The sequence below is a fragment of the Carettochelys insculpta genome, chromosome 7 (genome assembly GCF_033958435.1).
Source record: "Carettochelys insculpta isolate YL-2023 chromosome 7, ASM3395843v1, whole genome shotgun sequence".
NCBI classification, from domain to species: domain Eukaryota; kingdom Metazoa; phylum Chordata; order Testudines; family Carettochelyidae; genus Carettochelys; species Carettochelys insculpta.
In genome coordinates, this window is record NC_134143.1 from 72,357,642 (window position 1) to 72,645,303 (window position 287,662).

Here is a 287,662-nt window from a genome sequence, read left to right on the forward strand (position 1 = left end):
GAATCCCGGAGCACCTCACTTTCTTCCAACGGCAAACCGCAGCCACAGGGAGCTGAGCATGGAGGTGCCTGTGGATCTTCAGGTAAACTAAGCCTCTGGCAGCCCAACTGCTGCTAACCCTGACGAACCACAGGCAGGCCATGGGCCAGGGTTCCCCAGGACCTGTGTTCCCTGGAAGCTGGGTGCTTGGGTGGCCACCCAGGACAGTCAGGTGCTGCCAGCTGTCCAGCAGAGTGCCCACAGGCAGTAGCCGCCTACAGTGGGCAGCATGTGTGTCTGTGGGTGGTGTACATCTGCCCAGGTGTCAGTGCGCATAACAAAGTGTATTCCACCCCGGGTGGAAGAATTTGATGGGACACTGTTCCCCGCCCTGCCTGAGGTATCATAGAATCACAGAATCCCAGAGTGGGAAGGGACCTCAGGAGGTCATCTAGTCCAGCCCCCTGCTTCAAGCAGGATCAGCCCCAACTAAGTCATCCCAGCCAGGACCTTGTCCAGCCGGGACTTAAAAACCTCGAGGGATGGAGCATCCGCCACCTCTCTAGGCAACGCATTCCAGTGCTTCACCACCCGCCTGCGAAAGAAGTTTTTCGTAACATCCAACCTACACCTCCTGCTCTGTAACTTCAGACTATTGCTCCTTGTTCCGCCACCTGTCACCACTGAGAACAGTTTCTCTCCATCCTCTTTAGAGCTCCTCTTCAGGAAGTTGAAGGCTGCTATTAAATCACCCCTCAGTCTTCTCTTCTGTAAACCTAACAAGCCCAAATCCCTCCACCTAGCCTCATAGGTCTTGTGCTCCAGCCCCTTAATAATTTTTGTTGTCCTGTGCTGAACCTGCTCCAGCACATCCACATCCTTTTTATACACGGGGGCCCAAAACTGGACACAATATTCCAGATGTGGCCTCACCAGTGCCGAATAGAGGGGAACAACCACTTCTCTAGATCTGCTGAGAATGCTCCTCCTAATGCACCCTAGTATGCTGTAAGCCTTCTTGGCTACAAGGGCACACTGTTTACTCATATCCAGCCTTTCATCCATCATAACCCCTAGGTCCCTTTCCACTACTGCTGCTCAGCCAGTTGGTCCCCAGCCTACAACAGCACTTGGGATTCTTCCATCACAAATGCAGGAATCTACATTTCTCTTGTTGACCACATCAGATTTCTTTCAGCCCAATCCTTCAATTTACCCAGGTCCCTCTGGATCCTATCTCTGCCCTCCAACTTATCCACCTCTCCCCCTAGCTTAGTGTCATCTGCAAACTTGCTGAGGGCGCAGTCCAGTCCCTTATCTAGGTCATTAATAAGGACGTTGAACAACACGGGCCCCAGAACCGAGCCTTGGGGCACTCTGCTTGAAACTGACCACTATCCAGATATTGAGCCATTGACCACTACCCGTTGGGCCAGACTGTCAAGCCAGCTTTCTATCCATCTTACAGTCCATGGATCCAATCCAGACTTCCTCAACTTATGGGCAAGACTGTCGTGGGAGACCATATCAAATAAAGCACTCGCTTTATTATGAAAGTGAGCCAGGCTGAGCATACTCGGGCAGCAGACCAAGGAGGAAAGGAGCAGCCAAGTTTTTAAACTGGGGCCCAATGAACTCGGCTTGGCCTCTCCTCAGCAGGGCTCAGAAGCACATCAGAAATGGACCGTGGCGGTTTGCCTCTCTGCAGCGAGGGAGAACTTATCCATTGCTCGCAGCAGCTGCTTCCAACACCTCCAGGGGTGATTCCCCTGCGGCTCCAAGACAGTGGATGCCTCAGTCCTGCTTCTAAGTGGGGCCCTGGTGTGCTACCGCCACCCCGTCAGCTCAGGCAGTGCCAACCTGTCCATAGGATGGTTTGGGGTGGCTGCCCCAGGCCGCCTTGGAAAGGCAGACTCAGACCTGGGACCTCCGGAGCTTAGCGCAGGCGCCTCTACAGCTGGCACTCAGCTAAGGCTGTAGAGGCGGCTTGTTCTGTGTAAGTGGTCCAGGTACTGCTGCATGGGCCTGTGACCCGCATGCCTAGGTGTGTGGGTTACATCCACACTTGGGGGTCCCATGGTGGCCGCCTCACCCATCCTATGGATGGGATCCGCGGGGTGCAGGGCAGCCTGCAGAATGACCTGTGGGAGGGGGCAGCAGTCGGCGTTGGGTCCACCCCCACCCATACTCGTCACAGCAAGGGATCCAGAGCATCTCGGCAGCTGGCTCGGCTCTGCTGCCCATCTCCCAGCACCGTGCTGCACCTCGCCCCGGCAGCGGCAAAGGGAGCAACCCAGCCCCTGCCCCAGCCCTGCAGTGCTCCACTTCCTGCCACCGCAGCAAGCCGAACACAGTGGGCCCAGCTGGGAGATGGCGGTGGGCTGGGACGGAGCAGGCAGCTGGGTCACTCCAGCTCCCATCACCATGGTGAGTGCAGAGGCCCGGCCTGCGGCTGGAGGTTGCCCTGGAACCGGAACCTGGGGATGTGGGAGCGGGGATTGCTCCAGGCCCTGTATGCTCCTAGGGACGGTCTGCTCTGAAGAGCAGATCCACATATTTGCAGTCAGCCAGGTTAGAGAGGGCACAGCGGTCCTGGGAGCAGCTGCTAACAATCTATGAGGCAGTATATGGCACCTTGCCTCCGGGAGAGTTGTTTTGTGCCACTGGCGTCAGGACCTGAATGCAGCCACCTCTAGGGTGGAGCACGGCAGCTAACTGATGAAAAACTTGGAGACTGTACTTAGCTTGAAGTCCTACGCCCAAGTTCTGACTAGTGTTCCCGGTAAGCTGAGCACTAGGGCAGCCACCCAGGGGAGATTCAGGTGCTGCTCGGCTGATTACCAGAGTGCCCACAGCCACCAGCCTGTGTTTCTATAGGTGGTGCACATCCGTACATGCCCCAATGCATATAACAAAATTTATTCTGCCCATGTACAGAAAAATTAGAGAGAACACGTTTCCTGACCCCTGCAAAAGGGGATGGTGAGTCCTGTCTGTAGCCTGGCTGATGAGAACCTGTGAACATAAGACCAGCCATTACTGGGTCAGACCAAAGGTCCATCTAGCCCAGCATCCTGTCTGCCGACAGTGGCCAATGCCAGGTGCCCCAGTGGAGGTGGACCAGAGACAATGATCAAGCGATTTGTCTCCTGCCATCCCTCCCCAGCCTCTGACAAACAGAGGCCAGGGACTCCATTCCTACCCCCTGGCTAATAGCGTTTTATGGGCCTAACCTCCATGGATTTATCTAGCTCTTCTTTGAACTCTCTTATAGTCCGACCCTTCACAGCCTCCTCTGGCAAGGAGTTCCACAGGCTGACTGTGTGCAGTGTGAAAAAGAACTTTCTTTTATTAGTTTTAAACCTGCTACCCATTAATTTCATTTGGTGACCTCTAGTTCTTGTATTATGGGCACAAGTAAATAACTTTTCTTTACTAACCTCTCCACACCGCTCAGGAGTGTATAGACCTCTATCACATCCCCCCTCAGTCTCCTCTTTTCTAAACTGCAAAGTCCCAGTCACTTTAACCTCTCCTCCTATGGGACCCGTTTCACACCCCTCATCATTTTAGTTGCCCTTTTCTGAACCTTTTGTCATGCCAAAGTATCCTTTTTGAGGTGAGCAGACCACATCTGTACTCAGTAGTCAAGATGTGGGCATAGCATAGTTTTAGGGGCAGTCATATATTCTTTGTCTTATTTTCTATCCCTTTTTAAATAATTCCTAACATCCTATTTGCTTTTATGACTGCTGCTGCACATTGCGTGGATGTTTTCAGAGAACTATCCACCGTACCCCCAAGATCTCGTTCCTGATTAGCTGTAGCCCCCATCATACTATAAGTGTAGCTGGGGTTATTTTTTCCAATGTGCATTACTTTACACTTATCCACGTTAAATTTAAAGTGGAGTGGGAACTGGGCTAACATAGCAGCTGCCTGCACCATCCCATGTGCAATGACTCCCACAGGCCTGCAGCATGCTGTGATACCAGTGTGGGACTGGCAACCTCCTCCGGGTCCACACCAAGGACCCGCCCGTCCCCGATCCAGCCCTTCCAGCAGCTGCTTCGAATTGGGGCCTTACAAACTGCTGTGGAAAGAGCCAAGCCCTCCTGGCCCAATCCAGCTGACTCTTTGCCCTCTGGCCAGGACTGAGCCCATCATTTTGCATCCAGACAACATCACAGAATCACAGAATCCCAGGGCTGGAAGAGACCTCAGGAGGTCATCTAGTCCAGCCCCCTGCTTCAAGCAGGATCAACCCCCACTAAGTCATCCCAGCCAGGACCTTGTCCAGCCGGGACTTAAAAACCTCAAGCGATGGAGAATCCACCACCTCTCCAGGCAACGCATTCCAATGCTTCACCACCTGCGTGGTGAAGCAGTTTTTCCTAATATCTAACCTACACCTCTCCCTCTTCAACTTCTGACCATTGCTCCTTGTTCTGCCATCTGACACCACTGAGAACAGTTTCTCACCCTCCTCTTTAGAGCTCCCCTTCAGGAAGTTGAAGGCTGCTATTAAATCACCCCTCAGTCTTCTCTTCTGTAAACTAAACAAGCCCAAATCCCTCAGCTTCTCCTCGTAGGTCTTGTGCTCCAGCCCCTTAATCATTTTTGTTGCCCATCGCTGAACCTGCTCCAGCAAATCCACATCCTTTTTATACCGGGGGCCCAAAACTGGACGCAATATTCCAGATGTGGCCTCACCAGTGCTGAATAAAGAGGAATAACTACTTCTCTAGATCTGCTCGAAATGCTCCTCCTAATGCACCCTAGTGTCAGGGATTTTTCATCCCTTGGGCATAATCGTCCCTGTGGGCCAGGGGAAACAAGCCTTTGGCCATTAAACATCATTACAGGGGCAGGTAGACTCTAAAAGGTACATAGGCTGCCAGTTAGCAGCCCCCTGTAACGGTCACTCTGTGTCAGTTGGTTTCCCCGGTAACCTGAACTCACAAACACCTCAGAATCATGGATTTGAAATCCAGGCTCCTCATTGGATGCAGGTGAAGCAGCTTCTAGAAGCTTCCCTGGCTTGGAGGACCTGTTTGAAAGCATGCGCTTAGAACTCTCATATGTAAATAGCTTCATGAATCATGCATAAGATCACAGGATATAAGGTGGCACCGGACAGCGCTCACCGGCCCTTGGCACGGATATGATTCCATTACCTGTACAGGGAGGTGCTGGCCCCTGAGGCGTCCACCAGCCCCTAGGCCAGCTGCCTCACAAGCAGCGAAGAGCTCCAGCTGAGAAGACTTTGCGAAGATCTTCCAAGTCAACACCATCGTCGCCCAGCAGGGCCTGCCTGCTGTGGTGACAACTTTACCTCAGCACTAAAAGAGCAAAAGCAGCTCTGAGGTGAATTGGGCGAGCGGCGAACTGGCCTCACCCCTAGGGTGAGGTACTGCGCGCTCGCCTGTTGGAGCCCAGAGCCTGCCATCACTGCGGCACCTTCGACCCCGCCGCCCGCCAATTATACAACAAGCAGCTCTGAGGTGAATCTGGCGAGCGGCGAACTGGCCTCACCCCTAGGGGGAGGTACTGCGTGCTCGCCAGTTGAAGCCCAGAGCCTGCCACCGCTGCGGCACCTATGCTCCCACCGCCCGCCATCTTGTCATCGCTTCACCGGACTGGACCTTAACTGGACTGGACCTTGCATAACCGGACTGGACACGTAAACTTACTTTAATTCTTAATCTATATCTACCCCCACTTGGGTAATCGGGACCCTCTTTGAGGGAATGGGGGGTTGCTCCTTCGTTGTTCCCTTCCCTGACGAGGGGAGGGAAGTGCCCGGGGGCCCAACCCCCTGAGGCTGGGCCTGGACATCCCAGGCAGGGTCCACCACAGTAGCCAAACTTCGGCACGTATAATTAATAATTATTGTTCATAAGTAAGTTTAAGCTGTTATAGATGCTATACTTGTCTTACCCTCGACGTTCTAACGATAAGGTAAAAACTCTAACTAACCTTTTCCCCTTCTGTCCTTTCCCCCTTATCCTTGCTCACCTCCTCTCAATAAACTGCAGGAGAAGGCGTTGCCACCCTCTCTCCCTAACTGTCAATCCTACCCCAGTGACCTGAGGAAGAGTATAAGCCTCCCAGGATCACTTAGTTGGACCCATTAAGAGGGTACCAGGGACCCCCACAACATAAAGGGACAGTACCACTGGCCTTTGGGTACCAACCTCTTGGGTCGGGCTAGCAACCCGACCCCGCACGGAGGTGGGGTTTAGCACCCCCACCCCGGCTCTGGAAGGAGACAGCAGGGGATTTCTAAAAACCCTGACAACCCTCATCCCTAAATCTCTCTATCCTTCCTCCCTTATTCCAGTAACCAAATCCTTTATATTGTGGTACAATAAAATCAATTCAAGATCTAAGAACAAGTTACCAAATGGATACAGTTGCAAAAGTAAATGTACGTATCAATAGAGCATAAAAAAAGTTTGCATTTAAGAAACTGTTACTTGTTATAGTTTTAATCTTGTTGTGTTCCTTAATAAAAATCTTAGTTACTTTGTTTTTTGTCCTTTCACCCTTGTCCTTGTCTCATTGTTCCTGCTAGCTACTCCTTTCCAGGAGGCTCAGGGCGGAGTCCAGAAACTTACCTGGGCGGGCATTATCCTGGCTGGGTTTCGTAGCAGGGATTTGGTCTGGGTCCCAGCATCAAACACACAGGGAGATTGCTCCCTTATTCAGGGACTCATTTAAATATTCTAATTACTTGTCCATCCACAGAGTCCCGTCACCTAGTATACCATTAGCTTTCTTGGCTACAAGGGCACACTGTTTACTCATATCCAGCCTTTCATCCACCATAACCCCTAGGTCCCTTTCCATTGTACTGCTGCTGAGCCAGTCGGTCCCCAGCCTGTAACAATGTTTGGGATTCTTCTGCCCCAGGTGCAGGACTCTGCACTTCTCCTTATTGAACCGCATCAGATTTCTTTTGGCCCAGTCCTTCAATTTATCCAGGTCCCTCTGGGTTCTCTCTCTACCCTCCAACATATCTACCTCTCCCCCTAGTTTTGTGTCATCTGCAAACTGAGCCACGCTTTCTTCTCTCCAGTTTCAAACAATGTATGTTTCGCCCACAAGGCCTTCCCAGCTGTGTTTTGGTGTGTTCTGCTCCTGGCAAGTAGGCAACTCTCCTCTTCCCTTGGAAGAGAATGTCAGGGTGTGTCTGTTATCACATCTCCCCTGCCAATCTCCTTAGCAGCAGCTGCTTTCGCAGGAGCAGGGGGTTGTATACCCCACTCCTGCTGAATGTGCTGGGGTCTTGGAAGAAAATATGTCTCCAGTGGCAATCCATGTCCCGTCAGAGACTTGAAAAGGCAGAACTCATGACTGGCTTGAAAGTTGAAGAGACTAAAGATGACTTGGCGCTTTGAGCTGAATCAAGATACTAGCATAATGTTAACCAGAGGTAGCAGTGTCTGGTGCTTAAAGCCCAAGACTGAGTGTCGGGACTCCTGGGTTCTGTTCCTGACTCAAGTGATCATGGATAAGTCATATATATATATATATATATATATATAAAATAATATCTATGGGTGGAATAAATGTTGTTATGCACACCGAGGCATGCGTGATGTGCACCACCAGTAGAAACACATGCTGCCCACTGTGTGTGGCTGTGGGTACTCTGCTAATTAGCGGGGCAACACCTGAATGTCTCCTGGGCGGCCACCTACACACTCAGCTTAGAGGGAACCTGCACGAGAGAGCTCCTTGCCTCTCTTTGCCTGTCTGTAAAATGGGGATAACGGTGGGACTCACTTCTTAGTCGGTTGGGAGATTTGTCATTCTGCTTTCTACATGTGCTTTGAGCTCTGTGGCTAAAGGAAACTAGAGCCTGGTCAAGCACGGGACTCTCATTATTATTACAGGGCTCTGCTAGCTTCTTTAGCATTACCAACTGAGCAGATGGCCCAGCACAATCTGGCCCATCCTGCCTCATCTACTCTTATGGACACGCAGTTCAAGGCTGAATCCAATCCGGGGAGTACAGGGGACTGAGTGCAGGATGTGAAATCTGCTGCCTTCACTAACTTGGCTGCCTTTGGAGGTACCTGGACGTCATGGCAACCCAGGGGTTGCTCAGTGCCCCACTGGTGGGGCAGAAGCCAATCCCTAGCAGCGCAAAGCCACCGATGCCCCTGGCCCTACTGATGGCGGTTTCAGCAGAAGACAAGCACTGGAAGCTGACCCCTCTAGAAGCAGTCATGTGCCAGGCCAGGCAGCGCCGGCATTACTACCCTCCCTGGTCCGTGGCACTGTCCAACTGGCACAAAACCGCTGACTCGATTAACTGACAGGTTACCCTTGCCCGAGACCAACAAGGTTGCTCTACTCATGCTTCCCCACACAGGTCAACAGAGGTGCTGCACTTCAACAGCTTCCCACTGGCTTTGGTAGCCGCCCACAGCAAGCCCAATACATAGTGTATGGCTCACCTGGGAGGCTCAAAGCACTTGGTACATATCAGGGAGTTCAGGCCCAGAAGACTCCAGGGAGCAGGTCATTCTGCCTGTTTTATGGCTGCTGTAGCAAGGGAAAGCCACGGACCGAGGCCAGCACTTCCAGGAGCGGTCCTTAGTGCTGCACACCCCGCTGGAGACACCTGATTTCCAGAATGCCACTCCTGGAGATCAACCCCCCCACTGCAAAATCCACCCTGAGACATCCTCCTGGAACGCCGTGATCCTCCGGGGAACTTGCCTCTCCTTTCCCAAGGTCAGGTAGGATCAGAACTGACCTGCCTGCTCCTGTCACGTGCCCCAAAACCACTATCAACTTTCCTCTCTCAGCACAGTCCGGTGGGCAGCAAAAGAGACTCAGGCTTCAGGAGCCAGGAGTTCAAACTGTCCTTTGCATTCAGTCACTGATGAATGCAGTCCGCTTGCTGGGTTCTTTCCACACCTCCCCTTTTCGTAACGGTATGTAAAAGGTTGGTACAGGTGTGTGAGAGCAAGCGAGCAGGCTGGGGCAAAAACCCAGCCGAGACGCACATCTGTGGGCCTGAGCAAACAGGCTGTTGGCTTCCTGGCACAGTGTGACACCACAGAAGATTTGTCTGCAGGGGCAGGAGCTGAGCAGGAGCTGTAGGAGTGCCCCGATGAGCAAGAAGGGTCTGAGAATCCAGCTTGAGGGCCAGACCGGAGCTAAGTCCCACATTTATCTAGCAAAGAATGAGTTGGAGGAACCCTGTGGAGCTCCAAGGCTCATTTCTCTCCCCTTCCACCCTAAAACTGGTCCTCACCCACCTTGTCTCGCTAGTACCCTGGGACCCACTGCTGAATCCGTAGTTACCTCGTGGTCATTCGTGCTACAGATCTACCCTAATACAAATTCTCTCCCCTACGTCTTCCCCCCCAGGCTCATCTGAAAGGGGACTGAGGGCAGCTGAGATGGTTTTTCCTCCAGTAAATCAGGAGGGGGTTGAGTGGAAAGGCAAGGTGAGAAACCCAGCGCAGACAGCCCCGAAGGGACTCCATCCAGACAGCTGTTCATGCTTGCCCTGGTGGGCACCTGAAGTTAAGGGATCGCGGCCTAGGGCGAGGCTGTGCTTAGGAAGGCACTGAAGAATAGCTGGGACTTTCCTATGGTGTATGCCCCTCCCTGACTCTTTACATGCCTCCCCAAAGGCCTCATGGCTGTCAGAGCTGCCCCTTTTGTGGTGTCCAGCCACCAGGGCAGCCTCGGAGTGTGAGGGCTGAGTCCCGGCAGAAGAGCCCCCACTGGTAACTGCCTGCGGGTGGACTCAAACTTGGGACCTCAGTGCACGAACCAAAGGCCAGCTGGATAAAGGGCCCCACAGCTGCACCACAGCACTTTTCATGGCCTTTGCAGGCCCCAGAGCCATAACCTGCAGGATATTAGTGGAGCAGCCGCTCCCCACCTTTTTTCTCCATCTGGCCCTGGGCTGGACCTCTGCCCAGTACCGGCCCTGAGCTCCCCACCACTCAGGGCAGTTTTCTGGGGGGCAGATCAGGTGAGCCCTTTGCTCTGTAAATACCCATCCCCCCAGGTGGTGCTCGCAGAGGGGCTGGTGGCTGCGGCTAGGACAGGAGGCTGAGCAGGAGCGGCAGCCGTCCCGCCGACAAGCGGTAAGGAAGCGGACCCCGCTAGCTCACTGACTGTGCAGCAATATGTGCTCCAACAGGCTTGGATTTGCCCTGCCCAGGCTATTGAAAGTGGCAGGCCCACTGAACACACAGGAGACGTGTGATCCAGAAGGCCCTGCTGGGATCGTGGCCTAGCAGGAGCTCACAAACGAGTAAATCTGGTTGCAGCAGGAAACCAGCTAAAGGGGGCTGCCGTTGACTGGGCATCGTTCTAACAAGCCCGCTGCTCAGTGAACATCTAAGGTGCTGCAGCGCCCAGCGATGCTAGTTTCGGGGCAGACGCCCCTAGCCCAGGCATGAGGTGTGCCCCCCATCAGCACTAACAGTCTCTTACCTGGCTTTCAGTGAAGGGCCTGCCCACACGTGTTTGAACCAGGTTTTGCCTCCTCCCATGACAAGGAGTCGCTCGGATCAGAACATGATCTTCAAATGCCAGGACAGATCCTTGGCTCTCTGCCATCTGGATGCTATGGAAACAGACCGCAAAGCAGACTTGAGCGTGGTTCTAGGAACGAGTTCTCCTGACGAACCCCAGAGAACTATGCTGGGATTCCATGGGCAGGCTCTCAGCCAGGACCTGACTAGGCCCCGAACTTGCTGGAAGTTCCCTGTGTCCCATATTTGGCCTAGGGGAATATGGTCACCTTACCTATATCGTGCCAGTGGGAGCTGGTGCTCCCCACCATCTGTAGACATGTGCTGTCGCCTACTTGAATTATAAACACCTTCCTGTGGGGACTGTCCTTTTGGTCTGTGTTTGTACAGCTCCTAGCACAACGGGCTCCTGTCTCCTGGCCTGTGCCCAGCATAATCACAAGTAGGACTGGAGGTGTTATTTTCTCTTTGGAGCTGGCCCTGGTGAGGCAACTGCTGGAATAAGATGCCCCGAGCTAGTGGTCATAATTCACAAAGGATGTTGATAATGTTTGGTGCAGAATTTTTAACTTTTTTTTGGCACCGACTTTCCCCAGGCATAGAAGTTGATGCTAGACACAGTCAGACTGGGATTAAATAAGATGGCGAGGGTGACCGGTACGTGTAAATAACCACTGGACCCAGGATTCTCCATCACCACCCATTTTTACACCAAGCCTGGATGTGTTTTGAGAGGCTCTGCCCTAGGAGTTATTTGGGGCAGGTCTCTGGGGCAGTTACACGGAAGGTCATACCTGATGATCACAGAGGTCCCTTCTGGCCTTGGAATCCCTGGTGCTACAACCTGGGGTCCTCTTTGCCACGGTAATGCAATAATGTTTGGATGCTCACCCAAACCTGGAACATGGGCAGAGCCAGCTACTGCCTGCTACCCCCTTTGCAGCCAAAGAACCACACCTGTAAGCTGATACTGGATTTTTGGAGGAGGCTATGTTAGCGATTCCTCTGCCCTGCGTGCTGAAGTTTTTTGTTCTTGTACATCAAAACCCAACTAAACATACACACCCTGTTCCAAGTGAGGCACAGCAGATTCCCTGAGTACTTGTGGCTAGGAGGGGCCTGATTTTTTTTTTTTTACTCCAGCTTCCATTTCTGAGGGGTGCAACATTACACCCAGCGCAAACTGAGCCTTCATTGTTGCGAACACCATGAGAATTCTCTCTAATTTTTTCCATGTGTGGGCAGAATAAATTTTTTTATGCGCACCAGAGCACATGGGAATGTTCACCACCAACAAACACACGCTGCTGGCTGTGAGTACTGAGGTTGCTCTGCTAATCAGTTGGACAATGCCTCGCTCTCTCCTGGGTGGCCGTCCACGTGCTCAGCTTACAGGGAACACTGGCCACAACCACTGTAATAATAATATTTGCTAGTAAATTTGCTAGGGTAGACAGACTGTTGTTTTTGTTTCTTGTCCTGTGGCGCCTGATACAATGGGACCAGGATCCTTGACTGGGGCTGCTGGACATTACCTTAGTGGAAACAATAAATCACTAACACTACTTAGCTCTTTCAGCCATGATTGAGCTCAAAGCACTTTGCAAAGGTAAGCATTTGCTGGGGGAAACTGAGGCACACAGCATGGCAGTGTTTCACCCACAGTCACCCAGCAGATCAATGGCAAAGCCAGGGCTGGGCTCCAGCTTGCCTGATCCCAGCGTGCCATCCATTCACCAGGCTGGATCTTGGGCTTGTCACAGCTGTGATCTCTCCCTGACTCAAACACGCTCAAGTCTCCAATAAGATGTCATTTTTTTCTCACCCAAGCTGTCAGCCTTGGAGTAGAGCATGAGGCTGGCTTCCCTCAGCCTGTGAATCAACCCCAGTGATGCGTTAAGGTGATGGGCAGATATTCTGGAGCATAAGCATAAGCTTTTGTGAGCAAAGACCCACGTGGTCTGCCGAAAGCTGATGCTCCAAAATTTCTCTTTGTCTCTAAGGTGCCACAGGACTTCTTGTGCAAAGACCTGCTTCATCAGACGCACGAGTGGAAGGGTGGTTTCACTGTACACTGGGCCATTTCCACCTTCCTGAATAGACCTTGCCAGCTCTGGCCCTCCCTCTTACTGGGACCCCACTCTTTAAATACCCCTCTGAAACCACCTCCCCACTCATGCATCTGTCGATGCACGAAAGCTTATGCTCCAAAATATCTGTTAGTCTATAAGGTGCCACAGGACTTCTTGTTGTTCTCGAAGCTACAGACTAACACAGCCACCTCTCTGATACAGGACTTCTTGTTGACTTTCAGGCCTAGCCTTGCCCTGCCCTCAGCTATTCCACCCTTGACTTCCTCCTGTAACACAGCATTCATTTAGCTCCCTCCTTGGTGCTGTCCTGAGGCTCAGGGCAGGTCTACGCTAGACCTGAAAGTCGATCGTACATACACAATTCCAACTACAACAATTGTGTAGCTGGAATCGACATATCTTCAGTCGACTTACCTGGCTGTCCTCGCTAAGGGAAGTTGAGGGGACAAACTCTTTTGTCGACCTCCCTTACTCCTCAGGATATTGAGGAGTACGGGGGTTGACTGTCGAGCCTTGATCATTCTATTTCGCGCCTCCTCGCTAGGTGCAGAAAATCAAACCCCAGAAGATCCACCCTGGCTGGGTCAATCTCCTGGCAAGGGTAGACACACCTTTAGGCAGCTGGTGTCTCTAAAGTTCTCCAGAAAGGACAGCCATCGAAAAGCATTTGCGGCTGGATGAGGAATGCTCGGGCTACCTAATTTGTCAGGAAGCTCCCATGACGTGGGTCAGGAGAAAAGTCCCCACTCCATTTTCCCACCCGTGTGCGGAGTGAGTTTTGTTATATGCACCAAGGCATGTGCAGAGGTGCACCACCAATAGATGCACACGCGGCCCACCGGGGTGGCTCTCGGTCCTCTGCTAAACAGGGGGGTGGCCCCTGAACCTTCCTTGGGAACACTGGTCAGGAACAGTGTTCCCCGTAAGCTGCGTGCTTGGGCAGCCAACCAGGAACGATTCAGGTACTGCCCAACAGATTAGCAGAGTGCCCACAGTCACCCACCTTTCTACTGGTGGTGCACATCAGCGCATGCCTTGGTGTGCATAACAAAATTTATTGCACACAGGGGTGGACAAAATATTAGCTTGGTTAGGAGAGGTTTAAACAAGAGGGTTTGCAGCTTCTTAGGAAATAGGGTGCCGAGGAAGCAGAAGGTGGAAGCATCATTGGATCAGATGCTTTGATTGCTCCGTCCCCTGCTCCATGCATCCAGTCAGGGTGTTTACAAGGCCACTGCTATAGCTCCTCAGAGGGCTACATGACAGCCTTGCTCAAACCATAAAGCATGCACAATCTCCACACCCTGGAGGCAATCCCCTGAGAATCCTGGGTCAGTACCTCTAGTACTTCAGAGAAATAGTCACAAAGATTACCACAAGGATGCCAGGGTTATTTCCAGAGCTTGGGGTAGCTGGGGCCTGAGTAACAATTAGAAATGAACAAGAGGAAGCAAGATCACCTTGTTAATGCATTGAAAATGCTGACACTTTACCTCTATTGCAGGGGGATTTCTTGGTCCTGCTTGTACAGATGTGTGCAATTTGGACCCAGCTGCAGTCATTCGGCAGAGAACCAACCTAGTATGAGGCGGGTGAGTTGTGTCGCTCCACTCTTAGGGAGCAGCCTGCTTTCTCTCTCTCTGTTTTTTGGTTCTTGTATATTATTGGTCTGAATTCTGCACTATAAAGTTGTGTTACATTACATCCATCGAGCAAGAATACTTGCTTTTTTTCTCTAACTTCTGTGTGTACAGAACTGTGAGCCTAACAATTTCCTGGCAGAAAACTGCTGAGATCCCTTAAGAGGTCACGCTCCAACAGCACAAAGTTGCTGTTCCGTACAGCATTTGCCTTTGCCATCAGAATGCGGTAAAACAGTGTGCAACTGCAACCGGGCTCCTTAGTATTGAAAACTTTTCAGCGCACAAAGGTGTGAAGCGTTTGGCTGGTTCTGCAGGTGAGACACCAGTGGAAACCCCATGGCAGTGCTGAAAGGGTGCCAGCAATGCAGCAGGCTGCACTGAGCCCCTTGAATGCAACATGGTTTTAAGAGGAGCTGAGATTCCAGCCTTTAGACACCACTTGAAGCCAAAGTCCTGACACTTCGGTTTCATTACAGTCTGGGGGGGACAGGGGAGATATTTTGCTATTTGTTGTTTTTTCTTTCTTTCTTTCTTTCTTTGCTCTTTCAAAAATAAGGGTCACGCACAAGCATGCTGGCCAAATTTTAGCTTCAGTCTTGCCAAGCTGGGCACCTTAAAACCAGCCCTGCTGTTTGGCTTGGGCATAGTATTTTTCACTACTTGTCCTGAACTGTGGCAGAATATTGCTGTGTGCTATTAAGCAGCTGCTGTTTATCACCCCAGAGGGGGCTGCATTTTGGTGGTGGGTGAAGTGATCCTGCTGTAATATCTTTATTTACCTCTTAGGGGCTACGTCTACACGTGAAGCCAACATCGAAATAGGCTATTTTGATGAATAACGTCTACACATCCTCCAGGGCTGGCAACGTCGATGTTCAACTTCGACGTTGCGCGGCACCACATCGAAATAGGCGCTGCGAGGGTACGTCTACACGCCAAAGTAGCACACATCGAAATAAGGGTGCCAGGCACAGCTGCAGACAGGGTCACAGGGCGGACTCAACAGCAAGCCGTTCCCTTAAAGGGCCCCTCCCAGACACAGTTGCACTAAACAACACAAGATACACAGAGCCGACAACTGGTTGCAGACCCTGTGCATGCAGCATGGATCCCCAGCTGCTGCACCAGCAGCCAGAAACCCTGGGCTAAGGGCTGCTGCCCACAGTGACCATAGAGCCCCGCAGGGGCTGGAGAGAGAGCATCTCTCAACCCCCCAGCTGATGGCCACCATGGAGGACCCGGCAATTTCGACGTTGCGGGACGCGGATCGTCTACACGGTCCCTACTTCGACGTTGAACGTCGAAGTAGGGTGCTATTCCGATCCCCTCATGAGGTTAGCGACTTCGACGTCTCGCCGCCTAACGTCGAAGTTAACTTCGAAATAGCGCCCGACGCGTGTAGCCACGACGGGCGCTATGTCGAAGTTAGTGCCGCTACTTCGAAGTAGCGTGCACGTGTAGACACAGCTAGGGTGAGGTAAGACTTAATTAAGACCTGGATGATTTTTGCAGTGAAAGGGAGCAGGCTGCTTGCAGGGCTCCGGCCATTTCAACTGGAAAGTTATTTCTTGTACAGCTCTGGAAGCTGTGCATCTCCTCCTGGATTTTGCAAGCTTTCTTAAGCCTCTGAGCTGTGGGAGCCCGGCAGGGCGGAGGGTGCTGTGTCAGAGGCTCTGTCAGCTGGACCAATGATTATGAAGGAAAACCTCCCTTTGGAAAAGCTCAGCTCAAAACTATTCATGACTCTTGCTTCTATATACACTCATGCACTCTGTGGTGATCGTGAGTGACAGCCAACCGGCTCCACCCTGGAAACCGCACAAGTCACTCCCGGCCGATCCCCACGGTGTCTGTGGAGCATGAGGCTGGGTCAGTGGGTTGCAGAAAAGAATGCTCCATATTGCTTCTAGCTTTGCAAGGGCAGGACGTGCATTCTGTGGGAGGAGAACTGACGTGGAGGACTCGTAAAAGTGACAAGTGAATAGCACAGACTTAAGCGCTGACCAAGCCTCCTCCCCCCACCCATAGCTCTGCCAACACCGATCAGTGGTCTCTGGAAGCTGAGCTCTTGGGCCGCCACCCAGAAGAGATACAGCTGCTGCCCAGCTAATTTGCCAAGGCCAGTGGGAAGCATGCATGGCTGTGGTGGTGCCCTTCTTCACATGCTTTGGTGCGCTTAACAAAATTTATTCTGCTCATGGGTGGAAAAAATGAGAGGGAGCCCAGACGCTGACCTGCTTACCCCATCCTGGGCACAGCTTTGTGTGTGCCGTCCAGCTTTGTCTTGCAGCGCCTCCCACTTGTCCTCAGGAAGGGCTGCCAAATACTTCAGCCTTGACACACAGCCCCACCGTTGTTCCAGTCCTGGGCCTCTTGCTCTCTAACACAGATCAGTTCTGAAGCATAGCAGCCGCTGCTGGCTTGTCCTGGGTCACGCCTCTCTCCAGCTCTCCCCATGCACCACTCTCCCGACACACAGCACCCGGCTGTCAAACAGAGGTTGTACCTCTCATCCAGCACCCTCAGGACTTGACTGGTCCCAGACGGGGGTGGTCCCCTGCCTCCCGCTCCCCCCAGATTGTCATGCCTCCCTGCCACCAGCTCTGCACCCCGCTAGATCCCCATGCCTCCAGTCCCCCAACCCTGGCAGCCCCAACCGCTGGCCCCAGTGGCAACAGCTTCGGCCCTAGCCGTGCAGCGGTGGGAATCAGTTCTGATCCGGCCCAAAGATGGGGAGACCGTATGCTGAAAATGGGACACCTGGTAAAATTACTCAGATTCAAGCAAATTCAATGGCAGCCAACGAGAATGACGCAGTACAAATATTCAAAATTACTGAGCTCCTGTTGAAAAGAAATACTGTGCAGTTGAATTCTTTTTCTTAGCCTTGTTACCTTTAAGGCTTTAGAGGCCACATAGGAAGAGGTCTCTCTCTCTCTCTCTCTCTCACACACACACACACACACACACACAGAGCTCTTTCATATGAGGCAGGTGACCAACAACCCTGAGACTTCCTGCAAAGTACGGTCTGCCCCCCATGCCTGGCTGGGCCTCTGGGATAGATCCATTTCTCCTGATAACTGGCACCACATCTGAAACAACACATGTGAGGGTGACGTGCAGGATCACATGTTCCACCCCCCCCCCCAGATTTCTGCCAGGGCTCACACTGGGCTGCAGAAACGACGAGAAGCCCTGGGGCACCTTATAGACCAACAGATTTATTGGAGCCTAAGTTTTTGTGGGCAAAGACCCACTTTGTCACATTCATGCAGCAAGCAGCACCGCGTGGGAGGGAAGGAACGGGGGCTGCTTCCAGCCACAGGGGAGGTTGCATAGGGGATGGGGATGTGGAGCCTGCAGGGCGGAGCACAAAACCACTCCTTGCCACTCCCGAGTTTAGCGGAGGGGTGGAAATGCTACAAAGAGTGACCTGCGGCGTGGTGCAAACAGAAGCCAGAAATAACCCCACCCTCAATGGTTGAGGCAACAACCCAGCATGAGGCTCTCCTAGGTTGAGCTCTGCTTCACACAGGCTAGAGATTCAAAATTCCCATGCTTCTTCTAGGTTGCAAAAAGAAACATCAGCCTCCTAAGATTAACAGAGAGGAAAAAAGAAAATATGCTCATATTGTGTGAGTGCAAGGTTGAAAAATTTGCCAGAATGCTATGTGGTACCATGATACCAGATTACTTACTGGTTGCCTGGTGTGGCAAAATGTGCTATCGTGGAAACTGCAATAAGACAGACCTCCCTAAAAACGTGCAAAAAATTAAAGAGTACGTGGCTGAGACTTTTATGGAGATCACCAAAAAGGATAAGTGCTCCACCCCCAGAAATAATAACAGGCTGTTCTAAGGGGGGTAGATCCACCGCATCTGAGCTGCAACCCGCTTGTAACAATTTAAAAAATTTCCTGTATGGAAGTAAACCTATATCTAAACTCAGATGCAACCTGCTTGTAGCATTCTAAAAAAATACTTATCAGAAGAGCCCTGCTGGGCCCCAGATCTTCAGGTGTCAATGAGGAGGGGATTGGCTCAAGGTGAAGTTTTGATGAAGAGCTCGCGGCTGGCAGGACCAGCTTCATCAGGTGCCTGCTGATGACTGTCGGTATCCTCCTCTTCATTGGCCTCTGCCTCCTGCTCCCACATCCAGCTCCCACTGCAGTCTTGAGTACAGCCTCCTGAAGAATCCCAGTTAAGATCGGGCACTGTGGTTGGGTCCCTCCTAAGAATGGTGTTCAGCTGCTCACAGCATCAGCTCATCTTAGGAGGTGACCCAGATTGCCTATTGGCTTCTCTCATTTGATGATAGTTCTGCCAGAGCTCCTTTACTTTTAGGCAGCCTTGCTGAGCATCCTGGGAGTAACCTTTTGTGATCATGCCCCGTGAAATCTTTTAATAAACGTCCACATGCTGCTAGCTGCCTCGCAGTCTGCTCAGCACAGATTCCTCTCCCCAAACAGAAAAAAAGATCCAGGATCTCATTCTGGCTCCACGCTGGAGGTCTCTTGGCAATCCTGAGAACTCAGATCAGATGAATCCTGAGTTGTCATTACGGCAAGACAGTCGATGTGATGCGATGGATGGCTCCTGAGATGGGCTATCCACACTGGTCAGAAAGAAAATGAATTCAAGTTCCTGTTACTTAATTCAAATTCCCAGGCTTCCTATTATGTAGTTTCTGCTTACCTGGAGAGCGGTGGAAGGGAAAGTGGCCAGAACAGACACTTCTGGGATACCTGTGGGACACTTGTAGAGGCCAATAAAATCCATTTAAAGTAGGGCTGTTTCCACACTCGCATTAATCTGACCTTTGAAATTCTAACCTGCTGTTACACCGCACTGGATGGTCGATGTGAGAATGTCGACCTTAGCTCCTGTTAAAATCAGCCTCATGGTGTTTGCAGTGAAGACAGTCACACTGTAAAATCAAGCCGTTAAATTGACTTTGTGGTTATGCTGTAGAATAGACATGGCCGAAGTCAGGATCTCATCAGACTGTCCGGATGGGTGATTACCCTCACTAGTACCATAAGGACATGTTAGAGGGCTTTCCAAATGGACAGCTGGTGCCGCATGGCCACTGAACAAGAAACCTTTCGTATGTTTTACTGCTGGTAACGCTTGTTCCTGGGGTCCATGGCTGGGGCTGTCTTAGGGAAAAAGGCACCCCAGATAAATGCGTTCTGGCATCGCTCCATTGCCCCTAGCCCCTGAACGCCCAGACTCCCCACCTCTTTGCCCCAATCCCTGCACCCCTTCCTATGCCCCCAGCCTCTGCACTCCCCTCCTGCACCCACATGGGGCACCTGACCTGGGTGCACAGTGTAGCTGGCACTGCTGCTCACTCCTCTCCCTGGCACTGCTCCCCCGAGTTCCCCTAGGGAGCTGGGAAGGGGAGTCAGAAGCCATGGCAAGACTCCCTGCACCCTGGTCACCCTGCTCCTTGCCCCCGCCCCGCTCTGGGCTACATATGCCAAGACTGCAGAGCGGGCGGGCTGCAGCTCCCTTCACTTGCCTCCCAGCGCAGCCTAGGTGGGGGAAGCGGCCTGGCTGCATGGGGAGATCCCTGTTTCTTCTCTCACTCAGACCTAAGGCAGTGTTCCCTGCAAGCTGAGCACTTGGGTGGCCACTCAGGAGACAGTCAGCCCAGCTGATTAGCAGATCATCCACAGCTGCCCGCGGCCACCAGCCTGTGTTTCTATTGGCAGTGCACATCCACACATGCCTTAGTGCACATAACAAAATTTATTCTGCTCATGCATAGAAAAAAAACCATAGGGGACACTGCCTCTAGGGGGCATGGGTGCATCCTTGCTCATCCCACTCCCCCATGCTGGGAGGAAGCAGGGCAAAATATGGGCATCCCCTTCCTCAGTGCTCCCCAGCCAGCCAAGAGCCGTTTCTGACGCCACGGTGGCAGCTCACCTCTGTGGTGCCGCACAGCATCTCCTGGACCATGGGGGCCAATCCTGGGTCCCAAATCCCCAGGGCTGGCCCTGCTATGTGTGGCAATGGCCAGAGCGCGAGTTGCAGATGACCAAGCTGAGGGTACAGAACTCGGAGCCTTCTGAGGATCTCAAGCATTGTCACAGGCTGGGGACCGACTGGCTAAGTAGCAGTACAGCAGAAAAGCACTGGGGATTACAGTGGATGAGAGGCTGGATATGAGCCAACAGTGTTCCCTTGTAGCCAAGAAGGTGAAAGGCATATTGGGTGCATTAGGAGAAGCATTTCCAGCAGATCTAGAGAAGTTGTTATTCCTCTCTACTCAGCACTGGTGAGGCTGCATTTGGAGTATTGCATCCAGTTCTGGGCCCCCCAGTATAGAAAGGATGTGGGTTCAGTGGAGGGCAACAAAAATGTTCAAGGGGCTGGAGCACATGAGCTATGAGGAGAGGCTGAGGGACTTGGGCTTATTTCCCCAGGAGGGAGGTGAAGCACTGGAATGCGTTACCAAGAGAGGTGGTGGAATCTCCACCCCTAGAGGTTTTTAAGCTCTGGCTGGGATGACTTAGTGGGGTTGATCCTGCTTTGGGCAGGGGGCTGGACTTGACGACCTCCTGAGGTCCCTTCCCGCCCTGGGAGTCTATGATTCTAAGGAAACAAGGAAGTGCACTCAGGCTCTCCTTGAGCCAAACTACCAGCAGCCTGTGTTCCCTGCAAGCTGAGTGCTTGGGCAGCCAGCCAGGAGAGATTCAGGTGCCACCCAGCTGATTAGCAGAGCATCCACAGCCACCAGTATAGTAACAGAGAGTAAGCCGTGCTAGTCTATACACTATCAAAACAAAAAGCAGTCAAGTAGCACTTTAAAGACTAGCAAAATAGTTTATTAGGTGAGCTTTCGTGGGACAGACCCACTTCTTCAGACCATAGCCAGACCAGAACAGACTCAATATTGAGTCTGTTCTGGTCTGGCTATGGTCTGAAGAAGTGGGTCTGTCCCACGAAAGCTCACCTAATAAACTATTTTGCTAGTCTTTAAAGTGCTACTTGACTGCTTTTTGTTTTGATAGCCACCAGTATGTATTTATATTGGTGGTGCACATCAACACATGCCTTGGTGCACATAACAACATTTATTCCCCCCACAGGTGGAAAAAATTTAGAGGGCACCCTGCCCCCAGCCCTCATCTCCAGACTTGATGCAGAGGGGTGGTGCAGAAGAAGCTGTGTTTATACTAAACAACGGTGTGCAGCTTTGCCCTGGGCCTGCAGCTCTGTGAGCACCCGCAGCTACAGCCCCAGCCCATAGGCTGTGCACCACAGAGCAGCTGCTCCTAAAGTCGCTTGCAGTGAGGCATGAGACGACTGGCACCTGGCTCGCTGATAAACTGACCTCTCTCACCTAGCTACTGCTGGCCTGATATTGGGAGCTGCCTGGCTGCCTTCAGTTTGGATGGGGGAGGGACCACCACAGAGATCAGACAGGAATTCTGTCTCTATGGCCCTTTAAATCATCTGCTTCTCTGGCTCTGGCTGCCTTCTCTGTTAACAACTGAGTGAATTCAGCAGTTTTTGGTCCTTATGTCCACAGGCCACCCAAATGCCCCGGGGCTGGTACTAGCTTTCTTCCCCTGAGTGACCGAGGCCTGATTCAAACAGGCATCCTAGCAGCAAGCTGCCCAAGCCAGCTCAGTCCCAGAAACCAGCTCGCAGGGGTTATAAATGGCTCAGGCAGCGTAAGAACAAAGCTCTTCCCAGCCAGGAAACGACGGCTGCCTTGCTACGTGAAATGCAAGGACATGCCGTTTCACGCAGCCTGCAGGGAAGGGCCATGGAGGGGTGGATCCAATCCAGAACTCACTTCTGCTTCCCAAAGCTACTTGCTTACCACGGCAGGTGGAACCGAACCTGGCACCTCTGGAATTTAGTGCAGGAGCCTCTATAGTTTGAGCTAAAAGCCAGCTGCTCTCAGGGTATGTCTCGAGCAGTGTTTGTTAAACTATGTTCCACGGAACACTGGTGCTCCATGAGGAACTCGCGGGTGCGTCACGAGTGCCTGGAAAACTAATTCAAAGTTTTACAATAAGACTGTATTTTCTATTAAAACCAGACACAACATTACTTCTTCATTGCTATGACACCCGATTAAAGTACTTCATATTGTTATTGCTGTATATGTTGCCGTTTGGGTTGATTTGTTTGTTTTTGGTTTTTGGGGTTTGTTTTGGTCTGACGACAATTTTTTTGAAGAAAATTCTCATCGGTGTTCCGAATAAAAATATCGTTTGGTGTTCTGTGGCCTCAGAAAGCTTAGAACACGCTGGTGTAGACGATGCAGAAAATTGACCCGGTCAGAGTCGATTTTCCGGAGTTCGATTTTGCACGCCTGGGAGAAACAGGCAAAATTGAATGATCTGGGAGCAGCAGTTGACCCCGTACTCCTCGATTTCGTGAGGCATAAGGGAGGTCGATGATAGAATTTTTCCCATCGACCACCCTCTGTGAAGAAGACCAGATAGGTAGATTGCAGATAAGTCGATTCCAGCTACACAATTGCCGTAGCTGGAATTGCGTATCTACGTTCGTCGTGTAGACCAAGCCTCTTTCGATCTCTCTGTAAATGGTGCCAGTGCCTCTCCATGGCACAGTGAACCACGCCCAGGAAGTGTGTGGGTTACACTTCAACAATATTTCACCAGCCCACAGATGTATAGAAATGATATTTGCTATTTAGGGCCACAGACCTTTCTAATCTGACTGGAGACCAGAGCAGCTGGCACAGATTTACCCAGGGCCATCTTGCTAACATGATGGGTCCCTTCAGGCTGCCCAGGACCATGAGCAGAAGGTTGACTTCAGTTTGCCAGAAATCGAGTACTGTAAAAATCTGTGACCTTTTAAAAAAGCTTTATAAGTAAACTAAACAGCCATGGGCAAGGCAGAAAGTCCTGACTCAGACCTGACTCAGGCGGCTAAACCCCTGTCAAAGCCAAACTTCCCCCCCCACCCCCACAGTGAGTAATACGGTAAAAGTCTTCAACTGAAGTTTTAAACTGGAGTAAAAGTTTCTGGATTAAGCAAATGCACAGGGTGGAATGATCCAGGATTCAAATGGCGGCAGCCATAAATCCAGCTGCTTAATGGCAGCCCCGGAATATGCTAGTAGTGAGTGGCATATAATAGAAACAACTGAATGATTGGAGTGTTGTGTCCACTTTTGGGCACTGCATTTCAAGAAAGATGTGGGGAAATTGGAGATGGCCCAGAGAAGAGCAACAAGAATAATGAACATGAGCTATGAGGGGAGCCTGAAAGAACTGGGCTTGTTTAGTTTAGAAAAGAGAAGATTTAGAGGGGACATGATAGCGGTTTTCAAGTTCCTGAAAGAAGGTTACAAGGAGGGAGAAAAATTGTTCTCCTTGGCTTCTGAAGATAGGACAGGGAACAATGGGCTTAAACTGCAGCAAGGGAGGTTTAGATTGGACATCAGGAAAAACTTCCTAACTGTCAGGGTGGTTAAAGACTGGAGTAAGCGACTCAAAATATCACTGGAGAGAGATATTTACGAGCTGGTTAGCCAGACACGTATCAGGGATGCTCTAGATGGCGCTTGGTCCTGCCAAGGGCAGGGAACTGGACTTGACCACCTCTCAAGGTCCGTTCCAGTCCGAGTGTTCCATGATTCCGTGACTCCGTTGCCCCTAGCTGAGAGGGCACACAAATTGCTTGCTCTCCTTTACAAGCACGTGCCCACTCAACGCAAGAATCGCACAGATGCACACCAGACACTCAGGTCTACAGCAAGGTACCCGCTAAGCTTTTCTACCCGTGTGCGGAATAAAATGTTTCTGCGCACCGAGCCATGGGCAAATGTGCACCACCCCACCAGGCACACTAATCCTAGCTGTGGGAGCTCTGCAGGCCTGCTGACGGGGAAGGGGCAAAGAGGGCAGTTGCCCTGGGGCCTGGCGTTTCGAAGGGACCCAGAGGTCCATCCATCACTGCTGCTATTTCGGCCGCGACGGCTGGAGTTCTGGGCCCTTTAGAAATTGCACAGAGCAGCACTGCTCTGCATGGCTCGGTGGGCGGGGGCCAGCTCTGTGGAGCGATCGCTGTCCAAGGCCCCTCCCCTTCTGCTCTTGGCCCCACCCCTTCTGGTCCTGGCCCCACCCCTTCCCGGGGCAGAGAGCCAGGCCTTGGGGCCGGCTGCTGATGGTCTGCGAATCATCTGGGAGGCATTTGAATTTCCCCGGAGTAGCTACACAAGCGCCCGGCTTACACAGAGCACATCCCAGAGCTCCACGGTTATGCAGTCAGACACAGGCCACCCCGCCACACACCGCCCCCTCCCCTCGCACACTCACCCACGGTGCACACCACCCAGACACTCACACACACTGGCACCACCAAGCGACAGCCGGCAGACAGGCACGTGCGGCAGGGACAAACAAGCGTGCACACACCCTTTGCCCACAATCACACACGCGTGCGCACACCCGCCTGCACCAATCTCTTGGGTTCTTATGCCCAACAATTGCCCAGTGGCACAGACGCACACGCACGCGGCCACTGCTCCCCCACCCCCATGCACAATCGCACGAGGGCACACACAGCTGCAGGCCTCCCGGCTGGTGCAGCACACACAGGGTAACCTTTCCAGTGGGTTACTCGCTCGCTCACGGCCTCTTGGTGCCCGAGGCTTTGGCGGCTTTGCCCTTTTAAGAGCTGGCTGTTGTCCTTCCGGGGGACAGGCTCCTGTCCTAAATTATTAATAAACGGGGACTTGCCAGCCAACAGCCATCCTCTCGCTATGGGCAGCCAAACACACAAAGCGGGACCCTCGCCCCTCCTGTCCTCCACCCGCCCAGCCCTAGCCCTGGCCCCACCACTGGCCAGGTCCAGTCCAAGAGCAAAAGGAATCCCCGTGCAGCTGGGAACCAGCACAGACAATGCCTCTGATGCTGACCCAGGGTCGCCTGCACCATCCCTTCAGCAGAGCTTTGTCCTTGTGCAACGAGCAGGCCCGCCAGGCTCAGCAGGGCCGCCAGCGGCCCCTCCCCAGCCCATCCTTAGGTACCAGGGGATAGAGCCTTTCCCGGCCTGGCAAATGGCTTGGTTTGACCAGAGGCTGATGCGATGAGGTGGTAGAACACACACACCCAGCTTGGAGAAATGATCAAGGATGGACGGCAGGATCCACCTAGATCACCCTCCCCTTGCACCTCTGACTGGGCCAAGCTGCAAGGGCCGGTGTCCATTTCCCCTTGGCGGGTGCTGTCTTTCTATGCAAATGCCTGAGAGCAGAGCAGCTGCCCCAGCGAGTGACTCATTTCCTGCTCTTGTATCACGTTCTGGCTGGGCCAGTTTGGCAAAGGCTCTGCTCTCTCCTCCTCCTCATCCCCCTTCGGGGGTGTGCACGCACTCAGGGCCTGAACGAAGCAGGATTTTCAGGAAACTACGTCAAAGCCACACATGGGTGCGGGGGGGAAGAAGTACAGTGGAAAGTGTGTTCTTGTTGTTGGGACAGACATACTAACTCCCAGGCCTCCTCCTCTCCTGCAGACTCTTTGGGAGCCTCTCTGTCCCAAGGACAGGAGCCAGGCCAGTGGTGCAATAGGGGGAGGACAAAAACAGGAACCATTCAGCCCCTGGCTCCACCAGAACATTAGAAAATCCAAAATCTGGGCAGTGTTCCAGCTAGTTTTCTCCACCTGGTACGGAATAAATTTTGTTCTGTGTGGCTGTGCACCACCAATAGACACACAGGCGCCCGCGCGCTGCTGGCTGTGGGTGCTCTGCTAATCAGCTGGGTGGCACATGACTCTCTCCTGGGCAGGCACTCTAGTGCTCCTCTTGCAGAGGATGCTGCTGTTGGGTTAATCTGAATTCCCGTCCCCCACAGTCCAGCTATTTAAGTGATAGGGTTGTTGCTTGAAACATGAACCAGGTGGGGGTGGCGGGACGGCCTTGTCTACACTAGGGCTTGGGTGGTATATGCTAACATGCATTAGCTGCTGAGCCAGCTCTCCTTTAACAGGCATTACACTGCTCACGTTAAAGCCTAGACCTCCTCAGCGTTAGTGCCTGTTCAGTGAGTTGAATTGATTCGTTCAAGCCTGGGGTGCTTAACCTGCCACCCAGTCAGCACCCAGCAGTGGCCCATGTGACATCCTCAAGGCCCGCCAGCTGATATCTCTATTGCATGCAGACAGCCCACATCACAGAGAGCCCTTGCAGCCCACCACGGCAAATAGGTGAAGAGCCACTGGGCTAAGGTGGCACATGTTTATCACCCAGTAAAGTCTAGTCAGACCAGGCTGGTGTTCTACACTACTGCCAAGATCTCACAGCCTTGGAGGGCCAGAGGTGGGATTTTTAGACTGTTGGAAAGAGGCTTAAAAATGTGTTTAAACATGAACTGGGGTTATTGGAACAGTTTTTTTTCTGGTCGAGGCGGCCTTGCTGGAAAGCGGCTGGAGCTGCAGGAGGGAGACAAGGGCTGCTCAGTGCTTGTCTGGGTTGATTTGCTGAACTCAGGATATGTCTGGAAGATCGATTCACATGGCTGGCAGGGACACGTGAAGTCCGTCCAGCAGGGTCGGCCTCCGTACTCCTCCTGCCAGGGAGGTTGACAGAAGAAACTCTCCCCTTGACCTGCCTCCGTGAGGACAGCCAGACAGGTTGATTTCAGGTAAGTCGATTCCAGCTACACAATTGCCGTAGCTGGAAGTGCGAATCTACGCTTGACTCTAAGCTCTAGTGCAGACCTGGCCTCGGTCACGCTGATATCACTGAATCCTTATGGAGAGAGTGACCGTATCTCCCTATTCCAAATATGGGATGGGGTGACATGGGGGCGGGGGGGAAGTCTCCCTGGCTGCAGCTGCCAAGGGCTGGATTCCCCAGGACACAGCAGCCCCACCTCCCACCCCCAGCTGCTTCCTTGTGGAAAGGTATTCAGAGTGGGGTGGGGACTGAAGGACATATTCCTCTCCCATGACTAGGTCCCTACAAAATTCATGACCATAAAAAAACACGTCAGGAATGGTGAAATCTGGTCCTCTGTGTGCTTCTACGCTGTGTCGGGGGAGTCAGTTGCTTCTGGTCAAGGTCCAAATTTCTTGCTCAAAGTATAGTCAAGGTCCAGACCAGGGTTCCTTCCAATTCGTTCCCCTCTATGTGCAGAATAAATTTTTTCTGTGCACCAAGGCATATGCAGGGGTGGACCACCAACAGAAACACCTGCTGCTGGCAGGGAACACTGGGCCAGACTCCACAGAAAGTAGTAATAAAAAATAACAAAAATGATAATAAGGAAATAAAAAAGACGTCAGGGTCCGTTCTGAAGCACAGTCAGGACTTGGCCCATTACCTGCCTATTGACTGCCCCACCCTACACTACACAGGTTTCATGGGGGAGACCAGCATGTCTCAGATCACGGTCCTGACTCACTATGGTGTACGGGGAGTGGGGGGTTTACAAGGTAATTGGAGGGGGTTCGTGGTAGTCCTGCCTTCACTTCTGGGGTGCATTCAGAGCTGGCTGGAGGGAGAGTGGCAGCTGTTCTGAAGGCAGTGCCCACCACCTGCAGGGCAGAAATAAGGAAGGCAAATACCACCCCACCTCATCCTTACATCTGTGCTGCTGCTGCCAATGGCTCTGCTTTCAGAGCTGGGATGCTGGCCGGCAGCCGCTGCTCTCCAGCTGCCCAGCTCCGAAGGCAGCGCTGCACCCAGAGCAGTGCAGAAAGAAGGGGAGCAATACCTCAAGCCTTCCCCACGATTACCTTCTCCCCCCCACAACTCTTTTAGGGGTCAGTTACAACCCGCTGATAGTCCAGATTTAAAGAAGCCGAAATCACATTTACTATTTTAAAACCCTCTGCCCATGAAATTGACCAAACTGGACCATGCATTTGGCAGGGCTCTAGCCTTGACCGCAGGGCTGTTGTGGGTACAAGTTAGTGTAGGATATGGCTCCTCCAGCTCCCAAGACTCCAAGCGAGGGGAGGGGTGAGCAGGCGCACATGGTTTATTCCTCACTCCTGTCACTCCACCTCTGGGAGTCCTGAAAAATGGAAGCTGCAGCCGTCGGGGTTGTTTTCTGGTTCCTGAATGGCACAGTCTGCTCTACAGAGCTGCGTGTGGGGGCCAAGGAGTTCGAGCGTGGCAGTGAAGCATGCAGGAAGCACTGGAGAACCTCCAGCCCGGTCACATTAGAGCAGCTGGCATGGGATGGGATGATCCTAGGCAGGGTCCAGAAATCAGCCCTTCTTCACCTAAGGAAGTCAGAGAGGTGAGTGTGTTAGCTGCTGTGGGCTGGGGGAAAAGCCTTGGAAAAAAGGGCCTGGCTGCCACCGAAAAAACCAGAGAAAAGAGGGTTTTTTTTTGTTTTTTTTTGAAAATCGCAGGAGTTTGGAGTCAGTCTTCTGATTCTCGGTGCCCGAGTCATGATTGCTGGGCATGCGTGGGTGGCAGTGTGGTTATTGTGGTGGATGGTGCCTGTGGACCCTCAGAAAATGCCCTTTTAACAATAATGTAGTCTTGTGCAATTAATTATCATTAATTATCTGGAGAAGGAACTATCGTCCTAGGACTGGTGGAGCCTCCCAATTCAAGCTGAACATGTTCTTGGCTAAAACTTTTTCAGAAAAAAAAGGTAGGGTTGGGATCTGAAATGCTTTGCACATTTATGCCAGCTTTTGTTAAACTGTGTCAAAACCCCTCAAAATCCCCCAACGCACAATTAAAAAATGCCCCATAGATGCCTTACCTTCTCCCCCATGTCAAAATCTTTAATCACACTGGTTTGGTTTGAAACAGTTTGTTTCTAAATTTCCTTCCAATGTCTTCTAAAACTTTAAAGGAGTAAGACAAGATGTGGCATTGAGTCAAACATTTCGCTTGAGAGGAATGAAACTCTTCCGTTCAACTGAAACCATTTTTGATTTGCCGGAATTTCAAACAATTCCAGTCTCCATTTGACCCAAAACAAAACATTTCCCAATTTTTCAGAATCACCAGTGAACCAAAATATGTATCATTCTCCCAGTTTTTCTCTGTCCTCTTCTTCCCTATTCTTTTATCACCCCGCCCCCACAAAATTCACCACAACCACAGTTCAACGCACACACACTCTTCCAAAGCTGCACACAAACCACAATCGCCACGCAACAAAGACAAAGCCTCAAGCTCTTGAGTTTGGGCCCCCACCTGTAGACATCTGACAAAGTGGGTCTTTGCCCATGAAAGCTTATGCTCATACATTCCTGTTAGTCTGTAAGGACCCCTCGTTGCATCTGTAGACACAATCCTTCTGGCTGGGCACTGATCGATAGCTCTGCTTCAGCACCACTCTATGTACCACTTCTTATTCAGCCAGAGAGGTCAGTCATGGGGCCAGAGCAGAACCACAGAACAGGAAATGACCTCAAGAGGTCATCAGGTCCAGTCCCCCACCCTCATGGCAGGGCCGAGCGCCATCTGATCATCCTCGAGAGCTGCTTATCTAACCTGCCCTTAAATAGCTCCAATTACAGAGATTTCACAGACTCTCTGACTTGCAATGCCCTGCGCTAGAAACTCATTAAGTGTGCCAGTCCGTAGAGCGAAAAGGTGCATGACAGTGCTGGGTACTCCAGGGTGATCCCTCACTGATGAATGCATGAGAGAAAAAGCACTAATCTCAATCAGCCATGAATGCAAACGCCCTGTTCTAGCCAGACAGCTGAAGCAGGACCTGCGTGTTATAAATCTTGGATGTATGGGGTTCCTGCCTGTTGCCTGATTCTATAACTGCCCCTGAGACCTTCAGAAACTCCGGGTTCTTCTCGAACTCCAACACCTCACAAGACTGAGGGGAAATGGAACGTGCAGCTCACAGTGGCATTTGGGGAACTGGGGTTCTCCTGGGTTACTGGGGCTGGGCTGGCCTCTCGCAAGACAGCCCAGGGGAGGGGCAGCACACAGGTGTTCCAAGAGAAGCAAAACAGGGCTGTGATTCTCAGTCCCAAAGGGGTCTCCAGCCCAGTGGGGAAATAAGCTGCACTGGCCTTTTTGACGGTGCAACTGATTTCCCCCTCGGGGCCAGCTCAGCCATCCCCGCCAGCGCTTACGACAGGTGGAGGCAGCAGGCGTGTAAGGAGTATCCTCACACTCCCTCACTCTCCTGTGTAGGCATAAACCAGCTCACAACAGAGCTTGCAGTGACCCATCAGAAAACAGGGAGATAGTGAGGAGAATATTAGGGTCTCAGGCAGAGACACACCCTCCCCTAAGCCCTCTGCTGAGTTAGGTACCTTACAGTAACTCATGTTTCTAGAGGGCTTAGCCTGTTTCCTCGGGGATCACCTCGTCCGCCAGTGAAATGCAGCCACGTCTGGGTGGAACGCAGCAGCTGTCGAATGGCCTGTGGCAATGCCGTTTAGAACACCGTTTAGAACATGGTTTAGAACACGGTGGCAACAGCTGAAGGGAGCAGCAAGAAGCCTGGAGCTGGACAGACAGGGAAAAGTAGCTCACCTTGTGCTCAAAGCAGGCCTGGCTGTTACAGTGGTAGCTGTGCTGGTGCTCTCATCGTCACCAGAAGATGCACCGGTGCTGGTGCAATGGGGAGAGATCTGCTAGCGCAGACAATACGCTCTCCCGGGTCCAAGTGACAGCTCCCCTCCAAGCCATGAGGATGATGCTAAGGCATGTCTGTTTCATAGGGAAAGGTACACAACAGAGGGAGCCAGCCCTATGCCTGAATGCCTTTGGCTGCCCTAACCCGAGGGACCAGGCACCCATTGTGCAGCTGGGGGAGCTGCAGGTGCCCTTTCGGCATGACTTCAAGCAAAACTCAAGCCCATGACCTTCAGCTTTGTAGTTAGGTGCCTCAGCACTCAGAGTGCATGAACACAGCAGTTAAACCCCTGCAGCTAGCCCAGGGAAGCTGACTTGAGCTCGCAGGTCTCTGGCTGCAGGGCTGTAAAACTGCTATGCAGGCATCCGTTTGGGCTTGGTCTGGACCCCAGACCTTGCATCAGGTGGGTCCCAGAGCCTGGGTTTCAAACATCTGCACTACAGTTAGAGAGCCCCTAGCCTGAGCTTTGTGAGCCTGAACTAGCTCACCCAGACCAGTCACAACAGCAGCAACCTGGGTCTTTTATGGCAGAGTAGCTGTACCTTCAGCCGCAGCTCTGCGGGTCTCTCCAGGCTGGACAGCTGAGTGAAGCTGGTTAAGAATGCATGAGAAGAAGTCACCCCATCCCTATTCCAAGGGCACAGAGAAGCCTGCCTCGTAAAACTGCTGATCCATCACTCTTCACCCACACCCACTTCCCTGAAAGGAAACAAAGAAAAGATGCTGTCAGTTTCTCTGGCCTTGAAAAACCTTCAGTGGTTCAGTCACCTTACCATGAGATTGACTTGTGGGCACTGGGGCAGGCTATGTCCGGGCAAGCCAATCTGTAACCTTTGTCATCTGGATTTGTGCTTTTTAAGGACCTCTCTCTGCTCTTCCTTCCTCTTCTGCAGGCGTCATGCGGTTAAATCCTGCTGAACCAAACAGCCAGCATCACAGGCACGTCAATAACCTCCCCACTGCAGGAAGTTACTGAATGCTCCCACGAAGTATTACTTGCCCTTCAGACTTCCACCTGTCCATCCCGACACACTCTGCAAATTTTCCTGTAGCATCACAGAAAACCCCCCCAGGCAAACTTGAACCTGGGACCTCAGTGCAGGAGCCTCTTACAGTTTGAGCTAAAAGCCCCCTGCTTCTCAGCTGAGGCTGCCAGGGAGACTGTTTTTTACTTTCTGTAAGTGGTGGAAGTGCCATTCCAGTGGGCAGTGAACCACACCCAGCAGGCAGATGGGATACAGCAGCACCTCTAAGTGGGGGGGAAGTGACGCTGCTTCCCCCTGCCCTTTTACGAAGGCAAAACGGAGGCGCAGAAAGACAAAGGAATTTGTCCAGAGGGGTAGAGCTGGGAATAGACTCCCACCTCCTCGGTGCCAATCTAGTGCCTTCTCCACCCAGCCAACTTGCCTCAAAAGTTTTGTTTGCCTAAGAACACTGGGAAAAGCCCTCTAGAAGCACACAGCTGCCTTATCCAGGAGCACACGTCTGGCCTATGTGCCCAGAGCAATTATGGCTTTAGATTTGTGTGTATTGAGGAAGAGCATGAGAAAAACAGCCCCATCCTTTCAAGGTGACTCCATGAGCTCAATACAGGAATATAGACCACTGGCAGAGGGCTTGAGTCCCTTACTGCAAGGGCAAGCAGCTCTTGTCACGTTCTGCAGGCTAGGAGATTAAGGCCCTGATTCAGGCTGGCACTGAAGTGTGCTGCAGGTGAATTAGGCACAGAAGAGGTTTTACTCACTCAACCCCGTTTGCCAGCAGAGCTCATGCTCAGCACTGCCTGGATGGGGCCCACAGCCAGAACCCCAGGCACTTCCTTCTCCTGCAACACAGGGGGCAGCCAGCGGGGGGCACTGCAGAGCAGCAGCAGCAGAGAACTCAGCGGCTTCTGCTCACAGAGTTCTTGGCTCACAGCTAAACTGCTCCTGGGGCGGGATGGAGGGCATGAGAAGCAGCCCCCCCCCATCCAGCAGCCCCCCCGGGGCGACAGGGATAAGCCAAACACTCCAGCTTTAACATGGGGGCAGCTGCCCTCAGGGACCCGTTTTCTCGTCATCATCCTACGCACATTTTCCCCAGGCAGCCAGCCCCTGGGGGGTCACAGTGCCGGCTCAGGAGGTTGGGGGTCACCATTCTGCAAAGTCCACAGTATTAACTTGGCTGGTGCTGTCCTTTCCTATGCCAGATTGGACTGAAATCTACCCTTAGGTCGGGCGGGGTGTGTGTGTGTGAGGTGCCCCTTGACTTGGTGTCTGATACTTTAAGCACAAGCATTGCGGCTACTGAGTAAGTTGGGCCCCCAGGGGCCCCTGCCACTGCCAACCCCTCTGAGCCCCATCCAGCCTCCTGCCCCACTCGCACTGTCCTGCCATCCTGCTCACCACTCACATTTGCTCCCCGTCCCCCTTTTTCCTGGCTGCCATCTCCCCGCACCTACAGTTCTCTCACCATCTGCCCCTCCCCACCAGCTGCCCTTGTCTGAATTCCTCCAGTCGCTCTGCACTGCCAAGATCCCTGGGTGTCTGTCCTACCAGCAGAGTTCTCATGAGGTTCCCCCCCATCTGTGTGTGGAATAAATTTTGTTCTGTGTGTGGGGGGATGTACGCCACCCACAGACACGCACGCTGCCGGCTGGGGATACTCTGCTAATCAGCCATGTGTCACCTGACTCTCTCCTGGGCAGCCGTGCAAGCGCCCAGTTTACAGGGAACATTGCTCACCAGCTCCTCCCAGTCTCTGTCCCGCCTCCCTGGCCAGCTCCTTAACCACCGAACCTGGGCACATCTCACCATCTTTCGTCTGGTTAGTCCCACAACCCCGCATTGAAGGAGGGCAGTGCCCTCATCTGCATGGGACAGACGGTGACACCAGACACAAAGATCTAAGGCCCAAATTCTCCAAGCTACCACAGTTCCTGTCTAAGAAACATTAGGAGCCGGAAGGTGTTCGAGATGCTGAACCTATGTCATTTGCCTCCAAACACACACAGGAAATCTGGGGTGGGCCCAGCAACCAAAGGCTGGCCACCTAAGCCCTAGATTAGTGCCCTGCCCCATCTACTGGCCCAGACTTCACCTTCTGAAAGCAAAAAGAAGAAAAATTCATGTGGCCTTGGTTTTAAAAGCACTCACACTTTAGATGAAGTTTGAATGACAGTTCACAAAGGGTTAAGACAGGACTTCACGAGGTGGTGGATCAAATAAAGTCCAGACAAGACAGTTCTAAGGTGTCCCATTGCCAGGGCATAAACATCATTTATAAAGCACCCTCCAGCCATCTGATTCTATGACACATCCCGCCCATGGCGGTGACATGCCTATCAGGCCTGTGAATTGAGTATTAACGCTTTATAAATCATTGATGAATGGAACCAATGGAAATAGCAAACGCGATAAAAACAAAAGGCTCAAAGTTTAGAGAGAAGCTAGCTCAGCTGGGCTGCTTGGGGTTTTCCGCGTGAAAATCTCTCTTCCCTATTCTGGGAAAAGCAGTCATCTATGCCTGTGTTAATTCCACCTGCTGTTGAGCTATGCTGGGTTCCTCTGAGGGAGGAGTGACTGAACCAACTAGAATACGCCTCTCTAGCGCAATGGAAGCCACACGGCTCCAAGCAGAAATCAGACGCAAATTTGTAACCGCGGGAACAAACTTCCCGGAGAAGTGCCAGGTTAATCATCTCCTGAAGTCATCTGCTCAAGACCAGAGGCCTTTCAGGACCATGTGCTTGAGTGAAACACAATCTACTGGGTGCAGATACGGGGGGACCAGGTGAAATGCTTTGGCCCATGTGCAATGGAGGTCAGATTAGATTATCACAATGGTCCTGGCTGGCCTTCAACCCTGTGAATATACGAACACATCCTCCTCTGCGGTGGTTTTCAGTTCTATCTGGGGCCGCCTGTGATTGTGCAAAATCTTGAGATGAGAGTGTCAAAGCTGGGGGGAAAAAAATCAGAACACAAGTTCCAGTAAAAGCACCCTTGTGAGTCCTTGGAAGGCAGTGATTGGACTCCCGCTCAAGTGCCTCCTCTTCCCATCCCACTGCAAACGAATCATCCCCACAGCCTCCTGCACACCAGAGAAGACCACTCAGCAATTGTTGGCTGGCTCAGAGGCCTAGGGATGGATTTTTGCCACCTGGGATAGAGTTGCTGGGCATCTGTGAATTACTTCCGGTTTTGATTACCGTCCTTTTGTTCTTTAAAGGACACTCAAGGTAATTTTCCCCCAGCTCATTCTATGCGAAATGCCAGACTGGACCAGCTCCATGACCCATACTGTCAATGGCCTGGCTGTGGCTAGAGTCAGTGATGTTTAACTGGAAACTGAAGGGATTCCTGAGGCATATAAATTAGGGAAGAAGCTGCCCACAGGGAAAAGTTCATCCAAATCCCAGCCCGCTAGTGCTTGGGTAGGGCTCTGCTACCAGAGGGTTTAATATTTCTTTCATTCATTTTAATCCAATCTGGATTATCTCATTCTCTCTCTCAGCAGACTATCCTTTTTTGACCCCTAGCAAGCGCTTGACTTCAGTATCCAGCGGCGAGGAGTTCCACAAGTCAGCAGTAAAGTTTCCTCATACCGCTTTGCCAGGGTTGCTCATTAGCGCTGAATTGCACACTCCGGATGGTTATTGTAGAGTTCCTGGCAAGCGCTGGGTGTTACACAACCATTTATTGTTGTGTGGTGACTCACAAATGCTTGGTTGAGCACCGCGTGTGTAAACCAAAGTGAAATTCGCAAATAAATTTAAGGACGAATACAAAGCAACTTGCCATTGAAAGTGGTCTTTGTGAACGCTGGTGCCTCTCCTTGAATTTGTATTCGGAGAATTATTTTGCCCCTGGGCTGATTAGCATTTTCCTCCATTGTAAAGGGCCATGAGGCTGAGTTGCCCTTCCAAGCTGTCGGCCACAAGGGGAGGAGCGAGAAACATGCAGCAGTTGGGATGGCCTTTGGGTTTCAGAGTCTGTGGGTGGCAATGGGGGTGGCGGGGGTGAGGCTTCGTAGGCTGCTGTTTGCTCGAAAAAAATGTCAAGCATTACATGAATGCTGAGGAGTGTAACAAATCCATAAGCTGTGTGCTTGGCACATCATTGCAGGAAGGGGGCTGGAACGCCCATCATGTGGCTCCAAAATCCCAATCTACTGCTACTTGAGCCACAGGAAAACCTCCACTCATGGCTACCAATATGGAGCCTATGAAACACAGCCAAGCAACGCTACTCGTGCCCCGTAGTCAGTTATGCCACATGGGCATATATATATTTATATCTATATGCAGGTGTTATCTTAATTACTGCGAGGACCATTCCTCTTTACAGTACGCAGTGGTTGCAGGCTAAATCTACTGGAGTCGGTTGGGCAGAGGAGAGCACATGTACCAGGAGCCTACAAATGCTTTTATCAGGTGTCCGGGTTGCTGTGTTGAAACATTAAACAAATGTTATTGGAGAGACACATCTCCTAGAATGGGAAGGGATCTTGGGAGGTCATCTAGTCAAGTCCCCTGCCCTCTTGGCAGGACCAAGCACCATCCCTGACACCTATTTGCCCCAATCCCTAAATGGCTTCCTCCAGGATTGAGCTCATCACCCAGGGTTTAGCAATCTCCTGTGCAAACCACTGAGCTATCCCTCCTGGGGGGCAGAATGGTTACAACAATTAGCTGAAGAGATTCGCTGAAGAACTATGGCACTTCCTTGCCCCCTCCAATGCACGGTGGAACAGACAACTAACCACAGGTCCCAGAAATGGTCTGTGATTTGCCTTGCTGCTCTCGCCCAGGCTTTTGCTCAGAGCTGTTTATTTCCATTGCTGTTGTGCTTTGCTGCAGTGATGCATGGACTCACAAACCCAACCAGGCCCCAAGCAGCTCCAGCTTCACCCAATGGCGCACCTCCATCCTGACCCAGAGGGACCAGCTCCAAGGAAGAGGAAAGTGCTAAGTCAGCTTGGTGGATCTGTTGAAAGCGATAAAGTTAGAGCGGGTGGTGGAGACAGCTGCTCTCTGGGATCTGGAATGAGGAACGACCAGCCACCTTCCCACACAATTCTCTCATTTAGTCTATTGAAATAAACATAGATCCTTTCTCCCCTTCCCTCCCCCCACCTCACACCCACGTCTTTGAGTAGGAAGCAACAGAAGATGTTTGCAGCTATAAGTTTCTCTCTGAGTATGCAACACGCTTGGGTCTGAGCAGCGTCTGAAGCTGGGAGGTGTAACGTTTTCAGAGCAGAGAAGTAATCATGCTAACGGGGCTCACGACTGCTCTAACAATAGAAACACTGGTGGCAATTGAAGTGCACTGCAATATGGTTTGTAATGTCTCTGGGTGAGATCAGCTGTACGAGGACCGGTTGAACCTCTCACCTGGCATGGCCAGGCCCTGACTGAATTTGCTGGACTTCAGGGGATTGATACTGTCTAGCACATTACCAACACTGCCACGGCTTACTGGGCTGTGAGAAGACATTTAGGGGTAAATTGCAGCTAAATAACAGCACAGAACACTGAGAGCCAGGACTGCTGGCTGGAAACAAATTTTATGGGACCGTGGGAAACTTGGCCACACCCTGGTAAGTGGTCACCCAGCTCACTAAAACCATGCTGGATTACAGATGCTGCTCTACCAGAAAGTGCTAGACTAGAAAGGCACAACTGGTACAGCACGGCAAATACCCTCTGCTATATTCTGCAGGCACTGGAGTGTGATTTGACCTGCCACTGAGACAGACCAGGTAGATACGACCAGAGAAATGTGAGAGAGGAACAAATGGACCAGTTCACCTTCTGCGCCTTCTCTCAGCTGGGTCAGAACTGGTCCATCCGGGTCAGAGGCAGCATTGTCTCCGCTAGGTGGACTCACTGGAGAGCTCGCTCCTTTGCATTGCAGTGAGAACTTTGACCTTCAACGTCTTTCTTCTGCTGCTCCTTTACCTGTCGTGCTTATTTACCCTGAAAGCTCTTTGGGTCAAGGGCAGCTGCTTATAACACGGCTGTGTACCATGTAGTGCAGTGACGTGCCTCCTGTGCTAGTGAACGGACTGCATAAGTGGCCCTTCTTCACCTCAGCGGGTGGTAGCGCTCCTAACTGCACTTGCTTAGCTAGAATTTGCAGGGTGCGCCGGCCGAACCGTAGCAGCGCTGTGTTTGGCTGTGCAGGGAGTGCCCGGCTCTCAGAGTCAGTGGTAGAGGGGTAGCCATGATAGACCGCACCTGCAAAACCAACAAGAAGTCCTGTGGCACGTTAGAGGTGAATAGATATTTCGGAGCATCAGCTTTCGTGGGCAAAGCCCTGCTTCGTCTGACGAAATGCAAAGCCGGGTACTGTTTTTGCAGTCAGTGTTCTGTGAAATCAGCGCTCACCTGCCTTCATGTGCCCTGACTGCGTGTGTGTCACTTTGGTAAAACCAGTAGGGAAAAAAAAACGATATGGACGGAAGGTGACAACCCCGTGTGTAGGCAGCAATAAACAACATCTTGTGGGCCACACATCGGCTGCATGCAGCCCACAAGCTGCAGGTTGATCCGGTGTGGTGCAACCGGACCACCTCCGAGCAGGCCTCTCCTCCTCCAGGACGCTGATCACAGAATCACAGAATCCCAGGGTGGGAAGAGACCTCAGGGGGTCATCTAGTCCAGCCCCCTGCTTCAAGCAGGATCAACCCTCACTAAGTCCATCCCAGCCAGGACCTTGTCCAGCCGGGACTTAAAAACCTCAAGGGACGGAAAATCTACCACCTCTCTAGGCAACGCATCCCAGTGTTTCACCACCCGCCTGGGGAAGTAGTTTTTCCTAATATCCAACCTACACCTCCTGCTCTGTAACTTCAGACCATTGCTCCTTGTTCTGCCGTCTGTCACCACTGAGAACAGTTTCTCACCCTCCTCTTTAGAGCTCCCCTGCAGGGAGTTGAAGGCTGCTATTAAATCACCCCTCGGTCTTCTCTTCTGTAAACTAAACAAGCCCAAATCCCTCAGCCTCCCCTCATAGGTCTTGTGCTCCAGCCCCTTAATCATTGCTGTTGCCCTCTGCTGAACCTGCTCCAGCAAATCCACATCCTTTCTATACTGGGGGGCCCAAAACTGGACACAATATCCCAGATGTGGCCTCACCAGTGCCGAATACAGGGGAACAACAACGTCTCTAGATCTGTTCGAAATGCTCCTCCTAATGCACCCTAGTATGCCGTTAGCCTTCTTGGCTACAAGGGCTCACTGTTTACTCATATCCAGCCTTTCATCCACCAGAACCCCTAGGTCCCTTTCCGTCGTACTGCTGCTATAACAATGTTTGTGATTCTTCCGTCCCACGTGCAGGACTCTGCACTTCTGCTTGTTGAACCACATCAGATTTCTTTTGGCCCAATCCTCCAATTTACCCAGGTCAGCCTGTGTTTAAATGACGTGCGCCATTTGGCTGAACAGACCATTCCTCTGCTAGGAATCATCCCAAAGACTCGCCCAGAATCTCCCACCACCCGCCTTTGGACCAGTCTGACCAATTCGCAGCCTTGCTATTTACGCTGCCTTGTACACCTGCTCTAACCTGCTCACCCTTTGGCCTGGGTGACTGCCCCGAGGTGGATTATTTGCGGTTAGGGTGTGGCGAGTTTGAGAAACGGAGAGTTACGGGAAAGCCTGTTGCAAATACTTTTCCCACATGGTGAAAAACCAACCCAGCTTTTTGGGAGCCAGTTGCAACACAAGCAGCTGCTGTTTGAAATCTGACGTGGGCAGTGCTGGCCTCGGCCCTGGCTAGAATGGGAGGAGGAGGATGCATTGCCTGCTCCTGAGCCGGCCCTGTAAGAGGTACTGTTGGCAGAAATACCTCATGCTTTGTAGCCGACAAAGGGGGTGGCTGCCCCATGGCCTGGCCTTTCGCAGGAGCTGTGGTGGTGGCCAGAGGTCGGGCCCCTCTGAAAGGCTGCAGCAGTGCTGTGTTACATCTGGGGGAGCCCCCAGGGCTAACTGCCCTTGCCCTAAGCCCCACCCCTTCAGCCTTTGGCGCTGCCCTTTCTGGGGGCGGAAAGCCCAGACCCTCTCCCACTTGTCCCGGGGCCTGTGGTGGCTGTTGGCCCAGCCATTAACATGCACCAGCATTTTCTCACACACACACACACACATCTTCGTGGGCACATGGGCTGGCAGTGCAGGCACTGGGCTGGGACTCCTGAGACTGGTTCAATTTTTGGCGCTGCCATTGACTCATTCAAGGATCCACACCAGGTCCTTTTCCTCCAGTGCCTCTGGCTAGCTCCGAGACAGTTGCTCTTGACACGTACAGTCTTGGCTTCCAAGTGCTACCAGAGAGCACATTGGTAATAGTAAGAAAAAGGCTTTTCCCCTTCTGTTGTAGCTTCTACCTTTGGCATCACCCCAGGCACTAGCCTGCAGCAGAAATAGGCGTCCATGTTCTTCTCCTGGCAACAGGGCCTCTGAGGCCACATGCCCCAGAGGGGTTTGAAGAAAACTGGCTTTGATTTTGTAAAGGCTCCGAGTGTTTGCGAAGCGCTCAACACGTTAGCAAAGGGAAATGGCCCATGAACTCTACAGTGAGGCCCTTGGCGAGGGATGAAGGGCACAAACCCTCTCATCGCCCAGTCGCATGTCCGTGGCCTCGATCTCGGAGTGCTAAGCTCAACTCCAGGGCCCAAAGGTCCCCGACCTTTCAGATTAATCATAAGATCTGCAAGTATGTTCTCTCCTTCGTTTTTGCAGCTAAGAAATCAGATGCACAAGACCGTATTATTGGGACGTTGCAGCTGCCCAATTAAAACCAGACAGTTGGCCCAGAGAGACCAATGTTAATTCATAGGCTGACATTTTCAAGCCAGAGGGGATCACTAGATCGTCTAGTCCGGGGGTGAGCAAACTTTTGAGGTCAGGCCCCACTTGTCCGTCCTGCAGTTAGCAGGGCACCCCTCAACCCGTCGATATCATACAAACCGGTGGAAATTGTGTTACATTCATAGGAAAAAAAAAAACCCTTTCGGCATGTGTTAGAGAATATGTCTGTAGAAACTATTGATCAGGTTATAAAGGTGACTACCCTGACATAAAACAGTAACATAGTTCAATATTTTAATGAGTTGGGTGGGTCCACGTGTGCCCCCTCTTAAGAAATTTCATGTCTCCTCATGGGGGCCTGAACCCCCACTTTGCACACCCCTGGGCTAGTCTGACCTGGAAATTTCACCCAGTCGCACCTGCATTTAGCCCAATAACTCGGGTTTGACTCGAGCCCACCTTCAGGAAAGGCCCTGAGTCTAATGGAAAGACAATCCACCAGTGCATTGGTAACTCAGCTATACAGAGCAAGCACTTGGATTTGTTTTGCTCGTTAACTAGGTAAAACGGATTCACAGACTCAGCAGTTATCAGTGAGTTTGTTAAATCAGCCGCAGTAACTCACACGGGTAAACAACAGACTATGAACGGAGCAAATGCTAGCTGGCATTTCTGTCACAGCAAAGGCTTATGAAATACTTTACAACCTGGACACACCAGCATGGGCTCACCCATCTGTGAAATGCAGCCAGCTCTGGGGAGAGTCATTGCTGGTGTTTCACAGCACATGGCAACCACAGGTTAGAAGGTGGAGCGGAGATCACATTTTTCTGTCCTTAGTGGTGGAGCAATACTTGGCTCTTACACAGGGTCTTCTAGCTGGAAATCTCAACCAGCTTTACAAAGGTGGGTAAACAAGAAAGGGAAACAAAAGGCTACAGGTGCACAAAAGGCTTTGCCTAAAGCCACAAGGCAAGTCTGCAGCGAAACAGCAAGTCTCCTGTTTCCCAGTTCACAGAATCATGGAAGATAAGAGTTGGGAAGGCCCTCAGGAGGTCATCTGGTCCAGCCGCCCGCCGCAGAGCAGGACCACCCGGCGGTGGGAATGAGGGTGGATCCCCCCCGCTGGGTTGCATAAGCTCAGCGGCAGGCTGGAGGCTGGGGTGGGGTGGGAGGAGAAAGTTAGACAGACAGGCGGCGTGCAAAGCTCTGGGTTGTGGTGCTGTGGGAAATGGAATTAACATCATTATCATGTTCGTTACTGTCCGGAGTATTTCTGGCTCCCATGCCTCGGAGTGGAGACTTGCAAGGCGCAAGCGATTGGCCTCGAGCGCTCCAAGGGGTTCGGTGGGGGGGGGTGTCAGGATTCCCCAACTTTTTCCATCCATGGGCAGAATAAATTTTGTTACATGCACCGAGGCATGTGCAGCTGGGCACCACCCACAGAAGCACAAGCTGCCGGCTGTGGGCGCTCTGCTGTCAGGCAGGCAGCACCTGAATCTCTTCTGGGCAGCCCCACAAGTGCTCCGCTTACAGGGAGTCCTGCTCCTGAACCGAGCTCAAGTCACCCACTCCCTTGCCCTCAGCTGATGTGCCCGTCGCAAAGGTCCTGCTGTCCCTGGGAAGGGGCAGGTGAACTGGGGGAGGTGGGGGCAGGAGGTAAGCAACAGGACACAAAGAAATCCTTGGGGCTGACCCCGGCGGCTCAGCCTTCGCCCGTCTCGTGCGCTGTTCGAGTTGGAGTGAATGATGAGCTGTGGCACGACAGAGCCATTTTTTATCCAACACAAACGCAGCCGGACAGCTGGAGCCCTGGCTATGAAAGCTATGTGGAGAATTCGTAGCAGCCCCTCGCGCTGCCGGAGACGCCGCGAAAGGCTTAAGCGCCTCAGCAGCAGAGCGGGGCCGCGCCCCACTGTCAGCCCAGGAGGGCAGCGGCGCCTGGCTGTTCACACAGGCAGCCGGCGGCAGGGCCAGACCTGGTGCGGCTGCCCCTCCGCTGGTCGCGCCCCTCCGGAGGACGCAGCTGCTGGGATTGAGCCACAGCACAGGCCCAGGCTTTTGTTTCTGCCAGGGGACGCGCCTCTCTGACCGCCCCACGTGGGGGTCTTGTGGGGAATCGGCAAATAGATGTGGGGCCTTGGGGCAGGCGGCCAAGTATGGGTGGGGCCCTGGGGCAGTGAATGGGAGGAGCTTTGGGAGAAGGGGCCCAGTGTGGGCGGGACCTCAGGGCAGTGGATGGGTGGAGCTTAGGGAGAAGGTGCCCAGTGTGGGCGGGACCTCAGGGCAGTGGATGGGTGGAGCTTAGGGAGAAGGGGCCCAGTGTGGGCGGGACCTCAGGGCAGTGGATGGGCGGAGCTTTGGGAGAAGGGGCCCAGTGTGGGCGGGACCTCAGGGTAGTGGATGGGCAGAGCTTTAGGAGAAGGGGCCCAGTGTGGGTGGGGCCTCAGGGCAGCAGATGGGCGGAGCTGTGAGAGAAGGGGCCCAGTGGGGGGGGCTCAGGGCAGCAGGTGGGCGGAGCTTTGAGAGAAGGGGCCCAGTGGGGGGGCTCAGGGCAGCAGATGGGTGGGGCTTTGGGAGAAGGGGCCCAGTGTGGGTGGGGCCTCAGGGCAGTGGATGGGTGGAGCTTTGAGAGAAGACACGACGCATTGACGGGGCCTTGGGAGAAAAGAGGCCCCCCCCCCCAGCAGTGTGGAGCATGTGCAGTGCAGGAGGTTGGGCCACAGTCTGGGCACCAGGGCCCACGAAAGCTTATCCAGCCCTGTGGGTGCTGAACTCACCCTCTATTTTTCAGCGGGTGCTTGAGCCCCCGAGCAGTCACCGAGCTGGTGCCTCTGGACACACGAGAGAGTAGGGGGAAGGAACTGAGGGCAGGAAACGCGGCCCCAGCAAGCTTGTGCTGCATTCCTCATCCACCAACTCCGCTCCCCCTTTCTTTGGTGGGGCTAAACCTGCAAGGTGCAGGGCACCCCCATAGGTGACCCGGCCCTCCAGAGTCAAGGGTGTCTAGCGCCTCAACTCCTATGGACTTCATCACCCAGGGGGCCCTCTGTAGGCAGGACTGGATCCCCAGGATGTGGGCTTGTACAGCACCTAACACCCTTCTGAGGCTACCTGGCCATGCGGTGGGCTCACAGCCTGTGGCCTGCAAAGCCCTGGTTGGGGATTCCCCCAGCAGCTGGCACCCCCGCCTCATTCCCAGCTGCTCAAGCGCTACAATGCACCATCTCCTTTCCCAGCCCATCACTCACACGCAAGCCGCTCCTGGGGCCGGCCTGGCGCCGTGACGCAACAGGGTCTCTGTGAAAGAGACCCGAACTCTGCACATGGCCATGCTGCAAGCTGCAGCCTCCGAGCCCACAACAGGCAATGGGGCTGCCTCCGGGACCCTGCCGGGTTTACACCGGGGAAGGAGGACTGTCAAATGGTAGATGAGGTGCAGGGGAATTCGCCTTGGGCCATTAAGTGCCCAGGTCCTGCACAGTAACATCTCCAGCCCCCCTGCCTCAGCCCCCCCTCAGCATTTGGCGTCCCACCGAGCAGAGCAGAAAGGGGAGGCCTGGGGGGAGCTTGGCACTTCCTCAATCCGACGCTGATGGCAGAGTTTGGGTAACGTCCCAACCTGAGAGGCTGTGTCCTACATGGAGAGCGAGGCGCCGTCCCTCTGACACTGGCTGTCTGCTCACCCAGCGCCACGGCGGACTTACAGCCCGGGAGAAAAAAGTGTCTGAAGCCCTCGGCAAAGGCACGGTCCTGGCTTGGCACCTGCGGCAGGGGACTTGCATCCCACAGAGCTGCGCAGGGCTGGCGTGGCGTGACCCAGGCCACGCACTGAGCCCAGATGGCCAGCCAGGATTAGAACTCCCGCCCAGAGCCCCTCAGCACCTTCCCCCCAGGCCCTCGCCCCCCCACCCTGCCTGCCCCTGAAAACCCCTCCCCAGCCCCGCGCCCCTCCCCCAAATCCCTCCCAGTGCCCCCAGCTCCCTCCCAGGGGTGCCGCAGAGGCCCAGCAGTGCCCAGCTGCCCGTCGGCACGTGGCCACGTGGGCTGGGCTCGTGCCTCTCGGGGGACCCCAAAGACAATTCCACCCTGGGGCCGGGAACTGCTGGCAGGGACCCGCAGCAGGCCAAGCCACGCCAGCTGCGCCACATTGCAGACCTGGGGTGGAGGGGCCGGGGTCGGCTCCGGGAGGTGTCCGTCTCCTGCCACCAGCTGGGCCAGTCCTCACCGGGGCTGCCGGCACCGTATGTCACCGCCCTCGGGGTGCAGCCCCCAGGCACCAGAGCCCCACGTCCCCCCTCTGGAGAGGGTCCGAGAGCCTGCCGAGGAAATGGCCCCTGGCTGGGGTAGGCCCACTGCCACCCCTCTGCTCTGTGGGCAGGGAGTGCCTGGAGAGGCTGGAAGGGGCTGCACCGGGGGGCGGGGGGGTCCCCTGCCTGTCAGCTCCTGCCTGGCAGAGGCATTCCAGAGCGCTGAGCCGCCGCCAGGGCAGCCCCATCGCAGGCCCTTCCTGGAACAGCGGCAAAACACAGCACCACGCTGCTCCGCAGAGCAGCTTCAGCCTCGGGGCTGAGGGACCCATCCGATGCCGAGTGCAGCCCGGCCGAGCCTGGGCCCACGGAGCCGGTCTGACTGTCCTCTGCAGCCCCTTCCCAGGCACCCCCCTCCAGGCACCTCCACCAGCCAAGGATTGAGCCTCCCCCGCCGGGGAAGCATCGGCTCCATTTTACTGGGCGAAACTGAGGCACAGAGCCCAGCCCAGGGCACAGTAACCCCAGTCCGTTCACTTGAGACTTTAGTACCTGCTCCCATCCCTGGGGGGGGGCAACAGGCGGTGCAGTCCAGGGCAAGGTGGGAGTGGAGCCCAGCTCTGCACCCCTGGAAAGGGGGTGGAGCCAAAAGAAGGGGGCGGGGCCCATGGTAATCAGCTGTGCAGTCCCCGCCCCTGTCCCCTGCTGCAGTGGTTCAATGGGGTCCTGCCCACCCCTTCAGCCTCAGCCCTACCTGCGTTGTCCCTTAACACTCGCTGGCCACAGAGCCGCCCTTACCCATTTGCTGACTATGCAGGTGCAAAGGGCCCGTGCGGATCTGGGGACTCCTAGGTCCTCCTATCCCCTCACCCGCCTCTCCCTAGCCCCGTTCTGCAACTCTGAGCCCTCCAGTGAGGAGCTCGTTAACTCCCATGTGGAAAAGCCCCTTGGACCTGTCAGCAGAACATGCGCCAGAGCCAGAGCCCCCTAACAGGCACAGGCTGAGAGCTTCCTGTGTTTTAAGCGACAGGAGCCGAGTTTGCAATTCACTTGGAAAATAGTTCACCAGTGGGCGGCTAAAGATTATTTAAAAAAAAAATCACATCCCTAAAAAACTGCTGCCCTCCCAGGGCCCCAGCAGGCTCTGGGTACCAGTCTAACAGTCCAGCACAGGGCCGTGTACAGCCCAAGGTCCTCTGCAACCTGCCTCCCCAGCTAAGAATTCATTCCAGCCCTTCTCACAGGTCTCAGGGGACGGGGACGCACGGGCCATTTGGGGCCCAGGCCTACGGTCCTCGTGCTTGTCACAGCCCAGCCTGCCCGAGCCTTCGGTGTTACCATGCACAAGGCTTGCTGGCCTGCACCACCCTGAGGACATGGACGGCTCTGTAGCCGAGGGAAGAGCTTGGCCGAGCTGGAGGGGAACAGAGCCTGGAGCTAGGAAGTGGCCGGGTTTCCCACTGTGGAAACGGGGGAAGAGTCCGGACAAGGGGCCGAAGCTCTTCCGGGAGATTTTTGTTCCCATGTGGTCAGTTTCTTGAAAGGCTTCAAACCTCCAGGGCTGCTTTCTGCAGTGGCAGGGAGATGGGCCCCACTTCCAGGGGACTCCAGGCCTAGGGTGACCGTATCTCCCCCAGCCAAATATGGGACATGGGGAATGACCCCTGTGCTGGCCAATGAGGGACGGATGGAAACCCTGCCTGGGGTGCCGGGAACCGGGCTGCTGCCCCGCCAGCCAAGCGCCTGGCTTCCCCGAGCTGTGGGTGGCAGCCCCCGCTGCCGCATAGGTCCAGCCCCAAGCTGCTCCAGCTAGAGGAAGCCAGGTGGGTCTGGCTCCGACCCCAGTGTGGCCACAGTTCATCCCCCCCCCGGCCCCCAAAACCGCCCCTGGCTCTGGTTCCAGCGGCCCCATTCCACCCCACACCAGCCCCGGCTCCTGCTCCAACCTCCATAGCCCAAATCAACCCATCCCCCCGCGGCTCCCGCTCCACCCCCTGCCGCCGAGGCCCCCGATCCAACCCCACTGATGCGCCAGTTCACACGCACATCCCCTGCATCTCCAGTCCCAGCCCCCTGCATCCCCACTTAACCCCCCCAGGCTCCCGCCCCAAACCCCCACAGCTCTGCTGGGGGAAGCCAGGTGGCAGCTGAGCCACCACGGGGTCTGGCTGTGGGCTCCCGCAGGTGGGGGAAGCCAGTGAACCCTGTGAAATACGGGGCAATTAGCCCCTTTTGCAAAATAAATGGGGATGCTAGAATGGCGCCAGAAACACAGGGCTGTCCTGCCAAAAATGGGATGGATGGTCACCCTCTCCAGGCCAGTCCTGGACAGCTGGCAAGCCCAAGCTCCCTCTTCGTTAACTCCATGCCATCGGTAGCACCTCCCGCTCCTGGCTATTTACATGCCACAGCCATGAATATTGATTTGGCTGATTTCAAGCCCACATGTGGGGAGGGGGAAGGACCAGCCCAGCCCAGCAGCTGCTCTGAGCGATTGTTAATTAGAAGGGCCTCCTTAGCAACCGACACTCCTAATGAAGCTCAGAGCCCTGGGCCAGGAACAGCTCTCAGCTACTCCTTTGTTAGAAATCTGAATTCAATGTGCTGCCCAGAGGTGGCTGGTTCTGGCCAGAGGAGCCCCTCGGAAGGGGCTTAGAGCGACTCGGAGAACGGGAACGTCCCACCACAGGCCACTCTGGAAGCGGGAGGGGAAGGAAAGCCCTTGAGTTCACCAGCTGCCGGGGTGGAATAGGGATCCCTCCCTAGATCAGCTCCACCCCTCCCACCGCCGCAGTGCTAGTGGCCAAGCGGCAGCGTCAAAGGACAGCACGTAAGCACGACATCGGACCACGTGCTAACCCTGAGCGCTCACCAGGCTGCAGTACAGCCCGCTAATGGATGGCCACGAACAGGAAGTCCCGCCCCTCTTTGTCACTGCCCCCGTCCATTGTTTTTACAATGGATGTCAAGCAACCAGCTCTCCCTGGGGCTGATTTTGAGAAGAGCTCTTATCCAGGATTAGCCGTGCTTTCTGGAGCAGTGCAGGAAATATTCTGGAGCCATCTCCAGCAGGCGCACAGGCACCCATCTGCCGGAGGCCTGTTTCCTAGCACGGACGGCCAAAGATTGTAGCCACTGCAGGTCTAGAATGAAAGTTCAATAAGGGCAAATGCAAAGTACTCCCCTTAGGGAGGCTCAATGGGTTGCGCCCATGCACAACGGGAAGGGAGTCTTGAGGAAAGAGCGCTGCAGAAATGGATCTAGGGGTTGGCACAGACCGGAAGCTGAGTGTGAATCCACGGCGTGACATGGCTGCAAAAGAGCAAACGTGATCCTGGGCTGCATTAGCAGGAGTGTTGTGAGCAAGACACAGGAGGTCATTCTTCCCCTCTGCTCTGCAGTGATCAGGCTTCAGTTGCAGTATTGTGTGCAGGTCTCAGCAGTGCATTGCAGCAAAGATGCAGTCACAGAATCACAGAACACTAGGACTGGAAGGGACCCCAAGAGGCCATCGAGTCCAGCCCCCTGCCCCAATGGCAGGACCAAGTACTGTCTAAACCATCCCCGATAGACACTTATCTAACCCGTTCTTAAATATCTCCAGCGATGGAGATTCCAAAACCTCCCTTGGCAATTTATTCCAGTGTTTGACCACCCTGACAGTTAGGAACTTTTTCCTAATGTCCGACCTAAACCTCCTTTGCTGCATGTTAAGCCCATTGGTCAAATTGGAGAAGGTCCAGAAAGGAGCAACAAGAACGACTGGGGGTCTCAAGAATATGAACTGAGAGAAGATTGAAAGAACTGGGCTTGCTTAGTTTGAAAAGGGAAGACTTAGAGGGGACTTGACAGGGATTTTCAAGTTCCTAAAAGAAGGTTACAAGGAGGCGGGAGAAAAATTGTTCTTGGCCTCTGAGGATAGAACAAGGGGCAATGGGCTTAAACTGAAGCAAGAGAAAGTTAGGTTGGACATTAGGAAAAACTTCTTGTGGGGGTGGTTAAAAATGCTGCCTTAAATTGCCTGGGTGGCTGTGGAATCTCTGTTTCTGGAGACATTTAAGAGCAGGTTGGATAAGTGTCTACCAGGGACAATCTAGATGGTGCTTGGCCTTGCCATGAGGGCAGGGGCTGGGCTTGGTGACCTCTCGAGGTCCCTTCCAGTTCTAAGATTCCACGTTGTAGACGCCTCAGGGCTAGTGCGGGATGGACTCAGCTCAGACAGGCTTCCACTACTGGGGCTAGCCAGAGTTTGGGCACATTAACACCCCAGCACCAAATAAACACTGGGCCTCAAATCTTACAGGGCCATTACCCCATGTTGCAACAGGAATGAGCAGCATAACTCCCCTCCCCCAAGGCAAGACATGAGCCTGATGTAGCCAGAAAGATAAGTGGGGCAGGGCTGGGGGGTTGCAACTCCAGGGGGAGGTGATCCCCAGGCTGAGAACTCTATGGAAAACTAAACATTTAGTTGCAAAGAATCTAACGATCATCACTCATATGATCATTTCTTTCCCTTGACAGGGTAAAGAGAGAAGGAGTGTGTGTAAATAGTTAGGAACTGCAGACGACTCATTTCACCCTACTCTTAATTGCTACGGGTAAGGAAAATCCTTGCTCCAACCACACATCTCCACCAAGGGGTGGATGAGGGAAAAGGGAGGAAGCCATTAATAAAAGATGTTTTCAACGAGCATCAAATGTGTTTGTGCTCATCTGAGATTTTGGAAACAAACTCTGTTGTCGAGGGATGCTGTGGCAAGGTGTAGGGCAAATAATGCGAATAACTAGGAGTTACACAAGACAGATTATTAGATGCTCCAACCCCACAGGTGCTCAATCAAGAAAAAAATCCTTTTCTTGGTTAAAAATATATCCCAGTTAAGATGGGAAGTGAAAGCAGCAATAAACGTTTTAATGCAATGAAAAAAAGAAAGACATTTATAGAAATGGCAAAATTAGCAGTCATAAAATGTAGACTATTGATAAGGGAAACTAAATTTATTAATGCAAACTCGAATGCTAGTAAGTCTGATGTGCCTAGCAAATGTGCCAATATTTCACAAAAAATGAACAGGATGACCTGAGTAACTGTGACCCAGTTGTCTGACATCAATCTGAGATAACATCTGGATCACCGGAGAATTCAGCCTGGCTGAATCCACCCTCCAATCTGCTCTGGTCTGGCTATGGTCTGAAGAAGTGGGTCTGTCCCATGAAAGCTCACCCAATAAACCATTTTGCTAGTCTTTGAAGTGCTACTTGACTGCTCTTTGTTCCAAGCACAAGGTGCAGATTGGATGATGACTGCACAGTATGCCTATATAGACAGCTTTGAAGATGGCGCCAGATATGGCATCACCATCAACAGAGAGAGGAGAAGTAGAGACAGCCCTTTAATACCATGAAGCGTGGGCCGGTCCGATGGACAAAGTAAGCTCGGGGCAGGGGACACAAAAACACGAGCTTCTGTAGCAGAAGGGGCTTCTTGGTTGCTGGACCAGCCATGTGGCGGAAGATGCTGATGGCTGGAGTCAAACACAGGGATGTCCCTTTCCAGAGAAGAAGCTGTTAATTAGCTAATGTTGGGAAAGTTCTCTGAAGACGGTGACCCTGGTTAGAAACACCATTGCAGGGTGTCAGGAGAAGGCAGAGAGAGATAGTGGCTCAAGTAGCAGAGTTTGCAGGGCCATCCTCGCCCTCGGGGGTGGCACAGCCTAGCAGCCAGAGTCCCCAGAACTGCCCTCGGAGAAGTCACGTCTATCCTACAGGGAGTACTTCAGCCAGCGGTAGGTGCAAAGCGCGGTGGGATGGGGGGGAGGCTGGGCCCATCCAACTCCACAACTGAGAGTCTTGTTGAGCCAACAGTACCACGTTTAGGCTCAGTTTCACCTTTCACTCTTCACGTTCCCTGTGCCCCTTCCTACCTTTGATTCCTGGTTGGTCAATTGCCTTGGGGGTCACACCTGCTTCCTGCTCTTCTCCTCCGCTGCTAGAGGCCCCCCTCTGGCTTGGATTCTGCATCTTGGGCCCCAGTGGTCTCTGGTAGAAGGCCGGTGTCCATCCATTCTCTTGCTCAGTCAGTGCAGACCTAGCTGGGGTGTTCCCTTTAGAGCTGTGGTGTTCAGCCAGCAGCACGTGTCCTCAGAGTCTGCAGAGGTCCTCCAGAAGGTACGTCAACTCAACTAGAAATAAGCCTGGTTTTACAAGCAGCGACATAAATGGCCCTAGTGGGAAGGGCTGATTAAAATGTGATGTGATGACGAGTTTATAGGTTCTGTATACGACACACTGCAACCTAAGTAAATATTCATATTGCAAGGGATTTATTTTAGAATTCCACGGTAGAAATGAGAAAGTCGGCAATTTTTCAGATCATGTTGTGGTTTTATGTCTGAGTTTATAAGCAAGTTGATTTGAAGGGAAGTGAATCTTGAGGGCAAGCCAGACTAACCGGGATGCACAAGAGGGCTACAGTCGTCCAAAAAGGTTGAGAACCAGCAGGGCGAAGGGTGTAGCCTCTTCAGCCCTCAGCGTGTGGGCGATCCCAGCTAGGCCAGTGCTCCCCCCATCTCAGACAGCGAAGAGCTCTCATTAGTAAACGTAAAGGAAGCCAGCTCAGAGTGGGGTCTCAAGGTACCAGAATGAGCAACCACAGGGCATCACCACGCACGAAGATTCGTTCCAGGATGAGTCACAAGGAAATTTTCTAGCTCCTCTTTACCAGCAGCTTTACTCTGAACACAGGGGTGGATGGACCCCAGGAGACTCAACTTACCTTCCCGGCTCCACTGCGGGATTTACGCCCACCATGGCCAACAGGTAAATTTCTTGCTGAGCAATGGGAGGGTAATGTTCACCCCTTCCATGGGTAGGGCTTGGTGGTCTATCAGAGGAAGGCAGGATTCCCCTGCTGTGCTGCAGCAGGGAGGGAGGAAGGGGGATCAATCAGGGGCTAAGCAGGGCCTCTTCCCTCTTTTGGACCCGTTACCGCATGAGGAACATGCCACCTCTGTGCCTGACGCAGGGGTTAACAGGAAGCAGCAGATCTTGTTGCTTCTGGCATGTCTTCACCGGAGGCTGCCCAGAAACAGCGGTTGCGATTCCTTGCTCTGTCCTTGCACCACAGAGAGGCTTCTCCCTTCAAAACAGCCAAGCCGCAGCAAGGCCAGGAGGACCCTCTCCCGCCGCCAGGGGAGCACAACCTGCCAGACGCTAACCTCACCGGAAGGAGACCAGGCCAAATCCTTCGGGCTGCTCAGAGCAGTGGCTCTGGCATTAGTCAGCCTATGGCACTTGCTGAGCTTTGTTAACAAGGCAGCGGCGGGGAAAGGGCCATCAGAGCAGCACCTCCTGAGCCTTAAACTGGCCCAGCCGAGGGAAGCCTCAAAGGGCATCTGTTTGTGTAACACGGACCCAATGGGGGCCCAGGCACAGCCCAGCTCCCTCTCTCTGGGGAGCTGCGAGCCCTGCCCCCCCCACGGAGGGACACGGCGGAGCAGCTTGGTTTTCGGTAGGCAGAAGCGACACGTCAACTCCTGCTGGGTTTAAAAGGAGCCTAAGCAGGAAACCGGGGGTGGGGCAGCCAGCGGCGCTGCTCACCGGTTCCAGGAAGGAGGCCTGACTAATCTGGTTCCATCCCCACTCAAACAAAGCTCGTGTAGGCAGGGCTCAGGCAGCAGCTCAGAGGTAGGGAAGGAGTCCCAAGAGCTAGAACACAAGGGCTGGGGGGGGAGGAAGACTGTCCCCTCTTCCCCCCGCCAGAAGCCAAGTCAGAGTCCTGGGGGTTTGGGGTGTGATCTGGGCAGGAACCAAGCAGCACAGGGATGGCCTCCTCTGCCCTGCCACCGCCCTCCAAAGGCAGCTCCTGGTAGGCTTCCTTCCTGATCTGTCTCCTTCCTCCAGCATTACCACCCTCCACCCGGGCCCTACATTCCCACTGGTCTGGGTATGAACGGAGGCCACCAGCCCCACACAATGGCGTCACTATGGCACCAAGAATTCAGCCGTCTTAAGCGTGACCTGCAGGTCAACCCCTCCTCCCTGTCTTCTGGTGTCATACTGCTGCCCATCACCAAAGGACGTGGGCACTTTTTCTCTGCCCTACCTGGTGCTTAGCTCTCAGGACACACCTCAGGCATCTGAACGATATTAACCAGGTGCCAGGGACTAACTGCCCAGCACAGAACCATTGTGCAAAGCAGCAGACCCAGGCCTGGAGAGTTCACAGATGGCCCAGACTCAGGGCATGATCAACCCATCCTTGCGGTTACCTGGTCTGCATGGTATCTGCCCCTTGTCCCATAGTTAAGTGGCAAACTCTGTGGGCAGGTTGTGCCTCATCACACAGCCACAGAGAGCAGTCTTGACTGCTGCTTCAGGCCTCTTCTGCCCCCCACTTTCCCAGGGTTCCCAGTTCATTGGCAGGGCTTGTCAAGAGAAACGAAGCCTGCCAAACCTCAGGGCAGCGTTTCAGTCTGAACTCCAGCCAGCCGGACTGGAGCAGGACAAGCCATACACTTCCAGCACGGCCCGTCCTAGTATGCAGTGCCGTCAGCAACCTGCGCTCTGGCTCCCTGCCAGGAGATTAGCCCAGCACCATGTAAAGCAGAGTGTTTATTAACTCACCACTCCAGCATTTGAAACCCTGATGGGATTTAATCCCAAAATCCCAACCTCGCGCAGGGTGAGCAATGGAAACAGGGTAAGCAGTTTCACTTTCCAGTAGCAGGAGGCTGGGTTTTTGTAGGACAAAGGTTATTTCTGTAGCAATGAATGGTTTCCATACCCAGGCTGCACAAATTAGCGCACAGAACTGTTTCCGCTGACAGCGGAATACTTGTTTTCATGCAAATTAGGGGGAATGATGTGATCCAACGGTTTTCCTCTAAGGAGAAAGACAATTCTTGACTCAAGGTGGATTTCCTCTCATCTTTCCCCCTTCCCCTGTAGGATGTCATTTTGCCTCTCCCAGCTCAGACGTTCCATCCTTTGTCTCTCTGACTTTAAAAGTATTTATTACCGAAGAGCGTAAAAAGATTCCTGCAAAATCATTCTGCCTGACTGGGAAATCATTGCAACATTAGCTCAAGTCATATTTTTTTCGTAAGTGTTCTGTCGTCTTTCCTGTCCACCTCAATTTATTTGTTCCCTGCACAAACACGCACGAAACCCCATAGGAGCCAAAGGGCAGACATGCCTGAAGGCAGAAGTTGGCCCTGAAGTATCTATGTTCTCTACTCCTTTCCAATTTATGGTCTGCCCAAACAGTCTAGAACAGGAGAGTTTGCCTGCATAGATAAGGCCTGTAGGCTGTGTGTATACTTGACATGGAAGTTGACTGCAGACACGATTTCAGCTATGACAACTGGCGTAGCTAAAATCGACAGATCTATGCTTGGCTAACTTATCTCTCTTAATGGGAAGGTTGACAAGAGCATTTCTCCCTTCAACCTTCCTTACTCCTCACCTCTCGCAAGGAGCTTTGGGGTCAACTTTGAGCTTCAAGGGCTCAATGTTACGTGTGTGCGAAATCAAACCCTGAGCGGGTCAATCTTCCCCGGTAGTGTGGTTTGAGCCGCAGTCGAGCTAATTCTAAAACTAAGGAGACGCAGGTTGATAATCAGGGACCTAAAGGCAGCTCTGAACACGACTGTGCGTCCATCCATCCCGTTTTATTTCTTTTGCAACCACACAGAGAAAAGGACACAGCCAATTACGCAAATATGTTTAATGCACTTAGAATACACGGGAGAAAAAATGTTTAGTGATTCACAAAAATATTACAAAAGTCTTGTGCAGGTGGATTACACCAGCACGCCAATAGCAAAGTAAGAATTTACATTAGGAACTAATATAAAATATTTAAAAACCTCTGCTAGTTTAGCTTTTTTTTTTTTTTTTTGTTAAAAAAAATTCCTAATACAAACTACTGACACATTGACTGCAGGAATGCAGGCTCCTTGAAGGCTGATTCTGTAGTGTAAATACACACACGCACACCGACACGCAAAGAAAAAGATGAACTACAAAAATGTTCACCTCAGCTGATGGTGGCAAAAGCAACCACAGCAGTCAGGTTTAAGCATGGTTCTGTCCACTTTACACAACCCACAAACAAATCCTCGTTTTTTCCCAGGTTAGCCAGAGCAACCATCAAAGCTTTATCCCTTTAAAAAACTATATGCAGGTAAGGAAAAGGATGCGGTGCCCAACCTGGACCCTATGAATATAAAGGGAGAAAACAAGTAAATCTGTTCGGTGTGAATATGGCTAATCGTTCCTTTAAACATCTCCTTCTCCGGTTCTGACTCCAAGCCCACTGGGACTGCCCTTGGGGATTGGAGCTGAATTTGAATGCATTAAGGCCAGTTAAGAACCTTGCGTTGGGAACGGCAGGCTGCAGAGCACAGGAAACAGCCTGGTGCCGCTGAGCTGTAAATTGCTGCTGCAAGGAAAGGCAAAGGGACAAAAATAAAAGGCACAATCCTCAGACTGCGATCAGTCACTGCGCAAAGGACACAGTTGTTTAAATGCATTTCCTCTTTCTCCTGTCCCCTGGGGGCTTTGCTTTCCAAAGACAGGTGGGATCTGGAAATTCTCCATGTTGTTAAAAAGGAAACTGACAAAGGCATCTTGGGTGTACTCTGGGTGTAGCAGGATGTTATTTAACTGCGGAATAGCTCCTGGATTTTAACCGCTCCACTGTCAAGAACCAACCAACAGCCACAACAGTTTACGTAGGACCTACTTCAGGGTAATGCTCTGCCCCCCTCCTCCACTGGCTCTGCAGCAGCTAGTGTTTACAGAACCGTGTTTACAACACGGGCCTTGGGGAAGGGAAAAAAAACCACTTTGCTTGAACGGCTTCACTAGCAGAGAATGGAGAAGTCTGGAGAAAAATCAGTGACTACAAAACAGAACGGTCAGCGACAAAGGAAATTTTACTCTTGCTTTTATGAGGGTGTCGCGAAGAATTTCTAACTCATTTAAAATATAAAAGAGCATCGACAGTGTCCTTTGAATGGTTCCCACTCGGCCCCGTCTATAATTTTGTACCACTGTCATCAGGGACCTTGAATTTCCACCGACTCATGAGGCACACAAGATTATTTAACACTTCTACGTCCTCCCATTAGCTCATGAAGGGAAGGAAACGGGCACCTTTATGGCAGACATGAAATGACATTTCTAAGCTAATAGGCCCTTTTCGATGATTTTATGGTTTAGAAGCAATTTTCGAAGAAACAGGATCATCTTAGAAATGAATAAGTGGCAAAGCGTATTGCACGACGGGTTAACTGCCTGAGAGATACAGGGCAGCACTGAGCCCAGTTGAAAACAAACCGCTGGCTGGGGGGTTATTTTCTGTTTGAAACTTTGGACTCGCACTGACTGAAAGCTTACAAAAGGAAACAACGAAGAGGTACAACTACACTATGGAGGTGTTACAAAAAAAATTAGCTGCTACAGACCTTGCTGCAAATTGCAGTAGTATCAGAAACCTAAATGAGGTTTAAAATGTTAGGACATGATGACGTGGAACAAAAATGTTCTATGAGGACCGATTTCTGTCAAAACATTTGCTTCCCATTCATCCCCCACTTCCCTCGCCTTAACCAACCAGGGAGATCTCTGCTGCTCAACCATTAATCTGACCCTGTATCTTAATTAAATCTAGAAATCAGGTGCACTTTACGTTAACAGTGAGGGCGATTCGCCATGGCAAAATCTGCCAAGGGAACTACAGGTTGAACCTCTCTCAGGAGGCACCCTCAGGACCTGACCAGTGTCGGATGAGGGAATTTGCTGGATCACGGGGTGGTCAATAGGGTTTAGTCCCATTGTCAACGCTGCCACTGCTGACTGTGCACTTAGAAGACAGTTAGGCGTACATTAGAGCCAAACAGCAGCACAGAACACAGAGAGCCAGGATGGGTGCCTGGAAACCAACTTTGTGGGACCCCAGGAAACTTGGCCCCACCCATGATAAGTGGTTGTCTGGCTAAATAAAATCACGCCAGATTGCTCATGGTGCTGGACAAAAGAGTGCTGGATTAGAGAGGTTCAGCCTGTGGGGGATTCTCCACCTAATGCCCTCATCTCAAAGATGCTTTAGAACACCCAACTTTTGGGATTTAGCACATGGGTGAAATTTTATGGCCCGGACTGTACATGAAATCAAACTAGAATATCTAATGATCTGCACCGGTATTAAAAGTCCATTAATCTACTTCCCGGCCCTTGAAGTTACAGTGCCCGCCCCATTTGAGACAGCAGTCCTTACTGGCAGCTAGTTACAAGGCCACAAAGCGGGGGTTCAGACGTGGGCTGTGAACATGCGAGGCGGGAATAAACAGCAGGTGCAAGATGAACAGTTAGGCACCAGAGACCCTTTCCCACGCAGATAAAAAGGCCCGAGAAAAGGAAGAGAAGACATCGCTTCTGCCCACCACTGGAGCAAAGTGAGAGCAGCCCCCGTGTTTCTAACTGGAGTGTTTGGAAGAACACTGTCCCTGGGAGGAGCTGCTGACTGGCTGGGTGTGGTAAATGCACTGTACACAGGTTAATAGTTATAAAGCGCATTCAATTAACAAGCCAGAGTCGCACAAGGGGATTGGAAAAAGCAGCAGTAACTTCTGTAAACTGTTAATGATTATAACACAAGATAAGCAGCAGCCACATCATAATTCCACCTCCCACTTGCTAACAAGACAGCCAGTTGTGGACAATGTCAGGGAAAACAAATACGACCATTTGCTCTGTATCACATACCACAAATGACACTCTTTTTTTGTGTGTGTTTTGTCAAGTGATGACTCTGCATTTCTTTGCATTGACGATCAGCATAGACCAAGGGCCAAGAACGAAGAGGGATCCATTAACGCGGATCTGGACACCTGACTAACCTCACTGAGACTCAGCATTAGAATAAAGATTTGCTCACACGGCTCCCTCTGCAGAATCGGGCCCTTAGTCAAATTCACTTTGGTTTCAGTTAACTTCACTTCCAGGCTTGCTTGCAAGGGCACAGGTGTCACACCAGGGACACAGACAGGGCAAGGCAATGGTTTACCTAACAAACCAGGCTGCAGTTAATTACATTTAAATTCTGCCCTCTAAGAATTTCTACTGGTCTCAGGTTTTGTAAACAAATGTTTATTTCCTCAAGGACAATCTTGTGACCCGAGGGTCATTTTAAAAAGCCGCGCGAGAGCTGCGGAACATTTGAAAGGCTTTGAGCACGCAGACTCAAACTGTTCTTGGAAAATCCGGGTACGATAAAACTACCCAACCTCTGGCCTCAAAGGCATTACCCACTGCAGATATTCTGTATCTAACTCCCAGAAAATGTTACTATAGGTCACACCAATTGCAACAGTTTAAGGGCTCCCTGTCTTCTGCTGAGAGCCTGGCTTCTTTAATACCCCAACTATAATATTTTTTAAGCACAGTGATCGAGAGGACGAGGGTTTACACCTCTTGGGATTGCTCTTGTTTGAAGGTTGCTCTTGCCATATAAGACTTGCAAGCAACGTTCCCTCTTTCGTTTTTTGCATCCCTAGGTGGAATAAATTTTTGGGTGCCTATGGCGTGTGTGGATGTGCACCAGCAAGGGAAACGCCCGCTGCCAGCTCTGGGTGCTCTGACAGTCAGCCGGGTGGCACCTGAATCTCTCCTGAGCCGCTGCCCAAGCACTCAGCTGACAGGGAATGCTGCTTTTTAGGCATCGCAGGTCTCCCATAAGGAAGTATTCCTGTCTACCTGCACTGGAAGATGCCTCTCTTTTTGGGGGGCAAGGAGAAGAGAAACCTCTAAACACTTATTTTAAAGGGGATTTACATCCACCTCACTGCTTCCAGACAACACAAACCGAATGGCTTTGGTTTTTGTATAATCCCTGTTCAAATTTCCCACCAGCCTAAAGAAAAAACAGCATGACTGGCACTGCCATTCTCAGCCAAACCGGCCTGGGAAACCTCCTTGCAAGTAACACTTGCTTCTCTCTTCCAGCCATTTCCTTGTTTAAAAAAAGTATAGTCAGAAGTTCTCTCTGTCACCCAAACGTGTCGCCCCCCTGCCCTTCCACCACTGCCCAAGACAAAAACCACCTAGAAAACACCAAAACTCAAGCTCTAGCTTAGCTGCCAAGTGAACGGTCTTCGGCACAACTGCAATCTTCAGCTGAACAGCTCTCTAAATATTAATGTGCAAGTTTCTTGTTCTAGAATAACTGAGAGGTGAGCATGACAGTGTCAAAAGGTTTCCTTTCACCAGCGAATCCCTGTCAGAGATGCTGGCTATAGACTGTAGATTGCTATTTTAGCAGTGATTTTTTTTTAATTTTCAAAATTAGGAAGATCCCCACTTCCTTCCCTTGAAGGGAACTGGAATCTAGCAACCGACTGGGCTTTAAGAGTAGGGTCTGTCGGAAAGTGTCTTAGAAATGAAAGGTACCTAGCTTGCCAACGGGTCATAACTCAGATGCTGATGGCTTCAAATGAATACACGACAGATAAACAAAAATACACAAGTGGCGATACCGTTGGGATTTCCAAAGCACTCGAGTCATCTCTACACTATGAAATTATTTCAACCTAATTTATTTTGGCACACAGCCCCCCCGCTCCCCGCCCCAGTTATTAAAATACTTGTGCGCACTTGGCTCTTTGTGTCAGCAGTGCACACGCTCGCCAGGAGCACCTGGGCAGAGCCTACGTTCAGTGTGGGGCATTGCGGGATGGCTCCTGACAGTCAAGAACAGTCGACATAAGCCACAGCGTGCATGCGGACACTGTCATTCTAACTGCATTGACTCCACCTCACCTGGGGAGGCGTGTTACTCCTTCGGCAGAGGGAGGCATTTTCACCAGCAGGAGTCGAATTTAGGCGAAGACCATTCCGCAGCTAGGTCAATGCAAAGCAACTTTCATTGACCTAACCATTTGGTCGAGGCCAGGCCTGGTCCTCTGTCAGCTCCCTCAGAAGCCAATAAACATCTAACCCATCGCGTCAAACAGGAGGGAAGAACAAAGATAGGCAGATCTGGACAAACCCCCTGAAGAGAGGGCATTTTACCACCCGTATGACACTCGTCTCAAGGGAAGGTCCCCAAGAGTCTCAAGCCGAGATAGGGTAAGGGGAGAACTCAACAATGGCCTCCTGGTCTCTGCCCCTTTGTGACTTCTGTGGGAACAGCAGCAGTTGCTGACATGGATAAATCACCCTAGGAAAGTCCTGTTCTTTCAGCGTCTCTTAATGAGCCTTCGCAGCTGGACCTGAGGAAGAGGAGACTGCAGCATGGCAAGCAGCCAGCTTTCTGGACCCCGCCCCAGCAAGTGTTTGCCATTCTACCACAGTTCATGGGCTGCGGTTTGAAAAATGTGGATTTAGGGCAAAATTTGCAGTGCCCCCTTTCTCTGAGGGGCGTGTAAATGACCACACGTGCTCCATTTCTTCACTGTCAGGCGAGGGGTGGAGGCAGTTTTGTCCAGGAGATTTGTGTGCCAACTTTCAGTCTTTTCTCTTCTCCGCTGGCCCTCAGAGATGCAGCTACAGCTCCCACCAACGTTAAGAGAACAGACTGGCTCTGCGGTCATGTTTAATACTGAATGGGACACAAAGCCAGCCCAGGTTCCCTTGGGTAAATGCATCTGCCACTATACGACGACTCCCGTTGGCACAGAGATTTGAAATTTCTGCTCTTCAGAAGTGTGATTTCAAGGTGATCCTTAAGAGTTCAGGCAAAAATTACAGACTCATTTACATCTAAATTGCTTTCGTAACTTTGTAGAAAGGAAGCTGTTAAGCAATGTAGGACCCAGATTCAGCTTGTCTTAAATAATAATGAAAATAATAACACTTGTATCTCCCTCTGAGAACCCTGTGCACTTCATAGATGCTAGCAGACTAGGCACCCTCTACCTCCCCCAAATATTATTCCCATTTGCAGAGGAGGAAGTGATGTGATTTACCTACAGTCATACAGAAAATCCAGAGGACAGCAAGATGTCTCAGCTCCCCAATACATGCCTCCACCCCAGGACTACGCAGCCGACATCAACCAGCAACAAAAGGTGTTCAAAATCTTGATAAAATTCCCACTTGGCTAGGAAGACATTAAGACAACCACCACCGCCTTTTGTGAGGCTGGGGCCAGTTTTGGCCATTGCTGTTTGAGCAAAGGCAATCAGTTGTTAAAAGCTGTTGCCACAGCCACGTTAAGACCAGTGAGGACTGTTGTCTAGAACCATAAATGAAGAAAGAGCCAATCAGCTTGTAAGTCGAAAAGGGGGAGGAAGAGCAATCTGCACCCATATCATTCCAAGTGATAGATTCACTCTGGAACAGTGTCTTCGAAAGCACTAGTGAATCTCCTTCAGAGAGCAACCCAGCACTGACAGGGGAGGGAGCAACGCACGGGGTAGGTTGTAAGCCCATCTGCTCTTTAGTAGAGAGAGACAAAAGCTCTCCGCATGCATGTGTCAGCTTGGCCTAAGGGAGGCCACGGAGACGGAGAGGGAGTTGCACTTTGGAAGCAGAATGCGAAGCTTACACCACAACTCAACTTGGGGGACCCAGTCACAGTCTGCTTGTTAAAGCATCGTCAAAGCAAGGTTCGAGTCCTTCGCGCACCACGTAGTACAACAGCGGGTTGTCGAACACAGAGTTCGGTGAGAGGGAACTGCGCTCAGGACAACCGGCTCGTAAGCAGGCCCCCAGTGGGGTTGGTTTTGTAGCAAAGGTTTCTGCCAGCGGCTACGCTCTGCTGATGGGGAGGGTGGATACAATCTCCATTTTAGGCAATTCAGAGCTGCCCGTCTGCACACACACACCGCAGTTGGAAGGGAGTCTGCACAATGGCAAGGAAAGGGTACGAGGCAATATCCCTTCCGAGAGAAACATTCTGTAAACAGGAGCTCCTCCTCTGCTCATAGTCTCTTTTCCTCCTGCTTGTGCAAAAGCAGAGGTCACAACCTTCCCCAGGGCTCATGCGTACATTCACACACCAGGGCAGGGTGCGTGCGAGAAGAAAGTTGCCTCTGTTTGCAGCGATACCAGAGCTAATCAGAGCGAGCTCAACACTCAGACCTTTCCAAATTCGAGTGCAGGGAGGGTTTGGATTTTTCTGACTAAACTGGAGAGTTCATCTTTCAGTCAAAGCACCCGAGCTTGCACGAACACCGTTCTGTTTCTGAAAAGACACAACAGCACATGGAAGGACAGTTCTGCAGTCGGTAAAAGTTTGGCTAACACAAAGGATTCCGGAGTGACGTACAGAACATTTAATCCACGGATTATGCGTATGCATCAGATGGAGCGCATGTGTAAATATAGGCGTACAAAAGTATATCCACCCTGGGCTGAGACTGCAGGACATCTGCAACCCGCTAGAATAGGGAACGAATTCTTACTACTACTTTTCAGAGTTAAATGTTTCTCGCGCTCGTACATATGCAGGCTGTTCTCGGAGTTCAGGCCAAGAAAGGATGGGGAAGAAAGGACTCAGCACGGTCCAGGTCTGTCCGGGTTGGTGTTGGGTAACTCCTCTTCTGCTTGCAGTGGCTGCGCAGCAGTTTCCTTTATGTGAAGGCATGGTTCTGACTGCATTAATCACCCTGTGTGTCACTGGGCCATGCGGAGTAACTTGGCTCTCCCAGATGTCGGAAGGGTGTAATTCAGCTCTAATGCAGAGGGTTGTCAAACACAGCATCTGGTAAGATGGAGACTTTCAGTTTCTTTTCAGGCCAGCTGTACTCTTTGGGAAGTTTAAACTAGGAGGCAATAAAGGGAGACAGTTAATGGACTTCCCCGCAGCCTGACCCATATACAGCAGAGCTGTTCCGATAGCAGGCAGCCCTCCTTTAAGAGCTAAGTTGGGTTTTGTTACATTTCAAAGCTAAGGGTCACTAAGAAAACATACCCCCATCCCCGTCTGTGTATTTTGGACAGCAGTGGACATTAGATAATGTGGTTTGCGTCTCCGCTGCCAAAATAAAGTTATGAGATTGCAGCCCTGGCATTCTTCATCTCATTAGGTAGATTCTGCCAGGGTTATTCTTCCCATCACCCACTTCCCCTCTCCTGTCTCTCAAAGTCTGCAGCTTGCAAGAGTCTCTCTCTGTCCTCTTCACTGTATTTCCTCCAACTACCCCCAGGCCTCAGGAGCCCCCTCGGTTTCCTTTAAAGCAAGAATCAGGCAGAGGCTTTAAGATTCTCTGGGCCATGTGACGTGCATGTCGTGGTACGTGTCTGTATGGAGCGGACAAAGTGGCAAAATGATTCCCATGGCCAGCTGCGAGTCATGCTGTCTTGGTGGAGGACCGCCAGCATCTCTGAATACTGACCTTGGGCCACATTCCCCCCCCCCATAAATAAAGCTCTGTAACAAGCCACTTGAGTTTGCAGTGCTTGTACCTGGCCTTGTGTCCCGCCCTCCCCTCGCCACACACACACCTGCCCTATTAAGTGTTGTTTGCACTATCCAACACAGGAACTTTAGCTCAAGTATGGTTTCATCCACCACTGCTTTCGAAGGCTACTTCTGCATGCAGAGGGGAAGTCATGACTAGTACAGCTGCTCTGGTTCATCCAGTCCTAGCTCATTCCCACACCACAAAGCCTCGCACTGGAAAGTCACCCCAACCCCCCGCTCCTGGAATCAGCGTGGGGCACTCTTGGGCAGATCTCTGAGGAGCTCTTACAACGCACTGATCTGGCCATGGCTTTAACGTGCATGTGCCAGAACAACTCTGGCAAAAATAGTTTGGTGGTGACGCACTCACCCACTGCAAGGAGACACAAGACGACTTACCATCTGAGGAAGCCAGAGTTCTTGCAACAGTTAGTTTGGGCAGGGAACGAACAGAATGATGCGTCTGCACTAAAGACAAACCCAGGCAGAGCAGCTGAAAGCCAGTCTGTGGGGCAGAGGGGACTTGGGCTACCATGGAGTTATGGGTTAAGCATCTCAGAAGAGGAAAAAGATCCCAGCTCCATTTCCTTTTTGCTCCTCTGCTGATTTTGCAGAGAAAAAGCAGAAGGAGAAACAGCTGTTAAGAACAGAAAGTGTGGGGGAAAAAACCCTGGATATGTACAATAGCAGCCAGCATATTAAGAGCTGCCTCTTGTATTTTAAGGCCTGTCTCCACTACGCCTTTGCCCCATCCCTAAACATGCAATGAGCTGATCCTGACAGCAGGTTCAGGGAATAGGATGGTCCCGGGCACCGCCAGCCTGTGCAGCCAAAACATGAGTTGCTGTCTTTTTAAAATTCTGCTGCATCCACAGGCTTGTGTCAGCTGATAGAAGGCTGTATCAGGTATTTGACCAGCGGCATCGATCTGGGGTCCTGTCTTGACTAGGGAAGATAATGAGATGTTGAATTCTGAATGGATGCAATGGGTTCCTTTCCTGTGAAAGGCCTTGGGCGAAGTTCAGTGGTGACACACATGTCCGTGTAAACCACGGCAACGTTTAGCCTGCAGACAGGGATGTGAATGGCAGCTCAGGCAAATGGACCCCCATGGTAGGTATGCTCCAGCTAGCTCTCTACAACAAGAAGTGAGAACGCCGTGATAAGAAAACACGAGTAGCGGTGCACAGTGCCACAGCAGGAAGACTTCCCTATGTTTGGTATAAGCGTAGCACTTTAAAGACTAACAACACGAATTATTAGGTGATGTGAGGCAGTGGGTCTGTCCCATGAGAGCTCATCTATAGCATTTCCAGTCCAGGCTCAGTTATACAGCACAGAGGTCCAAAATTATTATTGCAATAATAATTGCAAATCTATTGATCTGAAGTAGTGGGTCTGTCCCGCAAATACTCATCACCTAATAAATCATTTTATTAGTCTTTAAAGGGCTACATTTCTGCTGTTTTGTTGTGTTAGAATACAGACTAACACAGCCACCTCTCTGTTACTATTGGTACAAGTGTTTTGGAGAGTGGGCCTAGGTCATACAGGATGTCTAAATTAGTCTTTCATCATCCCAAGAATTGCATTTTTGGGGTTACATCTGCCCTGCAGCTTCTAAGACGGCATTCAATTTTACTCCTCTAGTAAATAAAAACTGGGGGAAGTTACACTACTTTGCCAACTTGCCCCCTACTTTTTCATCACAGTCAGATTTAGCCTACGGGACCCATCTACCGCTAACATCTCGTGCACATCACAAACCACCATTCTAAAATTAGTGAAGAAACACCATAAAAGGCACAGCATGAGTTTCTGAGATGCTCAGCCAGACTTGCGTGGTGCTGCAGAAGGTGTTCATTTCACCTTCCATTGAGGACTTCTTTTCCCACAAAGGTGGTATCAGCAACACAAGGAATGTATAAAGTCAACACCAAACTCTTAAATGAGGATTCTGTGACTCACAAAGCCCTGCAGGCTTTTGGGTGAGGAAAGATCATAACTATCTAATGTGTCAGCTCCTCCCTCCAGCTTTTCTTTCAAAATGGTCATGCCAGAGAAGAATAAGTCAAGATATTTTTTAAAAGTAATAGCAAAGCAATATGGAAACCAGAGCCTTGTCCCTTCTCTGGCACTACTGAATTACTCCACTTACAGCATTCACTTCCCCAGAATGCTATGGAACACTAGCTAAGGCAGAGGGGGCTCCATTAGGGGCACTCCTATGCTAGCAAGTCACTGGCTCCAAGGATCTTTGCATTAGTTTTAAATATGTACGATCTGGCTCGATTTTCCCCATGCTATCAGCAAGGGGCTCGATCCGCTGCTGTGCTCCTTCACAGCGTCCGTAACCCTGCTGTGTCGTTAGCTCAGCTCAGCCTTGAACAGTTAGAGCACTGAGATTTTTCCGGGAGGTGAAGTGAGGAAGGACAGCGGATGGGAGGGCGGCTCTACAAGCCAAGGAAAGTTTCTTTAGAGCCTGCAGGGAGCTGTAAAAAAGGGGATTAAAATATTACATGTCATTGCTGCCCTGGCTTTTTGAAGCTGGGCGGGTTATTTATAACGCGTGAAGGGGAGAACTGGAGGTAAATGCTCCTGGCGATGGGGGTCACACAATGGGGAAAGTCCTTCAGCATGCTGCAAAGCTTCACAAAGCATCTTCTGCTGCTGCGGCTCAACACTGCCAGGCAGGCCCTGGGGGGCTGGGTGCCACATGTGAGTTGGGGAAGGAACTAGCTTGGGCCCAGCAGCAGATATTAAATAGCCTCTCCTGCCCGTCTCCCGCCCCCAACAGAAGTTCTGAAGAGCAACAGTAAGAGACAGCAAACAGGCTGTCTGTTCCCCACTGCTCTCGCAAAGGGGTCATTCAGCCACATTGCAGAAGGGGCACCAGCTGCTCCCCTGTGTAGCAGCAAGAGCTGCGCTGGAGCTTTGGCTGGGAGCGGGTGGCATTCACAGTGCTGTCAGGAGCCCAGCCGTGCCAGCAGAGACTACTGGAGAAGCACGCTAAATCAGTGCTCTGTGCCGCAGCCTCCTCGCTGGCCAACACCCCCACTTCTGGGGCTGCACTGGAAGAGCTGCCAGTCCCCAGTTGCCTCTGCAGTCCCTCCTCTTCCCGGGGGCCTGGTTTATGGCAGCAGGTTCAAAGGGCAGGGCGGGGCCTGCAGCCGTGGGAAGAGCAGGCTGCCAACTGCCGAAACTAACGAAACATGCAAACGGTGCCACTTTTCTCTTGGCTGGCAGATGCCAGACCAGGGAGCAACGCAGCCTTACTTCCTCTGGAGAAGTCAAATCTTCTAAGTCTTCCAGCATCCTTTCTACGAACTCTTCAGTCAACAGGATCTGCAAGGGGGAGACACTAGTTTACTCTTTTACCCTCCGAGCTTTGTGTAATTGCCCAGCAACAGACGCCTTTTTTCTGCACAGGCGGCAGACTGTGCAGGCTTCTCTTTGGCCACACAAAGGTTTGAGGTCTCTAGCTCCTGGCTTTGCTCTCTCCACAACACCAACTGCCACAAAAATGCTAAGATTACAAGGCGATCTTTTGCTACCGTCAATTATCTTCCTCCATCTAAAATTAGAGGCTCAGCTTCGGAGAGCAAAGGGAGGGAGAGAGGGAGGCAGACGAGGGTGAAAGGGGGTCAAGAGAACAACTGCAAAAGAAGGCAGTGGGAAACAGAGACACTTTCATCCTGCTTGCTGAAGTTAAGTCTCTAGTATAATTGGGCTAAAGCGGGTGGAGGGGGACAGGGAGGGAAAGCCTGGAAAGGGCACAGTCTGACTATTGGGCACCTGGAGGATAAGGATCAGGGGACCTGGCTTGTTAAACAGCGTATCCTTCGGAAGAACTACAGATTCAGCAGGAGCAGCATTCAGAGGTGCCCATGGAAGGAACCAGCGGCCAACGAGAGTATAAAGGGCTCTCCCTTTCCCCCAGCCTGTTAACCATGCTAGTCCCTGGTGAGAGGGGTTTGGGTGGGGTAGAAGGCCCAGGCTTCTTTCAGGGTTGGTCTGGCAGACATGAAGCCCTTCAGACCATCACTTCTGCTTACACTGCTCCCTGACCCCAACATGAAGGCCAGACCCCCAGAAGTTGTAAGTCAAGAGCAGCCCACTGAAGTCAGCTATGCCCATGGACACAGCTGGGGATTCGGCGCTGAGTATCACGGGCAAAGCCCACCTTTGTCCAGGATCCCCCCAAGCCCTTTTCTGAACAGTCAATGTGTGGCCCCAGGAGGCGTGAGCACCGGCCCTTCTCTTCAGGCCGGCTTTGAGAGGCCAGGAAGAAGGCAAGCCCTGCTGATGTGGGGTGGCATACAGAGACGTGTGGGGACATGGAGATCACCGCCATGCAGGGGGCCGTGAAGGGGCACTGGGGATGGGGATCTTTGAGCACACAGCTCTGTCCTTTCCCTGCTTCTCCTTGTGGTCCTTCCCCCTCCCTGCTCTTTGACAGTCGCTCCCAGCATCTCTCGCTCCCGCAGGGACTGGCACTCCTACCTCCCTGCTTGCATTGCATTCGCTCTTCACTCCTCTCCTGGTGCCCCCGCACCGGCCCCCCAGCTCTGGGGTCCCTTTGCCATGCAGGCCACTGTCCCCAGCTGCAGGTGCGGAAAAGGAGCTAGGCCAACACTCACTCCCAGCCCCTGCCCCCTTCCCTCCAGCTCCGAAAGGGAGCTTGTCCCGGTGCTGCTTGCTCACAGCCTCCCAGGGTGGGATGTGCATCACAGCCTTGATGCTGCAGTCTCCCTAGTCAGCCCTGGGCTGTACACTGGGAACCCGTGACCCAAGGTCTTAAGAGCCCCTCGATGGACAGATGGGGCACTGGCCACTCAGGCTACCAGCATACGGGCCACCAAAAAGTAGGACACCATCTCTGCCCCAAGGAGCTCTCAGTCTAAACCAGAGCTCTGAGTCTGCGTCCGGCTAGTCGTGTGGCATGGCGTCCTCTCGACTTGGGCGAAAATTTGAGTTACGTGAGGGCTGCAGGGACGCCAGCCAGTCCTGAAGCCCAGCAGAAGTTGGGGCAGCGGGGCGAGCCTAGAGGTGTTAGTGGCAGCAGATCACCGCCCCACACGCCCCAGGAGGCTTTCCGGCTACCGTCACATGATTGTGTACATTGGGCCCTTGGCTGGTATGCGACACCCAAGCATGTATGTGCATGTAGCAGGACTGGTTTCTGCTAGGGAGCACAGGGTCTATGGCTGAGATGGTAGCCCTGGGTGCACAGTGAGCTGGAAATACCGGTTTGTCAGTGGAAGAGTTCCAGTCTCAGAAACAGCCACCTGCATGGTTAGCTGAGACATTGGTGTGACTGGTCAGTGTCTTCTATGGAGGTCACTAGGGTTCTGTGTGTAGCCGATCAGCTTCTATTCAGATGTAGCCTGGCAGCGAGTGCCAGAGCTGTGTGTGGACAGTGAAGGAGAAAGAAGATATGGCTGATATAGCAAACCACACAGCAGCAAACAAGGGAAAAGCCAGCAGCCACAGCAATCCGGTGGATGGGCAAGGAGGAAATAGGTATTCAGCGGTGATACCGACAAGGGGAAAAAAGGCTATGGGGTGGGGATGCAGGAATGCTAAAAATCAGATGTGGCAATAGGAATAGAATCCAGGGTTAACAGGGAAGGAGCCCAAGTGTCAAAGGACAGAGGAAGGAGAGGTACCGAAAGACCCAATCTAATTGCAAGCCAGTAACAACAATGAAGTGGGGGTCGAGAGGGAAGGACGTGTACATGCTAAAGAGAGTATAAAGGGCAGAAGGTGCAGCCCCAGGGTAAACCACCACCGTTCAGACCCTGGAACAAATGCACGTGGAGTATCTAGACTAGCATTTATAACTGTGTTCATTAACTTCACTTAACCAGCAATTAGCTAACTCCAGCTGAAACAAGAGCACAAGGCCTTCCAGCCAGCACAGCTCTGGCACTTGGGGTGCGGAGGGAGGAGAACAGGTACTTCCTTTCCCATGAAAAAAGCTGTGGCAGCCCAGCACAGCCAAATGTCTGGCGTGAGCCTGTGACTCAGGAATGCATGGAAGGTATCTTCAAACAAAAAGGTTTGCTACATCAGGAAGGTAGGGAAAGTCTTCATCCCCATACCCTCTGGAGGGTGCCAGGGACAGGCATCCATTACTGTTGCATGTAGACACATCTAATTCCTCAAGAGATTTAGAGGCTAAAGATGCAACTACACTGGACACAAACTGACACCAGGTTCCTCCCAGCAAAATTAGCCCAACCAAAATAAATATATTTTATATAAATGAAGGTATTAAAGCAGGAGCGCAGAGACTGCACAGGTCTGATCCCTGTGATTGGCAAAGAGATCTTTACAGAAGAGAGCTCCTTTTCTTGCCGTACTTACAAAGAGACTGAAGATTTAAAAACAAACAAAAAAAAAAAATCAGTACTGAGTGTCCTCTCCGACACACTGCTCCCCAGGCTCTTTGTCCTCATAGCATGCCCATGCCTGCAGAGTACACCACCACATTAACGCACCAACATTAGATGTGCACAGTACTAAAGGTGACATTCCAGCAAATAAACAGGACAGGCCGTTGTAGCTCTAGGCATCCCATTTAATTTCCTTTGGGATGTAAACCTTAGAAGCTCACACAGAACAAACAGGCCCTGTCTTTGTGTATTTCAGACCTGAACCCAGAGTCTTCCTTTGAGAACGTTAGCAGATCTTATCAACAGGATACTGCAGGGAGATCTTAAATGATGGAGCAGCTTATTTGCTCTCCGAAGAATAACACAGGCTCTCTGTTGTGATGCAGCTATGGGAAAGGCTGTGCAAGCTTGAGGCCAAATTAAATAGCTTTCTGCATACTCGGAGCTGGCTGTCTCCCTCCTCTGAGCAGGCTGTCTTCCTGGGAAATCTTTTGGTGGTGACTGGGGAAGAAAACGAGCTCTGGGGTACCTGTTAAGTATCACCTCTGGTGTCAGAGAAGCCCCACAGATCCACAACACAGTATTTTCATAGTGCAGCCACCGTGTGCAAACATTCCACCCTACGGACCTGCTGCAACCAGTTTTTCATACTGGAGCACAGTTCTGCCATTGTAATGGCTGCCTGCAGTATTCACAAGCAGCTTCCGAGGCCAGCTGGGGTTTCCAAAACATTTCCTTCAACACTGCACAACCCTGGGCATGCCAGGAGTTTTCTGGGTCAGATTGTAAGTTCCTGCCCACAACTTGCAGCTGTAAGGATCAAGCTCCATTTTATACATGTCTTGTGGCTCTGCAAAATCCCTGGCTAGCCTGTGACACGCACTGCTTGCAAACATGTGGAAAAGAAAGAACCATTTTATCACTGAACTAGTGGGGTTTCAGGTACAACCTAAGGACCAAAGTTCGGCAACCCCCACTGAAACACATGTGCACCCTGCCTTGTTAAAATGTGATGTCATGTAATTGTAGGGCCAACAGACCCAGGTCTTTGGCACAAGGGGATGAACCTGTGACCATAGGGGCTAAAGCCCTGTGCTCTACCACATAAGCGAAAGGCCAGCTGGCTCTCAACCAAGGCTGCAGATCAGAGACATTACTCTCCCTAGTACACGGACTCAGTGCCTCTGGGGTTACGTGATGATCAAAATGGCTCTGTAGTAACTGGCTATGCGTGTGATGTCTCCCTCCACAGGTTAGCCACAGCAAAACCTAACAGTCTTCTACTGACTGAACTACCAGTGTGCGTGGGTGGGTGTGTACTTATATATAGGTAGTCCATCGTGTCTGACAATGACGTCTTGAGCTTGCACAGGCTCATCGGTTGTGGACTCGCATGTGGCTGAGGAGTCCAAGCTTTGAGCGGCATGGGCATTCACACTACGGACAAGGGAATTGTCCTGGCTCTGTTGGTGCAGCTGCTGCTGTTGCTTTCTTCCTCTCGCGAGCATCAATGAGGCGTGCACATCACTGCTCTTCAAAGTTGTCATACGCGTGTCGTACGAGAGCACGCCAGCCTGGTCGGTCTTTTGCATGCTGCTGTAACTGATCTGGTTTTAAACCAGCATGAGCAATGTTGGCCTTCACACAATCTTCATACCTCTTGCGAGGCCTACCTTGATTCCTTTTGCCTTGGGAGAGTTCACTGTAGAGGAGTTGCTTAGGGATTCTTGACTCCTCCATTCGTATGACGTGCCCTGTCCAGCAAACCTGGGCTTTCAGAATCATGGCTTCGATGCTCGTGGCTCCGGCTCTGTCCGGGACTTCCAGGTTTGTAACTCTGTCCTGCCACCGAATGTGCAGTATTGCCCTCAGGCTGCGTGTGTGGAAGCGCTCCAGCTGTTTTATACGTTTTCTGTACAAGGTCCAGGTTTCACAGCCATACAGGAGACTGGTCAAGACTACAGCCTTGTACACTTTCAGTTTAGTGGACTGTCGGATATTGTACTGATTCAACACTCACACTCTCAGACATCCTAGTGACCGGCATTGATTTCTTTGTCAAGGGAGCCATCATTGGCTACCACACTGCCAAGGTACTTGAACTCCTCTACTGTTTTTAACTCTGTTCCTTCAGTAAAGATTGAAGCTGGGAGAACACCAGATCTTGGAGCAGGTTGAAACAGCACCTCAGTCTTTCCTAGGCTGATGGTCAAACCAAAGAGGCGACTGGCATCAGCAAACTTGTTGATGATGAGCTGGAGATCAGACTCCTTGTGTGCCGTAAGTGCACAGACGTCAGCAAAACGGGTTTCCAGGATGAGCCTCTCGAGCGTCACAGTTTTCGCATTCAAACGACGAAGGTCGAAAGTAACCCACCAAGCCTGTATTTTACAGACTTTTGAATGGCAGCCCGGAGTCAGGCTACTGTCCCTCACAGGAGCAGTTTCCCAGTCCCCAGAGTGGTGGGGAGCTGGGAATCAGGCAGCAGCCTTGCTCCTGGCTCCCCTCCACTTGCAGAGCCGGGAAAGCGACCGGCACAGGAGCGTTGGTCAGTTTCCTGGCTCCAAGTAGTGGATGGGAGTTGGGAGCCAGGCTGCTGCTTGAGGGGCCTGGGAAACTGACCAGCTCATAGCTGCTCAGTTTTCCAGTTCCTGCAAGCAGCGGGAAGTCAGGAACTAGGCTGCAGCCTGGTTCCCGTCTCCCCTCGACTTGCGTGAAAATTTGAATTACAGGGGGTTTGCAGGAGCGCAACACCCACCTAACTCGAGGTTTTACTGTACTCCCACAGTTCAGACGGCAGGAGGGTTGTACTTTTTATACTGAAGGTCCATGGTTTGATCCTGACTGACGACTGAGGCACCCATACTGTCGGCATAATTTTTGGTGCTTGTACAGGGTCAGCATGTGCAAGATCCAAAAATGCCCGACACAGCACTGGGCTCTAAATGTGTCAACTTCACAGCATCTGTGCTACATAGGGACTGACAGCAAGATACAGTCTATTGAGCACATCTGACACACTGTAGATCATCCTACACACTATGATGACTGGTACCCAAAGGAACACTTCAGACTAATCTAAGGTTATGATTTTAAGTCTGCAGGTGCAAGTGCTTGACACTGTCTTACTTCTCCGACTGTAATCCATAGCAAGGGCTTGACATTCATAGCTTGAAACAGGCTGGCTCAAACCCCAGGCTGCAAGAGTACAGTACCATCTCGACATTCGTGAATTCATTATTCACGAGTGGCCTCGCTTCCCCGGGGCCAGGAGTGCCGGTGGCTGCCGTTTCTGGGGCTCCGAGCTCCCCCTCCCCTAACAGCTGTGAAAATCAACATTCACGAGAGTTCTGAACACAGAACCCTTGCAAAGGTTGAGACCCTACTGTTCACTCAGCTCTTCACAGCCTGTTGCAGTTGGTAAATCTCTGATCAGGAAGAGTCCCTCACTCCACCCCAAATCCAGCTGGCCAGCAGACCACAGTTCTCTTTGTGTTCCAAATGCGTGGCTTGTAAAATCTTGTAATAGAGCCCAAAGTTAGTTATATAACAAGCCACTAAGACCCCTCCATCCATAGAGCTGCTGCTTCCAGACTGGATGAGCCAGCAGATTCAAATCTGTGGCTTACTCCCTTTCATCAGCAACATAAGAACATCCATATGGGGTCGGACCAAAGGTCCTGGGAGTGAACAGAACAGGTAATCATCAAGTGATCTCTCCCCTTCCCCATTTCCAGCCTCTAACATGGCTAATCTCCCACAACTCTTGGGAGCAGACAGCACTGAAAGCGTTCCTGCTCAGTTCCTGCCATTCAGGCTGCACAGAGGAAGAACTCCTTTAATTCATAACACAACTAATCAAACTCCTTGTAAACCCTGCTTTGGGCACTTCTTCCCCTGGTCTTCCAGTGTGCTGTCTCCCTCAGCCTGCAAGTACCTCAGGCAGAAATCTGGGCTCCTTGGTTTCTGAAATGCAACAGCACTGCATAAGAACGGGCAGAGACCTTGCTGTCTGATTTCAGTTGTTTTCACCAAGGTGCCTCATGCAAGTACTGTGAATGAATGAGGTGGATTCCTCTCGGGGGTGGAATCCCATTGCTCTACACCCAGGAAGCTAAGGGACCTTCCCTGTAAAGGAAAAGTTAATTATGTCTGCCCCAGGCACCATCTTGCGGCATTCAGAGACCTTACAATCCTGCTGGATTCTAAAGGTTGTCTACCACGATGGTCTCTGCACTAAGGAGCCACCAAGATGCTCCAAGTGCATTCCCTCTAGTTTTTCCCACCCGTGAGGAATGAATTTTCTCATGGTGCTCCAGCGTGGAAGTGATGTGGGACACATGGACACGATGTGGGACACACAGACATGATGTGGGACACACATCTTTCATATTGGTGCATATAACAAACTTCATGCGGCCCAAGGGGTTCTGAGTGTGGGTGGGCTCAGGATTGGAGTACAGGAGGATGGCTCGAGCTTTGGGGAGGAGCTCAGGGCTGGGGTGTAGGACGGCGTAAGGCTCAGGTGTCGGGATGTGAGCTTTGGGATGCAGGAGAGAGCTCAGGGCTGGCGTGTAGGACGGGGTAAGGCTCAGGTGTCGGGATGTGAGCTTTGGGATGCAGGAGAGAGCTCAGGGCTGGCGTGTAGGACGGGGTAAGGCTCAGGTGTCGGGATGTGAGCTTTGGGATGCAGGAGAGAGCTCAGGGCTGGGGTGTAGGACGGCGTAAGGCTCAGGTGTCGGGATGTGAGCTTTGGGATGCAGGAGAGAGCTCAGGGCTGGGGTGTAGGACGGGGTAAGGCTCAGGTGTCGGGATGTGAGCTTTGGGATGCAGGAGAGAGCTCAGGGCTGGGGTGTAGGACGGCGTAAGGCTCAGGTGTCGGGATGTGAGCTTTGGGATGCAGGAGAGAGCTCAGGGCTGGGGTGTAGGACGGGGTAAGGCTCAGGTGTCGGGATGTGAGCTTTGGGATGCAGGAGAGAGCTCAAGGCTGGGGGCAGCATTCTAATTTTTTCCTTCCATGGGCACAGTACATTTTGTAATGTGGACCAAGACATGGGCACCACCCACAGGAACAGAGGCTGCCCACTACGGGTGACTACAGGTGCTCTCCTAATTAGCTGGGTGGTACTTGGACCTTCCCTGGGCGGCTGCCTAGACACTCAGCTTGAAGAGAAGACTGGACTGGGGCTATGTGCAGGGCAGAGGCTTGGGGCTCTGGCTTACTTGAGAGGCTCCCTGCTTGGGTCATCTGGGAGGGGCATGTTCCCCTCTCGCTCCTCCCTGGTGGCTTCAGAGCTGGAGAGAGATCTCTCTCCCCCCTGCAGCCCTGCGCCTCCGCATGAGGCTTAATGAGAAACTGTGCAACCATGCAGCTTACAGGAAACTTTGCTCCCCAACTCTATTTCATCAGCTTTAAAACTCCCTCTGGACGGGCTCTGGGAAAGGGCACTCTTTGAACTCTGTCAGTATTGTTCTATCCAGCTTCTGACTAGGATCTCTGCTGCACTTCTACAACACCTTGACTCAGCGATGACCAGGGTCTGAAGGGAGACAAGACAACCATCAGTGCATCTGAAAGGGGCAAGTGTTAAGGAAGGAGAGGCAGGATGCTACTAGCAGGTGGGAGAAAATCTTGACAGTAAAGCCCTGAAACTCACGGATAATTTAGATCACTGTTTCCCACCCCTCCTTTTTTTTTTTTTAATAAAGTACCCCTCTTTTTAAGAAAAAGTACCCCCAGTAACTACAATTTTTGGACAATTCTTTTTTCTACCATTGGAACACATCTGTATAAACAATTGAATTGTAACTGGTTGGAAGAAACTGCATATAGGAGCAACTAACAGGGAGTTTGCCTGGGAAAGCAACCTAGAGGAGCTCAGCTGAGTGTGGCGTTTGGGGAGCTGCGTTGTGAGCTGGTGGGTTGAATTTCTGACTGGGCATTTGTTTGATTTTGCAGACAGGGGTAGTTTGAATAGCTGTCTGTGGGCCTGAGCATCTGTTTTGCAGAGGGGCAGTTGGAAAGCGTGTTTGGCAGTTTGCAAGGTGTGAATTGGGAGAGCTTCCTTCCAGGTGGGCCTTTAAGGGCTGATTAGATTGGAGGCAAAGGCTTTGAGCTGGGCCTAACCAGCCAGCAGCGCTATAAGAAGGCAGCCACAGCAAACCCTGTGAGCAGTGAACAAGAGCAGCTAACAGGGGGTTTGCCTGGGAGTTCGCCTTTGGGAGGAGCCCCAGATCTGTTTTCCCTTTCTTATATGTGACCAGGGCAGCAAAGCAGACAGGGGGCTGCAGACAGGGGAGTTTAAGAGGGAGTTTAACACAGGGAGGCCTACGATGGTCAGGAAGACCCGCAACACCTGTGCCAGCACTGCTTCTGTCTCCTCCGCCTGTAGCCAGACAGACTGCCTGACTATGGATGCCTCTACCCAGACCCGGGTGTGGTTTTGCAAGGACTGTGACTTGCAGTTCCCACTTACTGATATCCAGGCTGGGGGGAGCATCCAGTGTGAAAGGTGCCTGCTAGTGGAATCTCTCAGACAGCAGGTGGGAGAGCTACAGGAGGAGGTGGCTAGATTGAGGAGTATCCAAACCCATGAACAATTCCTGGACAATACTGATGTGGAGACAGCTGAGGTAGCTGTCCCAGTACCCAGGACTGCTGACCGACCACTGGTGGAGGAGGAGATGGCTCAGGGTGGACACTGGCAGATGGCTACTTCTGGCAAAAGGCAGTGCCCCACCCCAGCTCCCGACCCTCCCACTGTGGTACTAGGAAACAGTTAGGCTGTACTTGATACAGGAGACAAGGAATCACACCGTACAGCAGAGGAGAAGCCTCGTACCCACAAGGCTGGGAGGTCAGCTGCCACCACTGCGAGGAGGAAACGTAGAGTAGTGGTGGTTGGGGACTCTCTTCTGAGGGGGACGGAGGCACCCAGCTGTTGCCCTGACATTTCATCTCAGGAGATATGCTGCCTGCCGGAGGCCTGTATCCGAGATGTTACAGAGGTGCTGTTGAGGATTATCCGGCCCTCTGATTACTGCCCCATGCTGCTCACCCACGTGGGCACTAACAATACTGCGAGGTGTGACACTGAGAGGATCAAGAGTGCTCCGGCAGTGCGGGTGAAGGAGTTTGGGGCGCAGGTGGTATTCTCTTCAATCCTTTCTGTCAGCGGTAGGGGCCCAGGCACAGACAGGTGCATCCTGGAGGTGAATGCCTGGCTGCGTAAATGGTGTTGCCAGGAAGGCTTTGGCTTCCTTGACCGTGGGATGCTACTCCAGGAAGGACGGCTAGGCAGAGATGGCGTTCACCTTTCGAGGAGCGGGACGAACCTATTTGGACACAGACTGGCTAACCTAGTGCGGAGGGCTTTAAACTAGGTTTGACGGGGACAGGAGAGCAGAGCCCACAGGTAAGTAGAGAAGATGGAGACCTGGGAGATGGGTCGGAAATGGGAGGGAGCATGGGCTACAATGGCAGAGAAAAAGGAGGGTCAGGGCAAGACTGGGAGGCAAGATCAAATCAATAGCTTAGACGCCTATATACAAATGCAAGAAGTATGGGTAATAGGCAGGAAGAACTGGAAGTGCTAATAAATACAACTATGACATTGTTGACATCACAGAAACTTGGTGGGATAATACACATGATTGGAATGTTGGTATGGAGGGGTACAGCTTGCTCAGGAAGGATAGATGGGGAAAAAGGGAGGAGGTGTTGCCTTGTATATTAAAAATGTACACACTTGGACTGAGCTGGATATGGATGTAGGATGGATGTGTTGAGAGCCTCTGGATTAAGCTAAAAGGGATGAAAAACAAGGGTGATGTCCTGCTAGGAGTCTACTACAGGGCACCTACCCAGACGGAAGAGGTGAATCAGTCTTTTTTTAAACAACTAACAAAATCATCCAGGGCCCAGGATTTGGTGGTGATGGGGGACTTCAACTATCCAGATACATGTTGGGGAAACTAACACAGCGACACACAGACTATCCAGTAAGTTCTTGGACTGCATTGGAGACAACTTTTTATTTCAGAAGGTTGAAAAACCTACCAGGGGGAAGCTGTCCTATATTTGATTTTAACAAATCTGGAGGAACTGATTGAGAATGTGAAAGTGGAAGGCAGTTTGGATGAAAGGGATCATGAAATCATAGAGTTCACAATTTTAAGGAAGGGTAGAAAGGAGAACAGCAAAATAGAGACAATGGATTTCAGGAAGGCAGAAAAGAGCAATAAGAATGATCAAAGGACTGGAGAACATGACCTATGAAGGAAGAATTGGGCTTGTTTAGTTTGGAAAAAAGAAGATTAAGGGGGGACATGATAGCAGTTTTCAGGTATCTAAAAGGGTGTCATAAGGAGGAGGGAGAAAACTTGTTCTTCTTGGCCTCTGAGGATAGAGCAAGAGGCTATGGGCTTAAACTGCAGCAAGGGAGGTTTAGGAATCCTAACTGTCAGGGTGGTCAAACAGTGGAATAAATTGCCAAGGGAGGTTGTGGAATCTCCATCTCTGGAGATATTTAAGAACAGGTTTGATAAATGTCTGTCAGGGATGATCTAGACAGTACTTGATCCTGCCATGAGGGCAGGGGGCTGAACTCAATGACCCGTCAAGGTCCCTTCCAGTTCTAGCCTTCTATGATTCTATAGGCAATAAATTTGCCATTGCACTTACGACTGTGCAAAAAGGATATATTAAAAAAACACTTATATAAAATATTTTTATTCATAAAAAAGGTTGAAAAACAATTATTGCACCCTCTAGAAGAGCTCTGCTTATCCCGAGGGCACACGTTCCCAGCTAGTGTAGGGTGCAGAGACCCTCTCTGCCTCGGGGTCGCAGGGATGTGCCAGCCGCTTCCAGGAGCGATGCGGAGTCAGGGCAGGCAGGAAGCCTGCCTTAGCACCACTGGGCCATTAGTGGCCCAAAATCTCCTGGATCACCTGCAGCAGCCTCTGTGAGATCAAGCTCAATTCTGGCAGACTCCCGGTGAAACCAGGAGCGTTGGCAACCCTACCCACCTTTGACAGAGAGCCAGAGCTGACAAAGGGGGGACAGAGGGAGAAGGAGACGGGGTGTCATGAGATCCCAAACGTCATGAGTGGGAGCAGCCAGTGGGGGAACTAGCACAGGGGGAGGAAATGGGGCCTGGTGCCTGCAGCAGGGACCCAGCATCCCCATGTTCACCAGCAGCGGCAGGGGAAGCAGAGCAAAGCGGCCCTGGCCTCCTCTAGCCACGGCACTCGCTTGGCTTCCCCAACCGCTGTCAGTGAGTGCAGGGGGGCAAGGAGGACCTCTGTTGAAAGTACTGGCTCCCTGGCCCCAGCTAGTCCCTGGGGATGCCTGGGCTGGGGGAGAGGTGGGGGTAGAGCAAAGGGTTATCCTGGCCCTTCCCCAGGTCAGTGCTTGCCCCCCTCGGGTCTCCCCTCACTAGTCACCCCTGCATGCAACCAGAGAATTCTGGCCCATACCGGTAAACAACAGCTGTTGTGTTTAGCCTGCAGGTCTGGGTTTTCACTACTCCACATCAACAGATGGTAACAGCCCATGGCTACTGCACAGACTTGCATCAGACCCTCATAAAGCATTCCTTCCTCAAGCGATCCAAAATAGCCCATATTAGGAGAGACAGGCCGTTTCCCTTCCTCCACGCAGCCCCACAGCATAACGAACTTTCACACCACAGGGAACTGACTCCCTCCAGAGCCCATCACAGCCTGTGAGTGGCCAAGGCCTTGGGTTAACGAAAATGATGATTCCTCTCTAGGTGTCACTCTGACAGTGCTGGCCCTGCTCTCCAAAAGCGGGAGGAGAACCCACGCCTACGTCTCTTGTATACCACAACTTGTCTTGCCCCATAAGCCGAAGCCAAAGGGCTTGTCTTTGGCCATGTCTACACTAAGCGCAGTAAGTAGACCACAGATAGGTGGATTATAGCTACAGCGACTGCGTAGCTAGAATCAACTTATCTGCGCCTGGCTTACCTGGATGTCCCCACCAGGCAAGGTTGACGGGAGACTTTCTCCTGTCGACCTCCCTTACCCCTCGCATCTCGCCAGGAGTACAGAGCTCGACTGTGACCCCCAAGAGGTGGATTTCATGTTTCCCTACCAGACGTGTGACATCAAACCCCAGTTCGACCTTCTGGGCTAGCGCAGACATAGCCTTTAGGCCCTTGTGTCTTCGCTTACAATACCTCAGCTGCTCCTCAGTCATAAATGACCTGTCCTATCTTAAAGAGTCCCAGGCATCCCGCTGGTTCTACTCAATGTTAGCATTCCCGGCTGGGCCCTGCCCATCTGTGCTCTGACCTCCTCACTCTACGGGCACTCATTGAAAGGACAGGGCAGTGGCCAGCAGCAAGGGGAGCGGGTGCCATCAGAAGCCCAAAAAAGTTCCCCAGTGTAGCAGGCAAGTTGGGGACTTGCTCTAAGAAGTCCCACTCTACCTCCAGCAGCCAGAGAGTTTCCTTCCTTCCCAGCCACCCCATGAAACCCCAGTGAACCTTCAGGGCCCAGTAACAGACATTTGGGAATTAGTTAGCTCCATAAGGGCTAATACTAGTTATATGCCTGAACGAAGGCACAACTGTTGCTGTTCTCCACTCTTTAAAGGCTACCTGGCCGCTCTCCACATTGCTACATTTGAAGACCTGGTGTAAATGCAAACAAATGCAGCTATGTTTGGAGTTACCACAGTCACAAGATCTTGTTTGTCATATGTTGGTGAGCAGTGGATGACCCACCCCTTAAACCGACCATTCGCTGTTAATCATTGCAAGAGTGCTGGGCTACCCAACCTACAAAATTAAAGCAAGCAGCTTCACAGAGAACACCGCACGGGGGTTCTACAGAGCACTGGTTCCTTCATGGAGCTGAAAATTTACATGGGTAGTTTCCTGCTGATTTGTGGACATACACATTGTCATGCCTTGAATACAAGGCACAGGCAGCTAACTGTGATACTGGAACAGGAGGATTCAAAACACAGTGCCCTTTGGAGGGCCAGTGCGCAATAAACAGAAGGGGAGCACCAGGCAGCTAAGTCTTTAGAAATGCAGCTTTTCTGAACAGATTCTCCCAGAGCTGTTTGTTTTTAAATGTATTTTTGCTTGGCCTTAAACAAGATAACGAAATGGCGAGGCTGTGCCACCATTGGTGGCCTTAAGTAAATTGTGTGGTGATCTGAGGTGCTGTAGCTAGTGTGTTGCTTAGGGGACACTGGAGAACAGAGCTCCTGAACACTTCTGGTCACTAAAGAGCCCATAATTTTTCCCAAAGATTAAGCTGTTAAGCCTGATGGCCCAGGTGCACTACGAGTTTAGGTAACTGCATTCCTCGTTACGTTACACCCCTAAAGGATCTGCACGGCTGTGGCAGGAGGAATGAACCAAAACACATAGAATTTATAAAGTGATCTGGGGCTCGGAGAGATGAAAATTGCTGTATTCACGTAAGGTATTGGAAACTGCTGACCAGTGTATGTTATTTCAAATTCCATTCACATAACTAGGAACGGTTCTACATTTGTAATCATTTCTGGAGATGTGCACCACCTGATGATCAGGTGTTTTATCATCAGAGGCGCTGCAGTAGGATGCAGAGCTTTGTTGTAAGATTTTAGGCCAGATAAACCTCTACAAAGGGATTGTTTCTGAAGGAGCTGAGAAGGAGAAACAAATAAAGAGAAAGCAGAAATTTAAAAAGCCCCTTACTTGTAGCCAAGGCCCATGTGCTGCATAAGGATGCTCCTCTGTAGCAAAGGCTCCTTCTACTCCTGTCGATACAAATGTGATTGCTGTATCCCCTGTAATACTTTTGTATGTAAAGTGCCGTCCATGTAACAGCCTGCCCCTGGAAAACAGAATACACCCACGTAAATGGAGAGGTCGTACGCAGGTCAGTACAGACCCACCACAGGATTATACAATGGAGCTTCTGTGATTGCTCCTAAGGAATACATCATAGCCCTATAACCACTAAATCTCAGTGAATATACAAATGACTCTCACAGCTTGTCCCTTGACCACAGGTCACGAGTCCCTTCTGGAATTCTGGAAGTGCATGTGTGCCCTCAATACCAAGGCCCTGCTTCCAAATTACAATGCTTCTGGATGAGGATGACTGAATGGGTTTTTATTAGCACCCATCCCTAACCACTGTCACAGGCCACTGCTATATAAGTCCCACTGCTCCCATTAACTCAGAGAACTCCAGTGGGACTGAGTCCAGAACTCTCAGCTCTTTTTTGGTGATGCAAAACTCTCTCACTAGGATAATGAGCTGGCCCTAACTCCTGCAGACTGATAGCTTATGTTATATATTAATCCATTACCTAGTAACTTATTATGTTTAGTTTGCGCCACTGAACTCAAGTTAAATAAAATGTTTAGGAGAAGAGCTACATGTTCAGCTATCACAAATAATACTTTTTTGTAATTGTGTTTTCCTGGGAGGAATCTCAAGTCAGTCAGTGTAAAATCACTGAAGTTCACAGTTTCAGTGAGATGCGAATATATTATCCCCATTTTAGAGCCGGCACTAATTAAAGCATGGGGAAGCTAAGGGACTTCTTCCCTGTGACATGATTCAACCACCAGGGATAGAAACCAGATCCTATTCCTAGCCCTGTACAGTAGCCACACATCTCTCTCTCTCCTCATCATTCAGGGCTCTTCTGCACGAGACATGCAGGCCAAATAATCTGAACTAACTACGGGTATGAAGTCACAGTAGGTTAAACGGTATGAAACTGCTGTGGCCTTCATTCTGAATGAGGGTGGTCAGATGGGTGTTTAAAGTGGTTTAACTAATCCACTGCAAATTCACACCTTTTGTCATTTGGATTTAGCTTTCTGTGCCTGTGTAGACAAGCCCTTACTTTATGATGTTGCACAATTAAAATTGTAACCTCTCATGATATGAGCCTGACCCAACACACCTGAGGGGAAAGAAAGGTTAGAGGCTCGCTAGGGAAGTCTCTGCATTCATTAATGTAGTTTTAATTTTAAAGTAGTCAACAAAACTGGTAGTTAACTGTATAAGCGGTCTTCAGCTCACTCTGAAGCTTCAAAAACCAGACCTCTCATACAATCTCTGTCAAAAGCAGGAGCGCAGCCCTGTGGCTGGGGCCAGGAGTGAGACCTGGCCACTGCAGGGCTCGGTGTGCTCCCATCAGGCTGCAACACTGCTTCCCAGCCGCAGGGCTACACAGACATCTTGCCTCTCACCCTGAGGGCTCCCTCCTGGTCCCCACTGGATCAATGCCAGCCCCTCTGCTGCTGCCAGAGAGTAGCCCTACGGGCAGCAGCAAAAGCAATGCTGACACTGAGCTCTTTGGGTTTGGCAGATTCCCTGGCTTGGGATCGCTTAGGTCCTAAGGGTGCTGGACCAGTGAGTGGCAACCTGTAGATAAATTTGCTGCAAATTTAGACAATGTTTACATTACCTGGGAGAGCAACCTGCTCAGGGTCGATCTTCTGGGGTTCGATTTCACACCCCTGGTAGGGAAGCATGAAATGGACCTCTCAGGGGTCAGCAGTTGACTCCTCGTGAGCAAGGGAGGTCAACAGGAGAAATTTCTCTTTTATTAGTAATTTATCTTGTATTGAACCAACTTCCACCGGTGAAAGTGAAGCTTCTGAGCTACATGGAGGTCTTCTTTAGGTCTGTGGACAGTTTCAGCTATTTCTAATGTTTTTGGCAACATGTCTCAGCTCTGCTCTTTTCAAAGCTATGCAGCATCACATGCAGGAAGATGACCACAAGGCAGAATTGCAGCCATTTGATCAGAGATCAGAAAGAAACCAGCTGGCCTCACCTTAGGCAAAGTGGGATCAGTGCTCCAGACTCCTGGTTGAATTTCAGGTGCACGCTCTCAAGCTGTCTTGTGCGGATTAGCTCGTGAGGAATGATAGCGGCTGAGCTCTCGCTCTCTAAACTGTCCTTACGGCTTCTAAGAGAAAATAAAGAAGTGCTCCTCTTCAGAACTGGAGACTCACATTCCAAGCACTGCCAGCCTCGCAAAAAGGCAGCACAAAAAGCCAATGATTATTCAGAGCAGTCACGTGAAAGCTAACGGAAGGATGCAACAAGAGCTTAATAGGACATGACTAATTTGCAAGCCACCCCATCTCCATTTTACAAGCGTAGCCCAAAAATGCTATCATGTAATGCTCCATCTTGATCCAGCAGCCTTAAAGTTCTGGAAATAAAGTTTGAGAGAGAATGGGAGTAAAATGATACCATGAAGCCAGAAGCACTGTTCTGTAAGGTACAATGCTGCATAGGCTTAGCAAGTCACCCCATACCTGCCTGCAAGGCCTAGCAAGTCACCCCACACCCCATTTTTAAGATCTTTAAGAAATGTGGCTGTATGGAAAGCTCTGTGCTGGCCTGACTCACTGCTATGTAAGCTTAGCTTTAGGATCCACAGCAAAGAGACATAACCTCAATCAACCCAACCCTTTTTCTTTAGCAGACCAACCAAAGGCTTAATATCTTGCATAACCAGTTCTTAAACACACTAACTTCTGCTAGCGCTAAGTACAATATCCAAACTACAAAAGCTACACAAAATTCACACAATATTTGTAGACCGTTTTCCCTTTGAAGTAGAGCTGCTTTCAAACAATGCAATCTTTACACTACATTTTATAAGGGTAGTACGTTACACACAGTGATGTTGTTTAATTTAGAGGCTATGTTCTCCAATTACAAACTTCACAAGACAGAGTCCTCAATATAATCAGGTAGATATCGCCAAATATTGGATCATAAACTAAATACTTTGTACGTTCAAAGAGTGGAATAATTCCTTGTGTTTGCTGAGGACACAGGAAAATATGGTGCCTGACCCAATGATTTTTGTCTATGTAATAGGAACCCGTTCCCCTCCCACCCTCTGAGACCAAACAAATAATGTTATCAAGTCACAGTGCTGTTCAAGAACATAATTAAAATGTGGCTTGACCCTTTCTATGCTGCAAGATGGAGCCATGTCTCAGACACAGCGAGAATTGGGATGTAACAGCTTGTCCACCCATGAGTCTGATTTTGGGCGTACCTTTACTGCAGAGTTAACCAGGGCTCTTAGCTGGATGCCACCCATAACTCCCCTTCCATCCACAGGCACTGCTCTGACTCCTGAGTCTGGTGGAGTTTTAAACCAAGGCTAGCTGGCTCACCTAGGGGTACAGGCTAAAAACCAAGTGAGGCTTTCACAAGGGCTGGTAACCTCCTCCTACTCTGCTGTGAGGGAACAAGCTACAGTACCTAGAGTGCTGACAGTCTTCCAATGCCCTTCCAAAAATCCAACCCTCTCACTGCCCCCTTGTGCCTAGAAGGGCAGAGACGGTCCCCCCGTTTACTGCAGTACAAAAGACCATGGAGCCCCAGTGACAGCAGCCCCAGGGAGGACACAGCAACTCACCGGAACTTTGCAGTGTGACTACTGTCACAAAGTCCCTTGTCAGCCTCTGCGGGTCCCTGCGCTTCCTGGCGGATGTGTGCGCTGCCTCAGAGACTCACGGAGGCCCCCCTTTTGCCCAGGCCCTTCCAAAGGCAGGGGTCTCCACTTAGCGAGCCATCCTCATCATAGGCAGGACCAGTACAGGGAGAATAATACCAGTCCCCTTGCAGGCCCACACCTGCTCCAGTAAAGTGATCCCTCGGGGGAATGGTGGGGGGAGTCCAGACCCACCGTCTACCCTGGACTCCGGCCCAGGGTCCCTATGAGAACAAGAGGCAACTGGCAGGACCTTTACCCCTGCCCCAAAGTAGTAGCCTCACCCTGGGCCACTTCCCCGTGGTACCTTTTTGCTGTGCTCCTGCTCCTCTGGTGCACCCCCCAAAACCTTCCCCCCCGCTACCAGATGGGGAGCACAGGGCCTCTCTCACCAATGAAGGTCTGGGCCTCGACAAGGAACAGAAATGCACTGGCCCACCACCCAGTATACTGTCCTTCTAGAAGGCTCCAGAAGCTTCCAGGTAAGGGTCTACCACCGGGTTTACCACACTACTCATATCCAGGCTAGGCTAAGCACCTGAGCGCCAGTCACCAGATTAACTCTGAAGTGAAGACACACCTCACTGCAGTCTAGTGAGCATCTTAACTTGTGAGCTTAAACTGGTTTAGCAAATGCATTTTACAGCTCTGTGTAGCTGGGCACTTAAAACAGTGGAGAGGGTCAGACACTGGTGAAGAAAACACTTTACAGTCTAATTACTCAGGAATTGCCTGGTTGATTAATGATCAATTGACCTTAACCGAAGGTTTACCTGAACTTCCTTATCAGATCTTATATATACATTAAGCTGTGGGAAAGTTTGCCTGTCATCTAGAGTTTCAAATTATTCATTACCTATTCCTCCAACAGGATGTTGGCCATCAGAAACATGAGAGATTTTAGACCTGAAGTTTATCAGCTCACATGTGCAATTTCAGAACTTGTGTACATGTGGGCATATCCAGAGGCAGTCACTAATTCCATTAGTAAAGACAAGAGTCTGGGTAGAGACCTCTTTCGACTCTGGCTAGTTATTGCTGTGAGCGGATACTACTAGCGAATTTAAGTTTAGAATGGATAATAAGCAGTTAGAGAACAGAATTCCAGAGAGTTGGCCACAAACCAGAAGTGTGTAAAGCTCGCTGGGTTGGGAGACCATTTTTGTTTTGTTTTGCTTTTAATTCACTTGTCTGTGAAAAGTGTCTGATTTCTGATTAGCCTCCCCCCCCAGCCAGTCCCCAACACTCCAATGTAACCCCGATACACTGAGAAGGGAAGGGTTGAGCTTTGGAAGTCATACTGCGCTGCTTTGGCATTATGTGCTCAAGAGATGACACTGTCTAATGTATAACTCTGAAATACAACAGGTTTTTTCAGAACCTCAATAATGAAGATTTAAACATTAATCAGTAACCAGCTGTTCTGTTAAAAAGGGGAAGGTGTGAAGCAATGGGGCTGTTAACCCTTTAAGTAACATCAAATAATTAACAATCCCTTTAGCTAAAAGCTGCCCTAAAATAGCTACCACCACCGGGCTTGCTGTTTCTTTGAAACGTGGGCTGGTTTTGGATTGTGCGCTGAGCTGGCATCCGCTCACGTTAAGAATAAAGCTGAGGTAGCCGAATCCAGGTTCAGGCCCCGTCTACATTGTCATTTTGTAAACACTTTGCAAAGTGGGTTGTTTTAGACATGTTGTGTCCACACATGATGTAGTTAATACAGATCAGTAGCCACAACAGCTGTTTGGCCTCCATCCCTGTTTTCCTCTGATCAGGTTGTCACACACCTTCTGATATATAGATGCACACCCACCACAATGCATGTGTGGCAGAGCTGGCTAATCCCTCTTTGCACCATGAGGCATCCACGAGTGCCTCAACCCCTCACGTTGATGCTGATGCTGCTGGGTGAGCACATCCCAAGGCACTTGCTGCTTTGTTGAGGTTGTGAGTACAACTGCCGCAATGACGCACAGAGATACAAACACAGGTAGGCAGCAAGATGGGTGCAGAGACATTGGGGGGGCTGGGAGAGAAGACTGCTATACTGAGGACATAACCGCTTTTTGTCATAGCTGGGTCAGATGAATGGCACGATGTGTTTACAACACACTGGGCCTCCGCTCTAAGAAGTCCATATGGATTTCTAACAATGGAGCAGCTGCACTGATCTAGCTGTTTTTTGTGTAAACCTGCCTTTAATTATCTCAGTGTAAAAACCTACTTGTCACATGAGTAGTTTTCACCTTGATGTAGACAGCAGAAGTAAAAACTACCCAGGCCTCATGTCCGCTAGGATTTTCTCTCAACGTTGCCAACTCAAAGTACAAACCAAAACCCCTCACCTTTTTTGCTGTGAAAACAAAGCCCTGGGTTTCATTTAAATTCTGTCTTGGTTTTCCCATCTGTGACATGCAATCATTAACAGAGCAGGGTTTGTAAAGTGCTTTGAGATGCTCAAATGGAAGGCGCTACAGAAAGGCCAAGAATCAGATCTGACTTTCAGATTACCAAGTGTTCGCTGGACACAAAACTCTGCAAGAGACGTTAACATTCCTTTGTTCTGGCCCTTCACAAGGGCGATGGTCCGCATGAGAAGCTGGTAGAATTGTTGGGTCGTTATTAATAAGAAGCTCATGTCGTAGCTTTCCCTGCCATGCACAGCTTGTCGGTTCAAGTTGGAAAAGAGTTTTGAAACAGTTTGGTTTCTAGCACAAACAGTTCCAATTTTATGATTGTTGTTTACCTGTAAACTTTCACTTCTCCATCCCATCACCAAATAAATCAGGAACAATAGCTAGCATGATTTTTATCGATAGGACTTTGGTGACTACCAAATACACTGTTGCAAACTTTGTCTGTTCCAGATTTAATACTTCATCCAACCCCACATAAATAAATTCTTATTTCTGTGTGTCCAGAAAAAACAAGTCGGCAAAAACCAGGGCTGCAGTGGTTGGAAAGGCAGTCTGTTCAAATGTAAGCAGTACAACGGAAATGCCCCAGTTTGAAGACTGCACATCTAGCGTTTTATGAAACCGGAGGGGAGTTGGAGGAGATTAAAGCACATTTCCAAGTAATTGAAGACTTGTGGGAGGTGTAAGTGTGGGCAGTTGTCAGATTAATTCTTTAGATGATTAAATTCCTTTGTTTCTTTAAAGCTGTTTGTAGCTAGGTTCTATGCTCTTGTTCTGGGAGAGAGTGTTGCTGCAGTTACCAAGGTGACTTTACCTGACTTAACTATGCTTTTTCCAGCTTCAGTTTCTTCCCACAGCCTGAAGCTGCTCTTCTCTTTTTAAATCTAGTGAATGAAATGAAGTCAGAAGTAGAGTATAAGAAGCACCTGGAAATGCACTCACTGCCTGTTTTGTTATGTGGCTGTCATGAATAGCTTGTTCTCCTATAGCTCTTACCATCAGAGTCAGAAAGTGCTTAACAAGCATTCATGGGTTAATCCTTACAACAGCCCTGTGTAGGACGGAAATGCTGTCTCAATTTTACAAGTGGAGAACCTGAGGCACAGAGAAGCGGTAATTTGCTCAGGATCCCTCTGGGAGACAATGGCAGAACCAGGAATACAACTGGACTCCTGATTTTATGTCTACTTTTAGCTACAAGCAGCATCAGTGTCCCTCAACCTATTAACAGCGCTTTCATACAACTTTCCACACAGATTTGAAGATGATGTGGCTTGTTGCTGCTTGTACTACATTCACTCGGTGTCCTCAGGCCCCCACTATGCTAAACTACGTGAAGCCACCCAAAAGCAGTCCCTCCCCAAAGAGCAACGTCTACATAGACAAGCCTCGTGGCAAGGGGCAGTGGAAGCTCAGAGATCAAGGGACATGCCCAAGGTCTACTTTAAGTCAGTGGCAGAGCCGTGCATAAATCCTGAGCCCCAGGTCAAGTCCCTTTACCTCTGATTGGGTAAAATGAGGCCTGTGGGCCAGATGTGGCTTGCCAAACCACTGATGCAGCACGCCGCCACTGTCCCTTTGCCCAGCGGGAGCCTTGGGCAGGCTTCCTGCCTTCTGGGCCCCCCCGTACAACCGCTCAAAGCAGCCAGCTGCCAATGCCATGTGCTCTGGGTGCTGCAGACTCCTGGTGGGGTTGCGGGCAGGAAAGGTGGTTGTACACTGCACTTCTCCTTCTACCTCCACTGCCCCCCAGCACGCTCTTGCAGCTCTTCTGGCTGGAAACCTGCGCTGCTTGGCACAAATGAAGCAGACTGCAGTCACTCTCACCCTAAATATGGGCTGGCAGTCTGGGGAGACATACAGATCCCTGTGCGAGCTACTCGGCTCGAGATGGAGTATTGAATGCTGGAGGCTGAGTCTTCCTGAGGGCTCTTTGCCCTGCTTGAAGTGGGAGGTGGTTGCAGCCCGTGTTTGGTTGCGTGTGCTACAGATGCCCAGAGCTTCATGTGCGCTGAGTCATCCTAGGAGCAGTGCATGGAACCCCTCTCCTGCGGCTGCAGAGAAGTGTTGGCACAAAGCTTCTGCACTGCCAGCGGTGGGAGCTGTTGGGCCATTGGCCCAGGGGCAGCAGGCGAGGCCTGTGGGCAAAGGCAGTGAGGGGTCACAGAGAGCATGGCAGAAACCCAGTGAGATGGAGCAGGGCCGGCGGGGCCAGGAATATTACTGGTGCCTGGGCACCATGGGCCCATATAACTCTCCACCTATGCTCTTAGGGCAGGAAGTTGCTTACTCATGCGGATTCCTTAAGCCACGTCCATATGGGGAAGAGAACACGTTTTACTAAGTCAACATGACTCCCCCACGCCGTAAGTAATATTTGCTCACCGCTGTGCTGGTTACAACACACTGGTTAACATGTTTTCCATTCTCCCAGGACAGACGTGGCCTAGTAGAGATTTCACTGTACCTTCTCCCATGAAGACAGTGATTTGGGAAAGAAGCAGCAGCAGCATGAAGTCTCAGATGGCAGCAAGAAAAGAGAGCATGGGGGGGACCATATGGCTGTTTGATGCGGAGGAGAGCTCTTAACACTGAGGGTGCTAGCTATCACCAAAGTGACTCTGAGGAGGACACATGGCATTCTGGAAGCGGTTTTCCCCTAAGGAGAGTCACTGTTACAGGGAAACAGGGTAGCTGTTTCCAGTGTGGGAACCACAGACAGGAAAGGAACTTATTGATCTTCTAGTAAGCAAGTACCGGGAACCCCTCGCTCCCCATGCTTTCAGATTCAGGGAATTGCTGATAAGGAAATGAGATATATTCATTACAATGCGCACTGTCAAGGTCAGGATGTTCCATATTTGATTCATCTTCCTCAGTGCCTTGAGCTGTCACAAACATGTAAATATTGATGCATGTGTTCCACTTCTCACCCTTGCTCGAGTCCCCCGCCAAGACTTCTATGCCAGCGTTACCCTGTTTATCTGATCCCTGAACGCTTGTCTCGCCTGAATTATAGCTGCCGCCCAACACTGGTGCTTGTATATCAGACGTTTCCTCAAACTGACAATGACCCTAAATGTTTTGCTGCCCCTGAAACGTTGGGAAAGACAGGTTACTCACCGTAGTAACGGTGGTTCTTCGAGATGTGTCCCCGTGGGTGCTCCACAATAGGTGTCGGGCTTGCCCAGCACCACAGATCAGATCTTCCAAGCAGTTTCTGCCGGACCACGCATGCGCCGGTGCGCGCCGCTCCCTTGCGCGCTCCTGGCCACACGTGCGTGATCCGGTCCCCGCCAGTTCCTTGACCAACCACCTCAGATGCTCCTGCAAAACACTAACAGAGATCTGAAGCGGGGAGGATGGGCGGGTGGTGGAGCACCCATGGGGACACATCTCGAAGAACCATCGTTACTACGGTGAGTAACCTGTCTTTCTTCTTCGAGTGTCCCCGTGGGTGCTCCACAATAGGTGACTACCCAGCAGTAACCCAAGATAGGAGGTGGGTAATCGGATTATGTGCAGCTTGTCCCCGAGAGGACCGCTGTCGAGAGACGGGTATCCTCTTGGAATACCCTGTGAAGGGTGTAATGTTTGGCGAAGGTGTCATAGGATGACCAGGTCGCCGCTGTGCAAATGTCTTTTAGCACAACGCCCTTGGAAAAGGCTGTTGATGCCGCCACCGCCCTAGTGGAATGAGCCCTGGGAGTGGCCAATAAAGGAGTCTTTTTGAGTTCGTAGCACATTTTTATGCAGGATACGATGTGCTTCGAGATTCTCTGCGAAGAGAGACCTTCTCCTTTTGATTTGGGAGCGAGAGAGACTAGGAGTCTATCCGTTTTCCGGAAGGACTTGGTCCTGTCTACATAGAAGGCTAGCACCCTCCTCATGTCCAGGAGGTGTAGGCGCACCTCTTTGTTAGAGTTATGAGGCTTTGGATAAAACGAGGGTAAAACAATAGGTTCGTTAATGTGAAACTCAGAAGAAACCTTGGGAACAAAGGCTGGACGCAGCTGTATGGTTACCGCCTCCTTGGACAAAACAGTGCAGGGTGGCGTTGCCATAACTACCGCAAGCTCGCTCACCCTGCGAGCTGACGTAATTGCGAGAAGAAAGGTCATCTTTATCGTAAGGAGGCAGAGGGAAACCGTGGCCAAGGGCTCGAACGGTGGTCCCGTTAGCGCGTTAAGCACCAGGTCCAAGTTCCACGAAGGTGGAAGCGGTTTCTGAGGGGGGTATAGGTTTACCAACCCTTTGAGGAACCTGGTAACCATGGGATGGGCGAACACCGTGTGTCCTTCCTCCTTGTGTCTGAACGCCGAAATGGCGGCAAGGTGGACCTTTAACGAGGACAGTGAGAGTCATCCTCTCTTGAGGTCCAGTAAATACTCTAATATTACAGGTATAGGCACCGAAAGGGGGGCCAGCTGTTTGGTAGAACACCAAGCCGTGAAGCGAGTCCATTTCTGCTTGTAGGTCTTCCTGGTGGAAGTCCTCCTGCTACTTTCTAGGACTTGTTGCACTTCCTCTGTGCATGTGCTCTCTAGGGAGCAGAGCCATGGATTAACCAGTCACAGGCCTTGGGGGTGCGGATGCACTATGGACCCCTGGGCTTGCGTGAGCAGATCCGGCGCCACCGGAAGAGGCATCGGTGGACGGTCCGACATGCGCAGGAGTAGGGGGAACCGTTGCTGTCGATCCCACGTTGGGACTACCAGGATCATTCGGGCTCCTTCCCTCCTGGCTTTCTGCAAGACTTTGTGGATCAGCACTGTGGGAGGAAAAGCGTAAAGCAGGGGGCCCCTCCACGAGATCGCGAACGCGTCCCCCAGGGACCCCCATCCCAGTCCTGCCCTGGAGCAGAATCGTGGGCACTTCTTGTTGTGTTGAGTGGCAAACAGGTCTACCTGGGGAAAACCCCATGCGTGGAAAATCGGTCGTAGCAGATCGGGACGGATCTGCCACTTGTGCGTGAGTGCAAAACGCCTGCTCAGCTGGTCTGCCTTCACATTGTGAGCGCCTGGTAAGTATGAGGCTTTCAAGATTATATTGTTGGCGATGCACCAGTTCCATAACCGGACTGCTTCCGCACATAAGGCACAGGACCGAGCTCCTCCTTGCTGGCTTATATAAAACATGGTGGAGGTATTGTCTGTACTGATCCCGACGACTTTGCCTTGTATATGGTCTCGAAAGTGTCTGCAGGCGTTGAACACTGCTGTGAGCTCCAGTATATTTATGTGCAGTGACTGCTCCGTGGAGGACCACAGCCCTTGAGTCACCTCTTCGCCCACGTGTGCTCCCCACCCTATGAGGGAGGCATCTGTAGTAAGAATAAACCGATATTTGTGGTTGGTGGAAGGGTACCCCTGTTAGCAAGTTCTTGGGGTTTACCCACCATTGCAGGGATTTGCGCACCTCTGTTGTGGGCGACACCACCCTGTGAACGGTGTGTGCTGCCGGTTTGTATACGCTCGCCAGCCAGTGCTGCATGCTGCGCATGTGTAACCTGGCGTTCTGTACTACGAACGTCGCCGCTGCCATGTGGCCCAGCAGCTGTAAGCACGTCAGGACCGGCACCGTAGGGCTGAAGGTGATGACCTGCACAAGGGAGCCGATGGCCCGAAAGCGAGTCTCTGGTAGATATACTCTCGCTGTAATAGAATTTATGCGTGCCCCTATGAACTCTATGTCCTGTGTGGGGTCTATCTTTGATTTTGCCAAATTGATAACCAGGCCGAGCGAAGAGAACGTGCCTGCTGTGATGCGTATCATGCGTAGTACCTCCTCCTTCGAGGCCCCTTTGAGTAGGCAGTCCTTCAGATACGGGAATATAAATACCCCCTGTCTGTGCAGGTAGGCTGACACCACTGCCAAGGTCTTGGTGAAGACTCTGGGGGCCAAGGAGAGGCCAAATGGTAGGACCTTGTATTGAAAATGTTCTTTGCCTACCATGAACTGGAGGAATCACCGGTGAGCCGGATGGATAGTTATGTGAAAATACGCGTCTTGTAAATCGAGGGCTGCGAACCAATCTCCATCGTCCAGTGCCGTAAGGATGGAGGCGATTGTGATCATCCGAAAGCGTTGCTTGCGCAGGTACCGGTTGAGGCCTCGAAGATCTAAGATGGGCCTCCAGCCTCCTGTCGTTTTCTCCGTGAGGAAGTACCTCGAGTAGAACCCTTTTCCTTGCAGTTGCTCCGGCACTCTTTCCACTGCCCCCATGAGCATGAGATGGTCTACCTCCTGCTTGAGCCTCGCTACATGGGAGGCCTCCTGGAGGTGGGGCCTGGGTGGAGGTTGTGGCGGTGGGAGCGACTGGAAGGGGATGGCGTACCCCGTGGCTATGATCTCCAGCACCCATTTGTCCATGGTGATCCTTTGCCACTGGTCGTAGAATGGTCGGAGGCGATGGTGGAATAGCCGCTTCGGATGACCTTGTGCGATGGTAGTGATGGCGCAGCCCTGGATCTGTGTGTCAAACTTGTGGCCTTTGGCCCTGCCCCGAGGACGCACGGCTCTGTTGTGAATGTCGCCTGGGAGTTCTGTACTGCTGGTGCTGTTGATGTCGCCCTTGCTCGTAACCCCTGTGGTACTGGGGACGCTGTTGCTGGTACTGGTACCGTCTTTGTTGAGGGTAGTACTTTTTCTTTCTGTATGGAGGGGTGTAAATCCCCAGGGTCCTAAGTGTGGCTCTTGAATCTTTACTGGAATGAAGGACTGAGTCAGTTGATTCAGCAAACAGCTTCTGTGAGTCGAAGGGAAGATCGACTATCTTTGCCTGCAGATCCCTCGGTATACCCGAAGTCTGGAGCCAGGACTTCCGTCGCATCACCACTGCCGTAGCTGTGGAACGTGCTGCTGTGTCCGCAACATCCAGGGCGATCTGAACTCCCGTCCTCGAGGCCACGTAGCGTTCTTGCACGATGGCCTTGAGCACTGGTTTCTTGTCCTCTGGAAGCGAGTCCATGAGGGAGGTTAACCTAGTGTAGTTGTCGAAATTATGGTTCGCTAAATGCGCTGCATAATTTGCCATTCGCAACAGTAGAGTGGAGGAGGAGTAGCCCTTTCTGCCGAACAGCTCTAGCTTCTTGGCATCTTTGTCTGTTCCCCCTGTCCTGAATTGAGATGTCTTTGATCTTTGTTGCGACGACTCCACCACCAAGGAATTTGGTTGTGGGTGCCTGAACAGGAACTCCATGCCCTTCGCCGGCACGAAGTATTTCTTATCCGCTGTCTTGTGGACAGGCGGAATAGTCGCAGGGGTCTGCCATATCATAGTGGCAGACTCCAAGATTGCTTCATCAAGCGGTATTGCTATTTTGGAAGAGGCCGGAGGTCTCAGATTTTTGAGGAGCTTATGGTGTTTCTCTTGCACCTCTGCTGTCTGGATGCCTTGCGTGAAGGCCACCCTCTTAAACAGCTCTTGAAACTGTTTGAGATCGTCCGGAGGATGGACGTCCCCCGGGGCCGTAGCCTCGTCCGGGGAGGAGAGCGAGGAACCACTGGGGTACGCCTCTCTGGACCCTTCTGGTTCCTGTTGGTGATGGTACACCCTCTCGCTAGAGGCTTGCGAGGGAAAATCTCGGGGTTCCATAACCAGTCCCCCCTGAGATACTTGAGTCTCTGTCCCCGTTCGCAATTGCCCTCGGGGATACGAGATCGTCTGTGGGGATCTTTCCCTGGTAGATTGCCGGTGGTGTCTATGCCCCGCGCGATAAGGGCAACCATGGCAGTATAGGCACTGTTCTTGGGAAGGTGACCTAGACCACTCCCTTGGTGCATACCCTCTGCGTCTGGGGGAGCGAGATCGTCGAGAGATCTGGGACACTGGAGAGAGCGATTTGTGATAGTACTCCAGCGGCTCAAACCCCAGGAAGGGTGAAGGTGGTCCCAGCCAGGGCGAGGCTGGTTGTAAAAATGGAGACAGGGGCTCCGGGTAGGCTAGGGGGGACCCCTGCCTTCTGGTTGGAGTCTGCAGCATGAGCGGAGGGCTGAAAAAAAGCAACTCCGCAGCCCTGTCTGGAGAGGGGCTGCGGTGCCTCGTTTTGTGTGCAGCCTTCCCCCTCCCTTGAGGAGGTAACTCCGCCCCCTGGCGTGTAGGGGATCTCTGCCCCGTCCGCGCCGTGCTTGGCACGCTCATGGGCGGTGCCGCACGGGCGGTGTCCTCCGGTGCCTGCAGGCTGCGTGCCTGCGCGCTCTGCACCGCCGGTTCCCCGGGGGTCGGTGCCGCTGCTTGCGGTGCCGCCGGTACCAGCGCTTGTTTAGCCGCCACCCTGCCTGCGGTGCGGGGCGGCTGTTTGATTATCGGAGGCTGAACCGCTTCCACGTGGCTCTCCGTGCCGCCGCCGATCAGCTGTTGCTGCGGCTGGGGGCTGCGCACTCCTCCCGTCCCGCTCGCTGTTGCTGCCGGCAGGGATCGGGCTGGGGAGGCTTTCCTCCGTTTTTGCGCTGATGGGGTGAGGGAGGCGGCTTTCCTTTTATGGGCCCCGGAGGGTCCCTCCTGCTGCGGCCGCTCCGGCACGTCTGGCTGGAGGGCCTTGTCGAAGAGCAGCATTTTAAGCCGCATCTCCCTGTCCTTCCTTGCTCTGGCTGTTAGTTTTGCACAGAAGGAGCATTTCTGCGTGACATGGGACTCCCCCAGGCACCTTATGCATAGACTGTGCCCATCAGATGCTGGCATTGCCTCTCGGCAGGACTCACATTTCTTAAATCCTGAAGAGGACATTGTTGGTGAGTCTTTCAGTTGTTAACGGGTACTTAGCACCATCTCTGTGCCTTTTTTCCCCTTCTCCGATGGCCTGCCACGGCAGGAGGGCTGATGGCCCTAGGCTCCTGGCCTCCTGTGTTCCGCTTGTTACTGGGACTGGACTGGACTGAATGCCGTCCCGCTTGTTGTTTGTTTTTTTTTTTTTTTGAAAAATAACAACTGTCTAACTTGCAGTAGCCTAAGAACTTGAAAACTTTAAAGAAAAAACAGTTAAAACCATTGAATACGCTGACTTGGCCTTAGCCTAGTTCAGATTCCGTCTGCAGCCGACGGCAGTTAAGAGGAACTGGCAGGGACCGGATCGCGCACGTGGCCAGGAGCGTGCAAGGGAGCAGCGCGCGCCGGCGCATGCGCGGTCCGGCAGAAACTGCTTGGAAGATCCGATCTGCGGCGCCGGGCGAGCCCGACACCTATTGTGGAGCACCCACGGGGACACTCGAAGAAGAACATGGGGTTTCCATTGGCCATTTAATTGCATGCCAGTAGCACAGTGCTCGTTAGCACTCCTGTTGTATGTCAGCATACATGCATAAGAGGGAAGATTTTTGGTAAATTTCAACCCTCCAAGGAACAGGTGCAGTACACCACCCACAAGTAGTTTAAAAAATTTCCCCTGGGACCACTCTTCACAGAGCAAGATGTTACTCAGTATAAATAAGGATGTCAGAATCTGGCCCCCTACGATTATTAGCTGTACTGACAGCTGTTGCGGACCTGGCTCCCCACCTCCTGGAGGGGCAGGGCCAAGCTTGGAAGTGGCAGGTCTTAGGGCAGACAGCTCCCTTAGAGCCACAGAGCCCTCCGCAGCATTTCAAAAGGGGCCTGGAACTGCGGCAGTGGTTGGAGCTCTGGGCCCTTTGAAATGCTGGGTGTAGGGGCAACTGCCCCCTTCGCCCCACCGTCAGCAGGCCCGAGTATTATGCAGAATTAAAAATAATTTTTTTAAATGATCAAGCATGGCACACGCCTTCCAAAAAACAGGCAAGCCACATGTATTTCATGATACTTCATCATCTGTATAGCCTCATGAATTAGCACAGTGCTTTGCAGGGACGCTGTGACCCAAAAAGACTGCAGCCTAAATCAGACCAACAGGGGACAGAGGGAAAAAAGGGCTCTAGCCAAGTACTAAGAATGGTATTGCTTTGGCTAGGATGCTTCTGCTAAGAATGAACTAGCACAAGAATGGGACTGAACAGCAGGAGGAGAAAGGAGTAGTTTGGAGGACAGGGCGCATTGCCGGCACTTTGGAAAAAAGGAAGATTTCACACTGACCTCTACGCTTTGGACAACAGCTCTGAGGCTGTAGCGGGAGGAAACAAAAATGCAGCAAAAAGAGGAGAACTGTGCAGCAAAGATGCATTTAGATGATCACTCCCTCTCCCTATTTACTGCTTTTAAAGGCTGCTGTAGAAGTCCACTCCCCACACCCCGGAGGAGAAAACGTGCACTGAGTCCAGAAGTGAGAGCCTCCAGCTACAAACATTCCAGGAGGGTAAACTGTGGTCCTAACAGACATGACAATGCTGACCTGTCTTTCCCCACTGCTTTTCCCCAGGGCAAACGGTACCAATGTAACTGAAATTGGTGTCTCAGGTTCAGTGGGGGAGAGAGGCCCCAAAAGGTGAAAATGCACATGAGTATGTACACCATTTGCCATGCACTCACCAAGTTACGTAGAGAAAAGATTTCCAGCCTCATTTAGTCTAGCTAACTCTCTGGACCATGCTGCATCTTTGTGCTCCCATGCTTTTTCCAGTCCAACTTCAAAAAACGGAAGCAAAGGGACTTCTTTTGGTCCATTATCCCACGGTATAAGATCTCCCTTTAATTACTGTACCGTTAAATCACCTTGAACCATTCACCTCTTGCTACATTTCTAGGTTGCTAGTATTCACTGTGACTCATTCCTCTGCTCTTCAGGTAATGGTCCCACCAAGGTGAAATCTTATTTTCCCTCCCAACTCTTCTTCTCTCCCCTTTCCCCCTGTCTGAACAGCACAAGATCATACTTACGGTGCTCGGTCATAGTTCAACCCATTCTGTCTTTGTGCACTGATTGGAGGTAGAACAGGTTTGCTGTTAATCTCGAGCCCTCTCCGCAAAGTCTCCCTGATTTGCTCTGTATCTGTAAAGAGTTTGTTTGAACATGATTTAGTATGCACGCATGCACCACAAATACCAGCTAATAAGAATGTGATGGCATCTGCTTCTTATGGCGTCTGTTTCTATTATAGGTATTCAGCTGAGCTCGCCCCTTTGGTTGGGTGCAGAAAGAGGAGCCCTTCAAGACAATTCAGCAGTTTACGAAGTTATTTCACTGCTGTCAATTTCAGTTCTCCCATTTTGCTACCCCCACATATATCCAACCTTCCACCGTTGCTAAGTCATCATCCAGAGGGTGCAATGCTGAGCAATAGGTCTCTCACCCATGCCTTGTCATTGGGAAAAACGGTGCTGGTTCGACACTTCTCCCATAACCTACTGACTTCATGACCCATTTAATTCTTGGATGCTGCAAATTTTCCAAACCAAGTGAGACAATGAAGTTTATCTTTTTATCAGGTGGAATAGCTCAGTGGTTTGAGCACTGGCTTGCTAAACCCAGGGCTATAAGCTCAATCACTGAGGGGGCCATTTAGGGATCTGGGGCAAATAGATTTAAAAAGAAAGGATGGTGCTTGGTCCTGCTAAGAGGGGCAAGGGACTGGACTTGAGGACCTCCTGAGGGGTCTCTTCCAGTTCTATGATATGGCTATTTCTATATACTAGATTTTATGTAAGCTAGTGACAGATGACGTAAGAAAAGTTGAAGTATTGAATGCCTTTTTTGCCTCAGTCTTCATGGACAAAGTCAACACCCACATGACGGTCCTAGACAATGCAGTATGGGAAGGTGGAGGGCAGCCAGCTGTGGGGAAGGAACAAGTTCTGAGCAATCTAGAAAAACAAGATCTACACAAATCCATGGGTCTGGATTTAACGCACCCAAGGGTACTGAGAGAATTGGCAGATGTTATTGCTGAGCTTTTGGCCATTATCTTTGAAGACTCTTGGAGATTGGGAGAGATCCCAGATAACTGGAGGGGATCCTCAAGGAAAGCATTTTGAAGCATTTGGAAGAGGGGGAGTGACCAAGAGTAGTCAGCGTGGGCTCACCAAGGGCAAATCATGCCTGACCAATCTGATTAGCTTCTGTGATGAGGTAACGGGCTCCGTGGACATGGGGAAGTCAGTGGGTGTGATATACCTTGACTTCAGCAAAGCTTTTGATACAGTCTCCCACAACATTTTTGCCCATAAATTAAGGAAATATGGATTGGATCCTTGGACTATAAGATGAATAGAAAACTGGCTTGATGGTCAGGCGCAACGGCTCACTATCTGGATGGCAGTTGGTTTCAAGCAGAGTGCTGCAAGGCTCGGTTCTGGGGCCAGTGTTGTTCAACATCTTTATTAAGGACCTGTATGAGGGACTGGGCTGCGCCCTCAGCTAGTTTGCAGACGACACTAAGCTAGAGGGAGAGGCGGATACGTTGGAGGGTACAGATAGGAGCCAGAGGTACCTGGATAAATTGGAGGACTGGGCCAAAAGAAATCTGATGCGGTTCAACAAGAAGGGTAGAGTCCTGCAACTGGGGAGGAAGAATCCCAAGCATTGTTACAAACTGGGGACCAACTGGCTAAGCAGCAGTACAGTGGAAAGGGACCTACGGGTTATGGTGGATGAAAGGCTAGGTATGAGTAAACAGTGTGCCCTTGTAGCCACGAAGGCTAACGGCATACTAGGGTGCATGAGGAGGAACATTTCGAGCAGATCTAGAGAAGTGTTTGTTCCCCTCTATTCAGCATTGGTGAGGCCACATCTGGAATAGTGTGTTCAGTTTTGGGCCCCCTGGTATAAAAAGCATGTGGATTTGCTGGAGCAGGTTCAGTGGAGGGCAACAAAAATGATTAAGGGGCTGGAGTACAAGACCTATGAGGATAGGCTGAGGGATTTGGGCTTGTTTAGTTTACAGAAGAGAAGACTTAGGGGTGATTTAATAGCAGCCTTCAACTTCCTGAAGGGGAGCTCCAACAAGGAGGGTGAGAAACTGTTCTCAGTGGTGTCAGATGGCAGAACAAGGAGCAATGGTCTGAAGTTGAAGAGGGAGAGGTGTAGGTTAGATATTAGGAAAAACTAGTTCACCAGGAGGATGGTGAAGCATTGGACCGCGTTGCCTACAGTGGTGGTGGATTCTCCATTCCTCAAGGTTTTTAAGTGCCAGCTTGATGAGGTCCTGGCTGGGATGACTTAGTTGGGGCTGATCCTGCTTGAAGCAAGGGGCTGGACTAGATGACCTCCTGAGGTCTCTTCCAGCCCTATGATTCTATGAAGTTGAAGACTGCTATCTGATCACCCCTCACTCGTCTCTTCTTCATACTATATAAGCTCAAGTCCCTCAGCGTCTCCTCAGAGATCATGTGCTCTAGCCCCCTAATCATTTTTGTTGCCCTCCGCTGGATCCGCTCCAATGCATCAACACTCTTTCTATACTGGGGGGGCGGGGACCAGAACTGGACCCAATTCTCCAGAGGAGGCCACACTAGTGCCGAATAGAGGGGAATAGCAACTTCTCCACATCTGCTGAAAATGCTTCTCCTAATGCACCTCAATATGCCACTAGCCTTCTTGGCTACAAGGGCAACTGTTGACTCATATCCAGCTTCTCATCCACCAAAATTCCCAGGTCCTTTTCTGCTGCACTTCTACTTAGTCAGTCGGTCCCCAGCCCGTAACAGTGCTTGGGATTCTTCCATCCCAAGTGCAGAACTCTGCACTTCTCCTTGTTGAACGTCATCAAATTTATTTTGGCCCAATCCTCCAATTTATCTAGGTCACTCTGGACCCTATCCCTACCCTCCAAAAGCACATATCTAACTGTTCCCCTAGCTTAGCGTCATCTGCAAATTTGCTGAGGGTGCAATCCGTCCCCTCATACAGGTCATTCATAAAGACATTGAACAATACTGGCCCTAGACCAGATCCTTTGGGGACCCTACTTGAAACTGACCGCCAACTAGACACTCACCTATTGATCAGTACCTGTTGGGCCCGACCATCAAGCCAGTTTTCTATCCATTTTACAGTGCATGTATCCAATCCATATGTCCTTAACTTATGGCCAAGAACGTTGTATCAAAAGGTTTGTTAAAGTCAAGGTATAACACATCCATTAACTCCTCCATCTCTACAGAGCCTGTTGCCTCATCACAGAAGCTAATCAGATTGGTCAGGCATGATTTACCCTTGGTGAATCCATGGTCACTTTCCCCCCTTCCACGTGCTTCAAAATGGATTCCTTGAGGATCCCTTCCATGATTTTTCTGGGGACTGAGGTGAGGCTGACCGGTCTATAGTTCCCTGGATTGGCCTTCTCTCCTTTTTTAAAGATGGGCACAACATTTGCCTTTTTCCAGTCGTCCAGGACCTCTCCCGATCTCCATGAGTTTTCAAAGATAATAGTCAAATGCTCTGCAATGATATCCGCCATTCTCCTCAGTGACCTTGGCTGCATTACATCTGGACCCATTGATTTGTGTGCATCTAGCTTTTCTGTACAGCTCAGCCTGTTCTTTCCCCACCGAGGGCTGCCCACTGCATGGCCTAGTGCCATAGTCTGGGAGCTGACTTTGTCTGTGAAAACTGAGGCAAAAAAAACATTGAGTACTTAAACACTCAGGTGAGTGCGATCCAAGAAAAAGGAACTGAACTGAGTGTTACAAGGGGCAGAAGTTCATCGTGAAACTTTATCCACATTTAGCTTCAAATACACATTTGATGCAGTCCTTAACCTTGACATTTTTTTCATTCATGTCTGACAAATACATTACAAGGAAATTCACATGCAAGCTTTCCTAAGGCGTACCCCTTATTTTTGTGGCAATCAGGCACCAAGTGGAAAACCTCTTCAGACAGCATTTCAGCATCATTTGAAGGGCATAACAAATATTGCTTTGTACAGCTGTCCCAGATCTTTCAGTTAGGGGACCGGGGAAGTGGAGGAAATTGGGGTCTTATATACTGTGACTTATAGACCCCCAGACAGAAGAATGGGTGCATTTGAAAGTTAAAAAAGGAAGGAAGACAGGGAAAATAGTCATAGATTACATCTACAGAAGCCATCACTTGCTTTTAATTTCAACTCCTCCTATAAATCAGTCCTCTGTACAATTTAATAATTCTATATGGATTTATAATAATAATATATGGAGATACACATCTCAGAGCTGGAAGGGACCTTGGGAGATCATTGAGTCCAGTCCTGGGCCCTCTTGGCAGGATCAAGCACCATCCCATCCCACTCCCCTCCCCCTTTTTCTTTTCTTTAAACTTTCTATTTGCCCCAGATCCCTAAATAATCCCTCAAGGATTGAACTCACAACCCTGGGGTTTAGCAGGCCAATGCTCCAACCACTGCACTATCCCTCCTCCCCAGCTCATTGAAAAACGACACAATTACAGCTGTGTGTGCACCACCTCTATGATACGTGTAACCCAAGCAGCCATGCTGTTATAAACTGGAAGCACCATTACTTTCAGCCCGTTCTCAGAGCCCCTGATTTACAGGAGTTTTGCTGTGACAAACGACGTCAGTCTGCACCGAGAGCTGATATTTGGAAACACTCTATTACAGCTGGGAAGTGCAAAGCTGGAGCAGCAGCGTGAAATTTCATAAGGTTGGGGTGACCACATTGCCCTATGGCAGGGGTTGGCAAGCGGCTCTTTAAGGAGCCACGTGCAGCTCTGGGAGCTGCCGCTGCTGCTTCCTCGTGTGGTCTCTGCACTGCCCCCCGCTGAAATAATGGAACTAAACTGAATGGGTTAAAGGCCCGTGTTAAACCAATTCAATTTACCTCCATTATTTCAGTGGGGGGCAGTGCAGGGAGCCACCGGCGCTGCATGTGGGGGGAAGTGGGCAGGGGGAGGGGTGGCCAAGCTGCCCCCTGCCAGAGCTGCCCAGCCGCACTCAGGAAGAAGTAGGTGGGGGGAGACCACCTGTGAGCGCAGCTTCCCTACCCGTGGCACCAGTACCTCTCCCGGGCAGCGCAGCACCCCCTCCCCCTTGCCCCCCAGCTACTTCCTCACTCTACAGCAGCTGCCAGAGCTGCGTCTGGCAGTGCAAGGTCAGTTCCCCCAGGACCCAGCCCAGCTCCCCACCCGGCCCTAGGACCTGCTGAGTCCAGCACCGGCAGGGCTGTGTGGGGAGCGGCTGGGAAAGCTGCAGGCACTTTCTGGCCCGGGAAGTTTGTGCGGGGGGATGGCGGGGAGGAGGAGCCAGAGTGTGTGCGGGGGGAGAGCAGCAGGTGGGCAAGTAAGATCTGGATTCAGTGGTAGGTTGAGGCAGGGCAGCTGAGGGGGGTTAAACCTGGGGATGGGGGAGCGATTTGGCGCTGACAGGGGTTGAGCATGGGGATGTGGGGTGGGTTTGGGGGCAGAGGTGGGTGAGCCTGAGGGTTGGGGTGACAATGTTCTAACTGGTACAAATCCTTATGTGTGTGCACTGTCCTTAAACCAGGGAGACAAAGCTCGGTGTGACATGATTTACCCAGGACTGCCTCGCGTTCCCGTGCACTGCAGCTCCTGAAGGACTGATTCTGGAGCTGAATTTGAAAAAACGGCTTTTCCCGCTATTTTGGCTGCAGGTCCCTGACCTGTGGCAAACACGGGACACTCGCCTCTGGAGATGCTCTCCCACGTCAGGGCTCCTCGGAGAGGGAGGCTGCTGCCCCACAGGGAGGCGCTGGGGATGGGGGTTCCCAATGAGTGGGAGCGGAGGACGGGGCTTTGGCAACCTCTTGGTGTGTATGCGTGCGCTGAGAATGGGGGCTTCACAGCCTCCCAGCAGCGGGGGCCTGAGAACAGGGTAGCCGCCCCACAGAGGAGCTTCTCTGCAGCAGGGACTGTCTCATCGAGACACAGGGTGCCAGGGAGCCAGGCAACCATCCCACGGAGAGGTTCCCTGGCAACAGGAGCTGCCTTCTCTAGGTGGGGGAGCAAGGCAGCTGCCCCATGGCAGAGCTTGTTGGCAGCAGGGGCTGACACCACTGGGTGCAGAGAATGGGGCAGCTTCCCCATGGAGGAGCTCCCCTGCAGCAGGAGCTGCTGCCCCAAGGCGCAGGGCACCAGGTAACAGGGCAGCCTGCCCACAGAAGAGCTCCCTGGCAGTGCAGGTGCCACCTGAAGGCAGAGCATGCCAGGGAAGTGGGCAGCTGCCCTGCAGTGGGGCTTCCTGGCAGCAGAGGCTGCTGCCCTGAGACACTGGGTGCTGGGGAACTGAGCCCCACAAAACACAGGACAATGTGCCCATTTTCTTAAAAAAAGTCAGGACACCTGTGGGGCAGCTTAACTAGGGGACAGCTACAGGAAAAAGAGGACTGATGGTCACCCTACCTAAGGGAGGGCGCAACAGGAGCTGCTGTTGGATTTCAGGCTCAGCCATCTCATAAAAACAGTAACATTTTTAATGTCTGTGCATTCACATTTATAACCTGATTAATAAAGGGTTTTACATTCTACGGACTTATTTTCTTACACGTGCCAGAAGGGTGGTTGTTGTTTTATAGGAACATAATGAACACTGCTGTAGGTTTGGATTACGCTAGGCAGGTTTGGGGGCCCTGCTAATACCAGGGAGGAAACGTGGGGGCCAACGTAAGAAGTTTGCTCACCTCTGTACGAGAGTTAGAGGGAAACAACTATTTTGCACAGGCCCCCAATAAACCTTGGGGGTTTCAGGGTTGCTCCCCCAGTTTTACTCTGGAATTAATCCCAAAACAAAGCTAAACTCAGACAATACATCCCCTCCTTCCCTCAAGGGGGTTCAACAAGCTCTGTACTAGACTCATCTGGACTTTGAACCTTCCTGCGAATCTGAGCAGGGCTGGGATTTGCAATGAACCCCAGGACTGGCACCACTCTCATGGGGACTTTCAAGCTCTAGAGGGGAACAGTTCTAAGGCTCTGCAAACCGAATGCTTCAAGTGCACGGAGAAGCTCTTGGGTAGGGGCAGAAGAGAACCAACTCAGTCCAATCTCTCTTACCTTTCCCAGACAGCCGTCGTGGCTGTGTTCCAATGCATATGCTTCTACTGTCTTCATCATCCTCCGGGGGCCGGCTCAGATCATCCCAGGCACATTTGGCACTCACTCCACTCAGGTTCGAGCCATCTGTCTCGATCCCTTTATCGACTCTCTCCTGCTTGAAAAGATCCAGTGATCCATGACTTTTGGGTGTGTTTTGGATCAAAGCAGCTGTCAGAAGCACAGGTTCAGTCTACCTGGTACCAACTGAGTGCAAAACAGCTGCTTTCCAAACCAGTTCCTGGACGGCTAAAGCTACGACCCCCAACAGGCTTGTGAAGAACTCACAGCACAAAGAGAGCACGCTCTCCGCAAATGGACCAGACTATTGTTGCTTTTCATTCAACTTTTAATCTTAGACCAACATGTTATACCAAGGACAAACTCGAAGATGTCGCAGTAAATTTCTTTTTGCACAATGTCTTCTGAAGTTTTGCAAAACACTTCCTTTGATTACAAATACATGAACGTCCTTCACCTCGGGCATTAGAAGATCCCAGCTCACAGGTGACTACGCTTGTGAAGTTTACTTAATGAGCATGTCTACAGCTAACTCTTTGGATGTCACAGAATCACATAATCCTAGGGCTGGAAGGGACCTCAGGAGGTCATCTAGTCCGGCCCCCTGCTTCAAGCAGCATCAATCCCCACTAAGTCATCTCAGCCAGGACCTTGTCAAGTCGGAACTTAAAAACGTCGAGGGATGGAGAATCCACCACCTCTCTAGGCAACACCTTCCAATGCTTCACCACCCTCCTGGGGAAGTAGTTTCTCCAAATATCTAACCTACACCTCTCCCCCTCTGTAACTTCAGACCATTGCTCCTTGTTCTGCCATCTGAAACCACTGAGAACAGTTTCTCACCCTACTCTTTAGCACTCCCCTTCAGGAAGTTGAAGGCTACTATTAAATCACCCCTCAGTCTTCTCCTCTGTAAACTAAGAAAGTCCAAATCCCTCCACCTAGCCTCATAGGTCTTTCGCTCCAGCCCCTTAATCATTTTTGTTGCTCTCCACTGAACCTGCTCCAGCACATCCACATCCTTTTTATACTGGGGGGACCAAAACTGGACACAATATCCCATGTGGCCTCACCAGTGCTGAATCGAGGGGAACAACCACTTCTCTAGATCTGCTCAAAATGCTCCTCCTAATGCACCCTAGTATGCCATAAGCCTTCTTGGCTACAAGGGCACACTGTTGACTCATATCCGGCCTTTCATCCACCATTACCCCTAGGTCCCTTTCCACTGTACTGCTGCTGAGCCAGTCGGTCCCCAGCCTATAACAATGCTTGGGATTCTTCCGCCCCAGTTGCCGGACTCTGCACTTCTCCTTGTTGAACCGCATCAGATTTCTTTTGGCCCAGTCCCCCAGTTTATCCAGGTCACTCTGGATTCTCTCTCTACCCTCCAACATATCTACCTCTCCCCCTAGTGCTGACTAACACTACGTATGCTGTCTCGGAGGAGTAGCTGTTTTAGTCTGCAGCTTCATGAAAAACAAGCTGTCCTGTAGCACCTCAAAGACTAACTACAGGGGGCTGCAAAATTGTATTATGGGGATTGTGATACAGTAGGGTCTCAACATTCGTGAGGGTTCCGTGTTGAGAAACCTTGCGAATGCTGAATTTCACAAATATGGCTCCTGCCTGAAGCCCAGCTGCTGGCGCTCCTGCCCGAGGTCCCGGGGGAAGCAGCGGCTGCCGACGCTCCTGCCCAAGGCTCCGGAGAAAGCAGTGGCTGCAGGCGCTCCTGCCCGAGGCCCTGTGGGAAGTGGCCACTCCCGAATAATTGAATTTGCGAACATTAAGTTCACGAATCTTGAGACCCTACTGTAGTGTCACCCTTCTGCGATGTCTTCAGAGCTGGATGGGCAGAGAGGCAGCTGCTGACTGAGGGCCCAGCTCGGTGGGCTGCAGCACAGAAGTAAGGATGGCAATACCTACCATGCCATCCTCACTTCTGCACTGCTGCTGGCAGCGGCTCTGCCCTCAGTGTGGATCTTACCCACGAAAGCTCATTACCCTAAAAAATACAATTGTTAGTCTTTACGGTGCCACAGGACTGCTTGTGTTCTCAGCCATCCCACCTTTTCCACGACAAACATCTGTTCCTAGAAATGTTTAGGCTTCCGGCTGCAGCCGGAAATTCAAGCGGAGGCCCACCTAGCAATGGGACACTCCTTTGGTCTGGACTCTCAGCTTCCAGCACTAGGGATGTTAATACACTAAACAACTTTAAGGCTGAACTAGAGAAAGGACCTCGGCTTTTATTCACCGTTGGTGTTGAAACGCCAGTGTGGAGCTTCTTTTCTGCAGCCACTGCGTACACCGTAAAAGTGACACTCCTACCTGCTCCAGCCATGCTTTAAAGAGAGTCCTGGCTTCAGTGCCCTTCGATGGTCTCAACTTTGTTTTTAGTCATCAGATTTTGACAAAAACTCACACGCAGCATTTGTACCCTCGGGGGTGACGTGTGGGGCATGAGGGGACACAAGGGGTCACCTGCACTCCTAAATGCTGTGGGTGGGAGGGGCAAGGTCAGGCCAGCAGCCACTGGAGGATTAGAGGGGGTGGAGGCCTGGCAGGCCCAGTGAGGTCTGGGCCGCTGCACTCACTGGCAGTGCCTGGGAAACTAGAGCGACTCGCCTCCGAGCTCACTGTTCCTTCAGCCGTGTTCCTCGGAACCATGCCCTGCATTCCCCAGCGGGAAGTGGGGTGGAGTGAGCTCGGGTTGCCTTGCTCTGCCTCCCCTGCCATTAACAGTAAGTGCAGGGCTGGAGGAAACCCAGCTGAGGGTGCTGGCCCCACTAGCCCCCCAGGCTGCCTCAGGTGAAGGAAGAAGTGTGGGAGAGAGAGGATGTGGAATAGGGTGGGGAGAAGCGGGGTCTAGGCTGGAAAGGGGTTGTCCTAGCTCTTCCCTAGAATGGGGGGATGAGGGGGTTCACGTGGCTGCTGGCTCCCTCTCACCAGTTGTCGCTCTGTATCCATACCCTTTGCAGACGGTCAGGGCGACCCTCCTTGTCATTGCAGGGATTTAAAAGGCTGATCGCAAAACTACAGCTCAACCACCAGCATCTCTGTCCAGTTTTGCATTACCAATGTACCCCACCCTTGCTTTCAGAGGTACCTCAAGTTCAGTGTCTGCAATCACAAAGTCCCTGCTCATGTTGTGAGGTCCCAGAACGCTCTGGACAGGTGACACAAGGACTAGGGCTAGGAGTCAGCTCAGGAGGACAAAGTCATTCTGTTTATAGGGAAAACTGTCGCCATCTGTAAGAGGTCCAGTAAACTAGTGCTCATTTCTCAGCACTAAAAGTTGGGCTCTCCCTTCCTTGGCTAGCATCCTTCAGTGGTGCTGCCAACGTCCCTGCTTCAATGAATACCACAAGGACAGCTCAATGGGGGCGACAAGCCTAGCAAACTGTTAAGCAGCAACTTCAGGCGTCCAGTGGGAAGAACAGTCTCAGTCCGTGACTTCACAAAAAACAAGCAGTCCTTAAAGACTTCTGCGTCTGGCCCACGAAAGCTCATTACCTAACAAATAGATTTGTTAGTCTTCAAGGTGCTACAGGAGTTCTTGTTTTTAGTGGCAGAACAGTCCTTGAAGTGATACAATGATGGCTCCTTGGCTCTGCGTTGAGCCACTCACGTGCAGAACAAATTTTGTTATGTGCAGATGGGCACCACCCACAGACACTCACGCTGCCAGCTGGGGGCGCTCTGCCAATCAGTTGGGTGGCACTTGAATGTCTCCTGGGTGGCCACCCAAGGGCTCCGCTTACAGGGAATGCTGGTGTTTTGTGGACTCAACTCCCACTGACTTTTGGGAGGGGAGGGGGTGCTTGGGAGCAGTCCCAAAACAACAGAAGACTTTTTTAAGCCCTGACGTGTTTGTCACTCATACTGAGCCTTCCCTTGCCCCATACACTTATAACCTATATGAACACGGCCCTATCCAATTTATGACCATTAAAATGCATCCTGGACTGTGAATGTGGGTCTGCCCCTGTGAAATCTGGCTTTCTGTGTCACTGTACACACTACAGATTTCCCAAGGGGAGACCAGTGTTTGTCAAACGGGGGGTCCTGCCCTAAAAAGGGAACTGCTGAGGGCTGCAAAGTTATTTTATGGGGATTGTGATATTGTCTCTCTGGATGGGCAGAGAGAGGCAGCTGCTGCCTGAGGGCCCAGCTCAGTGGGCAGAAGCACAGAAGTAAGGCTGGTAATACCCTACCATGCTATTCTCACTTCTGCACTGCTGCTGGCAGTGGCTCTGCCTTCAGAGTGTTGACCCTAGTCAGCAGCTGCCATCATGCAGCTGCCCAGCTCTGAAGTCCTGCAGCACCTTATAGACTAACAGATTTATTAGAGGATAAGTTTTCATGGGCAAAGACCCACTTCGTCAGACTTGGTTTTCATCAGAAGTGGGTTGCTGCTCGTGAAAGCTTATGCTCCAATAAATCTGCTAGTCTATAAGGTGCTACAGGACTTCTTGTTGCTTTTGCCAATACAGACTTACTCTGACCTCTCTGATACGTGTCACCAGCTCTGAAGGCAGCTTCACTGCCACAGCAGCACAGAATTCAGGGCAGCAGAACCGTCCTACAATAACCTTGTAAACTTCCCCACCCTCCACCTCCTTTACAGGTCAGGACCCCTCCTACAGTTACAACCACCACCACGAAATTTCAGACTTAAACAGACGAAATGACGACATTTCGATTTTTAAAATCCTATGACCGTGAAACTGACCAGAATGGACCGTGATTTTGGAAGGGCCTTATCTATGAACAAACATGGGCACGAGGGGGCACCATTGTGCAAAGAACAGTCTAGCACAGTCTCCATAGAAAGCACCGAGGTAAAAACTACTACTTATAAAAGCTCGTCTGCAATATTTTGCTAGCTGGACGGGAAGGAAAAAAAAATTGCGGTCTTTTCAGATCACAAGCTAAGCAAGGGGAACGGCGCTGATCAGCACCTTGTGGGAGATCGGGATAAAAGGAGGCTGGCAGAAGTGGCGATAGTGACTCTGGAATTTTAAATGTCTCTCTACTCAGTTAATTCTGAACCCACAGCCAGCTTGGGATAAGTGGGTGATGAGCTGCTGGCAGTACTGTGGACTATATAAAATGTAGAACTCAAGTCCACTTGGATTCATTCAACATCTCATAGCATTTCCCCTAAAAGGAGAGGGTGCTTCTATGCACTGGCCTAATGCCTGTTTGGTTCATGTCTTTCTGCCTCTCCCTGTTTTCTATAGATTCAAAAGAAAGAGGATTCTTTACAGCCTGCCATAAGCTTCCATGTAGCATTGCACTCACTGTTAAAAATTTACGTTTCAGCCAAGCAATTCTACAGTAAGAGACTATTGTACCTTTCTAGGCTTTGTATTAATGCCCACAACTGTGGAATTTGAGTACAGTAAACCCTTGTGTTCCCGCAACCCCTGCGTAACTCAAGTCAGGGGGCAGATGGGAACCAGGCTGTAGCCTGGTTCCTGGTTCCCCTGGGCTTGCAGGAGCTGGGATACTGACCACCCCACCAGGGCTGTTCAGTTTCCTGGCTTTGCTAGTGATGGGGAGCTGAGACCCATGTAAAACCTTTCAGTTGGGCCAAATCTTGAATTCTTTACTATGGCAAAATTCTGACGTCAGAGGATCTGAAAACTGTTACAGCGCATCAGATCTCTGGTTCTGCAAGCAGAAGACCAAGGCTCTGAGAGCAGCCAGTACTGGATGCTTCAGAGCAGTGTTTCTTGACCTTTTGTTTTATGAAGTATCCCTTTTAAGGGGATACTTACAATTACATCTCTAGGATGGAATGCAACAGTTCAACAATATACACCAACACGAAACAGTTCTATTTAATTTTATGCCTAGAACACCTGAGCACGAGGACCAGTTCTACTGAGAGGCAATGTTAAGGACAGCACTGGATTTATCCCTAGCAAAGAATTGCTGTGGGAAGATCCACCTGAACAAGCAGTTCAATTTCGCTGGCTGTGAGAGGGGCTACCAAATTTACTAACATACTTGCAGATGAGGATCAATCTCAAATATGGTCTCGCCTCTTCGCATATCTGTTATCAGCCACGGGCCTCCAGCTCTAGGAAGAAAGAAAGGCAGGGACCCCATGTTAGTCACGCCAACCAACAGCTCCCCCCTGTGATGGTGCTTAATCAGTACAGATGCCTGGCCGGAACAAGGAATGGAAGCTCTCTTTTAAAAACCACTTAGAACACCGTTTCTCAAATCTGGCCTGTGGGGGCTTTTCTTGTGGCCACAGACCTTCTGGACAGTGAGGAGGGGGGACAATAAAGCACTGTCTCCCTCCTCCTTGAAGATTTCCCTACATCATGTCTGCGGACAGGTGAGGAAAAATGCTGTAGGATTAAAGTGAGTCTCAACCTATGCGGGGGTGGGAATGGGAACCAGGCTTCAGCCCTGGGGTGGCTGGCAGCAGGCTCAAGCGGAAGGATTTAAGGAACCTGGCTGCATGGACCCGGGCTCCAGCCATGAGGCTTTAGGCACCAATACCCAGCTGAAGACCCAATGTGTCGGGAGCTGACCCCCCAGCCATGGGGCTTTAGGCTCCAACCTCTGGCCATGCAGCCACTTACTCTGACTCCAGCCCTCACTGATGTGGCCAGACAGACACCTCATTCGTCTCATGCTCCAGCCCCAGTCGGGGGAGGTAGCACACGACAGGGGAGAACAAAGAGGACCAACATTCAGGGTTTCCCCCAGGCCAGATTAACTATTCTGGGGGTCCTGGGACTAGTATGTTTTGTGGACACTCCCCCTCCCCAAGGTTCTGAGGTGGGACAAAAATGAGGGAGGGTGCAGGAGCAGGCTGGGGGCATGTGGTCTCAGCAGGAGCAAGATGGGTGAGGGGGTCTGGATGGGAGGTAGTGTGTGATGTGGTGGAAGGGGTGTGTGCGTAAGGGCATTGGGGCGCTTCCTTGTGCAGGTCCTTGGGGACATGCATGGCTCCAAGCCTCTTGCTGCTCCCATTGGCTGTGATTCTGGCCAATGGGAGCAGCAGGGGAAAAGCCTCCAGGCCAGCATGTCCCTGCACTGCTGTCCCCCCGCTGCAGGGAGAGGGAGCGGCAGTGCACAGAACTGCTTCCTCCCCCGCACAGACAGAGCCTCTGGGCTGGATCTAGCCCCAGCTTGCCTGGATGCCACCTATGAGGCTCCCTCTCCCCCACATCAGGAAGCCACCTCTCATGCTCCAGCCATGCAGGGAAGGGCCATGGGGCTGCAGTGCCAGCACGGGCTTCGTGCTGCAGGAGGGGGCTGAGCCCTGAGCCTCGCAGACCGGATCCAGGCGAGCCCCTGGCCAGATGTGGGTTCTACCCCGACGTAAATCCTACTTTTTATACTTAATAAAAACATGTTTGTTTATGATCGAGCTCAGTGTAAACAAGTGCTGCCTAGAGGGCTGGGGGAGCAACCACTGTGTATCTCACTTTCGCTGATAGAGAGAGTGAACTTTACAAGCTCTCTCTGTGTAAATCTTTTATACAGAGTACGATGAATCTATTTGGGGTTTCGGTCCCTTTTGGGGGCTGTGTTCCTGGGTGCTGTCAGTGGCCTTACAGCTGAGCCCCCCCCAGAGCTGAGTTGTTTCAACTTCTGTATTGCTCTGCTGGGCGGCTATTAGCTTAACTCTGGGCCTTGGCTGGGGAAGATCAGAGCTTCTGGAGCAGGTCGTCAGTGTGGAAGGGGGAACCCCAGAAGGCAGGTAGGCAGGTTCACTGCCATGACCAGCACTCCAGGTGACAGTGCCAAGGGGACCCCTGTGATCCAACACATCACAACTGCATGACCTGGTTCCTGCGTGGCGGTGCTCAACACTCCTCAGCCTTGCACTGTAGGCTCTCTCCTGTTCCTGGATCCCTCTGTAATTTTAGGAGACAGCCAGTATGGTTTGATCCCCTCTACATTGCAGTACTGAGGTTTCAGCTTTGCTAGCCACTGAGTTGTAACCAAGTAAACGTCAGTGTTTACACACAGACTAAACCTGAGGGTGGGCAAGACTGACAATGCCTAGACTGACCAAAGTATTTGGGTGCAAATTTGCATCACGAGATGCCTAGCTATCTTTGTCATTCCAGTTCCAGACCACCAAAGAGTCACATCTCAGTATCATAACTAGCTTCCCAGCATGGCTAATGTTCCTACAAGTAAACATTTTGCCTGGTTAATATCTAGTGTCTTTGCACTTAATGGACTCAGAACAGCCTTAGCTTCTGTTAGTGTGAGGGTTGAAAGGGTTAATACCTCTTCTAGGTTACGCCGAACAGTTTATTGCAAAAAGAGGCACCCTGAATTTCTACTAAAGATCGCAATAAGCATAGCTGGCCTAGCTCCATTCAGAGCCGTATTTTTCATTTTAAATAAACATTGGTTTAATTTACAAGAATTGCTGCAAAACTCATTCGCTCATTGGCTGTATTATTGGACTCAAACATCCCCTATTCTTCCCTTGGATGTTCCTGTTATACTTTCCATATAAGTTAGAAGTTAAAATGGCAAAAATTATTAGATTTTCTGATATGTATAGGTGATCACTGATTTATCTCAGCACTTTAGATGCACTTTTTGGTTATCTGAAGCCAGAACAGGTTCTGGCTTCGTGTGCGCGCTTTTGGTTTTTGATCTACCCTTGGAGGTGTATTTGAAGGAAATGCCCATTCTACTACAGTTGACCAAAGGACTGCACTCTTTGTCTTTTTGAGCATTTGACAAGAAGCATGCAGCAGCTTCACACACACTCTGAACAGTCAGGGGTCAGATGCTATTCAGAGTTTAGGAATCACTGGGAAAAGAAGCTTACATCCATGCTGAAGATTTCTTACCTGTGCTGAGAAGTAGGACTCAGAGTAAGGCAGGTAACCTAATTCTGGACCCAGAAGTCTACGCTGGACTTTTGAATATAAAGCACTTTGGTGAGGCTAAAAAACCCAAATCGTTTAACGGGGAGCTGGTATGTGTATCCAAAAACATTTGCTGAAAAACATTTGGATTTACAACAACACTACCCCACTCACCTTGCCTTTCAATATGCACAAAAACAACTTGAACAGAACACCCAGTGACGTGTATCCCAGGAAGCAAATAATCTAACTGCTGTTAATGTTTACATCAGACAACTTTTTACATTACTTCTTTCCTTCTCCAGCGGTGATTTCATTTGTGGCAAAAGGGGAACTTACACAAAGCCAGTCCGACTAGGGAAACAAATACCACTCCTAGCGTGAATGAGCTTGCCCGTTCTGATTCAAAGGACCATCTACAGAAAAGCTGTCCAACCTAGGCTCCTTCCCTCTTTTATTTTGAGCTGTACTGAAAGGTCACCTTGGTAACTTAGCAGCCAATTCTTTTCGGAAGAGCTAATGAGAAAATGCTGCAGACTGAAGAGGAAGGAAACTAAAGTTTAAGAGCTCATTTTACTCTGTTCTGAACAGGTGGATGCTCACGTTAACAAGCCACCTAAGTCTGCGTGCATGTGAGAAGTGTTGCGCTGAGTTCCCACCTCCCACAAAAGCATATTTAAAGCAGCATAAATCTACAACTAAACAAGCCAAGTGACACCACTGCCTCCTATCAGGCACCACCTCTGTCAGGCTGCTTGGGGAGATAAGCAGTCCTGAACGCCAGCCTCAGACCTCAGCTGGGAGGCGCTGCACTTACATGGGCACAGTCCGAAGCAGTTCCAAGATCCCCTGTCCGTTCCACTGCTGGGCTGCATGCAGCTCCTCCGTGCACACCCCAACAATCTACAGCAAGAACAAATGCAATGAACGCAACTCAACGGAGCCAGCCTTGGCTGTTCCTTTCAGCTGTTTGGAGCTATTAAAACAAGGTCAGGCTTGTGCAGCAGAATGACTCAGCAGCCCTTGAGGCTGCTATCTATAGCTTTTAACGGGCTGCGCACTCACCCCATTATTCATACCTGCATGTTGTCTGTATCGAGTCCTCGAAACTGCACGAGCCCAAGGAAGGTCAAGATTTAGTAAGGCTCCATGACACCTTTATAGCAACGTGGTCGAGGCCACATAGGAAAGACCAAAGTGACTGAAAATGTATGCACTAGGGCCCCAAGGGAGTAAACAGATGGACCAGACTAATAGTTCTATTACACAAGCTATCCTCCTCCTCCTCTGCTTCAGCAACTTCAGCTGGGCTAAAAGAACAAGTGCCATGAAGGAAAGCTGAGGCACTTCTAAATCCTAGGCAGCATCAGTCTCAGTTGGCATCATGAAATCAGCTAGTTATGCACTGCATGGAAAATTCTCCCCTCCTTCCAACATGGCAACTGCCACATTGTCCCAGACCAGAGGTCCATAAGACAGTGGCTGAATCAGTCATCTCAGAGGAAGAAGCAGGAAACCTGTAGCGGACATTCTGTGATGGGGTTCCCAGATGCCACGCAAAGACTAAGACCAGCTTTATACCAGGAGGTAAAATCAATTTTAGATACGTAAATCCAGCTCTAAGAACTACGCAGCTGGAGTTGACTTATCTTAAATCAATCTTTGCTCCTGTCCACACGGCAGGAGGTTAATGGGAGAAACTCTCCTGTTGACTTCCCTTACTTCTGGCGACTGTCAGGCGTACGAGGGTCGACGGCGGTGCCATGACTGCTGGATTTAGTGCATCCCCACTGGGTGTGTTAAATCGAAACCTGGAAGATCGATTGCCAGCCTATCAATCTACCCCTCAGGACTGCCGGAGCAGTACTGGGCCACGTTAGCCCCGCCTCACGGCGGCTGCAGTGTGTGCTTCAAATGGAGGACCTGATTAAAAGGGGACTCCGACAGTCAAGTGATGGGAGAGTGAACAGGAGGCTGTCTGCAGGGGGCAGGCCAGTTCACAGGTTCGGGAAGCAAAGCAATCCACGAGACAGGCTCTGGACTGTGAGTAAGACCCAACAGGCAGGTAAGGGTCTGCCCCTCTGTCCCACCCTCCCCACCACAATCCCTTCTGAGGGAGAATAACTGGACACTAACAAGAGCATTGGGGGATGCTCAGTTGACAGGTTGAGCTGCTGGGACTGACTGGGAGCTCTCGCTGGGATGGGAGGCAAGGGAGAAGAGGCTCTGACCACACCCTGCGCCAAAGAGAGCAGAAAGATAGAAGCAGCCCAGGCAGGCTGGAGACAGACAATCTGCTTGGGATGGGACCTGATGGAGCAGGAGGACTTGAGTTCCCTGACCTTTCCACCCCACCCCCTCCTCCTCATCTGGCTGGGAGAAACCAGGGAACACTGGGAAATGACAACGTCAGTCGGCTGCCAGGCCTGCAGATTGCTCAGAAAGGCCATTCAAGAACTTTGGGGACCGCAGACCCACCATCTGCTTGCCCCCAAGTGAAGCCTACTGCATCACCCCACAAGGGTATTTTCCTCCTGCCCCCTGGCATGTCATGGCTGGCTTATGTCTTGAAACAGAAAGGTTTACATCCCATTGGAGAAAGTTATTTGAAGGCTGCATCATCACCTTCCCTGCAAGTGTCTGATTTTTTTCTGAATCTACTGAGCTCTTGGCCGAAATACCACATGTTGTGGAGTTTCATCGGCTAACTGATAAAAGGAAACACGGGGCACCGTTCCAAATTTGCTGCATTTCAGTTTCAAACTTTGCCTTGCTCTTGTCTAACAAACTGTTGAAATGTGGTGCCTGATTCGCCTTACTAAGAGATCCACGTGAACGGCCCTCTGTGCTGGTACGGATTATCTGCAGAGCTCTGCCTTCTGGGACTGGCCCACGCAGAGCCACATTTCCCCTCGCCATGCACAACCTGAACTGCCCTCATGGCCGCCCTCGACTTCAACGTGCCCCTTCCACACACCCTACAACAGTCAAGCTTTGAGACAGAAGAGGATCCCATTAATTTCTTCATGTTCAGGGCCAGTTTCTTCTCATGGCTCAGATGTGAACTCCCTGCTGAGGAACTTCAGAGGTGCAAGGTATGGGTCTCTTATTACATGGGTTTAACGCTAAGCTTCTCTCTGTCCAATCCCTGACACCCTGTTACTAGTATGGGATAAGACAGGAGGGAAAAAAGCTCTTCTCACACAAAAATAACTGCCCTCTGTAGCATTTGGGGGGACATGGAATCAAAGCAGCTGGTCGATCTGAGCAGTAGCTCATTTTCCTGGGATAACTAACTTAGGATCTCCTGAATAAGGGGAATAACCATTTCAATTGAAAATATTTCAAAAGTCATCTAAGATGTGAGACACAAACATTTGGGGAAGATTATTGATTGGCAAGAACCCCAAAAATGATAGAGGGTTATAGGTATCAGAGGGGTAGCCAGGTTAGCCTGTGCCCACAAAAATGAGAAGCCATGTGCACCTTATAGACTAACAGACTGTTTAGAGCATAAGCTTCCATGGGCATCTGATGAAGTGGGTCTTTGCCCAAGAAAGCTTATGCTCTGAAACAATCTGGTAGTCTCTAAGGTGCCACAGGACTTCACATTGTTTTATTTAGGGTTTTGTTTCAAGGAGGCTTTTGAAAAATATTTCTTCTACTCATCAATACTTTTCTTAAACATTAGCTTGATGGAGAGTTTAACTAGCCTCTGAAGAACGTTTAGTATCAAATTTGCAGACTAAAATTCAACCATTAAGTAGGCAACTAAAATTTAATCAGTGTCTCCTGCTTGAAGTGTAAATCTTAGTGCAGCCTGAACTATGGTGCCACCTACTGATGCTGCCATAGTATTTTAGATGTAATTTTAGGTGTTCAACGTAAGCAAAGCATACTTTGGGGAAGTATTTTTGCTCAATGCATTTTATTTTCCCATTAGTTCCCAAGTTTTACCCGACTAAATAAACATTACAATTTGTTCAACACTTGGCTGCATCTCAGTGGGTCAAATTTCTTTTCTGTCAGATCCAGAAAGGACGTAGCACCACTCCGGATCGGAGGAACAGAGTGAAGGGGATGATATATTGTGGTTATAAGCAGAAAAAAGAATGAAACCCCAGTTAAATCTCCATCTAAAAACCTGCTGTAATTCCTCACTGACAAACCCTCTTGATCATCAAAGCTGCGGGAAGAAAGGTGGAAATCAGAGAAGCATTAAGCAGAAAATGCTGTCAAAATGTGCAATGGATAAGGGAAGGCTGGGATGTCAGCTCTGTACAGTAAACCCCCGATTTCGCAGACCCCAATTCTGCAGCTATCGGGAACGAAAGATGTCTGCCAGGGCCCTGTTGTTCCCAATGCCCGCCACATCCACCAGCGTCAGCGCCACCCCCCACCACACGCAAATGAAATACATAAATGCTGGCAACTCACCCGCTGGTGGGGCCGCTGCTGCGGTGGGAGCTGCCGGACTGGCTGGAGGAGCTGCTACAGCCCCAAGAGCGGCGCTACGGCAGGAAGAGCTCCCACGCCGTGGCTGCAAGAGCCCCCATGCGCTCCTCCCACCGGGGGTGGGTGCGCATGTGCGCAGAAGGCGCTCGCATACATGCGCCACAACTGGTGGGAGGAGCGCGAGGCACTTCCAGCTGCGAAGGATGCTCCAGCTACAGTGGCAGCTCCTTCAGCTGTGGCGGTGGCCCAGGACGTGACAAGGCTGCAGGAGCAGCCGCTCCGACTTGGCAGCTCCAGCGAGTTGCCCATTTTACAGCATTTTTGGGGGGCGGGGGGGGAGCCTAGGGAAGCCTGGCTGCAGGAAGGGGTTGCTATGCGAATACAAGTAAGCCCTTACATTTAACGACCTTTCGGCATTAACAGACTGGACTCCCCTCCCCACATTAATCTGTTAAATCCAGGGTTTCCAGTACTGTGTCGGTTCCCACCAGCCATTATTTTTCTATACCTGTAAGAAAGTAACAACCCCAAAAGGGGTCTGTACTGGCTGCATCTGAGGATCTTCAGTCAGCAGCATATGCTGGATTCTGGATTCACTGTTGTCCAAAGGACTGTGCCACGAAACGTGGTCGCCGCTACAGAAGGTATTTTCTGTGGAGGGGGGAAAAAACCAGAGATATTTAGTAATAAAACTGCCACGAGTATCCAACTAGGCTGTCTTTGAATTGTCTGTGGACACCCATCTTAAGGCTGTCTCTATACTGCCACTTCCACAAAACTTTTAGTGCTGAAAAGGCCCAGTAGAGACAGTGTGTCGACCAAGGAGCATCTCGCTCAGGGTGGAGTTTTTTAACTGCTGGGAGAGCTCTCCCCTGGCGATAAAACATGTCCCAATCCATGTCCCTGTCCACGTCCGGGGCTGCTGTGGCTGTGCTGTAGTACTGGCAGTGTAGGCGCACCCTTCGAGAAGGAAGATTATGTAGCTAACATTCAGTCATTTGACTTCACACTTCAAATTGATCTGGTTTTGACCACCCATCTGCAGCAAGTGAAACGTTGCGGACTAACCATCACCATCATAGGAAAATGAGCCAAGAACATTTGTCTTGCTTCTATCTATTACAACTACCCATTTAATTTCTCTTGGTGGGCACAGTAATGAGAATATAATACACAAAGTAATCTAGCTATACTGTATCATTACCGAGAGGCAAATTATGGTCATAATGTCGGATTTCGCTTTGCCATGAAGATGCTGAATGACAGATGAAGTCTATCACGCCAGAGCAAGTTCACAGCTAGGCTGCTGCAAGTCCGGCAGAAAAGCTGAAGTCACTCTCTTCTGCAATGACGCGCACTGACATCCTCCCCCACCTGCTTTGGTGCTGTAACTTTAATAGAGTGTCCTCTCATCTTACTCTACAACAGTGGAAAAGCCCCTACGTGGCTATAAACGTCACTGCATGCTGGGGAACTGCAGCAGACTAGGACCCAGAAATTTCTCCTCCTTCTTCCCTGCCAAAAGAGCGTGACAGTTTTCTCCTCTCCTGCTCAGACAGAGGAGGAGGAGGAGGAGGGAGAGAAGGCTAGCCCCATGCACTGTCTCTGGGGGCTGTAGGCAAGGTCCTCAATGGAGTGTCACGATGGAATGTGTTTATATAGGAGAGAAAACCACTGCAAAGGTGTGATGTTTGCTACAAACAGAGTGAAGTACCTTGAAATCCCAGGGTGAGAGGAAAGGATTTTCCATTAAAAAAAAATATCATCACACAGAGCATGAGCCCTACAGAAAGGAAAATGTGAATGGTTACAGTAAAGCAGGGGTGAGCAAACTTTTTACATCAGGCCCCGCTTTTTGCCCTTGACATTAGCTAGGGCCTCGCAACCTGTTTAATAAACTCCAAACCAATGGACATTTCTATTATGTTCACATGAAGAAAAAAATAAATAAAACCTTTCGGCACGTGCAGTCTGTGTGAGGCAGCGACAAACTGCAATGGTGCAAGGACAATGCACATAATGCAAGAGAGGATACTCACTACACAGATGGAGGCAAAGCATGTTTGAAGCCTCCCCAGCCCTCCCAGGCAGCTATTAAAACAAAAAATTCACTCTGTTTAAAGAGCCCTCCCAACTCCAGCAGGCCCAGGTAGTTCATGTTGCTGTTTCAATATCCTGACTCAGCTTAGGAGGGAAACAAGAACAACAGTTCCCTGCCGCTAAAGAGCCTGCCCCTCCTTTTCCAGGCCTCCCGGGCTTTAACTTTTTAAAGTTAAAGCCCTGGACACTCTGGGGAAGCTGAAACATAGGACTGCACTGGTAGAAGCACAGATCTCTTTTTCCACTTAGCTGCCTCTGCAAAACAAAAGGGGGTTCAGAAACAATGGCAGAGGCTGCGGGGGTCGGGGCAGGGGGGCAGGCAGCTGATCCAAGAGAGGCTGCAGGGAGGTAACAGAGGGTCCCCAGGGAAGGTCCGGGGCTGGAAATGAAGCTGGCCCTCTGCTGGCAGGGAGGCAGGCAGCACAGCACAGATGGACTCAGAAATTACGGGGAGGCAGCAGAGGGTCCCAATCGGGGGGGAAGCCGATCGTGCTGCACCCCTCTTTTGAAATTTCACACCCTGCAGTTTGCACATCCCTGTGGTAAAGTACTGTTCACCCTGGGAGATTTCCTATGGCAACAGAATAGAGGCGCTGTCTACTATTAACACACACATCTTTTTGTGCCATTAGTGGGATCCGCCCCCAAAATGCACCCGCCAGCTGCACGATCGCCACTCTGGAACATTTCTGTTTAAATGAAGTATCTACTTGGCTGACCTCTCAAGTCGTATGCACTGAGAAGTCCTGCTGACTTGTATGGCGCTCTTTGGGCTGGTATGAATTAATCCTGTTGAGTAAAGGATGTTTGCCAGGAACTGTCCTACGGCGGAGCAAAAGCGGGCCTTCGCCCATGAAAGCTCATGCTCTAAAATACCTCTTAGTCTATAAAGTGCCACAGAACTGCTTGTTGTTCTCGAAGATACAGACTAACACTGTGACCTCGCTGATACTTGCCAGGAATTGTGTCATCAACTAATATTAGGTTATGAGAGACTGAAGCGCTCTGGACTAAATTAAAGTGGCATTTCTTAGTTGCTCCACCAGATGTCCCCATTGTTTATTTGAAAGTTTAGACATCATTTTTCACAGCTGTATTTCTTGAAGAGCTCCTTTGATTGAAAAAAAAAAAAAAAAATCAAAATAAACTCCAAGTACCAATGACAACTTGGCCAGAGAGCTTGGGTGTGGAATTGGTGTTGTAATAAGCAAGAGAAAAGATGTCATTAGTTAAAACTAGAAGAGAAAAAATGTGTGTTAGATAAGAAAAAGCTACTTAGAAAGAGTTTAAACACTATACAATAAATTAAATGGCTCAAACTGGTCAACAAAAGGGAATGAGGGATAAACAGTTTAGTGCATGGTTCTGACCCCTCTTTATTTTAGGGATACTGAGACAAGATTTCACAATAAAAATTAAGTAAGATTTCCAGATGCAATCTGTTTATTTGTAAGTATAACTTCAAATAAATATTATTTATAATTTCATGAAAGATTCTTCCAATATTTTCCAGTGAGCTAGCCTATTAGCTGGGATCTGGCTGATTAACAAATTTTTTAATGATAAAAGCCTTTTGGTCACAGTTTTCAGGAATTAAACAAAGCCACAAAAGACCTCATTCTTGGGCCCTGTCTCTGTGCCACAAGATTTTGCACATCAAATGCTCACTCAATTCTATGCTGATCGATCGCTGAGTTTCACTGCTGGTGCGGCTTCTCCTGGGAAATCCCAGTCCATTTAGAGCAGGTTTTCAAATGCAAATGTCTCTGCTGGAAACCCACCTGTTTATGTCTATTCGAACTCTGAACACTTAGAAAACGTTTCTCTCTCACACACACATACTTACCACAAAATTCACATTGACTGCTCAATTAAACCACAAAAAACACTATGCACAAACAGGATCCCCAATTTAAATCCCAGGAAAATTCAGAGTTTAGGCTTAAAACTCAGGTCTTATCTCACTGCACTGCAATTGTACCCCATGTAAGATGTACACTTCTATAGAAGCCATGGTTATACCTAAGTAAGTTAGAACTAGGGAAATTTCAGCAGTGGGCACCAAGAAATACGCAGGAAAAAGAGAGGACCAGATTTGTCATATAGCACCACCTCCTTGTGTTGAGGTAATAACTGACACTACCAACCTTCTCCCCAACCCCCTTCACAGTCACCGCACTTCTGAAAAAGTGCAAGAACAATGTAAGTCTTTATTTGTGCAAGTTTAAAAACTGACAAGATTTTTTAAAAAACCTAGAAAAAACAAAGTTCGTTTAGAAAAGATTCCCCTATCAACAACAAGCAGTCCTTTAGCACCTTAAAGACCGACAAATTTACCAGACCATGAACTTTCCTCAGCAAGACCCACTTCTTCAGAAGTTAAATTATATTAACCAAAGTTTTGGCACAGTCATCGTTGCTTCAGAATTCTCTCCTCCTACCCAAAATCTTCAAAGCGTGGAAATAAGAAATTCAGGAAGAAGTCTGCCTCGTTTGCCCCCTTCAAACACCCCCCCATGAGATACCCCAACGTAGCGTGGATAAAAATAGATATAGATCATAAAAAAAACCAGACTGATTTTAAAAACAAATAGCATGCTAAATTTCACATTTAAAAGTAAGTTACAATTAAATCTCATCACAAACGTGCTACACATAGGCTGTGCCTACAATACCTCCCTGCTTCAAAGGGAGGATGGTAAGTAGGGTGTTGGCTCACCTGCCAGTACTTCGAAGTGCCATGGATGCAAAATTTTGAGGAGTAAAGGGACTCCAAAGTACCCCGGGCATTTCGAAGTACCGGCGGGTGAGCCGCGGCTAGACGCGAGCCGGTACTTCGAAGTTTAAAACTTCGAAGTTGCCACGGGGGGGAATTTGCTTAATGAAGGGCTGCATAGGCAGCGCAGCACTTCATTAATAAATTCCCAACACTCTACTTACCATCCTCCCTTCAAAGTAGGGAGGTAGTGTAGACAAGCCCATACAGTCTAATAAAAATGTACTAATGGCTCCAGTCTGTCCAGCCTGACTACTAGTTCTTGCTTCTTCAAGGTTCTGGGCTTTCAATTTCTGTTTCTCTGATGACGAAAAAGGCAACGTGCAAAGGCAGGTACAAGCTGAATACAGCTGTTTCGTTCTGTGCTTATGAAATGGCAAAGGAGTTAGTTCAGACATTGTCTTAGAGACAGAGACAATATATAGGAAAGGACAGAGGCAGCATAGAAAGGCACAGTGGACTCAGCTAGAACAAAGGAAAGACATTATTTAACACACACAGCTTCCTATATTGACCCCACACTTTTGCCACAGAAAAACTGTCACAAGTTCTGGCCATAAGAGAGACCCTGGCTGAGACTATATTGACAAAATTCATTCTCTGGATAACAAAAGGAAAATGTGTCAAGAGTAAGCAACTGCAAAATGATGATGCAATTCAGGGGCCCCCTGCAAGAATGAAACACCATAAGGAAAACTGCTTATTGGGAAACTGTCGGGGGCTGAGGGGCAGCCGTGAAAGGCATCAAACAACGAGCAGTCCTGTGGCACCATCGAGACTAACAAATGTATTTGGTCATTTGCTTTAGTGGGTAAAACTCTCTCCTTCAGAGGAACAGAGTAGGAAAAAAAAAATCAGGCCGTTATACAGGAGGAGAGGTGGATGATGGAGGAAAGAAAAAAAGCTACCTGTCACAATGAATGAAGCAAATTAAGCGGGATGTGTCCCAGTCCTTCGAATATCAAAGGTGGGAAAATTGCCCTTGTAATGCATAAATAGTTGAGAGCTCTGTCAGCCCAAGTTAAACATCTTAAATGTGTAAACGAATTCCAATTCAGATGTCTCCCTCTAATCTCATGGTAAAATTATTTGGTAGGACAATGACTACTTTTACATCCATTATTGAAAGGTTTCCCATAGGTTTGTGTGTGTTCCAATTCCTGGGGTCAGATTTATGTTCATTCATCCTCTGGCGCAGAGACCATCTGGTTTATCCAATGTACATGGCAGAAGGGCACTTCTAGCACTTGATGGCATAGATCACATTATTTGATGTGCGGGTGTCTGAGCCCCTGATGGTATAGCTGATGTGGTTAGGTTCTGTGATGGAGCCACTTATACAGATATGTGAACAGAGCTGGCAATGGGGTTTGTTGTAGGGATAGATCCCTGGGTTAGTGTTTCTCTGTTATTTGGAATGAATCACAATTTCACAGGCAATTTTAATGCCAGTAGAAAAAACTTAAAGTCTGAATGGTGAACTGGTGCTGTTCTGCAACAGTTGTTGAACATATTCTATATTTCTGCGGCCTCAGTTCCAAATAAGGAACAGGCTGTTTCATGGTTGCTTCTCTGCACCCATTCGTCAGGATCTGCTTCAAACTCTACAGTTTCCACAAACAGTGGGCTGGGGGTGGGTGATATGGGCCAGAGAGGGGTGCAGGATCTGGGTGGGAGGGGAGTATAGAAGAGGGGTGGGGTCTGGGCCAGAGGGGGTGCAGGAGGGGGCTAGGGTTGTGGGTCTAGGTTACAGGAAGGATGCAAGACGGCTTCTGCTACAGGGTCGAGAAGGGAAAGGTCAGTGTGGCGGGGGCTGGAGGGGAGAGGGCAAGAGCAAGGTGCAGGTGGGGAGTCTGGGTGGTAGTGGCTGCAGGAAGGGGGTGTGGGGTCTGGGAGGTCCAGAGGGAGGGTGCAGGAAGGGAGTGGGAGTGGAGGCCCAGGATGGGAGCTGTCTGGGTGCACAGAGTTTGGACAACGGGGGTGCATGCACCTTCGCAGTGCTCCCTTACCGCCTGTTCCCAGGCGCTGACCTACACTGCTCAGAATTCCAGCCAATCACAGCAGTGGTAGGAAGCCTCCCAGCAGGTGACACCAACCACTGCTGCTCCCCTCCCTTCTCCCGGCTGGGAGAACAGCAATGACCAGCAGCGAAGCCCAGAGCCGCTCCCTGCCCCGCTGCCTCCAGACCCAGGCAGAGGCTGAGGTCTGGATCTGGACCATGGCTTGCGTGGCCCAGCCCATGAGGCTCAGGGCTCCAAACCCCTCACCCCATCCTGGGTCAGATGCCATGAAGGAGAACCCCGAGCTTCAGGGTCTGGATCAAGACCAGGGGTTCCCCAGCCCTGCTTTATGGTAACTGGCTTATGAATAGAAACATGCAATCAAAAATGCTTTATGCAAAACGTATCACATAACATGCCAGTGTTAAAGGCACAATCTGCTGACCACGTATATCTTTTTTGTGCATGTATCATTTTTGTATGTGGAGTTAGAAATATGAACTATGGATTGGTTTATAATTCTAAATGTGAGGGCCATTAGTGATACATACGGTACTTAATGACTCAGTACTTATGGCTGTGAAGGGCCCTGTTTGTCCTATAAGCCCAAACTGTGGTTGGTATTAGAAAGACATGTGATCCTGCCACGAGGATCCATCATGACTGTGATATTTTCCATGGGGCTGGGGAACAAAGACCTTCCATCCTGGGGTCGTGGAAGTCTATTTAAGCAATCAGTCCTTTACCTTTGAACCCGCCTGGCCCAACCTAAGAGGATACAAAGAACTCTGAAGAAGCTGTCGACCCAGGCCAGAGTAAAGATCAACTTTACCTTGAAGCTTTAAGAACAACTGTTTAGAGTAAGAATTTGCACGTAACAAGTTTCTTAGTGGATATGAATTAGCTGGCATTTTTGTTTATTTTAACTCAGGAACATACCTGCACTGTTTTCGCCTGCAACCACTGAAATCCTACTTTTTGTATTTAATGAAAATGTTTGTTTATTATCAAACCTAACGTAAATAACTGTGGTGGGATGGGTGAAAGCCACCACTGTGCTTATACCTCTCATTGATAAAGGGAGTGGACACACCGTAAAGAGTAGGTCTGTGGGTTACACATTCTCTGTGTTCCAGTTACACAGAGTAAGATGGATTTATTTGTGGGTTCCTTCTGGGGAAGGATTTCCTGGATGTTGAGCCCATATAGCCGAACTGGTGCAGAGCCTGCACTGCTCTGCAGGGGTGGTAATCCCAATCCTATGCCTTAGCTGGGCGAGACCAGAGCATCTGGCCCAGCAGGACAGAGTGGTGGGGAACCCTTGAGGGCAGGAAGGTGGGTTATCAGTAGCATGATCAGCACACCAGGAGACAACCGCAAGGGGATTTCTGTGATTCAGCCAGTCACAAGAGTATCCTTGTTAGTCTAGGAAGTCCCATGCACAGTTTTAGTGCCGAATAAGTGTTATTCAATTACTCACTCTGCCTTTATTCTGAATAGGTGGAAGTCGTCTGAAGGCCAAAAACGTTCCCCCCTTCTCTACAAGCAGCAAGTCGTTTCTCCGTGTACTTCAGCAGGTCAGGCTGGAACTGTCTGTTCGCCTTCTACTTCCCACTTGCAAACTCTGTATAGGGTTGTGGTCAGAGTTGTGACGGATGGACTTTTTTGAAAATAATCAAACTGCACTTAGCGGCCGACAGACACCACAGCTGAGTTGCACGGAACACACTCACTCGTCAGGCCTTGAAAAACTGAGTTTTCAGTAACACTAGCCAACGATAAATTTCTCTGTTATATTTTGATCACTAGATCTAATAAAGCTGTTCAGCATTTGCTATTTCTCCGTTGTCTTTGTCGGGGTACAAGACGTTTATAATAAATGTGTAGGAGGGACGGCTACTGACACACAGAAAAGATTGCTACTTTCCTCTGAGAGGCCAGCTACACGCTGTTTATCACGAGGAAGTCTGGAATTTCATCTCTCCACAGCGATAAACACCACTCGTGTTTGTAGTTCTGAGTTGCGACGTTTCGCTGTGGACTCAGATACCTCAGAGCAGTGTAGCTTTGGGAGAAAGGCTGTATTTAGGGAGCGTGGAGTAGGGTTGTTAATGGTTAAGTAGTAGGGGCTGGAGCAGCCCCAGCCCACAGAGGCTTGCAGGGCTGCTCCAGCCCCTCAGGGCCTGCTGCAGGCAGTGGTGCTCCATGCCAGGCTGCCCTAGGAGTGCTGTGGGCAGGGGCTCTTCCAGCCAGTCCAGAGCAGCCCCTGGTATGCAGTGGTGCCAGGAGCACCATGGGTGGGGGCTCTTCCAGCCATGCCACAGCACCTGTGGTGTGTGGTGGCCCAAGGAACACAGTGGGTGGGGATGCTCCAAACCAGGGTGGAGCAAACCTAGTCTGCAGTGACCTCCAGTCCAGCCTGGCCAAAGCAGCCCCCCATCCAGGCTGGCAGGGGTGGGGTGTGTGCACGCAGTTGCTTCAGTCCAGTAGTGCTTCTGCCCCAACTCCATTTAATCAATTAAACTTAACATTTAACCAATTAACTAGTTAAACAAGGTTTTACATCCCTAGTGTGGGAGAGACCCGTTGTAGCAAGATTCTTAAGGAGTCTGAGATTAAGACTTTGTGGAATGTTAAAGGGAACCCTGATGCATCAGAAAGCATAATTTGGGTGACATGGCCAAAACTTTAAATTAAATGCAGTTCACCATAAAAATAAAGGAATTTTTCACACTGCTGTCACCACCACATGGTATGTGCAATTTATCACTGTAAACAGCTTTTCTTCAGCATGGTTTTAATATTCAGCTTGGTTTGTTTTGTTTGGTTTTTTCATGTGGTAGTTAATCATGGGTATGTTAGATTCACTGTAGATTTTCAGAAGCAATTTGCAGTTTTGAACAGCTACCACCAATTGTGAAGCATTAAATGAAGATGAAGAGCACAACTCTGCAATATATTAGTCGCAATTAAAATAAATCTCACTGTTCTTTCAAGCATGTTCACTAATAGATTAAGGATAATCTTATGCCTATACCTAACACATGAACTAGATACTTAAGTCTAAAAACTCTTCAGCAAACACTTTCATAGCAAACTGTTACTCAAAGTTAAATCAAACTGCAGTATAAAGAATAAATATCTAGGGATGATAAAATTAACCCCACTGTTGGTATAATGTTTAGCAGGCTGTCTAAGTGGGTCTGTCCCATGAATGCTCACCACCAAATAAATCATTTTGTTAGTCTTTAAAGCGCTACATTTCTGCTGTTTTGTTTTAATCAACATCGGATTTAACTATTGGGCTGGTGATAGAGAAAGCCGCAAAGACGTAATCTACTGAGTTTGCTGGCAGCATTGGTCTAGAAGTCCATTTTCTGCTTCCGTTGAATGTATTTTGGAAAACTGCTCACACAAGGAATTAATAGAATGTAAAACCCATGATGTATGTGCATTATGTAGAAAATAATGAGAGCTCCCCAGCCCATGTTTCTCCTGGGCAGTTTGGTTTTACATGCACCTTCTGTCTGGAAAATGGAAATAGTTGGGAACTGCCATAGCCTAGGGACTCTAAAGACGTACAAAATTGGTGAACATCACACTGTGCCACCCGCCAAAGACATGCACCGTAGATGAAATGCTTTAGGATGAATTAAATCCCACAAGCACAATTAAACAATGCCTCCACTGCAGGGACTCAAATTGGGCTCTTAGAAACAAGGGGGCTTAGACGGATGGTTCTCTCAGAAAAAAGTGTGAAAAAACGGATCAGCAGAGCCTTTGTGATCTGAAAACTGAGTTTGGAAGGACAGAACAGTGACTGATCTTGTATTTTCAACCTGCTGGTCAACTAAAAGAAAGTGCTTTATCGCACCACTCAGGCTCAATGACTTCAAAAGTCCTGTCTGTTTTTATATCCAAACTATGTTTAATGAGCCTTTCAATACAGTCCCACCAATCCATACAAGTTAGAGGTTATAAAGACTTCTCTGATCATCCAGTTCTCTCGGGCAGCAGTATTAGGGAGCAAGGGGCAGAGCCTGTAACGCTCCCCCAGCGGAAAGGGGATTCAGGCTTCCCCCCAGCATTACAAATGGTCAGTCCAGGAGTAGGGCTAGACAACTTGGGAAAGCAGCCAAGGCTAATTTATATTATAGCTTCCACAATAGACACCAGACAACAACAGATGCCACTTTTTCTAGTGCAGAGTAAGCCCTAGATAAAACGAAGACCTACGCATACCTGGCATTACAGCGATAAAAGGGAAGCTAACATATTCTGGCATTCACATCACTTTTACTGTAGAATCTTAACTACTTCCTAAAAATATCAAAAGTAATGGTCTTTGCTTCTCTTCCTCCTCTATCCTTTCACCTGCCTTTCGAATGATTTCTTTGTTGTGCAGCTTGGCGTCTTCACTGGTTTGTTTGGTCTTCCTGCTCCAGCCCTGTTCCTCTCTCCCTGGCTTGTGTTTTCTTCCTTGCTTCCAGGAGTGGTATGGCTACGTGCGCCTACAACCTCCACTACTGTAGCAGCTACACACTTCTCGTGTATGGGTCTACCCTCACAGCACCCACCTGAGAGAGGATCGTATCTACTCATTTTATGTATGAGGAAAACTGAGGCAGTGAGAAGGATACTAGCTTGCCGAAGGTCTCAGAGCAAGTGAGAGAGTCAGGAACAGAACCTGTGGCTATGCTAGAAACCAGAAACTGAAAGACTGTCCCAGGAACACTGCAACGGCCCCACTAGAGCCGCTGAATTTCGCATGCTATCAAAGAGGGACTGAGATAGTTGAAGTCTGGGCCGAACAGAGGTTGCAAGAACAGCTTGAGGGAGTGGAGTCAGTGGGAGGGCGGGTGCAGGAGTAGGCTGGGGTTGTGGGGTCTGGGGGACATGGTGTCACTTCCCTGGCACAGCTTCCCGGCTGCTCTGATTGGCCACAGTTGCAGCGAATCAGAGAGGTGGGGGAAAGCCTCCAGGCAGATCTGTGTTGCCATTCTGCCAGCCAGGACAAGGGGAGCAGAGGTGGTAAAGGCAGAGGTCCAGAGTCGCTTCCTGTCCCCCCAGACGGACTATGGGCCAGACCTGAGCCAGGCTTGCCTGATGCCAATCCCCGAGGCTCAGGGCTCCTCACCCTCCAGTCTGGCTACAGGCTGAACCAGACCACTGGCTGGGGGCTCCCCAAGCCTGCCCTACAAAAAAAAAAAAAAAGGAGAAAGGGGCTGGCAGGAGCATTGTTCCCTCTTTCCTCCCCAAGGACAGGAAGCGAGGAGTCTGGGGAGGCAGCAGTTAACAGGAGAGCTAATAAAGTCTCTGACTCAAACATCAGTTAGCTCACTGCTCTCAGGCAGTGCTAGTCACTTGTTAAGTTAGGTGTCCTGCAGTGCACCAGCACTTTTTAGGATTTCCTTCAGGTGAGTCTGCAGAAAACAGCTGAGCATCGTACAGTTTAACAAGGCAATATGCTCTGGTAATGCTGCGGCTTTTTACACACCACTTTACCAAACACCCACTAACCAGCTGTGTAGCTGCAGGCATTTTCCGTTGCACTCACTGGGGAAAGACTGGAGTATGTTTTACAGTTATTCCTTAAAGGACCATATTTTCCACGTACTGATTAACTTGTTTCAATGAGCAAACAGCCTCAGCTGGGGCAGATGGAAGGGTAAGCCCACATGAACCCTCTTTAAAAAATAAGACAACGGCTGCTCAGATTTACCTGTTTGCTAGTTTTCAAACAGATTCTTTGTATCACACATGGACCAGTTTCTCTTATGTCTGCAGCTTAGGTCTAAAGGAACCTTCACCTTTTCTCTTATCCAGGATACCCAGTGTTTATAGTTATAAAGCCATGCTGTTCTGCTCCCTTACTGATGTAAGGAAAGACAGGAGGGCCCCCAGGAGCAGCACCAAATGTTTTCAGCCCACTTCTGTTCTCTTTTCACCTTCCTGCCTCTTCAGTTTCAGCTTTGCTGTTACTGTTAAGGGGCCACAGAAGAACACAAACAAGGTGAGCATGAGACAGGAAGTGTGGGTGACTCAACTAGGGCTGGTTAGCAAAACACAAAGTTTTCAATTAAAATAAAATATTTTGACCCCAAATCCAGAGTATTTTTATTTGGAAATGTGGCCCTGGTGCATCATGGGATCTGTAGTTCAGAGGCCAAATGTTCCTACTCTCTACCACAGTGATGGGCAGCCATGAAGAGCGAGTGAGCCGCATCAGTGGCCCTCCTTTACTTCAGTGGGCTGCAGCAATGACCACGAAACCAAAAGGGCTAGGAGGGTGGAGGAGGAGCAAGAAAGTAGGGGCTCTGGTGCCCTGGTGCACCAGAGGTGCATGGGTGCGGGGCTCAGCCAGGAGTTTGTGGGCAGCAGGTGGAGCCCCAACAGGCCACGTGTGGCCCCTGGGACACAGGTTGCCCACCACTGCTCCAGCTCATGCTGGGCTCTCCAGATTTATAACATCTTTCATGATGCACCATGGACATTCCCTTTATATACTAACTCTCCTGTCTAAGGGGAGAAACCCTGGTGCATCATGGGAAATACAACCCAACCAGTGACTGTCCAAGGGAAAAGCATGACACAGCCAAACTACAGTTCGTATGAGGCACCACAGCACCCTTCCCCCAAAAACAAACATTTATTTTTGACCAAACGTTTGTGATTTCAAGTCTTCACAGGAAAAAACAGAACCTTTCATGGGAAAAATAAACCATTTTTACGCCAGCTCTATCATCAAACCAGAGTACAACTGTTTTCACATCAAATTCTGGCAGAAAAATTTCCAAATAGTTGGGATTGTAAAACTTCCTAACCATTGGGAAGAAATGTTTTTAAAATGGTCCGTGCAAAGGAGCATCACTGTAGAAATGAAAAGGAATGACTGCTAAACCTCCCTTGAAGAGTACTCAAGCAGACTGAGGCTTTTGCTCACCGTAGAGTTCGAGAAAGATGTTTCCAAGCAATTGTAAGCATTAAGTGAAAATAGATTTAAACAATTCTGTGCAGCAATGTTCCACCATTAGGCTCAAACACTGGAAGTTGCCAGGAACTAGAGAGACTATAAGCAAAAGTGCAAGTGTAAGTGGAAATGCAAAAAGTTAGTAGGTATGTCAGTGGTATCTAATTTTTCCTGTTAATCTAGTTGATGTGTAAATATGATTAACCTGACCACAAAGTGCCCCTTCGAGCAGTGGTTCTCAAACTGCAGTCTGGACTAGTGGCCTGTGACCACCTTGCAGGTGAGCCGTGGGCTTGGGACTGGCTCCCCACACCCAGCCACAGTGAGGAGCCTGCTCTGGCTTTCCCTAAGGCTTCCACTGGTCAGTCAATGGGAGGCAGTGACTGGGAGCAGTGGAAGGCTCCGAGCCAGGTAAGCGCCCCCTCCCCTTCCCACCACAGCCTGCTGCTACGCCCTCCTTCCAGCCTGGACCCCCATCCCACCCGGCCTGCTCTTGCACCTTCCTTCCCACCCCTCCAGCCTGCTCCTGCATCCTCCCTCCCACTGAGATCTCACACTCCCACCCCCTCTCCCAGCACTCCTGCCATGGCCACACTTAATTTAAAACACTGCCGTGGCTGTGGTTTATTTTTACAAATGTAAAGAAAGCCTGAGATGGTAAACAGGGGGATTCTGGTATCTGCTCCTCGGGTTTCATTTTCCACCATTATCTCTTGTGCTCAGTTTAAACTTTTCACATATCCGGTGGAAAAGTACAGCATCCAGAATGGGTTCCAGCATCAGGTGACCTGGCCACATGTCTTGCAGGACCATAGTCAGGTTTACAGGAAAGACAAGACTATTCCCAGATCATTGTCCCAAGTACCAAGCCGGTAAATTCTGAGTATTACTAGCGGCCCCTCACTTCGCCTGCCTGTTAGTAAAACAGGTTTATACAGTAAACTCCTTCATATCCAGCAACCTCGGGACTGGGAGGTTGCTGGATATTCAAAAATGCCACTTAACAGAGGTGGATGCAGGATCCCCGGTGAGGGGCCAGGTGACCCCACCAGCCCTGTGGCTGGGAGCTGGCGGGGGCGAGAAGCCTTACTGGCAGCTCCAGCCCCAGGAAGCTGGCTAGGGCGCCAGGTTCGGGGGAACTCCAGAAGCTCTAGGGCTGGGAGAACTCTGCTGGGGTGGAGGGCAATGCTGGGAGCCCCAGGCATGGGGGGAACTCCACCAGGGAGTGGCGCTTCAGTGGGGCTGGGGAACCCTAGCAGCCCCAGGACGAACGGGTTAACCCCAGCAGGCCCAGGGCTGGGAGAATCCTGCAGCTGGCAGGAGTTAGAGCCCCAGCAGCAGCTTCAGCCCCGACTTAGGCGCAGCCCCAGCCGGAGAACCTGGGAGTGGAGCCAGCAGGGGCTGGTGCTGGTTAATTGAAAGTTCTGTTTAACAAATGCCGATAAGAAGTTCACTGTACTACTCCATATTCCCAACTTCAAATGCGGGACAGATATAGGAACACAAACAGAAAGTGCACATTCAGCAGATTGTAACTTTCCTAAGGATATGTTAGATGAAGTATTTTGCATAAAGGATATTCAAGCTTTGTCACAATCATAAGCATATTTCAAAAAGAATATGGGGTGCAGCATCACAGTGGGGTTCCCAACCTTGTCAGGGTTCCCCCAGGCATGACCCGTCTTCGTCACCCTTGCACTTTGGACAGAAGGAGCTGGCACTGCTCCATCTGACCCATTGGCACCGCCTTTGCACCTTCTTCTCTTACTCCTCTTCATGGACAGCCAGACCATTTTCATTCCCCCAGCCTCCCCCTTTCCCCGCCAATAAAAGCAGCTAGAAAAGTACAACAGCATGGAGAAAGAAAAAGAGAGCAGGGCTTTAATACATCTCCTTCAGTGCGCTCTGCCCAGGAATTCCACAACATCAAAACAGAAGAGAAAAATGTTTGCTATCAAGATGAAATGCAACAGCACTAAGGCTTTGTGAGAGCCTTACAATGCTCATATCAGAGAAGCAGATAGCGGTGAGGCATCCCCTCCCAGCTCGGGGGTCTGTTTAAAACAAAACGTGCAGAACTGAATGCTGGGACCCAAGCAGCCACCCTAAGATTACTTGTTCTTGTCTTCCTTCATTTCCTCACCATTGCCTCAGTAGGGCCACTTCTATTAGTGGGTGTATTAATAGAGCCAAGCCAGTGTATTTCAACCACCCTTTCACCTAGACCTACTCTGGGGAGGGTAAGATGACTGGTTAAAATGCCATCAGGTAGTCCATAGTAATCTCCTCAGCCCTGGAGCTTCATGGGTCATTCATTGCATCAGTGGGAAAGTCAGAGAGAAGCTTAGCCCCGTTCTACATAGAACCAAAGAATTTTTATTTGGAATTTTTTAAGTCAGCTGGCTGAGTCAACAACTCTGGGGACAGAAACACTCTATTCTACCCACTTACAATCCATGCTTGGCTCTCTCCTGTGAGTCTGAACAATTCTGTCAAACACAGGGCTTTTGGGGAGCCAGCAGGGGAGAATGATCCCTCTAGCAGGGATTGGGCTGAAGCCTAGACGATGCCCCTCCAACAGTCAGCGGGGCACAGAACTAGCTCTGTCTCCTCATCACAGTCAAGCAGCTGCGGACACGTTAACACAGATGACTCCAGAGCACACAGATTTTCATTGAAATGATGAGTATACTGCTCTTTGCCTCTATACATATAGAATGTGTGTCCACGTGTTGCTGGGCGGGGGGGCGCGGTAACATGCCTTTCCAAAAGCAGTCACAGTTAAATTCCTGCGCATGCTCCTGAATAGCGATAGCTTTTGGCCATAACCAACTTGGCCTAAATTGGAAACAGTGACTTTAGCTTAAGTTTCCACACCCCTTCACAGAACCGAGCCATGCCGTCTACTTACACGGCTGATTTCTATTCAAGCAGGCAAACAACTGGCCCACAGTAAATTTTATAAGAACTTCACCACGCAGAGGTTCCTGCGTTTATGTACAACAAAGTTAACTGCGTAAGTGGGTTGGTAAAGCAAATGTGTAACTCTATATAGTCTGTGGAGCTAAAACACAAACAATCTCTTCCACTTCTAACCTAAAATTCTGAAGTACTGCAGAGAAACCAGGGGCAGTTCTACATAGCCACAGCAACCAGTAAAAAAGATAAATGAACCCAAGGTAAAAAAGCATACAGGTAGAAAAATAAATGTGACTAACTAGGCAACTCTGGCTTTATTTACCCTACTGGGAGGAAATGTGCAACATTTTATAAAAGCTAGACAAAAGAAGGGGAAGGATAGCTCAGTGGTTTGAGCACTGGCCTGCTAAACCCAGGGGTTGTGAGCTCAATCCCTGAGGAGGCCATTTAGGGATTGGGGCAAAGAGATGTCAGGGATGGTGCTTGGTCAGGCCAAGAGGGCAGGGGACTGGACTAGATGATCTCCTGAGGTCCCTTCCAGTTCTAGGAGGTGTGTATCTCCAATTTAAAAAAAAAAGCAAGCTCTCTGTAGTGTAGACATAGCCACGATGTTATTACTCATTGGAACTGGAATAAGATGAAATTTGGCCAAATCATCACTATAGCTGTTTTTAAAAACAAAAATGTTGAGATCACCCTCATCGACTTCAAACAGAATTGTAGCGGTTATGCACCTCTGGGGGAAAAGAGATCAAGTATTCCAAAATAACCCCTATATTCAGATCCAGGTAACAATAACTTCCTAAATTAGTTACATGCATAGCAGCAAAATTCCCTAGTTTCCAAGTACAAAGCAAGTTGTGCCAGGTAAGTGACATGGAAGCTCCAAATGTAAGTTCCCCATGTCACAACATTTATTGCCTGAAGCTCAGAGTCACTCAAAGTTGTACTAATCTCCCCTGCAATTTTTTTTTTTTTAAAAAGGATGAAATTCTCAGGCCAAAAGGGTTTTCTGAAGCCTGACTTCATTTGCATTATTTTTTATGGTAGCCCAGATGACAATGACATGTGTAATTGATACTGGTAGAATCAATTCTGCATACTAAACTTTTAAATATTTCAACAGTTTAACACACATCAACAGGGAATAATTTAGTGACATCAATCACCTAAGAGACTTGGGATTTGAGATCTACTTATAAAAGTAACTTCCCTCCATGATCGGAGGGGTAGCCGTGTTAGTCTGGATCTGTAACAGCAACAAAGGGTCCTGTGGCACCTTATAGACTAACAGAAAAGTTTTGAGCACGAGCAAAGTGAGTCTGTGCTCACGAAAGCTCATGCTCAAAACTTTTCTGTTAGTCTATAAGGTGCCACAGGACCCTTCGTTCCCTCCATGAGTAGCTACCAAAATCCAAATTAAGCTTTAGCAATCAATCTGCATTGCCTAATCAGTCTCCCTTAATCATCATTTGTATCACCCACAGTGCCTATAAGCCTCACGGCATGAGCCAGGACTGCACAGTGCAAACTGCATTAAGTAACCCTGCCCTGAAGAGTTTACAGTTTAGCGGTTATACAAGCTCTTTATTGCAATAAACAGACATACTTTGTCAGTCATGCAAATAACTAGGTAAGTATTCAACTTTCAAACAATTTGCAAGTAGAAAACCACAGAGAAAGTGTAAAGGTGATTAATCCATCGAGATTTCCCTTTTAACAACCTGATTTGCTGTTAATATTTTTGAAGTCAGTCTAACTTAAAAAACTGACAAATATTCATTGTTAAAAGCTTCATGGACAACAAATATGATGCATGCTCTACTCTCCCTTGCTGTTTCCATGTTGTGTTCATGATGTACCATTTACAGGGAAAAATCTGTCAGAAAAAACAAAAGCTGCTTTTGTGTTGTAGGAATATAATTGATTTGTCTGAGGTCAAGAAATATGGAAACAGCACAGTTTTCAGATACCAAATAGGTTAATCTTCATGCTACACAAATACAGTACTACTGTTTTGTGGCAATTTAATTACTGAAAACAATTGCGTAGTTGCATTTCACAACATTTCAAAACTTCTAAACTATTCTATTGCAGCAGCATAGAGTTAACAACAAACTTAAAAACTCTTCAACACATTTTTCCATTGGAGCAGTGTTCCCCCTGCCCATACGTACCCCCTCAGTTTGGGCTGAGGCATAAATCTGTTCTACCATAAGATAACCCCAATGTAGCCATGAACCAAAGCAAGTTAAGGTCACTGAATCGTGAATAGTTTCATTTTCAAGGTTTCTAGGACTTTTTTTTTTTTAAACTAAAAACAACAGAGCTGGAATTTGGAATTTGCGGTCATGGTCAAACAGTGATACAATCAAGAGCAGATAAAGCCGCAAATAAAACTGAGATTTGCAAACTAGGGTTTGTGGAAGTAGGGGAACTAGTGCTGTTTAATCAAAAGCACAAAGCATCAAGTGTTTGTTACAAGGAACAGAACAGCCAAGGTTAGAAGGATTCTAGAATTCAGGGCAGAAGACGTCCCAAGTGAAACAGCAAGGCCCAAAAAAAGAAGAGAAACACTCGTGTGCTTCATAGTAACAAAAGAGGAAGCCGTGCTAGTCTATACGCTATCAAAACAAAAAGCAGTCAAGTAGCACTTTAAAGACTAGCAAAATGGTTTATTAGGTGAGCTTTCGTGGGACAGACCCACTTCTTCAGACCATAGCCAGACCAGAACAGACTCAATATTTAAGGCACAGAGAACCAAAAACAGTAAGCAAGGAGGACAAGTCAGAAAAAGATAATCAAGGTGAGCAAATCAGAGTGGAGGGGTGGGGGGGGAAGGGCAAGAATTAGATTGAGCCAAGTACGCAGACAAGACCCTACAGTGACTCAGAAAGTTCCCATCATGACTTAAACCATGTGTTAATGTGCCGAATTTGAATATAAAAGCCAGCTCGGCTGTTTCTCTTTCCAAAACGGTGCGATAATTCCTTTTCAGTAACACACATACCTTTAGGCCATTGACAGAATGCCCCATTCCATTAAAATGTTGACTAACTGGTTTGTGGATCTGGAGTGTTTTGATGTCTATTTTGTCTGTTCTAGTCTGGCTGTGGTCTGAAGAAGTGGGTCTGTCCCACGAAAAGCTCACCCAATAAACCATTTTGCTAGTCTTTAAAGTGCTACTGGACTGCTTTTTGTTTTGTTTTGTGTGCTTCAGTGTACATTACAAAACATTGTGTGATTTGGGTCAGACTAACATAGGTGCCACATGGGAGGGGTGTTCTAGACACTCACATAATGGGGTTATGCTATTCTAAACAGTAGTTTGTTGAATTTTGCCCTCTATATCCTTCATATGAAACCACTCAGTGAGACTGAAAATACTACGTCATCTCCTGCCCCTACTCTAGAGGGTAGTGAAGCACACCTCTAACAATGAAAAAATGGCTTGAATTCAGTTACGCTCTTAGCTCAAAAGCAGTTTTCAAAGGTGCATGTCTGCAAGGTGCAGTTTGCATTAAAAGGGTGTATGTTCTAAAGCATCCTAGCGTGTTGTGCACTAACCAGCCCATGTGGACTCTATTGGTGTCCACCATGTTCACTAGTCTGCAACTAAAACATGAGGACTTCCACACAGGCCAGTTAGCGCGCACCAAAATTTACACCCTTCTATTGCAGACAAGCCCCAATTCATTGGCTGCACCTACAGCTTTGGAGCTCATTCCCAGATGTGGCAAATAGCCACACACTGGCCCTGTTTTCTCCTTTCTATTTGTTCAGAGAGTGTAGTTGTTTTGGTTGAACAAATGCTTTAAAGGTCATTTGTAAGTATTTAAACCTCTATAGGTTTAAAAAGGAATAAATGATTTGATATCCAGATCCTTACCCGTGCTGATCATGGTGGCATTTGACGGTCACACTATGCAATTGGAAACATTTGTGCTTATGAGAAAAAGCTGTTCATGCCCTAACGTGCCTTGAGCAGACAGCGTTTCAAGGCGAACAAACGTGCGTTCCAGAGTAGGTTCTGATACGCAGGGTACTGCATAAAAGTTTTGTCCAAGAACATGCTATGAAAGCTCCACCACCTGTGTGTTTTTCTCAAATCTAGTAGATTAAAGGCCAGGGCTAGCACTGGGGAACAACAAGTAAGGCAATTGCTAGGGGCTCCATGCCATAGGGGACCTTGCAAAGCTAAGTTGCTTGGACTTTGGCTTCCTGCCCTGGGCCCCAGCAAGTCTGATGCTGTCGTGTAGGCCTTAATCCCCAGCTTAGCCCAAAGGATGACAACCAAAAGAGCAAGAAGAGCCTTTTTTTTTTTTTTTTTTTTAAATTCGGTAAAAAACTCAGTAATTCAAGAGCTGCAATGTATGTGACTACAAGATGGTCCTTGATAAATAATGTGAAACCGTACCTTCTGCAACCCCTATTTTAAGGGCTGCACACACACATCCCACAATGCACTGCACATATTAAAGGGGAAGTTATCCAAGGTTTCCAGATCACATATCATTTGCTATTTAGACATGAGTTGTTCATTGTTGGCCTTTTAGATGTTCACCAAAATATCAAAACTAATCAGGAGGGCTTTTTTTTAACTTTGTAATTATAGCATCGGGAGCCACAAAGAAGTCCTTAAAGAGCTGCATGTGTCTCTGGAGCCACAGGTTGCAGACCCCTGCCTTAGCCCATGCACTCAAATTTGAGAAGGAAAATTACTGAGCAGTAAACAAGTCTGCCCTCAGGTTTCACTTCCTCCAATTCCTCCATCTGCAGCTTCCTCAGTTCCCACTTTGTAAGAATGGCATTGAGCCAGCACATGCCCACCCGGTAAACAACTAAGACATAAAAATATCATGAGGTCCTAAAAACAAGAAGTCTCACTAGGGACCTACACCTCAGGGGTGCTCCGATCTCCCCCAGGGGGAGCCACGTCCACTGCAGCCCTGAAGCGAGGAGCATGGGGGTGGGGCTTCCCGCAGTAGAGGATGTAAGCATGCCGAGGCCCTACAACTCCAGTTTTGCACTGTACATGATTTCCAACTTGTCGTTCTGTAACAGCAATAACTTGGTAACATTCACAAAGCACCCCTAGACACTGAAGACCGTGTCAAAGCAAATCCATAACCCTGAGTTTACAGATGCCAACTCTGCTCTTGTTAATTCTGCAGGACCTCCTGAAATCTGCTCACAGCTCCCCAGGGGCCATGGACTTCCAGTTGAAAACCTGTACTCTAGACCACGTGACAGCTTGTCTAACCTGCTCTTAATCTCCAATGACTGATATCCTACAACCTCCCTAGACAATGTATTCCACAACTTGGCCACCTGGACAATTAGCAAGTTTTTTCTAATGTTCAACCTAAACCACCTTGTTGTAATTTAAGCCCATTGCTTCTTGTCCTATCCTGAGAGGCCAAGGAAAACAATTTCTCTTCATCACCCCTCCTTGTAACAACCTTTTTAAGTACAATCCAGTTATACTGTACAACGCAGGAAAGCAGATGTTTCCTAGAAAATCTTCTATATCGCTGATGAGAGCCCTGAGGATTTCCATTTGTCTCAGCTTCAGCTGCTGCCAGCATAAGACCTCATACTACAGGCATCTTTTCTCACCATTGACAGCTCCTCATTTAGAGGAGTAACTAACAGGTAATCACAAAGCTTCCCTTTCCTATCAAGGCCTAACCGTTCTATACCTCCAAGCAGCTTACAGCAGTGCAGACATCTACGAATCAACACATTAGCCTGGTAAAATCACTACTTTTATTTTGGCCAAACACCACTTTCACACAAGACATATCCCTAGATTAAAATGGGAGAGATTGAACTGAACACAAACAAGAGGCAAATCCAGCATTTTGACAATCATGTGCCCATCAGATTTAGAGCAATAGAAGACATAGTATGTTACCTTACCTGATTGGAAGACGTATCTGGCTAAGCCTTGCATTAACTCTGCTGGCCATGTAGGTGGTGCTGACTCTCCTGTTTCTCTCTTTAGTCGAAATGTCAACTCGAATCCAAAACCACTTGGCCTGTCCGTGCCTGTAAATCTGAAGGGAAGGAAAAGCAAAAGGGTCACATGCTTGTCCTTTAACAGTGGGCCTAGGGATTAAGTAGATATGAGCAGCACATCAGATATGCTGGGCACTGGTCTTCAAGGGGGTATGCATTTTCTTTTTCTCTTACAATGAACGAGTTCAGAGGTTCTCTAGGTGTGTAAAACTACATGCAGCCAAATGGCACAGAATCATTAGGTTAGCCAGCTAATTTCTGCATAAAACTAATAATTCAGACATAAAAAAATAAATCTAAACACAGTATCGGGGTAGCTGTGTTAGTCTGTATCGCAAAAAATGAGAAGTCCTGTGGCACCTTATAGCTAACAAATATATTGGAGCATAAGCTTTCATGAGCAAAGACCTGTTTCATCAGATGCAAATCTAAACACAGTATTCCAGGATACAGCATGGAGTATTCCATACCAGGGATGGGTCACCAGGAAAAAGTAGAAAAAGATGAAAGTCTTACTAGATGCGCTGATTTAATCCCTTCAACTACTTCAGTGTGTGTTAAGGATGTCAGCAGTGTACTGGAACTAGCACTAGAAGTGCATTTTGTCCCAAATATCCAGACAGCAGTCATAGCAGCAGTCATGATGCTAAAAGGGAAATAGGCTACAGAAGAAACAGGGTGAATGCTTGGCCTATTACTTTTGTAGGAGTTCGGTGGTAGGCTTATTGGTTTGTATTTGGTAAGCTCTACTCAGAAGAGCAAGGGCACATTAGCACAGAAACGACGATAAAGTCTGAGAAGTGGGCAAGACTGCCCAGTGGAAAAGTAGTAAAGCATGATACTGTCTCACATGATCTTCTCATAAACTCGGTAAAAGCTACTATAGAGTGGGTGGCGAATGGTTGGAAAACGGTTCCACGAGAGTAGTTATCAGTGGCTCACAGTCAAGCTGCAAGAGCTTATTGAGCAGGGTCCCAACAAGGATCAGTTCTAGGCTTGCTTTTGTTCAATGTCTTCATTAATGATTTAGATAAATGGCACAGAGGACATACCTACAAAGTTTGCTCATAATATCAAGTGGGGAAGATTCAAGAGCTTTGGAAGACAGGATCTGGACAAACTGGAGAAGGAACCTAATGCCATCATCATCATCGACAACAACCATGAGCTCAGCACCCATTGGTGTCTGATGCCTCTCTCATTATTTCCTTGAATTTCAATGAAGGAGTGGCTCTCAGCCAAGGGTCAAGGCCTTCGGGAGAGGATAGCAAATTTCAGGGGGGCCGCCAAGTAGGGCCAAACGTAGACTTCCTGAGGTTGAAGCATGGATCCTGAGCCCTGCCACCCGGGTCTAACGCTGAAGTCTGAACAATATAGTTTTGTGGGGAGCCCATGGAAATAGGCCCCAGACAACTGCCTTGTTTGTTACCTCCCCTCATGACAGCCTGGGCTTTTGTACGCAGAAGAACAGTTATTGTGATGCAAGTGGCCCACTGAAGTATTTATAGCATGCTGAGTGGGCCTCAGAAAGAAAAAGGCTGAGAACCCCTGCAATAAGAGGACAAATGAAAATCCTGTACTCCACATAGGAATGAATAATCTGTTGCACACGTACTAAATGGAAAATAGGACGGCATACTGCAGAAAGGGGTCAGGGGTGGGGGGGCACAGCGGATCACAAGCTAAATATGAGCCAAAAGTGTAACACTGCTGCTGCTGCAAAAAAAAAAAAAAAAGCGAATGTCATTCTGGGATGTATTAGTAGGAATTTTAAGCAAGACACAAGAAGTAATTCTTCCATTGTACTCCACGCTGATTAGGCCTCAAGCCGAGTATTATGTCCAGTTCTGGATGCCACATTTCACAAAGACAAACTGGGAGAGAGTCCAAAGGAGAGCAATAAAAATGATTAAAGGTCTAAAAATCATGACCTAATGAGGGGAAGACTGAAAAAACTGGGTTTGGTTAGTCTAGAGATGAGCAGACTGGGGGGAAGGGGAGATTATAACCATTTTCAAGTATGTAAAAGGTTGTTACAAAGAGAGAAACCTTGTGCTCCTCAATTTCTGAGGATAGCACAAGAAGCAATAGACTTAAAATTGTAGCAAGTACAGTTTAGGCAGTGCTATCTACATCATTAGCAGCTTTTAAGATCAATTTAGACGAACACCTTGCAGGGATGGTTTAGAATGGCAGTGGCCAAAATCCATCCCAGGAAGCCTTTTCCTGCAGCCTTAGTGCCATTTTACCCAAACCAGACAAAGCGAGTGCAGGGTGTGGGGTGTAGTAAGGCTGGGGCAGCAGTTGGCAACCTGCAGCTCTGGAGCTACATGCAGCTCCTTAAGGAGCCACTTGCAGCTCCCTGCCCTGCTGTGGCTGACATAATCAAACTAAATTTAATTGCTTTAATAGCCAGCAGGGCAGTGGGAGGGATGCAGATGTTGAACCAATTAAATTTAGTTCCATTATTTCAGTATGGCAGAGTAGAGAGCTGCCTACGCTGCAGGTGGGGGAAGCGCTAACCCTGCAGGAAACCTGTGGGAAGGGGTGGCCGAATGTGCCCCTGCTGGAGCCATGCAGCCCCACTGAGGTGGCAGCGGAGAGGAGCAGTAGCAGCATGCACACATGCAACCAGAGGAAATCAGCTGAGGCAGGTTAATCCAGGGTCAGGGGCTCAGAGGGGTTAAGACTGAGGATGAGGGGGCAGGTTTGGGGCTCTTTTGTGTTTGACCCCTGGACCACGTAAAAAATTGCCCTGTGGCTCCCAATGCAAAAAGGTTGTCCACCCAGGTCTAGAACCTAATAACTTAATCCTCCCTTGAGGGCAGGGGACTGGACTAGAAGACCTCTCGAGGTCCCTTCCAGACCTGTGATTCTACAATATCTGGCTTTAAATAGCTCACTCCAAGTTCTACATTTTACACTCACACAGAAGAGAATTGTCTCTTCTCCCACAGGCTGAAGACTGACAGGATATCAGACTTGCTGTGAAATTTCTAAACCACGTGTACAAATCTTTAAGTCTACCAAATCTGAGACCAGTTAGTGACACTATCCACTTCTACACCAATGCCATCACTCCCATTACTTGCTTGTTATGGCTGTGCCATAGAGTTCTAAGGAGGCATAAGAAAGATGCATTTAGACAGCATAGAGGCATCGCACATAAACAAGCCTTCCTAAGACCGTCCCATCACCGTAAATTGCATACATTTGCAAGAATTTTTCTGGCAACTGTCAAAGTCCATGGAAAAAGTGAATTTCTTGGATCCAGGGCCCTGGCTGACAGCTATGAAAGGTATAAATACAGGAGGTGCTAACATTCTATTTATACTACAAATAAGCAAACAGGGTAGTCAAAAAGCTCAAAGTATTTCCCAGTTGCGGTGCAGGGACCACCAATGATGCTCAGACCACTTCCAGGTGTCAGAGATGCCATAAGGGCAAAGAACGTGTCTCTTCACACAGAGATGCTTCTCATAAATTCTGGGCTGGACAACAGCACTTAGGGTTTTGAGACTAATCCCTTTCTCCCAAACTCAAGTAGTACTCTGTAGTCTCTAGACCCACATTATAAATAGACTTGGCAGGATTCTTTTCTTCTTTTTTGTAATTGCAACAGATCATACTGATTTTTATTACTTGGCACTTTTTCAATTTTTATCGATTTAAATTTACAATTGTAGGGAATTACTGGAGTCAAACAGTAGGGATCACACAATTGTTTAAGGATAGTAGATGTTCAGATCCAAAAAGTTAAGGCTTTATAACTATTAAAAACACTAATTATCAGCATAGAACTGGAAGGGACCTTCACAGGCAATTGAGTCCAGTCCCCTGCACCCTATCATCATCATCCCTGACAGTTTTTTGGTTTTACATCTATTTGCCCCAGATCCCTAACTGGCCCCCTCTACAACTGAGCTCACAACACTGGGTTTAGCAGGCCAGTGCTCAAACCACCGAGTTATCTCTCCCCTGAGATCCATGACTGGTGTCCGGAAACAAATTTTATGGGGCTATAGGAAACCTGGCCACGCCCATGACAAATGGCTGTCTGGCTAGCTAAAATCATGCCAGATTACAGATGTTGCTGGATGAGGGTGTTCTGGATTAGAAAGATTCAACATGTAGTCAAACCATGCCAAGCCTAATCAAAACATTCTTTGCTGAGGTTTCTTTGATGCAAGTTTGACCAATTTGCATATGATGAAATTGAACAGGCAGCAAATACACCCACGGACAGGGACAAATTATGAAATAACCTGAAGAGATTAGAGCTGCTGTGATTGCAGGCAATGTGAGAAGTTATTGCAAGACTAAAAACAGGGAATACACTTAACATAGAAAAGATTAAAAATTAGATATCTAAGCGTCTCTATCCAACACATTCAAGCATGTTATGCTCATTTCCATGCTGACTGTGTAATATGCTCTACAGTAAAAAGAACAAGAATCACTGGCACAGAGAAAAGGCATGTCTGCTGCAAAAAGGAAAGACCTGGTATTCAAGAATGGCTAGTCAAGGGGTATAAAAACATAATTCCAAGAAGGAAATAGAGCTTGCAGTACCAAGACATTATAAATGCATAATTACAGACTGTTCACAAACCATGAAAGTGCTTATTGGTTACCCAGACAATTTGAGGTCACGGAACAGAATTCTGATTAGTGAAGCCTGGTCGTAAGTGACCACTTATGAGGACCAACTGAAAAGGCTGCCTTAGGGAGGTAAAGTGGTGAGGTAATATCTTTTATTGGACCAAGCTTTGTTGAGAAATAGAAGCTTCTTTGGGTCCGGAAAAGGAATATTCAAAAAGTGAGTTACAGGGTATTACAATAAACTACAAAGCCAGAGTCTCAGCTCAGTCTATGATTTTGGTGTCTAGCAGAGTAATGAATTTAGCTCATGGGCTCTCCTTTTGAAAAAGTTGGGCAGGTAGCTTCTAAGGATGAGGCACCATTTGGAAGCAGTAAATCTGTGAATGGTGTGAGCATTCAGACACTGGATGCTTCACAGACACACAAGGCTTAGGTGCGCTAAGTTGCAGAGCATCAGGGAGGCCTCCCAGACCTGGAAGGCAGAGCCTGCATTGCCCACGGCTAGAGCAGGTGAGGAGCTGATGCACAGCAGACACAAAGCTTCCTCCCGTTTTGGGGGTAGTGAGGTGTCACAACTCCGAGTATTCTCAGGAAGCATCAAACTGTCCTAGCAATGACAAATGTTCTCTTCAAGGCCACACACCAATTACGTTCAATCACTTGAAGCTACCATATTATGTGATTATCTGAATCAATGCATTGTTTTAGGGCTAGATGCCCAACCAGCTCTGAAGCTGGCAAGTGCTTACACAAGCAGTTCCACTGAAGGAACTGAAACTACTCTGGTGAGTGCTCACCAATGTGTGTAAGGTTTTCACAACTGGGTTCTTCTCTAGCGTGTTCTCACTCTGTAGATATCTAGTTCTAATGTAAACAACTGGAATCTTACAAGACAACTATATATTTTTAGTAAACCTTGACAACCTGATTAGAGTAAAGTCATCCTCTGATGTAAGTCGAGAGGCAGACGTATTAGTCTGTATCTTCGCAAAACAAAGCAAAACAATCCCATAGCACCTTAAAGACTAACAATATCATTTATTAGGTTTATCATTTATTAGCTTTTGTGGGAAAGAACTGCTTCTTCCAATTCTGGAAACAGTGGGTCTTTCCTATGAAAGTTCATTATCTAATTAATAATACTGTTAGTCTTTAAAGGTGCTACAGAACTGCTTCCTTGTTTTATCCGATTATTGAATTCTAGGGCTGGAAAGGACGTCAGGAGGTCATCTAGTCCAGCCGCCTGCCTAAAGCAGAATCAGCCCCATCTAAATAATCCCAGCCATGACTGTGTCAAGCTGGGACATAAACTCTAGGGATGGAGATTCCACCACCTCTATTGGTAACGTATTTCACTCCTTCACCACCCTCCTGGTGAAATAGTTTTTCTTAATATCTGACCTACACCTCTCCCTCTGTAACTTCAGACCATTGCTGCTTGTTCTGTCACCTGGCACCATTGAGAACAGTCCCCCTCCATCCTCTTTAGAGCCCCCTTTAAGAAAGCTGAAGGCTGCTATCAAATCGCCCCTCAGTCTTCTCTTCAGCAAACTAAATAAGCCCAAATCTCCCAGCCTCTCCTCATAGGTCATGTGCTCCAGACCCCTAATCATTTTCGTTGCCCTCTGCTGAACCCTCTCCAATGCATCCATATCCTTTCTATACTGGGGGATCCAGAACTGTACACAATACTCCAGAGGAGGCCTCACCAGAGCCGAGTAGAGAGGAATAACAACTTCTCTAGATCTGCTGAAAATGCTTCTCCAAATGCATCCCAATACGCCGTTAGCCTTCTTGGCTACAATGGGACACCGTTGACTCATAATCCAGCTTCTCATCCACTGTAATCCCCAGGTCCTTTTCTTCTGCACTCCTACTTTAGCCAGTTGGTCCCCAGCCTGCAACCGTGCTTGGGATTCCTCCATCCCAAGTGCAGAACTCTGCACTTCTCCTTGTTGAACCTCAAAATTTATTTTGGCTCAATCCTCCAATTTATCTATGTCACTCTGGACCCTATCTCTACCCTCCAGTGTATCTACCTGACCCCCTACCTTAATGTAACCTGCAAATTTGGTAAGCGTGCACTCCATCCCCTCAGGCAGGTTATTAATAAAGATGTTGAACAGTACTGGCCCTAGAAACGATCCTTGAGGCACTCCCCTTGAAACTGACAGCCAACCAGACACTGAGCCATTGACCACAACCCACTGGGCCTCTCTGTCAAGCCAGTTTTCTATCCACCTTACAGGGCATGTATCTAATCCATATTTCCTTAACTTATGGGCAAGAGTATTGTGGGAGACTGTAATAAAAGCTTTGCTAAAGTTAAGGTATATCACATCCATTGACTTCCCCATGTCCACAGAGCCTGTCACCTCATCATAGAAGCTAATCAGATGGGTCAGATATGACTTGCCCTTGCTGAATCCATGTTGACTACTCTTGAACACTTTCCCCTCTTCCAAGTGCTCCAAAATGGATTTCTTGCGGATTCCCTCCATGATTTTTCCAGGGACTGAGGTGAGGCTGACCGGTCCATAGTTCCCTGGATTGTCCTCCTTTCCTTTTTTTTTTTTTTTTTTTTTTTTTTTAAAAAGATGGGCACAGCATTTGGCTTTTTCCAATCATCTAGGACCTCCCCCCGATCTCCATGAGTTTTCAAAGATAACAGCCAAAGGCTTTGCAATTCCATGTGCCAATTCCTTCAGTACCCTCCATGCATTAAATCCGGACCCATAGATTTGTGAGAGTAGGATGGAAATTTCTGAGGCAGATCATGGTATTCTGCCTCAGAAATTTCCATCCTACAGTGTGCATCTAGCTTTTCCAAACACCTCTTAGCCTCTGCTTTCCTCCCCAAGGGCTGCCCGCCTCCTTCCCATTCTGCATTGCCTAGTGCTGTAGTAGGGGAGCTGACCTTGTCCATGAAGACTGAGGCAAAAAACATTGAGTACTTTAGCCTCTCTCACATTATCCATCACCACGTTATCTCCCCCACCTAGTAATGGCCCCACACACTCCCTGATAACCCTCTTATTCTTAACATAGCTGTAGAAGCCCTTCTTGTTGCCCTTCACATTCTTTGCTAGCTGCAGTTTCAATTTAGCTTTCACTTTCCTGATTACGCCGCCCCCCGCCCCCGGCATTCTCCAGCCATATATTTATACTCCTCCTTACTCATCTGTCCAAGTTTCCACTTCCTATATGCATCCTTTTTGACTTTAGCTCACCAAGGACTTCCCTTGTAAACCAAGCTGGTTGCCTACCATATTTGCTTTTCTTACTGAACATTGGGATGATTTGTTCCTGTGCCTTCCATAAGACTTCTTTAAAATATTGCCAGTTCTCCTGAATAGCATTCACCTTCATATTAGCTTCTGTGATCTGTTCTTATGATTACTGAAATAAGCACCAAGTTCTTCCACACTTTAGCATGATGAAAGAATACTACTTGACTAATGAAAGAAAGCCCTTTGGCAAGCAAGGAAATGGCTTTGCATGTTACAACATGAAATGGGAGTAGTTCACAGTTCTTAAGAGAGGATCAACTGGGAAGTCTCCCTTTTGTCTGAAAAACATGGTTCCTTTTATGATTAGATGTAGCACACAAAATTATGGCCATTCTCACTTTTTGACCAAATCACTTTATGCATTTGACAACATTTTTGTATAAAAAAATTCAAAGCTTCCATGTATTAGCTAGCAAAGAAGAAATTTACAGAAGAAACTCTTAAAAAAAAAAGGAGGGAAGAGTAGAAAAATTACTACACTTATATTGGAGGACTTTTTTTTTTTTTTTTTTTTAAATTCCAGGATTTTTTTTTTAAAAGATGCCATATCAGCAACTGGAGTTTGCTTAGAATTTGATTACAAATCATCAAACTGACTTTGAAATTTCAAACTGATCTTACTGTTAAAACTCTTGTAAATTGCTGTGGGATTATCACCCCAGTATGTGAATTCCAAATACAGAAACTTTGAAGTATACTATTCAGTTGCTTTGCTTAAAAAAGCTATTGTAAAGTGAACTGCAGGATTCTAGCTACAAATAAGTTTGTCAGAAGTTCCCAAGCATGCCATAAATTATCATGCAAAACAAGTTACACAGAATTAAAAGTGTTCACGCGTGTGGCTATGCAGTCTACACAAAGAGGACTGTTTAGGAGAACAGCACAGGCTAACAACCCAGCTGTTACCTTCCAGGGATTACACCGGCAATCAATTTTACTACTGGGCAATTTTACAGGACAATTATCAACCTTGCCAAAAGTTGATAGAATTAACGGTAGAATTAACACTTGACAAAGACAGCACACCCTTCTTCCTCCCCAAATGTTTATACTGGGCTATAGATTACCCCTATTTTAGCTTTAGATGAAACATCAGTTATACCTACTGAACCATTACGAGTGATCTACTTTAGGAAACATGCTCTGATTTTGCAAAAACGTGACAGATCATAACACTTAACATGAACGGTTCTCAAGTTCTCATTTCTTAACTCACTGTTCAAGTCTTTAAATAAAACATGCAATTACTAAGAAAGATGACTATTTGCATATGTCAATGCCACTAAATAAACCAAGCCAGCGACAATAGAGCTTTTATTCGAAGGTCTGATTCAAATTGCAGTATACTTGACAAGTGGTCCCTGAAAGGACATGGGACTGAAAGGGAACAGATGTGATTCACCTGTGATCTATTAACATTCAATTGCAATAACAATTTATGAAGAGAAGGGGAGCTGACAGACATGCTGGGCCCTTGGGCAATGTGTGGGGCGGGCTCTGTGCTCTTGGAAAAGGTGGGGCCTTGGGCAGAAGGGGCGAGGCAGTGGGCAGCCAGACCTCCGCTCTGCCCAGGGCGTGCCATACCACAGCTCCTCCACCCCTGCCAGTCACCTGTGGTGCTCCAGCGACAATTTAAAAGGACGGGGGCTGTGGCTGCCACCACTTCTGAGGTAGTGGCAGCAGCAGTGGTGGGAGCTCTGGGCCCTTTGGAATCACCAGGCCCACAGAACAACTGTCCCCTTCCTGTGGGTAGGGCTAATGAAGTGTAAATCTTTAATTTGAAGCTTTCTACTTTCAAATAATGATGATGATGATGAATGCCAATACACATCTCATAGAACTGGAAGGGACCTTGGGTGGTCATTTGGGCCCAGTCCCCCGTACTCTTGGCAGGACCAAGCACTATCCCTGACAGATGATTTTTTTTTTTTTAAAGTCTATTTGCCCCAGACCCCATGAATGTCCTTCTCACACTGAACTCACAACCCTGAGTTTACCAAGGCAATGCTCAAGCCACTGAGCTATCCCTCCCCTAAAAAGGGAATAATTTCAGCACTGCATTGGCTAGGAACCCAACCGAAGTCAACTCCTCGAAAGGCAGCTATGTGCGCCGATATACCACCCATGCACTTAATTAGCTTTGCAATTGGTTAAAAAAACGAATCCTGATCAGCATGTAATTTCAGAAGCCAAGCTAAGATTGTGATGAAATCCATTCATATGTACTGACTGTACTGCAGAACTACTAAGAATTTTGTTTAAGTGAAATCTCAGGTTAATTTTAATTTTTTTTTTTTTTAAATTTCCAGAAATTAGCAAGTCTTGTTTAACTGCCAAAAATCAATTAGGAAAAAGGCCCATGTATTTTTGAACCGCAAACCACTCTGATAAAATGACAAACAATACTGAATAAAGTCAAACCTGCTGCCTCGACTCTCCCATGCACAACACTCCCAGACAAATTTCTAAATAACCCTATTACAGTAGTGATCTTAAAGCCCATAATAAGCATCTATATGCTGTAGACACTGAAATCCACCCACACAAAGTAAATTTTCTTTTCAACCAGTGTCCCTCTATTTTTTTTCAGTCTGTGGGTGGAATACATTTTGTTATGTCTACCAAGGCACGGACAGCAGTGCACCAAAAGAAACATGCTGCCAGCTGTGGATGCTCTGCTAATCAGCTATGAGGCACCTGAATCTCTCCTGGGCAGCCTCCCAAGCACACAGCTTATAGGGAATGCTACAACCAGTGACCATCCCATTTCCATGTCTAATAAGAGTCCAATTCAACCAGAAAGCAACCAGCTAAATCCTTAAGTCAGTAAGGATACAAGAAATTAGAGTAGGAGCTCAACAGCCTCTCATTTGCTTTTTACTGGTTTATTTTCCTCACTGCCTCAACCATTTTCATAACCTGTTCCTCCCCCTAGTTTCTCTCCATGGGGCTGTATCAACAAGCAAATATGTTTTTCAAATGAGTTAGATGAACATAACAGAAGAGCACACCAGTGGTTACAGCACAACCAGCTATCGTAGCTTCAGACATGTCAGCTTGCGTCTCTCCAGGGCTTTTCAATAACATTAAGCTAACCCGACTCAGCTACCACTTTTGAAGAAAACACACGTGAGAGCAAGGTGACAGGATACTATTCCTTTATTATCGAAGATTTGAAACTCAGCTCAACACACCAACACTCGTGCACCTGACAAGGCGGGTCCTTGCCCACAAAGGCTTATGCTCCAAAATACGTCAGTCCATAAGGTGCCACAGGACTTCTTGTTGTTCTCAAAGATACAGACTAACACGGAGACCTCTCTGATACATACCAACACTGTAATTCTGTTAATTTCTTTATACACCACCAGTAAAAACGCTATACTTTAGTTTGAAGTTGTGTTTCAAATTTCTGGTAACATTAAAGTTCCAGTCTGACCAACAGTTAGAAACTAAACACTGCAGATAGGAGGAAGAGACAAGGCGAAAACAGAACTAACATTTTGAGTCCACCCAGGGACCCCAGGTACTTAAACTGAGAGCTACAGTACAGCATTAAGTTTCTACACTAACAGACCTGAATACCTCACATAGTTTGGTTCCTGTCTTGTTACTGCTAAACTATGCACTACTGAGTGAAAGATATGTTACTAGAAAATAAAAATGCTAAGACGAAGGAATATTTACACTTGTCTCAAATTCCAGAGACCAAAAAAAAAAAAACGAAAAAACCCTTGAGGCACATCCCATTATTTTTGCTTCTTCCAATAAAAAAAGCTCATGGCTGTTACAGCTAGCCTGTTTCTTAAAGATTTGGCTGGCCATATTTTCACAAAAACAGACTTTGATGGTGGGGAGTGGGGGTGGAATTCTTGGCTGGCTACATATCTACTGGCTAGCACCAAGGCATTCATGAGACAGCTTCATTTTTAACTAGAGCCTTCCATTACTGGTGTTGCACGTGCCAGGTCAAATCCAACCCCACATTTTAATAGTAAAACCTTATTTTGTCATATGAATAAAAATAACCCGTTTGAAAGCCAGAATCATATACTACATGCCATTCTTTGGTTAAGAACTCCCTTTATCTGTTCAGCAAATCGGACTGACAGAACAGGCCACATTTTGCACATTTGCTGCAGAACTCTGGCTTGCTCTGTTAATGAGGTAAGAGTTTCACTGATCATGACATTTAGTTCCAGCAAAGGAATCCAAAAAATAGAGGCCCCTTTATTTATAGATCAGCATAGCCAGCTTCCCTAAGCCCCCTGCCACTCAGTGCTCTCCTAGGACCTCTCCAGAAGCCACACACAGAGAACTGAGAAACTTTTCCCCTCCTCAGTGGCGTATCCAGGGTGTTTTTCGCATCTAATAAGCCAGCTTTAAGAAGATCAAAAGCCAAACTAGTCCTTTGCATTAAATCAGCTCTAAAAACTGGAGGCTTTTTAGTTTAAATCAAAGCTGCTTGCCAAAGCGCTTATGTTCTCACTGTGGCTAGAAACAAGAAAAGCTTCTTTTCGTTCCAAGATGGCAGCACTTCAGTCTGCTTTTAAAAGCTAGGTGAGAAAGACACACACTCCCGGAAAAGCAGCTGAGTGTACTGGGTGTTTACTTTTCAGAGTGGGTGCATAAACATACTAGGCGTATGAATCCCTGAAAGAAACTGGAAACACTGATCCTGAGCTATAGCCATGCCAGGGAGCAACTGAGAAGCTCTTCAGAATAAGTCAGAACAGGATCCATTTTTCCCAAAACATAAGGCTAGCAGGTGGGGTGCTCACCACTGGCTCAAAAGCCCGGAGTTCAATTTCTAGCCCGGCCATGTACTTCCTGTCTAAACTTGAGCAAGTCATTTCAGCCATTCTGTGCCTCCATTTCCCTCTGTGAAATGCTGACGGCACTTCCTTACCTTAGAGGGATGTTGCAAGGATTAAATCTTATTTCATTTCTGAAGCACTTGCATACTGTGGCATTGAACTATATAATCACCGAGACAGAGCTCCCATGAATCTGACATCAGCAACAGCTACTGTTACTTCCTGAGCAAAAACAAAAGAATTCCAAACTCTGCCCCAGAAGTGAACAGCAACTACATATCTTCCCTGTTCTCTTGGGAAGTATTAATTCCTACTGCTCTGTAAATTTCAAATGATTTTAGTTGTTCATTCAAGAAGTCAGCTTTGGTACAGGGCCACTGGCAGGGGATTCCATTCAGCTCCCACCTGCATCAATAAAAACAGACCTAACTATGTTAAACTCCAAATTTTGGTTATGTATGCTTTACAAAAAAAAAAAAAAAAATCTGTCATTAAAATGGAGATTTTTCTGACTGGCCAGAGTAGGTCTTACTTCCCTTAAAACATGCTAAAAAAGTAATATTTTGTTAGCCCACGGGAATCAGCCAGCGACACTGACCAGTCTTGATTTACAGTCAAACTGTGTGAAAGTTCAAAGTTTTGAGCATCTCATTTACATTTTCACATTTAATTTTTACATTACATTTAAAATGAATACAAGGTAATTTTTAAATGTTTGTTTACAGTTAAAGGGATCCAGGTAAGCCATGTGCCAGTATCTCAGTTAAAAGACCATCCTACAATCTTCATTCTCAGCAAAATATTGGGCAACAGCTGATTTGCTAACAACTGCTCTGATTCAGAGGGTCACTCACTTGAAATAAAATCACAGAGGCACTTTATATGATGCTTTTCCACAGGTAGTGATATACATTAAACTAAATACATATCCCAATGGCAAAAAGCTACCCCAGCTTGATTAAATCAAAAAAATGAAATGTTTTGTAGAATTGTGCAGAAAACTACGAGTCAAGATTCTAACAAGTTCCTCAAATCAAAGCCCCCTTGTGAATAAATTTCCTTTGTACATACCCCTCCCATCCCCTCATCCCAACAACCAAAGTATCCAGGAAGTCATTAATGTGAACAACTTATTTGCACTACACAATTCTCAGCCTGCCCCTCAATGGATAGACATTTTTATGAAGCATAGTTATCATTTAAATTTTATGAATACACAACCAGCTGCACTGGATTATGAAATGTAACTGGACATCAGAAGGGAATCTTTCCATAACATTCAATAGGAAATTCCCCAAACTCACACAACTAACAATTTACACTTTTGAATATTTACTGGACTTGTGACTACCCTGATATCAGCACAAGCCTCATAGCTGAGCAGAGGCAAAATAAAAGTGCTAAAATCTACTCATAAGGATTTGGTTTTAACATAAATCACAGTTGCAAAGATCAGATGACAAACAACTGCCTTGCGTGCTCTGGTCTGTGCCTAAGAAGCTGCTTCAAAGGGAAAGACCACACATAGTCACTAGAAACACTCAAGTATTATGCATTTGCAATCAGTGTCAGGGAAGCCTTTTATAAACAGCTTTGCTGCAGGTTAAATAGTTTCCATAAAATCATTCCAACATCTAAAGCTACACATATGCAGAAGCATTCAAAAAGGTTTTTTTAATAAAGATACTAAGAAATGCTAGAGCAGAACCTACTTAGTGAATTGATTGCCAACACTGCTCCCCTGACATATAGAGACAGAATTAGAAGAATAAATAAATTCTTCAAAGCAACATGGAAAAAATGTATTTCTGGTTACAAGCAACTGCCATTTAGGAACTGTTTCAGAGGGGTAGCTGCTGTGCTGGCTCTTCCTGCATCTGGTCCCAACTTGCATGAAATTCATCTTATGCATGGCCGCCCAGGAACACAACCTACACATAAGTCGGGCGGTTACTGTAAATTGGACAAACAAGACCATCTCTTTGCCAAAGAATGAATGGACAGAAAACTATCCTCAGGAACCGGAATATACAAACATATAGGGGAACAATTTAACCTCCCTGGACGTTCAATAATGGATTTAAAACTAGCCATTCTTCTACAAAAGAATTTTACCACAAGACTACAGAGGGAAAAATCTGAACTGGAATTTATTTTCAAATCTGACACATTTAAACTAAGCCTGAACAGAGATCTCAACTATCTCATGCATTACATGGGCAATTTCTCCATTACTGATATTCACAGGAATGAGATACATCTTACTTAATTTGCTTCATCAACTGGTACAACTAGCAACATGTAATCTTTTTTTAATTTCTTCTTCTCTCTCTTCCCTCCCACCCCCCCTCTATATAAACTCTGGATTCTATTTTTCCACTCCATTTCTCATCTAAAGAAGTGTGCCTTACCCACAAAAGCTCATGACTTAATAAATCTGTTAGTCTTTTTGATGCTACTGGACTACTTGTTACTTTTTAGGGAGTAAAGTTATTCTATGGGTTAAAAATGACTTCAGTGCAACTTTCATTTTGTAATATACATGCTTTTGGATTCACTGCTGAGTCTTCCCCCAAAACTCAGCTGGTAGCAATCCTGAACAGAAGGTCACAGATTGTGCATTTTAGTAGAAAACTTGAAACAGGACACTGAATGATGAACATAAGAACATAAGAACATAAGAATGGCCATACTGGGTCAGACCAAAGGTCCATCAAGCCCAGCATCCCATCTGCCGACGGTGGCCAATGCCAGGTGCCCCAGAGAAGGAGAACAGAAGACAATGATCAAGTGATTTATCTCCTGCCATCCATCTCCTGCCCTTGTTATGAAGGCTAGGGCACCATACTTTATCCCTGGCTAATAGCCATTTATGGACCTAACCTGCAAAAATTTATCAAGCTCTTTTTTAAACCCTAATAGAGTCCTGGCCTTCACAGCCTCCTCGGGCAAGGAGTTCCACAGGTTGACTGTGCGCTGTGTGAAGAAAAATTTCCTTTTAGTAGTTTTGAACCTACTACCCATCAATTTCATTTGGTGTCCCCTAGTTCTTGTATTATGGGAAAAGGTAAATAGTTTTTCTATATTCACTTTCTCCACACCATTCATGATTTTATATACCTCTATCATATCGCCCCTCAATCGCCTTTTTTCCAAACTGAAAAGTCCCAGTCTCTCTAGCCTCTCCCCATATGGGACCCTTTCCAAGCCCCTAATCATCTTAGTCGCCCTTTTCTGAACCTTTTCTAATGCCAATATATCTTTTTTGAGGTGAGGAGACCACATCTGCACGCAGTACTCGAGATGTGGGCGTACCATAGTTTTATATAGGGGAAGTATGATATCTTTTGTCTTATTATCGATCCCTTTTTTAATAATTCCTAACATCCTATTTGCCTTACTAACTGCCGCTGCACACTGCGTGGATGTCTTCAGAGAACTATCCACTATAACTCCAAGATCCCTTTCCTGATCTGTCGTAGCTAAATTTGACCCCATAGCTAAATTTGACCCCATATGATACAATTGGTAAAGCACCTCTCTTTTTAAAAAAGTATTCAGGCTGCACATTCAAGTCACAAAATTTCAGTTTTATGGATAGCCTTCTGTGTGCATGCATTTTGATATAATGTATTTACATGCCCCTGCTCCTTTTTTCCCTTTTCTTACCCTCAACAACCATATGCATGAGAAGCATACAGGATATTTTTAAGTATCACTGAAAAAACTGAGCGCGTAGCATCTTTGAAAGGCTGGCCACTTTTTAAGTGCCTAAATTTGGTGCTTATGTGCCCAATTTTAGACACACAAATTTGTAAGGGATGTCCTGACTTTATTAAGTAATTAAATGATAAAAAACTTCAGTGCTGAGTTAAGGTTTTCCAGTGACAGCTCCATGTTCTTCCAAGATGTCAAATTCAACAATATTAAAACTTCAGAAAACCAGGAAATGCAGAGTTAACACACAGCCCACATAACCTTCACTCTGTCCAGAAGACCTAGGTATTAGCCACATACACTGCAGCTGCATTCAGTGAAAGGTACAGCTGCTGCACTTACTGATTTGAATGGTGGAGAGAGTAGATCAGGCAGGCTGGGGAAAATGTGTTTCTGAGCTGAGGAGATGGGGCACAGGCAAAGTCTGACTTCGATATTGGGGAAGGAACTTAATACTATTATTATTAGGCATAGGTCTAACTCCTTGGTTCCCAACCGGTTTATCATCGGGCTGGGCTGCAGGACAAGAACCACAGTGAGCAACCCCTGTCCCATCCCCTATACACAGCACCCCCAGACAGAGTGGGACCTGGAACAGAGCACAGGGCCGGGTAGTCGAACACCAGGCAATGCAGAGGGGCCCTGCAGCCAGTAGTAGGGAACCCGAATCCCACAAATAGAACCTGCTGCAAGGAGCTGTAGCCCAGGATCCAAATACCACTACAAAGGTCTGAACAGCCAGAGCTCAGGAGTTCAACATTGCCAAGAGGGGCCAAGGGGCCGGCAGCTGGACCTGAACCTCACGTTAAGGACCAGATGATGGACCCCACTCATGGTGTGGGTTCAGGCACATGAAATCCACTCCCAGAAGTAGAGCTCCATCTAAAATCTGGGGGTGGCAGCAGAATACACCACAACACATTATTGGGGTTTACTGGTGAAGTACTCTTACAAAGAGTCTCTGAACTATATCACTCCATGTTGAGTTCTTCTAATAGCTCTCACCTCTGGCTGTTCACACAGAGTAAATAGCCTCTCTACCTCCTCCCTCACACGACTGGCAAGTTTCCCTCCTTTACTTCACAGATATTACGCAGGGCACGACAAGCAGCTATAATCATTGGGATTTTTTTTCCACTGTGATCCAATCTTATGAGTATACAACACCAGCATCTCTTTGATATAATTAAAGAACATTCAGCTGTCATTCTGCACCTGCGGAGCTCCTAGCTGAATCTTTCCTAAGTGCTGTTGATATGGCCAGTATGGGGTCCCATAAGCCAGGGGAGAAAGGTCTTGGATGGGTACCCCAGAACCATTACTGCCATTTCAGCGCTGCCAATAGTAACGCACTAGTTGCGAAAGAAGGTCTCTGCTTGTAGCTCTCTGAACAGCCCCATATTCTTAAAGATGCGTGCATCATGCACCTCCCCATCCAGCTGATGACGACGTCATTAAAACATCCCTGGTGATCCACTAGCACTTGCATAATCAGGGAACAGTCGTAGCCCTTTCTGCTGATGTACTCTCTGCAAGGTGGGCTGCTGCTAAAATGGAAACATGAGTGCCATCTTCTGCAGCACAGCAGTTTTGGAACCTCAATGCCTCAAATCCATCCACTATGTCCAGCACAGTGCTGAGAATCTCAGTCTTACATGGCGGGAGATGATTAATAGCCCCACACACTTGCATGACAATGGTTATTCCAACTCCAAAATGATTTCCCACTCCTGGGGAGCAATCTGACATTGCAAGTTTCCACAGAACAACTGACCCTCATTTCTCCACTGTAAGCAAAGCTCATTCTGGAGTCCCGATGCTAAAGAGCGTTTCGGACACAGACGCAGAAATGTGACCTACCACATGCAAAATTTCTGAAGCCATTCCTCATCATCCCAAGCCTACACAATGGTGCAATCCCACAAGTCAGTGCTGCTTTCTCAGGCCCATAAGTGGTTGGTCCACCATATGTTGCTGATCTGCAAATGCTACCAGTGACCTTAAATCGGTTCTCCATCTGTCTCTCATCAGCCTGTCCTCCAAGAAATCATTGTGTTCCTTGCTGATTCAGTTTCTCTCGAGGTTCTGCAAATACTGGAAGATGTTGTAGTAAGGAGGACAGACAAGCCAAAATTAAGTGCTCATCTAACAACTAATTAGTTTATTACAGTACTGCCTAGACCTCTTGGCCAGTGATTGGGCTCTATCACACCATTTACTGTACACTAGTGTCTACTCTTAGTTTCCCCATCACCTAAAGTACGTAAGTAAAAATCACAAAAAATCTTTAGTGTACCATGTGGATTCAACATAGATCCTCAATTATCACTAAGAAAAATTATTCCAAAGCAAGGAGAGAGTCTTGTTAAAGGCACTGACTACAACTGAGAGTCATCCCATCTACTTCCCTAATCCTGAGTGACTGTGGTCCAGTTGCTTAATTTGAGCTTCTGTCTCCCCATCTGCATAGGCAGGATAATATCACTGGTGGAAAAGGAGCGATAGCTAGCTTTGTTCAGAAAACGTAGTGTGACCACCAGAGAAGAGTCTATGCATGAATTAAGGAAAGGATCCCCAGGCTTAGCCTTGATCTCATTAGAGCAGGGAAAGGGAAAGAATTAAACCAACAGTGACAGCAGAATGCCAGAAGGAAAATCCAGACAGTTGTGCCAGATGAACTATATTTTTATTCTTACATTTTAGGCTTCTCCCGAAAGTTTATCCTTCTTGCAAGATTTCAGGGGCGTGGACTCTGTGGTGTACCCTTCTGCTTCGGAAAAGCTGTCCCCAGTTAATTATTTGGGCCTCAAGCTTTAGAAACAGTCTTTACACAAAAGGTAAAATCCTGGCCCCTTGGAATCAATGGAAAAGCTTCCAAAGACGACAGGATTTCCTCCAAAGATTTTAGTCAAGACAAAATAGCCTTGTCTCTTTGCCAAAAAGGATTAATTTTGGAGAGTCAGTTTCTTACTGAAAGAGAAACAGAGGCATTTCATGGAGATGCACAGTTATGTATCTTAATAGCACATTGCAGTATCATCATCATCATATTAAAATCAGAACTGCATTAATCTAGAGTGTTTACCCCTCAGAGATGCATAACCTAGACTACAAAATGTGGATGCCTAGTATATAGCTCTTCAAACCCATTTTGCTTGACAGAACTCCCCGTCCATCTTTCAACAGTAAATTCTCCACTACCCATATGAAAGATTTTAAAGAGAGAAGGAAAGCACAGCTACACATGTATATGTAAGTAACCAAGGAAAAAAATCAGTTTAGGATTTGTCCACGAGGTAATTTAATGGCAGTAGTGTCACGTTGACAGAAGCGAAATCAAAAGAAAATCCACTGTGATTCTAAATAAGGACACCTACACAGGAAGTAAAACTAAAATAGCAGTGGCAGTGTAGTTACATTGGTACAATAGGGCTGGTAGGACTTCCTAGTTAGACAGCCTTTAGTCACTGAAAAAATTTTAAAGAGTAACTGGAAAGTTAAACTGAAGTTCGATACAGACCTCTTCCAAAGCAAGTTATAAACCAGGCTTATGCCACAGAACCAGCAGTAACAGGATATCTGTCCTGGCATGGGATTAAGATAGAAAATTGTGTTTCTACCATCCTACTGTCTCATGAAAAAAAAAAAGATGGCTGTGATTCAAGACGAGTATCTTGCAATATTTACTTGTTAGGATAATTATTTAGGATGCTAAATAAATAAAACATATTCTCACTTGGATACTGGAGGAATGTCCTCCCAAACAAGAAAACTTGAAGTAATAGCAAGATCTAGGGGTGGTCTAACTATGCCAACAAGAGCTCTCTAACACAGCCAGAGTTTAAAATACGGCTTCACATCACATGGACAGTGCCCGTATTATCCTTCTGAGAGGGTTCCTAGAGTGCCTGTGATTGATCAGACACTACCAGAACCTGATTCTCTGCTACTACACAAAACGTAAGGTCAATTTCACCAGCGTGAAGTGAGTGTAACACAACTAATCAGATATGTTAGACTGTACATTCACATTACAGTGGTATGAATAACTTAAAGGGGAAGGGTATCGAAGAGGTAGCTGTGTTAGTCTGTGTCTTCGAGAACAACAAGAAGTCCTGAGGCACCTTACAGACTAACCGATATTTTGGAGCATAAGTTTTCGTGGGCAAAGTGGGTCTATCTGTTAGTCTCTAAGATTCCACAGGACTTATTGCTCTTAAGGAGGAAGGGGAAGAGAAAAATCAGATCTTTAATGTGTAGTAGCATAAAGATCCACCTGCACCAGAGTAAATGCAGAATGTGATGATAGAGGTTCTGTAATTCCAGTGATAATATTTAGCGAGTATACTGCTGGAAGTAGCAAGTTTTAAGCCACCAAACTACCCAAGACTGACTTAGGGTGGGATTACAAAGGAAGCATTTCAATAGAGAAGCTGCTGACACAGGAATATCATCACACTTTGGGAAGCTAAAAGAGAAAACTATTCCCATCTACATCAAATGCCATTTGCTTCTCAGCAAAGCTGAATATTTTCACAAAGCCTCTGTTTTAAAAAATATAAATTACAAAGAAAAGCTTAAGCAGCAACAACCTCAGAAGTTTGAGAAGGTTGTTCCCATTAACCAGAGACATTTAGAAGAGATCTGAGGTTAAGGCAATTTATTTTTACTTTGCACTTAATGAAAATTTCTCATTTCTTCCCGTATGTGTTAGGAGACATTCCTTCCCACCTGACATTTGTATATATCAAATCAAGCCCATCTGCACAGCTGGAGAGTTTAATACAGGCCACTGTCTAGCCATGGAAATGGAGTATCTTGTTAGGTACATTTTACCTTTTGAACTCCTATAAACTTTCTTCGTGGCCATCTCTACACTATCCCAAATCTTTGGAATCATTTCAAAGATTATTATTGAGGTGCTGAAATGCATATTCAGCAACTCATCAGCATGCTGCCGGCCGTGGCACTTCAAAATAGCTGTGTTTTGCTGCCACGCGGCTCGTCCAGATGGGGCTCCTTTTCGAAAGGACCCCGGGAACTTCGAAATCCCCTTATTCCTATCAGCACATAGGAAAAAGGGGACTTCAAAGTTCTCAGGGTCCTTTCAAAAAGGAGCCCCGTCTGGACGAGCCGTGCAACAGTGAAACGTGGCAATTTCAAAGACCCGTGGACTGCGGCATGCTAATGAGGCACTGAATATGCATTTCAGCGCCTCATTAGTAATCTTCTAAATGACCATTTGCATGACCATTTCAAAGATTTGGGCTAGTGTAGCCGTAGCTAGTTAGTTTCACTCTCGCTCCTCTATCACCACCCAAAAGTTTCCAGCTTTACGAGTCATGGGCGTGACTGGCTCTCATCTATAGATCATTTGTTAATGTGTTCCACCTAATATTTGTCTACCAGTATGCTTAGTTCTCCCTTTATTTCTCTTCCTCTCCCACCAAAAAAAAACCAGTCCCTTCAAATCTTTGATGAAAACTGAGCCATTCTCTAAGTATCTTTTCTCAAACGTGCTCAAATCCAGTGAACCTCTGCTATTTGGCATGGAGCTGTGCCTTAAGGGTCCAAGCTGTCATTTGAAAAAGCTGGATTCCCAATCTCTTCCCTGGGCCGAACAGACTGCACATGTCGTAGAGGCAGAGCACTCAGGCTGTCCCACCTCATTCATCAGACAGAGGCAGGGCTCCCTCAGAGCCTCACAGAAGAAAAGCATTTTGAATGCATGCGCACAGGCAGAGGAACAGCTGACAAACATTCAAGTCGAGGTTTAAGGAGAGAAAAAAAAACTATTTGCCATTTTCATGTCTTTCTTCAGCTCCCTCTTCCCTCTTTCATGCCCCCAGGTGCATCAGTAAAACACCCTGCTTCAGAGGGAAGATGCTTATCCTACCAGGATGCACATGCAGATGTGCTGCTGATTGGGAAGCTGGCTTCACCTCCAGCCACGCACAGCTATCAACCTAGCTACATTCATTTTATTGAAAACAGGCCACCTTATAAATTCAATGACTGGGCTGTAAATGTTATAATTTCCCTCAACACTTCAAAAAAAGTCCAATTTCCAAATCTAACACAATAAGAATGTACTTTTGTTCCAGACTCTGCATGTACACATTCAATAGCACAAGGCAGACTTCTTCGTAGGTGGCCCAAGCCGTCTGCATTATTAATGGTGCTGGCTACCTCAAACAAATGACATTTTGAAACCAAATACACTGCTGGGGGAGGCACAGAGGGGAAGTTTCCACAGGGTGACCATAGCTTCAAGGGAGGTCTACCTCCAACACGGACTCAGAAGTCTGAAACAGCCCTGCTGCATTACCTCACTCACGTATCTGAAAAAGTTATCTGTGGAGTGTGCGATGCTTGGTTTAAATTATTTTAAGTATCAGAGTTGCTTAGCTAAGCAAACGTACAAAGAATAAAATTACAATTCATTAAGTGTATGGATTCCACATGCTCTGGCGCCATCCCTCAGGCTCAACCCTAAAAGAAAAGAGGAACATTACTTTGCGGGTCAATGTATTTCATCTCGGACGAACAGAAGAAAAGCAGAGGGGTGTTCTAAAGTAAAATGCCCTCCTCCGTAGACTCAGACTCACAGCTTTCAACCCTATTAACTTGTATGTAGCACCACTGGCTCAAGCTCCTCCCACTTAGTTGACCTTAATCATCAGGTCCACATTTCCCGCTCCTCTCTAGAGGATCATGCCCACAAGAAATCCACGTCTGGATGTGCTAGCTGAAGTTCAATTCATGACAAGACAAAGTATTGGAGAAGAAAGCAGGAAGCATTTGGGAATGGGCAGAAATCTGTCTACACTATACTGAATCTCAAGAATTTTGCTGGGCTTACTGCTGTTCTTCAACACATATCTCAACACACTAGGCAGGAACACCTTGACTTTTTGCCAGCCAAGGACCACAGCTTCCTCACCCAAAACGAGTCACGTTTTATACATCCCAAGGCTGAATACTGACAAGTGGTCCACCAGGGCCACACTGTGATCACCACAGTGTAACTGGAGTCTCGACAGTTTAAGCACAAGACTCACCTTTTTCCCAAGGCCTTGCTATAACTTAGGTCACCTATAGGCCTATTTTTTTAAATCCCTGTTATTAACGAGAAGGAGCAGAGAATATGATTCAACAATGGATAGGAAAGCTATTTCTTTTAACTGGTGTCCAGATATTCCTGCAGTCAGCAGCACACACTGACACAGTAGATCAGGAGCATCAAATCCATTAGCTGGAGAGGGCAAAATTTAACGCTGTTATTATGGGGTAAGTTGGAGGATTAATTCAGGACTCCATGCCACTTCCAATCCCCAGCAGATTTCCTACTGATATCAACAGCATGTTTGCACAAAGACCAAGGACAGAATATGGAATGGATTTAGTAACTACAATTTATTTGTCCAGTGTTTGATGTGTTACAGTTCCGGGTAACTGTACCGAAATTCCCGCTGCATAGTCTCTCCAGTGCATCCACTCTAGGCTCCCAGCTGCTCAAGTATCACCATCCTTGGGCAGAGACATGCAACTCTCTATCTCCCGATAGGTTTTCCAGGCTATACAGCTCCTCCCCCATCCATAAGGCAATATCCCCAGCAAGCCAGACTACATAAATGACCAGCCAGCATCTGTGCTTTGCTTTCTCCCTAGGTTATGAACAGCGTCATGCCAGCAGTTACAAGTTACCAAAGGTTCACAAGCAAGCACATTTATTCATACAGTGAAAGCATTACAGAGGAAACAAAACCCATAGCTGGGTTTTCCCCATGGTTTCAAGTTCATAACAGTTTCAGAACCAGAACCACCATGAATAATTCAGTCTCTCATGCAGCTTTGGCCTTTGATCTTGCCCTCATGCAGCAGGTGATCAGCAGACAATGGCCCATCACTCATGACTTCTCTTCAACATGCTGGGGTTTTATATAACCAGAGACTGAACATTTACATTCACCTGCCTGCAGTTATTCCTTAGAAAAAAACACTCATCACAAAGTCCATTCCTGACCGACACATTGTTCATTACAGTCCTTGGAAGTCTGAAGTCTCACATGTTTGATACCTTCCCTTTCAAAAGATTACATTCAATCCCAGCTCACAGTCATACAAAAACCATGCACTTAATAAAAGAGACTCTAAAGAAATTCAAAATTAATTTGAATAAAGGTCCCCAATGGTATTGCTGGCAGTTGCCATATCTGCAACACATCAGTGCTGCATTTGGCACAACTCAAGCTCAGCATGCCTACCTTAATAACTATCAACATTTCTATGCTTCCCCCCCCCGCCCCGTCTCCATCTTCTTTTCTGTTTCTCCGCCGTCTCTCCTTTCTGACCATATGTATATCCATCCTTAGCAACATCTGGCTCTTCACTCCAACCACCTTCTCTATTCCATCCACTAAAATGGCTACCAAAGAGTCACTGACTAAGTGCCATTGACCTGAGCGTTAACACCCTATGGAAATGAGCTGGGAGGCAGAACAAAGGTTGCTCCTTTAGACTATTGTTTAAGACAAACTGAGGCAAAAGTGAACAACAAGAAGTCCTGTGGCACCTTATAGACTAACAGATATTTGGAGCATAAGCTTTTGTGGGCAAAGACCTGATTCATCAGAGGCATGATGGGTGTGGGGGGGAAGAGTTTCAGAGGAGTATTTAAAGAGAGAGGTCCCAGTAAAAGGGAGGGCCAGAACTGACAAGGTCTATTCAGTCAGGGTGGAAATGACCCATTATCTGTAGTATACATCCTGAGAGGAGTAAAAACAAGTCACATAGGTTAGGGGGGGATGTGCCCCGTTGTCAGATTCTAATGTGGGTGTGTGAACTTTTGAAATTTTGTAATTTCAAAAATAAAATGGAGAGAGAAATCTGAGCTGCAATTCATTTGCAAATTTGACTCCATCTACCAAGGATTAAACAGAGGCTGGGAGTGGCTGGCCCCTTACAGTTTCTCTGGGCTAGAAGTTCACCCTTCACGTTCAAATCTGACAATGGGCCACATCCCCCTGACTCATCTGACTTGTTTTTTCTCCTCTCTTGATGTATACTACTGATAATGGGTCATTTCCACCCCGACTGAATAGATCTTATCAGCTCTGGGCCCTCCCTTTTACTGGGACACCACTCTTTAAATATCACTCTGAACCCCCCGGCACTCATCCATCTGATGAAGCAGGTCTTTGCCCATGAAAGCTTATGCTCCAAAATATCTGTTAGTCTATAAGGTGCCACGGGACTTCTTGTTGTTCTCGAAGATACAGACTAACACAGCTACCTCTCTGATACTTGAGGCAAAAGTGTCTGCATTGGTTGAGCTCAGGTCACACATTTACCCACCTTTCCAGCCATGGAAGCTAGAAATATACTGTTTACGCAAATTTTCCTGGAAATCACAGGCTTGACTCCAAATCAGGCTGACTTCATTGTTCATGATTTCAAGGAAGATATAATGAAGGTCAAAGTTTGCGTGCAGACCTTTCAAATGTCAAAATAAAAATTTATATATATTAGAGAGAGAGCGCATGCGCACGTATATCTTGTCTGCGCTAAATGAAGATTTCTCTAACACCACTTTTCACAGAATAATGAGGCTTAACCCAGAGTCCTTATCTCTGCTACCTTTCAGTGTGCCAGCTGTCAGATTTTGAATGGCAAGGTGCAGCCAGAACACAATGGAATGGAAATCTGGTACCACTTTGCCCCACCCCTAAAGCTGGGATGGGATCAGAGAAGGGCTGGTGGTTTGACACTATAGTTTAGCACTACACTATTTGAACAACCTCACCTCACGATCTGTTTCCTTTCAGTCGCGCTTTTTTCCCTTTAGGAAAGAGGTGGGCAATAACTCTTGTAGGGGTGAACATGCCACAAAATGTGGTGTGGCCGGTAATGACTTACATCTACTATATTAATGACATTATCTAACAATCTACTGTACAAGACCACATTCATTTTCTTCATGCAAGAAATTACACCAAACAACAATTAACTGAATACACTACATTAACAATTAATTGAATGTATTCAAAGCTTGTCTTAGAAGGCAGTATACATTGAAAGTAATTTTGTGAACACTTGTAAAATCTGTAACACTAATGCTTGCATTCATTATTAAACTGAAGTGGAGAAGAAGAAACGAAACTGTGAAGAAAAAGGTCTCTGATGGATATTAACAAGGAAGGAGAAATGAGGTGTCATCCTGGGCAATGGGGTGCAGCTCTGGGACCCTGAAAGGGGCAGGGCTGGGGTCTACCCTCCCTCAGCCAGCCCTTCAACACTGCCCAGGTTGAATCTTACTTATACATACATCAGTCACTACCATTATACCACAACAGCAACGAAGGGTCCTGTGGCACCTTATAGACTAACAGAAAAGTTTTGAGCATGGGCTTTCATGAGCACAGACTCACTTCGTTGCTGTTACAGATCCAGACTAACACGGCTACCCCTCCGATACATTATACCATAAGGAGACCTCACGAAGCAACACATCCAGAAGGACTTTACTCGCCCCATTCCATGGATCTGCTGAGTTCTACAGCAGTGGGGTCTTCCTGTAAAACAAGCTACAAAAAGACTGAATTTTAAAGGTGGAAAAGTTAAAGAAATTAAAAACCTTTTCACAAACCTTGAAAGAGGATTTCTGTTGCCATTCAGGTAGTGCTCCACAGCTAGTTAGAAATACACATTGCCATAAATATAGTTTTGTGTCAAGTTCCAGTCAAAAGACCTCTGGTTCCATAATACTGTCATGTTGTAGTGATTTAGTATAGTGAGGGCAATCAAGCCACCACAGCTGGTGTCACAGTTGCTATTATACCGTGAAACACTGAGTGTTTTTTAAATGAAAAAAGCGCTCCCACTTGAAATTCTTAAATTTCTTCTGTGTTATTCTGTGGCTCTTAAAACAGACCTGTTTTCTAAGCAGAGCATAACTGATATTTAAGCAGTACAGGAAATAGTGCTATTTTAACTGAAAATAAATCTGTCAGCGAGGAGGCAGAGGGAGAACTACACTTCAGACTTTTCAGGTTCTTATTAAAAATATAAATTAAAGTCAACATATTCACTTTACTTGCAACATCTGTTTGCTATTTCATTATTAATACACATACGGGGGCCCTCAATTCAGGCTGGATTGACTCTTAAAAAAAACTTTCAGCTATATTGCATTATAATTGGTCTAAATTGTACAGAATAACATGGAAGTACTGTATGATTTTTAAGAGCCTGTTTGAGAGATCGATTGTGTGCTACACTAGGTCACAAACAGAGATTTAAAGGCTTGCATGGCTTTTTGGATCAGGGCAGCCTTTGTTTAGGAAGAAGACGGTGTATTTTGTAACAGATTATGCAGGGAGGAGTTATGAAAATCCACACTTAATTTACAAGCCTTATGGACTGCTGTCATCAGGTCACCTCCCATGTTCTCTGCAGCCTATGGAAAAATTTCACTTGATTTCAGCAGGCTTCAGATCTGATCTATAGCGTATTACCACAGGCCCCAGCTTCAAAATGGTCTAAAAGGTTGTGTGACAACCCTGGAAGTCATCCAAATAACTTTAGTTCTACTCTATACCACTGCCAGCCTCTTCCATATAACCATTTTACCCTCTTGAAGGACTCTAAAGGGAATTCTGTTAAAGATCTCTTCAAAAGGACTTGAATAAGTTCACTTCCAAAGAATGAGAGGCTCTTTAAGGCAGGGAAGCCACTGTATTTGTGCTGAATGCACACAGTGAACTACAGTGCACCAGGTTTGTATGTCTGCTCACACACTGTGGCTACGTCTACACGTGAAGCCAACATCGAAATAGGCTATTTCAATGAATAACGTCTACACGTCCTCCAGGGCTGGCAACGTCGATGTTCAACTTCGACGTTGCGCGGCACCACATCGAAATAGGGGCTGCGAGGGTACGTCTACACGCCAAAGTAGCACACATCGAAATAAGGGTGCCAGGCACAGCTGCAGACAGGGTCACAGGGCGGACTCAACAGCAAGCCGCTCCCTTAAAGGGCCCCTCCCAGACACAGTTGCACTAAACACCACAAGATACACAGAGCCGACAACTGGTTGCAGACCCTGTGCCTGCAGCATGGATCCCCAGCTGCCGCAGCAGCAGCCAGAAGCCCTGGGCTAAGGGCTGCTGCCCACGGTGACCATAGAGCCCCACAGGGGCTGGAGAGAGAACATCTCTCAACCCCCCAGCTGATGGCCACCATGGAGGACCCAGCAATTTCGACGTTGCGGGACGTGGATCGTCTACACGGTCCCTACTTCGATGTTGAACGTCAAAGTAGGGCGCTATTCTGATCCCCTCATGAGGTTAGCGACTTCGACGTCTCACCGCCTAACGTCGAAGTTAACTTCGAAATAGCACCCGACGCGTGTAGCTGCGACGGGCGCTATTTCGAAGTTAGTGCCGCTACTTCGAAGTAGCGTGCACGTGTAGACACAGCTTATGAGGGATTTCCAATACTCATTAACAGCCCCTGAGAGCTACTTGGCACTGATCTCTTTTTAAACTCTGGCCATATGTGTCATCTTTTGCATTTGCCCTGTGCTCTTATCATGTAAATGTCAATTCCAGTTTCTGTGTTTAGGAGATTTGCATCCTTCGATACAGTTATTGTATTTCTAACAAAAAGTATATCTGGAGTGTTCCAAAGTAAGCGGAGCACGTCCCATACCTTGGAAGTAATCTTGCTGCTAAAGTCGACATAGATGCAGAAACCCACCATCGTCTGAGCTGTGCTTTCGCCCACCTGAGACAAAGGGTCTTTGAGAACTGGAACATTTATCCTAACACAAAGCTCCTTGTACACTGTGTAGTGGTTGTTCCAATGCTACTCTGTACATGTGAAACCTGGACAACATACAAGCATCGTTTGAAGGCCTTGAACAATATCGTCAACATTGCCTCAGCGGAATCCTAAGTATTTCTTGGGAGGACGGGCACATGAACACGAGCATCCTGAAAGAGATGAACATGACCAGCACTGAAGCCATTATCATCATCACGTGGTTCGGACGTCTGATCAGCGCCTCCCAAAACAGATTCTGTTTTCCAAACTGGAGGAAGGCCAGAGGAGCACTGGGGGCCAGTGGAAGTGATATAAGGACATGCTGAAGGCACACATGAAAAAGTGCAGCATCGGTGTCAACACCTGGGAGAACCTTGCCCAAGACCGTCCCCAGTGGAGAAGGGTAATCCATAAGGGAGTGGTGCAATTTGAGAGGTCCTGTCACAGTGCAGATGAGGACAGGAGGGGAAGAAAAAAAGCATGTCAAAAACTGCCCTGCACCCCTCCAAGAGCTACCAACACCTGCCTCTTCTGTGATAAGATCTGCGGCTCCAGAATCGGGCTGGTCAGCCAACAACAGACTCACAAATAGGAGGGTGACACAAAGATGTTGTACTCGTTATCGCGTGATCGCCAAGAGATACTTGGAGATGTGTATCAGCCATTGTATATCCATGGGAGTTAGCAACACAAAATGAAGCTTGGTTGAAATACTGTAGTGCACAATCATGGCCTGAGTAAGTATCAGTGAGATCAGCAAACAACGTTTGGAGTTGGTGATTACCCCACTCTCTTTTTGGATAAGTCTGTCCAGTTTCTGGCTCTTCTCAGTGATAGAGGCAGACCTGTTAATACAGTAAACCCTCAAGATATGTGCAATCAAGTTAGGTGTGTCTTGGGTTAACATGGCTGCCGCCCCAGACAGGAGCAGTTTCCTGTCAGGGCGGCAGCTGCGAGTCAGGCTGACATTCCTGACAGGCTCAGGGAAACTCTTCCTGTCAGGGGTAGCAGACTGACTCTTGGCTGCCACCCCTGACAGGAGCAGTTTCCCAGTTCCCAAAGTGGCAGGGACCTGGGAACCAGGCGACAGCCTAGCTCCCCTCCACTCCTTGGAGTCAGAAAATTGACCAGGGCTGCTGCCCTGCACAGTTTCCTGGCTCTGCAAAGGGAGGGAGCCAGAAGCCAGGCTGCTGCCTGGTTCCCAGCTCCCCAACCATTGCAAAACCCAGGAAACTGACCAGTTATATGCTGGCCAGTTTCCCAGGTCCTGCAAGCATGGTGGGTGGGGAGACAGGAACCAGGCTGCCCCCTGGCTCCCGGTTCCCCACCACTCTGGGAGCCAGGAAACTGACCAGCCCTGGGGGACTGAGCCATTTTCCAGCTCCCGCAAGCCCAGGTGCTGCAGCCAGGTTACCGTCTCCCCTCGACTTGTGTGAAAATTTGAGTTATGTGGGGCTTTCCCAACTCCAGGGTTTAACATATTAGGTTCACAAGGTCTTTCATCTATGGATTCTGAAGTGCTTTACAAGGACGGCAGCTCAGCAAGCATCATCATCCCCATTTTACCCACAGGTAAAACAAAGTAGAAAGATGCAGTGACCCACCAGGTAGGGTTTCTTGAGGATCCTTGACTGTGAATGCCCTAACTTTGCCATCTCTCCACCAAAGTGAACAAATTGGGAATTGCTAAGCCAAGCCATTTGACCAGATGAAAATTAAAAGGTTTCATTTTTGGAAAATTCTACTTCAGCTTTAGAACACTACCTGCTAGATTACTTCAGGAAAGTTTAGAACAAACTAGCTACTGTGGCCTAATAACAACATTTACTGTTTCAGTTATATCAGTTTAGTTTAGGGGGAGATGGTATGCATTAAAAGTCAGGTTTAAGTCTGAAGAGAGCAGCGTCTTTATGTAATTTACTTTGTGATGAATAAATGCATTTACCCAACACATTCAATAACTTCAGAAGGGACACCAACTCCCTACCCTACTCATTGCTTGAACACTTGCCTGTAAGGGATGGTAAACAGTGAGTCTCCTGGGCTCTGAGAAGACAAGCAACAACAAATCTCTCTAACATGCTGAGGTGTCTCTCCCTGGAATACATCTCTTCTTCGTGCAAGCACCTTTCCTTCTACCTGATGTGTCCCTGCTTTCTTCTTGGCCTTCACTTGTTCAGTAGCCAGTAGAGTAGAGTGAACTGGGTCAGTACCAGGCTGGTCAGGGTTTCCTGACAAGTCTCAGTGATACAAATACTTTGTCTAAATTCAGACCGTGAAAGATACTAGCTTAGCTGGCAACCAACTTTGCATTCATCTGCAAGACCTTAAAGTGTCTGGCTGTGGGCATCTACTCATTTGCCTGCTGCCTTGCACATGTGGCGGGAAGCTAAAAGGAACTGGCTGCCTGCCTGCTTTTGCGAGATAAAGCACCTGAGTGGAAACCAGCTGACTGAGGCTTATCCTAAACAAGGAGATCAAGTTGAGATGAGCTAGTTTAGACCCCCCTCCGGGGTATTTGCCCTTCAACTATGAAACACTACAAGTCAAAGATCCACTAGTTCAGCTCTGGCCCTCCCCTTTACTGAGACTCCCTCTTTAAATCTTCCTCTGAAACCTCCCACTCATGCATCTGATGAAGTGGGTCTTTGCCTATGAAAGCTTATGCTCCAGATTATCTGTTAATCTGTAAAGTGCCACAGGACTTCTTGTTGTTTGGATACAGACTAACTTGGCTACCTCTCTGACCCTAGTTCAATTGCCTCTGCTCCACAAAAGCCAGGTAACAATAGCCATAACAGGAAGGCTCTCCACTCCTGGCTGGTCAGAAGATTAGACACACTAGTCTGAGAACACTTAGCAACCACTGTGAATATGTTTGTCAGCTACTGTTGCTTGATCTGCCTATACTAGTGAATGGTCAAGGCCTGTAGGAATAGATCAGAACGGGATCTAGCCTGGCCGATCTTAGCCTGATGCAACATACCTGAGAGAATCTTATCCAGCACACAAGAAGTTAAAAAGTAAGGGGGAAGTGAGGAAGAAAGTAGCAGGGAAAGAAGAAACACCTCCATGTGTGAGCAGCCCAACACCAGAGGAGCAAGAACAGAGCCCACATGATTATTTTCTTGTAATTCCGTTACTGTATCTTGGCACCTTTATACTGATGGCTGTGAGGGCTTAGTACCTACAAATGCCTCCTATGTCCACACACAGATGCTAACATTGCCCTCCCAGCTCAAGGAAAGGTGCTCCAACGGCATTTTAAGAAGGAGGTGCCTCACAGGAGACTGGTGAGGATTTAAGAGGACCACAATGCAACAGTTTAAATATCAAGCAAAAATATCAACAAGAATTTCATCACACGTTAAAATCATTAGACACATAAGTTAACCAATTACATTCTCAGGTAGGCCCCTCCTCTGGCAAAGAGAACTCCAATGGTAGACCCCTGCACCCATGAAGAGTTGCACAGTTCGCGCTGTACAATGTAAGTCTACGGTGCAAAAAAATGTATATCGGCCCCAAAAGATGCTGTTTTACTCGATCCCTTGCTCCTTCTCATCCACAGCACATACAAAGCATGACATGAAGCAATAGAATCCGTAAGGCACTCACTCGTGAACTCTGTTGTCTCCATACAAGTCACTTAACCCAAAGCTGACATAATGCCAGTGCTCAGGAACATTCAGCGCTGGGTTTCCCAAGTTCCTGTACATGCTAACGTAGTCCAGCGGATCTGGTCCCCCCAACCTGTGAAAAAGAAATGGAAGTTCCAATAGAATATTAGAGAAAAACATTTCTTAACTGTTTTACGCGCTGAGATAAAGGAAACAAACAATCTCCATATCGTTAGCCCCTTAAAAAAAAGCTATGCAGACAAATGTGGACTTTTCCATGTACTAGCACAACTGTCTTATTATGAAACTTTATTCAGCTGTGCTTTTTATTTTAATGAGAGTTTGAAAGAGTGTATGGCTTATGCTAAATGACTGTGAAGTCTGCACAGATGCTTTAGACAAAGGCCTGCTTCAAATCACTGCAAGCGACAAAAATGAAACTAGCAAACCTAAATTCCACCTAGAAAAAGAATATGGCCAAGGTAAATCGACAGTTTAAGCAGAGGAAGACAGGATGCATGTATCCCATATGTTGAATGTTTTTAAAATTCAAGCATTAAACTGTCTGGAAGACCATTACCAAAGTTTTGTGGAAACTTGCAAAAATGATTGAAATATTATACTAGTAAAATGGCAACAGCAAAGCTCACTCCGCAAACCCTTAACTCAGTTTAGAAATGTATACTCACTTGTTCTAAGACATTTTGTTTCTTGAAGCAAAATTAGGAAAGACTGAGTTTTAAGAGAATACCAAATATTACCGAAAGCAAACAAAATGAATATTGACAAGTCATTTTTGCAGTTACATTATTAATGTCTTCTTAGTAGACTGTCAATTTAGAATGACTTGAGAATATATCTCACAGCATCCTGTTAAATATGAGAATTGATTCCCCAGTGAGTTTTCAACCCTTTTCCTTCTGAGGTCCCCTCAACATGCTATAAAAACTCCAGAGGCCTCCTGTGCAACAACAACAGGTTTTCTGTGCGTAAAAGCCAGGGCCTCTTAGAGAACAGCAAGCAGGACAGTTGCTCGGGCCTCATGCCACAGGGCTCCACCAAAGCTACAGCACTCAGGCTTTGGCTTCAGGCCCAGCTGCCAGGACTTAGGGCCCTAAACTTCAGCCTCGTGCAGCGGGGCTTTGGCTTTCTACCCTAGGTCCCAGCAAGTCTAATATTGGCCTTACTTGGTGGAAACCCGCTCGCAGCCCCCCAGGGGGCCTCGGACCCCTGCTTGGGAATCACTGGCATAGTGGAACACTCCTTACAATCAGGATATGACAATAAGCAGATTATTTGATACACTTTTAAATCTAAAAATGGAATATGCAGAATTTTTTTACTGCTGTAAAACTAAGAAATTTGAGTGACACTAACAAGGTTAGTGGACTCATTAGCAATTCGCAGTCACATCTAACTGTGCAGAAAAAATATCCACAACTATTATGAGAAAACGTGTCAAACCGTTTTCCCTACCGTGTGTACTATCACTGAACAGAAAAGACAGATGAAAACAAGAAGAGACAAGATGTCAGCCATCTTTATGAAGCACAGCAAGTAGTTGTTTAACTGTTTCCTCTCTGACCTGCTCTCTGGTTAAAAACAAAAATACTCTGCTATGCAAAAGAAAAGTAAAAAGATCTAAACAAAGAAGCCATGGAACCAATACAGCTGCATACAATAAACTTGTTATACCCCATTCTCCACCTCTTTGTGTGTTGTCTGGTCAGGCCCCAACGCTTTAATTTGTTGCTCACTGGCATATCAGAGCCCTAAACTGTAACATCATTGGGCAGAGGCCTGTCCGTAAAACAGTTAAGCATACTCTTCATGCTATACAAATAATCCACCAGAACAATCCATACATTGCAGAAATCTCTGCATTGTCATTACTTTCAGCCTTCCAAATACTGTCCTCTGCAGAAGATTGCTATAATGCACACTTTGTAAATGTACTGTACTGTAATCTTAATTTCTCTGTATAAAGATGCATACACAAAATTGTGAAAAATGGAAGTATTTAGAATTTTGTGGAAAAACTAAAACTTTATGAAGTTGAAGTGTTAGCACACGAGATAAATGTTTTTTACAGCATGTTCAGCTGGATGGAAGATGTAATCAATAAGAGCAGCCATAGGGTAAAACTGTATCAGCAGGAAGTTGACCAATGTTAAACTTCCTGGGCTTCTGTCATGGAGAAAGCCCTGACCAAGTGTTCAATTTTACTCTCCTAATGGGTGATTAGTGAAACGATGTAACATAATACGTTCATTAGAAAAAGAATAGCATAGCACTACTACAAAAATGCCTTGAAACTATAAAATATGGCAGGAAACCAACTGGTGAAAGAATGAGGACAAAACGGTCACCCTCAACTCTCGAAACCTTGAACGCTTTTCTATCAAAGCAAGGAACATAACAATGCTGCTCTACTGCTTGTAATTTCATGTGTCAAAGGCATTTTACTTCAGAACCTTTTCTTAATAAAAGTGGTTAAAAATAATCATCTGAAGCTTACAAAGAAGTTTCCACTTACATAGGCACAGCAGTGCTTCTGAAAGCTAGAGGAATTATTTTAGAAAAATACGCAAATGAAATACATTAAAAGAACACACCTGTTGCATGAAATACTATCCCTCAATTTTTTTCCTTGAAGGCTTTTCTTCATTTGTTTTTTTCTAAATGTTTACATAGGCACTTGCCTTGTTTTGCAAGACAGAGAACCCTTTAAACATTGCAATTCCCTGTAAATCACAATTTCTTTTTAAAAGATTGGTTATGTACATTTAAAAACTTATTAGCTTTCCATAATCATACCTGAGGCACTGAGCTCTGTTCAGTTATTTCCTCTGCAAATCTACACCAGTGATAGTCAATTCTCAGTGTTTTGGGAGCTAAATTATTGATTGACATTACCCTAAAGAGCCATAGTACTGTGAGCAGTTTCATTTTCAATCATAAATGTTATATATACTAGTCTCACAAAAAAATGACTGGATCAAATTTTATAAACAATTATTTAACAACGTAGTAAGAGCATCATGACTGGTTAATACCTTAGACTGATTAATAATTAAAAATCACATAGTACTTTAATATCACGTGCGTACTAAAAAGCCACTTGTGTTCCTGAGCCTCGGGCTGACTATCACTGATCTAAAACAGTCTACTTGCTTGTAGTCCAGAGGGAGGACAGATAACAGGGGCAAGAGTGAACAACAACAGTGAACTCAGCAAAGTTTTTACAGACGTTTAAAGACTCCAATAGACAAGTCATCTTCCCTTCATTATACTATGTCTACACAAGACCTTTTGCTAGAATGTCCTCTGGGTGACACCTGAGCTGTATGCTGATTGTGCTAGAGAATCTCCCACTATCAGGACCACCAATTAAACTGCAAAGAAGGTAACAATGATTATTAACATTAGACCTAAGGCCTCAGATCTGACCACAGAAAAGCAACATCATCATCCCTGCCACTAGCTCTTTGACTGAGATCTGTGTGCATTAATGTCCTAGATCCTGGGAAATCAGCATTTAGGAAACATTCAGCTCTATTTATAACTAAAATCCAGAGAGAGCTTTATCATCATCATTACAGACCCAAATGTAACTGCATCTCACGTGAATCTTACATCACTCCAGTAGGCACTGGCATAAACTGCTGACAGAAGAGAAATGCTGAATCCTAAACAAATGTGACTAGAAATTCTGGTGGCATCTAAAGCTATATTGTAGTAACTGTAGTGACCTGATCAGCCAACTTAGGGCATGTCTATACTTACTGGAGGATTGTCATGTTGGCAGTCGATCTTCCGGGGCTCAATTTAGCATGCTTAGTGGGGCTGTGGTAAACCGAACAATCAGGGTGCCAGCAGCGACCCTGGTATTCCACGCAGTCACGAGGAGTAAGGGAAGCCGATGGGAGAGTTTTTCCCATCAACCTCCCGCTGTGGGGATGGCAGCAAAAACTGATTTAAGATATGCCAACACCAGCGATGCAATTTTCGTCGCTGGTGGTGTGTATCTTTTAAACTGATTTTTCCCCTAGTGTAGAACTGTCCTTATAAACCTCCACTCATATTGAAAAAATGCCACCATTTACTTCCCAAGCTTCCTCAGATACAGTAAACCCTTGAGTTATGCAGTGTTTTCCTGCAATCCTAGGGGAGGCTGGTCAGTTTCCTGGCTCCCAGAGTGGCAGTGAGTGGGGAACCAGGGAGCAGCCTAGTTCCCATGTCCCCACAGGGACACAGGAAACTGACCAGCTGGTCAGTTTCCCAGGTCCCACAGGTGGGGAGCTGGGAAACTGGCAGCAGCCTAGCTCCCCACTGCCCTGCCCTCACATTGCAGAGAGGAAAAACTGACCAAGGTCACAGCCTGGCTCCTGGCTCCCCTCCACTCCTTGATGCCAGGAAACTAACCAGGGATACTGCCATAAGAACATAAGAATGGCCATTACTGGGTCAGACCAAAGAGCCATCTAGCCCAGCATCCTGTCTGCCGACAGCAGCCAGTACCAGGTGCGCCAGAGGGGGTGGACCAAAGACAATGATCAAGTGATTTGTCTCCCTGACAAACAGAGGCCAGGGACACCATTCCTACCCCCTGGCTAACAGCCTTTTATGGACCTAACCTCCATGAATTTATCTAGCTCTTCTTTGAACTCTCTTATAGTCCAACCCTTCACAGCCTCCTCTGGCAAGGAGTTCCACAGGCTGACTGTGTGCAGTGTGAAAAAGAACGTTCTTTTATTAGTTTTAAACCTGCTGCCCATTAATTTCATTTGGTGTCCTCTAGTTCTTATATTATGGGAACAAGTAAATAACTTTTCTTTATTCACCATCGCCACACCGCTCATGATTTTATAGACCTCTATCACATCCCCCCTCAGTCTCCTCTTTTCTAAACTGAAAAGTCCCAGTCTATGTAACCTCTCCACGTATGGGACCCTGTCCAAACCCCTAATAATTTTAGTTGCCCTTTTCTGAACCTTTTCTAATGCCAAAATAGCTTTTCGGAAGTGAAGAGACCGTATCTGTATATAGTATTCAAGATGTGGGCGTACCATAGTTTTATGAAGGGGCAGTAAAATATTCTTTATCGTATTTTCTATCCCATTTTTAATAATTCCTAACATCCTATTTGCTTTTTTGACTGCCGCTGCACACTGTCTGGAGGTTTTCAGAGAACTGCCCATGACAGCCCCAAGATCTCTTTCCTGATTAGCTGTAGCTAAATTAGCCCCCACCACATTGAATGTATACTTGGGGTTATTTTTTCCAATGTGCATTGCTTTACACTTATCCACACTAAATTATTTGCCATTTTGTTGCCCAGTCACTCAAATGGTGAGAGCCTTCTGAAATTCCTCACAGTCTGCTTTCGCCCTGACTATTTTGAACAGTTTAGTATCGTCCGCAAACTTGACCAACTCCCTACTTACCTCTTTCTCTAGATCATTTATGAATAAGTTGAATAGGATTGGTCCTAGACTGACCATTGGGAAACACCACTCATTGACCTCCTCCATTCAGAAAATGTAACATTTATACCTAACCTTTGTTTCCTGTCTTTTAACCAGTTCTCAATCCATGAAAGTGTAGCACCCAAAGGTACTGACACCTCATACTAGGGTGAGTGAATCTCTGCTCTACAGCTTTGGCTGAGAGCCAGCTGACCTTTAGGTCACGTGGTAGAGTTCAGGGTTTTAGACCCTACGCTTGCAGGTTCTATCCCTGGTGCCGGGTCTGTTGCCTTTACAAAAGGATCTTCCCTCTTATCCCATGACAACCTAATTTACACAAGAAGCTTTGGTGAAGGACTTTGTCAAAGGCTTTGGAAATCTAAGTGTACTACATCTACTGGATCCCCTGTCTGCATATTTGTTAACCCCCTCAAAGAATTCTAATAGATTACTAAAACACAATCTCCCCTTACAGAAACCACGTTGACTATTGCCCAACAAATTATGTTCTTCCACATGTCCGATACAACCAGAAGTCAGAGTTACATCTATCTCATAGAGCTAGAAGGGACCTTGAGAGGTCAATGAGTCCAGTCCCCCACCCTCACAGCAGGACCTATCACCTGATGGATTTTTATTTATTTTTGATCTATTGGAAACAGATCCCTAACTGGCCCACTCAAGGACTGGACTCACAATCCTGGGTTTAGCAGGCCAATGTACACACCACTGTGCTATCCCTGCCCTGCTCAGTTTCCCTGTGCAAGTGGAGGGGAGCTGGGGGCCTGGTTGCCATCTGGTTCCCAACTCCCCCACCACTCTGGGGACCAGGGAACTGCTCCTGTCGGGGCACACCCACAAATCAGGCTGCTGCCCCTGAGAGGAGCAGTTTCCCCACTCCTGTCAGAGGTGGCAGTCATGTTAACCTGGGACACGCACAACCCGTGGGTATCTCGAGGTTTTACTGTATTGAGAAACAATTTATTTTAGATCTGTGTCCCAGATTTGTATTAGCAGCCAATGAACCTAGGACAAGCAACCTTCTGCATCCAAAACTCACTGGTCTAGATTCTCACAAGAGCAGTACATCTTTGCAAGGACACCCACAACTGCCTGGTTTTGTCAGAGAGGAGTACAGGGAGAACCACTTTTCTATTTCTGCCTAAAGAAAGGCAGACCCGATGACATTAACGGAAAAACGCCAGAATACAGAGAGAGCCATTTACTAAACTTTTGTGGGGGGAAAATCCTAATCCTACACTGACCAGGCTGTCCCAACACAGACGCTTCACTCTGGGGCCCTCCAGCAACCCCCAGAGAGCAGACAGCACGCCTAGGGCTGGCTCTCCTCGCTGCCAAGGAAGTGAAGACATAAACAAACAGAGGATCGCAAAACTGACTCCCCCGAGAACAATGCAAATCCCCCGGCCTCCATCCTCTCCTGCGGACCCAGCCAACCCTCCCCACTCAGGGAGCCCACCTGGCCCAGGCAAATGTCCCCCCCTTTTCCACTGAAGGACCCCCTCCTTAAACCACCCCACAGCGCGGGACACCGCCTGCAGAAAGAACCCCGTTGCACCCAGAACCCACAGGTCTGCTGACCTCCAGCAGCACCCCCCGAAGCCCTGGCAACACCACCCCCCGCAGCAGAGACGCCCCCCCCCCCCAGCCCTGGCAACACCACCAGCCCCCCCAGCAGAGACGCCCCCCCCAGCCCTGGCAACACCACCAGCCCCCCCAGCAGGGACCCTCCCCCAGCCCTGGCAACACCCCCCCCAGCCGGAACGGCCCGGCTCGGCCCACCCCCCACAGGGCTCCCCCGGCAGGACCCCCCCACCGGAACCTGAGGCCCAGCCCCCACGGGCCCGCCCCCCGGCGCGGCGCGGCGCGGCCCTCACCAGTACTTGAGGATGGCGGTGACCTGCAGCGGGTTGGGCTGCTCGGGGTAGAGGCGGCGGCACTCGCCGTAGATGCCGTGCAGCCCCGGGGGGAAGAGCGGGGCGAAGGAGCCGGGCCCGGCCCCGGCGGGGGCCCCGCCAGGCCGCGCGCCCTCCATGGGGCCGCAGCGCGGGACGGGCTGGGTCGCTGCGCCGGGATACGGGGACAGGGGGACCGGCCCGCCGGGCCCAGGCAACCGCCGCGCCTCGCGCACACCCGGCCCTGCGGCTCCCACCGGCGGCGGCTCCCGAGGAGGAGGCGGGCCCGGCTGCCCGCGCCGTGACGGGCGGGCGGCTGCGCCAATCGCAGCGCAGGAGGCGAGGCCTCGTGGCCCAGCCCGGCCCCGCTCCCTGCTGGGGCGGAGAGAGGCGCGTGCGCGCCCCCTGGCGCCGGCGGCCGGCGGCTGCAGGAGGCGAAGTGGGCGCGGAGCTATGGGACCCCGAGCAGGGCGGGAGGGAAGTGACGGGAGTCCCGTGGGGAGAGGAGCCTGGGCCCTGTGGGGGGCACAGAGCAGGGCGGAGAGCTGTAGGGCCCACGCGGCGGAAGAATGGGCGCCTACGGCAGGGGTGTGCAAAGTGGGGGCAGCCCCCGGGCGCCTGAAAGTTCCTAAGGGGAACGCGGCGCCATCAGCTGCTGGGTCTGGGGCTCCCCCGGGGCACTGCACGTGTTGAAATCAGTCAGTTACTCTGGGGGGGTCTGTGGGGTCACATTCGTATACGGATGAATCACGTTTTTACATTCACAGAATCACAGAATCCCAGGGCGGGAAGGGACATCAGGAGGTCATCTAGTCCAGCCCCCTGCCCAAAGCAGGATCAACCCCCACTAAGTCATCCCAGCCAGGACCTTGTCAAGCTGGGACTTAAAAACCTGGAGGGATGGAGAATCTACCGCCTCTATAAGCAACGCATTCCAGTGCTGCACCACTGTCCTGGGGAAGTAGTTTTTCCTAATATCCAACCTACACCTCCTGCTCTGTAACTTCAGACCATTGCTCCTTGTTCCACCCTCTGACACCACTGAGAACAGTTTCTCTCCATTCTCTTTAGAGCTCCCCTGCAGGGAGTTGAAGGCTGCAATTAAATCACCCCTCAGTCTTCTCTTCTGTAAACTAAATAAGCCCAAATCCCTCAGCCTATCCTCATAGGTCTTGTGCTCCAGCCCCTTAATCATTTTTGTTGCCCTCTGCTGAACCTGCTCCAGCACATCCACATCCTTTTTATACTGGGGGGCCCAAAACTGGACACAATATTCCAGATGTGGCCTCACCAGAGCTGAATAGAGGGGAACAACAACGTCTCTAGATCTGTTCAAAATGCTCCCCCTAATGCACCCTAATATGCCATTAGCCTTCTTGGCTACAAGGGTGCACTGTTTACTCATATCCAGCCTTTCATCCACCAGAACCCCTTGGTCCCTTTCCTCTGCACTGCTGCTGAGCCAGTCAGTCCCCAGCCTATAACAATGCTTGGGATTCTTCTGTCCCACATGCAGGACTCTGCACTTCTCCTTGTTGAACCACATCACATTTATTTTGGCCCAATCCTCCAATTTACCCAGGTCACTCTGGATTCTCTCTCTACCCTCCAATGTATCTACCTCTCCCCCTAGTTTTGTGTCAAATGCAGACTTGCTGAGAGTGCAATCCAGTCCCTCACCCAGCTCATTAACAAAGATGTTGAACAACACCAGCCCCAGAACCTAGCCCTGTGGCACTCAGCTTGAAACTGACTACCATCCAGATATTGAGCCATTGGCCACTACCCATTGGGCCCGACCTTCAAGCCAGCTTTCTATCCATCTTACAGTCCAAGGATCCAAACCATATTTCCTTAACTTCTGGACTAGAATGTTGTGGTAGACCGTATCAAAAGCCTTGCTGAAGTCAAGGTATATCACATCCACTGACTTCCCCATGTCCACAGAGCCTGTTACCTCGTCATAAAGCTAATCAGATTGGTCAGGCAGGACTTGCCCCTGGTGAATCCATGTTCACTACTTTTGGTCACTTTCCCTTCTTCCAAGTGCTCCAAAATGGATTCTTTGAGGATCCCCTCCATTATTTTCCCAGGGATTGAGGTAAGGCTGACTGGTCTATAGTTCCCTGGATTGTCCTCCTTTCCTTTTTTAAAGATGGGCACCTTTGCCTTTTTGCCTTTTTCCAGCCATTTGGTATCTCCCCCGATCTCCAAGAGTCTTCAAGGATAATGGCCAAAGGTCCAGCAATGACCTCTGCCAATTCCCTCAGTACCCTCAGGTGTACATTCTACAGCCTTATTTTTGTACAGGTCTTACCAAGAGGTCCTGGGCACTCCTGGTGGTTACGAGCATCCCTGCACAAGTAAGGGGGGTGGTGTTAAGGCTACAGGAGACCCACCCCCTGGTCTCAGTGGTGGCTCTTTCTTCCCCCCAGTCCCCCATGGTGGCTTACACTAGCTAGGGCTGAGGTTGGGGGGGAACCAGCAATCATGTAGGGATTTAAAGAGTAACAAAATAATTTATTAGGTAATGAGCTTTGGTGGGGCAGATCCACTTCTTCAGCTCTGTCTGGCAGTTTGCAACAGTCCCCCTGTTCTTTTGCATGGTGGATGTTCAGAGTGAGAGGGAGATACCCTGTCATCCCTGATCAGGGATCATTGTGGTTGCCTGACGCCAGAGGCTCTGCTAGTCCATGGGAGTGAAGCTAAGTGAAGCTACCTGGCATCCTATGTAACTTAAACCTAGGACCTCTGGAGCTCAGTGCAGGAGCCTCTACACTTTGAGCTAAAAGCCAGCTGGCTCTCAGCTAAGGCTGTAAAGGGGACAGACTTTCTCGCTGTAAGTGATAGAGATGCCATTACATGGGACAGCGAACTACACTGCTAGGTATGTGGGTTGCATCTAAACATCCTCCTCCTTCCCTATTCTCCCTCTCAGGGCTCCATTCTTCCCCCTAAAGGGCCCAGAGAGCACCTCTCCTCCCCTTATCAGGCCCTACTGCATGCTGAGTTCAGAGGCTGCACCTCTGTATTAAAGCTGAGGGCAGTTACATACTGCTCCTGGAACGTCACCCACAGTGTAACAAGCTGGTAGTTCTTGCTGCAGATGACCTGAGGCAAGATCACTCTGACAAACTCCCTCCCTGACTTTTGCCTACATTTCCTGCTCTTTCTTTCCTCCTTCTGCTTAACTGCATTCCAGTGCAGTGCAGTGTGATAGGTGAGCAAGGAGGGGTGCTTTGTGACAATCCTTAGCCCTTTTCCTGGGGAGGAAACCTAAAGCACCTCCAGCTCTGTGGGTGCACAACCCAGCTGTATCACACAGGCAGCAGTCAGAACCCCCTGCACAGCAAGCAGCCCAGACGCAGCCAAGCCTCACTGGCATCCCACAGGCTATATCTACCCAGCCCCTACTTTACCCTCCCACTGCCAGCAATGTGGGTGGGGCAGGTCCACATGGCCCAACACTGCGTGCTTCCCGTCCAGCCTCCATGCTTCTCCCTCTTACCCCATGGGTTTGCCCTCATGGCAGCAAGGGTTGCAGGGGGGGACTGTGCCACTGCTCCCCTTGCCCAGCTCCCTCCAGTCACATGACCCCCTACAAGGTTCCTGTGTAAGTGCCCACAGGCAGACTCAAACCTGGGACTTGAGGGGCTTAGTGCAGGTGCCTCTACAGCTTGAGCTAAAGGCCAGCTGGCTGCCAACCAAGGCTGCAGAGCACCCTCATTCTCTCTCTGTGACGTGGTCTAGGTACCCCTACATGAGACAGTGAACCACACCTAGGTGTGTGGGTTACACCTGCACTGTAAAGAGAGGGATTGGAACATGTGACCATCTAGGCTCATGGCAGCATCCCTTCCCCTAACCCTGTCAAAACCCTGGACATTTTTTAGATATTTAAAAAAAACTCGTCTGGATGGAGACTTAAGGACTAAAAAGGAGGACATGTCCGGGGAAAAAACAGATGTATGGTAACCCTAGACCAAAAGGACCATCTAGCCCAGTCTTCTGTCTTCCATCAGTGGCCAATGCCTGATGCCCCAGAGGGCATGAACAGAACTACTAATTATCAAGCGATACCTGTCCTGTCACTCATTCCCAGCCTCTGACAAACAGAAGCCAGGGACAACATTTCTGCCCATCCAGGCTAATAGCCATCGACAAACCTAACCTCCATGAATATATCCAGTTCTTTTTGGACCCCTGTTCAAGACCTGGTCTTCACACCATCTTCTGGTGACCCCTGCTGCCTCCACCTCCCACCGGTCGGCCCCAGGCACTCCCCAGACTGATCACCCACATCCATAGGAGGCTGGAGGGGCCATTGCAGGGTCCCTAGAAGTTCAAGGGCCTGTGGGGGCCGCCCTATCTCATCCTATGAGCAGGACTGCTCTCAGTAATGGAACACAGAAGCTGCCTTGTGCTGGCTGGGGTGGGGGGACCATAAACATTGGCACAGCCAGCAGTGCTGGGGATTGGCTGGGCCCTCCCTTGCAGAGAGGGGGTCACCGTGCGAGCCCGAAGCTTCACCAGAAACAAGCAGTCCTGCAGCACCACTTATTGACTGGGTAAGGAGCATTTGTGAGAAGCAAGTTTAAGACTCCCAAAAGCTTATTACCTAATCAGTAAATGGGTTCGTCTTTGAGGTGGTACAGGCCTGCTAGCCCTTTGCTGCAGTGTCCTCCAACTGAGTAACCTCGCAGCGCCCCTTCCACCCCCGTGTGAAACACATCCCCCGCCCAGCTCCTCCTCCCCGCCCCTCAAGAGACTACAGCTCCCAGCATCCCAGGCAGAGCAGAACCCGCCACCTGACTACAATTCCCAGCATGCCTGTGGACCTGCCCCTCACGCGCAGACTACAATTCCCATCATGCACCGCTCATAAAGCGCGCAGCACCCAAGCTGCCCCGCGCTCCGTCTCCGCGCATGCGCCCCGCGGCCCGGGCTGTCGCTCCCTGGCTGGCGGCTGCGGCGTGTCCCCACCATGGAGTCCTACGATGTGATCGCGAACCAGCCTGTGGTGATAGATAACGTGAGTCGGGGCCTGGCCCCTTCAGGCCGGCACCGGGAAGGGGGGTGGGGAAGACCTGGCTAGCGCCATCTCTTTGTTACCGGGGCCCCGCCCTGGCGCGCCGCTCCCCCTCCCCGGGCGAATCCCCTCAGCCCCACCCCGCCTTCAGGCCCTCCCACTCACAGCGATGCGTCAACCGCACTCGCTGCTCGCTCCTGTCCTGTTTTCAGGCGGGGCATGATGCGCTCCCCTATTTTTCATTGGCTCCCACGCCTGCTAATCACCGGAGACTGGCTCACCTTAACCTGCTGGTTCTCTCGCCGCGCAGGTGCCCGGCCCTGTAGTGTTTTGATGGCCTGATTGGCTCTCTCCTTTGTCACTCGCGGGGCACACCCTGTCGTTTACCTCGTTCGGGACGAGCCCCGCCCCGATGAAGGTCCCTGTGAAGATTGGCTACTATAGCCGTCTGTCATAGGTGATTCCCCCCCACCCCCCCCCACTCCATGGTCCATTGCCCTGCCCTGCCAGGACACCTGTGACCAGACTGGAATTAGGCATTTTAATCTCTGGGTGACACCTCAGTATTCTAGATGAGCTCGTCTGGGTGCCTCAGTGATGTGCGTCGGAGTCCCATGCAGACAGCAGTTTCGTGCGCTCTGATCTGTGGGGAGTCCCAGCAACGCTGGCTATTCAGTAAGGGTGAGAGGAACTGGGGGATGATTTAGGGGCAGCCTCATGCATTACGATGAGTCGCATACACGGTCTCCTCCCTTCAGGCCCTTGATGCCAATAGTCCCAACAAAGTGTATGATTCATATGTCCTGGGAAGGATCCTGCCTGTGCTCTCATCTTTCTCCATGATCTTTGACCAAAGCAGTAATAAACAGGGCTTTCTTGCTTTGCAGCTCTGAACACACTTCCTGTTTTCTTGCACCTTGCAACTTTAGACCTTTTAAGACTGCCCTAAACATCCTCGCCTGTGTGCCCTTGTATTGGGTGATTCCTAACTCCATCTTACTGTGTTTTTTACTATCCATCCCAATTGTCAGCTGGAACTGTACACATCACTTGAACTCTTTCATAATTCTTTGAACTCCATGCTTTTCCCAGTAAGTAATTCCAAATATATTTGTGCTGTGCCTTGTATGTGTCAGGATGGAAGGCATGATTCTTGTTACACTCCAAGGAAGACTTCTCAAATTTCCCTTGGCTCCTGCCATAGTTTTTCTCAGGGTTTTTCCATCCACAGTTGTTGATTCACTTCAGGATCGGGGACTGATGCTAGCTAGATGTTAGATCAAAAGTTTGCTTTAGTAAGCCTGGGCTTTTTCCCTCGTTGAGCGATTATCCTAAACTCAAATACCACATTTAAACCCTTCAAATTTTCCCATAAGTAAATGGTAAATGACTCTGATCTCCTGATCCATACTTCACAGTTTGGTCCTCTCATTACCTGTTATTCAGCTAACTCTGTGTGACCTTGGGCAAAGTGCTTAGTCCCTCAATCCTTTAGCTTTTCCATCAATAAAATAATGATAGTGGTACTTACTCACCTTGGTAAAAGGCTTTTGAGCTCCAAGGATGAAGGACACAGGAGCAATGCAAAAGAAATATCACTAAATGCTAATAGTATGCAGGTGCTGGTTGGGAGTCAAGCAAGGAATAAAGAGCCATCCTTGCATATCTCATTTCACTTTATCCCTGACTAGTTAAATGGAGAATTTTCCCTGGTATACGTGTGAGAAACAAGTTAGCAATTTATGTTGTGAGATCAGTATTTCTCACTGGCAAGGCTCCCAGGCCAGGCTCTTACAGTGACATTGCAATTTTCAGACTGTTTGGGTGATAGAGGTAAACGCTGGGGGAGAGAGAAAATGGAAACAGTGTGGACAGTATACTGCTGTTCTGCACTTCTTTGTAGTGCCTTTCATCGGAGGGCCTCAAGGAGCTTTACCAAGTTGGCTATTATCCCTGTTTTAGCCATGTTAAATGAGACAGTAAGAATTGAGAACAGATCTAGAGTCCCAGTTTCGGTCCTCTTGTACCTAGTAGTAGTGTCTTCTCTTACCTGTTACTGTTGTTTACTACCAGCCTGTATACTCCCTCATGTTTCCAGGACAGAGGGTTAGTTGTACAAGGCTGGAGAATGAGGTTGCTGCACAAGACTGGCTTAATACTCCTGCTCCTTCCCATAAGTAAATTGTAAATGACTTGGATCCCCATTCTGTGGTTGCAGATCTCTGTCTCCATATGGAGCCTTGCTGAAATAGTTGGATGGGTGGCCTTGGTGACCGTAAACTACATCAGTTGACAGGAGGGGCCTCAGTCAGTGCAACTCCACTGATCTCTGCGTATTTTTCATTTTATGTAAGGTCCGATCTGAGAGAGGAGGATGAACTTTGTCACTGTAATATGAAGATAGAGAACACTGCTGGCTATTGTTTCTTTGAGTGGATTTCTTTTCATGCAGTTGATGTTAGCAAAAGATTATCTTCTAAAATGAAAGTGTAAGAGGGAAAATTGTATTAATACCATTGAGAGTGAGACCAGTGTAGATTTAATATATCAGCTCATTCCATGTTTATTGAGACCTCAGCCCCCTTCAGAATTAGTGAATTTGTAGTGCAGTCCATGACAACAGTGGCAAAAGGGGTATGATCGAGTAGCCTGCTCCCAAAGCTTAGGTATTGTAAACAAAATATTTCCATGAGATTATTTCTGCGGCTTCTAAAACAGTCTTTTGAGGGGATTTTTCATACTTAAAGTGCAGAACCAATTGGAATAACTGAACGAAGATATCCATCTTAGTAAATGTAATATGCTTTTGGTGGGCAGTGTTGTAGCCAGAGGAGAGGCCATGTGTTTTTGCTGAACTTAAAATTGCTTCCATCACGTTCCTTGAAATTACCTGCACTCCAGGACATCAAAATCCTTCAAATATTTCCTTTAAAACCATGAGTCTTAACTTAGCAGTGTCCTTTTTACCACTTAAATTATTTTCTGTGTGGATCTAAAGGGATAGTGAGAAAAGATTAGATAGATCCTCCTACCTTGTGCTCATAAATGTAGATTTGTTTTAGAAAGATGTTTTATAGGGGAAACTAAATAGCCTGGAAAGCATTGGCTTCTCTCATAATAGAGAAATGGCTAATGATTACAACAGGCATAGTGGCTGGTACCACTGTGTTCGTGCCCGGTCCTGCAGGACCCTGTGATCCACCAACACCCAATTTATGTTTCTGAAGAACAAAGAATCTCAAATGATTTTTGAACTTTTTAATAAGTGAAAAATTCATCACTTGCTGGGAACCACTGATTGATGGGCAGGAGGATGTTTCTGTTACAGGTCATATAGGAACATCATTGTCCTCCTGAAACTGCTTCCTTGGAGCATGCATGCTGGTATCAAGAGTTGGTGTCTAGCATCCGATATCAAATAAGAACTCTTTGGAGAAGGCCACCTTACTGTTCTTAAATATCCTGCTCTTTGCCACACTGAATAGCAAAGGATTGAAATTATGTATTTGTGAAGTATATAGCCCTTAAAGCTGTTGCCTTAGGAAATTCAGGAGGGTGTTATTGCAGACTAGAATAATGGCTCTGCTTTAAAACTGGTGATCAGAAAAGAGACCACGTGAGGCTGACCCCACCTCTTATTTCACAGATCATTTCCAGGCATGAGCAGGTCTTAGAGCAGAGGGTCGTACACAATGTCGTAACTGCACTCTGATGGCAGGGTGGGGCTGACAGCCAGTATGCCAGCCTGGTTCCAGGGATAAGACACTGGCCTGGGAGGCAAGAGACCTGAGTCTTATTCCTAGCTTGCCATTGACTCTCTGCGTGTCTTTGTGCAAATCAGTTTGTCGGCCTTCCTGTCTGGAAGCTGAGGACAGAGATCCTAACCTGCCTTTTGGGATGCTTTGAGATCTGTGGGGGAAGAGCCCCACTGGGAGTATGGGAACCTGTTTGGCAGTTAGAACAGTCCTGCTGATTTGTACGTCGAGAGATCTTGCTGTGGAGTGGCTGAAGGTGAATAGAGAACCCCGCTACTGGAGTCACTCTGCTTCAGTGTGCGTCACATGTCTCACTCCCCTCTCTCTTTTCAAACTGCACGCCTGTCTGTGACAGAGCTCCTTTTCGGTGTCCTGAGCGAGCAAACCTTCAGTACCTGACCGTGGGCTCTCAGACAGCATGTGAGAGTCTGTTCTTTATACCAAAAACCTGGGGGTTTCTGAGGCGTCACTCTTTGTTTCAAGATGGTATCCCCCTAGAAAGGGGAAGAGGAGGAGGAGGAGGGGAGAGGATGTGCCGTGATTGTGGGAGGCAACCAGCTTCCCAGGATGTACTCTGACAATACCCACAAGGGGAAGTGTATTTAGCTGTTTGGTCTGAAAGATTTCTGCCGCTCCAGGTCAGCTGCCCAGCACAATTGTCACCAAAGATTCAAAGGGCTCCAATATAATTACTGTACATGGCCGTTTTATTGAGTTTCGCTGCTTTGAAGAGTGTCTCCTTGCCCTTCCCTCCCCGTTCAAACAACCTGCCTTCTCAGCTGTCCTTGTGTCCAGCCTCTTCTCACTGGCTTCCTTTGGGTTCTCATCCAAAGTCCTGTGCAACTCGGCTCCCTGTTGCTCTCTGTTCTTGTTTCCTTTTGCTCCTTACTGTCCCCTTAGCACCTATTAAAACTCACTGAAGTCCAGGACCAATATTCTACTGTCCCAAATGTCGTATAAACACAGCTAATCATTTGTCCCTGACCCAAAGAGTATATCCCTGTGGCTGCTTCTCCCATCCTTGACTCCTGTCTCCTACCTATGTGATGTTCCCACCTTAACCCCCCCCAGCCCTGGCCCAGTCAGCCATGCGTCCATCCCTGCCTCCAAATCCCGTCTTAAGGCAGGTTTTGTCTGAAAGGGCTGTGAACCCTCCTCCTTCCCTTCTAAGTAGGGATGTGAAAATCAGTTAAGCAATGTCATTTTAATCTTTTAACCAGTTACCTGTTTTAACTGTTAACGGAGGTTGCCCCTGTGGGCTGCTGGGGTCCGTTGGCCAGGTATGGTGGGGACTGCTCTAGGAAGGCCTATCTGCTGCAGACAGGGCTAGGGCCACTCCAGCCTGGCTGTGGAAATGGTACTGCCTGCCTGCTGGGTCCTGCTAGCCAGGCAGGCTGCTCTGGGGTCCAGTTAACCATTAAGTTTGCCAGTAAGCCTAATGCTCATGGGTTAACCTTTTATATCCCTGCTTCTAAGAAACGAAACTGACGTGGCTTTTGCTAAAGTCGACCGTTGAATTATTTGCATTCTTGTATGCTTTGCACCCTCCATATTGCTTTAATTAGACTGGAAGCCTGTTGAGGCTGAGGCTCGTTTCTAATGGCAGGTGAGCCCATAGCATACTTCTGACGCTAAACAGGTGGCAATGTTTGGTTCTAAAATAATCAGCTATCTGTAGCAGACTCTGTCGTGGGATTGCTCGGTGCACCAGCATGACGGCCCAGAGAAGCTGATGCTCTTCCTCTCACATTCCTCAGCTTCCACGTTCCAGGCCTGCACAGCAAGGTGTTGTCAGTGGAGGGTGGAAATTACTCCCCTTGAAGGATCACTTTAGCATACTACATGGCAGATCTTCTCGAGAGAGGACTTGCCTGAAGTTGGTTTGGGGGGATTTCATTACCCAGGGAGAGGAAGGTCTATTCCTGCTTTGTTTTCCATGCACCTTGTTTTGAAGTTGCTCTGAGCACAAGTGCCGTGTTGACTGACATTCGGTAGTCTTGATTTGTTTTTCACACGTTTTTCTGTTCCTCCCACAGGGCTCGGGGGTGATCAAGGCAGGGTTTGCAGGTGATCAGATACCGAAGTACTGCTTTCCAAACTAGTAAGTGTCCAGGTAACTCTGGTGGGGTTTTAGAGTTGCTCCAAGCACCCCAGGCCATTTGTGGCCTACATAGAGGGGAGGAATCCTTCAAGCAGGGGTTGGGGAATTTAGATTTGGGCAGGGGGGTTACTTCTGGCTCTGCCACTAAAGTACAGTATGGAGAGCTGCGCTGATACCATTTTATATGTGCAGAACCACAGCGGCAAAAGGAATCAAAAGCAGAGCTGCCGGTTCCAGAAGCCAGCACACTATGCCTGCAGCTTTTCTAGCATGGCTATTTCAGCCCTGCCCAGTGGGGCAAGCACCAGGCTCATGGTGCTCACCTGAATAGGAGATGCAGACAGCTGCATTGAAAGGATGGGGGCAAGGCTGAGGGTGGTACAGCCACGCCAGAGGAGCTGCTAGCACACGGCTCTGGCTCATGGGAGCAGCAGCACCAGTTTTTGCTCCTTTCAGAAGTGTAGTTGCTGGGAGAGCCCTGAAATTTTGCAGGTACCAACTTATGTCCACAGATATCTTTATCCAGGGGTATAAACTTGTATCCACGCAGGGCTCTAATAATACCCTCCTGCCAGGGGTGTCGTGGAGCTGAGTTCAGTACTGTTAAATGCTTTGAGATGGCCTGACATTGCTAATGCAAAGGATAATCTGTATACCACTTTGAGTCAAGTCCTGTGAGCTTCCAGGCACTGCTTGTAGAACTATAAAAGAGACCAAAGGTGGAATTAATTTAACAAACATTGGTCATCCTGTTACTGAGCCAACTGGGCTGCTCTGGAAAACTGAGAAGACAAAACCACAATGGTAAAAAAAATACCTTTTTGTTCTGAGCCTAGTCCTGCCACGGTTACCCATGTAAAATGTCCATAGAAGTCAATGGGAGGCGGTAGAGAGAGGATCCTATATCCACATGTCTGCGCCCTACTGCCGCTGGTAGCTCCCCAGACCAGCTCTTTCCTGGAGGCATTTGTGCTCTGTGCAAGAATTAGTCTCCCGCTCGTTGCGAGCTATAGCTCCTCAGGGGTGAGAGAAGCATTGACTAGGTAGTGCTCAGGTGTATATATACTATATTACATGAGACTCACATGTGACCTCCATTGCAGTGTGGGCAGACCAAAGCATGTCCGTGTCATGGCTGGTGCTTTAGAAGGGGACATTTTCATTGGGCCAAAAGCAGAGGTAAGAGCACCTGATTATCGTGGATACCCATGCGTCTGCGTGGGCTGTTGTGGTTCCCAGCTGAGAAGAGTTACTGCGCTAGTAGAGGTCAGTGTTCAACAGCTGTGAAGGGGACTGGTGTAGACCTGCCAGCCGATGGTGCTCCCTGCAGCAAGACGATGTTTGTGCCTTGCCCCTAGGTTGTATCATTAGTTGTGTCAGCTCGAGGCACGTTGCATTCACTCAGGAATTGGGGATTTCTTACTCTGCTGTCCATGTTCTCTCTGCCACTCGAAAGGGAGTGTTTGAGATAATATATCCCGTTCAAAAGGGGCATGAAACTAATGTCCTGATTTCGTATGATTGTTATGAAGTTCACAGCCCTTTCCTAGAGCAGGATTTCCACTCCCCAGTGTCCTGTCTCGATTCCAGTTGGATAATTACATTCTCTCTCCCTAATCTCCCCTGCAGTTTTCAGTTGGATAGAACATTCATTGGCAGTTGTGTGGTGACGCTGTGGGCTGTTAAACAACTTGCCATCCTTCTCTGGAGAGGTGGCTGCATTTCATTGGGGAGTGAGGGGATTTGGTGGCAGGTTCCCATCTGTCATTGGGTGTAGTAGTGCCTCAGTTTCCACTCTAGATCTGCCTCCCTTCTGATGTGCAGTCTCTTTCTTGTCGTAGGCCAATTGATCTTATTTGTAAGTTCTTTAGTGCTCTGGCCCTAGCAAGAGAGTACTTTTTTGGACTAAACACTTCGATCCTTCACACATCCTCTTTCATCCCTATTGATGCAGGTCTGAGCAGTGCCCAGTGTTTTCCTTCCCTCCAGCTGTTGATGCGGAAGATGGAGGTGGTGGTCTTCCTACCCTGACGTTGCAAGCCCCAGGAGCAGGAAGCTAGCTCATAGTCACCTCCATTGCTCACTTTATTCCTCCCTGTGTCCTCCTATTCCTGGCCTTTCTCCAGCCAGCACACAGGTCCTGCTCATGCTGGATCCCCATCTCTCAGGGTTAAGACTTTTAGATACCAGATCTTGTGTTGCTGCTTGTTTCCATAGCCAGAGCAAGAGGTTCGCCAAATATAGTCCTGTATTGCCTGGCACATGGTCCCATAAATCCCTCCAGGTTACAGCCCTCCTAATAACCCTGACTGAGGCTGAACTTGGCCTGTAGACACTCCTAAAAGATCAGTGCACATCCTGTTACAGCTTCCTGTCATGCATAAACTAGATCAGTGTTTCTCAACTTTTTTATAAGGTACCCCTTTTAAAAAAAAAAAATGTAAATACCCCCAGACTTCTCTTGCGTACTCCTGAGGATACGTGTACCACCGGCTGAGAAACAGGGTCCTAAGGTAATCGGAGGTCCTGAAACAAGTGTCCATTCAACCTGTCCAGATTACTGTACCCTTTGCAGGAGACAGATTTGTCTTGCGTACCACCAATTTACACCTCACTTAAAAACTACTTACTTACAAAACCAGGCCAAAATATCACAGAAGATTGCTACTGAAAACTTGCTGATTTTCTACCATCTTATTATCAAATAAATGAATTGGAATGGAAATACTGCACTTCCATTTCAGCAGAAGTCATATGAAGCAGCAGAAACAAGTTATTGTCTGAATGAACTTCTAGATTGTACTGACTTTACTAGTGGGTTTTTTTTATGCAGCCTGTTGTAAAACTAGGCATATCTCTAGATGAGCTGATGTACCCTCTGGAAGACCACGGTGTGGCCCCAAGGTTACACGTATCCCTGGCTGAAAAACACTGAACTAGAGCAGCAAACATACCAGTTTGTAGCTATTTGTATTAGTTTATGAAGCCTGTAAGGCTGGAAGGTGCTGTATAAATACAAGATCTGAATGTGCTGTCAATATAAAAAATATTTTTTATAACCTGGGAATTCTACTGTGAGAAAGGAGTTGGTCGTTAGTTTACAGGCCTAGCCTTTTAAAATTCCTCCTCTCATTTCTTATTAAATACAGAAATTCTGTTGTTCCCTGGAGCTTACATAAACAGATGCATTTGTAAGACAGGTGAGGTCGGTAATAATGGGCAGTGAGGTCCATGTTTGGAGCTCTTGCTGAAAGACATGTTTGTGTGGTCTTCTCTGTGTGGCTAGGAGCACAGAGGGCTGCTCTCAATCCGATACCCCATGGAACATGGCATAGTGAAGGATTGGAATGACATGGAGCGCATCTGGCAGTATGTATATTCGAAGGACCAGCTTCAGACGTTCTCAGAAGAGGTGAGATGCCATGTTCCACACAGTCTCAGGGCTTTGTTGTGAAGTGTGTGAGCTGTGGGGCAGATCTGGCACCTTTTCTCTGCTTTTCCCCACACAACTTCGAAATGCACCTGCTTACTAATCAAAGATCATTGCTTTGCGTTAGACCTCTGCCAAAAGGGACCCAAGCACAATGCCTCACGGCTAAGCTGACACTACAGGTTGAACCTCTCTCATCTGGAACTCTCTCTCGTCTGGAAACATCCATAATCCAGCACGATTTTAGTCAGACAGATGACAACATATCGTGGGTATAGACAAGCTTCCTGTGGACCCTTAGTTTGTTTCCAGCCACCAGTCCTGGCTCTCAGTGTTCTGTGCTGTTATTTACCTGTAATTTACCCCTAAATGTCGTCTAAGAACCCAGTCAGCAGGGGAAGTGTTGGTAATGCTGCTAGGCCATATTGACCTCCTGTGGTCTGGCAAATTCTCCCATCTGGCACCGGTTAGGTCTCAAGGGTGCAGGATGAGAGAGGTTCAACCTGTACAGATTTACTGATGATCCAGAATTCAGCCCCTGGCCACATTCCCCAGAATTCAGCACCCTGTGATTTCTGAGCAAGGCTTGGTGCTTCTAATGGTTCCAGTGTGCTTTATCACTCATCAGCTGTGTCTACACGTGCACGCTACTTCGAAGTAGCGGCACTAACTTCGAAATAGCGCCCATCGCGGCTACACGCGTCGGGCGCTATTTCGAAGTTAACTTCGACGTTAGGCAGCGAGACGTCGAAGTCGCTAACCTCATGAGGGGATCGGAATAGCGCCCTACTTCGACGTTCAACGTCGAAGTAGGGACCGTGTAGACGATCCGCGTCCCGCAACGTCGAAATTGTGGGGTCCTCCATGGCAGCCATCAGCTGGGGGGTTGAGAGACGCTGCCTCTCCAGCCTGTGCGGGGCTCTATGGTCACCGTGTGCAGCAGCCCTTAGCCCAGGGCTTCTGGCTGCTGCTGCTGCAGCGGGGGATTCATGCTGCATGCACAGGGTCTGCAACTCGTTGTCGGCTCTGTGGATCTTGTGGTGTTTAGTGCAAGTGTGTCTGGGAGGGGCCCTTTAAGGGAGCAGCTGGCTGTTGAGTCCGCCGTGTGACCCTGTCTGCAGCTGTGCCTGGCACCCTTATTTCGATGTGTGCTACTGTGGCGTGTAGACGTTCCCTCGCTGCGCCTATTTCGATGTGGTGCTGCGCAACGTCGATGTTGAACATCGACGTTGCCAGCCCTGGAGGACGTGTAGACGTTATTCATCGAAATAGCCTATTTCGATGTCGCCACATCGAAATAGGCTACTTCGATGTAGGCTTCACGTGTAGACGTAGCCATCCTGTGTTTACTAATGAGCCTGTTGAAAAGGAAGGTGAAGTAAAGCTTGGGAACTCTCTCTGGAGTGAGAGGGAGTTCAGAAATAGGGCAAACGCTACAAGATGGCCCTGTAAGTGCCTTAGAAGTGTATCTGCAGTATGGTAATGAATTTCAGCCTGCAGCCTCGAGTCAGGGATTGTGTGTTTAAGGCAGCCCTGCTGGAAACTTAAGGATGTGACTTCTGGGTAGATGGATGGGAGAAGCTCCATTAGGTCATCTTGCCTATCCTCAGCAGAGCATGTCCTCCCCAGGGCTCTGTTTAATTTCTCTAGAAATGGCCCAAGGCATGAGGTTTTGCCAGCCCTTCCAGTGGGAGATCAACACAGCCTCTGAGATCTCGCAGGGTGGCAGTGTTCCTTCATTCCTTAACTTCACTCCACAGTGCTATTTAGAGCCCTGTGGTTCCAAAAGGGTACAAATAAACACTTACTCTGAAATAAGTTTGCAATCCTGCTCCCCACCCCTAAGGTGTAGGGAAACTCGCAGCCTGTGATGGGGAGACAGCTAGCCACAATTTAGCATTCCCGGCTGCAGTGGTTCATAGTGGTGGTACAATCCTCTCTGCTGAGTTCTGTGACATCTCTGTTAAACCAGCACCCTGTGCTCCTGACGGAGGCTCCCTTGAACCCCCGGAAGAACCGAGAGCGAGCTGCGGAGGTTTTCTTTGAGACCTTCAATGTACCGGCGCTTTTTATCTCCATGCAAGCTGTGCTCAGCCTGTAAGTATTCCCCTTTTCTCTGCCCAGCCTGAGCGGATGGGCAGAAGTAACACTAAGGCGCAGTTATCCTTGAAAACCAGCCATTCTTTTGGAGGATGATTATTTCAAAGGAGGTAGATCTGCCCATCCCAGCCCCTCAGAGTTGTCTGGGTCCAGCCCTGATGAGCTGTTTTCTGGAAGAAAAAAAACCAAAACAAAACTCTCCCATCATTGCTAGAGTAACAATGTGCCCCACACTCAAATCCCCACACAAGCTGCACCCTATGTCAGCTGTGGGGCTTGAACCTGGGGCTTCTGCTTTAAGATCCAGGACCCTCAACTGCCTGAGCTAGACGACCCTGCTCTGTTAACCCACAGGCTCGATCATGGCTGGAGGAACCAGTGTGCCATGCTGAGTAGGGAGTGTTGTGGTAAAGGAGGGCAAGGATCTCATGGCTATTTGTAACTTTACTCCCATGTCATCTAGATCTGCCAGCAGCAGTGGTTCTTGGTGGTTAAAATGCTGGTGGTTACTGGTGCCTTGACTAAGCTAGTGCCCCATGGTGGTTATCCTTGGGGGAGCTCAGCTGTTGGTGGCAGCAGTGCGGGGGGGAAAGACCCATGTATCCAAAGTGGACTAGCTCTCCGTATAGCCTGGAATTGCAGCCATATTGTGCCTGTGGTGGAGAGCTCCAGGCTCATGCTTTCTTCCAGAAGTACTCTCTAGGTAATTTGAGGTGCCAGAGCTGCCTGACAATGATTCCTGCCCATCCGGCTGTTCTGGAGATGGCATTTTGGGAAGTGGGGTGAGCAGGGACTGCTGTGTATGACTGGGGCGGCCACAGACAAGCTTGTCAGACTTCATCAGCAAGGATCACTGGCCTGGCCTGTACAAAGCCATGTAAACAAACAGGCTTTATACATTTGTGCACTGTCCAGTTTCAAATGGATCAACCAGTGACACTGGGACTAATTAGATTTCTTTTCAAATCCTTCTCTTTGTTGTCAGTAACCCACTTGATTGCTAAATGCATTTTTTTAACTCTAATCTAGCATTCTTCATTCAGATCATTTACTTTCCGCATTTTACTTATGAAAATGGGCTGATTGGTTTCACTTTCTACCTTTACCAACGTGCGTATGTATTGATTACAACCACTGCTTTAGATTCATATTACATTTGGTAAAATCGTACTGAAAAACAACCACCCCAGACCCTGCCAGAAGTAAACGGAGTTCTCAGAATTTAAAACACTAATTTAAAAAAGGTAGAACTGCCCTTTTCAGAAGTAAGCTGAATTACTCTGCAGTTACTGGTTTCTCTCTGATTTGCTTTATTATTTGTCATCTGGGTAAACGTAGCATCGGTTGTGCCAGGTACAAGCCCAGGTGATGCTTGTGAAATTCGCTGCCTCTCTCACACGGCCATTCCCTCCTTTCCTGCAGTTACGCAACTGGGAGAACCACGGGCGTGGTGCTGGACTCGGGGGATGGCGTTACCCACGCGGTTCCGATTTATGAAGGGTTTGCCATGCCTCACTCCATCATGCGGATTGACATCGCTGGCCGCGATGTGTCCCGCTTCCTTCGCCTCTATCTCCGGAAAGAAGGTTATGATTTCCACACATCCTCGGAGTTTGAGATCGTCAAAACCATCAAAGAGGTGCCCTGCTCTCTGGGATTGATCGGGGGTGACTTCAGCACCAGGAGCCAGGGAGTCTATGAAGTGGGGTGCAGATTCTCAGGGGGCAACTCCTTGATGGCAGTCTTGGCATTGGGGCCCCTGAAAACTGAACAAGTCTTTGAGCCTGAATTTCCCTCTGATTCTGACAGAGGAGCTCTTCCTGTCAGGGCTGAAATACCTGGGCAAGTCAGCTTGGGGGACGCTGGCATTGACGATGCCTGTGCTCTACCAGTTGTGCGGATAAATGCAGAGCTCCAGGGCTGGCCGGGGGGCACTGTCCCTTAGCGCTAAAGTAATGCTCTAAGGAGAGAGACTGGCTAAATGCATGCCAGATAGAACAAGAAGTGTGAAATGTTCCGCCTGGTTTTATTTCGCTGTTTGCGATGATAACATTTAACACGCAGTGCCAGAACAGGAGACACTTCTCTCAGGGGCCCCTCCCAGGGTATTTTGTTCTGCTTACCAGCAAATGCTGCTAGGCACACTCAGGGAATTAACCAGAGCCATCTGAGCTACTGTCTGGATAGAAACATCGAGGAGTCAGATTATCTCTGCCAAAGAAAAGGACAGAACTTGGGGGGAAGGTGCATATTTGAAATACAGGCCTGATTCTTAGCAATAGCTTTGTACCTCACCCAGCAGTTTTACACAGACTCCTGCTGATTGAGTTCAGGGGAGGCCTTGACTCTCTCAGTGCTCAGCTGACTAGCACAGAAATGCTCCAAAATACGTTCAGACTGCAAGATTATTGCTGTAATGATCAGCGCCCAGGGTCCTTGAATTTCTGATGGTCATTGCTGTGTAGTGACCTCTGGTGGATAATGACTGTGCTACATAATCCCCATCGTAGAGTTGCTGCTCGCACAGTTGGTTTGAGACAGATGCATGTGCCTGGCTTCAGAGAGGTTTTTCAGTCTGATCTCCTGCCAGCAAGAGAGAGTCAGAAAAGATAAACGGCCTTGTGGCTTAGGAGTCAAATTCAGGTGCAGCTGCTTAGCACTTCCACAGTGAGGGATGACAGCAGAACGCACAAAGCTCTGGAGTTGTGAGGCTTTGTAGGTTGTTCATTGCCTGTGGTGGTATTATTTCTGTGTTGCGAGTGCTGATTATAAGGTAGGAAGAGCTGGTATTTCAGTGGCTAGTGAGATAATGTCAAAGATTTGCTTTAGCTCGGTAGAAGAGAAGACATTCTGCAGCTTCCAGGTCTAGCCAGATGCTGGGCTTGATGGGGTGAGGAAAAGCGAGACACATGTTCTTCCAAACAGGTGGTCTGTTGCACCTTACAAGTGGCCAGATTCCTTGGTGCACTGTGCCTCTTAGAAAATGAAGCAATCAATCCGCCTGTATTGGAATTTTTACTCCAGCTGTCAGGCTTACCGTCTTCCACCGACGTGGTGATTTTCTGAACCTTACCCTGCTGAAAGCTGAACTCTGGAACAAAAACGGAGAGGAGCCCAAACTGGCAGCTGACCCGCCTCGCTAACAAGGCTGGGAGAGAGGAGAGTTAGCACGTACGAGAACATTACATTTGCTGCTCTCCCTCCCCAGTATTTCCTGGTTCAATGAAGGGATGCCAGAATTCATCATTCTCCTGCAAACAGCAGGGGCTGCAGTGAGATTTCTGCTATTTGGTTTCATCAAGGCAACAGGAGGGACTGCCAGGTCACGATTTCTATATCCTGAGCCTCGCAGTTTAAAGACCCAGGTTGTGGAGATGAGGGAGAAACAGGAGACTCTGCTATCATGTAAACAAAAAAAAAACCGTCTCTCCTTCCTGGTTAGGGAGGAAAGCTTGGAAATGTGCCCAGAGTATGACTTAAAGACTTAAAACTTGGAGGAAAAATTAAAAAAAACCACAAATGTTAACATTTGTGTTTGGTCCCAAACTGGGACCAAGTCAGAACAGCAAAGCTTCCTGCAGAACAAGAAGTTCACAGAAGTTCTGCTTGGAAACAACCATATGGTTTTGTTTCCTAAGAAGCCCTGTAGTGGTTAAGCTATAGGAGACAGAGTGCAGCTGTGGAAGCGGGGACCAGAGTCGGGCACCTCGGTGGCTCTCAGGGCAAACTAACTAACATTTCGGTTCAGATTGATCCAAAATCTGTGTTTGTCCCAGCAGAAGGTACTCACTGAAAATTGCTGTTTCCCCACAGAAGAATGTTTTGTTAGAAGCCCAGCTCACCTGCGTCCGTTCTCTTTGCAGCGTGCCTGTTACTTGTCAATAAACCCACAGAAGGATGAGACATTAGAGACCGAGAAAGCCCAGTATTACCTGCCTGATGGAAGCACTATTGAGGTGTGTGAGGAGAAATTTTACGTTGTTCTTCACAGAAAGCTAGTGTTAGTATAATGTCCTGTTCCTCTCGCTGCTGGAGGCTTGGTAGAAGCTCTTGCTGAAAGGTAGCTGCAGCAGGGACAGGATTTTTCTTGTAAAAGGCTAGAATAGTTCCTTATGTTTCTTTCTAAAGGTCTGCAGTGCTTGAATCCATTGATAAATGGTTTCTTATAAATGGCGTCCTTCCAAGAATTACTGTACGACTACTGCTTGTTAAAATTCGTCATGATCCAGAAACACATGCAGTTCCTGGCTCATGGCACACAACCTGCTGTTGGAGTGACACAGAGACCTCTGGTGCAGAGTCAGGGACAGGGCGAGTGGGTCTCACTTCACTGCGGATTCAGCAGCAACCTACAAGGTTTAGCTCCTTTAGCAGCACGGGAGAGGTGAAACCTTGCAGACAAGGGCTGAAGGGAGTATGGGGTGGGGGCAAGGTTGCCCTGAGGCACCATGTGTGGAATTAGAAGCTATGGCTTCTGCTCCAACCGCTGCTGCTTATTTGCTGTGGGGCTGTGGCAAGTTGCTTCCTTGGTTCCCCCTTCTATAAAGCAGTGTTAGTAATTTACTTAGTACCTGAGCAGCATTTTGAGCCTTGTCTCATGTTCATGAGATCTTTGCAGCCATCCATCCTCTGAAGCTACGTGGGGTGTGTGTGTGTTAAAGGGAGCAGCCCCTCAGGGCGTCAATGATATCATGAGTTTCTGGGAGGTCTGAGAATCTCTTTATAGCTCGCTGATGTTTCAGCCATTGAAGGGTTAAACCACTCTGCCATGTAGACGGAGGCCATGCTATCTTGTGCCCCACTGGGTGCTAATCTGGTCTCTTGTGCTGTTTGCAGATCGGCCCTGCCCGTTTCCGAGCTCCCGAGTTACTGTTCCGGCCTGACCTCATTGGAGAGGAGTGCGAGGGGCTGCATGAGGTGCTGGTATTTGCTGTTCAGAAATCTGACATGGACCTGCGGCGAACGCTCTTCTCCAACATTGTGCTCTCCGGGGGCTCCACGCTCTTCAAAGGTCTCTTTGCCTTCAGATGGGGCACGGTGCCGAGATGGTGCTCCTGACTCGTTAGAATTCCCCTGGGAGGGGTGGGGCGCGATGTCATGGAATCCTAGGAAAGCCGCATTAGACCCTCCAGCCGCTCTCACGGGGCCAGGGCTGGAGTGAGCCTGTGCCTGTCTTTGCAATGGGGACTCCTCCACTTCCCTGGGAAGGCCATGCCACAGCCTGAGACTTAACTCTCTTCTCCGAAGCTCTATCAACATCCCGTCTCATCCCGTTACTTCTAGTCAGGCCCCTGTGTTCCCTGAGATAATCCCTCCTGAGCTTCTGTAGACTGAAGTAGAAACTTCTTCAAGGCATCCCACTCCCACTCCCTCCTTCCCCCCACCCTACCAGAGCCATAGCTGGAGAAAGCACTGAAGAGCTAGGCTCTTTCTGCTCTTCCATTGCAGCCTTTTAGGGCAGCTTTGTTATTAAATCCCTGCAAGGCTTGTGCACGTCCTGAAGCCCCTTTTCAATCTCTACTTTGGTGCCGAGGCTATTAAAATTCCCACCTGCTCCCCGGCCCACATGAGCTGAGCATGTGTAATGAGGGGAGTTACCTCCAGGTCTGCGTGTACCTGCCCACATCAGTATGGGACACAGAGGGAGAGGTTGTACTCAAAGCCAAGGTGCATGTCACACCTGGGGACTACACTGCTGGAGCAACCAGCTCCTAGCTGGAGTAGAATTCCCAAGAACTCTGACAGTCCAAGAAGAGTCCAGCTACAAAGGCTAATATGTAGCTGGACCTCTCCTGATCTGTGCTTCCCAGGGGTTGCCGGGAACCACTTCCTCAGCGGAAACCTCCTCACTAGTCCCTGAGCAGGGAGCTTGCCTTATAAAGGCCACAAGACTCTTCCCAGAATGCTTTGCAATGGAATGAGTGACAGCCAGGCTTGCCTTTCCCCCACTTTGCTCTGGGAGGGCCGCAGGCTTATGGGGCTGCTTTTGTGGCAGGGCTGTTCCACACAGGGGACCAAGTCCAGCCCTCAGATAAGGTGAAACTCTCTGGGATCTGCTTCCTGGTCTCTTCCTGCAGCTAGGAGTAGACCCTCCCTGCCCCCCACCTGGCAGCCCCGGAAGAATGAGACCTGGTGGGAAGGACGTGTGTACTCCCCCTTCCTGAGCTGTGTAGCTGGGAAGACTCGACCAGACTGAATCAGGAGGCCAGACCTAGCTCGCCCTTCAGAGATCTCTCCCTTATCCCCAGGGACCGCTTGTCTTCTCGCTTGCCTAGATAAAGCCTTTCCTCTGATCCTGGCCAGGAACAGGGGGGCCTAGGTTGTCTAGGAGCAGGAGCTCTTGCTGGCCTGCTTTTGGTTAGTGCATAGGGACCAACCAAGGTCAGGGCCCAGTGCGCTAGGTGCTGTACACCTATCGAGCGACAGAGCTCTGTGAATCGCACACAGCCCTTGCATCTCCCCATCAGGGCCTTTTCTGTTGTGCTCTGCTGGCTGCCCAGTTCTGGCGAGGGCCTTTACAGGCCTGGGCTCAGTGGTCGGGCAGGGCCATCACCCCCCAGTGTTTTGTGTGATGCGTCACTGCAGTACCTGGTCAAGGGCCATGCGCGGGGCCCAAACTAAAGGCAAGTGTCCTCTTCTGTGCAGGCTTCGGAGACCGACTCTTAAGCGAAGTGAAGAAACTAGCACCCAAGGACGTCAAAATAAGGGTAGGGGCACTCTCCTCTCCAGGCTTCCTGGCCTGCTTCTGCCTGGTGGCACACAGGCACTGCATCCTGGCACCCCTTAGATAGCCAGCTGCTCTCCTGCCCTTCAGACCAACTCCAGCTGTTTGGGAACTTCCCTGCACTGGCTACTCTTAGAACCGATGGTCATCTCCTGGCAGTGCAGCTTGATGGGCAGAGCTGTCCCTGTGTCTGACGGGTGGGAGCAGCTGGTGTCCTGGGACAATATTAACCCACGTTCCCCGACTCTCCTTTCAGATATCAGCTCCTCAGGAGAGATTGTATTCCACGTGGATCGGGTAGGTACTGAACAGCTCTGACGTGGGCCCTGCTACCTTGAGAGCCAGGGCAGCCCCCCGTGTGTTGTGAGCAGGTGCTGGCCTTGTCCCTTATCCCGTGCCATGGCCTGGTTCATCACAAAACCATGCTGGGCTCAGGACAGTCAGAATACAGCCTCTGCACCCCAGCAAAGCAACATGGCTTTCCTTGGTCTCCCTGGTCCCCCATTCTCATCTCTCCCAGCCAGTGGGAGCTGGCCATTGGATGCTGGAGTTTGGGGCTAGTTTCCTCTCTCTATTGATACCAGTTCCTCCAGTGACAGTCGTGCTGCTGAAGACCAGTAAGTGAAAGTGGAATAAGACTCTGCTGTGCCCATGAAAGGTGCCGCTGAAATAAGAAAACCCACTTTGTTGGTAGCGCTTCTCTTTTGCAGCTTGTTGGCTGCCGGTGGAGTTCCAGCACCCCCGCCCCCTGGATGGAAGCTCAATGTAACCAGCCGGGGGCTGAATCAGATGGGGGTTCAGGTTGTGAGCCCTACGTGTAGGAACTCGCCGTCTGTGCCTGTACAGGGATTAGCCCCATGGGGCTCAGCTCATGACAGTGGCCCGGAGCTCATACGTGGGAGCTGGAGGTGTATCTGGAGGGAATGAGACTTGTGCTAGGAGCCACTGGCTTGTCCTGCTCTGCTAACACACTCGCTTATTTCCCCCCCAGGGGCTCTATTCTGGCCTCGCTGGACACCTTTAAGAAGATGTGGGTTTCAAAGAAGGAATATGAAGAAGATGGAGCCCGTGCCATCCACCGGAAAACCTTCTAGCCCTGGGACCCGTCTGGGGGAGTCTCACTCCAGTTCCAAACTTGCTTTTCTGAGGCCGAGTGTCTGTGAGGAGCTGTGTGTGTGCGTGCGAGCCCCTGAAGTCACCGGGCAAAGAGGAGGAGGAGGATTAGATTGCTATTCTTTTTTTTTTTAAAACTGTAGGAGGAAAAATAATCTGTCCCCATTTCTCCAGTGTGACCCATTCCTTTTACTCTCACTCCTTGCGGCTGCAGTTGTCACTACAGAGAGGGGATGACTTAGGAACTGAACCGCTAGGCAGAAGGGATCTGACCACTGCAAGTCAACCACTCAGAGTGTAGTTGTGTAGTCTAAACTCCAACCACTGGAGCGTCTTTACCCTGTGGCACCCCCTAGCACTGGCTGCTCTGCTCTTCTTTGTTGCCCAGCCGTGTGTGTGTGTGCGTCTCTCTCTCAAGCCAGTATTTTTTTTTTTTAAGTTATATTTTTATATGGGAAAAGCACATAGGGAGCAGTCCCTTCCCCACGCCCACTCCACCGAGTTTTTTGGTGTGGATATGGACCATGCCTGCTTAACTGCAGCGCCTGCTGACTGGACTTAGTTCGTATTGCATGGTGTGGGTCACATCCAGCCTTTCTCCACTCTGATTGTACTAGACGGTAATGATCTTACTCTCTCGTTCGCTAACGTTCTGTCCGCTTGTGGAGCGAGTGCCTCGGGTCAGCACAAAGGCACTAGTGGGTTTTGCTTTGGAAGGTTTGCAGTGCTGTTTTCTGTCTCTGTGCAAGAGAGGAAGCTGCATTTTTCCCCCTTACTCCTACAGAACCATCCGTTTTCAGCCAAAGTCTCTTCCATTCACTCTATCCTTGGGCAAAAAGAAATTGAAAACGCACACTGTACCTTTTAGAATTATTTTATTTATTGCGGTGTTTAATATCTGAGTTGCTAACATGGCTGCTGTTTGGGGGTCTCCTTCCAATAACCTTGTACTGAATTTCCCACTGTTGAATGCTAACACTGTTTACAGCATGCATGCTGAGCACAGTAAGGCAACTAGCCAGCCACCCAAGCCTGTTATATTCCTTGCTTACAGCTAGTCTCTGCGTTCTCTGAGTGCACTAAATGAGGACAATAAACTGTTAGTACGTTGCCATTAGCAACAGGTTCCTGAGCATAGCTCTCAGTTCTGCTGCAGCATTACTCTAACCTCGCCCAGGGCACTGCTACGGCAAGCGTAAGGCCTGAACCTGCCGGCCTTGGGCGGAAGAGGATTTTGTTTAGAGGGCTCAGCTGGTGCTTTTATTTTTCAGTGTTTTTGGTTTTAAGATAAGTTTGCTGCTGAGAACCAAATATTTTGCCTGGTTTAGCTACTTAAGTGTTAAAAGAGAACTCAGTGAAGTTGTGGACTCCGGGAAGTTGTGGGGCCACGTCTGGGTCTTTGATGAGAGCAAGCTTGGCCTAGGAGGAGGGGAAGGTATTTTAAGTAGGAAAGAGGCATCCATAGATGATCTGGGGCTGCTATTTCTCTTCCCCCGCCCCCCGCCCCGCCCCAGGAATTTGCAGCACTCAAAAAGCACCTGTTTTACTTCAGATAACACATGAATGATCGGAGATCCCCCTTCCCAGCTTTAGAGTGTGCAGTTAACTTTAGTGGTGTTAGAAGAGCTGGCTGCCTCCATCAGAGAGGCGAAGGTAGACTCTGTGCTTGTCATTAAAGGGGAAAAAGTGCTAAAGCCTGTTCACTCAGAAGGGGGCCTGCACAGTGGCTTTCGCTTTTAAAGTAACAGGTCTGTGCTAATCCCTGCTGGGGGTCCTGACAAGGAAGCTGTAAACACCTGTAATTCCTACATGGGCTATTGCTCCCTCTGCTTCACAAACTACCCTTCCACAGGTATGAACCCTGTGCAGCATCCTGCCTGCAGCTGCAGAAATGGCAGGCTCCAGGCTGGGGAACAATGGGCTGTAAAGCCTATGCAGAACAGAATTTGGTCACCCCAGTTCTGCAACGGAGTGATCCTGTGTGTGGGGGTGGGGAACAGTTTTCTTCTTAGCCTGTTTCAGACTAAATTCCAGCAAATGACTGGGCTTAGCTCAGGCCTGGAGCTTATACTGCCTTTGGCAGGGCATGAGGTGTGCTTACACCCATAAGAGAGTGGAAATTATGCTCCCCTTGCACCCCTGCTGGAAACACCCAGGAGCAAGGCTGGCCAAGCTGCCTTATTAAAAGTTGCCGCAGGCTCCCTAAATTGTATTTGTGCATTCAGCTGTCTTAAAATCCAGAGAGGGAAACACAAAGCTGCAGAGAGCAGCTGCCCCCTCTGAGAACAAGGAAGATAGAAAGGGAAGGGTGGGTGTATGCTGTGGCCTTTCGCTGGCTGTAGATCCCTATTACACATTTGATATGCTACACCTGACATACCGCATGGGGCTTGTGCCATTAATATATAGGGGCAGGTACCCCCCTTTTTAAAATGCACAGAGGCCAATAACCCACTCACATCGAAGGAAGCAGCATCCGTAGCCTCCTATCAACATACAGTCTTTGCTGGTGTAAACTCATGAGGCCTTAATGAGTTACTAGGGAACCTGACATGCTGGTGTGCTACACTAACAACATTCAGTGCTTCTGTCCACAGGTGAGATGTTCACACCTCTGGCCTTAGCTGAGTCTCCCGCTAGGAAAACCTCAGCAGGTGGCATTGAGATTATGGGACAGATGCAGCTGGACGACAGAGAGGTTTTGGAGACAGGTCTCAGGGGCAGTCAGGTGTTTCAGGAGCAGTGGAAGACAGTAGGCTGGAGGACAGTGAAAGCTGCAGCGACTGTAGTTTGTTATAAAAGCACCACAGCTTAAGCAGCTGGCACAAAGATGCAGCTTTGCAATGAGGCGCTTGGGCTCAGTCCAGCTGATAAAATCCTGCCCACTTCCAGGAGGAAAAGTGACCTGTTATAATGGTGCACAGGGCGTAGGATTCCCTTTCTCTGTCCCATCTTGTACACTCCCCATTCAAGCCTGCCTGCTCCTGAAGGGTGTAAATTTGTTCTTAGTTTGCCTGTGAGCTGTAACTGTCTGTGTCCCGCAGTAGCCTGCCATGAGGTACTGAAGATCTGTGCACGCCCTAGATCTGAGTGAACAGCCTGATTTAAACAGTCATGTTGGAATAGACCAAGGACCTGTAGGATTGCCCCCACCTGACAACCAGCTGAAAGCAGCTAGTGCGCCCCATGGAACTCTGGCCCTGTGTCAATCTACTGCCAGCCCAAAGCCCCCTTGAGTTTAAAATATTTGCAAGATCACCCAGCATGAGCCTCAGAAAATAATGGGGGGTCTTTTCCAGAGACACAAGGAAGAAAGGGGCTTGTATAATTCCCCCAGGGCTGGGCTGCTTGTGTTGTCATCAGCACCTATAGCCAATGCTGCACATTCATTAGCGCCTTGGGTTGGCAGGCGCTGGCACAGAGACAAGGGAAATGAGAGGATTTAGAAGCCAGACTTTAATTTGCATGTACACAAATGCTGTTTGAGGATGCACCCTTTGTTTGCATGAGTTATGTTCTTATGACTTGCAGCACATTTGCTTTCTAAAGCGGAAGTGGGTTCAGATAGGCAGGCTGCACCCGGAGCTAGGACTCACCTAAGCCAGCTGCCTCTGGCCGTGGCAAAAGCTGCCTCATTTGAAAGTACTGGGCTGCAACAGGCTGCTTTGGGACAGCGCATTTGGGAACATGTTCCGTTCAGTGCCATAGCTTCTGCTGAGCGCCTGTTTCCTGCCTTCAGCGGGCAGGAAGGCCTGTAGCTTCTGTGGGCAGGGCCCTTTAGGGTACCCACCGTGCTGCTTATGCAGTAGCACGTATTAGAGGTATTTCAAAGGCTCCCGCTTCCTTTTCCTGCCCCCTTTCCCCACAAGCCCATAGTGCTCCTTGGCTTCATGCAAATCTCCGTCCCTTTAAAAAGGGGGTGATGGGGTTGGAAGTAGGAACACAGTAGCACTCCCTGCTGAGGTACAGTCAGTAACACAGAGAGCTTGTTCCTTTGGAAAATAAATTGTATTCTGATGGTTTGGCAGCATCACCAAACTGGTGCTGCGAGGAAGGAAGAGAATAACTTGTGTGGAGAGCAGCATCGGCCATTGCTGCCTCAGCCTGACTGGGAGCTGGTAGGGGTAGCAGTTCCAGGGCAGAATTCTGTTGGCAACCCCCATGGACTGGGCAAGGGTGTTGCCTGCAATCTGGCACTTGTTCTAGAGCCGACACTGTTCCTCACACACCTCTCGCACCCCTGTTGCCTGCTGGTGCCCACCATACCTAAATAAAGTTCATATACAAACCTGCATTGCTGTGTCCGCAGAAGGGGGGGCGGGGGGGCTCTTACCACCCATTGCTTGGGGTGGTTTCTTTCCCTAGAATGCTCAGGTTCTTGCGGCCAGTGGGAGCATAGGCTGTAGGCTGACAGTTCACACTGGGTATGACGAAGGAATCAGACAGGGTTTGGCAGAGGAGGGCAAATGACTTTTTAAAAAGAAAAGTCTCCCTCTACACTCTGTCCTTCCTCCAGGCAGCAGGGTCAGTTATTGGAGCCAGCATGATAGAAATGATACACCCAAGTGGACTCCCGCTGCCAGAGAGGGTAACAGCCTTCTTGAACCGGTCACACAGGCTACTCCTATGTAGCCAGAGACTGAATGGAAGGGAACAGCCTATTGTCAGAACAAGCACGCATCTAGCGTTGCTATTGCCACAGAAGCCTTGATCAGCTAAAGCTGTTCAGGGAGCAGGCGTCAGCCTTTGGAAAGGTGAAGATTTCATTTCACAGCATGGGCACTAGCAGGGATTACCCAGCCCCCTGAAGGCCCCCTGCTGAAAGGAAAGCTGCAACCTAAGAAAGGTGAAGGCCCAGTAGGCGCACCTGGAAGACAGCCCAGAACAAACGTGTGTTAGAGGGTGACCTATAAACTGGACAGTTCCCTTCTCGTATCCACGCTGACTGCATGGAGCAGAAGGCTGCTAAAGACAAGCCCCCGTCCTGTTTGCTTGAGGCGGAAGATCAGTGGTTCTGGAGCAGAACACAAGCCCGCTGAGGCTGTTACTTCACTGAATTCCAGCACAATTTACCCCACCCTTGCTTTGCATTTTTGTTTTCTCTGAAGCATCAGTGGTTGAGGCAGCAGCCACTAGAGCAGGCACTGAAAATACCAGCCCCCCCACTGGATTTAATTCAGGCAGGAGTGAATATTTTAGATGTCACTCTCAAGGGCTATTCAGTTACCTGGGGCTAGTTCTCTCTCAGCTGCTCAGGCACTGACACTTAGGAAGTCACTGCTCTGGTACAGCTGTTGCAGAAGGGGCTGCCCCATCACACCCTTTCCTTACACAGGATGGCTTTGAGAGGAAGAGCAGTTCCTGTCTCTAGAGCACCTGGAGGCAATAGGTCACTAAACATGTGAAAGCCGTAGCCAAGGGGGATTAACCTAGCAGATGGTACACGGATCAGGCTTAGGGGTTACCCTCGACATACAGCAAAATGGGCGTGAACACTATTGAGCTGCGTCTACACGTGCACGCTACTTCGAAGTAGCGGCAGTAACTTCGAAATAGCACCCGTCACGTCTACACGTGTTGGGCGCTATTTCGAAGTTGAAATCGACGTTAGGCGGCGAGACGTCAAAGTCGCTAACCCCATGAGGGGATGGGAATAGCGCCCTACTTCGACTTTCAACATCGAAGTAGGGACGTGTAGACGATCCGCGTCCCGCAACATCGAAATAGCGGGGTCCTCCATGGCGGCCATCAGCTGGGGGGTTGAGAGATACTCTCTCTCCAGCCCTTGCGGGGCTCTGTGGTCACCGTGGGCAGCAGCCCTTAGCCCAGGGCTTCTGGCTGCTGCTGCTGCAGCTGGGGGTCCGTGCTGCATATACAGGGTCTGCAACTAGTTGTTGGCTCTGTGTATCTTGCACTGTTTAATGAAAGTGTGTCTGGGAGGGGCCCTTTAAGGGAGCGACTTGCTGTTGAGTCCGCCCCGTGACCCTGTCTACAGCTGTGCCTGGCTCCCTTATTTCGATGTGTGCTACTTTGGCGTGTAGACGTTCCCTCGCTGTGCCTATTTCGATGTTGGGCTGAGCAACGTCGAAGTTGAACATCGACGTTGCCAGCCCTGGAGGACGTGTAGACGTTATTCATCGAAATAAGCTATTTCGAAGTTGGGTGCACGTGTAGACGTAGCCTTGGGGACCTAACAGTCAGCAAATGCTGCCCTGAAGGCATTTGCACTGGAGCTTTAAGATGGTGGTCAGCAATGGCCTCTCATTTTTTCCATCCATGTGTAGAATAAATTTCATGTGCACTGAGGCACAGATGGGAACATGCTGCTGGCTGTGGTTGCTCCTCGAATCAGTTGAGCAACATTTAAATCTCTCCTGGGTGGCTGCCCCAGTGCAGTTTCCAGGGAACACTGGTGTGTGGGTGCTCCAGCCTTCCCAGAAAAGGTTGGTGCAGGAGGGGGTTGTGCCTTGTTCACTACTAACTGAAGACAAAGTCTCGGCTATTTTCAGAAGAAGAAACTGCTGAGGAGCCAGGGGAGGAAAGTGCAGCAGGAAGGAGACATGGTAAAATACTTGAGCAGATCCTAGTCCTTTCACACACACTGCACGTTGACAGGACTGTGCTTATTCTAAGGGGACAGAAGCGCACACGCTTAAACAAGGGCTTCAGTTCCTTTCCAGGGAACAGACCTGGTCCAGGCCCAGCAGAATGGCTGCCCCCTTTTCACCCAGTGGGTAATAGAGTAGAAAAGGGACCAGGAGAGCTGGTGGTTACAGAACAACCCTGGAAGCAGGAGCGCTGGCTGCTGCTGTCAGGTGGTTATTGGGAAATCGGAGCAGAAGAGGAGCCACGTTAACATGGAGGGGTGAAGAAGGCAGTTCCAGCTTTTAGCAACAGAATTTTGTCTGACACTGTGGGAAGGAGGACAGCATGTAACTGGGGCCGAGAGTTTACTCACGCTCAGGGCCAACAGAAGAATGTGAAAGGAGGGGAGCCAGACACCACCGTCAGCCCCCCTAAATTGCCTCCCTTGCCCCACAAAACTGATAGCAGTGCAATGAAATGGAGACCAGCCAGAGAGGACAGAGCATGATCTCGGGGAAAGGGGAGCAGGAGCCTCAAACACACACACACCAGAGCTGAAGTTTTCCATGTCACAGACTGTTCCATAATCCAGCTTCTCAGGGGATAAGATAGAAGCCAACTCCACAGGGCAGAAGTTCCCTAGCTGTACCTAGGAAGAGAGGGAATGCCAGGCTAGATCAGACCCCAGGTCCTTCTAGCCCAGTGCCTAGTCTCCGGCAGAGGCCAGAAACATACTGAGGTAGCATATTTGGATATCTGCTCTTTGTCCTCTGTCTAGCCTAGTGACAATCAGCATGAATCATGCAGCATGGAACCAAAGCAACCCTTCCTCAACCCAGATGGTGTCTGGGACAAAATTAAGGTACCATAATTGTCTCTCCCATCAACAGAGCTTCCCTGGGATTTAGGGATGAACCCATGGCTCTTGGGGGCGGGGGGAGCTGAGATTCAAGAGGAGGAATCGAGACCACAACTCTTTCAGACTAGGCCTCACAGTTTCAGAAGTGATTCTCCAGTGCTAGCCGGTTTGTAAAGCACTCCAGAAATGCACAGAATTAGCAGCCCCACCCCAAACCAAACCGCAGAACAGCAATACAGCAGAGGTAGTTTTTAATCAACTCATTAGGAAATGAAGAATGTCACAGTTTGTTAAAAAATTACATACATGATTTATCCATCAAAAGGTACAAATGCCTCCAGGCAGTAACTGTTACAGCCTTGTTACATCATGGTCCGAGATCCCAGGCTACTGTGTCCTGAGGGGGATGGCAATAGTTTGGCTGCCTGCACCTTTCACAGCAGAACAAGAGGAAGTCCCAAAGGAGCCACCTTGCTGGTGTCTAACACCACACAGGACACATGTGATAGGGGAGTTTGGCCTTTATGTGCTCCCAAAGCTGCCCTGGTTCTGCTGCGGCCGAGAGCAGGCCTGCGTGTCTGGCTCCAGCCAAAACTGAGACCAGATTCCAAAATGCTTTGGCACAAGGCATCTTGATCACAATCCAGCTTACAGCCCGGCATAACCCACACCAAGACAAACCAGTTAGGGGATTTCACAGATCAATAGCCTCTGCATGCAGCTGGTATCGGACCTGTGCTAGCTGCAAACGGGAGCTTGTTCTCACCCTGGCCTGATCAAGGCCTTTTGTGGATTTCAACCTCGCTTGCTCCAGAACTTCTGTTTGGTTGCTGAGGTGGTCAGTCAACCACCAGGACATGACTTAGCAAGACAAAAAAAAAAAAACTTAAGCACCTCAGGAGCTGCCTTTCTCATGGGTGTAAAGGCTCCTCTGCAGTCTCAGCACACACCAGTTGATGACAGATAGGAGGAAATCCTACCCCCACTGCAGCCAGTGGAGGTTTTGCTAACATCAGTGGGGCCTGAATTTCACTAATGGTAGAAGAGAAGAATGAGGAGTAAAAAGAACCTGGTAACAGGAGAGAGACTTGTGCAGCTGCAGTACAAACACTGATCGCCCTAAAGGCGCTCTGCTTCACAGCTGGATGGGCTAAGCTCTAAGAGCTGTGCCACTTCTCTGCTGTGAATTAGGTGTAAGACATTATCACATCAGCAGGGGGCAGCTATTCTGCAGAGTCTCCAGCACCTAGAAGTTTTCCCCCCTCCCAATTTTTCCTGTCTTATAAACCCTTTTCCAGCTCCACTCCTGCCTCAGCCACCACTCAGTCCTCCCCCACCGGAGAATGTCAAGGCAGGCCCATAACAGGCTGCAGGGCCTGGTGAAGAAAACCATCCCTTCCTCAAAGGCAATAGCCACGATGCCCCTGCAACGTTACTTGCTCCTGTCAAGGTGGGAAGTTAGAGCAGGGCAGGAGACAGTGGCCTTGTCTCCACAAGGAAGGGCTGTAGCTAGAGCTAGGTGCAGAGGCAGCTTAGAGCAACAAAAGAAATACTTTTGTATGCGTGGCTTGTACCAGACCCCTGAGCTCAACCTGCTGTATGCACATAGTAGCCGGCATCCTTCAGTCTACATAGACTATGGAACGCGCCCTTCGTAGTTCCATTTGGGATCAAATCCACAAAAGCTTTATTTTGCCAGTGGAAGTGCATCTACACTGGGACATTTGCTGGTAAAAAAGTCGATCTCCTATTAACTAGCATACTGGTAAAGTCCCTGAGGCAGGCATGGCCTGAGCCCAAGGTTCCTGGATAGCGCTGCACAAAACCGCCTCTCATCTGGCCCAACAGCATCTGGCCTCCCACCGGTGCCCCACGGAGCAGGGTATTGCACACACCAGCCACCCATGTCTCTGGAGTACCTGCCTTCCGAACAGCCTGCCTTGGAACGAACATCTGCGTTATGAGCTTTCACAGTTGAACGGCAAACCCTTTTGATTCATCACCAGCAATCCTGTGGGCCTCAGTCTGCAGCCCTTGGACTGCGGGGGTGTAAGCACGCCCGCACCACAGCATCAGCGAGAGCCGAAGGGCTCAGGTACAGCTAGATCATTTTGATCTCTTGTGATCGACTCTGAGTCAGGCTCTGACGCTGTGACTTGACCGTCTGGAGGCGCCTTCCATGCAGGCTGAACTGCGACCAGGTGAGGAGCTGCAGTAACGCGCACGTGATGGGGATGAAAACGAGCAGGTAAAAGCAGCCCTGGCGCAGCGCTGGTTCCCAGGCTGCGTTGGGCTCCAGCTTTGGCTGGGCGCTCACCACATTGCTCAGAGGGACCCGCTGGAAAATGTCATAACCTGGGGCCAAAACAGTGAGAGAGACTCAGCGAGGCATTGGAAAAAGGCCACACCCCCACACCGCCCCTGCAACACCTCCCTTGGGGGTCTGGCCACGGCACTTCCAAGTCACCGGTTGCATGCACCAGCAACTCAGACACAGCGTCCCTGGGCACAGGAGGAGGGGAGCCGATCTGGTCAGGTAGGGGTTCACCACCCAAGTGGGGAGATGGATGAGCATCAGCTCTGTCTCTCCCAGGCCTGGGTTCAAATCAGGTGTCTCTCAACATGAGGTAGGCAATGTTTCCACGCTAGCCCTAGGCTGAGATGAAGCACACAGCCCCACATCGGGTCATGGGGCCACTACAAAGGCCTGCAGTGACTCCATTACAACCACTTCCCACCCAGGCTGGCCTCCCACACAAATGCTCCCAGGCCTGCCCCCCAAGGAGGTTATAAGCTCTAGCTCAGCCAATGTCCAAAGTGCCACAGTGCAAAGCTCACGGAGCGTTAACTTTCCCAACCCGTTCGGTAATCCAACATCCCGCACGCTACGTTCACATCACTGAAGCGAGCGGACGCCCTCCTCCCGTCCCCAGCAAGCACTTCCTGCATCACCTACCTGTGTACGCACAGAGCAGCCAGGTGCCAATCAAGGGGGCAAATGTCTGACCTGGCTTGGTTACCAAGGCAACCATCCCAAACAACAGGGCTGAGGCCGCCTGCTTCCTGCGGTTCAAGACAAAGTCCTCATCCACCAGGTCGGTGACAACCAGATTGAGCAGCTTGCATGTCCCTTCGGTGAACACCCGGTTACTGCAGAACACAGCGGACAGGGCATTACACAGCAGCATGTGGAGACAGAGCGCACAGCAGTACCGAGGAGGCTGTTATGACACCCCAAGGCAGTTGTGCTTTGGGGTCCTGCAAGGTTCCATATTGTCCCCTATGCTGTTTAACACATACATGAAGCCGCTGGCAGAAGTAAGGAGTTTTGGGGGACAGTGCCACCCATATGCAGATGGTACCACAATTTATTTCCCTGTGACATCAGACCCAGGTGTGGCGGTAACTGATCTAAACCTGTGTCTGGAAGCGGTGGCTGGACTGGATGAGGTCTAACAAGCTGAAGTTGAATCCAGATAAGACTGAGGTCATGTGGGTGGAGAGACCAGGTGCTCAGGAATGAGTCATGGTATCTGTTTTAGATGGGGTCACTCTTTCCCCAAAAAAACAGGTACACAGCTTGGGAGTCCTCCTGGACCCCATTTTAACCTCTGAAAACCAAACTGTTTTGGGGCAGCTTCGTCCGATCTGCCAGCTGCGACCCTTCCTGAACAAGCACGACTTGGCCACAGCGCTCCACGCTCCTGTCCCATCTCCACTGGATTATTCTAAGGCACTCTAGATGGGACTGCCTTAGTTTAAAGAGTCTTTGGAGGCTTCAGCTAATCCAGAATGCAGCTGCCGGAGTTCTAACGAACACTCGTTACACAGAGCACATTATGCCAGTGCTCCGGCAGCTGTGCTGGCTTCCAGTATGTTTCCGGGCACAATTGAAGTTATTGGTCATGACTTACAAAGCCCTAAACGGGTTGGGTCCACGATATTTAAAGGACCGTCCTTTCCCATATGAACCCACCCAGAGATTCAGGTCAGCTGGGGAGGCTCTGCTCACTGTTCCCCGACTTAGGAGGAGAAGATTAACACCAACACGGAGCAGGGCCTTCTCCGCCTTTGCTCCCAGGCTGTGGAATTCTCTTCCCTGGGATATTCGCATGGCACCAATATTAACGTTGTTTTGGCAGCAGGTTCAAGCCACCTGTTTTACTTGGGCTTTTATTGGCGTTTGCATTTGTGCGCGCTCCTTCTTTTGAGAGGTTTTAGTCACTTTTATGTCCTTTTGGAGTTTTATATTTTTAAAATCTTTATATGTTTCTATTTTTTAAAAAAAAAACACGGAAGCCACCTCAAATATTGGAAATAGAGAGGTGGGGTAAAAATATTTTGAATAAATAAATAAATAAATAAAACAGAGCAATGCCACTGTGCATCCGCTCTCCCTACCATCTGCTACTCACCTTAGATGAAGTAGCTCATCTGAGGAGGGTACTAACCCCATTTTACAGATGGGAAAATGGGCACCTAGAAAGGGGAAGTGATTTGCCCAAGGTCACATCATTGCAGAGCTGGGAGCTGAACCCAGAGCTCCTGAGTACCAGGCTAGTTCCTTAGCCGCAAGCCCAGCCCTCCTCCCATCAACCCAGGACTACCAAGATGTAGTTGATCCAGAGAACCACCATCTGCCCCACCTTGAACACTCAAGTCCATTGTACAGCCTGCTGACCTGAGGTTCACCTGCTCCAGAGACAGGCCCCATTGCAATGCCTGAGTCCAGAGTTCACACACCAGGTGACAAGTGCCCTGGGTCCACCCTGCTTCTGCAAGGGCAGTCCCACACACCGGAGTCAAGCCAGCACTTGCCGTCAGACTCAATTTTTGTAGACCGTGTGTCATGTCCCCACTTGTTCTTAAACAAGGTTTGTACGAAACATGGCGTAACCATGGACTGTTCATCTTGCTCTGTCCTTCAGTGGTGGTGGTGTTCTTCATCAGGAAGGACAACATGATGTAGTGGCTGGAGCTCTGGGTCAAGAGCCAGAGTCCTGGGTTTTATTCTCAGCTCTGACAGTGACTTACTGCATGAGCACAGCCTCACGTATACGCCTGGGATTCACGTGTGCGCCTACCCTCATGGGGATGGTGAGCTATGCTCCTTCCACCAGCTCACCTGTGGGCATGAGTCAATGCAACCCGAGATAAGTAACATACCTGGCTATGAAGATGCAGAGCAGATGCACCTGGTTGGGTCCAGCTAGGAGCATGATGATGCTGAGAGCCAACTTCAAGAAGAAGAGCCCTCGCACCACTGCATAGACCCCCCATCTTTGGCAGAGCGACAGAAAATAGAGGTTGTTGAGATGAGGGGCGATATAGGAAATACCTGCGGAGAGCAGCAAGAACCGTTGAAGGGATGTGGCGGGCATCGCCCTGCCAGCAGGGCATTGGAAGAAAACCGCGGCACATCTGCCCACCGAGTGGATTTGGTGCAGGTGGAAAGACACAGGCTGTAGGTGGCACTTTCTACTTTCTGAGCACTGCACAAAGATCTTCCCAATGCTCCCGTCAGCAAGGCAAACATTTGCCCCATTTCCCGGAGAGGGGCAGCGGGAGGTAATGGATTCGTCCAGCGTCACACAGGCATTAGAACCAAAGCTGAAGCCACCAACTCCCAGTTCTGGGCTTACTCGACTCACTCCCACACGGAAGCTGCCCAAGTTGGTGGAAGTCAGAGGACATGGCAGGGCCAATGCAACTTAGCCCTGAGCAGTGGTCCCTCTGACTTTCCCCCGCCCCCAAGCGGAATGGATTTTGTTACATGCACCAGTGTGGAGGTAACATGAGACACGGAGGTGATGGGTGACAAGTCACCGTCCTACTGGTGCACACACCTGAGTTCCTGTGATGGGGTGAGGCCAAGGGGTTTTTGAGCGTGGGAAGAGGCTCAGGGCTGGAGCTAAGGGTTAGGCTACAGAGGCTCTGGCTGGGGGTGCAGGAATGTGAGGAGGAGCTTGGGGCTAGGCCGCAGTAGAGGGACTTGAGGGCCAGGGGCTCTGGTTGCAGCTGTAGGTGGGACCTGGGGTGCCTGGGCCATGGCAGGGAGGGCGTGAGCCGTGGGAGCAGCAGCTGGGAGCCCCAGAGCTGGGCCACACAGCTTATAGGCCCCTTAGGCCCTGAGCCTTGTATTCCCACATGGAGCCTTGCTGAACGTTGCACTGCCATCAGGCACACGGGGGTGGCAGCTTGCGCATGGTCCAGTGGCAACTAAGAGAAAGTGACCGAGCTCATGGTCTCGACCTTCAGGTGCGGATTTGAACCCAGGCTTGCAGAGCTAACCCGAGTAGCTCTCTCTCGCATAGAACCTTACATCTGTGGAACCCAGGTCAGAGATCCACTGCCCCCCGCTTCCCCAAAGGGGGCTGGAGAGCACGTGTGTGTCTGTGGAAGGAGGGGACGGTCTAAGACCCCGGGTGGTTGCAGCAATGGTCTGTCTGGGGTAGGAGGGCCTAGTCCTACTCCTGTGGCTCTGAGAAGAGTGCCCCCACTGCCAACACCCAGCAGCTCATTCCACTTGCCCATGCAGGCTCACCTAGCAGGAAGGATCCTGTAGAGAGAGAAATCCGATCCGACAGCAAGTGTTCCAGGAAGAGAGGGAAGAAGTTGCTATTAAAGTGGCAGTGAAACACCTGTGACAAACAGCACAAAGAAGAGTTGACCGGCAATACAAGAGCAAGAGGAGGAACGCTAAGCCAGTTGAGTGCTAGGTTCTGCACCCCTAGGAGTCCAGTACCAGGGCACCATGCAGTTCTTACAGGTGGGACGTGCAAAGCAGAGAAGTTGGTGCTTTGTTTATACCAGGGCTCTGATGGTGTCTGCACTCACCATCAGTTACAGCCTTGTACCACACAAGAGAGGGGGCCACCATGAAGAGCCTCTAGCCTGGCCAGCCCCGTGGCTTGTCTGTGCATAACTATGTGGGAGAACCAAACACCGAGAGGCAACCGAGGCAGTCATTGCTGCAGCAAGGCAGAGAGCATCAACCCTGTGGGCACCTCGCTGAGTGAAGCCCAGCAGCTGTGACGTGAACCTCAGGAACGTGGGGGGGGAGGGTTCTCAGCACTCTTACAGGAAAGCTGGCAAAGACCCCCTTTCCAAGCTGGTCCCAACAGCCCTGGATGTCAGAACCTGGCTTTGCCTGGTCATTGCTTCTGCACCAGTAATTCTCCCCCACAGCCAGGACAAGGCTTCAAACTGCAACGTCCTGGTCCAACCACACGTGATGGGCTCTGAAGGGCTAGAGTTTCCACTCCTTAGTGAAGCCAGAGCTCAGCCTGCACCTTATCATCCCTCCTCACTACACCTTCCCTCTCCCTCCGCCCTCCACGGCTGACATGCAGCAACACAAGCATGTGCAGGAATCACCAGGAGGAGTTACGACATCATTCAGACACCACTACTTTCCTCATGGGGAATCAACATCCTGTTGAATCATAAGGCCAGACTGGCTTGGCTAGCGGCTCTTCTGACTCAAGGGGATGGTGCATCAAGCTACGCCTACCTGTACGAGGTTCATGCAGACGAACCAGAGGAAGTTGCGGTGCCGGGACAGCTGCTTGAGGTATTCTCCCAGTGTAATCCTTTTCTCCAGCGGTGCAGATGGTTGCTCAATGTACAGTCTACAGGGACAAGGAAACCACTGTAATTGTTTCTGCACATGTGAGAATTTCTCTTCTCCCAGTGCTCTCTGCTTTGCTTGTAAGTGCACGCACTGATGCCTTTCTGACTCTTCCTCAACAAGAATAGCAGGAACTGGTATGATCTCTGGTCACGGAAGAAGTCAGAAGCTGGCATCATATTTCCTCCCTGCTGGCAGCAACAACCAGAACCAGGGTCATCAAAACTTGGAATATCTGCCCAGTGAGTCAGCCACTTGGATGTGCTGTAAGAGCACCCTCCCCCAGGCAGCTGTTACAGTCCCATGCAGATTGCCGGGCCTCTGCTGCCAATCTTCACTGGTAGTTTTATTGTGGGAACACCTGCAGGATGTGAGACACTGCACAAACATAACAAAGACAGTTTCTGTCCCAAAGAGCGATCATCATCCAAGCTTAAGAGATTAGACCAGTGGACCTAACAGAGGAGACAGCACCAGGTCACAGTGGTTTATAAACACTGGAATACACAGTAGGCGTAGACCCCAATTGCTTACCCAAAGATATTTATTTTTTCCATCTTCATGCTAAAGGGAGCACACGTCCATTTCTAGGACAATGCTGTGTTGGCATTTTAATGGGTAGAGGCCTTTCTTTCACTATTAGTGTATATGCTAGAAAGCAGGGGATGGAAGCCATGTTCCCACTACTTTTTCCCCATCCGTGTGCAGAATAAATTTTACGTACGCCCAGGAATGTGTCGATGTGCACCACCCACAGAAAAAACAAGCTGCTGGCTGTGGGTGCTCTGCTAATCAGCTGGGCAGCATCAGAAGCTCTCCTGGGTGGCTGCCCAAGTGTTCAGCTTAAAGGGAACACTGGAAGGAAGCAACAGGTTCTGCCAGCAATACATTCTCTAGTGCTATGCCCCAGTTTAGTCTCAGACATCCCAGGAGATGGGGATTGCACAACCCTTTCCTCAGAAACCTCACTGCAGCCACGGCAAGCTCAGCATTAGGTCCAAGTCCGCCTTCTCTTAAATTCATCCCACAAATCTTAAGCAGAGCTTCATTCACAACTCCCCTGTTCCTCCCTGGAGTCACGTGAAACTTGCAGAGGCACACAAAACCCTCCACCAGCCATCAGCCAGCCAAGCTAGACCTAAACAGCAGTCACAAAGCTGTGCAGAGCTATACCTGCAATTACTGATGCTCTGTGCAGAGGCGCCCCAGCTGTAAGCAGGCTGTTCCCGTGCCATGCACTCAGGAGAACTGCACTCCGATTCAATATAGGACTTTGCATGTGCAGCTGCATCCCTGACTTTAAGGAACTAGTTACTGTGGGCCAGTTGCCTGGATCTTTCCCTTCGTCCAGTCTATTTCCTTCTATAATGCTACTCTGAATTTTGTAGGCAGGAAGCGACGAGGTACAATTTTCAAACACATTTTAGCGACTTTGGCCTCTTAGGTTCCCATTTTTAAATGTCACTAAGAGATGACGAGTAGAGAGCTACACATGCAGCTGGGGCTGCAATTCCCAGCTGACTGAGCTTGCATGCTGAAAACTGCCCATCGCCACAGCAGCAGCAAGGCCTACCCATCCCATGTGCAAACCTAGCTGAGACCCAGCCACACAACGGCAGATGCGAATTGATCTGGTGCTGTGTACTTGGTTGTCACTTACTCTTTTAAAGTGGACTCTTGGTCCCAATTCACTTTCCCCCGAGTCTCAAATCGTTGTCTTAGCAGCCATGTTGCCAGAGTAAATCCAGCAACAGAGCAAAGAGCCAGCATCACACAAAATATCCGGAAAGAAAAGAAGTCTTCTTTGTTCCACACTGCATAGGACATGAAGACAGAGAGGGAACCGATGGCACTAAAAAGTGAGCAGTAGAAGTTTAAGCTCGTCCTGTCCTTTGCAGAAACAGCAAGGTCTGCGAGCAAGGCATTATGGTTGAGATCCACCACGGTGAGGAAGCTGTCGTAGAGGCAAAGGCATAGGAGGAACTGTACACCTGGATGGGCCCAGGAAACCCAGAAAGCCAGGAAGGAGAAGGCAAAAAGGGGCCCATTACGGCTCAGTGCCTTAAGTCTCTTAAGAATGACATCTGGAGAGGAGATCTCCACCCCTGACCTGCAAGGAAAGGGAGAAAGGTTGGTCACAATCCCTGGGAAGTGCCCCTGCTATGCTCTGTTTCTTTATAGCAGCGGTTCCCAACCTTTTCCAGACAGGGACCTATTTCGATAATTCAGGAAGACTTGGTGACCCAAGGGTCCTGTGGCACCTTATAGACTAACAGAAAAGTTTAGAGCATGAGCTTTCGTGAGCACAGACTCACTTCTTCAGATGCAGAACTCACGAAAGCTCATGCTCTAAACTTTTCTGTTAGTCTATAAGGTGCCACAGGACCCTTCGTTGCTCTACAGATCCAGACTAACACGGCCACCCCTCTGATACTTGGTGACCCAAGGCAATTCAAAAAAAATGGTGGGGGGAGAGCAGAGCCATAATTACCTAGTTTTGCACCTGAGGCAAGAATATAAAAATTTTGCCCCCTTATGTTTATATGTTTATATATTCATAGTAGTTATGTCATAGAAATAGGGAAAATACATTAATAACGCTATGTTCATTATAGTTCATTATTATAGTTGATCTGAGTTGTGGTGGGAGAAAGACCCTCATCCCCAAACTGCTCCGTGCCTACTCCCCCAGCTTAAACCCCACACTCAGAGGCTGGAGCGGCTGGGGGGAGTCACACGCGGGGGGGGCTGGGGCACTGGCAGGGCTGGCTGAGTCACACTCGGGCTGGAGGGGGGTGGTCACACTTAGGCAGGAGGGCTGAGTGAGTCACACTCAGAGGCTGGAGGGGCTGGGTGACATACTCAGGCTGCAAGGGAGTCACACTCAGGGACTGGGGGAAGATGCAAACAAAAAAATGAAAACCGATAAATCAGCTACAGAGAAGCGGGGAGGGGAGAGAAAATTACTTACTGCAAGAGTCTAGTAAGTGGCTGGCCTGGGAGGACTACGAACATCAAAGGTGGAAAAGCTGTGTTTGTAATGCAGAAGTGCTTCTCTGCTGACACAGAGAGCGCTGCTGGATGTGGCAGCATTCAGGAGCTGCAAATGGCTCCTTTAAGAGCCACATGCAGCTCTGAGCTGCTGGTGGCCCTTAAATCCAATTGCGACCCATGTTTGGTTCCTGACCCATTGCTTGGGAACCCCTGCTTAACAGGAAAGGCTCAGAGCGCAGAGGAAGAGGTCTCAACACTGAACACTGCTTTTGTCAGGGTGGTAAGTGTCCTTGTTTGGCCTGTCTCACATGGCTGATGTGAGCAGAGAACAGGCCCCAATACCAGGAATTTAAGCACACACACACAGCGAACAGACTCCTCTTGGCAGGCCAGCATTGCCTACTTCTCCACCTCCCAGTAAACCCACAGCAAGAGAGCTTGTTATAACAATGTGGCTCTGTCTCCTTTTAGTGGAGGGCCCGTGTACAGAGGTCTGTATGCCTGGTGATGAGTCCAGGTTTAACGTGACGTAACTCTCACTTTCAGATGCAGAGCTCTGCAAGATGACTTGACTGGGGGCACAGTATAACTACACTTCCTGACGACTTCGTCCTCGGCACCCTACAGACATTAAAACAATGGGCACGTAGCACACACTGCTGAAAATCACCACAAGAGCAATATCCAACTTCTCAGGACACCCTGAGCAGAAGATTTTCATACCCCTCGTAATATTCCTCTTCTAACAATCTGTCTTTTCACATAAACCTGTTGCAGCAAGAGATCAGATTTCCAGCTTTTAGTGGAGGATATGAACGGCATAAACTTACTGTTGTGTGCTAAGAAATACCCGGTCACTCAACCAGCCAAAGAGAGGATCATTGAGGCTGTTCCAGATTAGAAACACAGTCTAGAAAAGAGACAATAGTGAGGCAAACCACAATGAATCACTGCAGCAGTCAAGTCTTGTTAATGAGGTAACGAGCATCCTGATGGGGATCCACTCCAGTTCCTTGGGACAATCATCAGGTGGTACTTGAGAGCAATAACGTACCATCCAACGCGTACACTTTGCCACTATCCGGCAAACCGCACCCTTCCCAGCCCTTCTCTGCTAGTACTGAGCCCTTCCAGGCTGAGTGTCAAATTGTTCAGTGGCTTTATGATGTGCAAAAAGATTTCTAGAAGCAAATAGGGCTGCCCCCCATTTTCATACAAGACTCAAAGACATATGTGGACTCATGCTTCAAGAGGCACTACAGTAACACATAAGCCAACATATTCAAATCTGGAGGTCAAGCAGTCTGATTTTCAGACTCATTCAATGAGCTGAGCTTCACTGCCACCGTGTTTATTCCAAAACACACTAGAATTCTCCAAGAGGAAGAGCGCTTTTAAAAGTGTGAGTTGCTGGCATTTATCTCAACTTTGTCTTTCTCTGCGTGAGCGAGAAGAATTAAGTCACCCAATTAATTAGCTCCTCTACAGCTTCCTGATGAAAAGAAGACGACAATAAGCTACCAGTGTTCTCCAATATTGTAATACGAGACTTTGGTTTCAGATCCTATGGCACATCTTGAGAGGTACAGGAAAAAAGAGAATCTCAAAAAACTTACCTCCCCAATCCAAAATGACAGTTTATCAATCTTGTAAACAGAAACAAATGTGTCCACGTAATACAGGAGGAACACATTGTGCAAAATGGAAACAAAGAGTGATAAGGATCCATAGATCACAGCAGTGGGTAAATTAAAGAGACAACCCAACAGTGGCAAACCCATGTTGATTCATTCACAGTGCTTCAGCTTTCCAGATCAACTCCATTTCAAATGAGACACCTTCCACCAACATCTGTCAACTTTTCACTGGGGCCAGTCCATTTTTCTTCCTGTGGGGGGAGGGAAAAAGAAAATTATAGTCAATCCATTTCTTTAAAAAACAAAAGCAAACTGCAAAACCCGCCCATCCACATAATTTTAAGCTTTACTACCTAAAACAAATTAGGTCAGAACTAGACTGCTTTGCTCAATTGTTCAAAAGTGGATTTAATGGGATTTAAAAGGCTAAAGGCCATCTGCCGTGCTAAAGCCATTCTCCTAAATGGAGTTATCATTTGGCCTAGACTAGATCAAGCGCCCTGCTTGGTTCAGCTGTTTACTAATGTGAATGCTGACAGTTTTTATATGCTGTACTTTAATGCTATTTCTTGACTGGCACAGAGGAGAATTGCTGTTGTTATACTTCTAAGGCAAGAACACAAGAGAGAGCATGATCTACGACTGAAAACAGAAATGCAGTCTTCAGAAAACGGAACTGGTCACAGATGTCTGTCGATAGTCAAATGAGGAAGAAGAGTTACTAGGATCAAATTCACAAAAAATGAATGATGGGAAACCACTCCAAGTCCAAGCATGTGTGATTCTGATTCCCACAGCACCTCGGTCACGGCTCGCAGCTGATGGTCTCTCTCCGACAGAGGTTATTTCCTTTTCAGTTGCATCAAAATTTTGCCATGTGGAAAATCAATCATCAGACCATGAAACCCAGCCAATAGCACAATGGTACATCACAAACTATTTTGGAATCCAGGTTTCCAGAGATAGGAAAGAAGTGTTTCACACATGTATATACGCCTTTAGCAAAAAAGGGGCCCTGCATCTTAAATAAGGTCTCTAGTCACTGCTACAATATAACTAAGCCCAGTGGCCTGACCTCACTTCTTTCCAAAAAGGAGTTAAATGTAATTGACAGCTGAGGCCGAAGGACTGCCTGATGGCATTTATGAAAAGAACTCTTCAGCTCTACAAATACATGGTACTGTCAATTCTGTTGTATTAGCACTGTACAAGCCCACTAACAGGTTGGTTTCCACTGGCATGTTCCTGTGGACTTCACTAGCAGCTGCATCAAAACGATATCAAGGGGCTGGGGGAAAAAAGATCAAAGGCTGACATAAAACTGACTGGCAAAATTCCAGCCCCATTCAGCATTTACCAGAAGTAAGGCATGTAAGAGCTTTATGGCAAATGTAAGAATAACTATCTGCCCAGCCCAAGTAATGCTCAGTCATTTCCTTGTAACTCATTCACCAAATATTTATTCCAGTTACATTATTACAGAGAGGTGAAGTATCCCACTTGGAGCCAAATACTCCATTTTGCTACTAGATCTAACTATAGTGAGTCCATATTGGGAGCTAGCATTGATACTTTTCCAGGAAAATAAAAAAGTCACTCCTCCAGATGAGAGGAAAAGAGATACGGGAATGGAATTCTCCAAGATAATACACATTTATTTATAGACAGACATGCTGATGAGCCTCAAATGGGGATTTTTTTTAAATCGGGGGGAGGGAAATTAACAAGGGATCAAAGACTGCATGACATCCCAGATTACATCCAGATAACACACGCATTGTGTTATTTAATCTACCACTATCAAAACAAAAAGCAGTCAAGTAGCACTAAAGTGCTACTTGACTGCTTTTTGTTTTGATAGTGTATAGACTAGCACGGCTTCCTCTCTGTTATTAATCTACCACTGTTTCCCAAAAACAATCTGAAAGAAGATGCTACTTTGATATTCTAAAAGGAGGTAGTGGCACAACATGCTTTATCCATGTGATCAAGGAAGTGGTTTTTAGAATAACAGGGTTAAAATCTGTAATTTAGCTGTCCTACAACTAGCATAAACTTTAGGGTATGTAAGAAATGGCGAAAATGTATAATGCCAAAGTCAAGCGTTTGCCTGTAATTTGAAATACAAGATTCATGTCTGGCCATCCTATGTCAAAAGAGTTTAACAGAAACAGATGAAAGTGACTGAAGATCTAGCGTGACTTCCGAGGACGGACTGAAGATCTGGACTTCTGGACTGCTAAGGAGATGCTTTAGAGGGACATGGCTCCCACAAAGCTACTCACGCAGAACCTCATTAACCTGCAGAACTCAAGGAAGGAGAAGTCCCATGCACAGCAGGATTTCACATTTATACATTGAGTGAGAACTTCTGCAACTATGTTAGAAGGAACTAAAGCATGTCATCTTTTTATCCCGTCAGTCCCTCTTTCTAACAGAGGATGGATAATTCCATGGATGGCTTATTCCGTTATTTCCCCTACTGGAGAGATATTGTCTGCACTGTCTCCTGAGATATCTGGAGTGAAATGCTGGCTGATAAGAGTCAATGCCTCAAGATTTCACCTCTGCATTGGCCACTTTTGGAAACAGGGAACTGGACTTAACGGATCATTAGTCTGGCAACTCCTATGTCCTTCACTGAGAGCATCCTGCATTACGTTTGATTACATTTAACCAAGTTACGCAGTTTTGCTGAGAAAGCAAAGAGGAAGTCATTCCAAACAACCTTAGCTCCATCCCTCAGTCCAGCACCACCCTGAGAGCAAAACGAAACTCCAAGATGGTCTGGTTCATCTTCCACAAAGCCATTAATACCTTATTCTTAATCTTCATGAGCCGGTGAGGGATGGATAAAGCTATTGCCTTTTCTAACCGTTCTCAAGGGGGCATAAGGCATCAGGTGCTGAGACTGCGGATTCAATGCTGTCACCTAAGAAACCTTAGCCATGCTGTTTCTTCAGGAGTCCACTGTGCAGTCACTGCTAACAGGCAGACTTCACAGAGAAGTACTGATGGGTCACATTGTGAGTTTCTCAGAGATATAGATTCTGTGACCTTCCAGGACCTTCATGACATCTGCAGCATCTGACTTGGGGGCCACTTGGGCAGGCCCTGGGCCAGCTGCTGCTGGGGGCAGTTTCAGGCCATCCCCAGCACCACTCTGCCTCAGCAGCAAGAGTCTGAGTGTGGCAGGGGACGAGGGTTCTGGGCAGTGCTTACCTTGGGGCGAGGGAGCCGAAAACCTCCACAAGCCCCTGGGCAAGGCGGGGCAGGGCTCCAGCTCTGTGCTTCCAGAAGGGGTGGGGCAAGGACAGCCAGCCCTCCATACCGTACGGAGAGCATGGCACATGGGCCTCCCTCCCTCCGTGCAGTGGTGAGTTAAAGGGCCTTGGGCTCCACCTGCCACAGTACCAGCAGTGGCCGCTGGGAGTCCTGGGCCAGTTTGAATTGCTAGGCCATGGGACAAATCCTCCCCTCCACTTCTCCCCCCCACCAGCCAGCCTGCTTGTGGGGGTCTCCCTGATGCGTCGACATGTGCCTCCCTCAGCATCTAGTAGGCAGCGTGGTGAGCTAGGAGCGGAGGGAGGGATACATCTCTACTTCCAGGGAGCTGGGAGACAGTTTATAGCCAGGGATTTATAGGACAAGCCACGAACGAGTCATGGGCCATGAATTTGTGTTTTACCGTCTGTGACTTTTACTAAAAAATGCTTGTGACTAAAAACGTAGCCTTGCTGATGGGAAAGCAACTGACAATACTAATGACTCTCAAAACCCGATTCCTACAGCAATTGCACTTTTATAAAGCAATGGAATGTGCACACAATAACGTGTCACCAACTGGCTCCAACAAGGAGGAACACAAAGAAAAAGCAAACTATCACCTGCACTTTAATTGCTAAACAACAGGGAGGCATCCAGCTGGCTTATTTAGCTGGACATTTGATGCCTCAGGATTGGAGGAAATTGAATATCTTCTGTCTTTTATACCTATGCAATCATCAGCTTCTGTCAAAATGGTTCACACCCTTAATGACACTCATTGGCGTATATACACAAATACAACTTTGTGCTACACAGATGATATTTTTCCCACACTATTTGGATTAGCATGTGCTCTGATTAACATGGTTTTTGGAGGAAACAGGTCTTGTCAGACAAACCCATTTAATTATTTGAAGGCATCACAAATTTGGATGATAGCAGTAAGTGTACGGATATAAAACATTTAGACTTTTGCATGGCATTTGACTTCACACAACACAATATTTAATTGAAAATGTAATACTACACAATACAGCACATGTTAAATGGATGCAGAACTGAGGAACTGAACTGGCTAGACTTCAAGAGGCAGTTGTCAGTATAGAATCACCAGTGAACGGGAAGGTTTTTAGTGAAATTCCACAAGCCTCGATACGTGGCTTAACGGTAGTCAACGTTTTCCTTAATGACCTGGTAGTACATAGAAAATCACTGATGATATTAGTGAAGGGCAGAGGCAGGCAGAGTGGTAAGTCACGATGAGGACACAGCAGTCATACAGACCATGCCAAAGAACGAGAAGTCCTGTGGCACCTTATAGACTCATAGATTTATCAGTGGGGAGGGATAGCTCAGTGGTTTGAGCATCAGCCTGCTAAACCCAGGCCTGTAGCTCAATCCCTGAGGGGGCCACTTAGAGATCTGGGGTGGAAAAAAAAAAAAAAAAGGGATGGTGCTTGGTCCTGCCAAGAGGGCAGGGGACTGGACTTGATGACCTGTCAAGGTCCCCTCCGGCTCTATGAGATGCATATCTCAATCTAGACTGCTTGATAAGCAGGACAGATTCATATCAAGTGTTTTAATTCAGCCAACTGCAAAGTTGTACACCCGAGAATAAGGCATGCAATCCCCATACCTAAGAATGTAGGACTGCATCCTGGGAACCAGGCAATGGAAGTTTTTAATCACAAGGGCAAAAAACTCACCCAGGCCTTTTGGGGATGTCCCAAACAAGCCCACAATCTCCCTGCCCCAGAATGAATGACCATTGCAAGCACCACCTTCTGCACCGTGCTTAAATGCCTTCTCTAGCGGTGTGTACAAGTTGAGAAATATATTGAAACAATCCCCAATTGAAAAACTGCCACACAGTCTCTCCCTCTACCCCCAGAGACAAATGATTCAAACCTGGCAGATGTCAGCCACGTGGTTTAGTGAACTGCTGAAAGGTGCACAGATGCTAGTGATGAGGGTGGTATAACAACCTGCATAAAACATCAAGCTGCCAGGCTCACCCACAAGCATTACTGTTAAACTACATTTAGAATGACTGTAAGTTTGGGTTTTGCCTTCATTAACTGGTTTGCTAACAGCAAACACCATGACAAAATTAAGTAATCAAGTTTAAAAACCAGAGAGGTAGTTGTGTTGGTCTGGATCTTCAAAAACAACAAGGAGTCCTGTGACACCTTATAGACTGACAGATATTTTGGAGCATAAGCTTTCGTGGGCAAAGACCCGCTTCATCAGATGCATGAGTGGGGGGTTCCAGAAGAGTGTTTAAATAAAAACACCTCTTCTAGTGCTAAAACTCTTGAAGTTAAGGACTTCAGCACCTTCCAATTGTTCTCATTAGCATTAATAGGAAGTTCATAGCAAGCTGAGAAGCACTGGTGCTACTTTTCATGCGGTTAAAGGGAACATCGCTGTAGATATTTCTTCTCTACTCAGCACTATGGCATCTGAGTGAGAGGTCTCCACAGAATTCATTTCAGTATGGACTGGTCAGTGAGGGTCAGCGTGTTGGGTTTTTTCCACTTATGAGAACTTTTTCGAATACTGCATTCATTTCCTCCTTCCCACCCTTCCTTCACAAGGCCAAAAACTGAGACAATCAAGAACCTTTGTGACATTTCAATCCTGAAAGATGCCACTGTGCCAGTTTAAGCAGATTTACTTATGATCATTTCCCCATGCAAGACAGAACTTCAAAATAATGAATAGCACAAGTTCTATTTTACCCACTCACATTATTTGACCAGCGTCTGCATACAAAGACTTGTTTGCTTTGTCGCAAAAGGGGATGGTCCAAGAAGTAGTGACAGCATCATGTCCCCCTGAAGTCCTAGTTCAGATCAAGTTTCCATCTGTTCATCCAGACACCCTTGAAACTGAATTTTGAGATGAGATTAGTGACTGAATTAGGGGATGGAGAAGCAGGTCTCCTAGCTTCCAGCCTCAAGCTCCACTGACTTCTTGTGAGATCTTTGCCAAGTCACTTCGCTACTCTATGCCTCCATTTCCTGCTCTGTGAAATGAGGATAACCACATACCTCCATCTCCCCCAAGGGGTCGCATATATAGTTTGTGCATGTGAAATGCTTTCAGGTGTTCAAATAAAAGTGAGATGCATAAACTACAATGGACACTGCTGCCAGGTTGCAGAATCTGTGAGAGGGAAGGACGAGCTGAATCCTTTCTAGTTGGTTAGATTTTTAAGATCACCTCAATGGTCATGGAATAATAAAATAAATGAACAAAGTTGCCTACTTCATTGTAAGTTATCTCCTACAAGTGTATGCTGAACAAACTCTCCTACCCTCAATTTCTCTTGACTGCTTTTGGTTTCCTTCTCCAGCTCTGTAAAGATCTGTGAAGTTCAAAAGTTGTCCCTTCCACCAACAGAAATTGGTTCAACAACAGATATTACCCACCCATCCCATGTCTCACACAATAAAAGAGGTAGAACAACAGTCCTCAAACTGTGGGCCAGGAGCCCAAAGTGGGCTGCGATCCTGTTTTAATGGGGTTGGCCAGGGATCAGTTAGACTTGCTGGGGTCAGAGGCTGAAGCCAAAGCCCATCACCCAGAACTGAACACCAAGCCCCACCTTCCAGGACCAACACCTGAGGGCTTCAGCCCTAGGCAGCAGGGCTCAGTTTCAGCCTCCACCCAGGAAAGTGAGGCTTGGGTGGTGGAATCAGGCTTTGGTCTCCCCTCCTGGGGTGATGTAGGCGCTTTTATGACCAGAACAGGGTTGTGGTGCTATGAAATTTGAGAGGCTGAGATGAGACTACTAGAGGTCATCCCATCTTCCCGTTCACTGAAGTCCCAGTGCTACTTGTGGGGGGCAGGAGGAGCAGACGAGCTGCACACACTCTGCATACCAGCACCCTACTCCCCACACTGCAGCCACCTGCCCTGAACGGGGGCGTGAGACATCGGACAGGGCTGTGGGGTGGAGGAGTAAGAGATAGAGCTGCCACACAGAGCTCAACCCAAGTTCAACCCCTACGGGGGTGGGGGCAGAGTCCCCCACCTGCACCCAGGTCAGACACCTACAGAGAGGGAAAGGGACAGACCCTCCTCATGCACAAGACTTCACCTAGGGCAACCCCCTCCCCACTGTACCCAGGACAGACCCCTGTGAGGTGGGGAAAGGTTACAAACCCTGACCCCCCACAGCACCGTACCCAACACAAAGCCCTATGGACAGCGGAAGGGCACAGACCCGCGCGGAGGGACAGGCACATCCCCGCACACGCGCGCGCGCGCGCACACACACACACAGAGCGCTGTGCCCGGGCACATCCCCGCACGCGCGCACACACACACAGAGCGCTGTGCCCGGGCACATCCCCACGCGCGCGCGCGCGCACACACACACACAGAGCGCTGTGCCCGGGCACATCCCCGCACGCGCGCGCGCACACACACACAGAGCGCTGTGCACGGGCACATCCCCGCACGCGCGCGCGCGCACACACACAGAGCGCTGTGCACGGGCACATCCCCGCACGCGCGCGCGCGCACACACACAGAGCGCTGTGCCCAGGCACATCCCCGCACGCGCGCGCACACACACGCACGCACACACACAGAGCGCTGTGCCCGGGCACATCCCCGCGCGCGCGCGCGCACACGCACACACACAGAGCGCTGTGCCCGGGCACATCCCCGCGCGCACACGCACACGCACACGCACACACACAGAGCGCTGTGCCCGGGCACATCCCCGCGCGCGCGCGCGCACACACACACACACAGAGCGCTGTGCCCGGGCACATCCCCGCGCGCGCGCGCGCACACACACACACACAGAGCGCTGTGCCCGGGCACATCCCCGCACGCGCGCACACACACACACACAGAGCGCTGTGCCCGGGCACATCCCCGCGCGCGCACACACACACACACACACAGAGCGCTGTGCCCGGGCACATCCCCGCGCGCACACGCACACGCACACGCACACACACAGAGCGCTGTGCCCGGGCACATCCCCGCGCGCGCGCGCGCACACACACACACACAGAGCGCTGTGCCCGGGCACATCCCCGCGCGCGCGCGCGCACACACACACACACAGAGCGCTGTGCCCGGGCACATCCCCGCACGCGCGCACACACACACACACAGAGCGCTGTGCCCGGGCACATCCCCGCGCGCGCACACACACACACACACACAGAGCGCTGTGCCCGGGCACATCCCCGCGCGCACACGCACACGCACACGCACACACACAGAGCGCTGTGCCCGGGCACATCCCCGCGCGCGCGCGCGCACACACACACACACAGAGCGCTGTGCCCGGGCACATCCCCGCGCGCGCGCGCGCACACACACACACACAGAGCGCTGTGCCCGGGCACATCCCCGCACGCGCGCACACACACACACACAGAGCGCTGTGCCCGGGCACATCCCCGCGCGCGCACACACACACACACACACAGAGCGCTGTGCCCGGGCACATCCCCGCGCGCGCGCGCGCACACACACACACACAGAGCGCTGTGCCCGGGCACATCCCCGCGCGCGCACACACACACACACACACACAGAGCGCTGTGCCCGGGCACATCCCCGCGCGCGCACACACACACACACACAGAGCGCTGTGCCCGGGCACATCCCCGCGCGCGCACACACACACACACACACACAGAGCGCTGTGCCCGGGCACGTCCCCGCGCGCGCACACACACACACACACACACAGAGCGCTGTGCCCGGGCACATCCCCGCGCGCGCACACACACACACACACACACAGAGCGCTGTGCCCGGGCACATCCCCGCACGCGCACACACACACACACAGAGCGCTGTGCCCGGGCACATCCCCGCGCGCGCACACACACACACACACACACAGAGCGCTGTGCCCGGGCACATCCCCGCACGCGCGCACACACACACAGAGCGCTGTGCCCGGGCCTGGGCTGACCGCCCCCCGCCAGGGGGACGCGGCGCTGTGGGGCTGCCCGGCTGTGCACGGCAGAGGCAGCGCGGGTGCCGCGGCCGTTATTCCCGGGACGCCCGACCCCCACCTCCTACCTGCCGCGAGCCTCACCCCGCCGCCCCAGCCGCGCGCGTGCGCACTCAACCGCCAGCCCGGCAGGCGGGCGGCCGGAGGCCATCTTCACTCCGGGCAGGCGAAGCCAGCCACCCCCTACTTCCGCCCTCGCCGGGGGGAGCCGCCTCACAGGAGGCGGGGTCTCAGGTGAACGACACAGAAACGAGCCCGTCAGAAACACTTCCCCCCCCCCCGCCTGTTTAATAGCCCCGCCCCCCATGCCGCCCAGCGCGGACCTTCTAGCTGGGCCGCGTGTCCTCTCTATGGCCGGCGTGGGTGTTGCTGGGACCTGCCCCGCCGGCTACTGGGTGCGTTGCCCAGGCCAATGCCTGGAGACTGTGATCCCTGCCCCGTCCCTGGGGGAGTCCTGCCCCCCCCCAGACTGCGTGTGATCCCTGCCCCCTCCCTGGGGGAGTCCTGCCCCCCCCAGACTGCGTGTGATCCCTGCCCCCTCCCTGGGGGAGTCCTGCCCCCCCCCCCAGACTGCGTGTGATCCCTGCCCCCTCCCTGGGGGAGTCTTGCCCCCCCCCGACTGCGTGTGATCCCTGCCCCCTCCCTGGGGGAGTCCTGCCCCCCCCCCGACTGCGTGTGATCCCTGCCCCCTCCCTGGGGGAGTCCTGCCCCCCCCAGACTGCGTGTGATCCCTGCCCCCTCCCTGGGGGAGTCCTGCCCCCCCCCCGACTGCGTGTGATCCCTGCCCCCTCCCTGGGGGAGTCCTGCCCCCCTCAGACTGCGTGTGATCCCTGCCCCCTCCCTGGGGGAGTCCTGCCCCCCCCCCGACTGCGTGTGATCCCTGCCCCCTCCCTGGGGGAGTCCTGCCCCCCTCAGACTGCGTGTGATCCCTGCCCCCTTCCTGGGGGAGTCCTGCCCCCCCCCGACTGCGTGTGATCCCTGCCCCCTCCCTGGGGGAGTCCTGCCCCCCTCAGACTGCGTGTGATCCCTGCCCCCTTCCTGGGGGAGTCCTGCCCCCCTCAGACTGCGTGTGATCCCTGCCCCCTCTCTGGGGGAGTCCTGCCCCCCCCAGACTGCGTGTGATCCCTGCCCCCTTCCTGGGGGAGTCCTGCCCCCCTCAGACTGTGTGTGATCCCTGCCCCCTCCCTGGGGGAGTCCTGCCCTCCCCCGACTGCGTGGGATCTCTGCTCTTTGCTCCTGTTAAACAATCTGTTCATTCCCACTACTGAGTTGTAATACTGTCCCAGAGCTCTGCGTAAGCTCACAAGCTTGTCTCTCTCACACCCACAAGCTGGGCTGTTAACAGATACGCCCTCACCCACCTTGTGTCTTTATCTCATGATGTATTATAGAGGAAAAGGAAACCAGTTATTTATAAGGTTGAATCAGATAACCTTCTACACACACACACACACACACACACACACACACACCCTCCCAATGACCTCCAGTCTTTGGTCTGAAAAAATTATAAAAGTTTCTCTAATAAGCAAACTCTTTTAGACTAACCCAGGGTCAGCCCATGTCATGGTTTGCTCAGAATTATTTTTGCTGACTGAAAGCAGTTTAAAGATACATTTCCTCCTAGTTATATAGTCATAGAGGGAGCCATGTTAGCCTGTATCTTGACAAACCAAAAAGCAGTCCTGTAGCACTTTGAAGACACAACCGAATTTATCAGGTGATGAGCTTTCTTGGGGTAAACCCACATTTTCACAGAGAGAGAGAGAGACTGAGCGTGTTTTGAGCTGTACTAGAAATATTCAGTCCCCAGATCTGAAGTGGTGGGTCTGCCCCATGATAGCTTATCACCTAGTGAATTATTTTGTTAGTCTTTAAAGTGCTACAGGACGGCTTGTTTGTTTGGTTCTCCTAGTTACAATCTTTCATCCGTTCCCCACTTCAGCTGTAAAATCGGCTGATGGAAGGAATCCCATTTGCAGACTAGGAAAGAGCAATCAACAAAGTCTTTCAGCTGGTGTCCAGGGGCCTTCCCTGGGGGGCAGGACGTAACACCTTTGGCTGGAGATCAGCACTTTACACGAATTACTGTCTCTCTCCTCTCTGATGATTTATAGTCACAGAACTTACAGAATAGTAACAGAGAAGGAGCCATGCTAGTCTATACACCAGGCGTGTCCAGCCCGCGGGCTGCATGCGGCCCTGGACAGCTAGTAATGCGGCCCCACAAGATCGTAAACTTTTAACATTATTATGTGATTTATACACATCAACTGTGTTATATATTTTATATGCGGCCCAAGACAATTCCTCTTCACTCAATGCGGCCCAGGCAAGCCAAAAGCTTGGACACCCCTGCTATACACTATCAAAACAAAAACAGTCAAGTAGCACTTTAAAGACGAGCCAAATAATTTATTAGGTGAGCTTTCGTGGGACTGGGACTGGGACTGAAGTGGGTTTGTCCCACAAAAGCTCACCTAATAAATTATTTGGCTCGTCTTTAAAGTGCTACTTGGCTGCTTTTTGTTTTAACTTAGAGAATAGTAACAGAGAGAAAGCCGTGCTAATCTATATAATATCAAGACAAAAAAAACCAGTATATTATATTAAATTATTATTATATTATAAATATTTTCTTAGTCTTTAAAGTGCTACTTTACTGCTTTTTTGTTTTGATAGAACTTACAGAAGTTTTTTGTACAAATACTTCAGTATTATCTTACAATGTGGGATACAGATGTTATGAATAATGCACATTGCAATTTATAAGCGTTTTAAAAGTCTAAACACTAAGCACATTTTTATAATTCTAATACAGCACTTATTTTAACAATACTGGCACACTGGGGAGTCAGACAGGTTCGAGTTATCTCAAAACAAAAAAGCAGTCCAGTAGCACTTTAAAGACGTAATAAAACAATTTAGTAGGTGGTGAGCTTTTGTGGGATAGACCCACCTCTTCAGACCATAGCCATACCAGGTTCCAGTAATGTATCTGTGAACGTTTCACTGAGCCTTGCTGAGAACCTTCTCCCCCTGAGACAGATCCCTGGACCCCAATGCCCATCCTTTCCATCATGAGGGAGACCTAGTGGTGCCTATGTCTCCTTAAGATTGTGCGATCACCATGCCTTCCACTGCCAGGGAACCTATTATGGGCCAAATCTCCACGAGATTCTGCACAGGATCCACAGTCCCGCCTTCTCTTTTCAATGATTTTCCGAATACTTTTTGGACTTAATGTCTTCAGAACAAGATCAACTAGTGAACAAACAGCCCAGCTGTGGACTCAAAGCCACTCATGATCAATAGAGGACATGGCAGTGGCCAGCAGAGATCTGGCTGGTCACCTTATGCTGAGTTCTGCTCCTTGCATTTAGTTGGAAGCAGGTTAAAAAGGGGGTCAACAACCAAAATAGCGAGAAGAGCCTATTTTCCTATTCAGTAAAAAACAATAATTCAGGAGCCACAATGCATGTGATTATGAGATGGTCCTCAACAAACAAAGTCAAACCATACTTTTTGTAACCCCTATTATAAGAACAGTGCACACATGACGATTTGTAATGAGATAGGTGTTTACTGCAGGACATTCACAAACTTTTTACATATTTTATTTCCTCACACTTAACATGTGTTTGTACCACTGTCTTCCCGACTTTTGCTCCAAAACCTTCTCTCTCTCTCTCTCTCTCTCTCTCTCTGGAGAATGCTAGGGGGAGTTATCCAACATTCTGAGATCGCATATCCTTTGCTATTTAGATAGGAGTTGTTTATTTTTGGGCTTTTAGAAGTTCACAATTTCTCAGAAATAATCAGGAGACTTTTTTTTTTGTTGAACTTTGAAATTATAGCATCAGCAGCCACAAAGAAGAGCTGCATGAGGACCCAGAGCCACAAGTTACAGATCCCTGGGTTAAAAAGAAGAGCAAACAGCAACACTGTGACTAACTTTTCAGAGAGATCAAAACACTTGCATTAAAGACAACTAAATACTCATGCGCAGTCACCTTGCTAATAATTTTTCTGATTTGTCAACCTTGATTACTGTGTTTGGTTCTCTGTGCCTTCAATATTGAGTCTGTTCTGGTCTGGCTATGGGCTGAAGAAGTGGGTCCGTCCCCCGAAAGCTCATCACCTAATAAACTATTCTGTTAGTCTTTAAAGTGCTACTGGACTGCTCTTTTGTTTTAAATACTCATGAGGATGGCGATCTTGAGATGAATTAAAATGGAATACTTTTCCAAAAGAGAAGCTTGAACTACATAAGAAGTATGCGTTAGTCAAACATAAAAGTTATTCACCTCAATATAGGGATTACTGGTTAAAGTTTAGCAGTCTTTATTAGTCAGGAGATCAAACTAGATTGTTATAATAGTTCTTCCTGGCCTTCAGTTCTATGTCCTACATTTTTAAACCTTTCACAGATATACTGTGTAGATTTTCAAAAATAATCATGTAAATGTTAGAAAGTCTGGAAATGGGCTATTAAAGTATCCATCAACATCACCAGGTTCAAACAACCTCACACACCACACATGCAAATTTACTTTTCCCCTCCTATAGAGGGATAACAAAAACTAGTTTCTAATATATAGCAGCTATTCACACAGCTGTGGAGACAGCTATTCTTGCCTATTTTTCACATTGGCCTAACCCAAATATTGACCTTGTTGCACTCGTGTATTAACACTATCTAAAAATCCCTTCATCTTTCCTTTGCTTTTTACAACAAGGAAACTAAAAGCATAAACCCATTTTGTCGCTATGCACAGTCAACTTATCTTTTCCCTACAGCAAGTAATTTCACTGCTAATGGATACTCACCCAGGGAGATGATACAGAAAGCTTTAATTAACGTTTATGAAGGACTTTGAGAGGTTTAAATGGTCAGCATTTGATTTACATTTCCTAGTCATTCTCAAAGCATTTCCTCATTTTATTATCTTCTGGCATTCTGTGAAATAGAATTACCAGCATTTTCACAGGTAAATTCATTTTCTAAAGTCACTAATCACAGAAGTTCAAGTATTTGCGCTCAAGAAGTTAATGCCAGATTAAAAAACAAAACAAAACACAACAAACAAAAACAAATAAAAAGCAGTCCTGTAACACTTTAAAGATTAACAAAATAATTTCTGTGATCATTCCAGATTGTGTAATTAATGAGTGAGTCCCAGACACGCGGCCTCAGACATTCAGATCACCTGTAAAAGTTGTTTTATGTACAAAGCCTCAATCATGTTGGGGTTAAAGTTGTTTCTATAATATCACTCCGCACCGGTAATGGAACTGTCCCCCTTTTGGGTTTTAACTTTATAGCTTAGTTTATACATTTTAAACTAATACCAGTATCCAGCTGGTTGTAAGATTTATTTATGGGTAACTGGGACTGCAATCATCAGAGGGGTAGTCGAGTTAGTCTTGTTGTTCTGGGTATTGCAATGTAACAGGGCAGGTGTCTACAATAGTGCCTGATATGAGTCTTCCAATTGTAACAAAGGCAGTTACCCAGTGATTACAAATAGAACCTGGTAGGCAGTGGTCACTGTTTCTGGACAATAAGGTGGGGAGCAGGTGTGTTCTTCAAAGCAGTGTATGGTAATTCTTAAAAAAAATGGTTTTTAGGCTGTTCAAAATTGTTTTTCCTGAGGAATGAGGTGGTCTCTTGCCTTGGGAAGGGATCTGATGTTTTAAGTTGTGCCTGTAAAAGCTTTTATTCCTTGAGATTCTGAATGTATATAGATGTAGGTGGTGGGTGCCTTTCTCTTCCCTCTGTCCTAACTTCATTATTAAGTTTTATTTTCATGTATTGTGGCTGTCTTACAGCAAGCAAAGCACTCATCAGTTAAATTACACTAACAACTAGTTAACTTCTGTAGCATTTTATCACTTAAATAGTATATGTAACTTTAATGGATGCTCTGTTCACAGGTAAAGAATGTCTATGTATGGATTAATGGTGGTATTTTTAATTTCTCTAACTAAATCTTCAATCAGTAAGCAAGGGTTGGGGTGGGGGTAAGAATGCTGATTAACACAAAAACTTGTCCAGCTGCTATTCACTTTGATTTAATTGTTTAGGGTATTTAACCCATTTCAGGCTGAGAGTAGGTGCAGTGCTAAATAAATACCTGCTCAATGGGTGGATTTAAAAAAAAAAGTTTTGTACATTAAAAGCACTTAAATGCTATGGCTTATTTAGTGACCTGTATGTTACTACATATGTATGAGCATCTCCCCTATATAGCCTTATTTTACCAGCGAGCTTCTTGTTTACATTAACTTTTTTGCACAAATCCTCTCTAGGTATTGGTTTTGCTTGGCATAATCAGCGTTTTTGTATACAAGTGACCTAAAACTTGACTGGAACATGGTAAGTACTAACCCATAACTCTTGTAATTCTTCTCCCACAATAACAGTGGTTCTTTCTGTTAAATTCCATCCGAAGCATTATTAGGCTTACTCCAGAATAAGCAAGTCCACAGGGAAACTGACACTAGTGTAGTCACAATGGTTAAAATTCACACTTTTGCTTATGTGTGTACAAGTCTCCTGTGTAGACCATCCCTAAGTCTGAAGATCACCTGAATCTAAAATGTGTGAATCTTCTATTAAAATTGGCCCTCAACACAGGCACTTGTAAAATGTGAGATCCAGAGAAACCCTGCTATGGCCTCGGTCATGTGAACACTTATGAGCAGTCCTATTAAAGATGATGGGGGATTGTTCTTGTGTAGTTGTGTTTATGGGCTCATACAAACCACAGAGATCATCTAGTCTGGCCCCCTGCCACAATGCAGAATTTGTTGTGGTTAAACAATTCAAAACAAATCCCCCTTCAGACCAGAACACTGCAGTAGAAAGTACTAGGATTATTTGGAAATAATAAACATGTCTCAGCAGCATTTAACATGCGGTTAAGTTCGTGCATGAGACAATAAAAATTGCCTGAAGTTGGCTAGTTAATTTTTACTGTTCTAACTAACCAAGATCGGCACAAGACAAGAACCAGTGAGAAGTATAGAATGCACCTAAAATTATTTAGACTTTAAGTGAAGATGCTGGTGCAATAGATGATGGTTTTCTTTAACTGGTAAACGGACCCCTCTTGAGTTAATCTTTATTTTATGCAGCATTTTTCATAACATGTCATATCCACGTTGAAGTAACTGCAAATGTGCCAATTGCTTTTAATGCTAAAACTTCCTCTGTAAAGATGAAACTTGCCCCCAGCTATTCATATGCACAAAAATGGAGCATCTCTGCAATTCTCTCTCATCACACAGGCACAGCAGAAGGTAACTGCTAAGAAATGGTCTTTGCCAAATGTCTGTTAAGCATTGTGGCTGGAATTTTCAGACATTTCAGGGAGGTTAAGGACTAAACTCTTACTGGATTTCAATGGGCTTTGGGTATCAGCTTCAGTAAACCCCTCTGAAAATCAGGGTGTCAGCAAAGTAAGTCTTAGCTTTTTCAAAACCCAAATGCACCTGAAGCATGATCCACCCCAGCAAGTCTTAAGCACTAGCTTCCTGGACCAAATGAGCACCCTGAAGTTAACAGAGAGCAGGGCAAGGACTTTACTTTTCTGAAGCAGAATGGTCGCCTCCTCATCACATGAGTGCAAGAAACTGTTAGCAAAACCCATGACCGCAGTGGAGCAGAATGGATTCCATCTCTGAGAGGCCGTAGAGAGAGATGGACCGAGTAGTGGTCTGGGGTAGGCATTTCAGTTGCATAATAAGGGGATGTGGTGAGATCCATCTGCTGAATTCCTGCAACAAACACCTAGATGCCTAAGCAACCTCCCTGCCAGTTGGGGGATGCTAATTCCTGGATCTCTGTGCAGGGGAAGGGGCCTTCCTACAGCCTGGGCTTGGATACTTCCATGGCAGCGCTGAGGATAAACTCCCATTGTCAGCATATCCCATGGCTTGGCTAAGTCAGGCAGCTCCCTGTCTGGCATGCTGGCTTCTGAGAACCTCCTTCTCAGGCTCCCCCTGATCCCCATTTACTGCATAGAGTCTTGGTGCCTAGCTCAGGCTTTGTGGATTGGTGTTGCTCCTGTGATTTCTCCTTCTGGTACAATCACACCGGGCGGGGGGGGGGGGCAGGGGGGAAGAGTAGGCTGTAACTCATCGACAGACCATCATCCAAACTCGAGCAGGCCAGCACAGCAGAGCTCAGTGCTGTGCTGAAATGTTAAAGGACAAAGGGGAGAGGCTGCGTATTTATCTGGTCGACAGTGCCTGGGTGTATTATGTCTCTGTTTGGGTCATTTTTCTTAGACTTCACCCAGAAGCTAAGAAAATGCCTTAAGTCCTGTGCTGTTATCTGGGCATAGTCTGTTTTTAAGGCAGGGGAGCAGGGGAAGAGTGTGGTGCTTAAAACCCATTACTGGAAACCAATCTGCTGTTAACTTGTATTTTTATGCCAAGTCATATTCTCTTGTCCATTGTTGCTCGAGATCCTTTTCTTGTTGAGCACTTTAATCACCTGACCCTACAATGCTGTATATCATATATCCTTGCAACTTTTTCTGAAAAGTGAAGAATAAGCATTCTCCTGGTCAACAAAAGCTTTGTGATTGTCATTAGATAGGCTTCAGTTGTGTAGCCAAGCCTTTGAGTAAAAACATTTTGCTGTATTTGTCAATTGTCGCCTTACTATCTAATGCACTTGGAAGCATTTTGATTGAGTGTATGTAAAAGATGCTTCACCTAAAATCAAACTTCATGCTGCAGTAGTTAAGGGAGCGGGGAGTCAGTGCAGTGTTAAAACTGGTTTTAATGGTCATAAGTTTAAAATGTCAAGCTCTTCTGTTGTAGTAGGTGCAGTATATCCCACTTCTTCCCCACCTCAGCTTTTATTTTTGTGAAAGCAAAAATGAATCCTCGGCTCTTGGAATCTTCAACACCTTTTAAAAATATAAATTCTCTAAGTGTAGCAGCCAAAGCCTTCCAACATAACTGAGATGACTAACAAAACTATTTAATGGGTTTTGCCCCTAAACACACACCATCTTCCCCACCCCAACACTAAAACACAAGAAATCCACCAATGAGGATTAAAAAGATGAGGCTGTGCAGTTGGATGTTGTGCCAATGTTGGACGAAAGTCTGGGGACTGAGATCCGAGGATGAGCATGTCCTGCCAGCAGCGTTGAAGTATTTTGCGGAGCACTCTGGAATTGGTACGTGTCCTGCTTTGGGATGGTGGGAGTAGGAAAAGGAACGTGTGAGATCTGGTTCAGGGTGGAACTTAAGACACATGGGGCATTCTCGTTTAGAACCCTTCCCTTTTCGTGGTTCTCCTTCATCCTACCCCGTCTAGGGTAGGTAGAGGCACCTGCCTCGCTGCTATGGCAGCACTGTGCCTCTCTGGGTGGAGTTGATAAAGGTACATTGGATGTTGGTGGCTTCTTGAGCTAGTGGACCTCAAGTGAGCATCACACTGCAAAATGATGAGATGTCCAATGTCAAGATGTGAGCAGCTGGTGAATTGCACGAACTGGGACGGAAGTCTGCCCCATTGAGCCAATTAACTTAAGTAAAAGCAGTGCTTCCTTTGTGCCGGGGCTGAGCTGGCGTTACTAGATGTGACGTTACTAGACATGACAATGAATTGCATTGGCACCTCTGGGATTGTGCAAATTGAAACCGCTCAACCCCGGCGCTAGTTTCCTTACACGTTAAGTGCTGGTTAGAGAGAGGACTGCAGTCCTGTTAGCGTTTGTGTGGATGGGCGTTGAGTTCTGGGCAATGGGAGTTCAGGCTGCAGTGAAGACACACCTCCAGGAAGAACTTAAAGCTGAAAGATGCTGTGTGCAGAAAACTTGCCTTGAAATGGCTTCATCTCTCTGTAGGCATCCTTCAGTCTGCATAGACTATGGATCATGCCCTTTAAAGTTTCAATTGAGGACTTCATTTACAGCGTCTATTGTGAACAGAAAATTTCTTCTGTTCATGCAGCAAATGCTGCTTGCAGAGGTGAGCTAAGCAAAGTGATGGCAGAATCCTGCCCATTAGCCTAGCGAGTGGCTAGGCTACAGCTTTGTGCTGTTTGGGTAAGTGTAAACAGAGGGTGAGACTCATGGAGTCTAAGCCATTGACTTTCACCAGATTCCATGCAGGGCTGTTCCTGGACAGTCCAGGCCCAGAGCGCTCCTCCAAGAGGCTGCTGGTGAAGGAAGAAGCCAGTCTCTTCCCTCTTAAAAACATTCTCTCCTGGAACTGATGAGGCAACTTTAAAATTGGATTCTCCGGGCAAAATGTGATTTAAGAGGCCAGTGGTGCGCACGCAGGCAGGTTTTTATTTATTTATTGCAGAACAATGCACCTATATCTCCCACTTCAACGGGCTTAGGCCAAAACCACAAGCTTGTTCTCAGCTCAAAGGCTGCATGGGTACCGGTACACTACAGAGAAGACAGTGGCATAGTTGCTGTCCCACAGCCCATGGTGCAGACCTAGCCTATGCTGACAGATGGCTTCCTGTTGGTGTAGAACGCCCCCCCCACTCCCCAAAAGGCGTTAGCTACATCAATGGAAACCTCCTTCGTTCAGCATGGCTTGGGGAGGGCAAACTCTTTGGCCTGAGGGCTGCATTTGGGTAGGGGAAACTGCGGGGCTGGGCCGGGGGGTGGGGCGCAGGAGCGGATGCTGGGCTTGGAACCTGTGCTGCTGATCTCTGGGGGTGGCTGTGCAGCTGGCCCAAGGCAGGCTCCATGCGGCTCCCAGAAGCAGCCGGCATAGCGGTGGGGCAGGTCGCTCCCCACGTAGCCGCAGGCATCACTGCCTGCAGCTCCCGCGAGACAGGGAACTGTGGCCAACGGGAGCCGCATGTGGCGATGTCTGTGTGCAGACCCCTCCCCCAGATTCTTCCCTTGGGGGAGCTGCAGGGAGGGGCCAGAGGCTTCCAGGAGCAGCTGCTCTGCAAAAGGCCGGGAGCCTGCCTCAGCCCTGCTGTGGGCCAGATTAAAAGCCCTGGTGGGCTGGATGCCAACCGTGGGCTGTTTGCCCGCTGGTGGTTGCCAGTATAGCTACAGGTGTCAGTGCTGTCTGGCTGTGTGTTTTCTCCTTTGCACTTAGCTGGGCTGCTAACCTGGGTCCGCACTTAAAAGTTTATGTAGCAAATCAGTTAGCTCTTCGCTGTCAAACCTGGTGGGGCAAAGGTGGTAGAAAGAGGCTTGTTACTACCTGTGTCTGCTCTTTGCCATATGCAACGTAACTGTGGCCACGGTAGTTCCAGGGTATTGGAGAGACAAGGTGGGTGAGATAATAGCTTGGTAACAGCTTTGCTGGACCAACTTCTATTACTTCACCTGCCTCGTCTCTGACTTTTCAGGTCAGAAGAAACCACTGTGATCTACCCTGACTTCCTGAATAGCATCATAACCTGGGGGAATTGTCACCCATTTAATTCCTGCACTGAGCCCATGGCTTCCTGGCTGAGCTAGAGTGTCTTTGTTCTTTTAAAACCCAGTCGCACAGATCAGCTAACTGCTCACTGCCGAAGAATGAAACTCTGTTTCCTGCTTCTCCAACGCACATGTTGGCCAAAGTCTGCTGTCAGGCTGCTGAGTTGCTGAAGCTGGACTGTTTGATAGAATGCTCAAGGTTTTTGTTTTTTCAGTCTCGCTTTGGGTAGGGGAAGTGAAGAGAGGGGAGAGAAGATCAAAGCTAAGAGAGCTTCCCTGCACCATATCTGGTTTCTCTGATGCTAGCGCTTGTTGCGCTTGGTAATGAAAGAAAAAGAACTCTGCTTGAGTCCTTGACACGAGTGACAACAGAAGGAAAAGTCCTGTCTTGTCTTGTTAACGCAATGTGTTTGAGCAGAAGCAGTCACTCGGAGCAAATATGGAAACCCCTATTTTACCGGGAGTGTTTAGTTTTCAGCCTGTTTGACTCCGTCAGTGGGACTTGTGCTCCTAAGCAACAGTGTTTTCTTCAAAATGACCCTCTTAGTAGTTTAGTCAAAACATCAGAGATTTACTTGGAGACTGGAAGGCCTCCACTCTGTCAAAGCTCCTGCCATGTGGAGAACTTTCTCCAGAGCCTCCTTGAAACAGCATATCCATAGCTCAATTGAAATAGATACAGATACATTGATTTGTAGATCCTTGCATGGGTATAAAACTTGTATGTGCAAAAAAGGTCTATGGCTACCTCCATCCACATCCATGGACGTAAAGTAGGTATCTGCAGATTGGCTAAGCCCTGCAGATTTGCTTGCCCTATGGGATGGGCTATGGGACTTCTGCAGTGCTCTCAGCTCCCAGTTGCTTGGGGAGCTCCAGAAGGGATATGGCCCTAGACTGGATGAAGAGTAAGACAGTTGAGAATCAAACTCTGACTCTTCTAATTCTCTTGTGGAATTTCTAGGTAGATGTGAGTGCTGTCTGTCTGATTTCCTTCCTCCACAAGATGTTGGCAAGTCACATGAGGCTATTGAAAGGGGTGAAGTTTGTAAATCATGTGGCATCAATTAGTCCCTGCATTTCTTCTCAAGGATAGTAGGGCAGGTGAATGAGGGAAGTGAATTCGATACAAGTTAGTTCATAATGGCTTTGGAAGGTAGCCATGTTAGTCTGTGTCTTCAAAAACAACAAGAAGTCCTGTGGCACCTTATAGATTAACAGATTTTTGTATGCTTCAGAATAACTGTTAGTCTGTAAGGTGCCACAGGACTTCTTGTGGTTTTTAATGGCTTTGGAAGATGCTCATGTAGTATGCCGAGAGCATTCTCTGGTCACTGTTGTTGTAGCCTTGTGTTCTTGCCTTCATGATGTTTCTACATGATAACACTAAAGCCAGGGCCCTGGGTTCTGAATTCACCCAGCCCAAACCTGATACAATAAAATGTGTCTCTGGTTCCGCACCCTAAATCTGATTGTCTGTGGAGCTGGGTCCTCGATGAGTCATCAGAGCTGCTTTGCTGTGAGACAAGCTCATTAGCAAAACCTCTCCCTCGTGAAAATTTGCAAACTGGACTCTAGGGGTTGGTGATGGTCCAAATTCACAAAAAAGTATGCACACACCCCCACCCCACCCCTGAAATTCCTAAATACGGGCCTGCTTCCAGACCTACATTTGAGACGCTGACCTAGGGTTCCATCAGCAGTAGCCAGATGGTGTGAAAGGTTCAGGAGGGGCTGTGGGGAAAAAGAGAAGGTTGACTTAGGCAGCTAATGGAGCGTACGAATTGTCCTACTTCCAAGCTGCATTGGTGAAGATCTCGTCAATCAGTGGTGCCTTTCAAAATGTCTTTAGGAGTCGTCCTTGATGGCAGCCCTGGCTGGGCTGTGTGTGGGCACCCTCTAACTGAGGCAGAGGACACTAGGAAGGGCACACTCCCAAAACTGGGGAGAACAGTTAGCTGGGTGAATCTGATTGATGGACACCTTTCAATGCGTCCCCTTTTGCCAGCTTAGTGCTTGTTGCTCTTGGGCTGGTAACCATGGCTCCCTGGAATGTGCCCAGGCTTGGGTGGAGCTTGGAGTAGTTATTGAACACAATAGTTGGCGAATCTGCAGGTTAGCTAGCCTGAGAGAGCTTCTCCAGAGCCTTTTTCTTTTAAAGAACCAGGGAGGTAAGGAGCAGAGTCTGGGGTGCATCTCAGGAGTGTCTCTGCTTATTAAGAAAACAACCTGGCGGATTCCACTCTGGGTATTTTTTTTTTTTTTAACTCCCCTGAAAAAGGAAGAGTAGCAGAGTTTGAAATCTTTGTTAAGGAAATAAAACACCTTGCTGCCTCCTGAGACAGGTAATGGCCTCCTTCCTTGCTGCTTGAGGTTCTACATGGTACTCTGACTCCTCTCGGGCTCCGCAGTTGCTGCTGCGTGCTTGCTTTCCAGACGTGGTCGTGCCCTACTGCAGGGGTGGGCTGTTTTCACAGGGGGCCACTCCAAGAACTTTGTAAGTGGTCACAGGCTGTGCTTGGCTACTCCTTAATGGAGGGGGTTTGGGTGCAGGCTCAGGCTGGGATGTTTGACCCTAGGAGGGTCCCAGCTGATGGTCCATCTCATCTATGGGTGCGAGCATGGCTCTGCGCACCCTTGGGAGGGATATCCTATCTCGGAGCACTGCCCCCGCCTGTGACCGCCACCCCCACAGCTCTCATTGGCCCGAAGCCTGCTTAGTACCATGGCAAATATCCTCTTAAAAACCCTTTCACCTTTTTAGTAAAACTACAAAAATGGAGCCTAAGAAATGTAGAGTATTAAATCAGGCTTTTAACTGAGCAATATGCGTCCCTGCTGTTCCCTTCAGTAGACAGTATGTCTGGTGGTGATTGCTTGGGGTGGGGGAAGAAGTTAGCTGAGGTGGGATCCAACTTGCAACAAGCTCGAACCCACCTCCTAAAAAGACAACCACAAAGGAGTAGGGGGGAAAAAAGCAAAGAGAGGAAACACAGCCCTTGTCTTCAGGGGAGGGGCGGGGTGTGAGCCAGCCATGATGACAAAGCTGGCTGCAGTGGTTTTGTAAATAGCTGCTTTTGGCTATTTTTTTTTTTTTCCCCCTCCCAAGAGTGATCTTGTTAACCACCCCAAGACGGAATGGACTTGTTGAAAATGAGATAAGTAAAATGGGTGGAATAGTCCATACATGTGACTTTCAGGTCATTGCTGTGTGTGTTTTTAGCCTCCCATTGCTCTTGGGTACGAGGTGTGACCTTACCATGGCTCTTGAATTGTCATGAGAAGCCTCTTTGTCCAGATGACTTGAGCCCTTCTTCCTATTAACACTTGCTCTCTGTTATGAGGTCTCGTGACCTTTCAGATATTATTTACAACTGAATAGTGACAGAGAGAGCTGTGTTCATCTGTATTCTACCAAAACAAAAAGGCAGTCTTCAGATCCGAAGAAGTGGGTCTCTCCCCCGAAAGCTCATCACCTAATCAATTATTTTGTTAGTCTTTAAAGTGCTGCTGGACTGCCTTTGTTTTGTTTTACTTAGAACTGAGCCAACGGACAAGATAAGGCCCAGTTACCCCAACAGGCCAAAGAGGTGGGATACATCCTCACCAAGTGGAAGATTGATGTTGCGGAGTTTGATTTAGTGTGTCTGGTAGGAATGCACTAAACTGAATGCTGAAGATTGCCCCTGTCCCCTAATTGGTGGTGTAACTCCAGAGGCCCTGAGACCACATACTAGGGAGAGGGAAGTTGCTGTTCTACAGCCTTGGCCATTAGCTCATGTGGGTGGAGCACAGGACTTTAGCCCCTAAGGTCACAGGTTCAGTTCCTCTTGCCACCAACCCAGGTCCATGGGTGTTACTCATGTACCCTGTAAGAAAAAACCAAAAAGCAGTTTTGTTTTAGATAGAATAGAGACTAACACAGCTACCTCTGAGTCACTGTTTTCCTTGCCAGGAGTAAGGGATGCTGATAGGACAAGGTCTCCCATCAACCGCCCACAGTGGGGCTGTGCTGGAAATTCAACATACACAGATTCTGGATATCAAAACAAAAAGCAGTCAAGTAGCACTTTAAAGACTAGCAAAATAGTTTATTAGGTGAGCTTTCGTGGGACAGCTGGCTATGGTCTGAAGGAGTGGGTCTGTCCCACGAAAGCTCACCTAATAAACTATTTTGCTAGTCTTTAAAGTGCTACTTGACTGCTTTTTTGTTTTGATAGTGTATAGACTAGCACGGCTTCCTCTCTGTTAAGATTCTGGCTATGCAATTCTCATAGCTGGAGTTGTATATTCTTGGCCATTTTTTCGTAGTTTAGGCCTGCCCTATGATAGCTGTTTAATATGGAATGAAACACCTGGGCCGGGTGCAAAAGCTTGAGGGTATGTGTATATTTATAAGGAAATCTACCTGGTCAGGGTCAATCTTCCAGGGCTTATTTTGAACTCCTAGTGAGGGGTGCAGAAAATCCGACTGTCGGCAGCCTGCAGTTGACCACTGTGCTTATCGTTGTGAGGAGTCAGAGAGGTCAGCGAGAAGTTGATTGTAGATACATCCATTCTGGCTACGCAATTGACGTAGCCTATAAGGTGCCACAAGACTTCTTGTTTAACATATGTTGGAGCATAAGCTTTCATAGGCAAAGACCTGCTTCATCAGATGCATAGATGGTCGGGGGGAGGTCAGAGGGGGATTTAAAGGGGGGCGCTCAGTAAAGGGGAGGGCCAGAGCTGACAAGGTGTAGTCAGTCAGGGTGGAAATGACCCATTATCAGCAGTTAATGTGGAGTTGTGAACATCAAGAGAGGAGGAATCAAGTCAGTTAATCAGGGGGATGTGGCCCATTGTCAGATCCCCTGATGAACTGACTCTTTCTCCTCTTGATGTTCATTACTCCACATTAACTGCCGATAAAGGGCTGTTTCCACGCTGACTGACTACACCTTGTCAGCTCTGGCCCTCCCCTTTACTGAGCCCCCCCTCTGAAACCCCCCTACTCACACGTCTGGCGAAGCAGGTCTCTGCCCACGAAAGCTTATGTTCCAGAATATCTTAGTCTATCAGGTGCCACAGGACTTCTTCTTGTTTCTGAAGATACAGACTAACTTGGCTGCCCCTCCGACAATTGTCACGGCTGGAATTGTGTATCTAGAATTGACTCCAATGTCTAGTGTTGCTCTGTCCAGAGAAACATCACCTACAAGTGTTCTCCTGCAGTGCTGTGCCTTGCTGGCTAACGCGTCAAACCCCCTCATCTGCAAGACTTAAAAGAAGAAACACGGCGCGGGTGGTGGGGGAAGAAAAGTTCTAAAACACATTTATCCTGTACCCAGCAATGCAGAGGTAGGGCACAAATGGGCAATGACACATGCGAGTTAATCTTTTGGGTCAGGAGCATCTCTTATGGTCCGTGTGTAAAACCAAAGTCTCCACTACAGCTGCCCAAAGAGATTGCATCTCTGGCAGTAACTTTGGACTAGTGCTGCTCTGCTCGGTTGCAGAATGTGGCCTTGTGAAAGGAGAATGACCGTGTGGGGGGAGAACGTAATGGGGGGGACCAGCCCATGTTTGCCAGCTGGAATAACAGGGTTCCCAACATCCATCGTGCTGTAGGGCAGGGGTGAGCAAACTTTTTACATAGGACTCCACTTTTCATCCCTGCAACTAGCAGCCCCCTTCCCCCTCCCCCAACCTGTCTAATGTAAGGGAAACCGATGGAAATTTCACTATGTTAACATTATTTTTTTAAAAGAAAAACAGCCCTTTCTGCACGTGTACCAAGTTTAGAATGTAAAAGCTTCATTAATTGCTATATAGGTGTGAATACACAGACATACAATCAGTAACTTATTTCTCCATTTTTAATGAGATGGGCGAACCTGAGAACCAGAAGCCAATCATGCTGCCTCCTCTTATGACATTTCAGGTCCCCCACGAGGGGGCCCGCACCCCACTGTAGTGTATTGGCTGTGTTGTGCCAATGCCCTCTGAGTGCTGTTTTGGCTGCGTGGGAAAAGATACCTGATCTTTCTGTGGCCTGAGCTCTGAGAGGCTGCCTTGATTCCTTGAGTGACTCCAACTTGCGTGACTGTTAGCTTGATGCTGTTCTGAAATCTAGTAACAAGCTGGGTCTATTCTGGCTGTAGAACAAGGTCGTCCTTCTGGTGCTTATCTAAGGAAAAGCAGCTTAGTCTTTCATTTGACAGTACATTGAAAATACTGGAACAATGATGCTCGTTGCATTATTTTTTCTTTTTAATGTTCCTGTAGGACAGTTAATTGCTCAATACACGTTTCCTACAACTAAAGCCTTTGTGACCCAGCATGTTACATGAATAACGCTGGGACCAAACTAATTCTTTCTGCTGTCCTCAGCATCTTCTGTTTGTTCCCACAGCTCAGGATGCACAAGCTGCTTTGAAGCAATGATCTCCGTTTAACACCAGGATCTAGACCATGTACCACTGTGGTTTTGTGCCTCAAGAGCGTTATCCAAACATGATCCAGCCCTCCTCATACACCTACCTGCCTCTTGGACCTGGCAGATCGGTTGACTCTCCAACCTCCTCCATGTTTCCTCCTATCCAGATGCACCATGTCTATGCCCAACCTGTCACCACAGTCGCAGACTGGAATAGCCACCAAGACTATGCAGGAAACCAAGTAGAGTATCACCATTTTTACAGCACCAATGCCTATTTCCACCCTCGTCCCTTCTGGCCCATCTCTCAGATGACCCCCGTGTCTTTCTACAACCCCTATGTAAACTATAATCCATACGTAGCATACCAGAGGCCAGGTGAGTGTCAGGACATATGGCCTCAGGGCTTCACCATGAGAGGGGAGCTTCGCTGGGGGAAACTAGAGAGGGTCTTTGGACCTAGACGGGAACTCCCAGAGTTTGTGAAGGAAGATCTCCGTAGGGTTTATGGCACCTACCCAAGGACTGACGTTTCCATAACCTTCCAGAACCGGGAATTCCTGGTGAAAGGAGACCCTCGGGTGGGAGAACAGGAATACACAGTGGAGAAGAGAGTCATCCGGAGGGATCCCACCCCAACAGCTAGCGAAGCCGATGAGGACAGTGAGGAACAAAACAGGAAGAAGAAGAAAAAGAAATCGAGGCGTTGATGTAGCACTGGCTCCCTGCAGGCCTGACGCTCCTGGTGGCCAGAGGGCAAGCCGCTGACTTCTAGCATGTGGGAAGAATCCTGGGCATGAGCACAGGCGTATGACCCTGTCTGTTTTAAACAACTGCTAGAAATTGAATTTCCCTGCCTACTTCCCCACACTCCCTAAATGTTCTGAGATGGTTTTATACCCCACGGGACTGACCCTGCATGTCCCTCCCCAACCCAAACAGCCCCGTGATGTGCCTCTCAGCATACACTGATCTCTCCGATGCTTGGTTTGAATAAGAACCTATTGGCTTCCATCTGGCCGACCCAATAGAGTCCAAATCCACTGGCTAGACGGTGGCCGTTGAGGAGAAGGTTTGGTGTGCTGCTTTTAAATGAAGGGAAAGAGCCTCACCCCCACACTGTATCACTAATTAGGTGTCCTGTTGGCAGCCCTCTGCAGGGTGAATAGCCCAAGTGGCTTGGACTCTCTCCACCTCTGCCAACTTTCACCACGCTGCCCTCGAGAATGGGGCAGGTGTCCTGTTCTGAACACCATAAACACGCAGCTGTCTCTGTACACCCAATGACTACTTTGTCCTACACCATTTTTGTTCACTCTGGAATTGGAGTGCGAACGCTTCACTACGGCCTGGGAGAAGGTGATGTGAAGAGATTCCCCTTGTACTCGCTGATAGGTCTGGGGATGATTCTTCTGTTCTGAGCGAGGTGGTTCAGATCTGAGTGAGCACGGCCATTGCCAGGTGGCAGACACAATCACGGATGCTAATTCACAGGAGAGACTGACATGCTGCTGATATCCCAGCTGTTGTGTGTTCCACTAGTCTTTCCCTTACCCAGTTTAAAAAGGGGAATTGCCTTGACAGGAGACTGAACTGGGAACTTACTACGGACTCCCCGGCAGCTTCCAAATTGCTTGCAAAACGGTGGCTTTTAAAGAATAAAAGTATAAAACGTGAACACTCGTGCTTGGGTCTTTGTTGCCTGTGGCTTGCTGGTGTTGCAGAGTAAATCTAAGAGAAACGAGACAGCAGTTGTGTAGCACTTTAAAGACTAACAAAATAATTTATTAAGTGATAAGCTTTCATGGGACAGACCCACTGCTTCAGATCTACAGCCCTCACAGAACAGACTCAAAGCATAAATCAGAGGTCCAAAAACTTATCAAGGCTGACAAATCAAAGAGCACAGGGATGGGGCATGGGGGGGTAGTGTGCGGGGAAGTTGTTAGGTCAAACATCAAAGTGTGTAAAAGAGCCCTTATAATGGGTCAGGTAACTGCTGTCCTGGTTCAGACTACATGTTAACGTGTCAAATGTGAATATGAATGTCAGTGCTGAGCATTCCCTCTGCAGACGGTTGTTAAAGTCCCTTTTCAGTAGAACACAAACTTTCAGGTCATTAACAGAATGGCCCACTCCATTAAAGTGCTGGCTGACAGGTCTGGGTATTTGGAGAATTTCAATGTCTGTTTTGTGTCCATTACTACTTTGGAAGAATGTTTGCAGTCTGTCCAAAATACATGGTGTGTCGGCATTGTTGGCATATGTGATGTTAGTTGAGCAACAGGAAAACATCCACTATTCTGGAGATACCATCACTGGACCGAACCATGTTAATTACAGAATCATGGGCACAAAGTTGGCAATGGGGCTTGTTGCAAGGCAAAGTTCCAGGATTAGTAATATTGTGGTACAGCCTGTAGTTCCTAGTGAGAATCTCATAAGGTTGGGAGGTTGTCTACAGGAAAGAACAAGCCTGTCACCTAGGGCCTTCTGGAGTGCAGCATCCTGATTTAGCATAGGTTGTAGGTCTTGAATGATGCATTGCAGTGGTTTGAGTTGGGGGCTGTAGGTAATGACCAGTGGTGTTCTGTTACTGGCTTTTTTGGGCCTATGTTGGAATAGTTGGTTTCTGAGAAGTCATCTGGTCCTGTCGACTTTTGGTTTTTATTTTTTGACTTCTCCCAGGGGTAATTCAGGTTTATGAATGTTTGGTAGGGATCTTGTAGTTTTTGGCCTCTGTCAGTAGGATCAGAGCAGATGCAACTGTATCTCCAGGCTTGACTATAAATGATGGAGTGTGTGGTGTGTGCTGGATGGAAGCTGGAGGCATGTAAGGAAAGTGTAGTGGTCAGTGGGTTTCCGGTAGAGTGTGGTACTGATGAGGCCATCAGTGATGTGTAGTGTGGTGTCCAGGAAATGTACCTCTCTCGTGTGGAGTGGTCAAGGCATAAGTCGATGGTGGGAGCAGATTGTTATAGTCTCTGTGGAATTCTTCTAGAGTCTCTTTACGGTGGGTCCAAATGATAAGGATCTAAGTGTGTGTTTGTGTGTACGTACATGTGCTTAATTTTGCAAGCGTAATTTGTGTATTTGAATGTTATGATCTGGCCTTTGCGACCTTATTTCAGCCCTCAACTCTCCCTCCTCATGAGGAACACAGCATAATGCAGTCTGTAAGGCAGGTGTCTGGAGGAAAACTCATGTAAATTATTCGGTGCGCAGGGCGTATAGGCTGGCAGGACCAGGCTGTGCCATGAAGGAGGCTGTTGCCTGCAGAACCCTTGGTTGAAGATTTGGCAGCTGTCTTATGAGGGAAAAGAGGCTGGTGATTTTCAGGGTATTGTGCTGCTGCCTAACCTTGATGATGTTGTGCCACAGAGTTCCTGTGCGATTCTGGACAAGTCACTTAAACCAGTCTTTGGGGTGATCACTGGTTCTGTGTTCCTAACTTTCTGTGTGCTCAGCTTGCTGCGGGGAGCAGAGGCAGTTTCCCACAGCTGTGGAGAAGCCAGGCTCAGTGGGCTGGGAAGGTGCAGCATGACACAGCAAGGGGGGAGCAGCTCAGGCTGGAGGGAAAGGGGTTGGAGCGAGGGGACCCCCTGCTGCTGTCAGCACCTGACACCACTACCATGTCCTGCTCCAGGTAATGCTCCCCCTTTCCATCTGTGGGATGGCTGCGGGAGCTGCTGCAGGGTTCCCAAAAGTGCAGAGCCTGGCGCGGCCGTCCCACCTGCATCCTACAGATGGGGACAACTCAGTTAGCTCAAGATCCTGGAGTCCAGTTTGCAGAACCTCTGCATGCTTGCCTGGCAAGTGAAGTCAATGGGAGCTGCAAGTCGAACACGCACAGTGCCGAATTCAAGGGGGCGGGCGTGCGTGCGTGCGTGCGAGAGAGACCTCCCCTTGTGCAGAAGACTGGTGCTCTCCAGATCAGCCTTTGAATACTGCACTGCCAATGCCATGAGGGGAATAACTGTCTTTGTGGCAGAGTTGAGCGAGCAGTGACTTGCATGGGAAATGGTCTCGGCGCAGTAGCTGTGTTAGTCTGGGGTTTTAGCAAATTTTTATTGTAAATAAATAATAAAAAAAAACAAAAAAAAAAAAACTTCATAGGTAATGAGCTATAGATTTAGCAAAACAAAAAAGCAGCCCAGTAGCACTTTAAAGACTAACAAAATAACTTACTAGGTGAGGAGCTTTCGTGGGACAGACCCACTTTTTCAGACCGTAGCCAGACCAGAACACACTCCAGAACAGAACAGTGCTATAGACTTGCTAGTCTTCAGGGTGCTACAGGACTGCTTGTTTGGCTGCAGCAAGGGAGGCACTAGACCAGTCCCTGACTGAAGCTAAGACCAGCTATTGTACAGCTGACTTGAGAGCGCACTGGCCGTTCTGTGCGCCGAGTGAGGCAGGGGTCCTAGGGATGGAAAACCACGTGGGAGTGAAGTCATTGCCAAATGCGTGCGAGGGGTTGAATTTAGCCAGTCTGTGCAGACTTGATTCGGGAGTCCTAACTTGAGTGCTCGGCTTTGCAACCTTAACGTTTCCTTTCTCAGTGCAGTCTTGTGGGAGTGGCTGCCCTCTTAGAAGGGGAAATATTCCATCAACTCTGTTGGCAGTTCTTAGATGTGGCCTCAGGGATGCTACCAGAACTGGCCCCAGAAGGGGTGGGACATCAGGCAGAAGGGGTGGGGCTGGGAGCTAGCTCCTCCCACTTCCCGCCAGTCCTGAGCGCTGGGGCACTAGTGGCAATTTAAATGACCCAGGCTGCCTCCCACTGGTGCCCCTTTCTCCCCTCCCCCAATGGTGGCCTGGTATGGGCTAGATTGCTGAGCTAATGGTGAGCGGCAGCTGGCTGTTAGTCCAGAGCAGAGCTGTTCTGCTGAGCCCCCTCCTGCCAGTTCTGTCCCATGTGCATAGCCCCCTCTCTAAGAAACAGGCCTGTTGCACAGAATGAGGGTTCTGGTGGGGTGCCACCCACACTGGTGGAGCGGGGCAGTCTCAGCAGCTGAGACCCAGGTCCTTGCCAGTCTGGCCCCTCAGCGCCCCCTCTTTGCTCCAACTACAACTCTGAGAGGAGCCGGAGGCTGTCCCCACCCCCATGGGGACTGGCCCCCTCCCAAAGGCTCCCGTCCTGCCCGTCCCCTGACGAAATTCAGCGGTAAGTGCAACGTAACGCACATTGGAAAACCACCGCACTGCCCACCCAAAACGAGGGGGTCTAAATTAGCTGCCACCGCTCCACAACCTAGGAGTAGCCACACTGGGGGAACTTAATAGTTGCTGCAAACCCCTGTTCCACATGTTGGTTGTACACTGAGATGTACAGGTTGAACCTCTCTACTCCAGCATCCTCGGGACCTGACCAGTGCCAGATAAGAGAATTCGCCGCACCACAGGCGGTCCATGTTGTCCAGCAGCATTACCAACACTCCCACTGCTTACAGGGACCTAGGAGGACATTTAGGGGTAAACTCCAGCTAAATAACAGCACAGAACACTGAGAGCCAGGACGGGTGGCTGGTTTATGGGATCCTGGGAAACTTGGCCACACCCATGATGAGTTGTCATCCAGCTAACTCTCGCCGGATTGCAGGTGTGCCGGACAGGACTTCATAGTGCCAGGTTAGAGAGGATCAGCCTGTACTTACTTTGTTTTTAAATTTGCTGCCTATTAAATTTACTGGGTGACTAGATGTGTTATGTGAAGGGGTAAATAATAGTTCCTTATTTGTGTTCTCCACCCCTTTTCTTTTTATGTCTTATCTACCTGCCATAGGTGTGTGTTTGAAGCTGAATAGTCCCACTTTGTTCTCCCCCCCGCCATATGGAAGCTCTTTCATCACCAATGACTTTCTTTTGCTGCCCTTCTCTCTACTTTTCCTCAATACCAATATTTCTTTTTGAGCTGGGGGAGGGAGTTTGGACAGAACTGGGAACAGTATTCAAAATGGGGAGCATAACTTAGATATTTTCCATTCCCCACCCCCCCCAGTGGTGATTTAACATCATAAGCTTTTTGACTGGTCTACTGAGCAGATGTTTTCAGAGGACTATCTACCACTGACTCAGATCTTTTTTCGAACAGCTAATTTGGCCCCTGTCACTTCGTATGCACAGGTCAGGTAATATTTTCCATTATACGTTGCTTTGAAATTCATCGGGTAACACATATAATCAATTGCTTTTCACAAAACGTGACTCCACAAGACATCCATGGTAACTCTTCACGGTCCTGCTTTTGGACGTGTGTGAGTAATTCTGTACCATCTATGACCTTTGTTCTGGTCCCAGTACAGATTCTTGGTAAACTCTGCTCATTTATCTAGTTCTGCTTCAAACACTGGCCACTTATTCCTTTTAACTGACCCAGGAGAGGTCCTTCCTCTTATCCCGTAACTCCATACATATGTCACTGAGCCTTTGAGAAGGTTTCTCACCAAAGGCTTTTGGAAAGTTCCAGTCACTGGAGGAGGACGATCCACTCTAAATGCTTGTTAAACGCCTCAAAGAACTCGAATACAGTAAACCCTTGATTTTTTTTTAAAGAACCCCAATATAATGGACATTGTCTGCCAGCCTCCCCCCACAAATGGCAGAGCAGCTGGGGCCACCAGGCCCAGAGGTGCTGTGGTGGAGGAGCTGCAATGGGATGTGGGGGCTTTTCTCCCCCAGCCCTGTGTGCGTGGAGCATGTCTGTGCCCCCCCCCCACCGCTGCTGTAAGGAGGCTGAGCAGCAGCTGCAGGGTTTGAGGCGGCTGCAGGCCTGGGGCAGCTACATTCTGCCTTCACAGGGGTGCAGGAGCCGGGGGTTGGTGGAACCAAGGCGCTGAGAGCTGCAGGAAGTGGCAGGAGCCAGGCTGGATGTTCAGCTCCTCTCCTGGTAGTGGGGAAAGGGAGATGGAGGGGTGAGGGGGGGAGAAGGGAAGTGGGGAGCAGGGGATAGGAGTGAGCGATGGGCTGGGAAGGTCAGTGCAGCGTTGTGCGTGGAACCAGTGGGATATAACAGATCTTTGGCATCAGCGGCCCCTTCCCCCTCCTAGTCCATTCAATGGAGAGTTTCCTGTAGCTGGGAGCCCTATTGACTCTACCCCCAGCAAGTGTCTGATACTGTAGCTCAGCCAGTGCAGCAAGGGATGGCTTTAGGGTTACCAGCCTGTCACTGCTGAGATCACCACATCTCTCAGTTAATTGCTGTCCCATTAATCAACTTCTAGCCATCTGCTATGGGGTGGGGCCAGTTGCCTAGGGACCCAGCATTTCAAAGTGGCCTTCAGCTCTGGCTGCCACTTCTGCAGCACCAGCCTGAGCTCTGCACCTCCTAGGGATGCTGTGTCAGCTGCTTGCTAGGGAGGTTGGGGGGAAGCACAATCTGGACTGTCCTGGACCTCTCCCCTTCTGCCTGTGGCACCACCCCCTTCTAAGGGTGCACAGCCACCCCTCTCCACCCTTCAGCCCCTGGTAGCTCAGTCCTGGGTTTCTCACCCCTGAGCCCATCATTTTTGGGGGGTAAATGTGAAGCTCTCCCTCAATGTGCTGCCGTAAAGCTGGATGTCAAGAATACACTGGCTGGGAGAAGGCCATTTAGCAAAGTTTCCCTGAGTGCTGCTTCAGCTGGCAAGTGGTCCTGTTGGGTGCTTGGTAGGGGGCCTGCAGCTGAGGGGATCGTAGAGCTTTCTCTGAAAGGTCCTGGGGGCCCCAGTTGCCGAGGAAGCGAAGACACCAGTAAGAAGGGGATAATGGCTGTTACCTTAAATCTGTGCTATTCCCTCGCCTTGAATTCTGTGCCCGTCTGGTTACCCACTTCCAAAACCTGGGTAGTAGAGCTGGGAAAGGAGCGTGGAACCAGGCTGAACTGCTGAAAGACAGACTGCTCAGCTGAGAAGAGGGAACAGTTGTTGGGGGAGAGGCTTGTCTGATGTTTGGGCCCATAGAGACAGGCCCCAGGGTGGGGGAGGGGGGACGACTCCCTCTGCCTACCCTCCCTTTCTCTGGGAATGAGGATTAGGGGGTGGCAGCGAAGGGCTCCCAGAGCAGCAGCCTTCTGGCAGGAGACCCCTGGGCTCCCGGCAGCAGCCGGCCATCTACGCCGAGCCCTGCCATGGGACGAGGTGATGCTCCCAGGCCTGGGTGGAGCCTGGCTCTGTGCCCTGGCCTGCTGCTGGCATTCCCACCCTGGGGCCTCACCCCGCCTGTGCCAGCAGCAGAGCAACTGATGCTAATTCGTGGGGCGTGTGAGAGTCTCATGTTCATGGGGCTCCTGCCAGGAGTGCTGGCAGCTCTGCGGGGTGCTCGGGGGGGCCCTATCCCCCGCTCTCTTTCCTTGAGGTCCTGCCCCCACCCTCACTTGCTGCTCTCCCTCTTCCTGCTCACCCTGCAAGGGGCTCTGGGAAGAAGCAGCCTGGGAGAAGGTGATGTGGCCTCTCCTTCTAGGAGCCTCTTACGCCCCTGCTCCCAGGGCATGATGGGGGCACAGGAGCCTGCCGTTCTAAGGGGGAGACCTGTGTTCAACCTCGGCCCTGCCAAGCCTCTTACAATTAGCACCTGGGCACTGCAGCTACCACCTGTCCTCAGGGCCATGGGTGGGGGAGATTTGGGGGGGCAGGGAGGTGATGGTGAGCGGTGCAGGGAGGATGCATGAGAACCCCTGTTTGGCGCCCCTGCTCGCCCCCCCTGTGTATTCCAGCACTGGCCTGGCCAGTGCATGTCTTCTCTCCCCTCTTTCACTCCTGCCGACGAGCCAGTTTGTCGCAGGCGTGGTTAAATGCTTCAAAACCCCCTGGCCTTACTCTAGGGGGTGCAGAGAAGTCTATTGGCTGACTTCGCACTCGGGTCAATCTGCTGCGCAGAACGCAGCCAGCACAGGCAGCGCTGTCCACGTCAGGCGCCAGTGGGTGATCGTTCGGAGGTGGCGCTGGGCAGTCCTTACCACGCCGGGGGGGCAGGTTGCCGCTGACTGAGCCCAGGCTGCTGTGCTCAGTCCTGCTGTATTACAGAAGTGGGAGGTGGAACGTTCCCCTTCCTGTGGCTGGCGGGCGGGTGAGGCAGAATTCGGTGCGAGACGAGGTTGCGATTCACCTTGTTTTGTGCAATACAAAGGTGGTCGTGGACCCTGCCCTGGACTACGCAGCTCAGCTCAGGCACGATGAACCACGTTGGCTGGGTGCACTGCAGGGGGGTGGATGGGTCGTGGACTCTGACAGCTGCAAGTGGATGTCTCCGGGGCAGGGAGGTTTAAAAGGAATTATAGCTAAAACAGTAGGAACTGCGCTAAATAATTCTCCATGTAGCCTCGCAGCTCTGTCTCCACAATGGTTACTCCAGGGCTATACTTACCTTACACTGGGCCGTCTCTTTCTCCTGGGGTGTGGATCCCTTGGGAATCTCTTGACGGGTCAGGTAGCACTTGGGCCCTTCAAGCACAGAGAGAATCTGGCTGGCTCTAGGCCTGTTCCATTTGTACTCTTTAAATCTTTTAAGTTTTCTGTCCGCTCTGTGTGGGGGAGACTCAGTCACACCCAGCTTGCTGCTATTCTAACAATCTATATTTAACACAGGGACACGGTTGTTTACAATAAACCTTAAGTGTTTTCTAAACTTGCTTGTCTGTTTCCACATACAAGAAACAATGGGTTTTAAATTGCATCTTTCTGCTGACTCCTGCGTCACTGGCCCTGTCTGTGAAAGAGGAAGACAGTTGTTCTGCTTACACCGCTCTGGATTAAATTTTGAGATTTCCTATTCCAGGCTGCAAACTCCACTACTTTCAGTGTTTAGTGGTTTTTGCCAAGGGCAAATCCACTATAAATGAGTTTCTAACAGGAGGGATCCAGGCAGCTGTAAACCAAGAGAAGAGGCTCTGGTCTGGTCCACCTTCAAGCAGCTGCTCTGGGCAAATTGTAGGTTGTTTACTACCGAGCTACAGAACTAAATCCACAGGGCATTTTCTTTATTTTAAAGCCTATGGAATTCAGTTCTCAAAGCCAAGCAGCTAGGTTCCGTCTTCTGGGGCCTTGAGTGAGGGTGGGTGAGTGAGTCTCCATCTATAAGGAAAAGTAGAACAAGTTGGTTTAATTTATTATCAAGCAGTACAGGTGAGACTGAATTGACACTGATCTTGAAACTGATGGAAAAGGCCTTTGGCAGCTTTCTATCCTGGCGGTAGGATGCAGCATCCATATTTCCTAATTTAGTAACTTGAATTGGCAAAGTTTTCTGTTCCATTATGAGAAATAAGAGTTGCTCTACTAAGCAAGCAGTTCTGTAGCTCTTTAAAGACTAACTATTTATTAGGTAGGCACAGATAGGGAGCCATGTTAGTCTGTATTCTCACAAAACAAACCAGCAGTTAAGTAGCACTTTAAAGACTAACAAAAGGATTTATTAGGTGATGAGCTTTTGGGGGACAGACCCTTTTCAGCAGCTTGTCACCTAATAAATCATTTTGTTAGTCTTTAAAGTGCTACATGTCTGCTGGTTTGTTTGTTAGAGAGTGAGCTTTCAGGGAAGAGGTTGTCCATAATTTCACTTAAAAAAAAAAAAAACCAAACCAAACTTTTTGATCCTTATTTCTAAACACCCACTTTGCACTGTTCGAACACCACCCGACACTGTCGCCGCCAGCACTCAGGTGCTCTTTTCCGTTTGTGTGTTTAACTGGCACATGAACTGGGGAGGAAGAGGTCTGCTTGTGCTCCCTAGTGGCCTACTTTTCTTCCCTAACAATTCTGAGTACCCCGTGCAAAAAGTGAGAGGAACTAAGTTTTCAGTCTCTTCTCTTCCTGGCAGAGAGGTGACAGCTGCTGCCCGAGAAACAGATTTTTTTTTTTTTTTTTTTCTTAAAAGCAACAGCCAACCTTGGTTCATTTAATGCTCTCGAAAGCTGGGCCTAGAGTGCTGAGAACTGTTGGCAAAAGACACACACATTGTGCGCTGCATTTGTGTGTCTCTTGCCAACGGCTCTGCTGGGAGAGGCTTTCCTGACATTTAGCCCACCCCCGTGGGGCCAAGTGTCAGGAAAACCCCCTGTGCTGACACATCCCTTCTGCCTGGTGGGGTGGGGTGTACGAGAGATGTTGACAAAACATGTCTGCTTTTCCACAAATTAGGTCGGAAAAGCAGAGCTGTTGCTTGGACGTGGCAGAGTGCTGGTCGCAGACCTCTGGTCTCCCGCCAGGAGCCGGCAGTCTAGACGTAGCCTGAGATGAGGCTGTTTGACAAGGTCTGGTTATCACCATGTGCTTAAAAGAGAATTGTGGAAGTGATGACTTCTCCAGGTCCCTTCCAGTTTAACAAGTCTAGCCCCTGTGCCACAGCAGGACCCAGCAAGCCTAGACTGTACCCAAAGGGCGTTTTCCACCTTGTCTTTGAAATCTTCCCAGGATGGGACCTCATGATCTCCCTTGAAAGCCAGTTCCAGAGCTTAAGGTGAGCCTGGTGGGGGAAGTCCTGGACTCTCCACCTGCCCTCAGTGGATGCTGGGACGCCTAAGGTGGACCCCCAGCCCATGTCTCTGCTGGTTGAAGTGCACTGCTCATGGGAGGTGGAGGGTAGGGGGCTCCCCTCAGTGGACCAGGGCTTCCTGGGTGGGTCTTGCTATGGCCTGGCTCTGACCACCCCAAGACTGCTGCTCCAGTGGTCTGTGGGCCACCTGCACTGGCTGCTGCTTGGTTGCAGGGCTGTTCCTACTGCTACCCAAAATACGCAGCTACGGCACCACAAAATTTAGGGGATTAAATTGCAACAACTGTCCGGGTGCCCGAGGCAGCTGCATATAGGCTGGCTCCCTCAGCAGGCCCATCCCTGGGTTGGGGGGGGAAGTCTGGGACACACCCCTGCACCTGCCTCTTTCCACATCTGCTATGCCCCCTTCCGGCTCCGTGGCGCCCCTTCTCCCAAGCCGCCGTGCAGCAGCAGAGCTCAGGTCTGCCTCTGCCCTCCCCTTGACTTGTGCCAAAATTTGAGTTGCACGGGGGTCAGAGGAATGCAACCTGAGCGTTTACTGAAGGTTGTTTTTCCATGAGCCCCCACCTGCCATGGCTCTGAATGAGCACGTCTGCTTGAATATCACTGAATTTGGCTCTGTGGGCCAGCATGGAGGTTAAGTGCTAGCCAGCGAGCGCAATATTTTTCTTCTAGTAGAACGAGTGTGGGCGTGGGGGAAAAAAGTATTAATAAACTTGTGGCAGCACCTTCAGGCCCTAGCCTTGTGGTGCCAGGAGCAGCGCACATGCAGAAGGCGGGCCCCAGCGTGGAAATGTACAATGCTGCCACTTGTATTGGGGTTGGGTTGTCTCTGCCGGTGTCCTGCTGTGGCAGCCTGGCGGGGAGAGAAGCAGGGAGAATGGACGGTGCCCAGTTGGCAGCCACATTTGCTCTGTGCAAACATACGTACTAAATGAGGGGAGGAGGCTACAGCCATCATGTGTGAGCGTAGTCCCTAAGAACAGCCATTTCCACCATGGCTCAGGTATTCATAACCCAGTAGCGCAGGAGGGGCGTCTTCATGCCTTTTCCACCTGGAAGACAAGGAACTCATCAGTTACTGGAGCGACGAAACAGGGCCAAACTCCTAGGAGTGAAAGACGTAAGGGCGGGTGCTCCCTGCTCTCTTTCTTGATGCTTTTCCCCCCGCCGGGAGAGTTATGCGCGGTGCTCTGGTTTTCAGTAGTACAAAAGAAGCATTGCCAGAGAAAAGGCTGTTCGGGCATTGCTCACTAGGTCAGCAGCGATCACTTCTGCTGCTGCTTGCAAAGACGGCTCCGCGAGCACCGCCTTGCGCCCCGCCGCTGCTTACTCCTGGCAAGACGTCATTGTCAGACGCGACGGCCTACCTCCTACTACTAGGGGGTAACGGCCCTTGGCAGCTGGTCTCCATGCCGATTACTGAGGGACCTTTAGTTGGGTACCTTGGGGAAGGGAGGTCGCAGCACAGGGTTCAGCTGACCCCAGCCAAGGCAATGGGAGCAGGGTCAGGACAGAGGGAGGGGTGGGAGTAAAGAGTTGGGGAAGCAAAGTCCCGTTTTCAAGAGCAACTGCAGAGCTAAGGCCTGTGTGGCCAAGTCATCTGTGAAGAGTGGGTTGAGCGCCTATGAAAGTGTAGGGGGCGGTTTCTTGCCCACGTGGCTGCAGATGAAGGGGGTGGGCCTGGACAGAGTACTGTGAGCGCTGCTCTGGAAGAGGCTTCTCCTTGGTTAGGGCAGCCCCAGGGAAGAACTGGCCCCCTTAGGCCATGCAGTTGGGACTCTCCTTCCAGCAGTGGGTTGGGCTGCAGAGTAGAAAACAGGCTTGGGCTGAATGCTCAGCGGATTCGCTCTCCTCACTTAAGCAACGGTCTGAGTGAGGGACTTAGCACGTCTTATGCAGAGGTCTCAGAGCAATTTACTCAAGAGGTGGTAGGTCCTGATCATGGTTACAAGAACTGAAAGCAATAGGGGGTTCTGGGGGGCTGCATTTTAAACTTTGCGTAGAGCCCACCCCCATTTGCTGGCGTGGGGGGAGACTGACACAAAGAAAAGGCAGAGGAATGTTTTTAAAATAGGAAAATGTGGTTGTAAAACCACAAAAATTGACAGGATGACTTGGGGGAAAGATAAAAGACGTGAAACTCCTCTCAACTCACTTTTGAAAGCAAGTCGTTTCAAGCTGGGGTCCCTTTCAGTTGTCCTCCCTGTTGCCCCTTTTCATTCTTTTTTTTAAATGCAGATGGGGAGGCAGAGTCACAGCGATGCCACAACTTGGCAAAAACGAGATGTTCTGTAGCACCTTATCGACTAACTGATTTATTGGAGCATAAGCATTGGTGGGCAAAGAAGATGCACAGACGAAGCGGGTCTTTGCCCGCGAAAGCTTATGCTCCAGTAAATCTGTTGGTCCATAAGGTCCCAAGTTTTTGTGGCTACAAACTAACATGGTTCCCCTTCTGGCAAAGAGCAGCCAGAGAGTCTGGCAGAGTCAGGAATAATGCAGAACTCGGCCATTCTTGTACCCAAGCTTCTGCCTTTTTCTTTTGGAGGTAGTTTTGTCCAAATTTAGTCTCCGAGGGGGAGCTGTGGTAGTCTGTAGCTTCACAAAAAATAAATCCTCCTGTGGCACCTAAAAGACGAGCTAATAAATACATTTGTTGGTCTTTAAAGATGCTACGGGACTGCTGGTTTGGCCAAATTTAGGTTAACTTTTTTTCCCTAAAGTTCTCAAACACGCATCCTATTAGTACGCACTCAGCATCGATAAACCCTGTTCAAAAAAGTCAAGAAGCCACAGCCAACCTCATGCACCACTCAACTGTCACAGTAATAACAGCATCTGTCGAACCAGGCTTGGAGATGCTGACATGAAGAATGCCTTGTGTGGGGAGGGATAGCTCAGGGGTTTGAGCATTGGCCTGCTAAATCCAGGGCTGTGAGCTCAGTCCTTGAGGAGGCCATTTAGGAATTGGGGCAAATAGATGCCAGGGATGGTGCTTGGTCCTGCCAAGGGGACTGGACTAGATGACCTCCTAAGGTCCCTTCCAGTTCCAAAAGATGTATCTCCAAGCATAGTTATTCATATTAACAATTTAAACTATTCATTGACTTAAGGCAGAGTTAAGAGTTAGCTTGAATCACCACTACCCACAGCGACAGGTTTTATAAATACTCCCCCTTACGGTAACTCTACCGCACCGTGAGCTGTCCTACATCCCCACGAAATCAAACAGAACAACGCCCAGTCCAGAGGGCAGTTCAACAGACTCCCTTTGCCCTGCAACCAAGCAGCACAGACCGTGGTTGGCTCTGGGCTTTGGTCCCGCCCTTCGGCATAGCTGTTTGCTTGTCTCTTGAGGTTTTGCCTCATTCCTGCCTATTTAAATCAGGACTGGGATGAGTTTTTCCGTGAGCATCTCTCAGAGTTGAGGGAGGATGCGGGTAGGGGGATTAGGACCGGCATGGGAGTACGTTCCAAGGGGTGGAGCTGCCCATGGAAACAGCACTGCTGCATTCTGTTCTTGACTCGAGCATTGGCACCGCCCTGCTAGCTGTCACGTGGGCGGCGTTCGTGTGAATTTAGCTTGGAACGCTCAGCCTCAGCTGATGAGAGGTTGCTTCCTGTGTTTGCTACAAGTTAGTCATTTCTAATGAGCAAAACAAGGAACCACCAGAGCTTCGTGAGTGGTCTAGGACGAGACGATTGCTGCAAAAATCAGTGCGGTCGCATGCTGCTCCTTCGCGTGTGTCGTGTACACACCTCCAAGGAGGGAATTCTAGGTGTGCTGGAACAAGCCAGCCACCCGTACAAGCCAGGCAGGGGAATACAGCATTTACCACGCAAGAGCAGACCACTAGGCCAGCTAGTATGCCATTCCCACTGATTGCCAGTAGCTAACGCTCTGACGAAGCGGGTCTTTGCCCACGAAAGTTTATGCTCCAAAAAATCTGATAGTCTATAAGGTGCCACAGGACTTCTCGTTGTTCTTACCCCCACTGAAAGGCATCATTCTCGCCAGAGGCTCGCACTAACTGCCCTCCCAAGCCTCAGCTCTGTTTGTACGCGGTGTCACCAGGATGGCTATTATCCCAGGGAGGCCAAGAAGGTTAACGTTTTGAACTCAGTTATGCTCTTTGCTCTTTCCGGTCCAGTCCACGTGTTCCAGATGCATTTCCCCAGATGAAGTTTCTAGGAGATGAGGCATTTGGGAGATGCATTTCGAGCAGATCTAGAGAAGTGGTTGTTCCCCTCTATTCGGCACTGGAGAGGCCACATCTGGAATATTGTGTCCAGTTTTGGGGCCCTGGGTGCAAAAAGGATGTGGATGTGCTGGAGCAGGTTCAGCGGAGGACAACAAAAATGATTAAGGGGCTGGAGCACAAGACCTATGAGGACAGGCTGAGGGATTTGGCTTGTTTAGTTTACAGAAGAGAAGACTGAGGGGTGATTTAATAGCAGCCTTCAACTTCCTGAAGGGGAGCTCTGAAGAGGAGGGTGAGAAACTGTTCTCAGTGGTGTCAGATGGCAGAACAGGGAGCAACAGGCTGAAGTTGAAGAGGGAGAGGTGTAGGTTGGATATTAGGAAAAACTACTTCCCCAGGAGGGTGGTGAATCACTGGACTGTGTGGCCTAGAGAGGTGGTGGATTCTCCATCCCTTGAGGTTTTTAAGTCCTGGCTTGACAGGTCCTGGCTGGGATGACTTAGTTGGGGGTTGATCCTGCTTGAAGCAGGGGGCTGGACTAGATGACCTCCTGAGGTCCCTTCCAGCCCTGGGATTCTGTGATTTGTTGCAGAAGTCGGGGGCTGGGAGTCAGAAGACAGCCTCTGAGGCCCTGCACAGCTCATTTGCAGCTGGAAATGGCAAGATCCACAGATCTAACAAGAGCAGAGCTGGACAGAGGGGTTGAAATTCACTAGCCAAGAAAGAGGCTTACAACTTTTAAGGGGAAATTGTTTACTAAGATGAAAATAAAACTTCTCGAGAGGAAATTCAGCAGGCACCACTTTGGCCTCGTGACGGACGTGTGGAGGAAGCTCTACCCCAGCCAGCCTGCAGCTTCAGCTTCACCCCACTTCTCCCCACCTACGGACAAGCTTTATTTTAACTCTCTGCATTCCTGGCTCCTAACACGGGCGGTAGGTGTGAGTGCAGAGTCGATAGTTCATGCTCCTTTTCCTGGGCACTTTGGACTCCGCTACTGGCCTCTGACTGGAAACTGGAAATACTCCTGCCCCGCTTTGACCCAAAGCCATCTGAGAGAAATTTCCAAGGTTGTTTTTGCTTCAGAAGAGGCCAAGAAACAGCCAAGCTATTAGACTGAGAATGTCCCGAGTCCAAAGAGCTCATCAGCCGAAGCTGCAAAAGACAGAGGCCAACAGAGGAAAGGGATACAACATACGAGAAAAATGATTAGCTGATGACTCAGTCTGTCCCACGAACGCTCATCACCTAATAAATCCTTTTGTTGGTCTTTAAAGTGCTACGGGACAGCTGGTTTGTTTTGTTAGGACACAGACTAATAGGGCTCCCTCTCTGTTCCTGTTCATCATGTTTCACTAGTACCCTGAGCCCTCTCATTATTTATTATAAACGCACTAATAAAACCCGAGGCCTGATTCGATTTCGTAGCTGCCCTTCCCTAGACCTGACCCATATTAAAACATGAAATCTGCCTCTTTCACCGACTGAAAAAGCAGGAGTGCGGGTGGAAATAGCCATGCCATAATTCACCCCAGCACACAGCAAACGGCATTCCTCTGCTCCCTCGTCTCAGCTGGGCTTTCTGGCAGCCCCTGAAGAGTTACTACAGTGAAGCTGCCTCCCGAGTGTTTCCCTCTCTCCGTGCCTAGGAGAGGTGTGACTCCCTGGAACCTCGCTGACCGTTGGAGAAGAACTTGCAGCGCTTAGTTCCAGGCCAGTGATGCTTTTATTATGATTCACCATTGCTCTGCTTTGTTTCGTGTAGCATCTAGAGGCCAGGCAGGTCAGGGCCTCATTGCACTGACCTGCTGCACGTACAGGACCGAGCTCTCACCTTGTGTTTTTCATTGGTACTTTTCCAAGTGCGAAACAACAGCCCCTACTCCAAAGAGCTTACAGCCCAGAAAGCTTCATTTCCCATTGCCATGCTGCAAGCCCCGTCCCCAGCAATGGGGAGTATTTACCTGGCCTTGGGAGACATGTGACTGTAAGTTACACACCAGAGAGCCAAACTAGTCCGCATTTATGCCTTTTGTGGCTGATTCTACGGGCAGTTCTGCGCCACTGCCCCCCTACCAGTGTAGGTATGAAAACTCAAACAAGACCCAGCGGCTGCAGGAAACCCTCGATTGAATGGACTAATGGGGGAAGGGGCTGTTAATGCCGAACGTCCGTTGTAGCCGAATGGTTATACTGCATGATGCGCTGACCTTCCCAGCCCATTGCTCACTCCTGCCCCGTTCTCCCCCTCACCCCTCCATCTCACTCTCCCAATTACCAAGAGAGAAGCTACATGACTGCCTGGCTCCTGCCACCTCCTGCAGCCCCAGCGCTGGGGAGTCTCCGGCGTTTACTTAGGGAGTGGCGGGGGGCTGGCAGACAGCGTCCGTTATTTCCGACATCAGTTAGATCAGGCTCTGTTAAATCGAGGGTGTTTGTATAATGGTCCGATTTAGGGAGAGACCGTTTAGGTTCTGTCTCGGCCCCTTCATGTTAGCACTTGTAGCTGGTGTGACAAGGTCAGGCTGGGAGCGGGTAGGAAGGAGAGGGAAAAGCAGGGCAGGAAAACAAGCAGGGTGCGAGCAGCTGGGGAGGAAGATGTCCTAGGTCAACTGAGGCCAGCTGGTCCCACTTAAGCCTGCTTTTAAAAGAACCCTGGCCCAGCAGGCAAGGGAGAGAGAGGGGAGGAGAGAGCTGGAGGGGAGGAGAGAAGAGAAGAGGACAGGAGCAAAGCAAAGCATTGCAAAGCAGGGCGAGTTTTCTAGAGGCACCAAAAGAAGGAGAGGAGCGCTCAGCCACAAGGAGCTAAAGCCCCTGCCCAGGAGGCCTGGGATTTGGAGTAAGGCCAGGCAGGCTGAACCCACAGGAGGAGGCAAACCAGGAGGGGGAACAGGCTGTGGCTGCTGCTACCACTGCCAGTACCTGGAGGAGGTACGGGGGGGCGGAAGAATTGTCTGGGGAAGTGGCCCAGGGAAGAGCTGTGGTGCTCATAACAAGGGGAGCCCTCCCCCACCACCAGCAGCCACACAGGGTCCCTGGGCCAGAACCCGGAACGAGTGGGTAGGGCCCAGGTTCCCCCCAGACCACCATCTTCCCCCTCTTCATGAGGGTAGCGGTGTCCAGGCCGTGGGAGAGCGGACTAAATAGAGGCCTGGAGCCCAGGAGCCTGGCCAGCCTTGCCACACTGGCCAAAAGTGTAATGATGGCAGCACAGCGTGTGGGATGACAGCTACCAGGCAGAGGTCTGCAGCCTGGAGGATCATATGGAAGAAAGGTGCTTTGACTCTGGGCTTTCACTCTGACATCCCTGGAACCAGCATCTCAGCATCATGATAACGTATCTTAATGTCACCACACGGGATTGGTGGTGTCGACAGCCGCCGCAGGCCCCAGGGCACGGTGGGAAGGGGGGGCCCAGCTCTGTGCCTTGGAAGGGGCGGGGCCCAGGGCAGAAGGGGCGGGGCCCAGAGCAGTCAGGACTCAGTGCCGCCCAGACCTCAGCACTGGGCTCCTCCTGCCAGAGCTGCATGCAGCCAGAGCAGCGCTGCTGGGGCAATTCAAAGGGGCCGGAGGGCAGTAACCCCTTTCCCTCCCGTCTTCAGCCCTGCTGTTAGTATGCGTCCCTAGCACTTGAGGCGTTAGCAGCTCTCTGAATATTTAGCGATAAGGAGCAGTCCTGTAGCAGTGGAGCGTCTAAAGCCATCGTCTACAGCCAAGCCCTAAGATACAACCACATTGGGTCCAATCTCACCAGAGACAAAAACCATAGAAAATCTTTATCAGGCATTCCTAAGACTTCATTACCCAGCTGGGGAAGCAAAGAAACAGACAGAGCCAGACAAGGACCCAGAAGTCACCGATCTCATGACAGACCCAACAAGGAAAATAACAGAACACCCCTGGTCATCCCCTAGAGCCCCCCAGCTTAACCCCTCCAGTGCACCACTGACATCCTGCAACCTGTCTGGGAACACGATCCCTCACTCTCACAGGCCTTGGATGGCATGTCAGTCCTCTCCTACAGAGAGCCGCCCAACCTCAAGAAAATACTCACTAGCAACCACACACCGTACACTAACCCAGGGGCCTATCCCTGCAAGAAACCCTGTTCACGCAGCTATACAAGCAACAGCAGCACAGACCTTAACCACATCAGCCACTCATACACCTGCACGTCCGCTAATGGGATATGTGCCATCCTGCGCCAGCAATGCCCTTCTGCCATGTACTTTGGACAAAACAGGCAGTCTCCGCACCAAAGGATGAGTGGGCATAAATCTGACATCAGGATTGGAACACAGAACCCTACAGGGCAACGCTTTAACCTCCCTGGGCCCTCAGTAATGGATTTAAAAGTAACCCTTCTTCTACCAAAGAAGTTTGCCATAAGACTACAGAGGGAGACAGTGGAACTGGAAGTCACTTGCGAATGTGACACATTTAAACGAGGCCTGGACAGAGCTCTCGGCTGCTATCAGATGCAGTACAAGGGCCATTTCCCCACCTTTCATGTTCTCAGGAATGGGACACATCCTGCTTAACTTAATTTGCTTCATCTACTGGTCCTACTAATGCCGGGTAAGCCCCTCTCTCCCTCCCCGCCCCGCTATATAAACCATGGATTCTATTTGTCTACTCCAATCATCTGAGGAAGTGGGTCTTACTCACAAACTCCTGACCGAATAAATTTGTTAGTCTTTAAGGTACTCCAGGCCGGCTTGTTGTTTGTGAAGCTACAGGCTCACACAGCTACCCCTCTATCACTTTGACTATTTAGAGAGGTTTAGTTTGCAGACAGAGCCCTTACAGTTCTTTGGGTGACTGGCCTAAAATGTGTGTGATGGGTAGTGTCTCACCGGACCTCCTGGGTTAGAAACTCCATTACGATGTGAGGAAGAAGGCTGCAGTAACAGGGCTGACCTGGGGAATTCTAAGACTCTGCACAGAACAGAATGGTGAATGGGAACGTGAACGGGTGAGCGACCCTATCCCCTATGTACACAAATTGGCCTCCCACAGAAGGTGACTCAGGAGGCAATTTCGGCCATCTCACTGGAACGGCTAATCTGCCTCTGCCTCATCTCACGCTGAGCCTCCCAAGCCCCAGCTGGAGACCCCTCAACAACACCCAGGGTTGGCCAAGTTGCCAGCTGTGCTCCCCACACAAACGTTTAAGTCTTTGCTCACTGGGACAGGGCTGAGATACGTCCACACGCCACAATCCCCCTTTCAGCTCTATGTCTGATTTAGGACAAGAACCACAGGAGGAAGGTTAGCTCCGGGGATTCAAAGTTAGAGACACTCACATGAAAAACTATTTCATTTTAAGGGTTTTGACTTCCAGAGTCTTCTTTTGACCTCCATCTGCTGCCTGAGGTTTTCATCCAGAATCCTCTGATTTTGAATCATCTTCGAATCTGGGTTAGAGTCTTAAAAACTACCAGGCCCATGATGGGCATTGTTAGACAGCGCCCGTGAATAACATACCCCCCACTCATGCATCTGACGAAGCGGGTCTTTGTCCACGAAAGCTTATGCTCCAAAATATCTGTTAGTCTATAAGGTGCTGCAGGACTTCTTGTTGTTCTCGAAGACACAGACTAACGCAGCTACCTCTCTGATACCCAACACATGTGCACCACTTCGGGCCTGACCCAAATCCCTTGAAATTAATGAGGCTGTCCACAGACTTTAAACCAGTGATGGATCAAACCCTAAGAACTGTTGTAAGCCAGTGTGATTCCAACCCATTCCCTCCCCCACAAAAAAAAGTTAAAAAATGTGGATTTTCATTACTTGGTAAAGGTCATATTTTTGCCATGTTCAGCAGCAGATAAAGATCCTGCCCTGCAAAAAAAACCTTTTAAAAAAACAGCTCTGTATTATAAACAAGATCTTTTGCGAAAAGCAAGAGTGCTTAGCTACAGGTTGAACAGCTCTCATCCAGTACCCTCAGGACCTGACCGGTGCCGAACGAGAGAATTTGTTGGACCGCTGGGAGGTCAGCCTTGTCTAGCACGTTACCAACGCTGCCACTGCTCAGTAGGCTGTGAGAAAACATTTAGGGGTAAATTCTAGCTAAATAACAGCGCAGAGCACTAAGAGCCACGAGTCTCTAAACAAACTTTATGGGCCCACGGGAAACTTGGCCACAACCGCGATAAATGGTCGACAGCTAACTAAAGTCGTGCCGGTTTACAAATATTGCCCAATGAGAGAGTTCCAGATTAGAGGTGTTCAATGTGTAGTTATGTTCCAACTCCAGATCACTCATCGAGATTGGCTAAATGAGTCAGGGGTTAATGACACAACCGAGAAACGCCTTACAGAAATAGATACGGTTACCACTGAGAGGGGTTCGATATAATCTGTGAACACAGAAGTCTTACGTAACTGAAAGTAATAAATGAAGTTTTCACCTTTATCTCTCTGCCTTCACCTTTTCCCCACATACAGGGCTGAGCCAGGACTTACAGATCCACAGCCCAATTTTCCTGTCGCTTATGGGGAGTAACTCAGCAGCCACTTCATCAAAGTCAGAGTTACCCAGCTGTAAAACTGACATGAGCCCATAGATCTGGCTAATACTTAAGGTCTCAGAACAGGCATTGGCCAGGCTAGACATTGTTTATTAAGAAGAACACCCAAAAAACAAAATTCTGCTGTCCGCCACTAATTACCTAAACAGTTACCAACAGGGAAAAGGTCTCTAACGTGCCAGGCAGCCGAGCTCACATCCAGCATGCTATCAGAGAGCTAGTCGTGTTAGTCTGTAGCTTCGAGAACAACCCAAAATACAGCATGCTGTGTTTGGAGGAATGGCAGTAGCACATCTCTAAGAACTATGTACTACTCCCTGTCATGTTTCAGAAAAGAGAGGGACAGGAAAAAAGAGAGAGATTGATTCTCTCTCTCTCTCTCTCTCGGTCTCTTAACAAGAAAAAGCTAATCCAGTTTCACACTTTCCAGAAGCACCTCTATGTTTCAACCAAAGTGTTCCTGAGGCACTGGTAAATTAAGCTTCATGCCAGCTCTGCCCTGCTTCCACAGCTGTGGTTGAAAGTGAGCATGCTTTGGTTGTCTGTGTCTGTCATCTTGCGAGAGCTGAAATTGACACTCTGCTTAGAGGCAAAGCCAGGCTCTTCATATGTAAAGCCGCTGGAGACATAAAAAAAACCCCAGCTGATTATCGTAGGACAAGCTGTGTATTATTCAGAGATGTGTCGCTCCCTGGACCAGGACTGAATCTCTTTGAAAGAGTCATAGTAGTGAATAAAGTACTTACCCAGTAGCTGGCTTCGCAGCAGCTCCAGCTGTTGTGAGACAGAGACTCGCAGCCTGAGATACTTTTAAATATCACAGCTAACTTACTCACTTCTCTTCCTGGACTGAAGCGTGCACATGAGCTGAGCAGCTTCCACCACCGCCCCCTCCTTTCATCTTTGGTTTCCAGGCTTTTCTGAGAAACGAGGAAGGTGTGGGAGGGTAAGATCGGCATCCCCGTGCCCCTGACACAATCATTACCAGGATTCAATTCAATTCTTGAGAAACTCCCTGGCACCACTCAGGCCAGTCTCCTGTTCCCAGGAAAGGAAATGGCAGAGCTTCTAAAGCTTCTGCTTTCTTGGGAAGTTGAGGGGGAGGCAAGAGACCAATTTTCTCATGTTACCAGGATCATGGGCAAAGACAGGGCAACAAGTTTAGGAACTTATGAAAGTTGATCAATACCCTCCTTTCTTTGCAAGCCAGGGATGCCTGATCTTTGTGACATCAGGGGCGGAGTTGGCAGCTCACCAGAAGAGACGCATGCTTTTTCTGAGAAGTGTAAAACCAGCCTGGGACTGTATCTGCAAACACAGCTGTCCTTTCTGCTTGCGCCTGTGCCTTCCTCGGCAGGAGATTAGTGGCTGAAAGAAACCACGCACCTCAGAGAACTGGCACAATGAGAAAGCAAACAAAATCATCACCTGGCAAGTTGGGGGGACAGGGTAAGTCACTAAAACGCTGGCATACTAGAGGGAGAACTCTGGCACCTTAAGGTTTGCTCTTATGTAAAGACCCTTCCTCCGTAGATCTCAAAAGCACTGTACAAAGAAGAGGAAGAAGAACATTATTTTCACTGTACGGATAAGGAAACTGAGGCAGAGAGGCACGTGATATGCCCAAGGTAATCTACAAGATTTGTGGCAGAAATCTAAGAGCTGAACCCAGGTCTCTTGCGTCCTGGTCTCATGCCCTTTTCACCGGGCGACTTTGTTTCCTCTCAGGTGCAGTGGCAAAAGCACAGTGTAACAGCAGGACCTGGTTTCATAGCTAGACACATGAAAGCGCAGCAGCCCATTCAGACGGGTACCAAGGGCGACGACCACTCAGCCAGGAATCACAAGAGCTTCGCCGAAGCCACCGGTGGCTACCCACACAACCCCGTGTAACCACGCTGCCATTGGGCGGCGCGCACTGGTAGTTTTCAGCAAGCCACTTTTCTTTGTTACCTAGTTTCTCCTGTTTGTGTGTCATCCTAGCAAGAGCTTTGTCTCTGAGTCAGAACACCACCGGCCCCAGCAGCAGCTCGACATCTTTCAACCCGATCAGTTTTACAGGGTGACTCAGATCCCGGGTCGTATTTCTGCAGAAAGCTATATTTAGCGTACCTGGGTCAGAATGAAATCTCTTCGATCAAACGTCACGCCTATACCTTTAAAAACAGAGGCTGATGCCTCAGGATAGCAAGAGACAATCAGACAGGTGCAGCTAAGGCTGGTTTGGAAGATGGAACGTTTCTGACGATTCGCTGAAGGCCTACAGGGTGCTGGGAGGCTAAATATATTAAGTTTAGGTTAGTAGCCTGACAAGAGCCTTGAACACCTTACTTTTCCCTGTTCCCTTCAAGACCACGATTGGAGGACACCGCATTGGTATCAGAGAACCGTAGCAGCGGATGAATATTGCAGAGTTTCAGGCCAAAAGGAATATTAGATCTAGTCTTACGTCCTGCATGGCAGGCCATGGAATTTCACTCAGGGTATGGCTACGCAGCAACGTTTTTTCGAAGTAACTTCTACACAAAACAACTGCTATTTTGAAATAATTTCAAAATAGCAGTTGGCTTATTTCAAAAGAAGGAAACTTCTTTCCACGAGAAACTGCACCTGTTTGAAAAGAGCTATTTCGAAATTGGGACTGTGTAGATGGGAAATGGAGCCTATTTCAAAACAAACCGTAGCACAGCCAACGTCTCTCTATCAAAATAGGCTCTGTTGTGTTTAGACGCTCTATTTCAGAATAGCACTCAGCTATTTTGCAAGGCACACTAGCTATGGCTACATTACATTCCCCTTTAGGATGAGGAATGCAAATGAGGGAGCTCCAAAATGCAAATGAAGCACTGATTTACAAAGCTCATGCCTCATTTGCATAATCTCACGCGATGGAGTTTCCAGAAGAGACTTCTCTGTAAGCAAAATCAGCTGTGTAGATGGGGTTCCTTCAGAAAAAAACCTGTTTTCGAAAGAATTCTTCTTCCTCGTTTTTTTCAGGAATACGGGCTCTTGCAAAAACGTTTTTTTTTTTTTCCAAAGGAACCCTGTCTACATGGTTGTTTTTTGCTTCAGGAAAAGCCTCTTCTGGACACACGATCATGTGAGATTATGCAAATGAAGCACGAGATTTGTAAATCAGCGCTTTAGTTGCATTTTTGATCTGTCTCATTTGCATTCCTCCTCCCAAAGGGGAATGTAGTGTAGCTACAGCTTTCGTGTGCAGCAGCCTTCTTTCGAGGTAAGCTCTTCTGGAGTAACTCTTGTGGCCTTGGTTTTAACTAAAGCCCATATTCTGCAAAGGCCTTCAGAACAATATCCCAAGGCATAGTTTGTTCCAGTGGTTAATCTCCCCAGCTGTTAATGGTGTGGGCCTTAGTTTCCAGCTAAAGTTGTTTGAATTCACTTTCCAACCAGTATCGGAGAGGTAGCCGAGTTAGTCTGTATCTTCAAAAGCAACAGGACCACCTGTGGCATCTTATAGACTAGCAGATATTTTGGAGCGTAAGCTTTTGTGGGCAGAGACCAGTGGTTCCCATTCTATCTTTTCTCTCTACATTTTTTCTCCCCCGAGAGCACTGCTACTCCACGATCAAGAGATAAACAGTTTGAGCTTTAAGTCTCTCTCTCTAAGACATTTTCTCCTGCCCTCGAATCAGGAGCGGCTTTTGTTTGTGACTTTTGACATTTTTAAAAAATGACACCAGATCTGTGTGCAATATTCGAATATCCACCTCACCAATGTGATAAATCCAAGTTAAAAATAAAATCACCCCCTTACTCCCATGCCTCTAGTTCGCCATCGATAATCACCTTAGCTTTAAAAAACGGAAAGAAAACCAAACCAAAACAAAACAAAAAAAGCCCCAGAGACTTGCTCTTGGAGCTCACGTCGAATGCCTAGTCCACGACAACCCCTAAGCCCTTTTCGTAGTCACTGCTGTCTGGGAGATGGCTTCTGCGCCCCTAGTCCGCTGCTCTGAGCTGCAGTCCTTGTTCAGAGATGTATAGCTTTGCATTAGGCCCTCTTAAAAGTCAAGATCTTGGCTACCCTGTTGTCCTTACTTATCCCACCACCCATCTGCAGGGTGACCATATCTCCCCCAGCCAAATATGGGACGTGGGGGAACGACGCCGTCCCAGCCAAAATGGGATGGATAGTCACCCTTGTATTGGAGTCAGGAGGTGGCTGCCCTGTGGAGGATGCCACCCTGCTGGGCGGGGTGCACTTCCTAGCTGCACAGGGGGAAGCTGTGGCTCTTAGCTGCCCTATGACTTGGGGTGCCGGGAACACGACTACTGCCCTGTCAGTAAAGCTCCCAGCTGCGCCATCTGGGGGAAGCTGGGCGACAGCCGTGTGGGTCCGGCTCCCAGCTCCCCCAGCTGAGGGAAGCCAGGCAGCAGCTGTGCCCCCGCGCAGGTCCGGCTCCTGGCCCCCGCCGCCGTGGGGAGCCAGAACTGGGAGCAGCAGCCACCTGCACTCGGGGAGAAAATGCAATAGGGGGCAATTAGCCCCTTCAGCAAAATAAATTAGCACACGTTTCTGGAGCCGGAAATACAGGACTGTCCTGCCCAGAATGGGGCGGATGGTCATCCCACCGATCTGTGTGTCATTAAGTTCTCTCAGGAGCGATTTCTCTTTCATTTCCACATGGAAGAATATGTTGCTGTGGGTCTGGCCTAGTGCTGATCCTTCCAGAGCCCCACTAGAAACATCCCCCCACATTTGATGAAGCTCCCTCTTTGACAACGACGTTTGTTACTCAGTTCTTCAGCTGCTGGACATGTGGCTTGAGATCGCAAACCACTAAATTTTTAAAATCAGAATGGCGTGTGGTCTGAAGTCAAACCCCTCGCAAAAGCATATGTGTATTATCTCCATAGCAACGAAGGGTCCTGTGGCACGTTATAGACTAACAGAAAAGTTTTGAGCATGAGCTTTCGTGAGCACAGACTCACTTTTATCTCCATAGTTACTCTTAATCAGCCAACTTATGATCTCTAAGAATGAGATCTGCTTTAATGAGACCCCTTCTCCATAAAACCATGTTTATCATAGAATCAAAGAACAATAGAGCTGGAAGAGACCTAAAAAAGCCATCAAGACCAGCCCCCTGCCCAAGGTTCCTGCACCAGCTTTGTCATTCTATAGTCCCCTGCTAGGACTTAGGGATACAATCTTTAACAAGTATACTAAAGGACCTTGCACTGGGTGATTCCATTCCTCTTAGCAAGCCTGTGCTTGTCCAACACCCACAGCAAGCAAACACGCTTAGATACCTTTGTTGCGCGATTCTCTTTTTAGCCCCAGCAGTACCAGCATGAAAAATCCAAACAGCCTGAAAGGGAACCGAAGCCTGTTCTTGGGAGATCACCAGTCCACTTTTGTAACCCTGAAAAGTTCAGGCAGGTTTCTGGTGCTGCTGAACTTTTGAGTGTTCAGGCAAAAGGCAAGCATGGCCATTCTGCAGTCCCCTGGAGTCAGAGCCTTTGAGAGGCTGTTAGATTTGAATCTCATTTCACAGGCTCAAAAGAAAAAGTGACTGATGTTTTGATTACAGGGGGCTGGGCTCATATGTTCAAAATCAGAGGACACAGACTACTCCAACTCCTACTTGGAAGTTTGACAAATCTTCCCTTATCTTTTTTTAAATAATATAAGGTGAATCTGAACATTCAGTACTTAAAAATTCCCTGTCCAGCACCTTCAGAGTTATAGAATGAACAATCGCAGGCTAGAGGGAGACGTTCAGTGCATCAAGTGACATGAAAAAAGTCTGTTTCTCAATGTTAAGCTACTCTTGAGCCCCAGTCTGGCCTTAGCTGAAGACTTATGCAAAAAGGCAATTACCCTGAAACCTCTCTGCAATCATCATACACATTTCTCAGGAAGCCTGGGGTTATGGAAACCCAGTGATAGGCATCAGGGTTTCTAATTTCTGTTCCCCACCGCACCATAAACTTCCCGTAGGACTTGGGGGAAGCCACCCATTGCTTTCTGTATTTCCATTTCCCAGTCTGCACTGAAACAAGGACCTCAGCTGCAGAGTACCTGTTTGCGAGAATGGATGCATAGCGGGGTCTAACCCCATTCAACATCACACCCTGCAGCTGCTGCATTTTCTACAGGGAACCAACCCACTACACAGCAAGTGTGTTCTCGTTACTTTTCCCTGCCCGGGATAAGTTTAATAACATTTTAGGTAAGAGCCATAATCTCCCAGCCCCCTGCTCTGGCTCACCTGTCCATTGTGTCTTCCCCTTACTGCAGGTAGCTCCCTCTCACTTCATCCACAGTCCTCTTTAACCCCAGGCCCCCACCCATCAGCCCCTTCCTGCAGCTCTCTCCTCTTCACCACTTCAGGTCATCAATGCTCCAACCCTTGCTAGACTGCTCCAGATATTTCCCCGCCCCCACCCGGGCTTTCCTAATCACAGATAATCTTCCTGCGTGGGGAAGCGAGTGCCCTTGTACAACAATCCCAACTCCAGGTGATCATCAGGTGATACTTGCCCCTCTGACTCTACCACTAGCCAAAGCCCGAAGCCATCAGGGTGAGGCAGATGATTTGGCACGGCTGTAGCTGAGCCCAGCCCAGCTCCTCGTAAAGGGCTGGTCTCCCCGCAATGCCTTGCTGGACTGCCTCAGCCACTAAACAAACCAGCAGTCCAGTGGCACTTTAAAGACTAGCAGTATAGTTTATTAGGTGATGAGCTTTTCTGGGGCTGATCCGAAGATGGTGCTGTGCATTCACGGTACACAGGGCATTGGACAAACACAAAACAACTTTGTTAGAAGACCTTTTGCAGTGAGCTCTTGTGTTACAATTCTCTAGATCAGGGGTTCCCAGTGTGGGGTGTGCGGGCCCCTGGGGATCCGTGAGGTTTTGCAGGGCAGCTGTGAAAAAATAAAAATCTTCAGAGAAAAGAAGTTTTAAATAAATTGCAAAGTTGCACTCAATTAAAGATCTTCCGGTAATGTTCTCCTGGGCGGGCTGAAAACCTAGGGTTTGGTTTCCTTTTTCATTCAATGAAGTGTGCATTGCGTCTAGAATTGGCTTTGATGGGGGTCCGCGAATGTTTTGGGGGCGCGCACTCTTGAAAAGGTTGGGAACTACTGCTCTGCCTTTCCCTGCAGAGGAGCATAGCTTTGGAGTGTTAATGGCAGCCAGCAGTGACGGACCTGGCTGCGGGGGAGTCTGTGCTAATCACCTTTCTTTCAGGCTAAGGAACGAGCAGCTAAGACCCTTTACAGAGTGGGATTGCCTTGGACAGTAGCTTGTCTTGTCTCAGGCCCTCTGGCACATGGCCAAAGCTGAGCAGGGCTAGCAACGTGGGTCTAGGGGGCTGCCCCTGGAGCTATGTGTAGGAGGGTCAGAGAAAGCCAACACACAGGGAGAGCAGCTGCTGTGAGTGAGGCCGTGAGCGGTAGCAGTTAGACAGTGCTCCTTGGGACACAGGACTGGCTGGAGGAGCAAGCTAGGGCACCATGAGCCTGGGAACTACCTGCTACTATTGGTTTCTTGCTACAGGACTCTGGGTTTATTCTTGGTGAGTAAACAGGATTGCAGCCAGAGGATCGCACCAGGATGTCACCTGCCTTGTGTTATCGATTTCTCCTTCTAAGAGAAACAACCTGGCCAGCCCCACAATAGCAGCTAGCTCGTTAGCCTGAAGGGCAACAATAAGGTACGAGGCCGGGGTCAGCAACCCCAGGCAGTGGTGCCAAGAGCGGCATGCGAGTCGATTTTCATCAGCACATGAGGTGAGAGCTCAGCCCTGGCCCTTCTCCCCGGTGCAGCCGGGAGCTGGCTCAAAGCCATCCCGCCTGTGGACTAACAGAAGACCAGCTAACGCTACCGATCGCCACTGAAACGGGAAAGCTCTGCAGCTTTGTTTCTTTATGAATGCAGCTGTTGTCGGTGGGACTATGAGTGACTTTAAAAAGTATCCCTGGCACGTGGACCGCACACAGAGGTCAAACGGTGAAATTTCGGCACTCCGCCTTGGAAAAGCTGCTGACCCCGGAGCAGAGACAGCGGGGCCAACAGCCACCATGGGCCCCAAGGCAATGTGGGAACAGGGCAGAGCTGTCCCCTTGGAAGGGGCGGGGCCAAGGGAGGAAGGGGTGCAGCTCAGGGCTGCCCACATCATGGCGCTGTCCCCTCCCTTTTCCTTAGCGCTGTGCGGAGCCCCAGTGCAGTGCTGCTGCGTCACTTCCAAAGGGCCCAGAGCTCTGGCACACTGCCCCAGACTCCCCCACTCCTGGGAGGAGCCGCTGGCCGGGGAAAGCAGCTCCAGCCCCCTTGGGAGGAGCCCCCCCACCAGAGCAGCACCGCCCTCACTGCCACAGCGGCCCCAGGAACCCTCCTAGCTCCTTGCCTTGAGCCCCCCAGCCCTGGTGTCTGCCCCCTTGACTTCTGCCCCCCTACTCCCTGCGTCGAACCCCCACCTCACCACCCTCTGCCTGAAGCCACCCACTCCTGCCCCTCCTCGGCTGGGCTCTCACGCCAGCCTTCCTTTGGCTTCGTTTCCGAAAAGTACTATCACTGGAAAAAGCACGTGCCATTTTCATGCGTTTTCAGAACATTCCCTCCGTCAGAGACCCGAGCCGCGCCGGGCCCGTCTGCTCGCCTGGTACTGCACAGGAACAAAGAACGGTTCTGGGTTAGGCGTGTGGTTTAACGTGTTCCTGCTGCCGGATTAAAACCAGTGTCCCTGACACTTCCATACGTCTCCACCCTCATTGTCTACTTAATGCTCAAACTGCACAGAGAGGACTGGACTCCTGCTGCCTCTGAATGAGAGAACAACAAGGAGTCCTGCGGCACCTTGTAGACGAACAGATATTTTGGAGCATCTGATGAAGCGGGTCTTTGCCCAGGAAAGCTTATGCTCCCAAATATCTGTTCGTCTCTAAGGTGCCACAGGACTCCTTGTTGTTCTGGAAGATACAGACTAACACGGTGACCTCTCTGATACTTATCTGAATGGGAGACCGTCTCATTTCCCCATTCCTTCTCCCCCACTGCTTTCCCCGATGAACATAGTCAGCTGGCGTGAGTGATCAAGCCGGCCCGCCTCCTTCAGGAAGTGCAGCAGCAGCTCAACGTGTATCAAATGGAAACCAAAAACTTCCTGGAATCTCATTACATTCAGAGCCAGGGGATTGCACAGTTCTGGGCAGGCAGAGGGAGGGGATGCTGTGGTCAGGGAGACACCAAATTCTAACCTAGTCTGCCCTGGGGACAAGAGATTTGCGCTGGGGCATGTATTTTACCCCCAGCTCTGGGTAGCCTGGTTCTGATTTTAGCTGCATTGCCAGCATCCATGATTTTGCCACAAATCTTATGATGATTATCGTTGCCCTTAAATCTCCAGCTCCTGGCGTCAAGTGGGTAGGCAGAGAAATGTGATCGTAGCTGCCGTCAGTAATATGCAGCTTTGCCCACGCTCCCAATGGTGTTGTGAATCTGCTAATCTACCAACCCCCCTGGCTCCATGTCAGAGGAGACTCTCAGTTTTCATTTGGAGAGAAGCACGCTTCTGTATCTCCTGGCTGACCCCTGTGAACTCTACGGGCCCAGAAATGAGAAGGCAATTTGTTAAAAAACAACCCCTTCCTGGGGAACATGACTCATGATTTCTGGATGTCTGCAACCAGCGGTACTGAACATTGTTTGTTAGCCCATTGTTTGTAACGATACAGCAATAGCAGTTGGGGAAAATCTGCACTGAAAAGCAAATAAACAGCTTTAAGGTGCAGGCAGCGTTTCATGTGAACTGGGGCTGGCCAGGCCTAAGTCCCAGCACCTCTGGGCTCGCTGTAGGAATTATGAAAGTTAAAAACAATAGCATGAGTTCCTGCATCTCTTCCATTACAAAGTAAGTGCTGGATGCAGGGTATATGTGGAGTCCCCGACTTGTGGCCAATTGCAAACTGCTTATGCCCAGCGGAGATAAGTTTTGCCTGAACGAGCTAGGAAAAAACATTTGTGTTTTGAGACCAGGCCTGCTCTGTAAGGAGAACTCACTTTTTGTATCCAACTGGCTACGTTGTCAGTGCACTTGATGTTGTGGCTATATTAGAAGGAACAGACTTTGGCTGAGTTGGTCGAGGTATGAAAAAGCTGCTGTGTTGATGGGGGTCATAGCTGTTCACCTGCACCCACCACATTTCTCAGCTGTGTTGATATCAACAGGGCTCTTTGCCCTACTGGCTTCCAGTCTTTAAGGCAGCCAAGGTTATGGAATCTCTGTTATTGGAGGTGTTTAGGAGCAGGTTAGACAAACAACTGTTGGAGTGGGCTGGATAGTACTAAGTCCTGTCACTGTAGTGTAAAACTCTGTTTTAGTTACATGTACAGTTTACCAGTATCTGATGTTGAACTGAGATTGTAAAAGAGAGTGAGATCTGTTAAAACTAACTGGATGTTCTGTGTAAATGCCGATTGTCTCTCTGCTGATGAAAGCCCCTTGATGTGTGAGTGAGAATGTCTGTATGCAGATGTTCGAGGACGGGACCAGGACAAAGACAGGACCAGGACCAGGACAGACCTCTGCATAAGGTGAGAAGTGGGCACACTGACTTCTCTAAAGAACAAGACAGGCACTGAGAGACAGGCATCAATGAGAAGCAGCACGATGGGACACTTAAAGAAGAACAACGCAAAGAAGCAGAGAGGTCGCCGCATTAGTCTGGAATCTAACAAACCAAACTAACAGGCACTTTAAAGACTAACAAAATGACGTATTCGGTTACGAGCTTTTGTGGGACAGACCCACTTCATCAGATCTATCGAATTGCCAGTCCAGCCTGACAGTTATATCGCAGAGGTCCAAAAAAGAAAAAAAGAAAAGAAATAAAACCTGACGAATCAGATACATGAAACTGAAGTGGGGGTGAGAAGTGGGCGGTGTTAAGTGTCTTGCCAGAGACTATTACAAATACCAACGGAAGGGAACCAGTCCTTGTCATAACTATCGGAGAGGTGGCCGTGTTAGTCTGGATCTTCAGAAACAACAAGAAGTCCTGCGGCACCTTACAGACTAACAGATATTTTGGAGCAAAGACCCATGAGAGTCCTTATAACGAGTAAGATAATTGCTGTCTCTATTGAGACCAAGTGAGCATGAATCCCAATTCACGTTTCCCTTTGTAGTCTGCTGGTAAAGTCTCTTTGTTGTAGGGTGCATATTCTGGTCTCTTTACCGGAATGGCCCACTCCATCGAAATGCTCCCAGACAGGTTTGTGTGTATTGAGGTTCCTAATGTCTGCTCTGTGCCCGTTCATTCTTTGGCACATTAAGAGAAACACTGAGAGACTTGAGAAAACAAGCCCCCTCAAACAGGATGCAATATCCACTGATCCCAAGAAAGCTGCTGTCAGAGGAGGCTGCCATGCCACGGACTTTTGGTTTGTCTGCCATTGCCACTGGGATCTCAGCCTGGGCTGAAGGCTGGTCCCAATCCAGCCTCGGATTTCATTAGCTTGATCAACTAATTGAAAGTGAGCAACAGACCAGTAACTATGACATCAACTGGCAAGACAGTGTGTGTGTGTGTGTAAGCATACGCTAACTGCTCTTCTGCCGTATTCTCAGTAAAACATGGTGTGTTGCCTTTTCCCCATAGAAACATCTCATGTGCTTCTTGTAAGCATAACGTCATTAACACAAGGGACTGGACTAGCTGACCTCTCAAGGCCCCATCCATTCCTATCATTCTATGACATTAACTCAGAAGTGGTCAACCAGTTACAGATCAAGAGCCAAAATAGCTGTGGATAGAGCGCAAAGAGTCCCATGTTATCTATTTATCTACCTACCTATCTATCTATCTATCTAATATACATGTATAGATAGATAACAATAAGTATATAATACATGGCTCGATGCCTTCCTGCTCTTCCAGAGCCAGGCACCCCCAGTCCCCCACTCTAACCCAATCTCCCTCCCTCAGAGCCAGGCACCCCCAAACCCTTCACTCTAACCCCCCCACCAAAGCCAGGCACCCCCAGACCTCCGGCTCTAACCCCATGCCCGGGATTCACTGGAGCCACTACCACCACCCACTTCTCCCTCCAGGTGCTGGGGTGTGCGCACAGCGTGGCAGTGAGCCGTCCGCCTGTGTGGCTCCTTGCCACATTTCACTGACCAAAGAGCCGCATGCGGTTCGAGAACCGCAGGTTAGCCGCCCCTGCACTAACTGGTTACAACTTACACCAGAGAAGCTCTCACTAGTAAATTCTCACTCATTCTCATGCGTTTTGATGGGAATTATTTTGAAAGAAAGTCTTCTAAGCAGCACTAATTCATCTGCAGATGGGTTCATCCATCCGCCATAGGACACGAGACCAGACAAACCTAAGCTTTGCCCCATCCTTCTACCGCTATCCTTGGTTGGAGTCACTCCACCTAACTCTTGTACAAAGCCTGGTGTGTTTCACATTTGTGCACTCGCCACCATTCGATAGTATCAGCTGGAAGCCCCATCCCGGCTTTCCCGTC

General features: G+C 49.2%; 3 protein-coding genes across 4 annotated transcripts; 1 reads left to right on the top strand and 2 right to left on the bottom strand.

The window, feature by feature from the left end:
* Positions 1-55,655: 55,655 nt before the first annotated feature.
* On the bottom strand, positions 55,656-182,156 carry SUFU (SUFU negative regulator of hedgehog signaling). 2 transcript variants are annotated; one of them, XM_074999257.1, is made up of 12 exons: positions 181,862-182,156; positions 174,494-174,628; positions 141,523-141,659; positions 119,344-119,486; positions 115,198-115,283; positions 111,532-111,604; positions 105,454-105,607; positions 98,385-98,496; positions 83,496-83,630; positions 81,391-81,529; positions 66,546-66,614; positions 55,656-62,628 (listed from the first exon to the last, which is right to left on the bottom strand). In XM_074999257.1, the coding sequence occupies exons 1-12, from the start codon at positions 182,017-182,019 to the stop codon at positions 62,539-62,541; spliced, it is 1,431 nt and encodes a 476-aa protein (XP_074855358.1). In that variant the 5' UTR covers positions 182,020-182,156; the 3' UTR covers positions 55,656-62,538. The 2 variants fall into 2 exon arrangements, with proteins under 2 accessions (XP_074855358.1, XP_074855357.1); XM_074999256.1 differs by having other exon boundaries at positions 105,454-105,610.
* A 4,636-nt stretch (positions 182,157-186,792) lies between these two features.
* Positions 186,793-210,419, top strand: ACTR1A (actin related protein 1A). The gene is made up of 11 exons (XM_074999258.1): positions 186,793-186,911; positions 192,700-192,764; positions 193,868-193,943; positions 196,051-196,176; positions 198,167-198,291; positions 199,717-199,933; positions 202,158-202,250; positions 203,131-203,305; positions 204,940-205,001; positions 205,275-205,315; positions 206,010-210,419. Exons 1-11 carry the CDS (start codon positions 186,864-186,866, stop codon positions 206,110-206,112), a joined length of 1,131 nt encoding a protein of 376 aa, XP_074855359.1. The 5' UTR covers positions 186,793-186,863; the 3' UTR covers positions 206,113-210,419.
* Positions 210,420-213,809: 3,390 nt separating this feature from the next.
* MFSD13A (major facilitator superfamily domain containing 13A) lies at positions 213,810-235,252 on the bottom strand. Its single transcript, XM_074999259.1, has 10 exons — positions 235,167-235,252; positions 231,853-231,994; positions 225,816-226,087; positions 225,030-225,109; positions 222,866-223,315; positions 221,089-221,206; positions 220,120-220,216; positions 218,742-218,913; positions 216,532-216,725; positions 213,810-215,930 (listed from the first exon to the last, which is right to left on the bottom strand). The coding sequence occupies exons 3-10, from the start codon at positions 225,978-225,980 to the stop codon at positions 215,677-215,679; spliced, it is 1,530 nt and encodes a 509-aa protein (XP_074855360.1). The 5' UTR covers positions 225,981-226,087; positions 231,853-231,994; positions 235,167-235,252; the 3' UTR covers positions 213,810-215,676.
* Positions 235,253-287,662: the final 52,410 nt, after the last annotated feature.

Bases quoted from the DNA above. Each gene is read 5' to 3' on its own strand.
- SUFU (XM_074999256.1), bottom strand. From the start codon at position 182,019: ATGGAGGGCGCGCGGCCTGGCGGGGCCCCCGCCGGGGCCGGGCCCGGC. The intron at 119,487-141,522 runs GTAAGGTAACAT...CCCCCTCCACAG, and splicing joins CAGATACGTCTTCCAATCAG to AAAATACCTTCTGTAGCGGC. The intron at 83,631-98,384 runs GTAAGTATGATC...ATTTTCTCTTAG, and splicing joins TTGAACTATGACCGAGCACC to AAGCCGTAAGGACAGTTTAG.
- ACTR1A (XM_074999258.1), top strand. From the start codon at position 186,864: ATGGAGTCCTACGATGTGATCGCGAACCAGCCTGTGGTGATAGATAAC. The intron at 186,912-192,699 runs GTGAGTCGGGGC...TTCCTCCCACAG, and splicing joins AGCCTGTGGTGATAGATAAC to GGCTCGGGGGTGATCAAGGC. The intron at 192,765-193,867 runs GTAAGTGTCCAG...CCTCCATTGCAG, and splicing joins AAGTACTGCTTTCCAAACTA to TGTGGGCAGACCAAAGCATG.
- MFSD13A (XM_074999259.1), bottom strand. From the start codon at position 225,980: ATGGGTTTGCCACTGTTGGGTTGTCTCTTTAATTTACCCACTGCTGTG. The intron at 216,726-218,741 runs GTATGTTACTTA...TGTGTTCTGCAG, and splicing joins CTCTGCATCTTCATAGCCAG to TAACCGGGTGTTCACCGAAG. The intron at 215,931-216,531 runs GTAGGTGATGCA...TTTTGGCCCCAG, and splicing joins GCTGCTCTGTGCGTACACAG to GTTATGACATTTTCCAGCGG.